This window comes from Pseudophryne corroboree, chromosome 3 (assembly GCF_028390025.1).
Source record: "Pseudophryne corroboree isolate aPseCor3 chromosome 3, aPseCor3.hap2, whole genome shotgun sequence".
NCBI classification, from domain to species: Eukaryota; Metazoa; Chordata; class Amphibia; order Anura; family Myobatrachidae; genus Pseudophryne; species Pseudophryne corroboree.
The window spans coordinates 156,153,872-156,442,229 of NC_086446.1; the positions used below are offsets into that span (position 1 = coordinate 156,153,872).

Below are 288,358 nucleotides of genomic sequence, written 5' to 3' on the forward strand. Positions count from 1 at the left end.
TATACTCTGCAGCCATATGTCCACTGCTGCCGTATAATAATAATAATAACAACAACAACAACAACAACAAGTCCCTAACAGGGTTGCTGTGTTGTCCTGCATCAGACCAGTGGTAGTGTCCTGTGCATCAGCCATCAGTCATTCCAGTGACCAGGCAGTCACAGTGGTATACTCTGCAGCCATATGTCCACTGCTGCCGTATAATAATAATAATAACAACAACAACAACAACAAGTCCCTAACAGGGTTGCTGTGTTGTCCTGCATCAGACCAGTGGTAGTGTCCTGTGCATCAGCCATCAGTCATTCCAGTGACCAGGCAGTCACAGTGGTATACTCTGCAGCCATATGTCCACTGCTGCCGTATAATAATAATAATAATAATAATAATAATAATAACAACAACAACGACAACAACAACAACAAGTCCCTTACAAGGTTGCTGTACTGTCCTGCATCAGACCAGTGGTAGTGTCCTGTGCATCAGCCTTCAGTCATTCGAGTGACCAGGCAGTCACAGTGGTATACTCTGCAGTCATATGTCCACTGCTGCCGTATAATAATACATTATAATAACAAGTCCCTAACGATGTTGCTGTGTTGTCCTGCATCAGACAAGTGGTAGTGTCCTGTGCATCAGCCATCAGTCATTCCTGTGCCGCATATTGTGTTATATAACTCCAGAAAATAATGGAGAACAAAAACTTGAAGGATAAAATAGGGAAAGATTAAGAAACACTTCCTCCTAGTGCTGAAGCTGCTGCCACTAGTCATGACATAGACAATGAAATGCCATCAACATCGTCTTGCAAGGCCGATGCCCAATGTGATAGTGGAGGGCATGTAAAATCCAAAAAGCCATAGTTCAATAAAAAGACCCCAAAAAAGAAATTTAAATGGTCTGAGGAGAAACGAAACCTTACCAATATGCCATTTGCAACATGGAGTGGCAAGGAACAGCTAAAACCCTGGCCTACAGTATGTACATGACTAGTGGTTCAGCTTCACATGACGATGTAAGCCCTCATCCTCCCGCTAGAAAAATTAAAAGAGTTAAGCTGGAAAGAGCACAGAAAAGAACTGTGTGTTCTAAGATGGTATCACAAATCCCCAAGGAGAGTCCAAGTGTGTCGGTGGTTGCGATGCTTGACCTTCCCAACACTGGACGGGAAGAGGTGGCTCCTTCCACCATTTGCACGCCCTCTGCAAGTGCTGGAAGGAGCACCCACAGTCCAGTTCCTGATATTGAAATTGAAGATGTCACTGTTGAAGTACACCAGGATGAGAATATGGGTGTTGCTGGTGCTGAGGAGGAAGTTGACGATGAGGATTCTGATGGTGATGTGGTTTAAGTCAGGCACCGGGGGAGACACCTGTTGTCCGTGGGATGAAGAAGCCCATTGTAATGCCTGGGCAAACTACCAAAAAAAAAAGACCTCTTCGGTGTGGAATTATTTCTCCACAAATCCGGACAACAGGTGTCAAGCCGTGTGTTGCCCCTGTCAGTCTGTAATAAGTAGGGATAAGGATGTGGAAATGGGAAAAAAGCTGAATCCAAATCTTGATCATATTGGGAGATCCAGTGTGGAGGACCAGCGGTTGCAGTGCAGGAGTTGCCACGGTCTTTTTGGACTCACAGACCTACATGCACTTATGCCTACCTGCTTCTGGTAATTGCACTTTATAGGACTTCCCACGTGGATATCATTGTGCTGCTACATGAATATACGTGCTGCTATATGATTATGTTTTATTGCTATATGTATTTTATGTGATATTATTAAATTGGTTGTAACTGTGCTAGAGGAGATACACTTTATTATAGCCTGAATTGGAGTTAACAGTGCTTCACTATATGCACTTTATCTTTCCTTCCTATTGTGGGTAAATACTACATTGGAGACCTCCAGTGAAAGGACCATATACAACAGTGGGTCCGTAGGAATACTTCTTCATTTGATGCGCTTGGTTGTATGTATAGACATCACTTCTTTTCTGCATTTTTCCTAACCTTTAGGGATTAGGATGTTAACCACCTAGGAACATCCTCCCTTATACGTCACCTGCAGTGCATTCATCAGAAGTCAGTGTCAAGTTCAGAAACTTTGGGTAAGAGCGTAAGCAGTCCACTGACACCTAAATCCCTTCTTCCTCTTGTACCCAAGCTCCTGCAAGTCACACCACCAACTCCCTAAATGTCAACTTCCTCCTCAGTCAGTAACATCAGTAGTCCTGTAGGCCATGTCACTGGCAAGACTGAGGAGTGCTCTCCTAACCAGGATTCTCCAGAGGATCCTTGAGTGGTACACCTTCTGTTGCTTTCGCTGCTGTTGTTGCTACTGGGAGTTGATTGTCATCCCAGCGGGGAAGTTGGAAGACCACTTGTACTACTTCCAGTAAGCAATTGACTGTCCAACAGTCCTTTGTGAGGAAGATGAAATATGACAGCAGTCATCCCTTTGCAAAGCGGATAACTGAGGCCTTGACAGCTATGTTGGTGTTAGACGTGAGTCCGGTATTTGCCATTAGTTCAGTGGGACTTAGAGAATTGTTTGAGGTACTGTGTCCCCGGTATCAAATCCCATCTAAGTTTCACTTCTCTAGGCAAGCGATACCGAGAATGTACAGAGACGTCAGAAAAAGTGTCCTTAGTATCCTACAAAATGCAGTTGTACCCACTGTCCACTTAACAACGGACATGTGGACAAGTGGAACAGGGCAGACTAAGGACTATATGACTGTGAAGCCCACTGGGTAGATGTATGGCCTCCTGCAGCAACAACAGCAGCGGCACCAGTAGCAGTATCTTGCAAACGCCACCTCGTTCAAAGTCAGGCTACACTATGTATCACCGCTTTCCGTAAGAGGCACACAGCTGACAACCTCTTACGGAAAATGAGGAAAATCATCACAGAATGGCTTACCCTAATTAGACTCTCCTGGGGATTTGTGATATCGGATAACGCCACCAATATTGTGCATGCATTACATCTGGGCAAATTCCAGCACGTCCCATGTTTTGCACATACAATTAATTTGGTGGTGCAGAATTTTTTGAAAAATGACTGGGGCATGCAGGAGATGCTGTCGGTGGCCCGAAAAATTGCGGGCCACTTTCGGCATTCAGCCCCTGCGTGCCGAAGACTGGAGCACCATCAAACACGGACCGAATGACCTGCCAACGATTACTGACATGTCTACTGTCACTGCATATGATTCTGTGACCATTGAAAGAATGGTGGCGGATTATATGAGTGACAGCATCCAAGTAGGCATGTCAGACAGTCCGTATGTATACTGGCAGGAAAGAGAGGCAATTTGGATACCCTTGCACAAACTAGCTTTATTTTACCTAGGTTGCCCCCCCCCCCCTCCAGTGTGTACTCCTAAAGAATTTTTAGTACAGCCGGTAACCTTGTCAGCTATCGGCATAGGAGGTTACTTCCACAAAATGTGGAGAAGATAATGTTCATCAAAATGAATTATAAATTCCTCCGGGAAGACCTTTACCACCAATTGCCTACAGAAAGTACACAGGGACCTGTGATGGTGGATTCCAGTTGGGACGAATGAATACTCTGTGAGGAGGAGGAGGTTGTACACAGTGAAAGGGGTGAGGAATCGGAGGATGAGGATGAGATCAACATCTTGCCTCTTGTAGAGCCAGTTTGTGCAAGGAGAGATTGATTGCTTCTTTTTTGGTGGGGTCCCAAACATAGTAACTAAGGTTGAAAAAAGACAATTGTCCATCGAGTTCAACCTATTTGTGGTCTCCTATGCAGTCTTATTATAGGACTAGTTATTTTTATGTTAGGACTAGTTATATTAACTATAATGCGTGCCTATGCACCATAACCAAACAAACCAGTCATTTCAGCCACAGTCGTGTGGCAGACCCTGTCGCTGAAATGATTGGTTTGCTAAAGTGTGCATGTCCTGTTTTACAACATAAGGGTGGGTGGGAGGGCCCAATGACAATTCCATCTTGCACCTCTTTCTCATACGTCCTAGAGGATGCTGGGGTCCATTTCATGACCATGGGGTATAGACGGTTCCACAGGAGCCATGGGCACTTTAAGACTTTTCAAGGGTGTGAACTGGATCCTCCCTCTATGCCCCTCCTCCAGACCTCAGGTTTAGAAATGTGCCCAGGCAGACTGGATGCACTCCAGAGGAGCTCTACTGAGTTTCTCTGAAAAGACTTATGTTAGGTTTTTTATTTTCAGGAAGAACTGCTGGCAACAGTCTCCCTGCTTCGTGGGAGTGGGGGCAGAAGTAGGAACCAACTTCCTAAAGACTTTCATGGCTCTGCTTCTGGCTGACAGGACACCATTAGCTCCTGAAGGCAACTGAACGCTAGCCGTGCCTAGATGCTCACTCCCACAGCACACCATCACCCCCCTCACAGAGCCAGAAGACAGGTGAGAGTGTTAGAAGACAGATCTTCAATCAAGAAAATGACGGCTAAAGGTACCGCGCGGCTGGCGGGAGTGCAGCGCGCCATTTTGCCCACACATACACAGGCACTGCAGGGTGCAGGGCGCGGGGGCGCCCTGGGCAGCATGAAACCTATGGAAGCTGGCATAAATAAGGGGCATAAGTTGCTGAGGCACAGTCCTAACCCCGCCAGTATAAAAAATTACCTCATAAAAGCTGAGGAGAAACATGCCATTGAAGAGTGGAGCTTCCTCCTCAGTCAGCCAGCACACTGCTCAGCGCCATTTTCTCTCTCTCCTCAGGCTGCAGATACAACGCTGGTCCTCCTCCACTACTGAACAAGTATCAGGGTGCAAAACAGGGGGGCCACAGTGAATTTGGTACTGTATAATTGTGTGATTAGCATTATAAAAGCGCTGCATGTCAGTGGGCATTTTGTGTTCACAGACTTTGTGTTACTGGTGCTGGGTTGTGAACTGGCAAATCCTATCTGTGTCCCTCTGACAGATTTTACTGTGGGTCTGTCCCCTATAAGTCCCGGAGTGTCTGTGGTGTGGTTGAGCATGTGACATGTCTGAGGCAGTGAGCTCTTCCTCTGTGGGAGACATGTTATAGACACAGAGGTGTAATATGACAACAAGAGCCTAACTGGGTGAAAGGTTACATGATAGTGTGAATCACTACTGAATCTCATACAGAAAACTAAATATAATCTGTTGAAGATGTGATTTTTAATAGTTCTGCCTTTCATCCACAGGGACCCCTCTGGGTCACATACAAATTTGCACAAGTAGTACAAACTGATACCGACATGGACTCTGATTCCTGTGTCGACACTAGTGATTCCAGGGGAATAAGTCCTAAGTTAGCAAAAAGCATTCAAAACATGTTTTAGCTATAAAGGAGGTGTTAGAAGTTACGAAGCCCACTCTTTTACCACAAGGAGAGGGTTTACTTTAGTAAAGAAGTAATTTAATTTTCCCTCCACCTTAGGAGTTGAACAGTCTCTGGGAGGGAGTCTGATTTAACCTGAAAATAAATTTCAGATTCCCAAAAGGAATTCAGGCAGCTTACCTTTTTCCAAAAGGTGGGAGTCATCCCGCATTTTAGACAGGGGCCTGTCATAAAAGAGAAAAGGTGTTTCTCCCTGCGCCTGGAATGGCTTCTCTTAAGGAGCCGACAGACCGCAAGTGAGTGAGGAGATCTATTGATGTGGCCAATGGGACACTACTCAGGCCTACCATTGTCTGTGCGTGGGGGAGTAGTGCTATTGAAAAGTGGTCAGAAAACTTGTCATTAGACATTGACACAATAGATGGAGACGAGATACTCCTAACGTTAGGTCATATCAAAGACGCTGCTGTGTACGTACTAGAAACCATGAAATATATTGGTCTCTTGGTAACAAGAACCGCTACCATGGCAGTATCGGCTCGGAGGGCATTGTGGATTCACCAGTGGAATGTTGATGCAGATTCCAAAAGAAATATGGATGCTCTTCCGTATAAAGGTGAGGCCTTGTTTGGTGATGGGCTGGATGCGTTAGTCTCAGCGGCTACCGCAGGTAAATCAACATTTTTGCCTTCTGCTCCTGCACCAGCAAAATAGACACATCACTCTCACATGCAGTCCTTTCGGCCCAACAAATATTAAAAGGCCAAAGGTTCCCCCTTCTTTGCAGGTAGGGGAAGGGGAAAAGGAAAGATGTCTGCAGCGTCTCTAGGATCCCAGGAGCAGAAATCAACCCCTGCTCCTGCCAAATCTGCAGCATGACGCTGGGGCTCCCTTGCGGGAGTCCGCTCGGGTGGGAGCATGTCTGAAACTTTTCAGCCAAATCTGGATTCAATCTGGCCTGGACCCATGGGTCTTACAAATAGTACCCCATGGTTACAAACTGGAGTTTCAAGACGTCCCCCATGCCGATTTTTCAAATCGACCTTGCCAGCTTCTCTTCCAGGAAGAGAGGCATTAACAACAGCAATTCAAAAATTATGTCAGTATCAGGTCATTGTCGTGGTACCCTTGTCACAGCAAGGAGAAGGTTTTTATTCAAGCCTCTTCGTAGTTCCGAAGCCGGACGGCTCGGTCAGACCGATTTTAAACCTGAAAAATCAGAATCTCTACCTGAAAATGTTCAAGTTCATGATGGAATCCCTGAGGATAGTGATTTCCAGTCTGGAGGAGGGGGACTTCATGGAGTCAGTAGACATAAAGGATGCTTACTTGCATGTTCCCATTTATCCTCCTCACTAAGCTTATCTGAACCAACAAACGTGTCGATCCATCAATGCATTCGGTTGTTGGGGAAAATGGTAGCGGCTTACGAGGCCATACCGTTTGGCCGATTTCATGCCAGAGTATTCCAGTGGGACCTGTTGGACAAGTGGTCTGGATCCCACCTACACATGCACCGGAAAATAATCCTGTTCCCCAAAGACAGGATTTCGCTCCTGTTGTGGCTTCACAGTTCTCACCTACTAGAGGGCCGCAGGTTTGGGATTCACGACTGGGTCCTAATAACCACGGATGCAAGTCTCCGAGGCTGGGGAGCTGTCACACAGGGGGAAAGCTTCCAAGGAAAATGGTCAAGTCAGGAAGCCTGCCTTCACATAAATGTTCTGGAATTGAGAGCCATTTACAACGGCTTTTTACAAGCGGTACATCTTCTTCAAGATCATCCCGTCCAGATCCCGTCGGACAATGTAACAGCAGTCGCATACATAAACAGGCAAGGCAGAACGAAAATCAGAGCGGCAATGGCAGAGGTGACAAGGATTCTCCTCTGGGCAGAAAGACATGTTAGAGCTCTGTCAGTAATTTTCATTCTGGGAGTAGACAACTGGGAAGCAGACTTCCTCAGCAGACACGGTCTCCATCCTGGAGAGTGGGGCCTCCACCAAGAAGTCTTCGCAGAGGTGACAAGTCTTTGGGGAGTTCCTCAAGTAGACATGATGGCATCTCATCTAAATAAGAAGCTTCAAAGATATTGTTCCAGGTCGAGAGACCCTCAAGCAATAGCAGTGGATGCACTGGTGACCCAGTGGGTGTTTCGGTCGGTATATGTTTTCCCTCCACTTCCACTGATTCCAAAAGTTCTCAAAATAATAAGAAGAACAAGAGTTTGAGCAATCGTCATTGTCCCAGACTGGCCATGGAGAGCTTGTTATCCAGATCTTCAGGAGTTGCTCATAGAAGATCCTCGGCCTCTTCCTCCTCGAGAGGACCTACTACAGCAGGGGCCGTGTGTGTATCAAGACTTACCGTGGCTATGTTTGACGGCATGGCTGTTGACAGTCGGATCCTAGCCCGAAAGGGTATTCCCAAGGAAGTCATCCCTACTCTTATTCAGGCCAGGAAAGGAGTAACGTCTAAACATTTGGAGAAAATATGTGTCTTGGTGTGAATCCAAGAAGGCTCCTACGGAAGAGTTTGAGTTGGGACGTTTTCTCCATTTTCTGCAGGCTGGTGTGGATGCGGGCCTTAGATTGATTTTCTTCCGAAGGTGGTTTCATCTTTCCACATAAACCAACCTATTGTGGTGCCAGTGGCTACTGACACGTTCACTGAGTCAAAGTCTCTAGATGTGGTAAGGGCTTTGAAGATTTATGTCGCTAGAACAGCTCGGATAAGGAAAACAGAGGCTCTGTTTGGCCTGTATGCTCCCAACAAGATTGGGTGTCCTGCTTCCAAGCTGACCATTGCGCGATGGATCAGAGGTACGATTCAGCACGCTCATTCTTTGGCTGGTTTGCCATTACCAACGTCGTGAAGGCCCATTCCACTAGGAAGGTGGGCTCATCCTGGGCGGCTGCCCGGGGGGTCTCGGCATTACAACTTTGCCGAGCAGCTACTTGGTCAGCGTCAAACACTTTTTCTAAATTTTATAAGTTTGACACTTTGGCCGATGAGGACCTCAAGTTTGGTCAATCGGTGCTGCAGGGTCATCCGCACTCTCCCGCCCATACTGGAGCTTTGGTACTTTGGTACATACTGGAGCTCCATGGTCATGAAATGGACCCCAGCATCTTCTAGGACGTATGAGAAAACAGTATTTTAATACCTACCAGTAAATCCTTTTCTCCTAGTCCGTGGAAGATACTGGGCGCCCGACCCAGTGCGTACTTTAACTGCAGTTTTGTTCAGTTAGTTACACAAGTTGTGTTACATTTGTTTTCAGCATGTTGCTGTAAATGGTTCATGCCTGTTGGCGTGCGTTATGTTGAATGCCATGTTGTGCAGCATGGTTGTGGTGTGAGCTGGTATGATTCTCACCGTTAGTATAAATGTAAATTCTTTCCTCGAAATGTCCGTCTCCCTGGGCATAATTCCTATAACTGAGGTCTGGAGGAGGGGCATAGATGGAGGGAGGAGCCAGTTCACACCCTTGAAAAGTCTTAAAGTGCCCATGGCTCCTGCGGAACCATCTATACCCCATGGTCATGAAATGGACCCCAGCATCCTCTACGGACTAGGAGAAAAGGATTTACCGGTAGGTATTAAAATCCTGTTTTTTCTTCTTATCATCATGTGCTGTTTGGGGACTATTTTTAAAGTGCCATCCTGTCTGACACTTCGGTATATGTCCAGTGGTACTGCCATTTAATTCCAGTGATCTTGCCGTATAATTCCAGTGATTTGGACGTATAATTACAGTGATTTTGCAATTTAAATCCCGTTATTTGGACGTATAATTCCAGTGATTTTGCCATTAAATTCCAGTGATTTGGACATATAAATCCAGTGATTTGCACGTATAATTCCAGTGATTTGGACGTATAATTCCAGTGATTTTGCCAATTAATTCCAGTGATTTGGACGTATAATTCCAGTGATTTGGACATATAATTCCAGTGTTTTGCAGTATAATTCCAGTGATTTTGCCATTTAATTCCAATGATTTGGACATATAATTCCAGTGATTTGGACGTATAATTCCAGTGATTTGGGCGTAAAATTCCAGTGGGAATTTTTTGTGTCGCTTGGCTTAGTCATACAGCTACCTCATTGCACCTCTTCGACATCTTTGCATAAGGTGCTGTTTGGGGCCTAGTTTTTGAAAAGTGCCATCCTGTCTGACACTGCCGTATGAGTCCAGGGGTACTGCTGTATTAGTCCTGGGATACTGTCGTATAAGTCCACCAATTGCAGAATTTTTTAAAAATGACTGGGGCATGCAGGAGATGCTGTCAGTGGACCGAACAATTGCGGCCCACTTTCGACATTCAGCCACTGCGTGACACTACTAGATGGGCCAGGTGGTTGTGTCACTTAGCTTAGTCATACAGCAACCTCTGTGCACCTCTTTTTCTTCTTTGCATCATGTGCTGTTTGGAGCCTTTTTTTTTTAATATCTGCCCTCCTGTCTGACACTGCAGTGCCACTCCTAGATGGGCCAATTATTTGTTTTGCTTGGCTTCGTAATACTGCTACCTCATTGCACTTCTTCCACATCTTTGCATGAGGTGCTGTTTGGGACCTAGTTTTTGAAGTGCCATCCTGTCTGACACTGCAGTGCCACTCCTAGATGGGCCAGGTGTTTGTGCCGCACACTTGTGTCGTTTAGGTTAGTCATATACAGCCACCTCGGTGCAACCTTTTGGCCTAAAAACAATATTGTGAGGTGTGAGGTGTTCAGAATAGACTGGAAATGAGTTGAAATGAATGTTATTGATGTTAATAATACCGTAGGATCAACATTACCCCAAAATTCTGTGATTTTAGCTGTTTTTATGTTTTTTTCAAAAATCATCCAGATCCAAAACCAAAACACGAAAGGGTGGTTTTGGCAAGACAAAGCCAAAACCAAAACATGAAAGTGGAATTAGAACCAAAAGCAAAACACAAAACACAAAAAGTGCCAGCCGCACATCTTTAGCAGAAATTAGCATTTCTGCATGTGTATTGGGGTTATGGATTAAAAAGTCAACAGTGTCTAGGTCGACCATAAAAGGTCGACATGCACAAAGCCGACATGTGGAAAAGGTCAACACAATGAAAAGGTTGACACGGAAATGTTCAACACATTAAAAGGTCAACATGAGTTTTTTTTAATGTTTTTTTGGTGTCAATTTTTTTTAGCACATAAACCCCTGCTACCACTGCGCTTGGCACAGGTTACCATTCCCAATCGTAGTCCACGTGGATGGTGAACTATGAAAAAGTTGGAAAATTGAAAAAACAAAAAAAACAAAACCATATGTTGTGTCGACCATTTGAACCTGTTCACCTTTTGACCATGTCGACCATATGCATGTCAACCTATTGACTGTCAACCCTTTGACTGTCTCCCTATAGATGTAGCCAAGCTCACGAATGCGCCTTATTTGCCGACACTGCCCAATTCAAAGTGAATGGGGCGGCAAAAGATATATATATATATATATATATATATATATATACATGTTACAAACACAATGCTATTGTTAGAACTTATATATGGTATACAGCCCCATCCTGCACATAGGCCCACATTCCGAGTTGTTCGCTCGTTATTTGTTTTCGCAACGGAGTGATTAGTCGCAAACTGCGCATGCGCAATGTTCACAGTGCGTCTGCGCCAAGTAAATTTGCAAAAAAGTTTGGAATTTTACTCACGGCTTAACGAAGAAATTTCTTCGTTCTGGTGATCGGAGTGAGATTGACAGGAAGTGGGTGTTTCTGGGCGGAAACTGGCCGTTTTATGGGTGTGTGCGAAAAAACGCTGCCGTTTCTGGGAAAAACGCGGGAGTGTCTGAATAAACGGGCGAGTGTCTGGGCGAATGCTGGGTGTGTTTGTGACGTCAAACCAGGAACGAAACTGACTGAACTGATCGCAGTGGCAGAGTAAGTCTCAAGCTACTCAGAAACTGCTAAGAAATTTCTTTTCGCAATTCTGCGAATCTTTAGTTCGCAATACTGCAAAGATAAGATTCAGTAGGCGGCGGCTTAACATGTGCAAAGCTGCTAAAAGCAGCTAGCGAGCGAACAACTCGGAATTAGGGCCATAATTAGCGAAATAGAGTAGAATAGGCAGACTTCTTTTCCAATATGAAATGAACTCTATGGTTTTATGCAGACAACTGGAAATAGGATTTATCAGACCATGTGATGTTTTTCTAGTCCTGTATCTTATGTCTGTGTTCCTCAGCCCATTACAAATCCAACTTCTCTTTTGATGTTAGTAATGGAACCTGGTATGATGTTTGGCTGTCATACCCCATTTATGACAAGGTATGATGACTGCTAATATGACTCTTTAGCTACAATGTTGTTTTCAGCTGGTAGTTGACCAAGTGTATCCTGTGTGATTATCAAGTCTGTCTGCATCAGATAATTCAGGGCATTTTACAGGCATGTTTTAACTAAAATTATCTTCATTACAGAGGAAACCTTAGTAGCAGTTTCTTACACTATATAGCAAAACACAACAGTTTACTGAATCTAGTTTCTTATATTTTATCTTTTGTTCTCTTATGAACCCAGGCATTGCAGTATGGGGTGATTCAGACCTGATCGTAGATGTGCTAAATTTAGCACATCTACGATCAGTTTCCCTGACATGAGGGGGGACGCCCATCACAGGGCTAGTACACCCCACTTGTCAGACCCTATCCCCCCCCCCTCTCCGCACAGGTGTGAAAGCTTTGCACAACGGCGATGCTTTCGTATCTAGCTGCTCTGGCAGGCGCGCCACGATCTGGGTCGAAGCGGCTGTGTGTAACGTCATGCAGCCACCGCAGCCCACCCCCTCAACAGTCTGGACACGCCTGCGTTGTCCATACTGTGCCCCACCAGCAGCGTTCTAATGCCGTTTGCACACCCCCTCCCGACCTGCGACCGCCTCTGTCTGTCAATCAGGTAGAGGCGATCGCACGAAGGCCGTCTTTTCACATGGGTTCAATGGGCAGTTGCTCAAGTGCCCCAGCAGTGTAAGGGCCCTAGGCTGATAGCTGAGGATCCCATTTTTCCAGATCGGCCCTAGGGAACCAGAGATATCGGACTTCAAAGTAGTGGTCCCCATCCAGCCTGTTAATTGCTCTTCCAAGCCAGATATCTTGGGTTCTGTCTGACTTTGAGTTTTTCTAAGGCTATAATCCAAAAGCTGGGACTCTCCCCTTTTGGTGGACACTGGCAGCTTGTCTCTACTATGCCCACAACAAGAGATATTAGCCTTCCAGCAGCTGGTCTCTGCTCCAACTCCACACACCTGGTATGCAGTTTTATATTTTCATTGGTGGATTGTTCTGGTTCCTGAACTCTGATCCCCAAGTCCCCAATACCTCCTGAAAGGTGGGACTCTCACAATTTTTTATCCCATTGAAAGCTAAGACATTTATTTTCAGGAACTGGAGATATCTGCAGTCAAGTAAGCTGCCCTCCCTCTGGAAAATTATGAATATTAAGCCCACTCCACTATCCACCCCTCCCCTGCGTATTAAATTTAGAGATGTGCACCGGACATTTTTTGGGTTTTGTGTTTTGGTTTTGGATTCGGTTTCACGGACGTGTTTTGGATTCGGACACGTTTTGGCAAAACCTCCATGAAAATTTTTTGACGGATTCGGGTGTGTTTTGGATTCGGGTGTTTTTTTACAAAAAATCCTCAAAAACAGCTTAAATCATAGAATTTGGGGGTCATTTTGATCCCATAGTATTATTAACCTCAATAACCATAATTTCCACTCATTTCCAGTCTATTCTGAACACCTCACACCTCACAATATTATTTTTAGTCCTAAAATTTGCACCAAGGTCATTGGATGACTAAGCTAAGCGACCCAAGTGGCCGACACAAACACCTGGCCCATCTAGGAGTGGCACTGCAGTGTCAGACAGGATGATCGAATTAAAAAATAGTCCCCAAACAGCACATGATGCAAAGAAAAAAAGAGGTGCACCAAGGTCGCTGGATGGCTAAGCTAAGCTACACAAGTGGCCGACACAAACACCTGGCCCATCCAGGAGTGGCACTGCAGTGTCAGGCAGGATGGCACTTCAAAAAAATAGTCCCCAAACAGCACATGATGCAAAGAAAAATGAAAGAAAAAAGAGGTGCAAGATGGAATTGTCCTTGGGCCCTCCCACCCACCTTTATGTTGTATAAACAGGACATGCACACTTTAACAAACCCATCATCAGCGACAGGGTCTGCCACACAACTGTGACTGAAATGACTGGTTGGTTTGGGCCCCCACCAAAAAAGAAGCAATCAATCTCTCCTTGCACAAACTGGCTCTACAGAGGCAAGATGTCCACCTCCTCCTCATCGTCCAATTCCTCACCCCTTTCACTGTGTACATCCCCCTCCTCACAGATTATTAATTCGTCCCCACTGGAATCCACCATCTCTGGTCCCTGTGTACTTTCTGGAGGCAATTGCTGCTGGTGAATGTCTCCACGGAGGAATTGATTATAATTCATTTTGATGAACATCATCTTCTCCACATTTTCTGGAAGTAACCTCGTACGCCGATTGCTGACAAGGTGAGCGGCTGCACTAAACACTCTTTCGGAGTACACACTGGAGGGGGGGCAATTTAGGTAAAATAAAGCCAGTTTCTGCAAGGGCCTCCAAATTGCCTCCTTTTCCTGCCAGTATACGTACGGACTGTCTGACGTGCCTACTTGGATGCGGTCACTCATATAATCCTCCACCATTCTTTCAATGGTGAGAGAATCATATGCAGTGACAGTAGACGACATGTCAGTAACCGTTGGCAGGTCCTTTAGTCCGGACCAGATGTCAGCACTCGCTCCAGACTGCCCTGCATCACCGCCAGCGGGTGGGCTCGGAATTCTTTGCCTTTTCCTCGCACCCCCAGTTGCGGGAGAATGTGAAGGAGCAGCTGTTGACGGGTCACGTTCCGCTTGACTTGGCAATTTTCTCACCAGCAGGTCTTTGAACCTCTGCAGACTTGTGTCTGCCGGAAAGAGAGATACAACGTAGGTTTTAAATCTAGGATCGAGCACGGTGGCCAAAATGTGCTCTGATTTCAACAGATTGACCACCCGTGAATCCTGGTTAAGCGAATTAAGGGCTCCATCCACAAGTCCCACATGCCTAGCGGAATCGCTCTGTTTTAGCTCCTCCTTCGATGTCTCCAGCTTCTTCTGCAAAAGCCTGATGAGGGGAATGACCTGACTCAGGCTGGCAGTGTCTGAACTGACTTCACGTGTGGCAAGTTCAAAGGGTTGCAGAACCTTGCACAACGTTGAAATCATTCTCCACTGCGCTTCAGTCAGGTGCATTCCCCCTCCTTTGCCTGTATATCGTGGGCAGATGTATAGGTTTGAATGGCCTTTTGCTGCTCCTCCATCCTCTGAAGCATATAGAGGGTTGAATTCCACCTCGTTACCACCTCTTGCTTCAGATGATGGCAGGGCAGGTTCAGGATTGTTTGGTGGTGCTCCAGTCTTCTGTATGCGGTGGCTGAATGCTGAATGTGGTCCGCAATTCTTCAGGCCACCGACAGCATCTCTTGCACGCCCCTGTCGTTTTTTAAATAATTCTGCACCACCAAATTCAATGTATGTGCAAAACATGGGACGTGCTGGAATTTTCCCAGATGTAATGCATGCACAATATTGCTGGCGTTGTCCGATGTCACAAATCCCCAGGAGAGTCCATTTGGGGTAAGCCATTCTGCGATGATGTTCCTCAGTTTCCATAAGAGGTTGTCAGCTGTGTGCCTCTTATGGAAAGCGGTGATACAAAGCGTAGCCTGCCTAGGAACGAGTTGGCGTTTGCGAGATGCTGCTACTGGTGCCGCCGCTGCTGTTCTTGCTGCGGGAGGCAATACATCTACCCAGTGGGCTGTCACAGTCATATAGTCCTGAGTCTGCCCTGCTCCATTTGTCCACATGTCCGTGGTTAAGTGGACATTGGGTACAACTGCATTTTTTAGGACACTGGTGACTCTTTTTCTGAGGTCTGTGTACATTTTCGGTATCGCCTGCCTAGAGAAATGGAACCTAGATGGTATTTGGTACCGGGGACACAATACCTCAATCAAGTCTCTAGTTGCCTCTGAATTAACGGTGGATACCGGAACCACGTTTCTCACCGCCCAGGCTGCAGGATGACTGCTGTGATATTTCATCTTCCTCGCAAAGGACTGTTGGACAGTCAGTTGCTTACTGGAAGTAGTACAAGTGGTCTTCCGACTTGCCCTCTGGGATGACGATCGACTCCCAGCAGCAACAACAGCAGCGCCAGCAGCAGTAGGCGTTACACTCAAGGATGCATCGGAGGAATCCCAGGCAGGAGAGGACTCGTCAGACTTGCCAGTGACATGGCCTGCAGGACTATTGGCTTTCCTGGGTAAGGAGGAAATTGACACTGAGGGAGTTGGTGGTGTGGTTTGCAGGAGCTTGGTTACAAGAGGAAGGGATTTAGTGGTCAGTGGACTGCTTCCGCTGTCACCCAAAGTTTTTGAACTTGTCACTGACTTATGATGAATACGCTGCAGATGACGTATAAGGGAGGATGTTCCGAGGTGGTTAACGTCCTTACCCCTACTTATTACAGCTTGACAAAGGCAACACACGGCTTGACACCTGTTGTCCGCATTTGTGTTGAAATAATTCCACACCGAAGAGCTGAATTTTTTTGTATTTTGACCAGGCATGTCAATGGCCATATTCGTCCCACGGACAACAGGTGTCTCCCCGGGTGCCTGACTTAAACAAACCACCTCACCATCAGAATCCTCCTTGTCAATTTCCTCCCCAGCGCCAGCAACATATCCTCATCCTGGTGTACTTCAACAGTGGCATCTTCAATTTGACTATCAGGAACTGGACTACGGGTGCTCCTTCCAGCACTTGCAGGGGGGCGTGCAAATGGTGGAAGGCGCAAGCTCTTCCCGTCAAGTGTTGGGAAGGTCAGGCATTGCAACCGACACAATTGGACTCTCCTTGGGTATTTGTGATTTAGAAGAACGCACAGTTCTTTGCTGTGCTTTTGCCAGCTTAAGTCTTTTCATTTTTCTAGCGAGAGGATGAGTGCTTCCATCCTCATGTGAAGCTGAACCACTAGCCATGAACATAGGCCAGGGCCTCAGACGTTCCTTGCCACTCCGTGTCGTAAATGGCATATTGGCAAGTTTACGCTTCTCCTCAGACGCTTTTAATATTGATTTTTGGGTCATTTTACTGAACTTTTGTTTTTTGGATTTTACATGCTCTCTACTATGACATTGGGCATCGGCCTTGGCAGACGACGTTGATGGCATTTCATCGTCTCGGCCATGACTAGTGGCAGCAGCTTCAGCACGAGGTGGAAGTGGATCTTGATCTTTCCCTATTTTAACCTCCAAATTTTTGTTCTCCATATTTTAATGTGTGGAATTATATGCCAGTATCAATAGCAATGGCCTACTACTATATATACTGCGCACAACTAAAATGCACCACAGGTATAGAATGTAGATGGATAGTATACTTAATGACGACACAGAGGTAGGTACAGCAGTGGCCTTCCGTATCGTACTGCTATATATAGTATACTGGTAGTCACTGTGTCAGCAAACTGCAAAACTAAAATGCACCACAGGTATAGAATGTAGATGGATAGTATACTTAATGACGACACAGAGGTAGGTACAGCAGTGGCCTTCCATACCGTTCTGCTATATATAGTATACTGGTGGTCACTGTGTCAGCAAACTGCAAAACTAAAATGCACCACAGGTATAGAATGCAGATGGATAGTATACTTAATGACGACACAGAGGTAGGTACAGCAGTGGCCTTCCGTACCGTACTGCTATATATAGTATACTGGTGGTCACTGTGTCAGCAAACTGCAAAACTAAAATGCACCACAGGTATAGAATGTAGATGGATAGTATACTTAATGACGACACAGAGGTAGGTACAGCAGTGGCCTTCCGTACCGTACTGCTATATATAGTATACTGGTGGTCACTGTGTCAGCAAACTGCAAAACTAAAATGCACCACAGGTATAGAATGTAGATGGATAGTATACTTAATGACGACACAGAGGTAGGTACAGCAGTGGCCTTCCGTACCGTACTGCTATATATAGTATACTGGTGGTCACTGTGTCAGCAAAACACTGCACTGTACTCCTCCTACATAATATTATACTGGTGGTGCAAGGTTTCTCGGCACCCTAGGCAAAACTTCTGCCTACTGCCCCTTACCCCTACCCGCCGTTCAGATGAATGGCATGATGCTGGTCTCCCCCACCCCCAGTCTGTTGCATGGCTGCTCTCTTCTCCCCATCTTTCCAGTCTGTGTGAGTGCCTGCTGCTCACACCCTCCCCCCCATCTCTGTTAGATGTCTGCTGTTCTATTCTCCCCACCATCTGTGTGCATGCCTGCTGCTCATCTCCCCCCACCCCCCACACTGCTGCTCTCCCCCACTTTCCTTATCAAATGCAGAAAATGCACTGTGCAGCCACCTTACCTGCGTGCAGAGTTGGGACTGAGTAGTCTGTGAAAAAGCCTGAAATGAAGAGCAGCACCGCATGTCACCCCCAGCCAGGACACCAGGAGCTGTCAAAGTTACTGCCTGTGCCGGGTGGAGGCAGAGCTGGAGGCTGCAATACGGGAGCTTGGCAGTCGCAGCTACTGTAAGATACGAGTGTCGGGGGATTGCGGCAGCTGTGAAAGGTAGGACCACACTACCTTTTTCAGGTAGCTGTAGCTGGCCGCCCCCTCAGGTCCTGGTGCCCCTAGGCAGCTGCCTAAAGCTGCCTAGTGGAAGCTCCGGCCCTGGGTGGTCCCGACTCCCCAGTCCCCACAATAAAGCAGCACACTGAGCACAGATATGGAGTGTTTTTCAGGCAGACAACGTATAATGGTGGTCACTGTCAGCAAAACTCTGCACTGTACTCCTCCTATATAATATTAATTATACTGGTGGTCCCCAGTCCCCACAATAAAGCAGCACACTGAGCACAGATATGGAGTGTTTTTCAGGCAGACAACGTATACTGGTGGTCACTGTCAGCAAAACTCTGCACTGTACTCCTGCTATATAATACAGCTGCTCCCCAGTCCCCACAATAAAGCAGTGTGAGCACAGATATATATGCAGCACACTGAGCACAGACATGGAGCGTTTTTTTCAGGCAGAGAACGGATAACTGGTGGTCACTGATCAGCAAAACTCTGCACTGTACTCCTCCTATATTATACAGCTGCTCCCCAGTCCTCCCCACAATGAATTAAGCAATAATGCACAATCAAATTCAACAATAACTGAGAGGACGCCAGCCACGTCCTCTCCCTAACATTTGCAATGCACGAGTGAAAATGGCGGCGACGCGCGGCTGCTTATATAGAATCCAAATCTCGCGAGAATCTGACAGCGGGATGATGACGTTCGGGCGCGCTCGGGTTAGCGGGAAGGTTCGAACCTGCCTCGGATCCGTGTAAAAAGGGTGAAGTTCGGGGGGGTTTGGTTTCCGAGAAACCGAACCCGCTCATCACTAGTTCTGGGAAGGGAGGTTGGTATATTAGTGTGTGTTGGGGGGTGGTATATTAATGTGTGCTGGGGGTATATTAGTTTGTGCTGGGTGGGTGGGTATATTAGTGTGTGCTGGGGAGGGGGGTAGTACATTAGTGTGTGCTGGGGGGGTATATTAGTGTGTGCTTTGGGGGTGGGTATATCAGTGTGTGCTGGGGAGGAGGGATGAGTGTATTAGTGTGTGTTGGGGAGGGGGGTGGTATATTAGTGTGTGCTTTGGGGGTGAGTATATCAGTGTGTGCTGGGGAGGAGGGATGTGTGCTGGGGAGAGGGGGTGAGTATATTAGTGTGTGCTGGGGAGAGGGGGTGAGTATATTAGTGTGTGCTGGGGGAGTAGTATATTAACAATGTATGTGTGTTGGGGGGGAGGGGTAAAATAAGAGGAAAAGGAATCTGCGCTCTCCACAAGTGACCCTACAATTACATTTTTCTCATTTTATTTTGTTTCAAGAAGCAGAAAATATATTCTTCAAGAAAATATATATTAAAAACCTAATACCGGTATGCAAACACACACAACACAAAGACACATAACAGATTAAAAAAAAACAAAAAAAATGTATGTATTATTATGGTTCAAGCTAATTATGTTATTTATCAGGTACTGAATATTTCATTACTTTCCCTTTTTTGTTGCCTTTAAAACATCAGTAGTTTGAAGGTCACAAACTAAGTATAAAAAGGGCTCAGGTACTTACCCAGAGCCGGCCCTAGGTATAGGCAAACTAGGCAATTGCCTAGGGCATCTGGTATGCCTAGGAGCACAAGCAGCTTCTGCTGATTAAAATGATATGCGGCATGCCTATATTCTGTGTGTAGCATTTTGTATGCAGATACAGCAATAGTCACACATAGTATATAGGCATGCCGCATATCATTTTAATCAGGAGAAGCTGATTTTGCATCCTGGCCACATAGCAATGCAAATAAGATGCATTTTCATCAAAAACAGGCACCTGATGTTAGCAGAGCTACCAGCTGACTAGCGCCAGACATCTCCTGCTGCATGGTGTAAGATTTATGTATCCAAGCAGAGGCAGAGGTCACAGTGTTAGCGGCCGTGTGAGTGCTGTGTGTGTGAGTGGGTTGGTTGTGCAATAGTGTTCAGCATATGTGTAAGGGTCATTATGCGTTTCATGTGTACAATGCATTAATGTGCAGCAAATGTGTATAGAAAGGGCACTACTGTGTGGTTTAATGTGAATAAAAAGCAATATGGTATGGTGTAATGTGAATAAGGAGCAATATGGTCTGGTGTAATGAGAATAAAGTGCAATATGGTGTGGTGTAATGTGAATAAGGAGCAATTCAGTATGATGTGAGGAGCAACGTATATAAGGTAAAGTGGTACTACTGTGTGATGTAATGTGAATAAGGGACACTATCGCATGATAAATTGTGAACAAAGTTGCAGTACTGTGTGGCATAATTTGAATTGGGGGTACTACTGTGTGGCCATGCTCCTTCCCAGCAAGAACACATACCTTTTTGGGCTGTGCGCCGAATGTGCACACTGTTCTTATTTTAATTACAAGGGGTAGGAAAACCAAAATAAGGACTGGTATAAGTGAGGGGTGATGGTGCTGGGAAAGGGGTGCAGGGTCAGATGCGGAACTAACTTTGGTGCTAGGGGGCACCAGCCAAAATCTTGCCTAGGGCATCATATTGGGTAGGGCCGGCTCTGCTTACCACAGTTGGTTTCCTTAATCCTTCCTATATAACAGGCTAATCATGAAAACATGCAGAAAGAGCTTTTTCACGTTTACAGGCACCAATGGCAATCAAAGTTCAGTGACAGTTCATAACAGCTGGGACGGGGAGTGGCATATTAATGTGTTGTTTTTTATATTAATGCAGTTTCCTACTGCCTGTCATTCACTGCCTCTCCCCAGCTGTCACCTCTCTCCTGTCACCCACTAACTGTCACCCTCTCCCATCATCTCTCTCCTGTTATACTCTCCCTGTCACCCACTGACTCTAACCCTGGGTGGGATGTACTAAGCTTAGAAAAGTGATAATTTCACTGTGATAAAGTACCAGCCAATCAGCTCCTAACTGCCATGTTACGGGCTGGGTTTGAAAAAGACAGGAGGTGATTGGCTGGTACTTTATCACAGTGAAATTATCACTTTACAAGGCTTAGTACATCCGGCACCCTCTCACTCTCTCCATGTCACCCACTAACTCTCACCCTCTGCCCATCAATTCTCTCTCCTGTTACACTCTCCGTGTCGCCAACTGATTCTCACCCTTTCCCCATCACTTCTCTCTCCTGTCACCCAGTGAGATCACCCTTTGTTTTCACCCACTGCTTGTCAACCTGTACCTCTTATTGTCACCTTCCTCCACTCATTGTCATCCACTGGCCAATGCCTCTCCCTAGCATCCCACTCTCCTTTCCCCATCCACTCTGTCTCTTGTCATCCTCTCCTCATCACCCTCTTTCTCCTGCATTCCTCACTCTGTCACCCAGTGACTCTTTTCACATTTTAAATTATGAAACATTGTAAAGAGACATGTCAAAAAGACATACTGATGTGTCCCTTTTCAGTTTAAAGGCTAATTGCGGCAAAAACAACTCATTATTCGCAATAAGCATGCCTGTGGATGTGCATGCATCCACGATCCATAGGATCGCATGGTGTGTGTGCTCCTGCAAACAGGACGCAGCTTGCGATGCGGCTGCTTGCAGGTAAGATGAGAGTGGCCACATCTGTATTTGTAGGAGGGCTGCGTTCTCCTCCCCTCAGACATGGTCTAGGAAGCCAGCAGCAGCAGAGCCGCAGGCAGCCCAGCAGTGGTGGCGGTGAGCGCTATTTGCAGCAGTTTGTGTAAGCAGCATTACTGGGAACATTATGTGTATCTGGCAGTACTGGGGGCTGTGATGTGGAGCAGGGTATACATGGGTCAGTGATGCAGTGTGAGATATAGAAAGGTCAGTAATTTAGTGTAGGGTATACAGGGGTCAGTGATGCAGTGTAGGGTATAGAGGGGACAGCGATGTAATGTAGGGAATAGAGGGGTCAGTTAAAATACTAATCCCAAGTACTTAGTACACCATTATTGAATTAAGGAGCAAAATGCAGGAATAAGTATGCATCTGGGTGAAAAAAACCCAAAACAAAACAAAAACTGAAAGGTTAGAGATTTATTTATTTATTTTTATTTTTATTATACTGTATTTTTTTTTTTTGGGGGGGGGGATTTTTGCCACGGGCTTTGCTTAGTCTAGAAGAGGCCCTGCACTGGTTATGTAACTGGGCTATTCATAGTTTGAGTCATTCACTTGTGTGTGCCTATATAACTCTGCAGTTAACTCTGCAAACACATACAGTACTGTAATTTCCAACAAAAATGAAATTACAATTAAATTAGGTGATCCATCTATAAAAAAAAGAGTAGTAACACCTCTCGTTTCAATTAAAAGGTCCAAAACAGTGATCATTCCAGCCAAGCCCCTGTCGTCTTACGTGGTGTCATCCAGTTTCACCATCCAAGCCAGGTACAGTATGGAAAAAGCAAACACTGAAACTCAACAAGAAGCAGAAGTGGATTAAAGCTATTGATGGAGAAATTAAATCTCTCAACAAGCTACAAAACCTGAAACTCACTAGATTACTAGCAGACAAGTATGTAATGTAATTGGACGTAAATTGATCTATAAGAGCAAGCCCACCTCTTAAGGCAGGGTTTGGAGAAAGATTAGTCCCATTGAATATTTGATAACTATCATAGCAACTGCTATGCCATCTTGGTCCAGCATGATATGACAACATGCTTCCTCCATAGTGATAGACAGATCAGGTCAGGATCCCGTCAGTCAAAATACAGTTTACACAATCCCAGCACTGCTCAGAATGCTGGGGCCGGCATTCCGAATGAGATCACAATCCCGGTGCCGAGATCCCGAACAAGTGGCTGCCAGGCCGCCAGAGGTAACCCACACAGGTGTGTGTGTTAGGTTTAGACAGTAAGGAGAAGATTAGGGTTAGACTGCGGGAAGGGGGAGTTAGGTTTAGGCTGCAGGGAGGAGGGGTTAGGTTTAGGCACCAACGGGGAGGGTTAGGCTGCAGGGGGGAAAGGGGGGGGGGGGTTAGGTTTAGGCTGCAGGGAGGAGGAGCTAGGTTTAGGCACCAATGGGGAGGGTTAGGGTTAGGCTGTGGGGGGAAGGGGGTAGGTTTAGGCTGCAGAAAGAGTGGGTTAGGGAGTCTAACCATCGGGATGTCTCACAAATATTATTTAACAAGTCTGCCCTTAAGCTTGAAGAACTCAGCATTGAGATACGTCTCTCAGGATAAACAGTTGTCAAGTGGAAATGTTGTAACAGTGGGTGTAATTCAGAGTTGATCGCACTCTGAAAGCTTTTGTGGAGTGAGCACCCAGTAAGTCCCAGTGAGATGCTAAAAGCATCATACTGGTGCGATCCAGGGCTGTCTTAACAGCACTGTAGGCCCCCTGGGCCTATCAATGCACTGGGGCCCCTACAGATCCTCCAGCGGTGGTAGGGGAATTTAATTAGTGATGAGCGGGTTCGGTTCCTCGGAATCCGAACCCCCCCGAACTTCACCCATTTTACACGGGTCCGAGGCAGACTCGGATCCTCCCGCCTTGCTCGGTTAAACCGAGCGCGCCCGAACGTCATCATCCCGCTGTCGGATTCTCGCGAGATTCGGATTCTATATAAGGAGCCGCGCGTCGCCGCCATTTTTCACTCGTGCATTGGAAATGATAGTGAGAGGACGTGGCTGACGTCCTCTCACTTTGTTTCAGGGGCTGCAGTACAAATATCTTTATTCTGGGGACCAGCAGTATTATAGGAGGAGTACAGTGCAGAGTTTTGCTGACCAGTGACCACCAGTATTATACGTTGTCTGCCTGAAAAACGCTCCATATCTGTGCACAGTGTGCTGCATATATCTGTGCTCACACTGCTTTATTGTGGGGACTGGGGAGCAGCAGTATTATATAGGAGGAGTACAGTGCAGAGTTTTGCTGACCAGTGACCACCAGTATACGCTGTCTGCCTGAAAAACGCTCCATATCTGTGCTCAGTGTGCTGCATATACTGTATCTGTGCTCACACTGCTTTATTGTGGGGACTGGGGACCAGCAGTATTATATAGGAGGAGTACAGTGCAGAGTTTTGCTGACCAGTGACCACCAGTATACGTTGTCTGCCTGAAAAATGCTCCATATCTGTGCTCAGTGTGCTGCATATATCTGTGCTCACACTGCTTTATTGTGGGGACTGGGGACCAGCAGTATTATATAGGAGGAGTACAGTGCAGAGTTTTGCTGACCAGTTACCACCAGTATACATTGTCTGCCTGAAAAACGCTCCATATCTGTGCTCAGTGTGCTGCATATATCTGTGCTCACACTGCTTTATTGTGGGGACTGGGGACCAGCAGTATTATATAGGAGGAGTACAGTGCAGAGTTTTGCTGACCAGTGACCAGCAGTATACGTTGTCTGCCTGAAAAATGCTCCATATCTGTGCTCAGTGTGCTGCATATATCTGTGCTCACACTGCTTTATTGTGGGGACTGGGGACCAGCAGTATTATATAGGAGGAGTACAGTGCAGAGTTTTGCTGACCAGTGACCACCAGTATTATACGTTCTCTGCCTGAAAAATGCTCCATATCTGTGCTCAGTGTGCTGCATATATCTGTGCTCACACTGCTTTATTGTGGGGACTGGGGACCACCAGTATTATATAGGAGGAGTACAGTGCAGAGTTTTGCTGACCAGTGACCACCAGTATTATACGTTCTCTGCCTGAAAAACGCTCCATATCTGTGCTGGATTGTAGTATATAGTAGGAGTATAGTGCATCATTTTGCTGACCACCAGTATATAATATATAGGAGTACGTTACAGAAGGCCACTGCTCTACCTACCTCTGTGTCGTCAAGTATACTATCCATCCATACCTGTGGTGCATTTCAGTTTTGCACAGTTTGCTGACCACCAGTATATAATATATAGCAGTACGGTACAGTAGGCCACTGCTCTACCTACCTCTGTGTCGTCAAGTATACTATCCATCCATACCTGTGGTGCATTTCAGTTTTGCACAGTTTGCTGACCACCAGTATATAATATATAGCAGTACGGTACAGTAGGCCACTGCTCTACCTACCTCTGTGTCGTCAAGTATACTATCTATCCATACCTGTGGTGCATTTCAGTTTTGCACAGGTTGCTGACCACCAGTATATAATATATAGCAGTACGGAACAGTAGGCCACTGCTCTACCTACCTCTGTGTCGTCAAGTATACTATCCATCCATACCTGTGGTGCATTTCAGTTTTGCACAGTTTGCTGACCACCAGTATATAATATATAGCAGTACGGTACAGTAGGCCACTGCTCTACCTACCTCTGTGTCGTCAAGTATACTATCCATCCATACCTGTGGTGCATTTCAGTTTTGCACAGTTTGCTGACCACCAGTATATAATATATAGCAGTACGGTAAAGTAGGCCACTGCTCTACCTACCTCTGTGTCGTCAAGTATACTATCCATCCATACCTGTGGTGCATTTCAGTTTTGCACAGTTTGCTGACCACCAGTATATAATATATAGCAGTACGGTACAGTAGGCCACTGCTCTACCTACCTCTGTGTCGTCAAGTATACTATCCATCCATACCTGTAGCGCATTTCAGTTTTGCACAGTTTGCTGACCACCAGTATTTAATATATTACAGTACGGTACAGTAGGCCACTGCTCTACCTACCTCTTTGTCGTCAAGTATACTATCCATCCATACCTGTACTGCATTTCAGTTTTGCACAGTTTGCTGACCACCAGTGTATAATATATAGCAGTACGGTACAGTAGGCCACTGCTCTACCTACCTCTGTGTCGTCAAGTATACTATCCATCCATACCTGTGGTGCATTTCAGTTGTGCGCAGTATATATAGTAGTAGGCCATTGCTATTGATACTGGCATATAATTCCACACATTAAAAAATGGAGAACAAAAATGTGGAGGGTAAAATAGGGAAAGATCAAGATCCACTTCCACCTCGTGCTGAAGCTGCTGCCACTAGTCATAGACGAGACAATGAAATGCCATCAACGTCGTCTGCCAAGGCCGATGCCCAATGTCATAGTAGAGACCATGTAAAATCCAAAAAACAAAAGTTCAGTAAAATGGCCCAAAAATCTAAATTAAAAGCGTCTGAGGAGAAGCGTAAACTTGCCAATATGCCATTTACGACACGGAGTGGCAAGTAACGGCTGAGACCCTGGCCTATGTTCATGGTTAGTGGTTCAGCTTCACATGAGGATGGAAGCACTCATCCTCTCGCTAGAAAAATGAAAAGACTTAAGCTGGCAAAAGCACAGCAAAGAACTGTGCGTTCTTCTAAATCACAAATCCCCAAGGAGAGTCCAATTGTGTCGGCTGCGATGCCTGACCTTCCCAACACTGGACGGGAAGAGGTGGCGCCTTCCACTATTTGCACGCCCCCTGCAAGTGCTGGAAGGAGCACCCGCAGTCCAGTTCCTGATCGTCAAATTGAAGATGTCACTGTTGAAGTACACCAGGATGAGTATATGGGTGTTGCTGGCTCTGAGGAGGAAATTGACAAGGAGGATTCTGATGCAAAGCATGCCCACATATGGTCAAGACATCTTCTGTTATTGATCGATATGGAGAAGAAAAACCAATCAACCAATTTATCAACTGCAATGCAGTTGGGGTTGTATACTGCATATCATGTAGTTGTGACATGAAATATGTGGGCATTACCACAAGAGCCCTGAAACAACGCATTTTGGAACACATAGGCTCTGTGAGAAATGCATCATCCGATATTCAAAAAATTAAAAAATTAACATCAGTGGCACGCTATTTTCTCAACTATGATCAGGGCAATCCCAAAGAACTTAAAGCCTTTGGTCTGGAAAGAATAAGCTTAGGAATACGCGGAGGAGATTTGATGCAAGAATTGCTAAAACATGAATCCAAATGGACCTTCAAACTAAACTGTCTTGCACCAAAAGGCATGAATGAACACATCAATTATGGAGTTTTTATTTGATGTTCTTCAATATACCTATACTAAGGTTCCACAAACCAACCCCCCCCCCCCCTTTTGAAGGTCCCCCCCTTCTTTCATCTGTCATCATCCAATTAACCTCCCTATCCAACATTTTCATCCATTCCCTCACACTCACACAATTAACCTAAACCCACATACATACCCTCAAGGCACTCCCTCTATTATGAATTTATAATGACCCACTTCTTTTCACAGACATGCCTCATACTCATATTCCCTCCCTCATCAAGATCTGCAATGTTAATCTGGCATACCAATTAACTGCTCCTTTAGTTCACATTCCACCTTTATTTTCCCAAGCATATAAGGCTCACACCCTTTTCCCTATTTCTTTTTCCTCAATAGGACCACCATTAACCAAAAACCCCCCTCTCCCTAATTTTTCCTAATTCCCTCCTTCACATCCCTTCCAACTAAATTCTATATTCAAATTAATTACCATACACCTATTACTGCACCAACACGGTACTAACTTCTATTCACTATATAGTTACCTAGCAACCACATAAATAAAAATATAATCACATGACTCCTCCTGCTTTACTATAGAGGCTGCACTCAGTTTTTCCTTTCTTTTTCGTTCAATAATTAAAGATGCAACCTTGCTGAACCTGATACCCCAGTATCATCATGACTATCAAGCTTGCAATTTTTTTATTTTTTTATTTTCTCCTCACCCTTAACCAGCTACTTATAGTCATATATTAAAAATGCATACTTTAATTATTTACTTTAATTCTTAATTCAGCATAAATGTCATCCTTTTATTCACTTCATGGTTACTTAGCAACCAGTTAAACATAAACACCACCATGTGATCATTTTTTAACCCAAATTTTGGTTGCACACAGCTTTTCCTGTTTTTTTCAAAACAGGAAGTGACGCAGCCAAGCTTTTCCTGTATGATGGTGCTCTGACGCCACTTCCGGTCACGGAGCTTTCACTCCGATTGCGGCCTCATCGTTCGGGTTACCAAGTATGTACCCCTCCACTCCTCTTTAGGCTCACTTAGTTATACCCAGCCCTATGTGATCCTCTACTCAGCCGCACATAAACTCAGATGTGATGGCTTTCCGCGCCACTTCCGGCCTTCATAACCGGAAGTGACGCGTCAATGTCCAGTGACGCGCCCCTGAGAAGTCCGGTGATCAAAGAACTTCCGGTCACGGAGCTAATGCTCCGATCTTGGCCCCAGCATCCAACTTTCATTTTTCAATTTTCTTTATTCATTTATCTAATCTCACTTAATATTTTATGCCCTATCTAACCACAGATAGGCCTCTGATATAACACGAATAGACATAACTTCCAGGTTTTGAAACCGGAAGTGATGCGCAGGATGTCTCATTAACATCACATAATTCACTCCCTCCTTCCTGTGATTGGCCCCTACATTGAGACCACCCCCATTTTTGCCTTAAATACGCAGTAGTCTTCCACTACTACCTCACACAGTGAACAAGCCACCTTCAGGTGAAACGGCCGTCTGTGTTAAGTGGTGCTGAACAGTGCACGGTTCAGCACACTCACCTCCTGGTATCGTATATTTGACAACATTTTGGTCATCTAATTATTTAATATTTACTAAATCTGCTATCTATTATTTACAGTATTAAGACATCATTCGCTCTTTGATGTTTTCTATCTTTCATTCTTATACTTCATTTAGTGAAATATAATTTATATTTATTACGTTTGTTTATGGGATATCTCTAACAGCTGGTTTCGGTTCTCCTTTGCTGTACCCTAGGGGCATCGCTGATAGCGGAAATAATTTTTTGCCCACTACTATTAGGATTAAGAATATGCAATATCTGAATTCGGATGCTGCACTATCATAAGAAACCTTAAGATATCTGTGTAATTTCACACTAATATTCAATAGGCCCAGGTAACCCGCCTCTCTCATCCACTGTCCGCTATATAAATTTTATATGACAGTGGACAGCAGAAGACGGGCCCTGAACCTATACGTTTCCTATATCTTGCTTTTTCAGTACTCTCTCATACTGACGCCAGTCATATAACTGTGCGCAATAATGGACAGCAGAAGTACTCTTTCTGGTATGTGCCAATAACCATACACCCTCTCATTCACAATCTATGTGATATTACTGCCATATCTCACTGGCTACACCCAATCTCGCCTGATCTTGGAAGCTAAGCAGTGAATAGCCTGATCAGTACCTAGATGGGAGACTTCTAGGGAATATTAGGTGCAGTAATAAATACCTCTGTATTCATGTGAAAAGCAGAGGTGTTGGAGCAACCTTTGACTGTTACCGATTTCATATCTATATTCATTTCTTCTTATTTCATCATTCTTTCTGATCATCTACTCATCTAGAGCTTTTCGCATACTGCACTTGTTGATCAGAAATTTAGAAATAGCAGATTAACCTTTACCAGAACACACCATTACAATAGGCATTGGTTGATGAACTAAAATCTTAGTCAAAATTTATGATATCAAATGCCTATGTACCACATGTCAAAGAATTTATTATTTTGTTATGCTGAAATTAAATTCGTAATATTTTCATCTCAGGTGTCACTGTCACCTTAAATAGTCATATTACTTTCTCTAACGTCCTAAGTGGATGCTGGGGACTCCGTCAGGACCATGGGGGATATCGGCTCCGCAGGAGACAGGGCACAAAAAGTAAGCTTTTAGGATCACATGGTGTGTACTGGCTCCTCCCCCCATGACCCTCCTCCAAGCCTCAGTTAGGTTTTTGTGCCCGTCCGAGCAGGGTGCAATCTAGGTGGCTCTCCTAAAGAGCTGCTTAGAAAAAGTTTTTTAGGTTTTTTATTTTCAGTGAGTCCTGCTGGCAACAGGCTCACTGCATCGAGGGACTTAGGGGAGAGAATTTCAACTCACCTGCGTGCAGGATGGATTGGATTCTTAGGCTACTGGACACCATTAGCTCCAGAGGGAGTCGGAACACAGGTCTCACCCTGGGGTTCGTCCCGGAGCCGCGCCGCCGACCCCCCTTACAGATGCTGAAGATTGAAGGTCCGGAAACAGGCGGCAGAAGGCTCTTCAGTCTTCATGAAGGTAGCGCACAGCACTGCAGCTGTGCGCCATTGTTGTCACACACTTCACACCAGACGGTCACGGAGGGTGCAGGGCGCTGCTGGGGGCGCCCTGGGCAGCAATATATAATACCTTTTATGGCAAAAGAATACATCACATATAGCCATTAAGGCTATATGTATGTATTTAACCCATGCCAAATGTCTAAAACTCCGGGAGAAAAGCCCGCCGGAATAGGGGGCGGGGCTTATTCTCCTCAGCACACAGCGCCATTTTCCTGCTCAGCTCCGCTGTGAGGAAGGCTCCCAGGACTCTCCCCTGCACTGCACTACAGAAACAGGGTAAAACAGAGAGGGGGGGCATATTTTGGCGATATTTTTATATATTTAAGCGGCTATAAGGAACAACACTTATATAGGGTTGTTCCCATATATATTATAGCGCTTGGGTGTGTGCTGGCAAACTCTCCCTCTGTCTCCCCAAAGGGCTAGTGGGGTCCTGTCTTCGATAAGAGCATTCCCTGTGTGTCTGCTGTGTGTCGGTACGTGTGTGTCGACATGTATGAGGACGATGTTGGCGTGGAGGCAGAGCAATTGCCGATAATGGTGATGTCACCCCCCAGGGAGTCGACACCGGAATGGATGGCTTTGTTTATGGAATTACGTGATAATGTCAGCATTACAAAAATCAGTTGACGACATGAGACGGCCGGCAAACCAGTTAGTACCTGCCCAGGCGTCTCAGACACCGTCAGGGGCTGTAAAGCGCCCTTTACCTCAGTCGGTCGACACAGACCCAGACACAGACACTGAATCTAGTGTCGACGGTGATGAAACAAACGTATTTTCAAGTAGGGCCACACGTTATATCATATGATCACGGCAATGAAGGAGGCTTTGCATATCTCTGATACTACAAGTACCACAAAAAGGGGTATTATGTGGGGGGTGAAAAAACTACCTGTAGTTTTTCCTGAATCAGAGGAATTAAATGATGTATGTGATGAAGCGTGGGTTAACCCAGATAGAAAAATGCTAATTTCAAAAAAGTTATTAGCATTATACCCTTTCCCGCCAGAGGTTAGGGCGCGCTGGGAAACACCCCCTAGGGTGGATAAGGCGCTCACACGCTTATCGAAACAAGTGGCGTTACCGTCTCCTGATACGGCCGCCCTCAAGGATCCAGCTGATAGGAGGCTGGAAACTACCCTGAAAAGTATATACACTCATACTGGTGTTATACTGCGACCAGCCATCGCCTCAGCCTGGATGTGCAGTGCTGGGGTCGTCTGGTTGGATTCCCTGACTGAAAATATTGATACCCTGGATAGGGACAGTATTTTATTGACTATAGAGCAATTAAAGGATGCTTTCCTTTATATGCGAGATGCGCAGAGAGATATTTGCACTCTGGCATCGAGAGTAAATGCGATGTCCATATCTGCCAGAAGGAGTTTATGGACGCGACAGTGGTCAGGTGATGCGGATTCCAAACGACATATGGAAGTATTGCCGTATAAAGGGGAGGAATTATTTGGCGTCGGTCTATCGGATCTGGTGGCTACGGCAACTGCCGGAAAATCCACTTTTTTACCTCAGACCCCCTCCCAACAGAAAAAGACACCGTCTTTTCAGCCGCAGTCCTTTCGTTCCTATAAGAACAAGCGGACAAAAGGACAGTCATATCTGCCTCGGGGCAGAGGAAGGGGTAAGAGAGGGCAGCAAGCAGCCCCTGCCCAGGAACAGAAGCCCTCCCAGGGTTCTGCAAAGCCCTCAGCATGACGCTGAGGCCTTACAAGCGGACTCAGGAACGGTGGGGGGTCGACTCAAGAATTTCAGCGCACAGTGGGCTTGCTCACAGGTGGACCCCTGGATTCTACAGGTAGTATCTCAGGGTTACAGGTTGGAATTCGAGAAGTCTCCCCCTCGCCGGTTCCTAAAGTCTGCTTTGCCAACGTCTCCCTCGGACAGGGCGACGGTATTGGAAGCCATTCACAAGCTGTTTGCTCAGCAGGTGATAGTCAAGGTACCCCTCCTACAACAGGGAAAGGGGTATTACTCCACGCTATTTGTGGTACCGAAGCCGGACGGCTCGGTAAGACCTATTCTAAATCTCAAATCTTTGAACCTGTACATACAAAAATTCAAGTTCAAGATGGAGTCACTCAGAGCAGTGATAGCGAATCTGGAAGAAGGGGACTTTATGGTGTCCCTGGACATAAAGGACGCTTACCTGCATGTCCCAATTTGCCCTTCACATCAAGGGTACCTCAGGTTCGTGGTGCAAAACTGTCATTATCAGTTTCAGACGCTGCCGTTTGGATTGTCCACGGCACCTCGGGTCTTTACCAAGGTAATGGCCGAAATGATGATCCTTCTACGAAGAAGAGGCGTATTAATTATCCCTTACTTGGACGATCTCCTGATAAGGGCAAGATCCAGAGAACAGCTGGAAGACGGAGTAGCACTAACCCAACTAGTGCTGCAACAACACGGGTGGATTCTGAATTTTCCAAAATCTCAGTTGACCCTGACGACACGTCTGCTGTTCCTGGGAATGATTCTGGACACGGTTCAGAAAAAGGTGTTTCTTCCGGAGGAGAAAGCCAGGGAGTTATCCGAACTTGTCAGGAACCTCCTAAAACCAGGGACAGTGTCTGTGCATCAATGCACAAGAGTCCTGGGAAAGATGGTGGCTTCTTACGAAGCGATTCCATTCGGCAGATTCCACGCACGAACTTTTCAGTGGGATCTGCTGGACAAATGGTCCGGATCGCATCTGCAGATGCATCAGCGGATAACCTTATCGCCACGGACAAGGGTGTCTCTTCTGTGGTGGTTGCAGAGTGCTCATCTGTTAGAGGGCCGCAGATTCGGCATACAGGACTGGGTCCTGGTGACCACGGATGCCAGTCTGAGAGGCTGGGTAGCGGTCACACAAGGAAGAAACTTCCAGGGAGTATGGTCAAGCCTGGAGATGTCTCTTCACATAAATATACTGGAGCTAAGAGCGATTTACAATGCTCTAAGTCTGGCAAAACCCCTGCTTCAGGGTCAGCCGGTGTTGATCCAGTCGGACAACATCACGGCAGTCGCCCACGTAAACAGACAGGGCGGCACAAGAAGCAGGACAGCAATGGCAGAAGCTGCAAGGATTCTTCGCTGGGCGGAAGATCATGTGATAGCACTGTCAGCAGTATTCATTCCGGGAGTGGACAACTGGGAAGCAGACTTCCTCAGCAGACACGATCTACACCCGGGAGAGTGGGGACTTCATCCAGAAGTCTTCCACATGATTGTGAACCGTTGGGAAAAACCAATGGTGGATATGATGGCGTCCCGCCTCAACAAAAAACTGGACAGGTATTGCGCCAGGTCAAGAGATCCTCAGGCAATAGCTGTGGACGCTCTGGTAACACCGTGGGTGTTCCAGTCAGTGTATGTGTTCCCTCCTCTGCCTCTCATACCAAAAGTACTGAGAATTATACGGCAAAAGGGAGTAAGAACGATACTAGTGGCTCCGGATTGGCCAAGAAGAACTTGGTACCCGGAACTTCAAGAGATGCTCACGGAGGATCCGTGGCCTCTACCTCTAAGACGGGACCTGCTTCAGCAGGGACCGTGTCTATTCCAAGACTTACCGCGGCTGCGTTTGACGGCATGGCGGTTGAATGCCGAATTCTAAAGGAAAAAGGCATTCCGGAAGAGGTCATTCCTACACTGGTAAAGGCCAGGAAGGAGGTGACTGCACAACATTATCACCGCATTTGGAGGAAATATGTTGCGTGGTGTGAGGCCAGGAAGGCCCCCACGGAGGAATTTCAACTGGGTCGATTCCTACATTTCCTGCAAACAGGATTGTCTATGGGCCTCAAATTGGGGTCCATTAAGGTTCAAATTTCGGCCCTGTCGATTTTCTTCCAGAAAGAATTGGCTTCAGTTCCTGAAGTCCAGACTTTTGTAAAAGGAGTACTACATATACGGTTGTGCCCCCAGTGGCACCGTGGGATCTTAATGTAGTCTTGGATTTTCTAAAATCCCATTGGTTTGAGCCGCTCAAATCGGTGGAGATGAAGTATCTTACATGGAAAGTAACCATGCTACTGGCCCTGGCTTCAGCCAGGAGAGTATCAGAATTGGCGGCTTTATCATATAAGAGCCCATATCTGATTTTCCATACGGACAGGGCAGAACTGCGGACGCATCCTCATTTTCTGCCTAAGGTGGTGTCAGCGTTTCACCTGAACCAGCCTATTGTGGTGCCTGCGGCTACTAACGAGTTGGAGGATTCCAAGTTGTTGGACGTGGTCCGGGCATTGAAAATATATATTTCAAGAACGTCTGGAGTCAGAAAGTCTGACTCACTGCTTATATTGTATGCACCCAACAAGATGGGTGCTCCTGCTTCTAAGCAGACGATTGCTCGTTGGATTTGTAGCACAATTCAACTTGCACATTCTGTGGCAGGCTTGCCACAACCTAAATCTGTCAAGGCCCATTCCACAAGGAAAGTGGGCTCATCCTGGGCGGCTGCCCGGGGAGTCTCGGCATTACAACTCTGCCGAGCTGCTACTTGGTCAGGGGCAAACACGTTTGCAAAATTCTACAAATTTGATACCCTGGCTGAGGAGGACCTTGAGTTCTCTCATTCGGTGCTGCAGAGTCATCCGCACTCTCCCGCCCGTTTGGGAGCTTTGGTATAATCCCCATGGTCCTGACGGAGTCCCCAGCATCCACTTAGGACGTTAGAGAAAATAAGAATTTACTTACCGATAATTCTATTTCTCGTAGTCCGTAGTGGATGCTGGGCGCCCATCCCAAGTGCGGATTGTCTGCAATACTTGTACATAGTTATTGTTACAAAAAAATCGGGTTGTTATTTGTTGTGAGCCGTCTGTTCAGAGGCTCCTACGTTTGTCATACTGTTAACTGGGTTCAGATCACAAGTTATACGGTGTGATTGGTGTGGCTGGTATGAGTCTTACCCGGGGTTCAATATCCTTCCTTATTGTGTACGCTCGTCCGGGCACAGTACCTAACTGAGGCTTGGAGGAGGGTCATGGGGGGAGGAGCCAGTACACACCATGTGATCCTAAAAGCTTACTTTTTGTGCCCTGTCTCCTGCGGAGCCGATATCCCCCATGGTCCTGACGGAGTCCCCAGCATCCACTACGGACTACGAGAAATAGAATTATCGGTAAGTAAATTCTTATTTTTTACTCCTAATTATTTTTCCAGTGAGAATAATTTCTCTGAACAAAGAATATAAGTGGAGAGAGGCTATAATAATTCTATGACCTTCTCCTAAAGTATTATGTATTATATATTATATATTACATATGTGTGTTTAATTGTATACCATAATTTTATCATACTTTAATTAAAAGTTAAGTTTTAGTTTTCAAGCGTGCCCCAACACAGGGTCTCTCTTTTCTTTTGTAACTTTGACAACTCCCAGGATACACAAGAGAAATTCCCCTACATTCACGATAACATTTTGAGCCCATTCTCCTAAACCTGAGAACCAATTGCGTGAGTTCAACCATGAAACCCAGCCGGTCAGTTCATTATTCACAGCAGTAAGAGTAAGGTTGTGTCTCCTTCGGAACTCCCACTTCAATTGCAAGATATCGTCCATCTTTTGATCTATGACCTCGGTTAAGTCATCAGTGCTGTTTGTGATATACGTACAGCACTTCACACCATACTGAGTTGCTAGGGTGACACAATACCCGCCTGTCACCGCTGTAATGTAATTGAGAACCATCCTGTGCTGGATCAGTACCGTTTTGTAAGCTTGCAATTCTCTCCCAGTATACCTAAAGGTGTCATCATACATCTCGGTGATATTGTCTATCAGGTTCGCTAGCGCATTAATATACCTAAAATGTATAACTCCTCTGGCGGTACGGGTGATATCTAGCGCGAGTAGGAATTGAATCCCGGTGGATTCGTGGATCAAATCAGAGGCTGCGTGCTCTGTCCTATCTATAAGGTGTCTCTTAACAATGTGTTTGTAGGGAGTGTGAGTGTAAGGAGCTTGAGCATTGCGGTGAACGTCTTTCATCTTATTATGGGTAATGGTCATTACTTCTGGCAACACTCTTCCAATGTAACACAATCCCTCTGAGTTTGGGGCAAGCCACTTATACGCCTTCCTCCCACATATGAAATATGCATCATCGGGGAGGACATATGGGACAGAATATGACATCACCATATTACAAACCTTCCAGGTGAAAAATCCTATCCCTAACTCTCTCATCTGTTCAGTACACGTATCAGGCTGTATGATATGCGCACAGTATCCTGGTGATAATTCTCCAACCCGCATGGTCCTACTTCCTAGAGTATACCTATACTGAAAATATCTCCCACCGTTGGCTATTTGGCGTATAAGCTCTGAGTCTATGGGCATTCTATCGGCTCTGTGTGAAAATGCCATGGTTTGGTTGTTCCATGTCACTTCCCAATTTCCCGGCTTTCGGGGATTGGAAATGTGAAAACATATTAAGGACCTATCCACATGATATAGGTGGAGCTTCAAACTAGGAGGCCTAGAAATATTAAATTTCTTGTCCACTGGTCTCCCACCCCTTAATTCAAGTACCTCATCTATTGTTAAAGAGTATGGCACTAGTCCTGACTTGCTCTGACCTTGAGGTACTTGTGAGCACACCCAGCATTCTGTTTGGTTTAAAACCTTACCCACTAATGAGTGATAGTCACTCAATGGATGACGGTCCATGTTGATATTAAGGCTGGACTGACATCTCTGGATGCACCCGTCCTCAACTATGTTTTCACAGTTCCTACAGATACAATTCTCTTCAGCTAACAATCCTTCACAATGTCTCCTAGTGTCATGACTACCAGATCGTTTTCTGATACTCGCCTTTGCTCGGTGATTGTGTTGCTCTTTCTACGAATCCATCCTTGTCATCAGAACCCATTCCAGATCCCTTCTTGACCTCTCTGGTACTCTCACCGAAATAGACTGCTCTGGTCAACAACAGGGTCAACAGGAAAACCCGGAATGCAGTCTCTTGGGGCAAGTGCATCTTGCAGGAGGAGAAAGAAAGAGTGGTAATGGGAGGTAAAGAAAATAATTAGAAGGGAAAGAAAATTGGTACGATAACCGCGTCTAGTCTTGTTGTTCTTCTTGCTCAGATGCCGTCTCAACAGTGCTGCCTCTCCGTCTTCCCAAAACGAACACTCCAGTGATACGATATTCTTTCCGAATCAGCGACCTTTCTGTAAGGAGCATATATCTTACATTACCATTTGTTTAACTGTTGTGTGACATACCATCCGTAGAACATGAAAAAACAAAAAGAGAGAGAATAATAGAAAAAGAGAAAAATTGTCAGATTTCCATCCACCATCAGGCTGTCACACCAACATGTCTATCGGTATCTCTGCACAGTCTCCCCCACCAGTATTTCCACTCTCCACCCTCTGTGCATGGCCAGGCACAATGATGCTGGTAAGATATACTGGGGTTGGGTAGACCTCTGAAAAGACCAAGTAGACATGTGACGTTTGAGCTGTGGTTCTGCTGGTGAACGTCAGAGATGAAGAGGAAACATTTAAAGATAAATCACAGAGATAACCTGGCCGCCCCTGTGTCTACAAGGAATGACCTACCAATTACATCAACTGTGACCTCAGGTTTACTACCTAGGCTAATAATCAACTTCACTGGCTGCAAATTACAGGTGCGGCCCAAAATTTTTCCTATATGATCCCTGATTCCAATTACGTGTGTCATAACTTTGCTCGTGTTCTTGTCTAGGGGATTGATATACCTTATGTGGGTCTCTAAATCTGCAACTCCATGCATAATGTCCTTCCTTCTTGCAGTTATAACATTTTACCACATACGACTTACCAACAGGGGTCTGGGGTTTAGGCTGATGTGGCTTCGTTGTTAGGACTTTTATACTTATTGTCATCAGCTTACCCCCCTGTGACTCCCTGTGTTTACTGATGTTCCGATCGTGCTAAACAGCGGACTCTCTTAATGCAGTCACCGAGATACCTCTCCAGTTATGTTGAGTGGTTTGTTCTCTGGTTCTCAGCGTTTCTTTTAAACCTTCCATTAATACGGACACAGCTACCTCTTTATGATGACTCTACAATGTGAGGTGCAATTGTATGTGCATAATGTACAATACCGTACTTACCTGTGGACACGACCTCACCTGACCCTCCGTCAGGGGGCTTTACTACTGCCCTTACCGATTGGGCCGTGCCCACCTGGGTGCCCTGTATGGTGGCTGCTTGAGAAGGTGCCGACATCATGCTGGGCTCACTTTCTTGCTTGTAATCCTGAGGGAAGTTTAAAATGGGGTGCAACTTGCACGGGTTAGAATTTATACATTTATCAGTTTTACTCCTATCGTCATTAATACATTTATTACATTTACTCTTATTGTCATTAATACATGTATTAAGTGCACTATCATCGTCATATACCAGCATGCAATTCTCTGTAGCCATATTCTCTCCTGTAGTGTACGGTGGTTGTGCAGTTGCCATCAGTTTCCTGCTAGGGTTAGAACCAGCTGTGTAAGCTAGTTCCCTCTGTATATCACTCTCTCGTTGCCATAAATGTAAACAGTTTGTGTGTCTGATCCTCTGTTTTGGGGATTTTATGAGACAGATCCTAAGCCTTAGATTATGCAATACCTCTGAGTCAAAACTACCTGTCCCAGGAAATGGTGCTTTATCCCCCACAGTCATTCGTGCCCACATTACTAACCAAGCAGACCCCCGGGGTCTGAAAATCTCTGCCTGAACCCTGGCTGAGAAACGTCCCTGTGTTGTGCACTTGGCTTCCATTGTGGATTTTTTTAACACAGAAAAACTTCCTAAAATGCACCAAACACAGTAGTCTACGGTGGAAATCCTTAAAGCTCTTCCACTGAACTTCTTCTGCTCCGAGTATCCCCGGTCCGCCTTCTAGCAGACTCGTGTAGCCGTTGCAGGCCCTACCTCTAGAGATTTTCCTGAGAGACCAGCGAAAATTCCCTAAACTTTTACTTTACACAAATCACGCTTGCATGTGCTCCCTACAACGCGTATGAGGACAATATTTACGCACGAATATGCGACCTCATATCACGTTGCGTCACGTGTTACACATACAACCGTGCGGTCCAATCGTACCACTTATAGACACTTGTTATCTATAAATGGTAGGATAATGGAGTCTCCCTACTGTGCTCCAAAACAGCCGGAGCGTAATACCATGAAAACTTTATCACACTCCGTCGCACGTGTACACCTGGACCGTGCTCGCACGTTTTCACCTAGACCGTGCTTCACCAAGCTTCACCGAGATCACCAAGACCACCAAGCGGGGTTCAATACACTCACACCTTTTTCAGCCCACACTATCATTCTATAGTTTTCTGATCAGAAAAATCATTTCCTGTTAACTGATAGCTCTCCCCAGAGGTAATACAGAAAAAAAGGTTTTTAAACTAAATATGGGATACTGATCAATTTGTGCTATTATCGCATGGCTACCGTATCGCCTAAACTAAACCAATGCTATCGTGTGATTTGTATTTAGTGGGCGTATCTGTACGCACGTTGCGTAATATACGCCACGTGTGTAGGCTTTTGCGTTGCATACGCAGTCCCGCACGCTGTCCGGTACACGTGTACAAAGGCCGGATACGTCCGCAGCAACACAAATAACACGCTTCTATAAATGTAAACGATATTCAACTATAATCGCTTACCCACACCACACAGTATTTCCTGTATAAACCTTTATAACTAGGCCAGGCTGCGTGTGTGTTTTACATGTACTCCCTTAAATATTACTCTATATTTTTAACTAAATAGCAACAAATTTTTCAGCACGGGTCAAAATAGATCTAATAATTAATGCTAATGGCAACAAGCGAGTAGATATGCAGAATACACAAAATACAGGTCTAAATGAATCTAGTAAACAATGCTTCCAATAGTATGATTCATATTGGATAGCTATCTTGCAGAACATATATTGATATAAACACACACACATAATTATAATATTATATCTATGTACCATTCACTGGTCTCCTGAGACTCATTTACTCATTAAGTGCTACTAATTTGCATATGAATGTGCTTTTGACTGTCTGTGAAGGTGGTTTTTCACTGCCAGGAAAAAGCAGCCACACAGGTTAATTTGCATTTCAATGGCTATCTTACAACAAGCAGAGTTTAACTGAATCCTAGAGGTAAAGAAAAAAAAAACTTTGTTTATCTGTGTGTCGTTCTTACATCAAATATTCATCTTACTATTAACTTTTATTAAGCCCCATCTGAATCTATTTGTAATTGACTATGGCATGGGTTAAATAAATGCATTGGTAACTCATAAATGGTGATTTATTTTTGACTAAGGACGGCTGATTATTTTGGGCAGTGAAAATCAGCCATGTAGAAAAAAAATGACCTTCCCAAAATGGCCGCTGCTCCTCCCCCTTCCACATCCATAAGGGTTACACAAAATGGTGGACAGGCCATGTGGTTAGTCCAAAATGGAGGACAAAACCATGCGGCTTCCTTTGTCACTAAGAAATCACACACACCATGCGAGCCCCTGAAGTTATTTTACCTTGTTTTGCAACAATATGGTCAGATATGCAGAGTACAGGTGTATGCTTGTATTGTGTGTTGCGTGCGCAGTTTGCACTAAACAGAAATTTAACAGCTTTTTTTTTAAAAAACAATAGCTTTTCGTTCTTACCTTTCGGATCCCACCAGCATCCCTTCAAACCAAGCGGAGCAGACGCTTATCTAATCAGCATCAATGTATCCCCGACCACAAAACGGCTAACAGGGGATACTACCTTCCCGCCCTTTGCTGATAGATAAAAGTCTGCCTTGTGCTGCTAGGCTGCGGATATGAGGAGAACCGGACGATTGCCCACACTCCGATCAGCAGAACGAAGAAAAATCTTCACCAAGTCGTGAGTAAAATACCAAACTTCTTTGCAAATGAACTTGGCGCAGCCGCGGTGCGAACATTGCGCATGCGCAGTTTGCGGAAAATCGCTGCGATGCGAAGAAAATTAACGAGCGAACAACTCGGTCAATCAGTTCTCCCGGTTTGGGAGCTTTGGTACATCCCCATGGTACTAAATGGACCCCAGTATCCTCTAGGACGTAAGAGAAAATAGGATTTTAATTTCCTCCCGGTAAATCCTTTTCTCGTAGTCAGTAGAGGATACTGGGCACCCGCCCAGTGCTTTGTTCTTCCTGCACTGTTACTTGGTTAAGTAATGTTGGTACACCATTGCTGTTCCTGTTTCAAGTTTGGTTAGCTTGGCTTTCCTTTTGTTGTATGTGCTGGTTCGGAATCTCAGCACTATCTATCCTGCTCTCAAAGTATGTCCATCTCCTCGGGCACAGTTTCCTAGACTGAGTCTGGTAGCATAGAGGGAGGAGCCAGCCCACACTATAAATTTTTTAAAGTGCTCATGGCTTCTAGTGGACCTGTCTATACCCCACGGTACTAAATGGACCCCAGTATCCTCTACGTATTACAAGAAAAGGATTTACTGGTAGGTAATTAAAATCCTATTTTTTCTTTGCATTATGTGCTCTTTGGGGCCTAGTTTTTAAACCTGCCATCCTGTCTGCCATTGCAGTGCCACTCCTAGATGGACCAGGTGTTTGTGCCGCACAGTTGTGTCGCTTTAGCTTAGTCACCCGGCGACATCGGTGCGCCTCTTTTTTTTCTTTGCATTATGTGCTCTTTGGGGCCTAATTTTTAAAACTGCCATCCTGTCTGCCACTGCAGTGCCACTCCTAGATGGACCAGGTGTTTGTGCCGCCCACTTGTGTCATTCAGCTTAGTCATCCAGCGACCTCGGTGCAACTTTTTTGCCTCAAAACAATATTGTGAGGTGTGAGCTGTTCAGAATAGACTGAAAATGAGTGTAAATGAATGTTATTGAGGTTAATAATACTGTAGGATTAAAATTACCCCCACTTTCTGTGATTTTAGCTATTTTTATGGGGGGGTTTTCAAAAATCATCCAAATCCAAAACCAAAACCCGAAAGGGTGGTTTTGGCAAAACCAATCCAGATCCAAAACACGAGCAGGGATCCACATCCAAAACCAAAACACGAAAAGTGCCCGCCGCACATCCCTAGTTTTTACTAGAGATGTGCAGCTGGTATTTTTGGTGTTTTGTGTTTTGGTTTTGGATTTGGGTCCGCGGTCGTGTTTTGGATTCGGACGCGTTTTGGCAAAACCACCCTTTCGGGGTTTTGGATTCGGATGTGTTTTGGATTCGGGTGATTTTTGAAAAAAAACACAAAAACAGCTAAAATCATAGAATTTGGGGGTCATTTTGATCCTATAGTATTATTAACCTCAATAACCATAATTTCCACTCATTTACAGTCTATTCTGAACACCTCACACCTCACAATATTATTTTTAGTCCTAAAATTTGCACCGAGGTCGCTGGATGACCAAACTAAGTAACCCAAGTGGCCGGCACAAACACCTGGCCCATCTAGGAGTGGCACTGCAGTGTCAGACAGGATGGCACTTAAAATAATAGTCCCCAAACAGCACATGATGCAAAGAAAAAAAGAGGTGCGCCAAGGTCGCTGGATGGCGGTCACTGGATGGCTAAGGTAAGCGACACAAACACCTGGCCCATCTAGAATTAGACTCCAGTATCATGTGAATTATAAGGCAATATCACTGGAATTATTCGTTTTAATCAATTGTATTATTGGTCCAAATCACTGGAAGAAAATGACAAAATCACTAGAATTAAAAGACAGTAGCACAGGAATTATTTGTTCTAATCAATGATTGGTCCAAATCACTGGAAGAAAATGACAAAATCACTGGAATTAAATGGCTGTAATGTTGGGAATTATATCAAATGGCAGTACCACTGGACATATACGGAAGTGTCAGACAGGATGGCACTTTTAAAAAAATAGTCCCCAAACAGCACATGCAAAGAAAAGAGAAAAAGAGGTGCACTGTGGTCGCAGGATGGCTAAGGTAAGCGACACAAACACCTCAATATCACAGGAATTATTTGTTCTAATCAATGGTATTATTTATTGGTCCAAATCACTGGAAGAAAATCACTAGAATTACAAGCCAATATCACGAGAATTATATCAAATGGCAGTGCCACTGGACATATACGGAAGTGTCAGACAAAAAATTAGTCCCCAAACAGCACATCATGCCAAGAAGTAGCTGTACCATATGTACCAAGAAGTAAGAGGGCAATGAGGTAGCTGGATGACTAAGCTAAGCGACACAAGTGTGCGGCACAAACACCTGGCCCATCTAGGAGTGGCACTGCAGTGTCTGATAGGATGGCACTTTTAAAAAACTAGGCCCCATACAGCACATGATGCAAATAATAAATAAAAAGAGGTGCAAGATGGAATTGTCCTTGTACAACTGTATGTTGTATAAACAGGACATGCACACTTTAACAAACCAATCATTTCAGCGACAGGGTCTGTCACACGACTGTGGCTGAAATGATTGGTTTGTTTGGGCCCCCACAATAAAGAAGAAGTTAATCACCCCACCAAAAAAGAAGCAATTCATATCTGGGACTGGTGGAAACAGGCAATCCTGAATACCTGGTACAGACTCCTCTGAGGAAGACACCTCCACAACCTCCAAAACATTTTGTTCTGACATGACACTGACCAGTGATACTGAGCACTGATGATACTACTGAGCAGTGATACTGAGAACTGACACTGAGCAGCACAAGACACTGAGCACTGACCAGTGATTCTGAGCACTGATGATACTACTGAGCAGTGATATTGAGCACTGATGATACTACTGAGCAGTGATACTGAGAACTGACACTGAGCAGCACAAGACACTGAGCACTGACCAGTGATACTGAGCACTGATGATACTACTGAGCAGTGATACTGAGAACTGACACTGAGCAGCACAAGACACTGAGCACTGACCAGTGATTCTGAGCACTGATGATACTACTGAGCAGTGATACTGAGCACTGATGATACTACTGAGCAGTGATACTGAGAACTGACACTAAGCAGCAGAAGACACTGAGCACTGACCAGTGATACTGAGCACTGATGATACTACTGAGCAGTGATACTAGAACTGATGATACTACTGAGCAGTGATACTGAGAACTGTCAAAGTCAAAAAATATTGTTATACATATCCCTTGTACTAACCCCTCATGCACATGCCCGCTGCTCGTGCACCCAGTCCCCCGTGCGTGCACATATCCGCAAGTTGCGTAAGAGACGCTCCGGCGACTCGTGCGCATGATATGTGTATTTACGGCGGAGTTTGTGAGCGTGTAGCGTGCTATTAGAATATAGCATATTTAACCAAAATAGTGAATTTTGTAGATGTAGTTCCCCTAGACCACGACAGCGAGTAATATTAGTTTAAACAGTTCCTGGACAGAGAGATTCCTCTTTGCATGATAGGAAGGATCAGACAAAGGTTGGAAGGTGATGTCTAGTATCCAGCTGTAGGGTATTTTAAGGGTAACATTCCGGTGTTAGTTAGGAAAGGATCGCTTGCTCCGGCGTATAGTTATGTACAAAAGTAGAATATGAACATTATCTGTATTTGCTGTAAATTACACATTCAGCGGGAATCCAGAGGATACCTCCCACCAGAGCAGTTGGGAAAGGACATCGCCTACCTATTCAAATCCACCTATGACCTTTGCTGTAATGTAGAGACATATTCCTGTGTCCAATGAACAATGAGATTACAGTGACCATTATATTGTGTATGCATGTTGTGTATAAAAAAGACCACTGTTGCCTGGCCGGTCAGAAGACTCTTACGCTTTCTACCTGATAGCGGAGGACTGGGTCCAGGACGCGCTTGCGAACGATTCCCCACATATGTATATTCTCTGTAGCCATTATTCTCTAGTATTCTGTTTAGATTTCCTTGTTAGTCTGTAGTGTATAACTTGTACCTGTTTACCCCTTTTCTCTGAATAATCCACTGCGGTGTTAGAGCCCAGTGGTTTACCACAAACCGGTGTTGTGTTTTCACTTTCCTGCAAAGGGCTTCCATAGCGTATTAATCGGTATAAGGTGTATAAGCATTGTTAAGGTTTTAAGGTATTACATCGTTACAGTACTTGACTGCCAAGGTTTAAAGTATAAGCATATCCTTACATTGTTTCTTTAATAAGGTTTACAGTATATCACTCTGTGTGCGTCCGCGCCGCGTGTACGTTGTGCCCACGGCACAGCATCTGATATGCTAAGAGGGTATCAATACGGTACTCAGTACGCAAATAGCGTACTTGGTACGTAGTGTGTGTAATAGAGAGTCTAGCGGTATAGCTTTATGTTTTAAGATAATATTTGACATTATCAATTGGGGGCATCGTCCGGTCCTCCTCATATCCGCAGCCTAGCAGGACAAGGCAGACTTTATCTATCAGCAAAGGGCGGGAAGGTATAAAGGTATCCCTTGTTAGCCTTCTCTTGGTCAGGTGGATACACTGGTGCTGATTAGATAAGCGTCTGCTCCGCATGGTTTGTAGGGATGCTGGTGGGATCCGAAATGTAAGAATGTAAAGCTATTGTTTTTTTAAATCTGTTAAATTTCTGTTTGGTGCCAACTGCGCACGCAACACACGCAACACACACACACCTGTATTTTATTCGTGTATTTTGCATATCTACTCGCTTGTGCCATGAGCATTGATTATTAGATCCATTTTGACCCGTGCTGAAAAATTTGTTGCTATTTAGTTAAAAATATAGAGTAATATTTAAGGGAGTACGTGTAAAACACACACACAGCCTGGCCTAGTTATAAAGGTTTATACAGGATATACTGTGTGGTGTTTGGTAAGCGATTATAGTTAAATATCGTTTACCTTTATAGAAGTGTGGTATTTGTATTACTGCGGACATATCCGGCCTTTGTACACGTGTCTCGGACAGCGTGCTGGACTGCGTATGCAACGCAAAGGCCTACACACGTGGCGTATTTTACGCAACGTGCGTACAGATACGCCCACTAAATACAAATCACACGATAGCATTGTTTCAGTTTAGGCGATACTGTAGCCACGCGATAATAGCACAAATTTGTACAGTTTCCAATATTTAGTTTAAAAGAACCTTCTCTTATTGTGTCACCTCTGGGACTAGGCTGTTTTACCTGAATGAAAGTAAATTTTCTGTACAGAAAAATCAAAGTGTATATGAGTGAACGAGCGTGAGTGTGCAAGTAAAGGTTTTGTGAACCCAGAATTCGGGATCCCATAGGAGACCACATCAGGTGAGTGGACACTTGGTGGCGTGGGAGTGGCTTTCTCAGGTTAACATTGTATAAGGTATAAAGGAGCAATTAGTATAATAGCAGACCAAGAGGTCAGCGAAGTCAGAAATCCGCTGACTAAGTCAAGCGAAGCTCTGAAAACCGTGGCCTGAGAAAGGTCAGCGGTGAGAGCGTAGCCCCAGGGGTTTGCGTAGTACCCATATAGGCCCGTTCAGATACGCTCCGGCTGAGGTTTCGCAGCCTGAAAAATGATTCCATTGGTCGTATAGCGGATAAGTAACAGTTACTTATACGCCGTGCGATTGTACCGCGCGTTAGTGTGTGCATTAGTTAGTTCAACTTGATACCCATTACGCCATATGCGTGAAATCGCGGGATCATAGACGCTAATTGTACACGCAACGTGATTTGTGTAACAGTTTTTTTTATTTTAAGGGAGTTTCGCTGGTCACTCAGGAAATCTCCAACGACTGATATTTACTGGGAAGGGTAAGTCACTCCCACACACTCTCAGTAAATAGAGGTTACGCAGGGCCCTAGGTTGGGTACGACCAGCATTGGGCACAGTGTGTAGGTGTATTGGCCAACGTGGGCGTGAGTGGGTGAGAGCTCTCGGAGAACTTTCACCGTCGCCTTAATCTCTGAGTAATTTGGTTTTTGTAGGGATTAGCTGAGAAGGCAATACCTGCAAAGGATGGGGGCCAGTTGCTCAAGTAAGGGACGATCAACCAGGGTTCAGGTTGATATTCCGCGGCCCAAAGGGTCGGCGAGGTACATAATGTGTGAGAAATATGGATCACACGCAGAGGTCTTATGCAATTAATGGGAACGTATGACTGTGGAAGATAGGGAACCGTTCTCTAAGGTAGGCAGTTTTAGTCCTGAGGTGTAGCAAAATTTAAGGAGAAGGATATGTCTGATAAAATCCGGAAAACAAAGGATTAGACATTATGATTGTTTACAGTTATGGCAACAGGAGGGTGATATACAACGAGGATTAGCTCAAGCAGCTGGTTCCAACCCTAGCAGGAAACTGATTGCAACTGCACCACCACCACCGTACATTACAGGGGAGAAAGTGGCTACAGAGAATGGCATACTGATATACGATAAGAGTGCACTTAATAAATGTATTAATGACGATAAGAGTAAAGTAGATAAATGTATGAATGCTAATGCTAACCCGTGCAAGTTGTATCCCATCTTAAACTTCCCTCAGGACTGCGACCAAGAAGATGAGCCCAGCACGATATCGGCACTCTCTCTAGCAGCCACCATACAAGATACTCAAGTGGGCACGGCCCAACCAGTAAGAGGAGTAGCAAAGGCCCCTAGTGGAGGGACAGGTGAGGTCGTGTCCACAGGTAAGTACGGTACTGTACATTATGCAGAAACAATTGCACCTCACATTGTAGAGTCAACACAAAATGATGTAATTGAACTAAATCCTGTCAGGGTGATCGCAGTCCCCAATGGAAAGACTGACGCTCTGGGAATCACTCCCGTCAGGAACATTGCTATGCATTGCCCCTGGTCCCGGACAGAATTGAGGACAATTATGTCTGAATTTCCCGATCCCAGGAAAGATCTAGCCGCATGTCAGAGGTTTATTAAAGAACTAGGTAACGCCACCGGAGAGGTATCTCGGTGGCTGCATTAACAGAGTCCGCTATTGAGCATGATCGGAACATCATTAGGCACAGGGATTCACAGGGGAATAAGCTGATGACAGTAAGTATAAAAGCCCTGACAACGAAGCCACATCAGCCTAAACCCCAGACCCCTGATGGTAAGTCGTATGTGGTAAAATGTTTTAACTGTCAGAGGGAAGTGACATGGAATAACCAAACCATGGCATTTTCACACAGAGCCGATAGGATGCCCGTAGACCCAGAACTTATACGCCAAATAGCCGATGGTGGGAGATATTTTCGGTATAGGTATACACTAGGAAGTAGGACCATGCGGGTGGGAGAAGTATCTCCAGGGTACTGTGCGCATATCATGCAGCCTGATACGTGTACTGAACAAATGAGAGAGTTAGGGATAGGATTTTTCACCTGGAAGGTTTGCAATATGGTAATGTCATATTCTGTCCCATATGTTCTCTCCGATGATGCATATTTCATATGCGGGAGGAAGGCGTATAAGTGGCTTGCCCCAAACTCAGAGGGATTGTGTTACATTGGAAGAGTGTTGCCAGAAGTGATGACCATTACCCATAATAAGATGAAAGATGTTCACCGCAATGCTCAAGCTCCTTACACTCACACTCACTACGAACACATCGTTAAGAGACACCTTGTAGATAGGACAGAGCACGCAGCCTCTGATTTGATCCACAAATCCACCGGGATTCAATTCCTACTCGCGTTAGATATCACCCATACCGCCAGAGGAATTATAAATTTTAGGTATATTCATGCGCTAGCGAACCTGATAGATAATATCACCGAGATGTATGATGACACCTTCAGGTATACTGGGAGGGAATTGCAAGCTTACAAAATGGAACTGATCCAGCACAGGATGGTTCTCAATTACATCACAGCGGTGACAGGCGGGTACTGTGTCACCCTAGCAACTCAGTATGGTGTGAAGTGCTGCACGTATATTACAAACAGCACTGATGACCCAAACGAGGTCATAGATCAAAAGATGGACGATATCTTGCAATTGAAGTGGGAGTTCCGAAGGAGACACAACTTTACCCTGACTGCTGTGAGTAATGAACTGACCGGCTGGGTTTCATGGTTGAATCCACGCAATTGGTTCTCAGGTTTAGGAGAATGGGCTCAAAATGTTATCTCCTTTGTATCCTGGGAGTTGTCATAATGATTGGTTTGATATTTAGATGTGTTCGGATTTTAATGCAGTGCAAGCGCAGTACCAAAGTGATGAGTTTAAGGAGCGAGGGCATTGTTACAACAACTGTTTTAATTTATGACCCATCAATTGAGACAATGTTGTGATAAGACGTGATTCCACGGTCCGTTTCTTTCACCCGTTTCTCCTTTGTTTTTCTCCCAAGAAAGAAACACATCCATTCGGAAGAAGACTACAGACTTGGATGGACATTTCTACAGACTTTGATGGACATTTCTAAAAGACTTTGATAGACACTTTAGAGACTTTAAAGACTTTTTATGGACACTTGAAAGACTTTGATTACCACCCACAGCAAGGATACAGCCATCCGGACAAGACTTCAACCAACACCTAAAGATGATTGCACACATTATTATGTGAATGTATTTGTGACACATGTCTTATCTTCATCTCTACAACCTTCAGGTAGTGACACACATAGTAGACAGGTGATATAGGTACATATATTAGCATTCACAGGTTTTTCCCCCTGCATGTATCATCAACTAAATGTGCACCCCATTTGTTGGAACAAGAAGCCGAAACGAGCTCGGTAGTGTTTGTTGGCCCACTTACAGACCCTTAATACGGGATAAGAAGGATTTAATGTATACTTCGCAATACCTCGAAGCTTATCTAGAACATGTACGGCACGATGATACATGCCCCTCAGACATGAAGTTCATACATACATGCTTTTACTTTCCCACTAGGACATACATTTCCTGCCTACTCCTCTCCTCTTACTACCCAATCATTTTTAGGTATTGTATTGTTTTCCTTTTAATCTAACCATCTGTAAAGATTGTAGTGTATATTTTTCTGTTTGGATAGTGGCAGTTATTATTGACTGCCAAAGGGTGGACTGTCAAAGTCGAAAAATATTGTTATACATATCCCTTGTACTAACCCCTCATGCACATGCCCGCTGCTCGTGCACCCAGTCCCCTGTGCGTGCACATATCCGCAAGTTGCATAAGAGACGCTCCGGCGACTCGTGCGCATGATATGTGTATTTACGGCGGAGTTTGTGAGCGTGTAGCGTGCTATTAGAATATAGCATATTTAACCCAAATAGTGAATTTTGTAGATGTAGTTCCCCTAGACCATGACAGCGAGTAATATTAGTTTAAACAGTTCCTGGACAGAGAGATTCCTCTTTGCATGATAGGAAGGGTCATACAAAGGTTGGAAGGTGATGTCTAGAATCCAGCTGTAGGGTATTTTAAGGGTAACATTACGGTGTTAGTTAGGAAAGGATCGCTTGCTCCGGCGTATAGTTGTGTACAAAAGTAGAATATGAACATTAACTGTATTTGCTGTAAATTACACATGCGGCGGGAATCCAGAGGATACCTCCAACTAGAGAAGTTGGGAAAGGACATCGCCTACCTATTCAAATCCACCTATGACCTTTGCTGTAATGTAGAGACATATTCCTGTGTCCAATGAACAATGAGATTACAGTGACCATTGTATTGTGTATGCATGTTGTGTATAAAAAGACCACTGTTGCCTGGCCGGTCAGAAGACTCTTACGCTTTCTACCTTATAGCAGAGGACTGGGTCCAGGACGCGCTTGCGAACGATTCCCCACATATGTATATTCTCTGTAGCCATTATTCTCTAGTATTCTGTTTAGATTTCCTTGTTAGTCTGTAGTGTATAACTTGTACCTGTTTACCTCTTTTCTCTGAATAATCCACTGCGGTGTTAGAGCCCAGTGGTTTACCACAAACCGGTGTTGTGTTTTCACTTTCCTGCAAAGGGCTTCCATAGCGTATTAATCGGTATAAGGTGTATAAGCATTGTTAAGGTTTTAAGGTATTACATCGTTACAGTACTTGACTGCCAAGGTTTAAAGTATAAGCATATCCTTACATTGTTTCTTTAATAAGGTTTACAGTATATCACTCTGTGTGCTTCCGCACTGCGTGTACGTTGTGCCCACGGCACAGCGTCTGATACGCTAAGAGCGTATCAATACGGTACTCAGTACGCAAATAGCGTACTTGGTACGTAGTGTGTGTAATAGCGAATCTAGCGGTATAGCTTTATGATTTAAGATAAATATTTTACATTATCAGAACTAACACTGAGCAGCACAAGACACTGAGCACTGAGCAGTGATACTGAGCATTGATGATACTACTGAGCAGTGATACTGAGAACTTACACTGAGCAGCACAATGCAGCACAAGACATTGAGCACTGACCAGTGATACTGAGCACTGATGATACTACTGAGCAGTGATACTGAGCACCGATGAGAAGATACTACTGAGAACTGACACAGAGCAGCACGATGTAGCACAAGACACTGTACTGGTATTAGTATTAGTGAGCAGCACAAAAGCACTCTGGAATTGTCACCCCCCAGATACCACTGTGACTGGAATGATTATGACCGATGCACAGTCACAGGACACTACTACCCAGCACCCTACAGCAGCAAGATGCAGTACAAGACACTGCACTAGTATTAGTAATGTATTACTGAGCAGCACGATGCAGCACAAGACAATGAGCAGTGATACTGAGCACTGATGATACTGCTGAGAACTGACAGTGAGCAGCACAATGCAGCACAAGACACTGTACAAGTATTAGTGAGCAGCACAAAAGCACTCTGGAATTGTAACCCCCCAGATACCACTGTGACTGGAATAATGTTGACGATGCACAGTCACAGGACACTACTACCACAGCACCCTACAGCAGCTAGATGCAGCACAAGACACTGTACTAGTATTACTGAGCAGCACAATGCAGCACAAGACAATGAGCACTGATACTGAGCACAGATACTGAGAACTGACACTGAGAGAACGTAGCCACGTCCTCTCTGTACTCTCTACAATGCCTGAGTGAAAATGGCGGTGACGAGCGGCTCTTTATATGGAATCCGAATCCCACGAGAATCCGACAGTGGGAGGATGACGTTTTGCCTCGTTCGGGTTTTCCGAGTCAGGCGGGAATAACCGAGCCGGGCTCGGAACCGTGTTTGACACATGGAGTTCGGTAGGGTTCGGTTCTCGGTTTTTACCCAGTTTTTTTCTATTACTTTTGTTCTAATTGTAAAGTGCAACGGAATATGCTGCGCTATATAAGAAACTGTTAATTAAAAAATAAATAAATAAATACATTTATTTTTCTTGTTTTAAGACTGCAACATTTCTGTGTAAATGCTGCAGCAATGTTTTTATATGTATCTGACGTCAGAATGTCAACACTTGCCTCAGGGGTAAGAAGGTGTTTCAAGATTATTTATAATCACATGAAAAATAAAACATAAAGTTTAAAAAAAAACTCAAAAATTCACTTTCTCTCAAAAACTGCCAAGACAACAGTTTTGTAACTACCTTCAAAACATTGCGGGAAAAGGACAATTGAAAAGTAAATACCTGACATGTGAGTGAACCATGGCCCTCATTCCGAGTTGTTCGCTCGGTATTTTTTATCGCATCGCAGTGAAAATCCGCTTAGTACGCATGCGCAATGTTCGCACTGCGACTGCGCCAAGTAACTTTACTATGAAGAAAGTATTTTTACTCACGGCTTTTTCATCGCTCCGGCGATCGTAATGTGATTGACAGGAAATGGGTGTTACTGGGCGGAAACACGGCGTTTCAGGGGCGTGTGGCTGAAAACGCTACCGTTTCCGGAAAAAACCCAGGAGTGGCCGGGGAAACGGTGGGAGTGCCTGGCCGAACGCTGGGTGTGTTTGTGACGTCAACCAGGAACGACAAGCACTGAACTGATCGCACAGGCAGAGTAAGTCTGGAGCTACTCTGAAACTGCTAAGTAGTTAGTAATCGCAATATTGCGAATACATCGGTCGCAATTTTAAGAAGCTAAGATTCACTCCCAGTAGGCGGCGGCTTAGCGTGTGTAACTCTGCTAAATTCGCCTTGCGACCGATCAACTCGGAATGAGGGCCCATGGCCCTCATTCCGAGTTGTTCGCTCGCTAGCTGCTTTTAGCAGCTTTGCACACGCTAAGCCGCCGCCTACTGGAAGTGAATCTTAGCTTTGCAGAATAGCGAACGAAAGATTCGCAGAATTGCGAATAGAATAGCGATCAGAAATTTCTTTGCAATTTCCGAGTAGCTCGATACTTACTCTGCAACTGCGATCAGCTCAGTCCTTTCCGTTCCTGGTTTGACGTCACAAACACACCCAACGTTCGCCCAGACACTCCCCCGTTTCTCCAGCCACTCCCGCGTTTTTTCCGAAAACGCCAGCGTTTTTTCACACACTCCCATAAAACGGCCAGTTTTCGCCCAGAAACACCCACTTCCTGTCAATCACACTCCGATCAGCAGAACGAAGAAAAATCTTCGCTAAGTCATGAGTAAAATACCAAACTTCTTTGCAAATTAACTTGGCGCAGCCACGGTGCGAACATTGCGCATGCGCAGTTTGCGGAAAATCGCTGCGATGCAAAGAAAATTAACGAGCGAACAACTCGGAATGAGGGCCCATGTTTTGTGACAGTGAGTGAAGGGGTTAATGGAGTGGGTGGTAAAGGATTGAAATGAGTATAGTTTTAAGCATGCACACAGTCTTCGCTGGCCACTCCCCATCTACAATAGCTACTTTGTCCTGCACAGGGTAATACATATTTATTTTGGGGTGGAAGCTGCCTCTGCTCGTGCTGCCTCATTCAGTGCTAGACTCCAAGCTACATTTCTCACCATTGCAAAAAGCAACTGACTAAAACAATAATCTTGGAGACAGAGGGTCTGATCCCTACTGTGCTGCAGACCCCCAGGATCAGCCATATGCAGTCTTTCTAGAGGCAGTGTCATCAGGTTATCCACAAGGGTGGAAGAAATAGTGTTTGATCTTAGTAGAATACTTCAACGGCAAATTAAATGAAAGTTACTGGGGCTTAATATACAAGTGAGCGGAATCTGATCCGCGGTACCAATAAAACGCTGTTTGCAAGGACAATTTTAACTGACCGTAACATTTTCTATACTGGAGGAGTTTTAATCCTTAAGCAGTAAAATATTTTTTTTTTCTCAAGAGAGGTTACAGTCCACAACAATTTATAACCTGAGTTACTTCATATTGTTCTGCATATGATTATGTAAGTTGACCAGATACTTTAAAAATATAATGACATTATTATTATTATTATTTATTTATTTATATGGCGCCACAAGGGCTCCACAAAGCCTAACAAAGTATACACACAACTGACCAAAACAAGAAAACAGTGATTTACAGTACAAGACAGTGCAGGGCAAGCACATAGTATAGAAACATTTCTGCATCAGCCTGCATGATACTAATACTCTTTCTCTGACGTCCTAAGTGGATGCTGGGACTCCGTAAGGACCATGGGGATTAGCGGCTCCGCAGGAGACTGGGCACAACTAAAGAAAGCTTTAGGACTACCTGGTGTGCACTGGCTCCTCCCACTAAGACCCTCCTCCAGACCTCAGTTAGATTCTTGTGCCCGGCTGAGCTGGATGCACACTAGGGGCTCTCCTGAGCTCCTAGAAAGAAAGTATATTTTAGGTTTTTTATTTTACAGTGAGATCTGCTGGCAACAGACTCACTGCAGCGAGGGACTAAGGGGAGAAGAAGCGAACCTACCTAACTGGTGGTAGCTTGGGCTTCTTAGGCTACTGGACACCATTAGCTCCAGAGGGATCGACCGCATGGAACCGGCCATTGATGTTCGGTCCCGGAGCCGCGCCGCCGGCCCCCTTACAGAGCCAGAAGCAAGAAGTGTTCTGGAAAATCGGCGGCAGAAGACTTCAGTCTTCACCAAGGTAGCGCACAGCACTGCAGCTGTGCGCCATTGCTCCTCATGCACACCTCACACTCCGGTCACTGATGGGTGCAGGGCGCTGAGGGGGGGGGGGGGGGGGGCGCCCTGAGCAGCAATATAAACACCTTGCCTGGCAAAATCATCACAATATATAGCCCCAGAGGCTATATATGTGATAAATACCCCTGCCAGAATCCATAAAAAAGCGGGAGAAAAGTCAGCGAAAAAGGGGCGGAGCTATCTCCCTCAGCACACTGGCGCCGTTTTCTCTTCACAGTGCAGCTGGAAGACAGCTCCCCAGGCTCTCCCCTGTAGTTTTCGGGCTCAAAGGGTTAAAAACAGAGGGGGGGGGGCACTAAATTTGGGCGCAATATTGTTTATACAAGCAGCTATTGGGGGGAAAATCACTCAGTTATAGTGTTAATCCCTGTATTATATAGCGCTCTGGTGTGTGCTGGCATACTCTCTCTTTGTCTCCCCAAAGGACTTTGTGGGGTCCTGTCCTCAGTCAGAGCATTCCCTGTGTGTGTGCTGTGTGTCGGTACGGCTGTGTCGACATGTGGGATGAGGAAGGTTACGTGGAGGTGGAGCAGAGGCCGATAAATGGGATGTCGCCCCCTGTGGAGCCGACACCAGAGTGGATGGATAGGTGGAAGGTATTAACCGACAATGTCAACTCCTTACATAGAAGGCTGGATGACGTAAAACAGCTGTGGGACAGCCGGCTTCTCAGCCCGCGCCTGCCCAGGCGTCTCAAAGGCCATCAGGGGCTCAAAAAAGCGCCCGTTACCTCAGATGGCAGACACAGATGTCGACACGGAGTCTGACTCCAGTGTCGACGAGGTTGAGACATATACACAATCCACTAGGAACATCCGTTACATGATCTCGGCAATGAAAAATGTGTTACGCATTTCTGACATGAACCCAAGTACCACATAAAAGGGGTTTTATTTTTGGGGAGAAAAAGCAGCCAGCGTTTTGTTCCCCCATCAGATGAATGAATGAAGTGTGTAAAGTAGCGTGGGTTCCCCCGATAAGAAACTGGTAATTTCTAAAAAGTTACTGATGGCGTACCCTTTCCCGCCAGAGGATAGGTCACGTTGGGAGATATCCCTTAGGGTGGATAAGGTGCTCACACGTTTGTCAAAAAAGGTGGCACTGCCGTCTTAGGATACGACCACCTTGAAGGAGCCTGCTGATAAAAAGCAGGAGGCTATCCTGAAGTCTGCATATACACACTCAGGTTATATACTGAGACCTGCAATTGCCTCAGCATAAATAGTGCTGCTGCAGCGTGGTCTGATACCCAGTCAGATAATATTAATACTCTAAGACAGGGATAATAGTTTGCTAACATAGAGCATATTAAAGACGTCGTCTTAGATATAAAGGATGCACAGAGGGATATTTGCCGGCTGGCATCCAGAATTAATGCAATGTCCATTCTGCCAGGAGGGTATTAGAAACCCGGCAGTGGACAGGTGATGCTGCCTATAAAAGGCACATGGAGATTCTGCCTTATAAGGGTGAGGAATTGTTTGGGGATGGTCTCTGGGACCTCGTATCCACAGCAACAGCTGGGAAGAAAATTTTTTACCTCAGGTTTCCTCACAGCCTAAGAAAGCACTATATTTTCAGGTACAGTCCTTTCGGCTTCAGAAAAGCAAGCGGGTCAAAGGCGCTTCCTTTCTGCACAGAGACAAGGGAAGAAGGAAAAAGCTGCACCAGCAGCCAGTTCCCAGGATCAAAAATCTTCCCCCGCTTCCTCTGAGTCCACCGCATGACATTGGGGCTCCACAGGTGGAGACAGGTGCGGTAGGGGCGCGTCTCGGGAACTTTAGGGACCAGTGGGCTTGCCCACAGGTGGATCCCTAGGTTCTGCAAATAGTATCACAGGGATACAGGTTGGAGTTCGAGGCGACTCCCCCTCGCCGTTACCTCACATCAGCCTTGCCTGCTGCCCTCGGAGAAAGGTAGTATTGGCGGCAATTCACAAGCTGTACTTCCAGCAGGTGAAATCAAGGTACCCCTCCTTCAACAAGGCCGGGGTTACTATTCCAAACTGTTGTGGTACCGAAACCAGACGGTTCGGTGAGACCCATTCTAAAATTGAAAGCCTTGAACACTTATATACGAAGGTTCAAGTTCAAAATGGAATCGCTCAGGGCGATTATTGCAAGCCTGGAGAATTTCATGGTATCACTGGACATCAAGGATGCTTACCTGCATGTCCCTATTTACCCTCTTCACCAGAAGTACCTCAAAATTGTGGTACAGGATTGTCATTACCAATTCCAGACGTTGCCGTTGGTCTGTCCCCGGCACCGAGGTATTTACCAAGGTAATGGCCGAAATAATTATCCCGTACTTGGATGATCTCCTTATAAAGGCGAGGTCCAGGGAGCAGTTGTTCGGCGGAGTAGCACTATCTCGGGAAGTGCTACAACAGCACGGCTGGATTCTGAATATTCCAAAGTCGCAGCTGGTTCCTACGACGCGTCTACTGTTCCTGGGTATGGTTCTGGACACAGAACAGGATAAAAAGGGTTTCTCCCGGAGGAGAAGTCCAAGGAGTTGTCGTCTCTAGACAGAGACCTCCTAATACGTATACAGGTGTCGGTGCATCAATGCACGCGAGCCCTGGGAAGGATGGTAGCTTCTTACGAAGAAATTCCATTCGCCAGGTCCCATGCAAGGATTTTCCAGTGGGATCTGTTGGACAAGTGGTCCGGGTCGCATCTTCAGATGCATCGGCGGATAACCCTGTCTCCAAGGGCCAGGGTGTCGCTGTTGTGGTGGCTGCAGAGTGCTCATCTTCTAGGGGGCCGCAGTTTCGGCATACAGGACTGGGTCCTGGTGACCACGGATGCCAGCCTTCGAGGCTGGGGGGCAGTCACACAGGGAAGAAACTTCCAAGGCTATGGAAAAGTAAGGAGACTTCCCTACACATAAATATTCTGGAACTAAGGGCCATTTACAATGCCCTACGTCAGGCTAGACCCTGATTCAACACCGGCCGGTGCTGATCCAGTCAGACAACATCACGGCGGTCGCTCATGTAAACCGACAGGGTGGCACAAGAAGCAGGATGGCGATGGCAGAAGCCACAAGGATGGGCGGAAAATCATGTGTTAGCACTGTCAGCAGTGTTCATTCCCGGAGTGGACAACTGAGAAGCAGACTTTCTCAGAAGACACGACCTCCACCCGGGAGAGTGGGGACTTCATCCAGACGTTTTCCAAATGATTGTACACCGTTGGGAAAGGCCACAGGTGGACATGATGGCGTCCCGCCTCAACAAAAAGCTACAAAGATATTGCGCCAGGTCAAGGGACCCTCAGGCGATAGCTGTGGACGCTCTGGTAACACCGTGGGTGTACCAGTCGGTGTATGTGTTCCCTTTTCTGCCTCTCTTACCCAGGGTAATGAGAATAATAAGAAGGAGAGGAGTAAGAACTATACTCATTGTTCCGGGTTGGCCAAGAAGAGCTTGGTAACCAGAACTCCAAGAAATGATCTCAGAGGACCCATGGCCTCTGCCGCTCAGACAGGACCTGCTGCAGCAGGGGGCCTGTCTGGTCCAAGACGTACCGCGGCTGCGTGTGACGGCATGGCGGTTGAACGCCGGATCCTGAAGGAAAAGGGCATTCCGGAGGAAGTTATCCCTACGCTATTTAAAGCTAGGAAAGAAGTGAACGCAAACCATTATCACCGCATATGGTGGAAATATGTTGCGTGCTGTGAGGCCAGGAAGGCCCCAAAGGAGAAATTTCAGCTAGGTCGATTTCTGCACTTCCTACAGTCAGAGGTGACTATGGGCCTAAAATTGGGTTCCATGAAGGTCCAGATTTCGGCTCTATCGATTTTCTTCCAAAATAGAACTGGCTTTACTGCCTGAAGTTCGGACTTTTGTTAAGGGAGTGCTGCATAGTCAGCCCCCGTTTGTGCCTCAAGTGGCACCGTGGGATCTCAACGTGGTGTTAGATTTCCTGAAGTCGCATTGGGTTGAGCCACTTAAATCCGTGGAGCTACAATACCTCACGTGGAAAATGGTCATGCTGTGGGCCGTGGCGTCGGCCAGGCGTGTATCAGAATTGGCGGCTTTGTCATACAAAAGCCCTTATCTGTATTTTATATGGATAAGGCGGAATTGAGGACTCGTTCCCAATTCCTTCCTAAGGTGGTATCAGTTTTTCATGTGAACCAACCTATTGTGGTGCCTGCGGCTACTTGGGACTTGGAGGATTCCAAGTTACTGGACGTAGTCAGGGCCCTGAAAAGTATATGTTTCCAGGAGGGCTGGAGTCAGGAAAACTGACTCGCTATTTATCCTGTATGCACCCAACAAGCTGGGTGCTCCTGCTTCTAAGCAGACTATTGCTCGCTGGATCTGTAGCACGATTCAACTTGCACATGCTGCGGCTGGACTGCCGCACCCTAAATCTGTAAAAGCCCATTCCACGAGGAAAGTGGGCTCTTCTTGGGCGGCTGCCCGAGGGGTCTCGGCTTTACAACTTGGCCGAGCTGTTACTTGGTCGGGTTCAAACATTTTTGCAACAGTCTATAAGTTTGATACCCTGGATCCACTTAGGACGTCAGAGAAAATAAGATTTTACTCACCGGTAAATCTATTTCTCGTAGTCCGTAGTGGATGCTGGGCGCCCATCCCAAGTGCGGATTGTCTGCAATACTTGTTTATAGTTATTGCCTAACTAAAGGGTTATTGTTGAGCCATCTGTTGAGAGGCTCAGTTATATTTCATACTGTTAACTGGGTATAGTATCACGAGTTATACGGTGTGATTGGTGTGGCTGGTATGAGTCTTACCCGGGATTCAAAATCCTTCCTATTTGTGTCAGCTCTTCCGGGCACAGTATCCTAACTGAGGTCTGGAGGAGGGTCTTAGTGGGAGGAGCCAGTGCACACCAGGTAGTCCTAAAGCTTTCTTTAGTTGTGCCCAGTCTCCTGCGGACCCGCTAATCCCCATGGTCCTTACGGAGTCCCAGCATCCACTACGGACTACGAGAAATAGATTTACCGGTGAGTAAAATCTTATTTTCTAGACTGAGCAGCATGATGCAGCACAAGACAATGAGCACTGATACTGAGCTCATTGTCTTGTGACAAGTGAATGCACAGCAACCCAGGTTGCGGCACAGTCTGAATGGGGCCATTTGAAATAACCCAGGGCAAGCGACCCAGTATTTCAACTCAAGTAGTGAGCAGTGTTAAATACGGCTACAACCCGGCTTGCGGTGCAGTGTGAACGGGTAAGCCTGGACAATGCGTTCACTGCATAAGAAGATGAAGCGCTTAAAGATCATCTCCCAGAGTTAAATAAGCATAATGGTGACTGTTGTAGGGAGTATGGAGTAGAAGATAGTCTGAGTAAGAGAAGGAAAAACACATGAGGGGAGAAGGCCCTGCTCGTGAGAGCTTACATTCTAAATAGTGATAAGCGGGTTCGGTTCCTCGGAAACTGAACCCCCCCCTGAACTTCACCCATTTTACACGGGTCCGAGGCAAACTCGGATTCTCCCGTATGGCTTGGTTAACCCGAGCGCGCCCGAACGTCATCATCCCGCTGTCAGATTCTCGCGAGATTCGGATTCTATATGAGCAGCCGCGCATCGCCGCCATTTTCACTCGTGCATTGGAAATGTTAGGGAGAGGACGTGGCTGGCGTCCTCTCCGTTTATTAATAATATTGTGCTTATTGCTTAATTGTGGGGACTGGGGAGCAGCTGTATTATATAGGAGGAGTACAGTGCAGAGTTTTGCTGACAGTGACCACCAGTATACGTTGTCTGCCTGAAAAACACTCCATATCTGTGCTCAGTGTGCTACATATATCTGTGCTCACACTGCTTAATTGTGGGGACTGGGGAGCAGCTGTATTATATAGGAGGAGTACAGTGCAGAGTTTTGCGGACAGTGACCACCTGCACCAGTATACGTTGTCTGCCTGAAAAACACTCCATATCTGTGCTCAGTGTGCTGCATATTTCTGTGCTCACACTGCTTTATTGTGGGCACTGGGGACCACCAGTATATTATATAGGAGGAGTACAGTGCAGAGTTTTGCTGACAGTGACCACCAGTATACGTTGTCTGCCTGAAAAAAACTCCATATCTGTGCTCAGTGTGCTGCATATATCTGTGCTCACACTGCTTAATTGTGGGGACTGGGAAGCAGCTGTATTATATAGGAGGAGTACAGTGCAGAGTTTTGCTGACAGTGACCACCAGTATACGTTGTCTGCCTAAAAAACACTCCATATCTGTGCTCAGTGTGCTGCATATATCTGTGCTCACACTGCTTAATTGTGGGGACTGGGAAGCAGCTGTATTATATAGGAGGAGTACAGTGCAGAGTTTTGCTGACAGTGACCACCAGTATATATAGCAGTACGGTAATGAAGGCCACTGCTCTACCTATCTCTGTGTCGTCATTAAGTATACTATCCATCTAGATTCTATACCTGTTGTGCATTTTAGTTTTGCAGTTTGCTGACAGTGACCACCAGTATATATAGCAGTACGGTACGGAAGGCCACTGCTCTACCTACCTCTGTGTCGTCAAGTATACTATCCATCCATACCTGTGGTGCATTTCAGTTGTGCGCAGTATATATAGTAGAAGGCCATTGCTATTGATACTGGCATATAATTCCACACATTAAAAAATGGAGAACAAAAATGTGGAGGTTAAAATAGGGAAAGATCAAGATCCACTTCCACCTCGTGCTGAAGCTGCTGCCACTAGTCATGGCCGAGAAGATGAAATGCCATCAACGTCGTCTGCCAAGGCCGATGCCCAATGTCATAGTAGAGAGCATGTAAAATAAAAAAAACAAAAGTTCAGTAAAATGACCCAAAAATCAAAACTGAAAGCGTCTGATGAGAAGCGTAAACTTGCCAATATGCCATTTACGGCACAGAGTGGCAAGGAACGGCTGAGGCCCTGGCATATGTTCATGGCTAGTGGTTCAGATTCACATGAGGATGGAAGCACTCATCCTCTCGCTAGAAAACTGCAGTGCCACTCCTAGATGGGCCAGGTGTTTGTGTCGGCCACTTGGGTCGCTTAGCTTAGTCACACAGCTACCTCATTGTGCCTCTTTTTTTCTTTGCGTCATGTGCTGTTTGGGGAGTATTTTTTTGAAGTGCCATCCTGCCTGACACTGCAGTGCCACTCCTAGATGGGCCAGGTGTTTGTGTCGGCCACTTGTGTCGCTTAGCTTAGTCACACAGCTATCTCATTGCGCCTCTTTTTTTCTTTGCATCATGTGCTGTTTGGGGACAATTTTTTTGAAGTGCCATCCTGCCTGACACTGCAGTGCCACTCCTAGATGGGCCAGGTGTTTATGTCGGCCACTTGTGTCGCTTAGCTTAGCCATCCAGCGACCTCGGTGCAAATTTTAGGACTAAAAATAATATTGTGAGGTGTGAGGTGTTCAGAATAGACTGAAAATGAGTGTAAATTATGGTTATTGAGGTTAATAATACTATGGGATCAAAATGACCCCCAAATTCTATGATTTAAGCTGTTTTTGAGGGTTTTTTGTAAAAAAAAACACCCGAATCCAAAACACACCCGAATCCGACAAAAAATTTTCAGGGAGGTTTTGCCAAAACGCGTCCGAATCCAAAACACGGCCGCGGAACCGAATCCAAAACCAAAACACAAAACCCGAAAAATTTCCGGTGCACATCACTAATTCTAAAGGGGAGGGGCAGACAGGAAGTGGTGACACAGATGGTGTATCCAGTAAAGGGCCCCATACACTAGAACGATAATGCCCGATTTAATCCGATTTCGGGCATTCTGCTCGATATATCGGGTGAAATCGGACATTTTGGAGATGTCTCTGATTCGATCTGATGCGCGTTCCTGTGAGCATCGGATTGGAACCTCCAGATTGAACGTGCTACACTTGTGATATGTCGTACCCCGCAGGCATGGCTGTGAAGATATATTGTATGCAAAAGGACAGGCATATGATGTATCTTGGGCGATCATGCCGCCCAGGAGGCTGCCGGGGTGATCGCCTGCGACATGTCAGACAGACATGTCGCAGTAGTGTATGGCCCTGACGCGTTGAGCAGAGGGTTAGGAAGAGAGACGGGGTTTGAGGAAGAGAGAAGCTATTTGAGGTTTTGTAAAGAGGTTGAGAGTCTGATTGGGAGAGTTAGAGAATTCCAGAGGTAGGGGGCATCACAGGAAAAATCTTTGAGGCAGAAATGGGAGGAAGTAATCATTTGGCAGGAGAAGCTGCAGGTATGTGATGAGTGAAGAGGGTGGGTGGGAGTGTAAAGGGAGATAAGGTCAGAGGTGTAAATGGGAGAGGAATAAGTGTCAGAAGCTTGAAGCTTCAAACTGGCAGCAGCCCCAATGTCCACAAGTCGCTGACTCCTTCCATACCCAGTACAGCCAGGGCCGGTTCTGGGGCTTTGTGCGCCCCGGGCGGCAATAGGGGGCGTGGCTTCGTACAGGGGGCGTGGTCATTTACGCCCCCTGTACAGACTGAAATGATGTGCGGTGCGCGATGACGTCATTGCGCACCGCACAGCAAAGGTCCTCTCCATGAAGGGAAACTAGACGCATACGCGTCTAGTCTCCCTTCACAGCGGCCAGCGGCAGCGGGGGGCACAGCAGCAGCGGATCTTACTCTTGTGCGGCGCCCTCCGGAAGGCGTCACCCCGGGCAAAAGTCCTGCTTGCCCATGGCAAGATCCGCTACTGAGTACAGCCTATTAGGGGGAGAAGGGGCTCAGAGGGGGATTGTTGCTTTTCAGAAGAAAACATCAGTAAGTGTGAAATGGAACATAAAATAAATGTAAATAGTGTTAGTAATCTTACAACCAGGGGAACTTCTGGCAGTGCAGACAGTGCTTTGCACTGGGGCCCCGCAGCACTGAAGGGGCCCACAGCTGCCGGCATTACAAAGAGTCACGTCACAATGACTCATTGTATAATGCCGTTACGGCCGCCAGTAGACACTAGTCACAACAAACTCAGTGCCTGGCTGACTCACTGCGGCAGCCCGGCTGGAGAGGGAGGAGGGGTCCCGGCCGGAGAGTGAGGAGGGGCCGTCCCCCCCCTTGTACAGACTTACAGGTCACTGGCTTCTGCTGTGAGGAGGGAACGCTCTCCAATCTCCTCCTCTCTCCAGCACTTCCTCCTCCAGACGTCCTTCTGCTTCTTGTTCCTCGCTCTGCTGCCAAACGAGTGCAGTGCCCCTCCGATGGGGAGGAAGGGCCGCTCTCTCAGCTCCTCCCCACTGGAGACCTAGCAGTGAGTGCACTATTGCTGAGAGGCAAGCTGTCCATCAGGAAAGCGATGAGGGGCAGCTAACTCAGCTCCTCCCCCTTCCTGTTTATATCCCGCCCCGCCTCTCGGCTTCTTATCTCTCTCACTGTATGGGCGCCGGGGATCTGACAGTATCACAGTCATAATGGGAGGGAAGGAGGAGCAGGAGCAGGTAATTCCCTATGTGCCATTCAACCATTTGCTTGCACTGCTGCAGCAACAGCCCCTGGTAGGAATTAGAGTTGTTTTAAATGTTTTTAATTGTCTTGCATTTGTATAAACACAAATATATGCTTAGCAATCTGTCTTTTAAAAAGGTTTTCTTCTGTACAGCATCACTATTTGTGGCAGATGTCTGTGGCAGATTTTTTTTGTTTTTTGGTGTAATATTGAGTTTGTAAAAGTGCTTGGCTTCATCTCTTGCCTCTGTATCCAAGTATTCATCTATTCATGTACAGTGCTCGAAGTGGGCCGGTATACAACGGTATGGTATACCGGTACTTCTTCGAGCACTGCAGGGCCGACCAAGGAGCTGAGCTCCCGATCCGTCCACTCGCTCTCCCTCCGTCGCCACTGCCGCTGCCGTACTGGAAGCCCTGGTCCCAGACTCCCAGCTGCAGCTGATCTGTGGGTCCTTTTTCAGCCGATGAAGACGGCCTCGAATTGTATACTGCGATAACTACCATCGGTTATTAATTGCAATATCCGTCTGTTTTCACCCACCGAAGCGGCATCACAGCTAATTGGATATCCCCCCTTGTCTGTTTCTATATTTTGCAGCTTGAGTAGTTACATCATTGCCACCTGTTAGGGGTCTCCCTTACTCCATTTCCACACACGTCATGGGCCGGATGTAATGCAGTGCGAGATGGCTGGAGCGCCAAGATTCCGACCAAACTCGTACATTTTTTTTATTTCTAAAGCAGCAAAAATTCTTTTTGTTTTCTTCCGTGGGCGTGTGTGTGTGTGGGGAAGGGGGTCCAAAGCATATTGTTGCACCTGGGCCCACCACACTCTAGTTCCGCCACTGCTTATACCATTAATTTATTTTTTGTTTATACAGTGCCACAAAGGTTCCACAGTGGCGCACAATGCCACACGAACATATACTGCACATGTAGTTCTCTTCAACTGTTGGTTTATAGTTACATTTTTCAGGGGAATACTAAGGAAATGAAAAGCTATGTACTTAATAGGCTAGGAGAGGAATAACTCCTTAATAGGCCGATGGATTAAAAAGCTCCAGTCTAAAGGGGAAAAAAAAAAAAAAAAAAAAATATATATATATATATATATATATATATATATACACACACACTGCTCAACAAATAAAAGGAACACTAAAATAACACATCCTAGATCTGAATGAATGAAATATTCTTATTAAATAATTTTGTTCTTTACATAGTTGAATGTGCTGACAACAAAATCACACAAAAAGTATCAATGGAAATCAAATTTATTGACCCATGGAGGTCTGGATTTGGAGTCACACTCAAAATTAAAGTGGAAAAACACACTACAGGCTGATCCAACTTTGATGTAATGTCCTTAAAACAAGTCAAAATGAGGCTCAGTGGTGTGTGTGGCCTCCACGTGCCTGTATGACCTCCCTACAATGCCTGTGCATGCTCCTGATGAGGTGGCAGATAGTCTCATGAGGGATCTCCTCCCAGACCTGGACTAAAGCATCCGCCAACTCCTGGACAGTCTGTGGTGCAACGAGGCGTTGGTGGTTGGAGCGAGACATGATGTCCCAGATGTGCTCAATTAGATTCAGGTCTGGGGAACGGGTGGGCCAGTACATAGCATCAATGCCTTCGTCTTGCAGGAACTGCTGACGCACTCCAGCCACATGAGGTCTAGCATTGTCTTGCATTAGGAGGAACCCAGGGCCAACCGCACCAGCATATGGTCTCACAAGGGGTCTGAGGATCTCATCTCGGTAACTAATGGCAGTCAGGCTACCTCTGGCGAGCACATGGAGGGCTGTGCGGCCCCCCAAATAAATGCCAACCCACACCATTACTGACCCACTGCCAAACCGGTCATGCTGGAGGATGTTGCAGGCAGCAGAACGTTCTCCTTGGCATCTCCAGACTCTGTCACGTCTGTCACATGTGCTCAGTGAGAACCTGCTTTCATATGTGAAGAGCACATGGCGCCAGTGGTGAATAGGCCAATCTTGGTGTTCTCTGGCAAATGCCAAATGTCCTGCACGGTGTTGGGCTGTAAGGGCCTGTGGACGTCGGGCCCTCATACCACCCTCATGGAGTCTGTTTCTGATCGTTTGAGTAGACACATGCACATTTGTGGCTTGCTGGAGGTCATTTTGCAGGGCTCTGGCAGTGCTCTTCCTGTTTCTCCTTGCACAAAGGCGGAGGTAGTGGTCCTGCTGCTGGGTTGTTGCCCTCCTACGGCCTCCTCCACATCTCCTGATGTACTGGCCTGTCTCCTGGTAGCGCCTCCATGCTCTGGACACTACGCTGACAGACACAGCAAACAATTCCATTTGCCCAACAGCATGTGAAATTGATTGTCAATCAGTGTTGCTTCCTAAGTGTTTGATTTCACAGAAGTGTGATTGACTTGGAGTTACATTGTGTTGTTTAAGTGTTCCCTTTACTTTTTTGAGCAGTATATATATATATATATATATATATATATATATATATATATATATAAAACCAAATAAATATATTCATTTATTTAATTAATTAACATACCAGTATATTGTGGGAGGAGACCGAATGGCCCACACAGTTAGGGCCATTGTGGGAATCAAACCCATGACCTCAGTGCTGTGAGGCAATAATGCTAACCATTACACGTGTGTACGTGTGTGTGTGTGTGTGTGTGTGTGTGTGTGTGTGTGTGTCCCAATGCCAATTGCCTTCTAACACTATAGAAAATGGAACCTGCTCCATATATTGGCATTTCATTCAAGTCTATGAATGATCATACTGTATGTGTTTACTTTTTACTCCTGCCATTGTGCGCACACACACACACACACACACACACACACACACACACACACACACACACGCACACACGCACACACGCACACACACACACTTTATTGGATGCAAGGAGGCACACATTTAACTGTTATTTGTAACTTCCTCTAAACCAATTCATGTCATTAACTTCTCCAATGTGGCTTTAGCCAGCAGCTGAAAGGGTTACTTAGCAGAGCCTCTGAAGAACTCAGTCACCACTATACAGAAGTTTGAGCGCCAGGCGTCTGAGGAATGTGCTTTTAATTGTCTGCATCCTAATCTCTCCCCCCTGTGCCCACAGTGTAAATGACACTAGGGAGGTGTGCACCGACATTGATTTAGATGCATGTTCAATTGGGAAAGGTCAATGAAGAATGGGGATGCCTGCTCTTGTGCACATACTGAGGCCCCTTACCCTATCTCTATTAAAAGGAATACTTAAGTATATGCTTATATTACGCTGGGAAAAAAGGTCTTGTTTTTCTTTACAGACAACTTATGTTTAGAAAGTTACTTAATAAATGGAATAAACTTTCCAAAGTTAGAACTGGTTTATTTAAAAGTTATTACCTTGTAAAGCTATGCAATTACTAGTTCCTTAAATTGTGTATGTATAATGAAGCATGTAATCTTGATAGCATCATTGCTGCGCTCCATGATATGAAAAGTATATACTAGAATAATGTTCATTTTGCAAAGTTATTGTTTTATTTGACCTATTATACCAGAACTAAGAGTTTATATTTAGATTTACATAATAAAAGATTTACTTAAAAAGAATAATCCATATCTCCAGTATATCATTTTAAAACTATACCCCCATCCTTCTGTGCCATTTTGCCTGATACTCATCCTTGGCCACAGTCAGTTTAAAAAGGTTAGGGGACAAAAAACAAAAACCCTCTCTCTTTCTACCATATCACTCTATTTTAGTACTCACCCCATGTGGGATCCAGAATTCTGACATATTACCTACTGTGGCAAAGAGCCAACTTTGCCATGATCTGTCCAGAACAGGTCTCTCTCCTTAGGACAAGGAGCGGATAGGGTTAAGGATCTTCTTAGAGGGTGTGGTGTGGATAAGGGTCTTGCTGTCTCCTACAGGAATGTTCAACACACATTTGCACTACCTGGGTGTGATTGCTCAAACTTGTGTAAGGGGTAAAAGGATTGTTGATTCCAGTGGGCAGGGCTTCTGACGCTGACTGGTAGCCGGATGATAGATAGGGCTGGTGGGGCATAGCTAGTGTCAGGAAGCCATCTCGTATTCAAATGTGCTGTTAGAACATTTGTGATGAGTAAACAAATTGAGTTGTCTTTATTATAGCATCTAACTCGTGACTTATTAACTCTTTATTTCTTAATCATTTATTTTTATAAATAAATGAAATGCAAAGTGAACAAACAGAAGAGAAATCTAAATCATATCAATATTCAGCGTGACCACCCTTTCCCTTGATCACAACATCAATTCTTCTAGATATACTTGCACACAGATTTTGAAGGAATGCAGCAGGGAGGTTGTTCCAAACATCTTGGAGAACTAACCACAGAACTTCTGTGGATGTAGGCTTGCTCATATCCTTCTATCTCTTCATGTAATCCCAGACAGATTCAATAATGTTGAGATTAGGGCTCTGTGGGGGCCACATCATCACTTCCAGGACTCCTTGTTCTTCTTTACACTGAAGATAGTTCTTAATGACATTAGCTGTATGTCTGGGGTCATTGTCCTGCTGTAGAATAAATTTGGAGCCAATTAGACTCCTTCCTGATGGTACTGCGTGAAGGATAAGTACCTGCCTGTATTTCTTTTTTTTTAACTGAATTTTTATTGCAAAGCTTCATACAAAATATGATACATAGAAATCCAAGAGCATTGAAACACATGCGACCTGAACATCAACAGAAGCATTGTGATTTTAATAATTAGCATAAAGAACAAAAAATTTTTAGCAACTATACATGATAAAAAAAAATCAACCTGAAAATGAGTCTGAGAAGCCAAGTAAAAGTACAGGATATGAAGAAAAAAAGAGAAGAAGAAAGAGAAAGAAGAAGAAGAGGGAGAAGAGAGAGGAAAAAGGGGACCACCGAGCCAAAACGCACAAAAATAAGAGACGGGCCTATAAAAGAAAAAAAAAGGAGATTACCAAAATGAACCTAAGTCTCCCCACATCAATCTCCTTAGGTCCTAGAAGGTGAAGTGGCAAAGTGGGTAAACCATGGAGACCATATCTTCTCAAATTTGTCACTAGAATCATGTAGGGCATGAGTGATTTTAGATAACACAATATGCATAGGGGGGGGGGGATGCTCCTAGCAGCATGTAGAATATGAAGAGGCAATTTATTTAAAGTAGGACACAGACCTTCAATTGGATACCCCAATAATGCTGACCATGGGGTGAGGGTAAGTTGTGAATGACATATTTCACTTAATAGGGACCCAATTTTCAACCAATAAGGTCGTATCTTAGGGCAATACCACCATATATGACAAAAATCTACTTTTAAGCTGCAATCTCGACAGCAAAGCGAGGAGGAGGTTGGGTAGATCTTGGAAAGCCTCGAGGGGACTAGGGACCATCTCGCATAAATTGTGTATGAATTTTCTTTAATAAGAGAGGACATGGAGGAATGAGCTACATTGTGTCTAATAATCTGCCATGCTTCCTCAACTGGTGGAGAGCCAAGGTCTCTTTCCCAGTGACTTTCATGGGGAAGGATAGGGTCTGGGCCTGCTGAGCAGAGCATGGAATATGAAATGAAATAATGCCCTTGCAGAGAGGGGAGCAATAGCAAAGCCTCTCGAAAAGTGTCAAGTTTCTAAAGACAGCGGCTTTAGGTAGAGAACCTAAGAAGGATCGTAGCTGGAAGTATTTGAAACGTCTAGGATGAGAGATGTGAAATTTATGAGGGATGGTATCAAGAGAGGACCAGGATTTACCCTCAAAAAGATCAATAACAAATCGAGGACAAGTAGGGATTGGATACCAGGAGTGTGAGTGAGCATGAAGGGAGCCCGGGGGGAAAGAAGGATTGTCTCACAGGGGAGTTAGAGCAGATGGAAAATTAGTAAGGCCAAATTGACGGGCACTTTGAAGCCAAACGGAGCGAGAGAGGGAAACGGCCTGGTTAGAAATGTGGAGGACTCTAGATGCACCAGAAGGTAATAAGATGGATGTAAGTGAGGAAAGATTAGTTTCAGCCAACTCTATTTGTACCCAGGGTAGATCAGTGGGGAAATCAATCAAAGTAAGGGCCTGGCTCAAATGGGTAGACAGATAATACTTCTGCAAGTCGGGTAAACCTCTTCCTCCTCTAATCGGACTTCTGATTAAAATTGAAATTTTGTTGTATGTTTATCCATCCAAATACATTTACAAATTTCTTTCTGCAAACTTTGCAGTTCTTCTACTGGAATACGAACCGGAATGGTTTGCATTAGGTAGAGGAGTCTTGGTAGAATGTTCATTCTGACTGCAGCAATTCTGCCAAACCACGAGATGATTTGCTTTCGCCAAACCCTCAGGTCAGAAACTATGGAAGCTAATAAACTAGGGAAGTTTTCTTTATACTGGGAATAATATGAATCTGTGATAAGAATGCCAATATTATATTTTGAAAATTGCACTTAAGTCTTAAGGTCCAATAAAATCTTAGATTGCTAAGATCATACTTGCTAAGAAAGCTAAGTTTGGACCAGGGCTTCATTTGTGGTGGAATGCACAGGAGAACACTAGGGGTAATTCAGAGTTGATCGTAGATGTGCTAAATTTAGCACATCTACGATCATTTACTCCGACATGTGGGGGGACGCCCAGCGCGGGGCTAGTCCGCCTCGCACAAGTACAAAAGCATAGCAGAGCGGCAATGCTTTTGTACTTGACAAGTGTCTCCCTTCCTGCGCAGCTCCTGCGCTCCAGAAAGGGAGCTGCTTGTCACACACCCCCGCACGGACCAGGCACGCCTGTGTTGCCCGGACCGCGCCCACAAAATGGCAACCGATCGCCGCCAGCGCGCCCCCTCCCACCCAGCGAACGCTTCTGCCTGTCAGGCAGAGGCAATCGCTGGGCTGAGATGCCAATCACATCTCAGCATGCAAATGCACAGTTCAGACCTGATCTCCCACTGTGCGAAAACGCACAGCAACGATCAGGTCTGAACTAGCCCCGCAGTTCTGACACTTCATAGGCCCATGAATAATAGTATGGGATATCCTGATCCCAGGCGCGATTTCGGAAAACAAACTTGAAACTACAGTAACTGCTGCTTTGAATTTAGTGACTACAGTATATGGATGTAATTGCACCAGGACCAAGAAACCTAATACATACAGTATGGGCCATGGTGTTGGATGTTTTATGATAAATAAGTCCACCTTGCAAAAAAAATGTTTTATTACTTTTCAGTTTTATGTACATTAAAGTAGGTTTCAGCATACCAGACATGAACTTTCATAGTTGAGAGACAAAGCCATCTTATTATAGAATAGTGGATGGCAGCCACAAAGTCAGTTTGGTCAGGAGCAGTGAATGCTCCCAGGACAACTCCCTTCTGCATGATTAAGGCTGTTTGAGAACCCCAACATGTGTCAGAAAGTGGCGCCTCTAACGCTCAGTAATTCATTGTTTAAAATGCTATCTAGTATTCATGTCAGAATGGTTTAAAAAAGCAGGAAACTAATAGTACCTTATGATTAAACATGGGGCTAGTGCAGGGGTCTTCAACCCTCCACCCACTCACGAAGCACAGGTTCATATGCACATTTTTTTTTAAATAGATTCGCCGGAACACGCTGGAGCTCACGTGACTCTGCACCACACCCCCTTCCCTCCCCCCACCCCCGCCACGTTGACAGCCTGCTGTTTCAGCACACCTCGTGCTGAAGTCTCTTCCCGGCTGCTGCTTATCCTGGCAGCACTATATTGCCTACAGCTCCAGTGAAGACTATAACTAACAAGTAATAATTCCTTAGCCCAGCATACATGAGGTGAAGCAGTGAATTTGCATTGAGAGTGCTGATCCCCCCACACTGCGGAGCTGCTGTAAGGATGGCCACCAGAAGGGTCCTCCCTGGCATCTCCTTTTAAGCTTCATACACGCAGGAAGGCTGGGTGTGCAGAGGTGTAGCTAGGTGCCATGGTGCCAGGAGCAAGGGTATGTTTTGGTGCCCCCCTCCCGTGTACTGAATTGGGGGCCTGGCTAACATGTGGTGACATATTACATTTGAAATGAAAAAATACTTTAAAATCCTAAATTGGTGACAGGGCCAGTTCTAGACTTTGTGGAGCTCTGGGCGAAAGTTTCCACTGGGTGCCGCCCATGTTTAAAGTATGGATAGTGCACACCAAAAGCATGAAACTAAAATATAGGGGCATGGCTTCATGGGGGAGGGGTGTGGCCACAGAATAGTACCAATTCACATTACACAACACAGTAGTGTCTGTTATGCACATTACACAACAAGGTAGTACCCCTTATACAGTACGCCACACAGTAGAGTTGCTTATACATGTTACGCCATACAGTATAGTTGCTTATACAAGTTATGCTACAGTAGAGCTGCTTATACACATTACACCACATTAGAGCTGCTTATACACATTACGCCACAGTAGAGCCACTTATACACATTATGCCACAGTAGAGCCCCTAAAACATATTATGCCACACACTAGAGCTGATTATACATGTTACGCCATAGTAGAGCTGCTTATACACATTATACCACAGTAGAGCTGCTTATGCACTTTACGCCACAGTAGAGCCGCTTATACATGTTACACCATGGTAGGTCCCCTTATACATGTTATGCCATGGTAGAGCCCCTTATACACGTTACACCACGGTAGACCCGCAATGAAAGTAGCTGTATTTAACTATTTACTTGTTTCATTAAAATAAATCAAAAACACTATGTATGCCCTGACTGATCTGACCTGACAAGCCCCCCCACCTCCACAAACCTGAACCCTCCCCCCAAACTCTCAATGAAAATAATGCACTAAAACTGCCCCACCAACTCGATATTCCCCCAATGCCTCAATGAAAATAATTCCCTAGGACTGCCATTCCAGACCTGATAATCCCACTATGCCTCAATGAAAATAATGTTCGAGAATTAATGGGCAGAGAGAGTTGCTGCAGCTTCCTGAAAGGTAGAGTGAGGTGCTGCAGCAGCAGCTGGGGCAGAGAGAGGTGCTGCAGCAGCTGGGCTTGACAGAGAGAGATGCTGCAGCAGCGGAGGCAGAGAGTGGTGCTGCAGGACAGAAGTAACCCTGCTGCATAGACATACCCTCCAACTGTACCTTTTTAATAGGTACAGTACCTTTTTTTCATGGTCTGTACCGATTTTTGGCTCTCCAAACTTTCATTGAAAGTATAGGAAAAGGGGCGTGGTCACGCCCCTTTACCCGCGGCCACGCCCCCTTTTCGGATTTGTACCGATTTTTCTGTGTAAAATGTTGGAGGGTATGCATAGATACAAGCACACAGTGAGCCATATAAAGAGGACAGGCAGAGCTCCAGCATGTGCCAGCTTTCAGTATCTCCTGCTGTCGTCTCTGACCTGCACTGCAGCCTGCCTAGTCTCAGAGTCCGAGTCAGTGTGTGCACTCTCTGCTCCTTCTCCTGCTTTGCATCTTCCTGTACAGCGTCCGGCGGTACAGCTAGAGGCGGCAGCACGCTGTCTAACTTTTCCAGCGCCTGTAGTGCCCTCCTGAGCTTGGGATAACTGCTGGGGAAGTAGCGGGGAACACGCTGAGCCATGGAGACCCGGAGGGCAGGCAGCAGAATGCATTTAATGGCCCCCAGATTTCACTGAATTTTTTTATGTCTTTAAGGCTAAAGACCCCTGGGCTAGTGGGTGACTGGAATTATAAGTTTAAATAACAGACTAATGTTTTCTAACTAAATTTTTTTATAAATACTTTACATTGTAAAGAATCATGCTACAGTCAGGGCCATCTCAACAGAGGTGTAGGCCCCTGGGCACAGCAATGCACTGGGCCCCCTACCCATCCTCCATCGGCAGCTTTGATGTCCCGTGGGCTGTAGGGGATGTTCTATCTACCGCTCAGCATGTAGGACCTGGAGCAGTAATTTCTGCTAATTACTCCTTTAGTGCACAGATGGGGCTTCACTGTAGAAGGGGGCATTGGGCTGAATGAAGGGGCCCTGGTACATGACTTCCAGGGTGGTAGGGGGTGTTTAATATGCAGGGGAGGGGTGGATAGTGGAGTGGGCTTAATAGTTACCATTTTCCAGTGGGAGGGCAGCTTGCTTGACTGCAGATATCTCAAGTTCCTGAAAATATATTTCTTCGATTTGAATGGCATAAAAAACTAGAGAGTCCCACCTTTCAGGAGGTACTGGGGACTTGGAGATCAGAGTTCAGGAGCCAGAGCAATTCACCAATGAAAATCTAAAACTGCATATAAGGCGTGTGGAGCTGGAGCAGGGAGCAGATGCTGGAAGGCTTATATCTCTGGTTCTTGGCATAGTAGAGACAAGCTGCCAGTGTTCACCAAAAGGTGAGATTCACAGCTTTAGGATTATACCCTCAGAAATACTTTAAGTCAGACAGAACCGGAGATATCTGGCTGGGAAGAGCAATTAACAGGCTCAGATGGGGACCACTGCTTTCAAGTCAGATATCTCCGGTTCCCCAGGGCCGATTTTCAAAAATCTGGTACCCCTGGAAAGAGGGGACCCTCAGCTATCAGCCTAGGGCCCTTATACTCCTGGGGCCCTTGGGCAAGAGCCCATTGAGCCCATACGAATAGACGGCCCTGACTACAGTATATGTGTGTTATTTATTATTGCTAAATGTTCCATCTCCAACACTTTCCAAGTGTGTTATTTTCGTATTTAGGGCTCTCTTTCTCTCTCTCTCTATCACACCACCCTCTCTCTCGCTCTCTCCGTCTCCTCCCCCCTTCCCTCTCTCTCCCTCTCTCCCCCCTCTTCACCCTCTGTCTCTCCCTCTCACTTCTTGTGGCATAGCATACTGTAAGAACATGAAGAACTATAGTTATTCATATCTGAAATTACGTTTTGTGTTTTTTTCTTCCCAAGTATCCTTCTAGTATGTGACTGTCAAACTATTTCAGATCTATGGGCCTGAGACAGAGGTGAACGCTACCTACACGCATTACCGATGGGGGTAATTCAGTCCTGATCGTTAGGCTGCATTTTCGTACAGCGGGCGATCAGGTCTAAACTGTGCCTGTGTATGCACCGCAAAGCGCAGGCGAGTTGCACAGCCACTCAGCGATGGGTTTGTGCGAAGGATCCATTCGCACAGGCGTTTGCAAGGAGATTGACAGGAAGAAGGCGTTTGTAGGTGGCAACTGACCGTTTTCTGGTAGTGTTTTGAAAAACGCAGGCGCGTCCATGCATTTGCAGGGAAGATTCCTGAAGTCAATTCCGGTCCCGGACAGGCTGAAGTGATCGCAGCGGCTGAGTAAGTCTGGGCAGTACAGATGGTGTAATGGTTAGCATTACTGCCTCACAGCACTGAGGTCATGGGTTCGATTCCCACCATGGCTCTACCTGTGCGGAGTTTATATATTCTTCCCGTACTTGCATGGGTTTCCTCTGGGTAATCCGGCTTCCTCCCACAATCCAAAAATATACTGGTAGGTTAATTGGATCCCAACAAAAAATGAACTCTATTATGAATGTGTGTGCGTATACAAGTGGTAAGGAATATAGATTGTAAGGTCCATTGGGGCAGGCACCGATGTGAATGGCCAAATATTCTCTGTAAAGTGCTACGGAATATGTGTGCGCTATATAAATAACTGGTGATAAATAAGAAGTCCTGGGCTGCGCAGAGACTGCACAAGATCTGTTTGTACAACTCTGCTACACGCAGTGGCGTAAGTTCGTCACAGTTGCCCGGAGGCAAGATAAATATTGGTGCCCCCCATATTTCCTATATTAATATAAATATATGTATGTATGTATGTAATTGTATATGTGTGTGTGTGTGTGTGTGTGTGTGTGTGTATGGAGTTTTCTGAAAAAAAAATAATATATATATATACTGTATTTATACATTTAATTGTCTTTTATTTTAAATCACACATTTCTTAGCAGTCATACCCAGGATTAGAACCCATGACGTGTTACACTAACAGCAGACACTTTACTGATGGAGCTATTTGCTCCTGTAGAGGAAGCATGAGAATTCTAACTATATGAAGTTACGTGTAATTGTCAGAGAAGGTAGCTTCAGTTCATATAGGGGGTAATTCCAAGGGGGTAATTCCAAGTTGATCGCAGCAGGAATTCTGTTAGCAATTGGGCAAAACCATGTGCACTGCAGGGGAGGCAGATATAACATGTGCAGAGAGAGTTAGATTTGGGTGTGGCGTGTTCAATCTGCAATCTAATTTGCAGTGTAAAAATAAAGCAGCCAGTATTTACCCTGCACAGAAATAAAATAACCCACCCAAATCTAACTCTCTCTGCACATGTTATATCTGCCTCCCCTGCAGTGCACATAGTTTTGCCCAACTGCTAAAAAAAATCCTGCTGCGATCAACTTGAAATTACCCCCATAGTTAGAATTCTCATATTTCCTATACAGGAGCAAACAGCTTCATCAGTAAGGTGCCACATCCAGTGTAATAGGTTGTGGTTTCTAATCCTGGGTATGACACTTGTAAAATGTGTATATTCAGTATAATAAAGTGGGTGTGATTTGTAAGGTGTAGGGACCAGTAAAGAAGTCGGCCACTGAAAAGACAGCGGCAGCTATCAATTAACTTAATTCAATGGTGTCACAGAATGGGAGGAGAGGTGCCCCCCATCAGAGCAGGAGCACGGCGGCAGATGACTCCGTTGCCTCCCAGAGTTCTGCCTCTGGCTACACGTGTTCACACACTTGCACAACTAAAATACACTCCCCCTGTAGACGGCGACTATCATATCGCAGCAGTGCAAAAATCGCTTGCTAGTGAACAGGTCTCAACTAGGCCCCATGGGGTATATTTATTATTTACTAAAGTCCCAATTTTGACCGAGTTGGTGTTTTTTCTTCAAAGTGTCATCTCGGGAATTTACTAAACACAAATCTCGGCAGTGATGAGGGCATTCGTATTTTTTTTGAAGGCAAAGAAAAAACATACGAATTAATACACCATCGGTCAAACATGCCTGTTATGTTATACAACTCATTAATTACTACAAATTCGAATTCACAATCACTGCTGGCAATAGCCAAACACTGCCTTGGAAAAAATACAAATTGTAAAAAAAAGCAGGTTTTCAAATAGACGTAAATAGACCTGCTTTTTTTACCGCGTTCTGATAGGCATGAATGTTTATCAGTGGGAAGGGGTGGGAAAGAGTTAAAAATCAGAAAAAAAGTGTGTGGGGTCCCTCCTCCTAAGCATAACGAGCCTCGGGGCTCTTTGAGGTGGTCATGGTTGTAAAAATACGGGGGGGAAATTGACAGGGGTTCCCCCATATTTTAACAACCAGCACGGGCTCTGCGCCTGGTCCTGATGCAAAAAATAAGGGGGACAAAAAACGTAGGGGTCCCCCATATTTTTTACACCAGCACCGGGCTCCACTAGTCAGAGATATAATGCCACAGCCGGGGGACACTTTTATATTGGTCCCTGCGGCCCTGGCATTAAATCACCAACTAGTCACCCCTGGCCCGGGTAGCCTGGAGGAGTGGGGACCCCTTAAATCAAGGGGTCCTCCCCTCCAGCCACCCAAGGACCAGGGGTGAAGCCAAGGCTGTCCCCCCTATCCAAGGGCTGCGAATGGGAGGCTAATAGCGTTTTGTGTTAAAAAAAAAAAGAATATTGTTTTTTTGTAGCAGAACTACAAGTCCCAGCAAGCCTCCCCCACAAGCTGGTACTTGGAGAGCCACAAGTACCAGCATGCGGGGGGGGGGGGGGGGGTGCTGGTACCTGTAGTTCTACTACAAAAAAAAAATACCCAAATAAAAACAGAACACACACACCTTGAAATTAAAAGTTTATTAAACATACATGCAAACTTACATACATACATACATACTTACCTATGTTGACACGAAGTAGTCGGTCCTCTTCTCCAGTAGAATCCAGGGGTACCTGTAAATAAAATTATACTTACAACAAATCTGGGGTAGATCGGTCCTCTTCTTAAAAGTTATAATCCAGGGACTTGGTAAAATAAAAAAACGAAAAACCCGGACCACGCACTGAAAGGGGTCCCATGTTTACACATGGAACCCCTTTCCCCGTCTGGCGGGACCCCCAGTGACTCCTGTCAAAGAGGGTCCCTTCAGCCAATCAGGGAGCCAACCACAAGAGTGACCCCACTTAACCTTGCGGTCTACCGCAAACTTTCCACCATTGGATACAATGAAGCGGCTCTGCACTACATTGTATCTACAGTGCGCAGCCTGACTGACAGTTCAGGCGCGCACAGCCAATCAGGAGAGTGCCATAGCATGGCGCTCCCTGATTGGCTGAAGGGACCCTCTTTGACAGGAATCACGGGGGTTCCGCCGGACGGGGAAAGGGGCATGTGACCCCTTTTGGACACAAAAGGCTATCAGCCTCCCATCCACCGCCCTTGGATGGGGGGGGGCAGCCTCGGGCTTCATCCCTGGTCCTTGGGTGGCTGGAGGGGGGTTGACCCCTTGATTTAAGGAGTCCCCACTCCTCCAGACTACCCCGGACAGGGGTGACTAGTTGGGGGGGTAATACCACGGCCGCAGGGACCAATATAAAAGTGTCCCCCGGCTGTGGCATTATCTCTCTGACTAGTGGAGCCCGGTGCTGGTGTAAAAAATATGGGGGACCCCTACGTCTTTTGTCCCTCATATTTTTGGCACCAGGACCAGGCGCAGAGCCCGGTGCTGGTTGTTAAAATATGGGGTAACCCCTGTCAATTTTTCCCCATATTTTTACAACCAGGACCGGCTCAAAGAGCCCGAGGCTGGTTATGCTTAGGAGGGGGGACCCCACGCAATTTTTTGGGGGGATTTTTAACACTTTCCACACTTCTTTTAAGGTACACAATGAAGCCCTACACGGATCACACTGATCCGGCCGGGATTCATTGTGTTAAGTCCGGCAGTGTTTTACTAATCACTCCCGTAAAACACTGCCAGACATTACGAATGACATCGACATCGGAAAACACGACAATGCAGAATACGACAGCATAGTAAATGAGGCGTAAAAAACCCAAAAAGTTGCACATTCACAGTCATTCGTGTTTAATCTCACTCCAAATCCCAACAATTACGAATCTTAGTAAATATACCCCCATGTTTGCACAGTTGAGCAATTTTTTGGGTACCGAGTTGTTCTGCAGTGACTGACAGTATGTGTTTGTGGGAGGTAATGGGGGAGGTGGCTAGTCAAATACAGGCGTATCTTTGTATTCAGTTGTAGTGGCTTACTTGCGACGGACATTCTGAGCATATTGTTGCTCAGATGATTGATGTTACGTTTCTAGTGTGTACATTCCATACACAGGTCATCTCGCTAATAACCAGTACAATGGGACTAAGATCTTATCGTTATTCCATTCATTTTGTATGTTACTTAATGTATTCAAGGATGTTACCAGGGTCCTGGTGACTTAATGTTAGTAAATGGCCTCAAAATAAAGTGTAGAAAATATTTCTGAACATCACTTTTTGCGCAAATTGTGACGATACTACCTAGGGGAGAAAACATAGTAACCTTATGATGGTCGGACCCCTACAGCATGGGTATCCCATCTATGGTTCCACCAGTCCAGACTGGCAGAGCCCAGTGCTGGTTACCTAGAAATCAGGGGGGTCCTTATTCCAATGTGTTCCTTGATTTTGGTGTAATCAGTACTGGAGTCAAAGCATCAATGCTGGTTAAAAAAAGGCCAGGAGGCCCCCATGCATTTTTTTTCTTTTTTATTCTCATTAGAATTAGTTGGTTGGGTCGGGTAAAGCAACATGTTTGAAATAGCCATTTAGTTGCCAAATTGGAGTCATGATCATGTAATGTATGGCCAGTTTCTTCGCTGTTATTTCCAAATTATTCACGTTTATATGAGGTACGAAGACTTTAGTTACAGGAGTCACAGTTGTGCTGACTCCAGTGACACTTGGACCTCTCTACCACTCACCTTCACAGGACACAGTTGGGAGTTTTAAAATCTACCACTTAAGACTCTACACACTGTAATAACAAACAGTATGGTTTTGTAAAGTGCCTGACCCAGGGATTGAACCATAACCATTACCCCTGTTCTCTTTTTCTTAATGTTTCACAAAGCTTACATGATTAATCACTTGCACATGCAGTTCTGTCCTGACCAATCAAGGGCGTGTTCAGCATATATAAACTCCTCTCATTTGCATGCTCTTGTGCTATGAGTCTCATTGCTGGTATCCAAGGTGAAAATCAAGAGACACAACCCTGCGCTTACAGGTTCAACACACTGATCTATATTATATTGCAGACAGTCCTTAGTCCTTATTCAGAACATTTGAAACATTTTATCACATTGCTCGCCCATGTTTTGTCCCTGCCCAATGTTTATCATCCCTGGAAATGTCATGGTCATCCTGTAATGGTCTTCCCTTTATCCAGCATGATGCTAGTATTTGTAGATGTGGATCTGCTCTCCAGGAGGGAAATGCAGTAGTTCCCTTGCTGCAATCTATCTGTACACCAGTGCTGGTCAGCATTCTAGAAGTGACGTGACACAGTATATTGGGGAGACAGGTAAGCTGCCCAGTAATCAATCCATTGCCAGCAGCTCCACAACATGCATGGATGATTTGCATTTCTTAGGCTGTCACCACCACCATGTAAGATATATTAAAGTGAAAGTCACACATCTAAAGTTTGTCAGCCTTATTTGGAACCAGACAAGGAACCTCTGGGAATGACATGCAGACATTTCTCTCAAGTGTGCAGGTACATCTGCATTCAGGTTTCTCCAATGACTGGCTTGCACAAGCATCATTTCATAGTGTGCCTTCTTGGTCTATTCGCTCAGCAACGGTGCTGCTTGAAGGTATGTCTCAATGTCCTCTGTGGCTGCCATCTTTTGTTGGTGGTGACTATCACAAATCAACTAATTGCCCTTGGTGCATCCCTCTGGAAAGGACACAGCCTACCTCATAGCAGAGTATTTTATTGTCTCTCATGGCCAGTCTCCGTGTCTCCGCTTGTGTTGGTACCATCTGCAGTAGAAGAGCTTGAATGCTTTCTGACTGTGCTTTGGCCAAGGTAGAAACACTCTCAGCTTTTAAAGACCAATTGCTGTGTAGAGGCCCCAGTCTCCAGCTCTATTAAGTGGAATATGCAAAACCTTTACAGCATCATTCACTTTGGAATAACAGTAGCATTACTGTCAGGCTTTTGTGTGGCACCAGAGGGGTTAGGTCAGCTCCCTGCTGTCTGTGAAGTGGAACCCACTGACACTCTGCAAACGTAAGGCTATAAAGCTCCTAAATTAACTCCTGTACACTAATTACTTCTTGCTTAGCTCTGTTTAGAGTTTAACCAAATACCTGAAATGGGAGCAATTTGGGAGAACGGAGAGACTGAAATAGGTGAGATAGAATACACAAGTCTCCATCCTTCCATTTGATTTAGATCCTGTTATTCTAGTCAGGGACATTCTGCTGTGTCTACTTAATAGCTTTGACACTTCTACTGTAGCAAGCAGCTACCCCCGCAAATGGTAAAAGCTCTTTCGCCACTGATTGCAGCTGCAAATGTTTACCCCGCACTCACCCTGCTCACCTATTGCGCATAAGCAGCCAAGAACACAATAATGGGTACTAAAGTCTGCAGCTTTAGTTTGCGTAAAGCAGGACATGTCGATATATTGGAATGTTGACATATCGTCCCTGGTGGCCCAGGGGTGACTTACCATCAGCTGATAGCTACAGCTGCTCCAGTGGCGTCTTCTGGGTCATGGCGGTCATGTGATCTTCACTTCCGGGTTAGACCGCTGAATCACCGGAGTTCTGGTAAGTGTTTATCTGCTATACCTAACCCTATCCCTACCCATAACCTTCCTTTTAGTGCCTAACCCTAACCTCCACCTACATCTTATCCTTCCTGCCTGCAGTCCAATACTAACCTTCCTGTCCGCAATTCAACCATGACCCTCATGCCCACAGTCTAGCCCTAACACTCCTGCCGGCAGTCTAACCCTAACTCACCTGCCCACATCTAACCCTCCTGTCCACAACCTAATCCTAATCCTCCTGCGCACAGTCTAACCATTCTGCCCGCAGCCTAACCCTAGCCCTCCTTCCTGTGACTTAACCCTAATGTTAACATCCTAACAACATTGACAATTGTTTTGGCCTCTTTATTTATTAATACTAATTGCCACCTTAATACACATTTAAGTGACTATGGGATCTATTTACCAAGTCCTGGATGGAGATAAAGTGGACAGAGACAAATGACTAGCCAGTCAGCTTCTAAATGCCATGTCTCAGACTAGGTTAGAAAAATTAGTTAGGAGCCGATTGGCTGGTACTTTATCTCCATTCACTTCATCTCCATCCAAGGCTTGGTAAATAGACCTCCAAATTTTAATAACCACCAGGCGATATTTTGCAAACTGAACAACTGCAGCCTTGAGCAATTTCCAAGTGCTGCCATTTTTCAGTATGAAATGACTCCAGTTCAGGAACACCAGAATAAATTTAAATGATTGGAAATGGTCATGTGGTCTGACAAATCACATTTTCAATTACACCATGCAGATGGTAGAGTAAGGATATGGAGACAACAGCACAAAACATGGATCCTTCTTGCATCATCAGGACTCTTCAGGATGGTGGAGGCAATGTTATGGTATGGGGTATTGGGGAAGTTATCTAAATATCATTGCCAATCAGGTATACCCAGTGATGTTGATCGTTTTTCCCGATGAAGATGGATACTTCCAGCATAATCACGCTTTATATTATAGGGTTCACATTGTATGTGAATGGCTTATGGAGCATGATGGAGATTTCTTTGCTGCAGTGGCCTCCTCAGTCACCAGATCTCAATCCCATTGAACATTTGTGGGATGAGGTTGAAGAGAGGTTCTGACAAATGGATTTGCTACTATCAAACCTTCAGGAACTGGATAATGCTAATATTACCCACAACACATTTCAACAGCTAGTAGAAACAATGCCTAGACAAATTTGTATCAATGGCAAAAGGGCCCAACAAACTACTAACCCGGGGGTCATAATAATTTGTCTACTCAGTGTATATAAGTACATATTTTTTTACAGAGGAATTATAAGAAATGTGTTTCTGCAGTCTGGGGTTGAATCCAGTGTTGGATTTACAGATGTTTAAAAAAAATCATGAGAATATTGTACTTGGCTCATAGTTGGGCAAATGAAAAAAATCTATCCTGCAAACCAGGCATGGACAATCTGTGGTTCTCCAGTTGTTGTGAAACTACACAACTCAGCACTTGTAGTTTTCCAACAGCTGCAGAGCCAGAGGATGGCTAGGTCTGCTGTAAACAAATCCTGGCTCTTCACTATCTGTAGTCCATTATTTATTTATTTATTATTTATTAACAGTTTCTTATATAGCGCAGCATATTCCGTTGCGCTTTACAATTAGAACAACAATTATAGAACAAAACTGGGCAAAGACAGACAGACAGACAGAGGTAGGAAGGCCCTGCTCGCAAGCTTACAATCTATAGGGAAATAGGCATTGATACACAAGGATAGATGCTACCTGTTACATAAGGGTTCCCCAGGTTGCTAGGTTCTTAATGGGTTGTATATGATATGATCACCCAGCAATGTTGGAAGACAAAATGTGAGTTTATGTGGACTGTACAGAGGGGATGTAACTTGATAGGGAAGCTGTTAAGGTTATGTGTGTGGGTCTGAAATTTGGTAGGCTTGTCTGAAGAGATGAGTTTTCAAGAACGTTTAAAGGTTTGGAGACTAGAGGAGAGTCTTATTGTGCGTGGGAGTGCATTCCACAGAGTGGGTGAAGCCCGGGTAAAGTCCTGTAATTTTGAGTGGGAACAGGTAATACATGTGGATGAGAGACGCAGATCTTGTGCAGAGCGGAGAGGTCTGGTAGGGAGATATTTTGAGATGAGTGAGGAGATGTATGATGGTGCAGTTTGGTTAATAGCCTTGTATGTAAGTAAAAGTATTTTATATTTGACACAGTAGAATACCGGTAACCAATGGAGGGACTGACAGAGCGGATCAGCAGATGAAGAACGTCTGGCGAGGAAGATTAGCCTCGCAGCTGCATTTAAAATGGATTGAAGTGGTGATAGCCTTTGTTTGGGAAGACCAGTAAGGAGACTATCACAATAATCAATGCCGGAGATGATGAGTGCATGGATTAGAGTTTTTGCAGTGTCTTGTGTAAGATAAGGGCGTATTTTGGATATGTTTTTAAAGTGCATGTAACATGATTTAGAGACAGATTGAATGTGTGGAACAAAGGACAGTTCAGAGTCAAGGGTGACACCTAGGCAACGAGCTTGTGGGGTGGGTTGGATAGTTGCATTGTCAACAGTTATAGAGATATCAGGTTGGTAACTACTCTTAGCTGGTGGGAAAATAATTAATTCGGTTTTGGAAATGTTGAGTTTTAGGTGGCGAGATGACATCCAAGATGAAATGGCAGACAGGCATCCAGTGACACGAGCCAATACTGGTGGTGACAAATCTGGGGAGGATAGGTAGATTTGAGTATCATCAGCGTACAAATGATACTGAAATCCAAAGGAGCTGATTAGTTTACCAAGAGAGGAGGTATAGTTTGAGAAAAGCAGAGGACCTAAGACTGAGCCTTGCGGTACTCCAACTGATAGAGGTAGAGAAGAGGAGGTAGAATCAGAGAAGTGAACACTGAAAGAGCGATTAGATAGGTAGGATGAGAACCAAGAAAGGGCTGTGTCCTGAAGACCTAGAGATTGTAGTGTTTGTATGAGAAGAGAGTGGTCAACAGTGTCAAAAGCAGCAAAGAGATCTAGAAGAATAAGTAGTGTGTAATGGCCTTTTGATCTAGCAGTGACTAGATCATTCACTACTTTGGTCAGTGCCGTCTCTGTGGAGTGTTGGGCACGAAAGCCTGACTGAAGTGGGTCCAATAAGTTGTGCGAGTTAAGAAAGTGTGTAAGGCGAGTGTAGGCAAGCCTCTCAAGTAGCTTGGAGGGACTGGGTAGCTGAGAAATGGGACGGTAGTTAGAGAGTGTGTTTGGGTCAGAGTTGTGTTTTTTTAGAATGGGAGTAATGACTGCATGTTTAAACAGAGAGGGAAAGATACCAGTAGAGAGAGAGAGATTACAGATTTTAGTTAAGGTTGGGATAAGCACAGGAGACAAAGTTTTACTGACCTGTGAGGGTATAGGATCAAGAGGAGAGGTAGTGGAGTAGGAGGATGAAAAGAGTGTTGATACTTCATCTTCACTTGTGGGATCAAATTAAGAGAAAGTGCCAGAGGGTTCAGGTAGGGAATTGAGCAGGTCACTGGCTGAGTTAGAACATACCATTTCATCTCAGATTTTATCAATCTTATCCTTGAAGTAGGAAGCAAGTTCTTGTGCACGGATAGTAGCTAGTGGGGGAGGTGAGGGAGGGTAAAGAAGTGATTTAAATGTATTAAAAAGTCGCTTGGTGTATATCAGGAATTACCTGCAAAAGACAGTGGATGACGAGATCAGAGGACGGGTGTATAAATTCTTGTGCCAGTTTCATCATTTAATCCCAAGTAAGAATAATTTCCAGTACTGATATTAAGGGAAAACCTTCGATTTGGCAATCCACAACAAATCACACAGTGAGAATAGATCAGAAAGGTATTTCTCAATGGTTACCCATTACCAGTGATGGGGACACCCAGGAGTGTCAGTAATGATCCAATCCCTAAACTGATCCAAAATATATGTTATAGAGGTTAGATGCATGGAAAGTGATAAAATGGAGAGAGAAAAAGTACCAACCTATGAACTCCTAACTGCCATGTTACAGGCTGGGTTTGAAAAAATGACAGTTTGGAGCTGGTTGGCTGGTACTTTTTCTCTCTCCTTTTTATCACTCTGCAAGCGATGACATAAATAGCCCTTATGTTTTGGTGCAGCTAAACTCCTTTCAGTGTAGTTACTATTTTTTCCTTTTTTGTATTGGGTGTTTACAATCATCGGCACGAAGATGAGCAACTACCAGTTGGCCAAACTGTCAGCAATACATCATACGTATTATAATTGTATTTATTTTTGCCTCTCAAAATGATGCATTTTTTATACTATTATTTGTTTAAGGCAGTGGTTCTCAAACTGTGTGCCGTAGCACCGTGGGGCGCCTCAGGATACCTGCAGGGGTGCCATGGGTTAGTAGTCCAGGACCAATTAAAGTTATTTACGGTCAATGTAATATGCAAAACCAGTGATGGTGGCCGTCAATCATAAAATATGTGGATAGACAGAAGTGAAGCCTGTCCCTCACCACACAATTGAACCTAAGGATGACATATACAGTAAACACAATTCACTTAATTTAATATTTCTTTCTGAATTGCTCAGTAAGAAACTTTTGGCATAGTGGCGCCATGAAAAAAATTCTGATATGCTAGGGCACCGTGATTCAAAAACGTTTGGGAACTACTGGTTTAAAGTGACATTGGGGCTGATAGTGTAGGGGTGTACACTCCCACATAACATTGGCCACACCCACACCGCACTGGTCACAGCTCCTCCCCTTCTCAGTATAGGCCCTTGAACATTTTCAGCCCCTGGCCCATGTGGCCCTTAATCCAACCCTGCTCACTCATCCGCTTAATTCTTCCTTACACTGACCCCCAGGCTCCAGAGGAGATGTAGCTTTGCTCCTCCTGTTTCCTCATCATGCCATCATTAAAGCTTTTTGCACTTAATCCACTCCTGCGTTGTAGTTGCCTTCTTGGTATAGCCTATGGGCACAGCCATCTTGCCGTAGCCCTGCTGAACTGCCGAGTCATCTCTCACTGGAAGCAGCAGGGGTTCAATAAGTAGACTTATTTGTCTATTTGTTAGGGGGAGCATTCAGTACCCATTCACTGCACCTGACTATGCCCCAGGCTAAAACATTTATGAATGTTCAGATTTAGAAAATGGGCTATTGATTATTGTAATGGTTTGTTGTACTTAGACTATAAGTATTTGGTGTTTTTAGGTTTTCAAATAGGGATGCAGTTAATTTGCCAGCGGTTGGGATTCCGGCGGCAGTGGTGCAAGTAGAAATTTTTTCTTAGTGGTACTGATAGTAAAAATGGGCGTGGCCGCATGTCATGAGGAGGCGTGGTCACACAAAACTAGGGGAGCGGCTACATGACAATAGAGCATGGCCACATTATGCCACACACTGTAATGCCCCTTACAAATTATGGCAATCACCGTAATGCCCATTACACATTATGCCACACATTTCAATGCTTATTACACATTATGCCACACTCCGTAATGCTCATTACACATTATGCCACACACCGTAATGCTCATTACACATTATGCCACACACCGTAATGCCTTACATATTATGCAACACACAGTTAAGCCACTAACACCATTTTATGTCCCACACACAAAAATGCCCCTTAAAAATTATGCCCCAGTGGTGGGCTGGTGGTACTGCGTACCACTACCATATTTCGTAATGGTATTCCGTACCACCCCGTATCACCCTACTTTCAGCACTGTCCGGCGGTCAGGATACTAATGCCGGATTCTTAACCTCTGACAATGCCGACAGCTGGAATCCCAGCTACTCGTGGGTGTCCAGGACACCCATAGAGTGGGAATAGAACCTGTGGCGAGTGCAGCGATCCAACCGAGCCTGCAGTGTGGCATGCGTAGCAAGCCAAAAAGCAGACTCTTTGCACTCGCCCCGCTGCAGGCATACTGATGGCCAGGATGCCGTTGTCAGTATACTGACGGACGGCATCCTGACCGTCGGTATATCATGCTGATCCCTTCAAATTATTAGTTTTACCTTTTTTTTTTATACCTTTCACATAAGCTTTCCACTGTAAAATCGTAGGACTTTTGTTTCTAGGACAGCGTGGGGCTGGGATATATGTTCTCCAGTCCCCTGCTTTCCAGAATGCATTGTTAAGATGTTTGGGTGTCCAGTGCTTTATGAAATGCACCCTGGTCAAAGGTAAAGGTTTATAATACTTGGTGGGTTTTTTTACAAGTCTAAGGGCAGTTTTATGTCAGCACTAGTAGTTCAGCCTGGCGTTGCCTTGTATTTTATTTTTGTTTCTATTAGTTTATGCCTCGCTTATATCAGCCGCCCTGAGAGATCACAGTTTATCTCTTGTAACTCGTATACTCTGTCTCCTTCTCTATGTCTGTCTAATAGATACATGAACAGAAACAAAAGTTATTCAGACACACTGCTCACTACAGTAGAACAAAAGGAGATACCACTGCAATTCACAAAACAATCCCCTTACTATATTAGCGATATCAGCAGTGGTGTTTCTAGGGCAAAGCGTGCAAATGCATGGAGTGCGGACCTCAATCTCTTATCAAGGGTCATGCCCTCAACCTGAAGTGGCTATGGATAACCCATCTGGGAATTCTGCATCCAGACGGCACTGTTAGAGATGCACTCTACCCTGCCTCTGTATTGGCGGCAGTGGCAGCTGGGCAAAAAGATCAAACATCTCCCAATGAAGGTGTGATCTCAGGCATTTGCCTTCAAAGCTAATGGAGGTGTCCCTTAGATACTCCATATAATGGGTGGTGCCAAGGAGCCCCTTATTCCACTGTGCCACCACCACTGCATATATTAATATTTCTCTATCGTCCTAGTGGATGCTGGGGTTCCTGAAAGGACCATGGGGAATAGCGGCTCCGCAGGAGACAGGGCACAAAAAGTAAAGCTTTTCCAGATCAGGTGGTGTGCACTGGCTCCTCCCCCTATGACCCTCCTCCAGACTCCAGTTAGATTTTTGTGCCCGGCCGAGAAGGGTGCAATCTAGGTGGCTCTCCTAAAGAGCTGCTTAGAAAAAGTTTAGCTAGGTTTTTTATTTTACAGTGATTCCTGCTGGCAACAGGATCACTGCAGCGAGGGACTGAGGGGAGAAGGAGTCAACTCACCTGCGTGCAGGATGGATTGGCTTCTTGGCTACTGGACATCAAGCTCCAGAGGGACGATCACAGGTACAGCCTGGATGGTCACCGGAGCCGCGCCGCCGGCCCCCTTGCAGATGCTGAAGTCAGAAGAGGTCCAGAATCGGCGGCTGAAGACTCCTGCAGTCTTCTAAAGGTAGCGCACAGCACTGCAGCTGTGCGCCATTTTCCTCTCAGCACACTTCACACGGCAGTCACTGAGGGTGCAGGGCGCTGGGAGGGGGGCGCCCTGGGAGGCAAATGTAACCTATATAAAGGCTAAAAATACCTCACATATAGCCCCCAGAGGCTATATGGAGATATTTAACCCCTGCCTGATTTCTCTAAATAGCGGGAGACGAGCCCGCCAGAAAAGGGGCGGGGCCTATCTCCTCAGCACACGGCGCCATTTCCTCTCACAGCTCCGCTGGTCAGGACGGCTCCCAAGTCTCTCCCCTGCACTGCACTACAGAAACAGGGTAAAACAGAGAGGGGGGGCAAAATTTATGGCGATATTTTGATATAACAAAGCAGCTATAAGGGAGCACTTATTATAAGGCTATCCCTGATATATATATATAGCGCTTTTGGTGTGTGCTGGCAAACTCTCCCTCTGTCTCCCCAAAGGGCTAGTGGGTCCTGTCTTCGTTAGGAGCATTCCCTGTGTGTCTGCTGTGTGTCGGTACGTGTGTGTCGACATGTATGAGGACGATATTGGCGTGGAGGCGGAGCAATTGCCAAATATGAGGATGTCACCCCCTAGGGAGTCGACACCAGAATGGATGCCTTTATTTATGGAACTACGGGATAGTGTCAACACGCTAAAGCAGTCGTTTGACGACATGAGACGGCCGGACAATCAATTAGTGCCTGTCCAGGCGACTCAAACACCGTCAGGGGCTGTGAAACGCCCTTTGCCTCAGTCGGTCGACACAGACCCAGACACAGGCGATGACTCCAGTGGTGACGGTGACGAATCAACCGTATTTTCCAGTAGGGCCACACGTTATATGATTTTGGCAATGAAGGAGGCGTTACATTTAGCTGATACTACAGGTACCACTAAACAGGGTATTATGTGGGGTGTGAAAAAACTACCTATAGTTTTTCCTGAATCAGAAGAATTAAATGACGTGTGTAATGAAGCGTGGGTTGCCCCTGATAAAAAGCTGATAATTTCAAAGAAATTATTGGCATTATACCCTTTCCCGCCAGAGGTTAGGGAGCGCTGGGAAACACCTCCTAGGGTGGACAAGGCGCTAACACGCTTATCTAAACAAGTGGCGTTACCCTCTCCTGAGACGGACGCACTTAAAGATCCATCAGATAGGAGGATGGAAAATATCCAAAAAAGTATATACACACATGCAGGTGTTATACTACGACCAGCTATAGCGACTGCCTGGATGTGCAGTGCTGGGGTAGTTTGGTCAGAGTCCCTGATTGAAAATATTGATACCCTGGACAGGGACAATATTTTACTGTCGTTAGAACAAATAAAGGATGCATTTCTTTATATGCGTGATGCACAGAGGGATATCTGCACACTGGCATCACGGGTAAGTGCTATGTCCATTTCGGCCAGAAGAACTTTATGGACGCGACAGTGGACAGGCGATGCGGACTCAAAACGGCATATGGAAGTTTTGCAGTATAAAGGGGAGGAGTTATTTGGAGTCGGTCTATCAGATTTGGTGGCCACGGCTACAGCCGGGAAATCCACCTTTCTACCTCAAGTCACTCCCCAACAGAAAAAGGCACCGACCTTTCAACCGCAGCCCTTTCGTTCCTTTAAAAATAAGAGAGCAAAGGGCTATTCATATCTGCCACGAGGCAGAGGTCGAGGGAAGAGACAGCAACAGGCAGCTCCTTCCCAGGAACAGAAGCCCTCCCCGGCTTCTACAAAAGCCTCAGCATGACGCTGGGGCTTCTCAAGTGGACTCGGGGACGGTGGGGGGTCGTCTCAAAAATTACAGCGCGCAGTGGGCTCACTCGCAAGTAGATCCCTGGATCCTGCAGATAATATCTCAGGGGTACAGGTTGGAATTAGAGACAGATCCACCTCGCCGTTTCCTGAAGTCTGCTTTACCAACGTCCCCCTCCGAAAGGGAGACGGTTTTGGAAGCCATTCACAAGCTGTACTCTCAGCAGGTGATAGTCAAGGTACCTCTTCTACAACAAGGGAAGGGGTATTATTCCACTCTTTTTGTGGTACCGAAGCCGGATGGCTCGGTAAGGCCTATTCTAAATCTGAAGTCCTTGAACCTGTACATAAAGAAGTTCAAGTTCAAGATGGAGTCACTCAGAGCAGTGATAGCGAACCTGGAAGAGGGGGACTTTATGGTATCCTTGGACATCAAGGATGCGTATCTCCACGTTCCAATTTACCCCTCACACCAGGGGTACCTCAGGTTCGTTGTACAAAACTGTCACTATCAGTTTCAGACGCTGCCGTTCGGATTGTCCACGGCACCTCGGGTCTTTACAAAGGTAATGGCCGAGATGATGATTCTTCTTCGAAGAAAAGGCGTATTAATTATCCCATACTTGGACGATCTCCTAATAAGGGCAAGGTCCAGAGAACAGCTAGAGATGGGATTAGCACTGTCTCAAGAAGTGCTAAAACAGCACGGGTGGATTCTGAATATTCCAAAATCCCAGTTAATGCCGACAACTCGTCTGCTGTTCCTAGGGATGATTCTGGACACGGTTCAGAAAAAGGTTTTTCTCCCGGAGGAAAAAGCCAAGGAGTTATCCGAGCTTGTCAGGAACCTCCTAAAACCAGGAAAGGTGTCTGTACATCAATGCACAAGAGTCCTGGGAAAAATGGTGGCTTCTTACGAAGCAATTCCATTCGGCAGATTCCACGCAAGAATTTTCCAAAGGGATCTGTTGGACAAATGGTCAGGGTCGCATCTTCAGATGCACCTACGGATAACCCTGTCTCCAAGGACAAGGGTGTCTCTTCTGTGGTGGTTGCAGAGTCCTCATCTATTGGAGGGCCGCAGATTCGGCATACAGGATTGGATCCTGGTGACCACGGACGCCAGCCTGAGAGGCTGGGGAGCAGTCACACAAGGAAGAAACTTCCAGGGAGTATGGACGAGCCTGGAAACGTCTCTTCACATAAACATATTGGAACTAAGAGCAATATACAATGCTCTAAGCCAGGCAGAACCTCTGCTTCAAGGAAAACCGGTGTTGATCCAGTCGGACAACATCACGGCAGTCGCCCATGTGAACAGACAGGGCGGCACAAGAAGCAGGAGTGCAATGGCAGAAGCTGCAAGGATTCTTCGCTGGGCAGAGAATCATGTGATAGCACTGTCAGCAGTGTTCATCCCGGGAGTGGACAACTGGGAAGCAGACTTCCTCAGCAGACACGATCTTCACCCGGGAGAGTGGGGACTTCATCCAGAAGTCTTCCACATGCTGGTAACCCGTTGGGAAAGACCGATGGTGGACATGATGGCGTCTCGCCTCAACAAAAAACTGGACAGGTATTGCGCCAGGTCAAGAGATCCGCAGGCAATAGCTGTGGACGCGCTGGTAACGCCTTGGGTGTACCAGTCGGTGTATGTGCTTCCTCCTCTGCCTCTCATACCAAAAGTATTGAGAATTATACGGCAAAGAGGCGTGAGAACGATACTAGTGGTTCCGGATTGGCCAAGAAGGACTTGGTACCCGGAACTTCAAGAGATGATCACGGAAGATCCGTGGCCTCTACCTCTAAGGAGGGACTTGCTTCAGCAGGGTCCCTGTCTGTTTCAAGACTTACCGCGGCTGCGTTTGACGGCATGGCGGTTGAACGCCGGATCCTAAAGGAAAAAGGCATGCCGGAAGAAGTCATTCCTACTTTGATTAAAGCGAGGAAGGAAGTAACCGTGCAACATTATCACCGAATTTGGCGAAAATATGTTGCGTGGTGCGAAGATCGGAGTGCTCCGACGGAGGAATTTCAACTGGGTCGATTCCTACATTTCCTGCAATCAGGATTGTCTATGGGTCTCAAATTGGGATCTATTAAGGTTCAAATTTCGGCCCTGTCGATTTTCTTTCAAAAAGAATTGGCTTCAGTCCCTGAAGTCCAGACCTTTGTTAAGGGAGTGCTGCATATACAGCCGCCTGTGGTGCCTCCAGTGGCACCGTGGGATCTCAATGTGGTTTTGGAATTTCTAAAATCTCATTGGTTTGAACCACTAAAAAAGGTGGATTTGAAATATCTCACATGGAAAGTGACCATGCTTCTAGCCCTGGCTTCGGCCAGGAGAGTGTCAGAACTGGCAGCTTTATCTTACAAAAGCCCATATCTGATTTTCCATTCGGACAGGGCAGAACTGCGGACTCGTCCGCATTTTCTCCCTAAGGTGGTGTCAGCATTTCATCTGAACCAGCCTATTGTAGTGCCTGCGGCTACAAGTGACTTGGAGGACTCCAAGTTACTGGACGTTGTCAGAGCATTAAAAATATATATTGCAAGGACAGCTGGAGTCAGAAAATCTGACTCGTTGTTTATATTGTATGCACCCAACAAGATGGGTGCTCCTGCGTCTAAGCAGACGATTGCTCGTTGGATCTGTAGCACAATCCAACTTGCACATTCTGTGGCAGGCCTGCCACAGCCTAAATCTGTAAAGGCCCACTCCACAAGGAAGGTGGGCTCATCTTGGGCGGCTGCCCGAGGGGTCTCGGCATTACAACTCTGCCGAGCAGCTACGTGGTCAGGGGAGAACACGTTTGTAAAATTTTACAAATTTGATACTCTGGCTAGGGAGGACCTGGAGTTCTCTCATTCGGTGCTGCAGAGTCATCCGCACTCTCCCGCCCGTTTGGGAGCTTTGGTATAATCCCCATGGTCCTTTCAGGAACCCCAGCATCCACTAGGACGATAGAGAAAATAAGATTTTACTTACCGATAAATCTATTTCTCGGAGTCCGTAGTGGATGCTGGGCGCCCATCCCAAGTGCGGATTATCTGCAATAATTGTACATAGTTATTGTTAACTAATTCGGGTTATTGTTGAAGGAAGCCATCTTTCAGAGGCTCCGCTGTTATCATACTGTTAACTGGGTTTAGATCACAAGTTGTACGGTGTGATTGGTGTGGCTGGTATGAGTCTTACCCGGGATTCAAAATCCTCCCTTATTGTGTACGCTCGTCCGGGCACAGTACCTAACTGGAGTCTGGAGGAGGGTCATAGGGGGAGGAGCCAGTGCACACCACCTGATCTGGAAAAGCTTTACTTTTTGTGCCCTGTCTCCTGCGGAGCCGCTATTCCCCATGGTCCTTTCAGGAACCCCAGCATCCACTACGGACTCTGAGAAATAGATTTATCGGTAAGTAAAATCTTATTATCCCACTGCCACTACAGTGCTTGAACCTGGTGACCCCAATGTCCAGCACAACCCTAAAGCTCCTGGCTGCACACGTCCAATGTTTTCTCTTCAGTCCGGAACAGTAAGTCGTTGCAGCTCATAAGTCAGAGCCTCTCCTTAGATGTACCTTGTTTTGGGTCAGCTTAAGTGGTTGCATACAATATCTCCACTGCAGAGGCTCTATGTGGCACCCAAGAAAGTTGTATGTTTGCCCCTTTAAAAATTACTTAGAGCGTCATGCTGGTACAGCAGGGGTTAAGTTCGGACCAGAGTCCGGTCATATGTTCTAGCTGGTGAGCGCTGATTCTACACGAGAGACTGGGAGCAGAGGAGCCATGTGTGCATAAGAAGGCAGAGTGGTGAGGAAGCCATTGTAGTGCTGGACATGCTGAGAGGAGCAGAGCGGGAACTGACAAGATGCTGCAAACCGGGTGGTCACGCTGAGTGGTGGAGAGCAGCGCTGCAGAGATGAAGCAGCAGGGTGCTACTGGAGTGCAGAGAACCAGAGAGTGGGCGTGAGCCGTTGCATCCGGGGACTGTACACTGCCAGGCCAATTGAAAGGTGCCAAAGCTGCGGCCATCTTGTTATGCTAGGAACCGCTGAGACAGGTCCAGCCAGTGGAAGTACCTACAGTAGAGGATCGGAGTGAATACACAGAGATTGTTGGTGTGGTGGGTTGCAAGCAGGCAAGTGGCCAGCCCAATTGTCCTTTGGTTACACACAATGCACATTTTTTGCATGGAGAGATGGGCTGTCACCAGGCCCTATAACAACAGCTTCCAAACTGGCCCCTTATTTGAATAGTTATCAGGACAGAGACACATTTTCTAAGAAGAGTTTGAGAGACATTTAGCCATTTTAAGGAGTAAAAGGATTGAGTTATTTATCCAAGGAATATTGAGTTATTTAAGAAAGAAAGATTGATCCAAAGAACCCTTACTGCAGAATAAGCTGCTTTTGTTAGAGACACTAAGATACCTTTGCTAGCTACATCCTTTTTGATAACTGACTCACAGTGACATTTCTATTAAAACCCAGGAATAATCTGCTTTACAAGTGCCGTTACCACTTCATTGAAAAACTGTGGCACTTTAGGATAAAAAGAGAGCTCCAACGTAATTTGCCAGTGAAGACTAAAACACCATTATTAGGGACAGTTTGGAATATAGAAACTCTCATTGAGAATCATATTTTTCATCACTCTCCGTTATCACTCTCATTATTGTTGAGTTGTTGGAATATGCATAGATCTGTGATTAGATTGATTGTCCTATTGAATTACTAAATGTTCCAGCTATGGTCAACTGTGATTTCTTAAACTTCTTTAATGCCATCTTATTCTTGTGTTTGTATAATTTTTGCCAAATAACTAATCACCGTCTTTCTTTGCGTTCAATAAAAAGACATCCTCTTGGAATTGCTGTATATACACAATCCTGTTGGAATTGCTGTATATACATTCCTGTTGTTTATAAATCTATCCTACCTTTCTGAGCAAAGTACTACGGACAAGGGGGGTAATTCAGAGTTGATTGCAGCAGCAAATTTGTTAGCAGTTGGGCAAAACCATGGGGGTCATTCCGAGTTGATCGTAGCTGTGCTAAATTTAGCACAGCTTCGATCAGGCACTCAGACATGAGGGAGGATGCCTAGCACAGGGTTAGTCCGCCCCACATGTGAGTGCTGCCCACCTCCCCCAGGCAGACGTGCAAAGGCATCGCACAGCGGCGATGCCTTTACACTTCAAGAGTAGCTCCTGGCCAGCGCAGCTTTAGCATGCTGGCCGGGAGCTACTCATCGCTCCCCGCCCCGCCCCCCGTTCAGTCCGGCCACGCCTGCGTTGGCCGGATCGGTCCCACGAATTGGTGACCAAACGCCGCCGTTACGCCCCCTCCCGCCCAGCAACCGCCTCTGCCTGTGAATCAGGCAGACGCGATCGCATCCCTGCTATAGCCTTCGGCCGTCTGGTATGCGCCGGCGCACTACGGCACCGGCGCTTACGCAGTAGGGACCTGTTCGCTCGGCTGCGACAAAAAGCAGCGAGCGAACAGATCAGAATGACCCCCTATGTGCACTGCAGGTGTGGCAGATATAACATTTGCAGAGAGAGTTAGATTTGGGTGGGTTATTTTGTTTCTGTGCAGGGTAAATACTGGCTGCTTTATTTTTATGTACAAAAAGAAAAGGTTGCACAAGTCGTATGTTCCTTAAACCAACCCTCTTAAATGTTTACCGTTTTGTTCATATGAATTATCTTCACTGAGGGGTGCTACCACAGGCAAGATAGGGTAATATATATGCAAAAAAAGAGATAACAAGATTGCCTTATAGTGGTGCACATTGCTAATATAAAATTTAACTTTTAATTTGTATTAATAAAAAACATTGCGAAATATAGGGTAAAATATAGAGGTGAAAAAATAGAAAAAGTGTTTTAAAATATGTGACTCCTCGCACACAGGGCGTCCGCAAACTGTAAGTTCTGTATGCCTTTATAATATGCAAATGTTCATATATTTTACTGTATTTATTAATAAACGTTATATAATTCCCAGCAGTGATTCATGTTTTATATTTATTAAATACTATATAGTTACCAGCAATTCATGTCTTGTTCTTTATTCCTTATTTTCAATATAACCAATAAAGGTCATGTATGACAAGATATACTAATATTCAATCTATATGTAAGAGAATCACTATGGGAGTCTCTAACAAATCAGTGTGCTCACAGAAATCCCTAAGAGATCAATCTCTTTTGTTGTGCCGCAAAAGACTGCGGCGCAACTGTACGGAGGACTCGGTCTTTAAATCTCAAGCTGAAAGTATGAAAGAATCTTTCTTATCCTGCGTATATGACAAGATAAAAGTAGAGAAAGGCTTAAAAGAAGCCACTGCTACGAGCAGAAAAGACTTGTTATGTACGAGGAAGAAAATAAGAGAAGAAAATAGGGACACTCAATGGGCCTTTGTCACTGATTATGCTCACCACAGGGAAATTGAGAAAACCTTCAACAGACATTGGTCCACATTGAAGTTGGATCCTGTCATAGGACCTCATTTACCTAAAAAACCAGTACATATATATATATAGGAGAGCACCCAATATCAAAATGCAATTGGTTAAAAGTATACATTCAGAAACTAAGAGACCAGGATATAATAGATCCAAAGGTTTCTATAGGTGTAGCAATTGCATAGGGTGCCGTAACATTGATGGAGGTACCACATCAAAATGCGAAACAATCAGGATCAATGATCAAGAACATAGGATCATGGAATTTATCACATGTAATACCGCCAACGTGGTGTATGCCATAGTTTGCGATTGTGATAAATTCTACATTGGACGGACCACTAGACCTCTGAAGGTTAGATTGGGTGAGCATTTAAGGAATATCCGGAAGGGCTTGGAGACCCACTCCCTGTCTGCGCACTTTAAATCTGCACATAATTGCTCTGTGAGCCATATAAAAAGTTTTTTTGGTATTAAACACATCAAACCAAATGAAAGAGATAAAAACATCATGGCCCGTTTGGCACAAGCAGAAATGAAATTAATATACACTTACAAAACCCTGGTACCATTAGGGTTAAACCAGGATTTTGAAATTAAATGGTTTTTATGATTTATTTTTATTGTTATTGGAGCTGTTGTGATTTTAAAGTATTATATAAAGAAAATATTGTGTAATAGAACTCATATATATTTTCAATGTCGGGACAATTGTGACATATGTTTTAGATACAACATCGATGTTTAGGGTATTAAAACCTAGTACTCATTGTAGATCAGATGATGTGGGGGATTGGAATAAGTCCAATTAAGTTTTTACATCAGTAATATCGATGGAGAAGAGAACAGGAAGTGGGGCATTTTTACTTGAATCAGTGGACGGAAGTAGACCGGCGGCCATCTTGGAAGTGGCACGCGGGCGGAGAAGGTCACCGGTGGACAGCGCGTCACATCCGAGGAATGTGTGCGCTGACGGACCGGGTATGGACGGATGGATCAAGTGACTTCACCTCCGCGGCAGGAAATGAAGAAGCCATGGTGATTACACGTGGGTGTGTTTCACGTCACTTCCGCATTGGGAAAATGGAGGATATCGATGCCCTGAACCATGGATTGATGTTTTTATTATGTGATTGTATGATGGATGATGTTTTGATTATACAGATTCTAGGGGAATATTTCCTTAAACCACACACCTGTGGTTCATATGTGATTAGGGTAGTATATAAGGAACATTTGACAGGGGTCTCTCATACCTTAACAAAGACCCTAGTACGGGCCGAAACGCGTTGGTGGAGAGACCTATACTGGAGAGATCTACCCATGGAGAACCAGGAGGAGATCAGATTAACGGGGCCCCGTTTTTTCTGCAAACCATCTATTTCTCTTTCGACCCTCCCGGCTATGAACACCACTGTTTTTATTCTTGCTTTGTTGTTTATTAAAAAGTCTTTTACCCCAACCTTCTCTCCGGTTTTCTTTGAGAGAAAAAGCGCAAGGTTGGAGACTATGAGTGGATAAGAAAGACCCACTCTACATGCTTGTGATAAATCCCATTATTGTGAGTGCCATACGTAGGGGGCAACCCCGACATTTTTCATCACTTGGTGACGGAGCTTCCTTCACAGGGAATTGTAGTTGTGCATGACTCTTTTTTCCTGCATCTGTGTAAGTGTATGTGAAGGGGGAGCTTTTCCCATCTAAATTGACACACCGTTGAGGATTTATGTAGAATGACACTTCAGCATTTATGAGATTACATATGTTTTCTTATTGCACAGTTGTGTAAGTTCATTGGAAGGGGGATTTCCCCGACATATGATATATTTTCCTTTTTGGTTCAACAACATAAAAAGGAAAAGTGGCTATTAAAATTGTTTGGAAGTAATACACGAGGATCTCGGTGTATATCTGCTTTTTCTTTTACATGTATGAGGAGATCCTGTGAGGAATCGGAAAAGAAAGAATTTCGAGACGCATCTTATTTAAGAAATTAAGGGAAGTGTCCATATGTGAGCGCCTGAGCGCGATATTTTGTTCATTCTTTGTATACTGTGCCGCAAAAGAGTCTGATTAGACATAATAACCCAATGTTATATATCTTTCTTAAGAAGTTAATTTCTTCACAGCAAGATGTTTACAGATGATTTTATTAATTTCTATGTATATACAGTGTGTGTGTGACTCCTTGGAATTCATTAATTCCAGTGAACAAAACAGTCTTGCTTGGCTGCGTTTCTAGAATAAGTAACGTCCATTAAAGACCAGATCCATATCCCACAAATGTCTGGACATATGGTAGAGGTCACTATTATTTCATTTTACCACACATTAAGGAGATATACTATAGTGCTAAGAGTCTAATAGATTTTGTTATATTATGTGTCTGTTCTTCATTTATAGTACACTCATTCAGTCTAGCTGTGACTCATATATTGCCGCATATATTTCAATGTTATGGCGTTAATTCCCTTCTACACAGGCAAGTATTGATAACAACAGTCACACAGCGTCTGTGTCCTTTATTAGCAGCACAAGTCAAACTGTCACGATCCGGGTATCTGGACGCCATTACCTGCCGTTTAGGTGTCTTCTGAGACTGGCCCAGCGTTCCAAATCCGGATCTCATCTGTGTCAACACTCTGCACATCCCTCCTGTCATTCTGAGACACTACCACAGCGGCGCCATGTTTGAATCCAACATGGCGTCTCCCGTCCTCCGCGGCCTCCGCCGCCGTTACTGTGTTATTGCTGCAGGTTCTCAGAATCATGTATCATGCCTGCCGCGGCCTCTGCTGCCCTCCAAGTGTCTCAGCATATAATTGTCATCTGGCGTCTCCTGTCCTCCGCGGCCGTCGCCGCCATTATCACTATGTTTGCACATATCATTCCAAACCAGGTTTTCCCTCCAGGTTCCAGCATGGGCGCAGCCATGTTGGATTTGATCACATGCTCCAATTCCTCCAATCCACCATCTCTGGAATCTGCATAATTGCCTAGCCAATGCCTGCATAGCAGCAGGTATAAGTATCCTGTGTCTAGGCCAGATAGATGTCAGTGCTTTGAATGTCATACCTTGTTCCAGTCTCTCTCTCCTGTGGTTTGTTTCTCCAGGTTCCAGCTCCTGTCTCCAGCATCCACAAAGAGACTCGCACCTGCTTTCCATCCTGCGGTGCAGCCTGACTCTGCAATCCTCTGTGACTGATTCAGCTTTCAGCTATTACTTCGTTTGCTTCCAGCTTCCAAGCTTTCAGCTATTAACCCATCTGTTTCCAGCAACCTGCTTCCAACAGAATTCAGCCTCCTTAAAGAGCCGGTGTTCTCCCAGCGGATTTCTACTTACCAGCAGTATCCACTACCACCGGTAACCACTCTTCATTTCATCTGTTTCCACGCACCCTAGCATCTTTCAGTTTTAACTCCGTGTCTCCACCATCTGGCTGGTTCCGTCCAGTGACTCCTACAGTGCATTCCAGTTACCAGCATCATCTCATACACCTACTGGCGTGTTCCTCGGTTGTCTCCACTACTACAGCCTGGCCTGGTAAGGTTATTCTACCCAAGGACTATAACATCCGTTCTGCAACCTACCAGTGCCCTGTTATACCTTTTATGGTTTAGTGATCCAGGAACTGTATTATCTGCCACTGCTAATTCTGACTGTGAACGCTGTTGTGATTATACGGAGTCTGTTTAATAAACTTTCATTTGACTTTTAACCTGCTTGTCATGATCACACCTTCGGGTTTCCTTCCACACTTACATGTCCAGGGGTCTGATTAAACCACCTAAGTTTGATTTCATTTCACCCCCTACAACTGAGGCTTCCTCCCGTCAGCCTAAACCCTCAGTTGTGACAGTAAGCACTGACCATATGAATCCAGCCGGAGACCAGGATCAAGCGGCTAGACCTATGCAAGAACTGGCAGCCAGACTCGAACATCAGGAGGCTGCACAAGGTCACATCATCCGCTGTCTCCAGGATCTCTCTACTCGGCTGGATGGGATTCAGACGACCCTCCGTGGACCTGGCACGTCTGGTGCGTCCACCACAGTGACTCCAGCTGTAACCCCACCCACCTTGCCCATTTCCATACCACGTCTTCATCTTCCAACGCCAGCAAAATTTGACGGATCTCCAAGGTTCAGCAGCGGATTTCTTAACCAATGCGAAATCCATTTTGAGCTTCAATCTGGCAACTTCCCCAGTGACCGTACCAAAGTTGCTTATATTATTTCTCTCCTCAGTGGCTCAGCCCTTGATTGGGCATCACCGTTATGGGAGAAGTCTGATCCCCTGCTGTCCTCCTATACTGACTTTGTAGCATCATTCAGGCGCATCTTCGACGAGCCAGGCCGGGTTTCCTCTGCTTCATCTGAGATTCTCCGTCTACGCCAGGGAACACGTACTGTGGGACAGTATCTTATACAGTTCAAAATCCTGGCATCTGAACTGGCCTGGAACGACGAGGCCCTGTATGCTGCATTCTGGCATGGCTTGTCAGAACGCATTAAAGATGAGTTAGCTACCAGAGACTTGCCTTCTAAGTTGGATGAGCTAATTTCACTATGCACGAAGGTTGATCTACGGTTCAGAGAGAGAGCAACCGAGCGAGGAAGATCATCCGTTCCTAAATCTTCTGCTTCTCCTCCTCGTCAACCATCTCCATCCAAGGATGAGCCTATGCAAATTGGTCGTTCCCGTCTATCTCCCGCTGAGCGCCGAAGACGCCTCTCCGAGTCTCTATGTCTCTACTGTGCAGCTCCGTCGCACACTATCAACGCCTGTCCCAAACGTTCGGGAAACTCCAGATCCTAGCTCGCCCAGGAGAGGGCCGGCTAGGAGTAATGATCTCCTCTCCATCTCCTCATGATTGTAACCTCCCAGTGTCGCTCCAAATTGCTCAACGTTACAGGAACGTCATTGCCCTCCTTGATTCCGGAGCAGCTGGGAATTTCATAACCGAAGCTTATGTTAAACGGTGGTCCCTACCCACCGAGAGACTGTCCTCGTCCATCTCTTTGACTGCCGTGGATGGCAGCAAGATTTTTGACGCAGTCATTTCCTTAAGGACTCTTCCAGTTCGTCTGAGAGTGGGAGTTCTTCATTCTGAGTATATTTCTTTTCTAGTGATTCCAAGAGCCACACATCCAGTGGTTTTAGGCCTTCCTTGGCTCCGTCTCCACAACCCATCGATTGACTGGACGACTACGCAAATACTGGCATGGGGTCCCTCCTGTGCTGAGACTTGTTTAGCCAAAGTTCTTCCTGTTTGTTCTTCCTTCCCCGGGTCATCTGATGTTCCGCCTCCTCCATATCAAGACTTCACGGACGTGTTCAGTAAAGCCTCTGCTGATATCCTTCCTCCTCATAGAGAATGGGACTGCCCAATCGACCTCATTCCAGGGAAGGTTCCACCGCGAGGCCGAACTTATCCGTTGTCTCTGCCTGAGACACACTCCATGGAAGAGTACATCAAAGAGAACCTGGCGAAGGGTTTCATCCGACCATCTTCTTCTCCAGCCGGCGCAGGCTTCTTCTTCGTTAAGAAGAAAGACGGTGGTCTGCGTCCGTGCATCAACTACAGAGGTCTGAACGACATTACCGTCAAGAACCGATACCCTTTACCCCTGATTACCGAGCTCTTTGATAGAGTTAGTGGTGCAACCATTTTCACAAAGCTGGACTTGAGGGGTGCCTACAATCTCATCCGAATCCGTGAGGGTGACGAGTGGAAGACCGCCTTTAACACCCGTGACGGACATTATGAGTACCTCGTCATGCCCTTCGGATTGAGCAACGCTCCAGCAGTCTTCCAGCACTTCGTGAATGAGATCTTCAGGGACATCTTGTACCGCCATGTCGTGGTTTATCTAGATGACATCCTCATCTTTGCTAATAATCTCGAAGATCATCGTTTCTGGGTAAAAGAGGTTCTTTCCCGTCTCCGTGTCAATCACCTCTATTGTAAATTGGAGAAGTGTGTGTTTGAAGTTAAAACCATTCCGTTTCTAGGTTACATTGTGTCCGGTTCCGGACTAGAGATGGATCCTGAGAAACTCCAAGCAATCCAGAATTGGCCTATACCCTTAACCCTCAAAGGGGTCCAGAGGTTCTTAGGGTTCGCCAATTATTATAGAAAATTTATACAAGACTTTTCCACCATTGTGGCGCCTATCACTGCATTAACCAAGAAAGGTGCTAATCCGTCCAAGTGGTCCGAGGAAGCTACGCAGGCCTTTCACCTTCTGAAGCAACGGTTCATCTCTGCACCAGTTCTGAAACAGCCAGACACCGACTCTCCTTTTATCTTAGAGGTAGATGCCTCCTCCGTTGGAGTAGGAGCAGTGTTATCCCAGAGGGCCAAAGATGGACATCTACATCCTTGCAGTTTCTTCTCCCGGAAGTTCTCCCCAGCTGAGCGCAACTATGCCATTGGCGATCAGGAGTTGCTGGCCATCAAGCTCGCTCTGGAGGAGTGGAGATACCTGTTGGAGGGAGCTTCCCACTCAATCACCATACTTACCGACTACAAAAATCTTTTATATCTCAAAAGGCGCACAATGTCTGAATCCTCGTCAGGACAGATGGGCACTTTTCTTCTCTAGGTTTGACTTTAAACTCCAGTTCTGTCCGGGTTCTCAGAATCATAAGGCCGATGCCCTTTCCCGCTCATGGGAGCAAGAAAATGAGTCCGAGTCTGCAGACAAGCATCCTATTATTAATCCGTTGGCATTCTCCACGGTAGGGATGGACTCTACGCCTCCATCAGGGAAACGTTTTGTTAAGCCAGTTCTAAGGAAGAAGCTCATGCATTGGGCCCATGCTTCCCGTTTTGCTGGACATACAGGCATTCAGAAAACCCTTGAATTTATTTCTAGGTCCTACTGGTGGCCAACTCTGAAGAAGGACGTTATGGAATTTATTGCCTCCTGCCCAAAGTGTGCCCAACACAAAGTCTCCCGCCAGTCGACTGCGGGGCAACTGGTTCCATTATCTGTTCCCCGTCGACCATGGACCCATTTGTCGATGGACTTTGTTTCCGATCTACCTATCTGCAACAAGTTTAATACCATCTGGGTGGTAGTTGACCGGTTCACCAAGATGGCACATTTCATCCCTCTCATCAGTCTTCCGTCAGCTTCCAAGTTGGCTCAAGTATTTATACAAGAGATCTTCCGACTTCACGGTCTTCCTGAAGAGATCATCTCGGATCGTGGAGTACAATTTGTAGCCAAATTTTGGCGAAGTTTGTGTCAAGCCCTCCAAGTCAAGTTAAAGTTTTCCACGGCTTACCATCCTCAGACCAATGGTCAAACCGAGAGGGTGAATCAGGACTTGGAGGCCTTCCTCCGTATATATGTGTCTTCCTCTCAAGATGACTGGGTTCAACTCCTTCCTTGGGCCGAGTTCAGCCACAACAATCAATACCATTCCTCATCTTCTTCTACACCATTCTTCATTAATTATGGATTCCACCCTAAAGTCCCAGAATTCCAACCGCTTCCCGCAACTTCTGTTCCAGCAGTGGATGTCACCTTGCGTCAGTTTTCAAATAACTGGAGGAACGTCCGCGCAGCCCTGCTTAAAGCCTCATCCAGGTATAAGAAGTTTGCCGATAGGAAGCGTAGAGCGGTTCCTGCTCTCAAGGTGGGTGATCGTGTGTGGTTGTCCACGAAGAATTTGAGGTTGAGAGTTTCCAGCATGAAATTTGCACCTCGCTACATCGGTCCCTTCAAGATTGAACAAGTCATCAATTCTGTTGCCTACAGATTACAGTTACCACCCTTCTTGAAAATACCCAGGACATTTCATGTTTCCTTGTTGAAACCGCTGATCCTAAATCGGTTTCATTCCGCATTTCCTCCAGCTCCCAAAGTTCAGACTCAACGGGGAGTCGAGTACGAGGTGGCCAAGATTTTGAATTCACGTTTCCGTTACGGTCAGCTACAGTATCTCATTGACTGGAAGGGCTATGATCCTGAAGAACGCTCTTGGACCAATGCCTCAGACGTCCATGCTCCTGCCTTGGTCCGAAATTTCCACTCAAAGTTTCCTTTAAAGCCTAAGAAGTGTCCTGGGGCCACTCCTAAAGGGGGGGGTGCTGTCACGATCCGGGTATCTGGACGCCATTACCTGCCGTTTAGGTGTCTTCTGAGACTGACCCAGCGTTCCAAATCCGGATCTCATCTGTGTCAACACTCTGCACATCCCTCCTGTCATTCTGAGACACTACCACAGCGGCGCCATGTTTGAATCCAACATGGCGTCTCCCGTCCTCTGCGGCCTCCGCCGCCGTTACTGTGTTATTGCTGCAGGTTCTCAGAATCATGTATCATGCCTGCCGCGGCCTCTGCTGCCCTCCAAGTGTCTCAGCATATAATTGTCATCTGGCGTCTCCTGTCCTCCGCGGCCGGCGCCGCCATTATCACTATGTTTGCACATATCATTCCAAACCAGGTTTTCCCTCCAGGTTCCAGCATGGGCGCAGCCATGTTGGATTTGATCACATGCTCCAATTCCTCCAATCCACCATCTCTGGAATCTGCATAATTGCCTAGCCAATGCCTGCATAGCAGCAGGTATAAGTATCCTGTGTCTAGGCCAGATAGATGTCAGTGCTTTGAATGTCATACCTTGTTCCAGTCTCTCTCTCCTGTGGTTTGTTTCTCCAGGTTCCAGCTCCTGTCTCCAGCATCCACAAAGAGACCCGCACCTGCTTTCCATCCTGCGGTGCAGCCTGACTCTGCAATCCTCTGTGACTGATTCAGCTTTCAGCTATTACTTCGTTTGCTTCCAGCTTCCAAGCTTTCAGCTATTAACCCATCTGTTTCCAGCAACCTGCTTCCAACAGAATTCAGCCTCCTTAAAGAGCCGGTGTTCTCCCAGCGGATTTCTACTTACCAGCAGTATCCACTACCACCGGTAACCACTCTTCATTTCATCTGTTTCCACGCACCCTAGCATCTTTCAGTTTTAACTCCGTGTCTCCACCATCTGGCTGGTTCCGTCCAGTGACTCCTACAGTGCATTCCAGTTACCAGCATCATCTCATACACCTACTGGCGTGTTCCTCGGTTGTCTCCACTACTACAGCCTGGCCTGGTAAGGTTATTCTACCCAAGGACTATAACACCTGTTCTGCAACCTACCAGTGCCCTGTTATACCTTTTATGGTTTAGTGATCCAGGAACTGTATTATCTGCCACTGCTAATTCTGACTGTGAACACTGTTGTGATTATACGGAGTCTGTTTAATAAACTTTCATTTGACTTTTAACCTGCTTGTCATGGTCACACCTTCGGGTTTCCTTCCACACTTACATGTCCAGGGGTCTGATTAAACCATCTAAGTTTGATTTCATTTCACCCCCTACAACTGAGGCTTCCTCCCGTCAGCCTAAACCCTCAGTTGTGACACAAACAGTCTGACTATAACTCATGTGTGGCTCCAAATGTTTCAATATTGTAGCTATTCCTTAGGATTTGGATCCAAAGTATGGTTTATTACTGTGTAATTCTTGTGGATTATTGGTGATTCCTTATTACAAAATATTCCACCTAAATCAATACATATCACACACTGGGGTAAATTTACTAAGGTCCCGATTTTGACCGAGATGCCGTTTTTTCTTCAAAGTGTCATCTCGGTAATTTACTAAACTCAAATCACGGCAGAGATGAGGGCATTCGTATTTTTTTGGAAGTAGTTGTAAAAAAATACGAATTTATACACCATCGGTCAAAATACACCAGCAAATTAGTAGAACTCGGTCATTTACTAAAAAGTGCAAATCTCCAAAGAGGAAAACACTGCCGTGAAAAATTACAAATCGCAAAAAAGTGCTAAAAAAAAGCAGACCTGCATTTTTGAGCCGTGATTGCATAGGCATGCAGGGATCCATGAGATCCGTGCATGTCTATCAGTGGGAAGGGGTGGGAAAGTGGTTATTTTCACACAAAAAAAATGCGTGGGGTACCCCCTCCTAAGCATAACCAGCCTCGGGCTCTTTGAGCCGATCCTGGTTGCAAAAATATGGGGGAAAAAATGACAGGGGTTCCCCCATATTTAAGCAACCAGCATCGGGCTCTGCGCCTGGTCCTGGTTCCAAAAATACGGGGGACAAAAAGAGTAGGGGTCCCCCGTATTTTTAAAACCAGCACCGGGCTCCACTAGCTGGACAGATAATGCCACAGCCGGGGGTCACTTTTATATAGTGCCCTGCAGCCGTGGCATCAAAAATCCAACTAGTCACCCCTGGCCGGGGTACCCTGGGGGAGTGGGGACCCCTTCAATCAAGGGGTCCCCCCCCCAGCCACCCAAGGGCCAGGGGTGAAGCCCGAGGCTGCCCCCCCCCCCCATCCAATGGGCTGCGGATGGGGGGGCTGATAGCCTTTGTTGTAAATGAAAAGATATTGTTTTTAGTAGCAGTACTACAAGTCCCAGCAAGCCTCCCCCACATGCTGGTACTTGGAGAACCACAAGTACCAGCATGCGGCGGAAAAACGGGCCCGCTGGTACCTGTAGTACTATTACTAAAAAAATACCCAAATAAACACAAGACACACACACCTTGAAAGTAAAGATTTATTACATACATGCACACAAACATACATACATACTTACCTTATGTTCACACGCAGGTCGGTCCTCTTGTCCAGTAGAATCCATGGGGTACCTGTAGAAAAAATTATACTCACAAAATCCAGTGTAGATCGGTCCTCTTCAAATCCATTTGTAATCCAGGTACTTGATTAAAATAAAAAAAAACGGACACACGAGCCACGAACTGAAAGGGGCCCCATGTTTTCACATGGGACTCATTTCCCCGAATGCCAGAAACCCACTCTGACTTCTGTCTAAGTGGGTTTCCTCAGCCAATCAGGGAGCGCCACGTTGTAGCACTCCTGATCGGCTGTGTGCTCCTGTACTGAGTGACAGGCGGCACACGGCAGTGTTACAATGTAGCGCCTATGCGCTCCATTGTAACCAATGGTGGGAACTTTCTGCCCTGCGGTTGACCTAAAGTGACGTCACCGCTGAGCAGAAAGTTCCCAGCATTGGTTACAATGGAGCGCATAGGCGCTACATTGTAACACTGCCGTGTGCCGCCTGTCATTCAGGACAGGAGCACACAGCCGATCAGGAGAGTGCTACAACGTGGCGCTCCCTGATTGGCTGAAGAAACCCACTTAGACAGAAGTCAGAGTGGGTTTCTGGCATTCGGGGAAAGGAGTCCCATGTGAAAACATGGGGCCCCTTTCAGTTCGTGGCTCGTGTGTCCGTTTTTTTATTTTAATCAAGTACCTGGATTACAAATGGATTTGAAGAGGACCGATCTACACTGGATTTTGTGAGTATAATTTTTTCTACAGGTACCCCATGGATTCTACTGGACAAGAGGACCGACCTGCGTGTGAACATAAGGTAAGTATGTATGTATGATTGTGTGCATGTATGTAATAAATCTTTACTTTCAAGGTGTGTGTGTCTTGTGTTTATTTGGGTATTTTTTTAGTAATAGTACTACAGGTACCAGCGGGCCCGTTTTTCCGCTGCATGCTGGTACTTGTGGTTCTCCAAGTACCAGCATGCGGGGGAGGCTTGCTGGGACTTGTAGTACTGCTACTAAAAACAATATCTTTTCATTTACAACAAAGGCTATCAGCCCCCCCATCCGCAGCCCATTGGATGGGGGGGGGGACAGCCTCGGGCTTCACCCCTGGCCCTTGGGTGGCTGGGGGGGGGGGGACCCCTTGATTGAAGGGGTCCCCACTCCCCCAGGGTACCCCGGCCAGGGGTGACTAGTTGGATTTTTTATGCCACGGCCGCAGGGCACTATATAAAAGTGACCCCCGGCTGTGGTATTATCTGTCCAGCTAGTGGAGCCCGGTGCTGGTTTTAAAAATACGGGGGACCCCTACTCTTTTTGTCCCCCGTATTTTTGGAACCAGGACCAGGCGCAGAGCCCGATGCTGGTTGCTTAAATATGGGGGAACCCCTGTCATTTTTTTCCCCATATTTCTGCAACCAGGATCGGCTCAAAGAGCCCGAGGCTGGTTATGCTTAGGAGGGGGGACCCCACGCAATTTTTTTTAAAATTTTACACTGTTTAATTTAAAAAAAAAAAAAAAAATGAACCCCAGCACGGATCACACAGATCCGGCCGAGATTCATTTTTAAAAAGTCGGCAGTGTTTTGCTAATCACTGCCGTAAAAATAGAAAAAAAAACACGAATGACATCGACATCGGAACAAAAGAAAAACCCGAATACGACAGCTTAGTAAATTAGTCGTAATCAATTCAAAAAGTTGCAGTTTTACACTTTCGATGTCATTTGTGATTGAACTTTGACCTTTTTCCGAAAATTACGAATGTTAGTAAATTTACCCCACTGAGTCTCATGGTAGAGTGTGCTGATAATGACAGCACGTTGAAACACTGCTCTCCGTATGGCTGTCTAAGCACACTTATGACGGGCGTAATATGACCTTGGAGGACTGGAAAGCCCGACTAGAGGGGACTTTCCTTATCTACCGGGTGCCCCACGACTTACGAGTGCCCCTCGCCCTGAATTCCCTGGAAGGCGAGGCTCGCTGGACGATCCTCTTACGACCTGAAGACGAACGTGAGGAACTGGAAGACATATGCGATATATTAGGGGATATCTACGGGGACACCTTTTCCGCAGGAACCCTCCGACAGCGCCTGTTTGGCCGGTTTCAGAGGGAGGACGAGTCCATACCCCAGTACGCTAACGCCCTCCAGGAAATGATGGGGGAAGTGCATCGAAAGGATCCTGATGGGTTTGGGGTGCTCACCAATACCAGCCAGATATTACGGGACCAGTTCGCCATGGGACTCAGGAATGTGCCCTTGAGGCAGGTCATGCTGGATAAGATATCCCAGGATGATACCTTGACCTTCCATCAGGTAGAAATTGACGCCGTAGCCATGGACCGAAATTCCAATTACAGACCTCACGCTGTGTTCCCCCAATGGGTGCAGCCGGTGGCCGCGCCAGTGACTAGCAAGGAAACCAATCCATTGGAAACCTGTGTTCAAGATTTAAAAGAGGCCTTCCTTCGGGTGACCAAAGAGATGAGGGAGGAAGTCGCCCAACTGTGGGATGAAGTGTACCGGCGGGATCGCCAGGTTACGGAGTCCAGATCCCAAGAGAGAGACGCCAGACGGCCCCGTGGACGGAGCACTGGACTAGATAGCAGTCCCGGAGACGGCCGGGGCCCTCGTTGTTACTGCTGCCATCGGTACGGGCATATCGCCCAAACCTGTACGGAAGCGATCCCAGAGGCACAGTTAAACTGACCTCCCTCGCGGTAACGGGACCACCCGTGAGGGAGAGCGATGAGGGGAAGTCAGCCATTAACAAACAGGCTGAATTGGTAGGAGAGTGTCCCATAGTAGTCGGCCGCCTTGGGGGAAAAGATCAGTCCTGCCTGTTGGATACCGGCTCTCAGGTATCCACCATGTCTGAGGCATGTTTTTGGAACACTACGCTCATCTCAAAGGTGAGGTGTCCGAGAGCTTTATTACCCTCACTGCGGCTAATAACCTGCCCATCCCTGTGGTGGGGGTGGTGTGGATGGAAATGAAAGTTTGTGGTCAGAACCTGGGCAGAAAGGGGCTGCTGGTAGTTAGCAGTCCCGGATTAAGCCATGGCCCTGTGATGAATGTGCTACGATATCTCGATCAGCTATTGTTCCAGGAAAATGGCCCACAATACTGGAAGAATTTGGGACTTCAGCATCCTGTCCAGCAGGCTTTCCAACAGGTGGGATGACAACAAGGAGCCAGGGGCCAAGGGGCTATCGATGAACACCTGGGCCTTTTAAAGATCGGTCACCACCAGCGCCTGGAATTGCCCCCTCGTCAAGAGATCCTTATTCCCTTGGAGGTACGGACTCATCAGAGCCTAAATGGCATGAAGGTAATGGTGGAGCCTACGGATGTGCTAGGAATAGGATCTGGGGTGATGGTGGCCCGTACCGTGTCGGTGGTGGCCGGGGGGAAGGTCTCTGTCCGTTTCTGTAACCTCACAGATCAGCGTTGGCGAATTCCAGCAGGAACAGTTATCGCTCAGGTGGTGGCGATCCATAAAGGTAGTGTTCAGGGGATGGAAAACTCTCCCTACAACCAGAGGCTTCGGAAGCATGGGCATTGTCTGTTCGAGTGGAGGAGCTAGAAGAGGCCAGCCCCGAGTGGAACAGTACGGTTATCTGAAAACAGATGGACGTGTCGCTGGAAGAGTGTGATGCCGGGGACGTGGCCAAGTTGGATCAGATGCTCTGGAATCGACAGAAGGTTTTCTCACGACATAAGGAGGATTTCGGATACAAAGAGGACCTGCAGCATGAGATTCGCACGGAGGATGCCCCACCTGTTCGAGAACGGTATCGGCCGATACCTCCCCGATTGTATCAGGAAGTCAAGACAATGCTGCGTCAGATGTTGGACAATCACGTGAATCAGGAGAGTAAGAGTCCATGGGCCACACCCATAGTCCTAGTCCAAAAGAAGGATGGGACCATCCGTTTTTGTGTGGACTATCGGAAGTTGAACAGTTGTACTGTCCGGGATGCTTACCCTCTCCCCAGGATCGAGGAGTCCCTAGCCACATTGGGCAATGCAAAATTCTTTTCGACCTTGGACTTGGCCAGTGGATACTGGCAAGTGCCTGTGGTACCACAGGATAGGGAGAAACCCGCATTTGTTAAGCCCATGGGGTTGTTCGAATTTTGTTGCATGCCGTTTGGTTTGAACAATGCACCCATCACGTTCCAACGGATGATGGAAAGATGTTTGGGAGATATAAATTTTGAGGCCTTACTGATCTATGTGGACGACATCATTGTGTTTGCAGCAACCTTGGAGGAACACTTTGCTCGACTTGACATGGTTCTCCAGCGGTTGGAGAATTATGGTCTGAAGCTTAAACCTCGGAAGTGCCATCTGTTGAAATCCAGTGTGGAGTATCTCGGGCATGTGGTATCTCGTGATGGAGTGTACCCAACCCCCAGCAAGATTGTGGCAGTTCACGAGTGGAAGGTGCCCACCACTGTCACGGAACTGCAAACTTTCCTGGGTTTGGTCGGGTATTACAGATGCTTCATCAAAGATTTTGCACGGATCGCAGAACCCCTACATGCGTTGCTTCGAGGGTTCGCGACTACGAGGAAAGCCACCCTGGAAACGTGGGGGAAAACGCAGGACCTGGCCTTCAACCGATTGAAGAAAAGTCTCACGGAGGCTCTGGTGCTAGGGTATGCAGATTTTGAGAAACCCTTCATTTCGGATGGAAGTCTACAGGGGTTGGGTGTAGTCTTAGCTCAAATTCAGGGTGGACAGGAGCAGGTGATTGCCTATGGCAGTCGTAGCTTGCGAGAGACCGAGAGGAACCCGGACAAATACAGTTCCTTCAAGCTGAAATTGCTGGCAGTGGTTTGGGCAGTAACTGAGAAATTTGCAGAATACTTGACTGCGGCCCACGTGGACATCTTTATGGACAACAACCTCTTGGCGTACCTGGAGACTGCCAAGCTGGGTGCCCTAGAGCAACGGTGGGTGGCCAGGTTGAATAAGTTGTCCCATAAGATTCACTATAGCTTGGGGAAGAGTAATGCCAATGCAGATGCCCTGTCCCACTTCCCGGTGGAAGTCCCAGAGCCTGGTGAGGAGGAAGATGATGGTGGAGAGGAAATGTCGGATCTAACTCGTGTACGGCAGCCTGTCGCTAGAGGGTTGTGTCAACAGAACGCCTGGACTGCACTACTCCGATATACGGAAATGGACTGGGCGCTGGAGCAACAGGGTAACGAATTTGAATCTCATCTGGCAGTGGATACAGGAAGGTCATCTGCCATCTCGACGAGAAAAGGATGGGCTGACGGGATACTGTAGGAAGGTGATGCATCGCTGGGACCAATTGCGGGTCTGGGCTGGTACTTTGCGGAGACAGTGCTATTTGGAGCATGAACTATGCACTGTTGACCAGGTGGTGGTGCCGGAAGTCCGGGTGCGGGCATTGGTGGAAGAGGCGCATGCACAGGGGGCCCATTTAGGGTCCCATAAGACATACCATTGGTTGAGACGCCAATACTTCGCCCCTCGACTGCAAGCGGTCGTGGATCAGGTGTGTCGGGAGTGCCGGAGGTGTACGGTAGTCAAGCCACAGGAACAGCATGTGCCCGTCCAAACTTTCCGGACCAGTCGGCCGTTGGAATTGCTGATGATTGACTACGTTTTGATTGGGGAGTCGGTTAGTGGACACCAGTATGCCCTGGTGATGACTGACCTTTTCACCAAGTTCACGGTAGTGGTCCCTACCCGAAATCAAACTGCTGAATCAGCAACACGGGCGATCATTGAACATTTCATTCGGCAGTACTGTTGTCCCGAGTGGATTCATTCTGATCAAGGGGCCTGTTTTCAGGGGCAGCTGATGGAACGCCTCTGCCATCTATATGGCGTCCAAAAGTCCCGTACGACGCCTTACCACCCGCAGGGAAATGGAGCCTGTGAAAGATTTAACCGGACTTTGCAGCAAATGCTCCGCGTGCTGGAGAGAGCTAAGAAGCAACGATGGCCCAAACATGTGCAAGAATTGGTCTGGGCTTATAATAACAGAGTTCATCACACCACCGGGTTCTCTCCTTTCTTTTTGCTGTTTGGCCGACCGGGACGGGAGGCGCATGACTTACAACTGGCCGGGACCGAAAAGGAAAGTCCCCTGACTCCTGCTGAATGGGTAGAGGAACATCGACTACGGCTGAAGACAGCCCACGAGCTGGCTGGAAGACTCATCGCAGATCAACAACATGCACCTGCAAGGTCCCATGAACCTGGGTCGTTGACCATGGGCCTGCGGGATTTGGTGCTTGAAGTCCGTCCTGGGGGAAAACTGTCGGAATGGTGGGAGGTTGCTCCATATATCGTTCACCGTCGCTTGTCTCCGGGTGGCCCAGTTTATCAAGTGGAGTCAACCGATGGGACTGGGCGTCTACGTACGTTACATCGGAGTAAACTGTGACCTTGTCCTTTCCTGGATCCGGTTATTGATGCTGGGTCCCCTGAAAAGGCTGACAGAGTTGGGGCTCCTGCCTGGGAAGTTCCTGTTCCTCCGCCAGATGAAGAGTGGTGGCTGCCTGCCGAGGAGAATTAGCCGGGTGAGTCGTCAAGGACTCAACCCCCGACTGGCGTGGTCACTCCTCCCTTACCAAGACGTTCTCAGCATTCTAATCGGGGTGTCCCCGGCCCCGCTGCGCGGACCCTGACTTTGTGTCAGGCCTGTGCCCACACTTCTTGCCCTCCAGGCCTGTGCGCACACTTCTTGCCCTCCAGGCCTGTGCCCGCACTTCAGGCCCTCCAGGCCTGTGCCCGCACTTCAGGCCCTCCAGGCCTGTGCCCGCACTTCAGGCCCTTCAGGCCTGTGCCCACACTTCAGGCCCTTCAGGCCTGTGCCCACACTTCAGGCCCTTCAGGCCTGTGCCCACACTTCAGGCCCTTCAGGCCTGTGCCCACACTTCAGGCCCTCCAGGCCTGTGCCCGCACTTCTGGACCTCCAGGCCTGTGGCCGCCCTCCAGGCCTGTGCCCGCACTCCAGGTCCTCCAGGCCTGCACCCGCACTCCAGGCCCTCCAGGCCTGCGCCCGCACTCCAGGCCTTCCAGGCCTGCGCCTACACTCCAGGCCCTCCAGGCCTGCGCCCTCACCCAGGCTTCCAGGCCTGCGCCCTCACCCAGGCTTCTAGGCCTGCACCCTCACCCAGGCTTCCAGGCCTGTACCCTCACCCAGGCTACCAGGCCTGCGCCCTCACCCAGGCTTCCGGCCTGCGTCACCCACTGCATCGTACAGGACTCGGGGTGGTATTGTACAGACCGGCCCGGACAGAATCGGTTGGAAGTGGGTCCGTGCGGCAGCTTCCGAGGGGTTCGTGGCTGGTCGGGCGTGAGGAGCCGGCTGGCCCCACGCAGTGTATAATACAAGGGATTAGAGAGTGTGGAGTAACGTTCCCGTCCCACGCGCCTCTATTTCCCGTTAATCTGGAGTGGACGGCCGTTCACTCTGGACCCCTGCTCGCGTCCTCAGTTAAGAGCGGAAGGAAGTAGCTAGCGACCAGTATTTGGTAAGTGGAATTGGTTATTCGGGGTTAACCTGTTGTGCCGGGGGATTATTCTACTGACTTGTTGGTTAGTGATTGTGTTTAGTTAGTCCGGTCTCTGCTAGTTTGGAATAGAACCAGTAGCCTCAATTGCTGAAGTTAGTTTGCTCAGGTAGGCGTAGTTGGCTGTAATTTGTTGTTTGCCGTTAGCGTAGCCTGCAGTTAGGGAGGCTGCTCTTCTTGTCCCAACAGAAGCAGAGAGGTGCGGCCATCAAGGTGACCAGTGAGTCGGGAGTGAGTAATACTCTGTGTCCGTTTGTGATCGTCCCCGTATACCGGTCAGGGGTTGCGCTCACGGACGTGAGGACCCCTTTCACCACACAACGTGCGAGAGTGCGAGTGTGTGAGAATTGGGTAGCTGAGGCCTCTTGGGCCAGTGATGACCTTTCGCACAGCCGGTGAAGGTCGCAGCTACCCCCGACGTGCCCTGCTCTTCAGACGGAGGTTGGCACGCGCGTCTTAACCGGTACGTTCCTTCCTTTTAGGTTGCTCGTCGCCCGCTGCGGAGAGGTGTTCGTGTCGGCGATCGATCCAGAAGGCGGAGTTCCCTGACGCTTCCAGGTACTGCATGTGACAGGAGCGGCCACAGGTAGGTAGCGTGACGACACCTGCACAGCAGCAGGCACTGTACCACGGTCTAGGCCCGTTACACAATCAACTCTGAATTAGGCCCATGGTACTGGGGGTAGAACGCTTTAGGGAAGAGGTCTGTCACAAAGCCACTGAACATTTGTAATACCTCTTCCAACCACTTAAACATCCCTGCCAACCCCGGGGTATTACATCCACAGTCCACATATTACTGTGTTTGGGGGCAAACCAAGAATAAATGTCACTCTCTTAAGAGTCATCTGGCACTGTCTGTCTGTAGTGTATATGGGTGTAATGCTGTGCAGTCTACAATTGGTCATAGGGTATATGCATCCCCTATGGCTCTGACACCTGTACGAGCATGGTGTCTGTGGGGAAACAGTCTTCCTGCTACAGACACCAGTAAGTCCTCCACTGTAGGTCAGAATAACTCTGCACAAGTGCAGTGCAAAATAGGTATACTTTATACATTTATAAAATAGGTAACATCAGAGCTGGTGAGCCAGCCCCCTTTTCAGATGCATGGCAGAAGTCCCTTTTGCATACATCTCATATGTTGGGAGGGGTGTAGTATGGTTTGCCTGCGGTCTGGGTCCCGGCGACCAGCATACCGGCGCCGGCATACCGACAGCTGGGAGAGCGCAAATGAGCCCCTTGCAGGCTTGCTGCACTCGCCACGCTGCAGGCACGGTGGCGCGCTATGCGTGCCACGCTATCTATTCTCTCTCCAGGGGGGTCGTGGACCCCCAAGAGGGAGAAAAGATGTCGGTATGCCAGCGGACGGTATTCTGGCGCCGGTATGGTGGTCGACGGGAGCCCGGCCGCCGGCAACCTGAAGACCACCCATTGGGAGGTATGGAACAGCAATATATTGGAAAATATCCAGGCTGACGGGTACATTTAGACTGTTCACACTGGGAGCCATATTGTCTAGAAACTTCCTTGGGTATCAGAGACACTTAGGAAATCCCTTCCCCTTTCCCAAGTGCTAAGAATCTGATTCCTGGCTGTTATCTTATCCTGGTATCTTTCTCCCAATGGCAGGTTGCATGTCACTGTAAAGAGAAGAAGCCAGAACCCTAATATCCTCATTTTGCTGACGGACCACCCTGTACCTACAGTATGAAGCCATAAGAGGCCTCTTGAAGAAATTACTTAAAGATCCGATCAGCATAGGCAATTAACAATTGCACTACTCCCCTGTGGCGATGGCTCAGCTACGATTATAATTCTTGTAGTAACTGTGATAAGCTAAGCTTTTCACAGTTTAGTAACTCGACTCATACTTACTTTGCGGTCAGCGGTTGAGGTTACTCGCAGTCAACCGCTGACCACAAAGTTCCCACGATTGGATACAATGAAGCGCCTATGCGCTACATTGTATCTCTGCCGTGCGCAGCCTGACTGACAGCTCAGGAGCACACAGCCAATCAGGAGAGTGCCATGACGTGGTGCTCCCTGATTGCCTGAAGGGACCCTCTTTGACAGGAGTCACGGGGGGGTCCCGGTAGTCGGGGAAAGGGGATCCATGTGTAAACATGGATCCCCTTTCAGTGCGGGGTTCGGGTAATGCGTTTTATGGTTTTGCCAAGTCCCTGGATTATAATTTATAAGAAGAGGATCTACACAGGATTTTTTGTAAGTATAATTTTATTTACAGGTACCCCGGGATTCTACGTGGAGAAGTGGACCGAGCCTCGTGTGAACATAGGTAAGTATGTGTGTATGTAGGTGTGCATGTATGTAATAAAGTTTTACTGTCACGGTGTGTGTGTTCTGTTTTTTTTGGGGTATTATTTTTGTAGTAGAACTACAGGTAACAGCGGGCCCGTTTTTCCACCGCATGCTGGTACTTGTGGTTATCCAAGTACCAGTTTGCGGGGAGGCTTGCTGGGACTTGTAGTACTGCTACAAAAAACAATATTCTTTTTTTTTACACTATGGCTATCAGCCCCCCATCCGCCGCCCTTGGATGGGGGAGGACAGCCTCGGACTTCACCCCTGGCCCTTGGGTGGCTGGAAGGGGGGGACCCCTTGATGTAAGGGGTTCCCACTCCTCCAGGGTACCCAGGCCAGGGATGACTAGTTAGTGATTTAATTCTAGGGCTGCAGGGACCAAGATAAAAGTGTCCCCCGGCATTATCTCTCTGACTAGTGGAGCCTGGTGCTGGTTCAAAAAATACGGGGGACCCCTACGCTTTTAGTCCCCTGTATTTTTTGCACCAGGACCAGGCGCAGAGCCCGGTGCTGGTTGTTCAAATATGGGGGAACCCCTGTCAATTTTTCCCCCATATTTTTACAACCAGGACCGGCTCAAAGAGCCCGAGGCTGGTTATGCTTAGGAGGGGGGACCCCACGCAAATTTTTTCAAGATTTTTAATACTTTCATTTTTTTTTAAAGGTGCACAATGAAGCCCTGCACGGATCTCACAGATATGGCAGAGATTCATTGTGTTAATTTCGGCAGTGTTTTACTATTCACTCCCGTAAAAAACACTTGCCGAAAATACGAATGACATTGACATCGGCAAAAACGAAAATGTAGAATAAGACAGCATAGTAAATGAGGAGTACAAAATTCAAAAAGTTGCAAATTCACACATTCGATGTCATTCGTGTTTGAACTTTAACCTAATTCAGAAAAATATGAATTTTAGTAAATATACCCCTTGGTCTGGAAACCAGTGCAGTAATTAGGCAATGAAATACAGGCAATGAACTAGTCTGGCAATTAGTATAGCTATCAAATGGTGATTACTCCCACAGTTGTCTGAGAACCAGCAACGATACTTCACACAGTCAGTTTGTTATGCAAAGTCCACAACCAAGCAAGGTTAAACAGGAGACAACTTGAAACACATATGCCAGATGCCATAGCACAATGCAAAATGCAAGTTAACCATACACAGGTGAAGGCAGTACAGATGGTGCAATGGTTAGCATTACTGCCTCACCGCACTGAGGTCATGGGTTCGATTCCCACCATGGCCCTAACTGTGCGGAGTTTGTATATTCTCCCCGTACTTGGGTGGGTTTTCTCTGGGTACTCTGGTTTCCTCCCACAATCCAAAAATATACTGGTAGGTTAATTGGCTCCCAACAAATATTAACCTTAGTGTGAATGTGTCTGTGTGTACATTTGATAGGAATATAGATTGTAAGCTCCACTGGGGCAGGGACTGATGTGAATGGCCAAATATTCTCTGTAAAGTGCTGCGGAATATGTGTGCGCTATAAAAATAACTGGTAATAAATAAATAATAAATAAGGTGATGAATAGCACCTGAAGAAAGACTCTTACTGCGAAAGGTGGAAGCTGACTGTAGTAGGAGTTGAAGCTGTAGTAAATAGCTGGGACCTGTACTTACACAAGAGTACTGGAACCGGGAGATCACTGAAGATGCCAGAAATAGAAGATAGCTGGAATAGGAGATTGAAGACTGGAAACGAACCAGGAGACGCTATGCAGCAAAGCGACGCATTGTCCAAGGTGATGATACTAAGCCGATGCTCTGGACTTATACCCCCTGGTCGGCAGTCATTGGATACTTGGATCATGTGAGCAAACACATCGCAGGATTAGGTGCTCTCCGGTCAGCTGACCGCAAGTGTCATGGCGGTGCTCATGCTGTACAGATGGCCGGTACACAGGAGGGCGCCTGCAGAATGGACTTCAGGGGTTCACCGCGATAATGGTTACTGCGCTCTGCAGATAGGATGTTCATACAGCCGCAAACTGGGGCCGTGACCTCCGGAGGCCTGCACAACAGGCTGATTCCTGACAAGGGCTAGGTAGCACAATATGCACTTGGGTCAGAAATTGGTTAGATAATAGGCAGCAGCATGTTGTGGTTAATGAATAATTTTCAAATTGGACTGAAGTGCTAAGTGGCCACAAGGGTCTGTACATGGACCACTATTGTTCAACATTTTCATTAACGACCTACCAGTAGGTCTAGAGAGCATGGTGTAAATTTTTGCAGACGATACCAAATTGTGTAAGGTTATAAATACGGAGGGGGATGCCGAGTCTTTTCAGAACGACTTAGTTAAATAATGCTGCATTCAGATCGCAAATGCCGGATCCTACCCGGTAAGAGAAACGTGTACTTACCGGGTGGGATCCGGTATTTGCGCTCCGTTGCTGGCTTTCCGACCCTGCAATATACCGGGTCGGTTGCCATAGCAGCGGAGGGCGCAGCAGCAGCAGGGGCGGGGGTGGAGGCGGCGCCGGGAGATGAGCTCATCTCCTGCGCCGCCTCTGCCTATGCTGTGAATGGGAGCCGTGTCGCATCGGAACGGCTACCATTCACACTGCACCTGACCCAGTAATCAACCCGGTAATAACCCTTCTTTTTTACCGGGTCAGGCGACCCGCTAATTCACCAAAGGACCTTTCCCATCGCACACGGACCCGTTTCGACGCGGCAATATGCCGTGTCGATACTGGGTTTTTAGTGCGATGTGAAAGGTGCCCAAGAAGCATGGGCAGCCAAATGGAGAATGAGCTTCAATACAGACAAGTGTAAGGTAATGCACTGTGGTAGCAAGAACAAAAATAACACCTACATATTAAAAGGGGTAATATTAGGGGATTCTGTACTAGAAAAAGACTTAGGTGTTCACATAGATAGCAAACTAAGCAGTAGTACCCAAAGTAGGAGTGCAGCAAAGAAGGCTAATAAGATATTAGCATGCATAATTTGGGGAATTGATGCAAGCAACAAGAGTATTATACTCCGATTATATAATTCACTAGTGAGGCCACATCTTGAATACTGTGTGCAATTTTGGGCACCATATTACAAAAAGGATATCCTGGAGCTAGAAAAGGTTCAGAGGTGGGCAACCAAACTAATCAAGGGCACGGAGATGCTGGAATACGAGGAAAGGCTTGCAAGGCTAGGTATGTTTACATTGGAAAAGAGGAGACTAAGGGGCCCTACACACTGGCCGACCCGCCGCCGAGCTGCCCGACGGCGGATACGGCCGACGAGCGACCCGGCGGCGGGGGGCAGTGACGGGGGGAGTGAAGTTTCTTCACTCCCTCCGTCACACGACTCCATTGAAGTGCAGGCAAATATGGACGAGATCGTCCATATTGGCCTGCATGCACAGCCGACGGGGGACCAGCGATGAACGAGCTCGGGGCCGTGCATCGTTCATCGCTGGAGCCTCCACACTGAAAGATATGAACGAGTTCTCGTTCATTTATGAACGAGATCGTTCATATCTTTCAAAAAATCGGCCAGTGTGTAGGGCCTATAAGAGGGGACTTGATCAACATCTACAAATATATAAGGGGTCAATACACAGTGCTTGGGAGGGACCTGTTTTCTATAAGATCAGCACAAAGAACACATGGTCACTCGCTTAGGTTAGAGGAGTTTCCGCACATTGAGGCAAAAAGTTTTTTTCACAGTAAGGACAATACGTGTTTGGAATTCCCTGCCTGAGAGAGTAGTAATGGCGGACTCAGTCAACACCTTTAAGAATGGGTTAGGTAAATTCCTATTGGATAAAGATATTCAGGGTTATTGGGGGTCAATCCGAGTTGATCGCTCGCTAGCAGGTTTTAGCAGCCGTGCAAACGCTAAGTTGCCGCCCTCTGGGAGTGTATTTTAGCTTAGCAGAAGTGCGAACGAAAGGATCGCAGAGCGGCTACACAAAAAAAATGTGCAGTTTCAGAGTAGCTCCAGACCTACTCCTAGCTTGCAATCACTTCAGACTGTTCAGTTACGGATTTGACGTTACAAACACGCCCTGCGTTCGGTCAGCCACGCCTGCGTTTTTCCTGGCATGCCTGCGTTTTTTCTAACACTCCCTGAAAACGGCTAGTTGACACCCAGAAACGCCCCTTTCATGTCAATCACTCTGCGGCTGGCATTGCGACTGAAAAGCGTCGCTAGACTTTGTGTAAAAATACGTCGGCCGTTGTGAAAGAACGTCACGCGTGCACACTGCGCCGCATACGCAGAAGTGTCATTTTTTCACTTAAATCGCTGCGCTGCGAACATTTTTCACTAGCGATCAACTCGGAATGACCCCCATGGTGCATAGTCATGCACTATAGTTATTATAACACAACGGCAGTCATCAGCATCAGCCAACATTAGTCCTAAAATAAAACTGCATAGGAGACCACAAATAGGTTGAGCTTGATGGACAAATTGTCTTTTTTCAACCTTAGATACTATGTTACTGTGTTACAGTTGTAGTCCATGTGGATGATGAAGTATGAAAAAGTTGAAAAAGTTAAGATAATTTTAAAGAAAAACATGTGGTCCATATGTGTGTCGACCATTGGCATGTCGACCATGTGAACCCGTTGACCTTTTACACCTGTCGACAATAAGCACCTTCAACCTTTCATAGGAAGACCTAATGACCATGTCAACCTAATGCAGCGGTGGCCACCAGTGGCTCTTGAGCCGCATGTGCCTCTTTCTTTAGAAGTACTACAGGCACTGAGAACTGAGGGAGCCAGATACTAAAGGACACCCACTGGCAAACAGAGGACACATAAGGGGCTGCTGCAATGGCATGAGTTGTGGGGGCTGTATTGACACATGAGGATGGGCTGAGTGACACAAGGGGAAGCTGGCTGGAGTGACACAGGATGGTCCTGGCAGGAGTGAAACATCAAGGAGCTTACTGAAGTGACACAGGAGGGTGCCAGCGGAAGTACCTCATGGTGAGCTGGCTGGAGTGACATAGGAGGGGGGTATGCAGAAGTGACTCATGGGGACCTTGCTGGAGTGACATAGGGAGCTGGCTGTAGTGACAGGAGGATGTTGGCTGGAGTGACACATGGGGGAGCTGAAGTGTATTATGTGAATCTGGCTTTTTCAATGTATTTTATGTTGGATCTGGCATTTTCAATGTATTTTATACCAGGGGTGTGGTCTAGCAGGCACAAGGCCACACCCCATTTTTGCATGCACGCCTTCACCTCGATGTCGGCTCTTTGATGTACCCAGCTAGATTTTTGGGCTCTTTGTCTGTGACTAGTTGGCCACCCCTGACCTAATGCATGTCGACCATATGGTGTCGACCTAGTGACTGTCTAACTAGACACTGTAGATCTATTGAGCCGAGCGCCGGCATACCGTACTACACCCCTATTGACTGCATACTATGTTTAATCTATTCAATTAAATAACTTTTTACTGTGCCGAAAAATCGGGATTCGGGTGCATAAACATAATGATTCTGTGTAAACTGCGGAATCAATGTGACCCGATTTTGTGTTGTTTTCTGCAGACTTTACCTCGCAGCTCCATGAGCTGCAAGGTTCAGTCCCACTGCAGGGACTCTTGCATGCTGTATTCCCACGATAATTGAATATCTTAGCTGCTAAGTGAATTCCCCCCTATGACTGGTACTGGATTGGTCCTATTCTTCTATAGACTGATCCATGAGTGGTATAATTTTATAAAACCAGGACAGAAGTAATGCTAAATGAAAAAGCTAAATTATTTTTTCCCCACTTTTTGGGCTTCAGATGATGGGGATACCACACACCCAGTAAAACGACCCAGCTAATAATATACACTGCATCACTCTTAATAAGTTAATAACAAATAAGTTAATAACATGCTGCGGTGAGGCTCCCTTGTGGGCGCCTAGGGCATTTTCAACAGAGGGGCCAGGAGGAAGGGTGAGGGTGTATAATAGATTGTGCATACCTCCCAACATGACCCATTCCAGCAGAGGCAAAATGCTTTCTACCTGGACTTCCCTTTTAATTAGAGAAGCGCAACGGACACTTCTCGGGTTTTGTGTTTTGGATTAGGTTCCGCGGTCGTGTTTTGGATTCGGACGCGTTTTGGCAAAACCTCCCTGAAAATTTTTGTCGGATTCGGATGCGTTTTGGATTCAGGTGTTTTTTTTAAAAAACCCTCAAAAACAGCTTAAATCATAGAATTTGGGGGTAATTTTGATCCTATATACATAGAAACATAGAATTTGACGGCAGATAAGAACCACTTGGCCCATCTAGTCTGCCCCTTTTTTTTATCGTATAGTGTTATTAATCTCAATAACCATAATTTCCACTAATTTCCAGTCTATTCTGAACGCCTCACAATATTATTTTTAGTCCTAAAATTTGCACTGAGGTCGCTGGATGACTAAACTAAGCGACCAGAGTGGGCGGCACAAACACCTGGCCCATCTAGGAGTGGCACTGCAGTGTCAGACAGGATGGCACTTCAAAAAATAGTCCCCAAACAGCACATGATGCAAAGATAAATAAAAAAGAGGTGCAAGATGGAATTGTCCTTGGGCCCTCCCACCCGCCTTTGTGTTGCATAAACAGGACATGCACACTTTAACAAACCAATCATTTCAGCGACAGGGTCTGCCATACGACTGTGGCTGAAATGACTGGTTGGTTTGGGCCCCCACCAAAAAAGACGCAATCAATCTCTCCTTGCACAAACTGGCTCTACAGAGGCAAGATGTCCAACTCATCCTCATCCCCCGATTCCTCACCCCTTTCACTGTGTACATCCTCCTCCTCACAGAGTATTAATTCGTCCCCACTGGAATCCACCATCACAGGTCCCTGTGTACTTTCTGGAGGCAATTGCTGGTAAATGTCTTCACGGAGAAATGTATTATAATTAATTTTGATGAACATCATCTTCTCCACATTTTCTGGAAATAACCTACGCCGATCGCTGACAAGGTGAGCGGCTGCACTAAACACTCTTTCAGAGTACACACTGGAGGGGGGGCAACTTAGGTAAAATAAAGCCAGTTTGTGTAAGGGCCTCCAAATTGCCTCTTTTTCCTGCCAGTATACGTACGGACCGTCTGACATGCCTACTTGGATGCTGTTACTCATATAATTCTCCACCATTCTTTCAATGTTGACAGAATCATATGCAGTGACAGTAGATGACATGTCAGTAATCGATGGCAGGTCCTTCAGTCCGGACCAGTTGTCAGCACTCGCTCCAGACTGCCCTGCATCACTGCCAGCGGGTGGTTTTGGAAATTTTATCCTTTTCCTGGCAGCTCCAGTGGCGGTAGAAAATGAAGGAGGAGCTGTTGGCATGTCACGTTCCGCTTGACTTGACAAGTGTCTCACCAGCAGGTCTTTGAACATCTGCAGACTTGTGTCTGCAGGAAAAAGAGATACAACATAGACTTTAAACCTAGGATCGAGCATGGTGGCTAAAATATAGTGCTCCGATTTCAACAGATTGACCACCCGTGAATCCTTGATAAGCGAATGAAGGGCTCCATCCACAAGTCCCACGTGCCTAGCAGAATCGCTCCGTTTTAGCTCCTCCTTCAATCTCTCCAGCTGCTTCTGCAAAAGCCTGATGAGGGGAATGACATGACTTAGGCTGACAGTGTCTGAACTGACTTCATGTGTTGCAAATTCAAAGGGTTGCAGAACCTTGCACAATGTTGAAATCATTCTCCACTGCGCATGAGACAGGTGTATTCCCCCTCCTTTGCCTATATCGTGGGCAGATGTATAGACTTGAATGGCCTTTTGCTACTCCTCCATCCAGGGCCGGCTCCAGGCCTACTAGCACCCTGAGCGAGAAAATGTAAAAGCGCCCCCCCCCCCCCCATGCGCGCGCCGAAGGCGCGCGCGCTCCCGGAAAAGTGGGTGTGGCCTCTTGAAAAGTGGGCGTGGACTCGTAACTTCATATCATCAAACTGTAAAAATATTTTCACACAATTAGCAGCCTTACACATAGCCACAGTAGTGTTCCTTACACACAATGTCTCCAGTATAGTGCCAGATACACATAATGTGCAGTGCCAGATAGACATGACATGCCTCCCAGCAGTGCCAGATAGACATGACATGCCTCCCAGCAGTGCCAGCTACACATGACATGCCCCGCAGCAGTGCCAGCTACACATGACATGCCCCGCAGCAGTGCCAGCTACACATGACATGCCCCCCAGCAGTGCCAGCTACACAGGATAGTGTTCACTTTTTAGGGCATGGTGCTGATCACAGGGAGGGCACATTTTTAAGTTAGGAGGGCAAAATGATGTACATACTGCTTGTTGTTCCCACACCTATATGTCAAAGCATGGACAGTGCGCGCCGTAGGCGCGCAGCAAAAATTAATGGGAGTTACTTCGTGGGGAAGGTACGTGGCCACATAATAGTGGCAATTTGCATTACACCACACAGTAGTGCAGCTAATACACACTGCACCAGGTAGAACCTCCTATACACTTTGCGCCAGGCACAGCACTGAGACACATTGCCTAGCCACAGACGCCTAGCGGGAACACTACATGACATGCCCCCCAGCAGTGCCAGCTACACGTGACATGCCCCCCAGCAGTGCCAGCTACATAAATGGCCACACAGTGCCAGATATGCACCCACAGTTCAGATACATAAATGCCCCCAAAGTGCCAGATACATAAGTGCCTCCACAGTGCAGATATGCCCCCCACAGTGCCAGATACATGATGCCCCCGCAGTGCCAGATACATAAGTGCCCACACAGTGCCAGATATAAAAATGCCCACACAGTGCCAGATATGTCCCCACTGTGCCATATATAAAAATGCCCGCACAGTGCCAGATATGCCACCACAGGGCCAGATACATAAATCCCCCCAGTGCCAGATACATAAATGCCCACATATTGCCAGATGCATAAGTGCCCACACAGTGCCAGATGCATTATTGCCCCCCACAGTGTCAGATACATTAATGCCCCCAGTGCCAGATATGCCCCCACAGTGCCATATACATAATGCCCCCACAGTGCAGATATGCCCCCACAGTGCCAGAAACATAATGCCCCCACAGTGCAGCTATGCCCCCACAGTGCCAGATATATAATGCCCCCACAGTGCAGATATGCCCCCACAGTGCCAGATACATAATGCCCCCACAGTGCAGATATGCCCCCACAGTGCAAGAAACATAATGCCCCCACAGTGCCAGATATATAATGCCCCCACAGTGCAGATATGCCCCCACAGTGCCAGATATATAATGCCCCCACAGTGCAGATATGCCCCCACAGTGCCAGATATATAATGCCCCCACAGTGCAGATATGCCCCCACAGTGCAAGAAACAATGCCCCCACAGTGCAGCTATGCCCCCACAGTGCCAGATATATAATGCCCCCACAGTGCAGATATGCCCCCACAGTGCCAGATATATAATGCCCCCACAGTGCAGATATGCCCCCACAGTGCCAGATATATAATGCCCCCACAGTGCAAGAATCAATGCCCCCACAGTGCAGCTATGCCCCCACAGTGCCAGATATATAATGCCCCCACAGTGCAGATATGCCCCCACAGTGCCAGATATATAATGCCCCCACAGTGCAGATATGCCCCCACAGTGCCAGATATATAATGCCCCCACAGTGCAGATATGCCCCCACATGAATAAACATAATGCCCCCACAGTGCCAGATATATAATGCCCCCACAGTGCAGATTTTAACTTACATGGCATTGTCACTGCGGACTGCGGTGCTGGGAGCCGGGAGGGGGAGTACTGCTGTGGGCCCAGGCAGGCAGGCAGGCGGGCGGGCGGCTGGACGGATGAACGATTCCGTCTGCGCTGCGCGGCGCCGGCGTCTAACGTCAGACGCCGGCGCCGCACAGCGCGCTGCGCGCACACACACACAGTTTGAAGGCTGGCTCCAGGCAGGAATATGGCGGCCGCAGCGTGCGGCGCCCTAAAAGAGTGGCGCCCCGCGCGGCCGCTCCAGTCGAACATGCCTGGAGCCGGCCCTGCCTCCATCCTCTGAAGCATATAGAGGGTTGAATTCCACCTCGTTACCACCTCTTGCTTCAGTTGATGGCAGGGCATGTTCATGACTGTTTGCTGGCGCTCCAGTCTTCGGCACGCGGTGGCTGAATGCCGAAAGTGGCCCGCAATTCTTCGGGCCATCGACAGCATCTCCTGCACGCCCCTGTCGTTTTTTTTTAAATTCTGCACCACCAAATTAATTGTATGTGCAAAACATGGGGCATGCTGGAATTTGCCCACATGTAATGCACGCACAATATTGGTGGCGTTGTCCGATATCACAAATCCCTAGGAGAGTTCAATTGGCTTAAGCCAATCTGCGATGATGTTCCTCAGTTTCCGTAAGAGGTTGTCAGCTGTGTGCCTCTTAGGGAAAGCTGTGATACAAAGTGTAGCCTGCCTAGGAACGAGTTGGCGTTTGCGAGATGCTGCTACTGGTTTCCTGCCGCTGTTGTTGCTGCGGGAGGCAATACATCTACCCACTGGGCTGTCATCGTCATATAGTCCTTAGTCTGCCCTGCTCCACTTGTCCACATGTCCGTGGTTAAGTGGATATTGGGTACAACTGCATTTTTTAGAACACTGAGGACACTTTTTCTGACGTCTGTGTACATTCTCGCTATCGCCTGCCTAGAGAAGTGGAACCTAGATGGCATTTGGTATCGGGGACACACTACCTCAAGAAATTCACTAAGTCCTCGTGAACTAATGGCAGGTACCGGACACACATCTAACACCAACACAGCTGCCAAGGCCTGAGTTATCCACTTTGCAACAGGATGACTGCTGTGATATTTAATCTTCCTCGCAAAAGACTGTTGGACAGTCAATTGCTTACTGGAAGTAGTACAAGTGCTCTTCCGACTTCCCCTCTGGGATGACGATCGACTCCCAGCAGCAACAACAACAGCAGCACCAGCAGCAGTAGGCATTACACTCAAGGATCCATCGGAGGAATCCCAGTTAGGAGAGGACTCGCCAGTCTTGCCAGTGACATGGCCTGCAGGACTATTTGCGTTCCTGTCTAAGGAGGAAATTGACATTGAGGGAGTTGGTGGGGTGGTTTGCAGGAGCTTGGGTACAAGAGGAAGAAGGGATTTAGTTGTCAGTGGACTGCTTCCGCTGTCACACAAAGTTTTTGAACTTGTCAATGACTTCTGATGAATGCGCTCCAGGTGACGTATAAGGGAGGATGTTCCTAGGTGGTTAATGTCCTTTCCCCTACTTATTACAGCTTGACAAAGGCAACACATGGCTTGACACCTGTTGTCCGCATTTCTGTTGAAATAATTCCACACCGAAGAGGTGATTTTTATTTTTATTTTGACCAGGCATGTCAATGGTCTTATTCATCCCACGGACAACAGGTGTCTCCCCGGGTGCCTGACTTAAAACAAACCACCTCTCCATCAGATTCCTCCTTGTCAATTTCCTCCCCAGCGCCAGCAACACCCATATCCTCATCCTGGTGTACTTCAACAGTGACATCTTCAATTTGAATATCAGGAACTGGACTGTGGGTGCTCCTTCCAGCACTTGCAGGGGGTGTGCAAATGGTGGGAGGAGCCACCTCTTTCCGTCAGGTGTTGGGAAGGTCAGGCATCGCAACCGACACAATTGGACTCTCCTTGGGGATTTGTGATTTAGAAGAGCGCACAGTTCTTTGCTGTGCTTTTGCCAGCTTAACTCTTTTCATTTTTCTAGCGGGAGGGTGAGTGCTTCCATCGTCATGTGAAGCTGAAGCACTAGTCATTAGGAACATAGGAGAGGGCCTCAGCCGTTCCTTGCCACTCCATGTTGTAAATGGCATATTGGCAAGTTTACACTTCTCCTCAGACGATTTTAATTTAGATTTTTGGGTCATTTTACTGAACTTTTGCTTTTTGGATTTTACATGCTCTCTACTATGACATTGGGCATCGGCTTTGGCAGACGACGTTGAGGACATTTCATCATCTCTGCCATGACTAGTGACAGCAGCTTCAGCACTAAGTGGAAGTGGATCTTGATCTTTCCCTATTTTACCCTCCACATTTTTGTTCTCCATTTTTTAATGTGTGGAATTATATGCCAGTAATATATCTGGAATTAGACGTCAGTAATGTCTGGAATTAGATACTACTAGATAGATACCAGATACCACTGTGACTGGAATGATGATGACCTATGCACAGTGACAGGACACTACCACAGCCGGATCCCACCACAGCATCCTACAGCAGCAAGATGCAGCACAAGACACTGGACTAGTATTAATTATGTACTGTAGTATTACTGAGCAGCACAAGACAATGAGCAGTGATACTGAGCACTGATGATGATACTACTGAGAACTGACACTGAGCAGCAAGATGCAGCTCAAGACATTGGACTAGTATTAGTAATGTACTGTAGTATTACTGAGCACCACAATGAAGAACAAAACAATGAGCAGTGATACTGAGCACTGATGATAATGCTGAGAACTGACACTGAGCTGCAAGATGCAGCACAAGACACTGGACTAGTATATTAGTAATGTACTGTAGCATTACTGAGTACCACAATGCAGCACAAGACAGTGAGCAGTTATACTGAGCACTGATGAGGATACTACTGAGAACTGACGCTGAGTAGCAAGATGCAGCACAAGACACTGGACTATTAGTAATGTACTGTAGTATACTGAGCACCACAATGCAGCACAAGACAATGAGCAGTGATACTGAGCACTGATGATGATACTACTGAGAACTGACACTGAGCAGCAAGATGCAGTACAAGACACTGGACTAGTATATTAGTAATGTACTGTAGTATTACTGAGCACCACAATTCAGCACAAAACAATGGCCCTCATTCCGAGTTGTTCGCTCGCTAGCAGATTTTAGCAGCATTGCACACACTAGGCCGTCGCCCTCTGGGAGTCTATCTTAGCTTAGCAGAATTGCGAACGAAAGATTAGCAGAATTGCGAATAGAAATTTCTTAGCAGTTTCCGAGTAGCTCGAGACTTACTCCTACACTGCGATCAGCTCAGCCCGTTTCGTTCCTGGTTTGACGTCCCAAACACGCCCTGCGTTCGGCCAGCCACTCCCCCATTTCTCCAGACACTCCCGCGTTTTATCCTGGCACGCCTGCGTTTTTCCGCACACTCCCAGAAAACGGTCAATTTCCGCCCAGAAACACCCACTTCATGTCAATCAAACTCCGATCACTTTAACGATGGAAATTCTTTGTTCGGACGTGAGTAAATCTACTAAGTTTTGTGCTAAAATACTTAGCGCATGCGCACTGCGTACCATGTGCATGCGCATTTTTGCCTTAATCTCTCCATTGCAAAAATCGGCAATGAGCGAACAACTCGGAATGACCCCCAATGAGCAGTGATACTGAGCATGGATGATGATAATACTGAGAACTGACACTGAGCAGCAAGATGCAGCACAAGACACTGGACTAGTATATTAGTAATGTACTGTTGCATTACTGAGCACCACAATGCAGCACAAGACAATGAGCAGTGATACTGAGCACTGATGAGGATACTATTGAGAACTGACACTGAGCAGCAAGATGCAGCACAAGAGAGACACACTACTAGTATTACTGAGCAGCAATAAGTAAGCACTGATACTGAGCACTGATATTGAGATTTGCCACTGAGAGAACGTAGCCACATCCTCTCCACTCTCTCTACAATGCACGAGTGGAAATGGGGGTGACGCATGGCTCTTTATATGGAATCCGAATCTCGCGAGAATCCGACAGCGGGATGATGACGTTTTTCATCGTTTGGGTTTTCCGCTCATCTCTACTTTTAATATATGATTGGTAGTGATGAGCGGGTTCGGTTTCCGAGAAAACGAACCCCCCCGAACTTCACCCTTTTTACACGGGTCCGAGCCATACTCGGATTCTCTCGTATGGCTCGGTTAACCCGAGCGCGCCCGAACGTCATCATCCCGCTGTCTGATTCTCGCGAGATTCGGATTCTATAAAAGCAGCCGCGCGTCGCCGCCATTTTCACACGTGCATTGGAGATGATAGGGAGAGGACGTGGCTGGCGTCCTCTCCGTTTATATACTAATACTAGTAGAAGACAGTTGATCTGATTGCTTGTTTATTACTATAATTGTGGGGAGGATTGGGGAGCAGCTGTTAGGAGGAGTACAGTGCAGAGTTTTGCTGATAGTGACCACCAGTTTTTTATCCATTCTCTGCCTGGAAAAAACGCTCCATACCATATCTGTGCTCAGTGTGCTGCATAATATATCTGTGCTGAGTGCTCACACTGCTTAATTGTGGGGACTGGGGAGCAGCTATAGCAGGAGTACAGTGCAGAGGTTTGCTGACAGTGACCACCAGTATACGTTTGTCTGCCTGAAAAACACTCCTGTGGTGACTTTTTTTTAGACTAGTTTAGCAGTTTGCTGACAGTGTCCACCAGGTCCAGTATACTGTATATAGCAGTACGGTAGGCCACTGCTGTACCTACCTCTGTGTCATCACTCGTTATCCATTAAGTTTACTATCCATCCATCTACATTGTATACCTGTGGTGGCTTTTTTTTTAGACTAGTTTAGCAGTTTGCTGACAGTGTCCACCAGGTCCATTATACTGTATATAGCAGTACGGTAGGCCACTGCTGTACCTACCTCTGTGTCGTCACTCGTCATCCATTAAGTATACTATCCATCCATCTACATTGTATACCTGTGGTGGCTTTTTTTTAGACTAGTTTAGCAGTTTGCTGACAGTATCCACCAGGTCCAGTATACTGTATACAGCAGTACGGTAGGCCACTGCTGTACCTACCTCTGTGTCGTCACTCGTCATCCATTAAGTATACTATCCATCCATCTACATTGTATACCTGTGGTGGCTTTTTTTAAGACTAGTTTAGCAGTTTGCTGACAGTGTCCACCAGGTCCATTATACTGTATATAGCAGTACGGTAGGCCACTGCTGTACCTACCTCTGTGTCGTCACTCGTTATCCATTAAGTATACTGTCCATCCATCTACATTGTATACCTGTGGTGGCTTTTTTTTAGACTAGTTTAGCAGTTTGCTGACAGTGTCCACCAGGTCCATTATACTGTATATAGCAGTACGGTAGGCCACTGCTGTACCTACCTCTGTGTCGTCACTCGTCATCCATTAAGTATACTATCCATCCATCTACATTGTATACCTGTGGTGGCTTTTTTTTAGACTAGTTTAGCAGTTTGCTGACAGTGTCCACCAGGTCCAGTAAACTGTATACAGCAGTACGGTAGGCCACTGCTGTACCTACCTCTGTGTCGTCACTCGTCATCCATTAAGTATACTATCCATCCATCTACATTGTATACCTGTGGTGGCTTTTTTTAAGACTAGTTTAGCAGTTTGCTGACAGTGTCCACCAGGTCCATTATACTATATATAGCAGTACGGTAGGCCACTGCTGTACCTACCTCTGTGTCATCACTCGTTATCCATTAAGTTTACTATCCATCCATCTACATTGTATACCTGTGGTGGCTTTTTTTTAGACTAGTTTAGCAGTTTGCTGACTGTGTCCACCAGGTCCAGTATACTGTATATAGCAGTACGGTAGGCCACTGCTGTACCTACCTCTGTGTCGTCACTCGTCATCCATTAAGTATACTATCCATCCATCTACATTGTATACCTGTGGTGGCTTTTTTTTTTAGACTATTTTAGCAGTTTGCTGACAGTGTCCACCAGGTCCATTATACTGTATATAGCAGTACGGTAGGCCACTGCTGTACCTACCTCTGTGTCGTCACTCGTCATCCATTAAGTATACTATCCACCCATCTACATTGTATACCTGTGGTGGCTTTTTTTTAGACTAGTTTAGCAGATTGCTGACAGTGTCCACCAGGTCCAGTATACTGTATATAGCAGTACGGTAGGCCACTGCTGTACCTACCTCTGTGTCGTCACTCGTCATCCATTAAGTATACTATCCATCCATCTACATTGTATACCTGTGGTGGCTTTTTTTTTAAACTTGTTTAGCAGTTTGCTGACAGTGTCCACCAGGTCCATTATACAGTATATAGCAGTACGGTAGGCCACTGCTGTACCTACCTCTGTGTCGTCACTCGTCATCCATTAAGTATACTATCCATCCATCTACATTGTATACCTGTGGTGGCTTTTTTTTAGACTAGTTTAGCAGTTTGCTGACAGTCATTATACTGTATATAGCAGTACGGTAGGCCACTGCTGTACCTACCTCTGTGTCGTCACTCGTCATCCATTAAGTATACTATCCATCCATCTACATTGTATACCTGTGGTGGCTTTTTTTTAGACTAGTTTAGCAGTTTACTGACAGTGTCCACCAGGTCCATTATACTGTATATAGCAGTACGGTAGGCCACTGCTGTACCTACCTCTGTGTCGTCACTCGTCATCCATTAAGTATACTATCCATCCATCTACATTGTATACCTGTGGTGGCTTTTTTTTAGACTAGTTTAGCAGTTTGCTGACAGTGTCCACCAGGTCCAGTATACTGTATATAGCAGTATGGTAGGCCACTGCTGTACCTACCTCTGTGTAGTCACTCGTCATCCATTAAGTATACTATCCATCCATCTACATTGTATACCCGTGGTGGCTTTTTTTTTAGACTAGTTTAGCAGTTTGCTGACAGTGTCCACCAGGTCCATTATACTGTATATAGCAGTACGGTAGGCCACTGCTGTACCTACCTCTGTGTCGTCACTCGTCATCCATTAAGTATACTATCCATCCATCTACATTGTATACCTGTGGTGGCTTTTTTTTAGACTAGTTTAGCAGTTTGCTGACAGTGTCCACCAGGTCCAGTATACTGTATATAGCAGTACGGTAGGCCACTGCTGTACCTACCTCTGTGTCGTCACTCGTCATCCATTAAGTATACTATCCATCCATCTACATTGTATACCTGTGGTGGCTTTTTTTTAGACTAGTTTAGCAGTTTGCTGACAGTGTCCACCAGGTCCATTATACTGTATATAGCAGTACGGTAGGCCACTGCTGTACCTACCTCTGTGTCGTCACTCGTCATCCATTAAGTATACTATCCATCCATCTACATTGTATACCTGTGGTGGCTTTTTTTTAGACTAGTTTAGCAGTTTGCTGACAGTGTCCACCAGGTCCAGTATACTATATATAGCAGTACGGTAGGCCACTGCTGTACCTACCACTGTGTCATCACTCATCATCCATTAAGTATACTATCCATCCATCTACATTGTATACCTGTGGTGGCTTTTTTTTTAGACTAGTTTAGCAGTTTGCTGACAGTGTACACCAGGTCCATTATACTGTATATAGCAGTACGGTAGGCCACTGCTGTACCTACCTCTGTGTCGTCACTCGTCATCCATTAAGTATACTATCCATCCATCTACATTGTATACCTGTGGTGGCTTTTTTTTAGACTAGTTTAGCAGTTTGCTGACAGTGTCCACAAGGTCCATTATACTTTATATAGTAGTACGGTAGGCCACTGCTGTACCTACCTCTGTGTCGTCACTCGTCATCCATTAAATATACTATCCATCCATCTACATTGTATACCTGTGGTGGCTTTTTTTTAGACTAGTTTAGCAGTTTGTTGACAGTGTCCACCAGGTCCAGTATACTGTATACAGCAGTACGGTAGGCCACTGCTGTACCTACCTCTGTGTCGTCACTCGTCATCCATTAAGTATACTATCCATCCATCTACATTGTATACCTGTGGTGGCTTTTTTTAAGACTAGTTTAGCAGTTTGCTGACAGTGTCCACCAGGTCCAGTATACTGTATATAGCAGTACGGTAGGCCACTGCTGTACCTACCTCTGTGTCGTCACTCGTCATCCATTAAGTATACTATCCATCCATCTACATTGTATACCTGTGGTGGCTTTTTTTAAGACTAGTTTAGCAGTTTGCTGACAGTGTCCACCAGGTCCATTATACTATATATAGCAGTACGGTAGGCCACTGCTGTACCTACCTCTGTGTCATCACTCGTTATCCATTAAGTTTACTATCCATCCATCTACATTGTATACCTGTGGTGGCTTTTTTTTAGACTAGTTTAGCAGTTTGCTGACAGTGTCCACCAGGTCCAGTATACTGTATATAGCAGTACGGTAGGCCACTGCTGTACCTACCTCTGTGTCGTCACTCGTCATCCATTAAGTATACTATCCATCCATCTACATTGTATACCTGTGGTGGCTTTTTTTTTTAGACTATTTTAGCAGTTTGCTGACAGTGTCCACCAGGTCCATTATACTGTATATAGCAGTATGGTAGGCCACTGCTGTACCTACCTCTGTGTCGTCACTCGTCATCCATTAAGTATACTATCCATCCATCTACATTGTATACCTGTGGTGGCTTTTTTTTAGACTAGTTTAGCAGTTTGCTGACAGTGTCCACCAGGTCCATTATACTGTATATAGCAGTACGGTAGGCCACTGCTGTACCTACCTCTGTGTCGTCACTCGTCATCCATTAAGTATACTATCCACCCATCTACATTGTATACCTGTGGTGGCTTTTTTTTAGACTAGTTTAGCAGATTGCTGACAGTGTCCACCAGGTCCAGTATACTGTATATAGCAGTACGGTAGACCACTGCTGTACCTACCTCTGTGTCGTCACTCGTCATCCATTAAGTATACTATCCATCCATCTACATTGTATACCTGTGGTGGCTTTTTTTTTAAACTAGTTTAGCAGTTTGCTGACAGTGTCCACCAGGTCCATTATACAGTATATAGCAGTACGGTAGGCCACTGCTGTACCTACCTCTGTGTCGTCACTCGTCATCCATTAAGTATACTATCCATCCATCTACATTGTATACCTGTGGTGGCTTTTTTTTAGACTAGTTTAGCAGTTTGCTGACAGTGTCCACCAGGTCCAGTATACTGTATATAGCAGTACGGTAGGCCACTGCTGTACCTACCTCTGTGTCGTCACTCGTCATCCATTAAGTATACTATCCATCCATCTACATTGTATACCTGTGGTGGCTTTTTTTTTAGACTAGTTTAGCAGTTTGCTGACAGTGTACACCAGGTCCATTATACTGTATATAGCAGTACGGTAGGCCACTGCTGTACCTACCTCTGTGTCGTCACTCGTCATCCATTAAGTATACTATCCATCCATCTACATTGTATACCTGTGGTGGCTTTTTTTTAGACTAGTTTAGCAGTTTACTGACAGTGTCCACCAGGTCCATTATACTGTATATAGCAGTACGGTAGGCCACTGCTGTACCTACCTCTGTGTCGTCACTCGTCATCCATTAAGTATACTATCCATCCATCTACATTGTATACCTGTGGTGGCTTTTTTTTTAGACTAGTTTAGCAGTTTGCTGACAGTGTCCACCAGGTCCAGTATACTGTATATAGCAGTACGGTAGGCCACTGCTGTACTTACCTCTCTGTCGTCACTCGTCATTCATTAAGTATACTATCCATCCATCTACATTGTATACCTGTGGTGGCTTTTTTTTTTAGACTAGTTTAGCAGTTTGCTGACAGTGTCCACCAGGTCCATTATACTGTATATAGCAGTACGGTAGCCCACTGCTGTACCTACCTCTGTGTCGTCACTCGTCATCCATTAAGTATACTATCCATCCATCTACATTGTATACCTGTGGTGGCTTTTTTTTAGACTATTTTGGACTATTTTAGACTATTGATACTGGCATATAATTCCACACATTAAAATATGGAGAACAAAAATGTGGAGGTTAAAAAAATAGGGAAAGATCAAGATCCACTTCCACTTAGTGCTGAAGCTGCTGCCACTAGTCATGGCCAAGACCATGAAATGCCATCAACGTCGTCTGCCAAGGCCGATGCCCAATGTCATAGTAGAGAGCAGGTAAAATCTAAAACACAAAAGTTCAGTAAAATGACCCAAAAATCAAAATTAAAAGCATCTGAGGATAAGCGTAAACTTGCCAATATGCCATTTACGACACGGAGTGGCAAGGAACGGCTGAGGCCCTGGCCTATGTTCATGGCTAGTGGTTCAGCTTCACATGAGGATGGAAGCACTCATCCTCTCGCTAGAAAAAAAAAATACTTAAGCTGGCAAAAGCACAGCAAAGAACTGTGCGTTCTACGAAATCACAAATCCCCAAGGAGAGTCCAATTGTGTCGGTTGCGATGCCTGACCTTCCCAACACTGGACGGGAAAAGCTTGCGCCTTCCACCATTTGCACGCCCCCTGCAAGTGCTGGAAGGAGCACCCACAGTCCAGTTCCTGATAGTCAAATTGAAGATGTCAGTGTTGAAGTACACCAGGATGAGGATATGGGTGTTGCTGGCGCTGGGGAGGAAATTGACAAGGAGGATTCTGATGGTGAGGTGATTTGTTTAAGTCAGGCACCCGGGGAGACACCTGTTGTCCGTGGGAGGAATAAGACCATTGACATGCCTGGTCAAAATAAAAATAAAAATCACCTCTTCGGTGTGGAATTATTTCAACAGAAATGCGGACAACAGGTGTCAAACCATGTGTTGCCTTTGTCAAGCTGTAATAAGTAGGGGTAAGGACGTTAACCACCTCGGAACATCCTCCCTTATACGTCACCTGCAGCGCATTCATAATAAGTCAGTGACAAGTTCAAAAACTTTGGGTGACAGCGGAAGCAGTCCACTGACCACTAAATCCCTTCCTCTTGTAACCAAGCTCCTGCAAACCACACCACCAACTCCCTCACTGTCAATTTCCTCCTTACCCAGGAAAGCCAATAGTCCTGCAGGCCATGTCACTGGCAAGTCTGACGAGTCCTCTCCTGCCTGGGATTCCTCCGATGCATCCTTGAGTGTAACGCCTACTGCTGCTGGCGCTGCTGTTGTTGCTGCTGGGAGTCGATCGTCATCCCAGAGGGGAAGTCGGAAGACCACATGTACTACTTCCAGTAAGCAATTGACTGTCCAACAGTCCTTTGCGAGGAAGATGAAATATCACAGCAGTCATCCTGCTGCAAAGCGGATAACTGAGGCCTTGGCAGCCTGGGCGGTGAGAAACGTGGTTCCGGTATCCATCGTTAATTCAGAGCCAACTATAGACTTGATTGAGGTACTGTGTCCCCGGTACCAAATACCATCTAGGTTCCATTTCTCTAGGCAGGCGATACCGAAAATGTACACAGACCTCAGAAAAAGACTCACCAGTGTCCTAAAAAATGCAGTTGTACCCAATATCCACTTAACCACAGACATGTGGACAAGTGGAGCAGGGCAGACTCAGGACTATATGACTGTGACAGCCCACTGGGTAGATGTATTGCCTCCCGCTGCAAGAACAACAGCGGCGGCACCAGTAGCAGCATCTCGCAAACGCCAACTCGTTCCTAGGCAGGCTACGCTTTGTATCACCGCTTTTCAGAATAGGCACACAGCTGAAAACCTCTTACGGCAACTGAGGAAGATCATCGCAGAATGGCTTACCCCAATTGGACTCTCTTGTGGATTTGTGACATCGGACAACGCCACCAATATTGTGCGTGCATTACATCTGGGCAAATTCCAGCACGTCCCATGTTTTGCACATACCTTGAATTTGGTGGTGCAGAATTATTTAAAAAACGACAGGGGCGTGCAAGAGATGCTGTCGGTGGCCCGAAGAATTGCGGGCCACTTTCGGCGTTCAGGCACCGCGTACAGAAGACTGGAGCACCACCAAAAATAACTGAACCTGCCCTGCCATCATCTGAAGCAAGAGGTGGTAACGAGGTGGAATTCAACCCTCTATATGCTTCAGAGGATGGAGGAGCAGCAAAAGGCCATTCAAGCCTATACATCTGGCCACGATATAGGCAAAGGAGGTGGAATGCACCTGACTCAAGCGCAGTGGAGAATGATTTCAACGTTGTGCAAGGTTCTGCAACCCTTTGAACTTGCCACACGTGAAGTCAGTTCAGACACTGCCAGCCTGAGTCAGGTCTTTCCCCTCATCAGGCTTTTGCAGAAGAAGCTGGAGACATTGAAGGAGGAGCTAAAACAGAGCGATTCCGCTAGGCATGTGGGACTTGTGGATGGAGCCCTTAATTCGCTTAACCAGGATTCACGGGTGGTCAATCTGTTGAAATCAGAGCACTACATTTTGGCCACCGTGCTCGATCCTAGATTTAAAACCTACGTTGTATCTCTCTTTCCGGCAGACACAAGTCTGCATGGGTTCAAAGACCTGCTGGTGAGAAAATTGTCAAGTCAAGCGGAACGTGACCCGTCAACAGCTCCTCCTTCACAACTGGGGGTGTGAGGAAAAAGCTAAGAATTCCGAGCCCACCCGCTGGCGGTGATGCAGGGCAGTCTGGAGCGAGTGCTGACATCTGGTCCGGACTGAAGGACCTGCCAACGATTACTGACATGTCGTCTACTGTCACTGCATATGATTCTCTCACCATTGAAAGAATGGTGGAGGATTATATGAGTAACCGCATCCAAGTAGGCACGTCAGACAGTCCGTACGTATACTGGCAGGAAAAAGAGGCAATTTGGAGGCCCTTGCACAAACTGGCTTTATTCTACCTAAGTTGCCCTCCCTCCAGTGTGTACTCCGAAAGAGTGTTTAGTGCAGCCGCTCACCTTGTCAGCAATCCGCGTACGAGGTTACTTCCAGAAAATGTGGAGAAGATGATGTTCATTAAAATGAATTATAATCAATTCCTCCGTGGAGACATTCACCAGCAGCAATTGCCTCCAGAAAGTACACAGGGACCTGAGATGGTGGATTCCAGTGGGGACGAATTAATAATCTGTGAAGAGGGGGATGTACACAGTGAAAGGGGTGATGAATCGGACGATGAGGAGGAGGTGGACATCTTGCCTCTGTAGAGCCAGTTTGTGCAAGGAGAGATTGATTGCTTCTTTTTTGGTGGGGGCCCAAACCAACCAGTCATTTCAGTCACAGTCGTGTGGCAGACCCTGTCACTGAAATGATGGGTTCGTTAAAGTGTGCATGTCCTGTTTATACAACATAAGGGTGGGAGGGAGGGCCCAAGGACAATTCCATCTTGCACCTCTTTTTTCTTTCATTTTTCTTTGCATCATGTGCTGTTTGGGGAGTATTTTTTGGAAGGGCCATCCTGCCTGACACTGCAGTGCCACTCCTAGATGGGCCAGGTGTTTGTGTCGGCCACTTGTGTCGCTTAGCTTAGTCACACAGCTACCTCATTGCGCCTCTTTTTTTCTTTGCATCATGTGCTGTTTGGGGAGTATTTTTTTGAAGGGCCATCCTGCCTGACACTGCAGTGTCACTCCTAGATGGGCCAGGTGTTTGTGTCGGCCACTTGTGTCGCTTAGCTTAGCCATCCAGCGACCTCGGTGCAAATTTTAGGACTAAAAATAATATTGTGAGGTTTGATGTGTTCAGAATATACTGAAAATGAGTGGAAATTATGGTTATTGAGGTTAATAGTACTATGGGATCAAAATGACCCCCAAATTCTATGATTTAAGCTGTTTTTTAGGGTTTTTTGAAAAAAAACACCCGAATCCAAAACACACCCGAATCCGACAAAAAATTTTCAGTGAGGTTTTGCCAAAACGCGTCCGAACCCAAAACACGGCCGCGGAACCGAACCCAAAACCAAAACACAAAACCCGATAAATTTCCGGTGCACATCACTAATGATTGGTGTCACCTGTGTTGAACTTTTTCATTGATAAGAAAGGTTTCAGATAAGTAAAGGTGATTTCAATCATATATTAAGAAGGAAGTCCAGGTAGAACTCATTTTGTCCCTCCTACAATGGATCATGTTGGATTGCCTATATTAAATTTAAACTAATGGTGTATATTAGATTAATAATACCTGAGTAATGTTTATAACTCCAACTAATTGAGAAACAACTATTTTATAAAGTTTTCTTGTAGTGGAACAATGACAACTTAAACTTAAAATACATATAGAAAAATAATATTGATAATTTATCTTGCAAAATGCAATAGCAGTAGCCTCTGTACACACTGGGACAGGACACTTTGTGTGTGTCTTCCACAAGACCCAAATGCTCTCAGATAACAGGTTACAAATGTCCCAGGCTGGGAGGAGAAGCTGGGATTCTTGGGTCACTTGCAGCTCTCTCCCCCCTCCTCTCTCTACCCTGGTGGGGAAGCTCTGTTGGAAGCTCATGAATCCTAACACTTCTGTGTCTCTGCATGCACTGCATACTGTCCTGCTCACATTCTGGCTGCCTAGTTTTGCTGCTGCACAAGAGGGAGAGCTAGTGACGTGTTAGGAAAAACACAAGGAAAAGGAAGCCAGTGTGGTTTGCAAAAGAAGTAGAAAATATTGTGAAAGCAAAAAAGATGGCTTTTAGGAAATATAAGCAGACACAAAATAATGGAGACAAAGAGATATATCTTGTTAGACAGAAGGAGACTTATGCTGCTTTCAGATCGCAAATGCCCGATCCTAACTGGTAAGAGAAACGTGTCCTTACCGGGTGGGATCCGGCATTTGCGTTCCTTTGCTGGCTTTCTGACCCGGCAATATACCGGGTTGGTTGCCATAGCAGCGGGAGGCGCAGCAGCAGCAGGGGCGGGGGTGGAGGCGGCGCTGGGAGATGAGCTCATCTCCTGCGCCGCCTCTCCCTATGCTGTGAATGGGAGCCGTGTCGCATCGGAACGGATCCCATTCACACTGCACCTGACCCGGTATTCAACCCGGTAATAACCCTTCTTTCTCTGACGTCCTAGTGGATGCTGGGAACTCCGTAAGGACCATGGGGAATAGCGGCTCCGCAGGAGACTGGGCACAAAAGTAAAGCTTTAGGACTACCTGGTGTGCACTGGCTCCTCCCCCTATGACCCTCCTCCAAGCCTCAGTTAGATTTTTGTGCCCGGCCGAGAAGGGTGCACACTAGGGGCTCTCCTGAGCTTCTTAGTGAAAGTTTAGTTTTAGTTTTTTTATTTTCAGTGAGACCTGCTGGCAACAGGCTCACTGCATCGAGGGACTAAGGGGAGAAGAAGCGAACCTGCCTGCTTGCAGACAGCTTGGGCTTCTTAGGCTACTGGACACCATTAGCTCCAGAGGGACCGAACACAGGCCCAGCCTCGGAGCTCGGTCCCAGAGCCGCGCCGCCGGCCCCCTTACAGAGCCAGAAGCAAGAAGAGGTCCGGAAAATCGGCGGCAGAAGACATCAGTCTTCACCAAGGTAGCGCACAGCACTGCAGCTGTGCGCCATTGCTCCTCATACACACCTCACACTGCAGTCACTGAGGGTGCAGGGCGCTGGGGGGGGGGCGCCCTGAGCAGCAATAAAAACACCTTGGCTGGCAAACATACATCACATATAACCCCCAGGGCTATATGGATGTATTTTAACCCCTGCCAGAATCCATAAAAATGCGGGAGAAAACTCAGCGAAAAAGGGGCGGAGCCTATCTCCTCAGCACACTGGCGCCATTTTCCCTCACAGCTCCGTTGGAGGGAAGCTCCCTGGCTCTCCCCTGCAGTTACTACACTACAGAAAGGGGTTAAAAAAGAGAGGGGGGCACTAATTAGGCGCAGTATTAATAAAACAACAGCTATAAGGGGAAAAACACTTCTATAAGGTTATCCCTGTATATATATAGCGCTCTGGTGTGTGCTGGCATACTCTCCCTCTGTCTCCCCAAAGGGCTAGTGGGGTCCTGTCCTCTATCAGAGCATTCCCTGTGTGTGTGCTGTGTGTCGGTACGATTGTGTCGACATGTATGAGGAGGAAAATGGTGTGGAGGCGGAGCAATTGCCTGTAATGGAGATGTCACCCCCTAGGGAGTCGACACCTGAGTGGCTGAGCTTATGGAAGGAATTACGTGACAGTGTCAGCTCTTTACAAAAGATTGATGACATGAGACAGCCGGCTACTCAGCCTGTGCCTGTCCAGGTGTCTCAAAAGCCATCAGGGGCTCTAAAACGCCCGTTACCTCAGATGGCAGATACAGACGCCGACACGGATACTGACTCCAGTGTCGACGATTAAGAGACGAATGTGACTTCCAGTAGGGCCACACGTTACATGATTGAGGCTATGGAAAATGTTTTACATATTTCTGATAATACCAGTACCACTAAAAAGGGTATTATGTTGGGTGAGAAAAAACTGCCTGTAGTTTTTCCTGCATCTGAGGGATTAAATGAAGTGTGTGATGATGCGTGGGTTTCCCCCGATAAAAACTGTTAATTCCTAAAAAGTTATTAGCATCATACCCCTTCCCGCCAGAGGATAGGGCACGTTGGGAAACACCCCCTAGGGTGGATAAAGCGCTCACACACTTGTCTAAACAGGTGGCACTACCGTCCCCGGATACGGCCGCCCTTAAGGAACCTGCTGACAGAAAGCAGGAAAATATCCTAAAATGTATATACACTCACACGGGTGTGATACTGCGACCAGCAATCGCCTCAGCCTGGATGTGCAGTGCTGGGGTGGCTTGGTCAGATTCCCTGACTGACAATATTGATACCCTAGATAGGGACAGTATATTACTGACTATAGAGCATTTGAAAGATGCATTTCTATATATGCGTGATGCACAGAGGGATATTTGCCGACTGGCATCAAGAGTAAGTGCGCTGTCCATGTCTGCCAGAAGAGGGTTATGGACAAGACAGTGGTCAGGTGATGCTGATTCTAAAAGGCATATGGAAGTATTGCCTTATAAAGGGGAGGAGTTATTTGGGGTAGGTCTATCAGACCTGGTGTCCACGGCAACTGTTGGGAAATCCACATTTTTACCCCAGGTAGCCTCTCAACATAAGAAGACGCCGTATTATCAGGCGCAGTCCTTTCGGCCCCATAAGGGCAAGCGGGCAAAAGGCTCCTCATTTCTGCCCCGGGGCAGAGGGAGAGGAAAAAGGCTGCAGCAAATCAGCCAGTTCCCAGGAACAGAAGCCCTCTCCCGTTTTCTGCCAAGTCCTCAGCATGACGCTGGGGCTTTACAAGCGGACTCAGGCACTCCCCCTCGCCGTTTCCTAAAGTCTGCTTTAATGACATCTCCCTCCGACAGGGAGGCGGTATTGGAAGCCATTCACAAGCTGTATTCCCAGCAGGTGATAATCAAGGTACCCCTCATGCAACAAGGAAAGGGGTATTATTCCACGCTGTTTGTGGTACCGAAGCCGGACGGCTCGGTGAGACCTATTTTAAATCTGAATTCCTTGAACACTTACATACACAGGTTCAAATTCAAGATGGAGTCACTCAGAGCGGTGATTGCGAACTTGGAAGAAGGGGATTATATGGTGTCTTTGGACATCAAGGATGCTTACCTCCATGTCCCAATTTACCCTTCTCACCAAGGGTACCTCAGGTTTTTGGTACAGAACTGTCACTATCAGTTTCAGACGCTGCCGTTTGGTTTGTCCACGGCACCCCGGGTCCTTACCAAGGTAATGGCCGAAATGATGATACTCCTTCGAAGGAAGGGAGTTTTAGTTTTCCCGTACTTGGACGATCTCCTAATAAGGGCAAGATCCAGGGAACAATTGGTAGTCGGGGTAGCACTATCTCAAGTAGTGTTGCGGCAGCACGATTGGATTCTCAATATTCCAAAATCGCAGCTGATCCCGACGACACGTCTTCTATTCCTAGGGATGATCCTGGACACAGTCCAGAAAAAGGTGTTTCTCCCGGAGGAGAAAGCCAGGGAGTTATCCGAACTAGTCAGAAACCTCCTAAAGCCAGGCCAAGTGTCAGTACATCAATGCACAAGGGTCCTGGGAAAAATGGTGGCTTCCTACGAAGCAATCCCATTCGGCAGATTCCACGCAAGAACTTCCCAGTGGGACCTGCTGGACAAATGGTCCAGATCGCATCTTCAGATGCATCAGCGGATAACCCTGTCACCAAAGACAAGGGTGTCTCTCCTGTGGTGGTTGCAGAGTGCTCATCTTCTAGAGGGCCGCAGATTCGGCATTCAGGACTGGGTCCTGGTGACCACGGATGCCAGCCTGCGAGGCTGGGGAGCAGTCACACAGGGAAGAAATTTCCAGGGCTTGTGGTCAAGCCTGGAGACATCACTTCACATAAATATCCTGGAGCTGAGGGCCATTTACAATGCCCTAAGCCAAGCAAAACCTCTGCTTCAAGGTCAGCCGGTGCTGATCCAGTCGGACAACATCACGACAATCGCCCACGTGAACAGACAGGGCGGCACAAGAAGCAGGAGGGCAATGGCAGAAGCTGCAAGGATTCTTCGCTGGGCGGAAAATCATGTGATAGCACTGTCAGCAGTGTTCATTCCGGGAGTGGACAACTGGGAAGCAGACTTCCTCAGCAGGCACGACCTCCACCCGGGAGAGTGGAGACTTCACCCAGAAGTCTTCCACATGATTGTAAACTGTTGGAAAGAACCAAAAGGTGGACATGATGGCGTCCCGCCTCAACAAAAAATTGGACAGGTATTGCGCCAGGTCAAGGGATCCTCAGGCAATAGCTGTGGACGCTCTGGTAACACCATGGGTGTACCAGTCAGTGTATGTGTTCCCTCCTCTGCCTCTCATACCCAAGGTACTGAGAATTATAAGACGGAGAGGAGTAAGAACTATACTCGTGGCTCCGGATTGGCCAAGAAGGACTTGGTACCCGGAACTTCAAGAGATGCTCACAGAGGACCCGTGGCCTCTACCTCTAAGAAGGGACCTGCTCCAGCAAGGACCCTGTCTGTTCCAGGACTTACCGCGCCTGCGTTTGATGGCATGGCGGTTGAACGCCGGATCCTGAAGGAAAAAGGCATTCAGGAAGAAGTCATTCCTACCCTGATCAAAGCCAGGAAGGATGTGACCGCAAAGCATTATCACCGCATTTGGCGGAAATATGTTGCGTGGTGCGAGGCCAGGAAGGCCCCAACGGAGGAATTTCAACTGGGTCGATTCCTGTATTTCCTGCAAACAGGAGTGTCTATGGGCCTAAAATTAGAATCCATTAAGGTTCAGATTTCGGCCCTGTCGATTTTCTTCCAGAAAGAACTGGCTTCAGTTCCTGAAGTTCAGACGTTTGTCAAGGGGGTGCTGCATATACAGCCTCCTTTTGTGCCTCCAGTGGCACCTTGGGATCTCAATGTAGTTTTGGGGTTCCTAAAATCACATTGGTTGAACCACTTAAATCTGTGGATTTGAAATATCTCACGTGGAAAGTGGTCATGTGTTGGCCCTGGCTTCGGCCAGGCGCGTGTCAGAATTGGCGGCTTTATCCTGTAAAAGCCCTTATCTGATTTTCCATTCAGACAGGGCGGAATTGAGGACTCGTCCTCAGTTTCTCCCTAAGGTGGTGTCAGCGTTTCACCTGAACCAGCCTATTGTGGTGCCTGCGGCTACTAGGGACTTGGAGGACTCCAAGTTGCTGGATGTAGTCAGGGCCCTGAAAATATATGTTTCCAGGACGGCTGGAGTCAGAAAATCTGACTCGCTGTTTATCCTGTATGCACCCAACAAGCTGGGTGCTCCTGCTTCTAAGCAGACTATTGCTCGTTGGATTTGTAGTACAATTCAGATTGCACATTCTGTGGCAGGCCTGCCACGGCCAAAATCTGTAAAAGCCCATTCCACAAGGAAGGTGGGCTCATCTTGGGCGGCTGCCCGAGGGGTCTCGGCTTTACAACTTTGCCGAGCAGCTACTTGGTCAGGGGCAAACACGTTTGCTAAATTCTACAAATTTGATACCCTGGCTGAGGAGGACCTGGAGTTCTCTCATTCGGTGCTGCAGAGTCATCCGCACTCTCCCGCCCGTTTGGGAGCTTTGGTATAATCCCCATGGTCCTTACGGAGTTCCCAGCATCCACTAGGACGTCAGAGAAAATAAGAATTTACTTACCGATAATTCTATTTCTCGTAGTCCGTAGTGGATGCTGGGCGCCCATCCCAAGTGCGGATTGTCTGCAATACTTGTACATAGGCCCTCATTCCGAGTTGTTCGCTCGTTCTTTTTCATCGCATCGCAGTGAAAATCCGCTTAGTACGCATGCGCAAAGTTCGCACTGCGACTGCGCCAAGTAACTTTACTATGAAGAAAGTATTTTTACTCACGGCTTTTTCTTCGCTCCGGCGATCGTAATGTGATTGACAGGAAATGGGTGTTACTGGGCGGAAACACGGCGTTTCAGGGGCGTGTGGCTGAAAACGCTACCGTTTCCGGAAAAAACGCAGGAGTGGCCGGGGAAACGGTGGGAGTGCCTGGGCGAACGCTGGGTGTGTTTGTGACGTCAACCAGGAACGACAAGCACTGAAATGATCGCACAGGCAGAGTAAGTCTGGAGCTACTCAGAAACTGCTAAGTAGTTAGTAATCGCAATATTGCGAATACATCGGTCGCAATTTTAAGAAGCTAAGATTCACTCCCAGTAGGCGGCGGCTTAGCGTGTGTAACTCTGCTAAATTCGCCTTGCGACCGATCAACTCGGAATGAGGGCCATAGTTATTGTTAACTAAATCGGGTTATTGTTGTTGTGAGCCATCTTTCCAGAGGCTCCTCTGTTATCATGCTGTTAACTGGGTTTCAGATCACAAGTTGTACGGTGTGATTGGTGTGGCTGGTATGAGTCTTACCCGGGATTCAAAATCCTTCCTTATTGTGTACGCTCGTCCGGGCACAGTATCCTAACTGAGGCTTGGAGGAGGGTCATAGGGGGAGGAGCCAGTGCACACCAGGTAGTCCTAAAGCTTTACTTTTGTGCCCAGTCTCCTGCGGAGCCGCTATTCCCCATGGTCCTTACGGAGTTCCCAGCATCCACTACGGACTACGAGAAATAGAATTATCGGTAAGTAAATTCTTATTTTTTTACCGGGTTGAATTACCGGGTCAGGCGACCCGCTAATTCAGCAAAGGAGCTTTCACATCGCACACTGATCTGTTTCGACACGGCAACATGCCGTGTCGATACCGGGTTATTTGTGCGATGTGAAAGGGGTATAAGAAGGTAATCAGATGTGCAAAGGCACAAGCTGAGGAGAAAATGGCCCAGTCAGTGGGTAAAGGAGGCAAAACTTTTTTTAGGTATTTAAGCGAAAGGAGAAAAATAAAAGGCAGAATGATAAAACTAAAGACAGACACTGGGAGTCTTGTTGAGGGAGACAATTTAATAGCAGATCATCTTAATAATTATTTTTGCTCAGTATTTACTACTGAAAGAGAGGGGAAGGGGCCACAGTTAAGTTGCAGGAATATTGAGGAAAATGACACAAGCACATTTACAGAGGAGAAGGTCCTAACAGAACTCTCAAGGCTGAAAGTGGACAAATCTATGGGGCCAGATGGGATACATCCAAGGATACTAAAAGAACTTAAAGAGGTGCTGGTAGCACCATTGACAGAATTATTCAACCAGTCATTAGCTACAGGAGTAATTCCAGAGGACTGGAAAAGAGCAAATGTAATCCCACTGCACAAAAGTGGAAGCAAGGAAGAGGCAAACCACTACAGACCAGTGAGTCTTACATCAGTAGTAGGGAAATTGATGGAAACACTCTTAAAAGAAAGAGTTGTAGATTATCTCAAATCCGGAAATTTACAGGATCCCAAACAGCATGGATTCACTGGGGGGAGATCATGTCAAACAAATCTTATTGACTTTTTTGACTGTGTGACTAAAGTACTATAACTTATATAAGGTAAATTCCTGCGCACTCTAACTGCTGCCTTTAGTGGGGTCCTATCTTGGTATGTCACCACACACACCCAATAATAATCACAATAATAAACAATGGGATAGGAACCCACTGGTGGCGCAAGACACTGTGCGGTTACCGTGACAAGTTGCCGCAATGATCAAATGTCCATAGGAAAACACTGGGAGAGTCCCGAAACTTCTTATAACTTGCTCTCATGTAAATCCAAGTCCGTGGGGTAATATGTAAAAAAGAACACAGATGGTGTACAAAAATCAATATGGGATCCCACAGTCAATGGATGATGGGGGGGTGATTTCCTCCAGGATTCCTTATGCTGTGGTGTCTTTACCAGTGTGCTTCTATCTGTAAAGGTTCACCCTGGTGCCCGAAGAAAACGTGAGTTCCTCACATGTGCGCTTACTTCAAAATACCTCAGAAAAGCCTATAAAGGTTTCTTTAAGGCCTCTGAACATGCAGTGTCTTTCACCCGATAGGAGTAGTCATAAATGATCTCGTGTAAACTTTACTGAATTAGATGCTCACATTCATGCTTACTTTGAAAGACGCCGTTCTTCCATATAAAGGTTTCTTTTTCAAACAGTCCTCATTCCATCTTCTTACACTTCCTGACTTCGTATTAGGCTCGGTATTAAGCATAAACACGAAGGGACGTGTAAAAATTCATATAAATTTATTGTAAAACAACTTAAAATGGTTAATATTGGTAATTCACCACGAATAAGAGACCAGATTTATGAATGGAATACAGCACAGTACAACAGTGACATACGATGTTAAACCCGGGGTGTCTCACCGCTAAACTGGCTGGAAAAGCTGGTATCGGTGGTGTCCCAAGATTCTCACATACTCCACCAACGCGTTTCAACTGATTCAGTCTTTGTCAGTGAGTCTTACATCAGTAGTAGGGAAATTGATGGAAACACTCTTAAAAGAAAGAGTTGTAGATTATCTCAAATCCGGAAATTTACAGGATCCCAAACAGCATGGATTCACTGGGGGGAGATCATGTCAAACAAATCTTATTGACTTTTTTGACTGTGTGACTAAAGTGATGGATAAAGGTGGAGCCATGGATATAGCTGTTCTAGACTTTTGTAAGGCTTTTGACACTGTTCCACATCGCAGACTGCTAAATAAACTTGAAAGTTTGGGATTGGATATTAGGATTATTGAATGGATAAGATCTTGGTTGAAGGATAGAAAACAGAGAGTTGTGGTAAATGGAGTGCATTCACAGGAGGGAAATGTTACCAGTGGAGTACCCCAGGGATCTGTACTTGGACCAGTGCTTTTTAATATCTTTATTGGTGACATTGCAAATGTCATTAAAGGGAAAGTATGCCTTTTTGCAGATGACACAAAGGTATGCAACAGGGTAGACACACCAGGTGGGGTAAAACAAATGTTTGAGGATCTAGGTAGACTAGAGAAATGGTCAAGAGTGTGGCAATTACAGTATAATGCCAAAAAATGCAAAATCATGCACTTGGGTCTCAAAAATCCAAAGGCTAAATATAGTATTAAATGGCACTATACTGGAAACTACTGAGGAGGAAAGGGATCTAGGAGCCACTATTTCAGAGGACTTAAAGGCAGGTAAGCAATGTAACAAAGCAATGAGGAAGGCTAGTTAGATGCTTGGCTGCATTGGGAGAGGAATCAGCAGCAGAAAGAAAGAAGTAATAATGCCACTGTATAGTTCATTGGTACGGCCTCATCTAGAATACTGTGTTCAATTCTGGAGGCCATATCTTCAAAAGGATATTAATACATTAGAAACTGTACAAAGAAGGGCAACTAAAATGGTGCATGGCCTACATCACAAAACATACCCAGAAAGACTAAGAAATCTCAATATGTATAGTTTGGAGCAGAGAAGGGAAAGGGGGGACATGATAAAACCCTTGATATATTTGAAAGTTTCTAACAAAGTCCAGGAGGGAAACATTCTCCAAATGAAGAGAAGCAATAGGACACGAGGACATGCACTGAGACTGGAGGGGGGGAGGTTCAGGGGAAATTTGCGGAAAAATTACTTTACAGAAAGGGTAGTGGACAAGTGGAATAGCCTCCCATCGGAGGTGGTAGAGGCTAAGACAGCAGAGCAATTTAAACATGCATGGGATAGACATAAGGATATCCTTACAAAGAAATAAGGATCAATTAAGGTTAGAAATAAAAATAATGTAAAAAAAAAAAAAAGGCAGACTAGATGGGCCAAGTGGTTCTTAACTGCCGACAAATTCTATGTTTCTACTGTGCTTCAGCTGGGGGGGGGGGGGGGGGGGGGGGCTGACAGAGGGGAGCCTGGGGTACAGTATCCCCTGTGCCCCCACCTTAATCTGGCTATTAGCCCTCTATCACTAGCGCATGAGTATAGTGTCTATTCACAGGAGAGAGGAACTTTGGGCATGGGCAGCATCTTCCAGAGTGTTGACTATGCCCCCAATGTGGCGAAAATGGAGGTGTTGCTCACAGAAATGACATCTCATGTGAGGCCACACACAGGACTTTATTACAAAAAAGATTGAGAGGCATGCTGCCAGCTGGAGCAAGTGTGCATACGTGTGCACATAAAGCAGCAGCGGAAGTGGAGGCATACAAATGGATTCCTCTTCACAATCTGGACAGCCTTCTAATACCAATAGCTGACTGTGAGGAAACGACCAGTGTTTCAGGTCGAGAAAAGCATCAGGATAATATCCCCCGCTGCTGGATGAGACAGAACATTACCAACACAGCCCCTGACTCATTGAGTACGGGGCTAAGAGCTCTGGCACTTCCGGCCAGTGCGAGCCGTGGCTCAGTTCCTCCAAAGCCTGGGATCCCGCTGAAGGCTGAGTGAGGCAGTACACTTACACTGCCAAGTAGGACCTTGATACTGCAGCCGTAAACAATCCAAATTACATTATCTGTCACGCCACTATGGCCAGAGCAGCTGTCAGTCACCTTCAACCAGTGCTGTAACTAGCCATTTTAGCGCTGTGTGCAAGAAACGACAGTGGCGCCCCCCCCCCCCCCATGTAAGACAGGGGCAGTGCGCGCCGCAGGTGCGCAAAAAGTTTATAGGGGCGTGGCTTCACGGGGAAGGGGCGTGGCCACAAAATAACAGCAATTCATACTACGGTGCACAGTAGTCTACATTATTCAAATTACGCTGCACAGTAGCGCCACTACACCAGGTAGAGCCCCTTTTATACATTACAGCAGACAGCGTCCCCCTTTTTACACATTACGGCAGCCAGTCCCCCTCTTTACACATTGCGGCAGCCAGGCCCCCTCTTTACACATTGCGGCAGCCAGGCACCCTTTTTACACATTGCGGAAGCCAGACCCCTTTTTACACATTGCGGCAGCCAGGACCCCATTTTACACATTGCGGCAGCCAGGACCCCATTTTACACATTGCGGCAGACAGGACCCCCCCTTTTTACACATTACGGCAGCCAGTCCCCCTCTTTACACATTGCGGCAGCCAGGCACCCTTTTTACACATTGCGGCAGCCAGACCCCCTTTTTATACATTGTGGCAGCCAGTCCCCCTTTTAACACATTGCGGCAGCCAGGACCCCATTTTACACATTGCAGCAGCCAGGACCCCATTTTACACATTGCGGCAGCCAGGACCCCATTTTACACATTGCGGCAGCCAGTCCCCCTTTTTACACATTGCGGCAGCCAGGACCCCATTTTACACATTGCGGCAGCCAGGACCCCATTTTACACATTGCGGCAGCCAGTCCCCCTTTTTACACATTGCGGCAGCCAGGACCCCATTTTACACATTGCGGCAGCCAGGACCCCATTTTACACATTGCGGCAGCCAGTCCCCCATTTTACACATTGCGGCAGCCAGGACCCCATTTTACACATTGCGGCAGCCAGTCCCCTTTTTTACACATTGCGGCAGCCAGGACCCCATTTTACACATTGCGGCAGCCAGGACCCCATTTTACACATTGCGGCAGCCAGTCCCCCTTTTTACACATTGCGGCAGCCAGGACCCCATTTTACACATTGCGGCAGCCAGACCCCCTTTTTATACATTGCGGCAGCCAGGACCCCATTTTACACATTGCGGCAGCCAGGACCCCATTTTACACATTGCGGCAGCCAGTCCCCCTTTTTACACATTGCGGCAGCCAGGACCCCATTTTACACATTGCGGCAGCCAGGACCCCATTTTACACATTGCGGCAGCCAGTCCCCCTTTTTACACATTGCGGCAGCCAGGACCCCATTTTACACATTGCGGCAGCCAGGACCCCATTTTACACATTGCGGCAGCCAGTCCCCCTTTTTACACATTGCGGCAGCCAGGACCCCATTTTACACATTGCGGCAGCCAGGCCCCCTGAGAGAGAGAGAGAGAAAGAGAGAGAGAAAGAGAGAGACATACTTACCTTCTCCCCGCTGACAGGCTCCTCGTGCAGCTTCCTCTCGGTGCAGGCTGTGTGAGGTGAGAAGGAGGAGGAGGGAGGGGGAGCAGGGAGCCGCAGCAGCGCTATTTGATTGGTAGTAAGCGCCGCTGCAGCATCCCCCTCTCCTTCTGTATTGGTTGCCTGGTGCTGCTGTGGATGCTGGGATGAAGGAACCGCATCCCAGCATCCATAGCAGCGCCGGGCAGCCAATACAGAAGGAGAGGGGGATGCTGCAGCGGCGCTTACTACCAATCAAATAGCGCTGCTGCGGCTCACTGCTCCCCCTCCCTCCTCCTCCTTGAACCCGGCGCTGGTCTCTCTCCCCCAGCGCGGCGCACGGCGCACACATAGGCGGCATGTAATGAGTCAATTTGACTCATTACATGCCGCTGGCCGTTGCGCCCCCAGGGCAACTGCGCTGTGTACCAAGCCCCCTTGGCACACACGTAGTTACGGCCCTGCCTTCAACACCCCGGAGTGTGACTAGGAGATCATTGCTGAGACAACACCGACAGGTTAACATACCCGTTTGTTGCAGATGGTGTCCTATCGGAATGGTGCACGAGAGCCAAGTACTGTGTCTGCTACCACTCTTATTTCTTCCTTTAAAAAGAAAATTGTCATTGTGTGGCCACACATATTATTTACGGACATTGCTGCTACCAATTTTATGTTCCTACTGTCAGGAATCTGCATTTTGCATCACGTCACTTACCAGTGCTCTGATGTACTGGCTTCCAGAGGTCACATCCCCAGCCGGGCAGCATGTTCCATGATTGCCTGCAATGTGCAGAGACTCTTTCCAGTGTGTACCCCACTTGCCATACAGCGTGTACCCTGATGTATTCCCACCATCTCCAGAGTATGGGCGCTGCCATGACACCTGCAGTCAGCTGACTTGGTGCTAGCCACTCCTGAGCATTGTAGCGCTCACATGACTTGATTCTCCAATCCCTGCTGACCAGGGGGTATATACTCAGAGTTCCTGCTCAGTATCATGGCCTTGAACAACGTGTCACATCCTGTGAGCCAGCGTCTCCTGTCTTCATTGTTTCCCCCTGTGTATTAGCTCTGTGGAACTACAGACATCAGCCATCCAGTTTGGTGTAATTCCATCTGCATTCAGCTCCAGTCACCAGCAGTCTCCAGTGACTTCCTAGCTTCAGTGTCTCTGTGGAACTACAGGCTCCATCCATCCAGCTCTGCTACAACTCCTTCCACAGTCATCTTCCACTTCTACATGCAGGAAGAGACTATCTCCAGGTGCTGCCTCATCATTCTCACCTGTGTGTTGTTAATCCCATACTTGCCTACCTGACCCTCTCCATGAGGGAGAAAATGCTCTGTTCCTGGACTTTCCTGGTAATGTATGATTGCCATCACCTGTGGTGAAACACCTTTCTTATCAATTAACTAGCTCACCACAGGTGATGGCAATCATACATTACCAGGAAAGTCCAGGAACAGAGCATTTTCTCCCTCATGGAGAGGGTCAGGTAGGTAAGTATGGTTAATCCGCATTCAGCACTGCTATTGCATCCAGCACTTAAACCATACCTCCCAACTTCTTGGTTTTCTAAAGAGCACCCCCCCCCCCTGAAAAAGAGGTGTGTCCTAAGAAAAGGGGCGTGGTTTTGCGGAGGACCCCCGATTGCGAGCCACGCCCCTGTTTTTTTCACAGAGGGGGCATGCCCAGCGCTCTGTGAGCCGTTGGCATGCCCCCTCTCCCTTTGACTCAAGTGTATAGATGCTGTGCGCATGCGCACAGCGTCTATTCACCGCAGCTCTGCTAAGCAGGGCAGCGAGACACAACTGCCCCCCCCCCCACCGCGGGACACTGCGCCCGCGCAGAGCCGCCCTAACCAATATGATGCCCTAGGCAAGATTTTGGCTGGTGCCCCCTAGCACCGCCACTAGTTCTGCAGGAAATGCCTGGCATGAGTCAGCTGGCAGCTCTGCTAATGTCAGGCGCCTTTTGTTTATGAAAATTTATCTTATTTGCATTACTATGTGGCTAGGACGTACAAGCAGCTTCTGCTGATTAAAATGATATGCAGCATGGCTATATTCTGTGTGCGACTGCGGCTGTATCTGCATATGAAATGCTACATTACAGTGATTTCCAGGAATACACTGAAACATAGCATTTCGTATGCAGAAACAGCTGCAGTCACACACAGAATATAGGCATGCCACATATCATTTTAATCAGCAGAAGCTGCTGGTGCCCCTAAGCATACCAAATGCCCTAGGCATTTGCCTAGTTTGCCTATGATTAAGGCCGGCTCTGGGCCCGTGGGTGGGACAGCGGGACAGTCCCCAAAAAACGGGACTGTCCCGCGAAAATCGGGACAGTTGGGAGGTATGCTTAAACAACCAGCTTGTATATTACCAACTGTCTCCTGCTATAGCCTTGCTTGGCTCTGTGGACTTTGTGCATATATTCTGACTGTGTGAATCAATTGCTGTCTGTTTCCAGTATTTACTACAGTCAGTTGAATTACCTACCTACTGCATATTGATCCTGTTACCATAGGCTTCCAAGCCAGCCATCGATGTTCACCATCGGCTTCCAGGCCGATCATCGCAGTTTGCTAATTACACTGGTTCACAGACTAGTTCATTACCTGTGACTGTTATTATACCATTTGTATTACTTACCTCCAGAGTACTGATTTCAGTTGCCATCGGCTCCAAGGCCGACCATCGTTATTTGCAAGTTGCTAATGGTTTCCAGACTGAATACCAAAAGTTACTTATTTCCTGTGTTGTTCCATCACATTCTCCCATCAGTTTCCTGGCCGATCCTCTGTGTCATTACTTATCCTCAGGATATAGACTTCTGCTTGCCATCGGCTCCCAGGCCGAACATCGTTTATTTGCCATCGGCTCCCAGGGCAACCATCATTGATTGCCATCGGCTCCCAGGCCAGTCATTACTGTTCTCTAATTACCGCTGGTTTCCATATCCGCTCATTCTTCGTGACTGTATTTAGAACCAATGTCCGCTTCCATGCTGTGAAACTTCTGTATTGTTATTCCTGTTCCAGTAATCATTATATTGCTTAGTGTATTTAATAAACATCATTGCGCACATGCGCAGGAACTTACTACGGCCTCCTCATTTCCTCCATCATACCACCATTGACCCACCAGTGCCCCCTCCAGGAACAGACATTTACACAGCTCCCAGTGCGAAATTTAAAAATGCGCCCCCCCATGACATAAAAAAATGTGCCCCCCCCCCCCACACACACACCTAGATTTAAAAAAAATTGCGCGCGCGCCCGGCAAGGGGGCGTGGCCTCATTTAAATGGACATGGCCTCGTCTGAAAAGACTACCTCACAATCCAGTTTTTGACCCTGCGCCAACAGATCACGACCACCACAGGAAAAAAAATTCTACCACATTAAGCCCCACACAGTAATGCCCCCTGCACCATATTATGCCACACACCGCAATGCCCTTGATACATTAAATCCCCACACTACGGCAGGCAAGAGTCCCCATTTCACACATTACGGCAGGTGTCCCCATTTTACACATTGAGAGAGAGATAGAGAATACTTACAGAGGCGATTACCGTTCTTCGGCCCGCCTCACCAGTCGCTCCTCGCGCCAGCCTTTCCCTCTTCCTAACTTGGATCCCCCTCTGTACTCTGCTCGGAGTGGGGGGGGGAGTTTCGCGGAGTGACGGGGCTTCGTCGTGACGTAACGACGCAACTGCGTCATTCCGTGAAACTCCGCCCCCCGAGCGGGTTACTCGGGGAGAAATAGGAGGGGGGAAGCAGGGAGCCACAGTTAGTGAGCGGCGGGCGCCCAGTGCGGTTGCACTGCTCGCCTGCCCCAAGAAACGGCCCTGCACAGACCTGACACCTACCCAGTGGTGCAAGTTAGAAATATTTTCTTAGAGGTACTGAGGTGGTCATTCCGAGTTGTTTGCTCTTTGACGTTTTTCTCAACGGAGCGATTAGGTGGAAAATGCACATGGTACGCAGCACACATGCATTCAGTAATTTAAAACAAAACTTTGGAGATCTGCACAAGCTCGAGTGATCGTAGTGTGATTGACAGGAAGTGGGTGTTTCTGGGAGGTAACTGGCCGTTTTCAGGGAGTGTGCAAAAAAAAAACGCAGGCGTGCCAGGTAAAAACGGGAGAGTGGCTGGCCAAACGCAGGGCGTGTGTGTGATGTCAAACAAGGAACTAAACGGACTGAGGTGATCACAATCTAGGAGTAGGTCTGGAGCTACTCAGAAACTGCAAGGAATTATTTATTAGCAATTCTGCTAATCTTTCGTTCACAATTCTGCTAAGATACACTCCCAGAGGGCGGCGGCCTCGCGTTTGCAATGCTGCTAAAAGCAGCTAGCGAACGAACAACTCGGAATGACCACCTGAGTGTGCTGTAAAATGGTTGTGGTCACGTGTCATAAGGGGTGTGCCACAAGACACTAGGGGAGTGGCTACATTACATTAGGGGTGTGGCCACACAGCACAGTCCCTTATCTTTGCACTCTGGAGGCAAGGCTAGAAATATATGTAATAACTTGAGGTATTTAATATATACACTTTTGATAGTAATTCATATATTAAATGCTGTATAGAAAATTGATTTACTGAGGATGCTTTTAACTGTGGATCCCTCACAGAGGGAAATTTAGCTTTGAATCCCTCACAGAGGGGAGTTGGAGTTAGTCACTAGGCTGGGACTGTGTGTAATGTATGGTCCCGCCGCGCGGTCGGTGGCTATATGGAGCCGCAAGGAGGGGTGAAAGACAGCTGCAGGCAGTGTCCTGTGGCCAGCACGGACTGAGTGGTGGCACGAGCATGGAGGCTGGACTGCTCATGGATGGACATTGAGGGGGACCGCGGTGCCTGCTGGGGGAGAGAGGGAAGAATAAGCTACGCAGTGATCACAAGTGATTACCGGAGCCCCGAGTAGCAGAGGAGGCAGGTGATCTGACTGGAGCCAGGGCCGGCAAGAGAAATCTTGGGGCCCGGTACACCAATTTCTCCGGGGGCCCCCACCTTGCCTTGACTCCCCCCCCCCCCCCCCCCCCTTATAAAGCACAAAGTCGCTGTAAAAAAATTATTTATATATATATATATATATATATATATATATATATATATATATATATATATATATATATATACATACACACACATATACTGTATGTGTGTGTGTGTGTATATATATATATATATATATATATATATATATATATACACAAAATATACAGTATGTATATTTATGTATGTATGTGTGTATATATATATATATATATATATATATATATATATATATATGTATATATATATATAGAAAAACACAGATTCCCAAGTGCGCTAGTGATGTAATGTAATTACACAATTCTTCCAGCGTTTATTTCATCAGAAAATGTGAACTGGAGGATGTTTAGATCTGGGGACCTGTAACAGACACCCCTCACCAAGAAAGTCACCCAAACAAGAGGCCAACAGGCCAATTAATAAAAGGTTATTTTAATAACATATGATTTTTATGCACAATATAAAATTATATCAATAAAACACAGCCACAACCAACATGTTTGTAAGATGGATTCTAGGGAGTATCTAGAATCCATCTTACATTTCTGATTTAATAAACGCTGGAAGAATTGTGTAATTACATTACATCACTAGCGCACTTGGGAATCTGTGTTTTTCTTTGTATGTTCCTGAGGTCTCCCAACAAAGACCTCTCCCAGTGTGTCGCTCTTGAGTTGGCGCGAGATAAGGATACTTCTGTGTTTTTATATATATATATATTTATTAGTCCTTGTATGGGCGGCATACAAGGACCATATACACAGATGCAGATCTGAGGGGAGGGCACCGGAGCAAGGTGAACGGAAGTCCGGAGTGCCAGGGACATTTTTTGTATATATATATATATATATATATATATATATATATATATATATATATATATATATATATATACATACATACATACATACATACATACATACATACATACATACATACATACATACATACATACATACATACATACAAGTACCTTGACATAGTATACAGTATGACAGGCTGTGAGGGTGCCATCCAGGCACGTAGGGAGCAGGGTTGGACAGAGGTAGTGCTGCGGGCAGCTGCTATAAGGAGCCCTGACTCACACAGTCAGTGTAGCCTGTGTTTGCTGCTCTGCTGCCCTGCTCTTCAGCGGCAGCGGCAGCAGATCGTCAGACAGGGACGGGGCGGCAGAGAGGCATGCCGCAAGCATAATGAAGGCAACAAAACGGAGACCAACCAGACCAAGCAAGTGATGGGGCCCCCCTGAAGCTCGGGGCCCGGGAGGGTTGTCCCCTTTGACCCCCCCTGTCGCCGGGCCTGACTGGAGCTGCGGCTGTGCATCTCCAGGTCTGGTAATGTCTTATGGAGAGAGGAAGCAGGGCTGCAGCTGAGGACCTTCCCCGAAGCCTTGGTGTCATCAGCGGGAGGTGTTACTGATCCGCCCCACTAGGCAGAAACTAGGAGGTGGCTTTGGTAGTATGGTCAGCTATCACAGACAAACAGGAACGGCTGCCGCTGACATTGTCTGCAGATTCTACAGTGTCAGCGGGGCGGTCTCTTCAGCTGGAGCCGGAGACCAACTTATCTGTACTGGCAGCAGCAGGCAGCTCCTGGGAGGTCAGAATCCTCTCGGGTGCAGCAGAAGAGGTATGACTCTGATTTCCATGAGCACCACACAGTAGGAGCCCTCAGGGTAATAAGCAGCTAACATACAGGAAGGCACATAGTACCTGCAGTCTAAAAAGAGACATTTGTGCCAAGCTTGCGGTGCCTTTTTTAAGTAAAGCAAGTGTAGTTGCACTGACCTGTCAGCCAGGATAAGGGTGCAATTTCCAGCCAGTAGTCAGTTACAACAACCTCCAGCAGCAACTGTAGCCCAGTAAAGACTGTATGCACAGTAGAACCACTGAACAGGTCTTGGCCATCCCTGGATGTTAGTGAGTAGGAGTGCATTGAAGCACGTCACTTCAGTTAATTATAGAAGTGAATAGTGCAGTGGTTCTCAAACATTTTTGAATCACGGCGCCCTAGAGTATCAGAATTTTTTTCACGGCACCCCTAGGCCAAATTTTCTGATTGAGAAATTTAGAAAGAAATATTAAATGAAGTAAATTGTGTTTATATGTCATCCTTAGGATCACTTATGTGGTGAGGGACAGGATATGCTTGTGTTTGTCCACATTTTCTATGATTGACAGCCACCAGCACTGGTTTTGCCTATCACATTAATCTTAAATAATTTGAATTGGTCCTGGACCACCAATCCAAGGAACCCCTGCAAGTGTCCCCAGGCACCCCAGGGTGCCTAGGCACACAGTTTGGGAACCACTGGAATAGTGAGTGGAATTATGCCATCTCATCCACTGCTTAACAGACATTGGAGCGCAGTTAACTTTCCATGCCTCTGCAGCAGAGAATATTTGTTATTGGCAAAAGGCTTGTTATGAGCCGTGAACTAGTTTAAATCCAGCCCACACTACGGCCCTCATTCCGAGTTGTTCGCTCGCTAGCTGCTTTTATCAGCATTGCCAATGCTAGGCCGCCGCCCTCTGGGAGTGTATCTTAGCTTAGCAGAATAGCGAACGAAAGATTAGCAGAACTGCTACTAAATAATTCCCTGCAGTTTCTGAGTAGCTCCAGACCTACTCCTAGATTGCGATCACCTCAGTCCGTTCAGTTCCTGGTTTGATGCCACAAACACGCCCTGCGTTCGGCCAGCCACTCCCCTGTTTCTCCAGCGACTCCTGCGTTTTTACCTGGCACGCCTGCGTTTTTTAGCACACTCCCTGAAAACGGCCAGTTTCTGCCCAGAAACACCCACTTCCTGTCAATCATACTACGATCACTCAAGCGATGAAAAAACGTTGCACGAGCTTGTGTAAATCTACAAAGTTTTGTGTGAAAGTACTTAGCGCATGCGCACTGCGTACCATGTGCATGCTCATTTTTGCCGCAGCGAGCGAACAACTCGGAATGACCACCTACAGCCGAAGGGTACTACCTAGCCAAGTGTATTTGTGTTATAGTAAAGACCCACAGTCAGCTGTCAGAGATTGGATGAGCTTGCCTATACACTATTATATCAGGACAGTGAAAGACTTTCCCGGAGTCAGGATTGATGAGGACTCCATAGGAAATTAGCCATGCAGCTCTGAATATACCAAGTTAAAGCAGCGCTTGGTTACGCCATTTTAATCCAAGGAGTTCAGTGACCATGACGGGAAATTAACCAAAAAATCACAGGGAGATAATGTACTAACAAACCCGGGTTTGCACCATTCAAGAGCTTTAATATTGCAGCGGGCACATCTTACGTTCAGGATATAGTGTCAGTTAAGGAGAAAAGCTTAGAAGCCACAACTTCACTTTTCATTAGTGGAAATAAGGCACTATCTTGACTTCTATGTGCACCACCGTACCTCTCAGCTGACCTAAATTACTGTACTTAATCATCACAGAGTATACTCTGTGAACGCTTGTCTTTAATTAATTGTTTTACCAGACAGTAAGCTTTTATTAGTATTACAAGGAGCTAGTTAACCAGGATACTGTAGCTAGTGTAGATTGTTACTTATACTATGTCGGGAATAGTATTGTCAGTAATATCTAATTGCTAAGTTGGACATTGATCTGCATTACTGAAACAGTTGACACCCTTTTTTTTGTGGAAGAAACTTCAAGATTCCACGTTGCTGGATAATAAAATTGTTTATTGTTTTATGGTTACAATTTCTTGTAAAATACATACCTCAAGATATCCTCACAACACTTACCAGTAGATCCAACTGCACTTTCCCTGGTGGGTGTGACATATATAGTAATAACCCCAGTTTAATAGAAATATATTGTAATGCCCCCAATTTACTAAAAATACATAGTAATGCCCCCATTATAACAGGAATATATACTGTTTTAGTGCCCCAGTATAATATAAATATATAGTAGTGTCTCGCATTACAATATAAATATATAGTAATACCTCCATAATAATAGACATCTATAGTAGTGTCCCACATTATAATATAAATATATAGTAATACCCCATAATAAGAGACATATATTCTGTACACTTCTCAAATAAATAAACGGAACACTAAAATAACACATCCTAGATCTGAATGAATGAAATATTCTTATTAAATACTTTGTTCTTTACATAGTTGAATGTGCGGACAACAAAATCACACAAAAATTATCAATGGAAATCAAATTTATTAACTCATGGAGGTCTGGATTTGGAGTCACACTCAAAATTAAAGTGGAAAAACACACTACAGGCTGATCCAACTTTGATGTAATGTCCTTAAAACAAGTCAAAATGAGGCTCAGTAGTGTGTGTGGCCTCCACATGCCTGTATGACCTCCCTACAACGCCTGGGCATGCTCCTGATGAGGTGGCGGATGGTCTCCTGAGGGATCTCCTCCCAGACCTGGACTAAAGCATTGGTGGATGGAGCGAGACATGATGTCCCAGATGTCCCAGATGTGCTCAATTGGATTCAGGTCTGGGGAACGGGCGGGCCAGTCCATAGCATCAATGCCTTCGTCTTGCAGGAACTGCTGACACACTCCAGCCACATGAGGTCTAGCATTGTCTTGCATTAGGAGGAACCCAGGGCCAACCGCACCAGCATATGGTCTCGCAAGGGGTCTGAGGATCTCATCTCGGTACCTAATGGCAGTCGGGCTACCTCTGGCGAGCACATGGAGGGCTGTGCGGCCCCCCAAAGAAATGCCACCCCACATCATTACTGACCCACTGCCAAACCGGTCATGCTGGAGGATGTTGCAGGCAGCAGAACGTTCTCCTTGGCATCTTCAGACTCTGTCACGTCTGTCACATGTGCTCAGTGAGAACCTGCTTTCATCTGTAAAGAGCACATGGCGCCAGTGGCGAATTTGCCAATCTTGGTGTTCTCTGGCAAATGCCAAACGTCCTGCACGGTGTTGGGCTGTAAGCACAACCCCCACCTGTGGACGTCGGGCCCTCATACCACTCTTATGGAGTCTGTTTCTGATCGTTTGAGTAGACATGTGCACATTTGTGGCTTGCTGGAGGTCATTTTGCAGGGCACGCTTTGCTCGCCACAGGTTCTATTCCCACTCCATGGGTGTCATGGACACCCAGGAGTGGGAATAGCTGTGGCGGTGCTGGGAGCATTCTGGCGGTCGAGATTTCAACGTCTATATTTTGATCGTCAGGATTCTGTCCGCCGGGATTCCAACTACGTCCCCTCTATAGTACCACTTTCAGATCGCAATGCCGGGTCGCATCTGGGAATTGGAAAAGGGTCCTCCCCGGGTGGGACCCAGCATTGGACCCTAGACATCACCATCCCAACCTAGGCAGTGAATGGGTACGACTCGTTCACACTGCGCCTGACCCGGTAATTACCTGGGAATAACCCTTCTTATAACCCGGGTTGAATTACCAGGTCAGGCGACCTGGGATTTCTGGCGTGACCATTTCACACCGCACAGCAACCCGTGTCAACCTGGCAATATGCCAGGTCGAAACCAGGTCATTTGTGTGGTGTGAAGGGGTATAAGTAATTTTATTTATCGATACAAGTATGTGTTGCAAATAAATTAGATATTAAGTTAACACTGCAGATAACATCTATCATTGTTTCATTTATTGTCTGTCAAAGACGTAAGCAAGGGAATAATCCCTCTGTTTTATGAGTAAATAACAAACATTTTTATCTGTCACTCCCTGCTGTGCTCTAAATTCTCTTTTTCTGATTCTAATACTGTAGGAAAGAGTAATGTTACAGTTCCCACAATTAAACTCTGAAAACGGAATGAATGTACGAGACTCCAAAGATGAATGGTTACGTTACATGAAACATGCATAAACTATGTGTAACGGGCATGTTCACCATAATGAATAGGTGCCATAGACTTGTTTCTTGCTGTCTCATAATCTCAAACTGTGGCTCCCATTTTGTATCAGACACACTATTAGAGTCATGAAAAGCTGCTGTAATCTTACTTGGGTCTGTGACAGGCCCTACCTCGTACCAAGCACAGAGCTTCACGTGTAGCCTACAAAATACTAACTGTTCCTTCAACCCATTCAACATTTGTTTTAATTTCTAAACCGAGCCAAAGTGTAAACAGTTAAAGGCATTTTAGCACTGTACTGGGCTGAGGAGTATCTGGCCATTGCTCCTCTGACAGCTCATTCATCTAGAGCAAAATAACAGTATATGTGAATAATTAATGGACATGAGCTGCTCAATACAGTGGGCATACAAATATAATAATAGCGAAGCTGGGAAAACTGTGGGTATCAGGGATTAAATCCGGCTGTGGCTGGCTGTGAGGCTGCACAACACGTTTTTTTATTTTCACCAGGGAGGTGAATATAATACACTGGGCCACTATACATCATGGGAAATATCTTCCAAATGGCTGCCTGTGTATTTTAGCTGAATACAGCTCTGATTTATGAAGCCAATATAAATGATTTTCTTGGCCTAGTAGGAAAAACCTCCTTCTCAAATTCCCATATTTTCATTTCATTTTGAAGAAGAAAAAAAAGGCTTGAACATGAAGAAGAAAAGCAAAAAGATGTTTTGTACTTCAAATGAACAAGATCCACTGTTTAAATAGTTTGTCCAAAGTTTTTTCAAGTGGCAACAATGGACTCCTGCTCTCTGGTAGGTAAACAGGTCATGCCGACATGGTCCTGACGCCAGACATGAAAATTCTGGTTATGGTAGAACGTAACCTAAAGTTGACCTAAAACAAGAAAAACAGTCTAGGAGACAAGGAGACGGGCTTCAAAATGAAAAGGTTACTTGCCACTGAAAGGGTCTTATATCCAACAAATAAGTCTACTGTTCTAATATCCATAACAGATTCTTGGTACTTTAACATTGATCCATTCAGAGACTGCTGTACTGTACTTTGACTGTGTAATGTCCAATGTTTTTCCACATAAAGGCTCATGGCTCTTTAAGAATGCATACTGACCATTCAGAAAAACTTTGGAGATGTGTTACTGTTACATGAAACACACTGTATACCAGAAACACTACAGCTCTTCCAATTCTACATGTATAGGTTGCCAACGTGACGTCATATAGCAGTGGACTCCTCCTGCGTTGTTCCATAGCTGCAGCTGTGCCTGTGCAAATGATTCCGCAGCCTGGAGTTTGATTGGCAGGCATGGATTTTCAGTCATAATCAGTTAGGTACATTGAGGAACCTGTTCCTTTTAGGAACAGGTAGGTAAAGGGGAACACAGGAAGGCATTTAGCATGGGATAATTAAGTGAAGGGCTTCACCTTCCAGTGACGCACAAGCAGTTGGCTCTCTGTGTGATTGTAGTGATGGCTGCTGCCTAGCAACTGTGAACAAGATGTGTAAAAAGACATTATGGGGTCCACCGAAGGGTGTTTTTCAGGACCTAAGATATCATTTCGGGAGAGATGTATCAAACCTTGGAGAGAGATAAAGAACAGAAAGATACAGTACCAGCCAATCAGCAAAAATGAAAGTTAGGAGCTGATTGATTGGCACTTTAACTCTCTCCAAGATTTGATACATATATCGCTCTCCTGTTTTATCCCCAATCACATGTGCACTGAAATTTCAGAATAGATTTGAAAATACAGTTTGGGCTTTCAGCTCTCTGTTTTATGGGCTGACTTTCAAGTACAGACAGATGAATGTTTTTTGTACCAAAATAAATGTAAAAGAATCAACATGAAATTTTCACAAACATTTTTATTTTTTATTTTGCTGCAACATTTACAGGACTAATGAATCACAAATATAAACAGAATTCAGTGGCCAAAACTCTTTAGAGAGGGAAATAAAGATGATTTTAGGGCTTACTCCAAATCTATGGGGCATATTTAATTTAACAAGAGATTTTTGCAGTAAAAATTACCAAGGACCTCATTACAGATTTTTCATTACCAATGGAATATACACTCCAGAATTTGGTATGAATTTGAAAAACATGGTTTGTGGGATTTTTGGAATGACCCAAGAACTGTGACTGGTTTTACAATCTGTCATCAATTTTGTTGTGGCTGGGGCTTTCAAGTCAATAAAATAAAAAAATATTAAGATATAAATGTGTACCCACCAAGAGAGTAGAAGCTGTGGCGTCCCTGTGTACAGGTACATCAGGGAATCATCTTGCTCAGCTGACATTTTCCCCTATCCATTTGCCCTGCGTTATCTGACCTTGTTGTTATGTTTACAGGTGTCAGTCTTTTTATTTAGCAAGGAAGGGTCAACAGGCTCTGCACAGCACACAGTTAGACAGGGTGGCCTTGCTACAGCTTGAGCGCTAGACAGTGGTCAGAGGGCATATAAAGATCTTTTAAGTCTCAAATGGGAAACCAAATGTAAAATACAACATGATTATTATTATTAATACTATTATTATTTATTTATATAGCACTAACATATTTCATTGCACTTTATAATTATAAATGAAAAAACGTGACTGAGGAACAGCAAACAAAGAGGCAAGAGGGCCCTGCTAGTAAGCTTACAATCTATAAGGAAATGGGCATTGATACACAAGGATAGGTGCTATCTATTGCATATTGGTCGAGTCAGATTTCAGGGAAAGGGCACAGATATCATAGGTCCAGGAAGTGCAGCTACTATGGGGCCCAGAGCTGAGAGGGGCCCACCTTCACTCTCAAACTTATATGTGTTCTATAAGTTTTTCAACATTGGTTGGTACTTAGGGGCCTCTACAGACTTTTGCCTTGGAGCCTACAATATATCTAGTTATACCCCTGGACCTGCTCATTGTAAATTTAATGTGTATAAAATGAACTGGAGGGCATTATAATGTTACATAATATGAAATGGGGCACTGTAATGTGACACAGCAGGAAGTGGAGGCACTGTAATGTGGTATAATATGAACTGGGTACACTGTATGTCATAGTGTGAATTGGGGTACTGTGTTGCATAATGTGTACTGGCAGCCTAAAATGTGACATAATGTGAACTAGGGCATGACTATAGTTCATAAAATAAACTACGGCACAATGATGCATAACATTAGCTAAGACACTATTATGGTTCAGAAAATGAACTAGAGATCTATTATGGGGCAAAACATTAACACCTGCAGCGGAGAGGTGTCTCTCTAGAAGCATTGGGACAGGTCCCCCTTCAAAATGTTACTATGGGCCAGGGCCCGCTGTAGCCTGGAGCGCTGGGTCCTGGGGGGGCGCAGCACCGGCACAATAGAGTAATAATGCTTCTTTTTTTTACCTAATTTTTGCCATCGCCACTCATCTGCCCTAAGCTGTCATCGGGGCCGCCACTGGTTTCAAGGGGGCGGGCCCCATCTGTCACTAACACCCAGGGTAAGATATGCAGCCAGCTAACAGCAAATCCGATGCTGTTAACTGCCATAGGGCCAGATGTACTAAGCCTTGAAAAGTGATAAATATCACAGTGATAAAGTACCAGCCAATCGGCTCCTAACTGTCATTTTTCAAACACAGCCAGTGACATGGTAGTTAGGAGCTGATTGGCTGGCAGTTTATCACTGTGAAATGTATCACTTTTCAGGCTTAGTACATCTCCCCCATAGTGTGGTACTTACTCTCAGCTTGGTTTCGTGAGATTACCACATCTACGAGATCAGGCTAAGCACACAGACTGCACTTGCAGCTAACAGCATCGCTTATGCTGCCGGATGCCTGCTGTGAAGACCTAAAGAAGTAAGAAGAAATACAATTTGTATCAGCAAACAATTAAAATCTGTGGTAAATTTTGACCCATAATTACAGATATTTAGCTGAATATGACCGAAAAAATTGTTGTTGGTGGTGGGGGGAACGGACACTTCTGTATTAGCTTAGGGTGGCTGGAACCCTTAATCGGGCCCTGTATGGGTCCCACAATGTTCTGGCCACACCCCGGTTGCAGAGGTTCTTGGTCGGCTGTATAATCCAGTCACACAGCAATGTTGGCCTGTTGTCAGTGGGATGTGTGAGTGAATGAAGAGAAAATATATATAAAGTTATGTGTTGATGTATAGAGGGCATGTAATTGGGTAGGATAGCTTATGGAGGTTATGTGGGTGACTCTAGGATTTGATAAGCTGTCTGAAGAGTTTTCAGGGAATGTTTGAAGGTTTGGAGAAAAGTCTAATTGTGTCTGGGAGGGCATTCCACAGACTGGGTGCTGCCCAAATACAGTCTTGCAATTGTGAATGGGAGCAGGTAATGAGTGTGGATAGGAGAAGTAGATTAGCTAATCGGAGGGGTCAAGGTGGGTGATATTTTGAGATAAGGCAAGAGATGAATGCTGGTGTAGTTAGGATAATAGCCTTATGTACAGTATTTGTAGAAGTATTTTGTATTGAATTTAGCATTATCCCGTTGGCGGACAATGGATGCATGTCTGGATTGTTGGGGGGGTGGGGTGCGGCGGCTGCATGACGACACATGCAGTCGCTGTGACCTGGAACGTGGCAGGTAGTGGCCTGCCAGCGCACAGGAGCTGCGCTGGCAGGGAGCTACTCATCGGGCACAAAAGCATTGCCGCCGTGCAATGCTTTTGTACCTGTGCGGGGGGGAAGGGGGAGGGTATGACATGCGGGGTGGACTAGCCTTGTACTGGGCATCTCCCCGCATGTCAGAGTAACTGGTCGTAGATGTGCTAAATTTAGCACATCTACGATCAGATCTGAATTACCCCGTAGTCCTTCCAAAAAAATGTTTTGTTGGGGCCCAAACAAACCAAGCACTTCAGCCGCAAAAACGGCAGTCCCTGTCGTTATAGTGCTTGCTCTGTTAAACTGTGCTTTCACTTTTTAGTATTCAACATAAGGGTGAATGGGAGAGCCCAAGGACAATTCCGTCTTGCACTATTTTTTACTTTTTACTTTCTGCCACTGCTGTGTGGCAATGTTTCTTAGATGTACTATAAACTGCCATGTGTTTGTGCTGCTTCTCTGTCGCTTAGCAACCAGCCAACTCGATGCAGCTTTTGGCATAAAGCGGATAAAAACATTATTGTGAGCTGTGAGGTGGTCAAAATTGACTGGAAATGACTTAATTTTAATGTTATGTTTAATGTTAATAATACTCTAGGACAGTGGTTCTCAACCTCGGTCCTCAAGTACCCCCAACAGTTCATGTTTTCCAGATCACCTAGCAGTTGAACAGGTGTATTAATTACTCACTGACACATTTTAAAAGACCCACAGCTGGAGCAAATTATTTCCCTTGCAACCCTATGAGGATACCTGGAAAACATGAACTGTTGGGGGTAGTTGAGGACCGAGGTTGGGAACCAGTGCTCTAGGAACACAAAAAATGCCCATATTATGTGATTTTAGCTTTTTTTGGCAATTAAAAAAAAAAAAAGAACAAAAACAAATCACGGCCGAATTAGAAACAAAACCAGCAAAAATAGTCCGGCTCACATCTCTGCAGTAATCAATGCGGAAGATACCAAGTGCATGAATTTGAATTTTGCAGTGTTTGTGTAAGATACAGGTATATTCTGAAAATGTTTCTTAGATGTATGTAACAAGATTTGGATGGAGAAGTTGGGGAGCAGGGCAGCTCAGAGACAAGGACGAGATTAGGCAGTGAGATTGTGGGGTAGGGTTTTTTGTCATGTTGTCATCAGAAATGTCAGGTAGCTAACTATGATTGGCCAGTGGAAATGTTATTAACTTTTTTTTTTTTTTAAAGACTTGGTTTGAATTGTTGAGATGATATCCAAGCTGAAATTACAGAGAGACATCAAAATATGGGGCAACACAAATGGTGAGATATCTGGAGAGGATAGGTAAATTTGGAATCATCCGCGTACAGATGATACTGATGATAGAGCCGATAAGTTTCTCAAGAGACGTGGTAAAGATTGAGAAAAGCAGAGGACCTAGGACTGAGCCTTGTGGTAGCCAACTGATAGAGGAAGCGAACAGTAGGTGGATCCAGAGAAATAAACACTAAAAGAGCGCTTTGATAAGTAGGATGAGAGCCAGGATAGAACAGTGTTCTACAGACCGACGAAATTAAGTGTTTGTTAGACTGGTCAACAGTGACTAATGCAGGCAGGAGATCCAGGACAGTTAGGAGAGAGTAATGGCCTTTAGATTTGTCAGTGATCTAGCAGTGATCAAGTCATTAACTAGATAGGCAGAGTGAACACCATAAAAAATTGTCTTGAAAATATTCCCTTTGGACATTTCCAATGATTCAAAATAAATTGCTCTAGACCAGTGGTCTCAAACCTGGGGTGTGAGTTACTTTCGGAAAATAAAACCTCTGAAGGAGCTACCCCCAGTGCGCATGCATTCCTGCAAAAGTGGGTGTGGCCTTACAACTGCAAGTATTGACCCCCCTGCGTAGTGCCAGATATACAAGTCATGCCCCTCAGCAGTGCCAGATACACAAATAATGCCCTTCAGAGGTGACAGATATTCAAATAATGCCTCCCAGCAGTGCCAGATACACAAATAATGCCCCTAGCAGTGCCAGATACACAAATAATGCCACCAGCAGTGCCAGATACACAAATAATGCCCCCACCACTGCCAAAAATCCCCCCGCAGTGCCATTTAAAATGCCCCCCGCAGCACCAGATAAAACGCCCCCTGCAGTGTCCGATACAGTGCCCCACACAGTGCTAACCCTTGCTGGCTTCTTCTACTGCCGCCGGTGCTGCTCCTCCTGTATGAAGGATGGAAGGGGAGGAAAGCGCAGAGCGCACCTCTCCTGTGAAGTCCGGAGAGCGGCTGCGGTGAAGGTGACAGAGTCTCCGGTGGTGGCGGGCATTTAAAATATAGTGCTGGTAAGTGAGCCAATCAGGTGCCGCCACTGCCGGTCCACGAGCTCTGATTGGCTGACGGCCGGCACCATATTAAAAATGAAGGGAGGAAGAGAGCCAGTGACTACCCAAGCCCGTGCGCTCTGTGAGCTACCGAAAATACTACAGCGAGCTACCGGAATCTCACGAGCTACGAGTTGGAGATCACTGCTCTAGACAAATAGATTTGGAGTCGCAAACTATAGAACTAAATGAAAGGTTTAAGAAAAAGGGTTACATAAAAGAAAATTTGGAAAAAGCAATAGAAAAAGTTTCAAATATTGAAAGGAAAGATCTGTTAGAAATTAAAATTAAAAATAAGAACTTGAATAAGAAAAATACCTTTAAATGGGCCTTCATAACACAGTATAGCCAATATCTTAAGAAAGTGGAAAATGTCATCAGGAGAAACTGGAAACTATTGCAGGAAGATAGAACCCTAAAAAGCCACTTACCATCATTTATTTATCATTATTTATTTATTCATTTATTTATAGGAAAGCACCCACTATAAAGAACAAACTAGTAAGGAGTGCTTTAGTGGAAGAAAAAAAAGTAAGCACTCGTAATTTGGGTTTCCATCGATGTGGAAATTGTTTACCGTGCCGCACCACATATAAAAATAAAAATTCAAGGAAAATAGTTGAATTTGAAAGTAATAATAAAAATTATAAAATTAAACAATTTTTAACCTGTGACTCAAAAAAGGTGGTTTATTGTTTACAATGTGTGTGCGGTTTAATGTACGTCGGTAAAACAGCTAGGCCGTTAAAAATACGTATTTTCGAACATATTTATAATATTAAAAAAGGATTGTAAACCCATTCTGTATGACAGCATTTTAAATAATTTCATAATTGTGATAGTAAATGGCTATAAAACAAGTGACTCCTAATTGGAGATTTAGGAATCTTGACAATAGATTATCTAGGCTAGAAATGAGGTGTGTATATAACTTATATATTATTTATTTATTACCAGTTATTTATATAGCTCACACATATTCCGTAGCACTTTACATAGAATATTTGGCCATTCACATCAGTCCCTGCCCCAGTGGAGCTTACACTCTATATTTCGTACCACATGTACACGCACACACCTTCACACTAGGGTTAATTTTGTTGGGAGCCAATTAACCTACCAGTATATTTTTGGATTGTGGGAGGAAACCGGAACACCGGAGGAAACCCACGCACGTACAGGGAGAATATAAAAACTCCACACAGGGCCATGGAGGGAATTGAACCCATGACCTCAATGCTGTGAGGCATTAATGCTAACCAATACACCATCCGTACTTGGAAACTTTGATCCCAAAGGAGTTGAACGCTGACTTTGAATTAAAGTGTTTCTGGAAGAATAATGTTTTTATTCTTTTATTAGAATATATCTGTGCTGTTATGAGAAAGTCCGGCTACGTCCAGCGTGGAGCGCGCGTTGCGTTCCAAAGGTACATCATGGTAACCTATGTAAAGATACCCATATACCCGCGTTCCATATACCTGGAAGTGAGTCATGGTGGAAGTGACGTATCGCTGTGGCAGTGGAGCGCATCGTGCATTCCACGTATCAGGAAATGGATGGGGCGGACTGGATATTTTCTTTGTGCACTCTTTGGATGATAGTTAATTAACAGCGGCTGTAAACTATTAAATGTGGTATAAATAAGGACTCTGGGAAAGGACACCAATATCCGAGGCCTGATGAAGGGAAACCGATACGCGTTGCCATCGGAGGGAAGGACCCCAAGTGGAATGTATTTGATTGCCCATGCCTGAGCGGTGAGGACCACCTACTTTGGAGTAAAACCGGGACTCTAATTTATGCGTTGGTCTGATTTTCACATTGGGGTGCCTATCCCTTATTATATTTTTTAATTTGTGAAGTGTGTGTTTTATTAAATCCTTTTCAAACTATATCACACTATGCAACATACTGTATTTGTCTCTTTCCATATAAATCTGAGAGTCTTTGAAGTGGAACTACCTAACAAAGGGGATTTGTTTGCTTGCTGTTTGCCTTGGAAAAAAGTCCATGCTTTATATCCTCATCTTGGGGATATTAATAAGGTAACCATATCTCCACAGGGGGTGTAGTCATTGATTGGCTGTGGATATCTATCTTTTAATTTTACTAAAGTGCATTTACCTCGACTAACCTTGAGGTAATCTTTAAGGTAATTGAATTATTAAGAAGGGTACTAAGGAGGTGATTGGTCCCCACTCCTATCTACTGTTTGAGCACAGGTGCTGGGATTGCATTTACCAAACAAACTACACTATGTTGTGTTATTTTTCTTTTTACTGAGGAACATTAAGAACAGAAGGGAGTGCCATTTGCTAGGACAACCTTTGGACACAGGGAAAGGCAAGAGCCTACTGAAGAAAGTGTGGCACAGGGGGAACAATGATTATTATATTTTCTGTATACAACTGTTTAGTCCCATACAGAAATAAAAATATATCACAGGTCCGCTTTAATAATAAAGGGGTTAAATACATTTTTAGATTTCGGAAGACAAAGGCTGATATTGATGCATGTGTGTCTTTCATCTCCATACCTGCTTGTCACTGTCTCTACCCTTCTGTACTGAGCGCAAGCCTCCAGCATGTCTGTGGGGTTTACTTTCCCTGAACGGTTTATAAGTTCAGAGTTCTGGCTCAGCACGATAATTTTGTGGGTTTCTCAGCTGAAGCATGTAATGTCTTTAAAATGAAACCTGCCGCCACTGGTCACTCTCATTAAAGCTGAATAGGCCATTCTCTAGTTAGGAATAATCACTGGAACATGAGGCTGGGAGAGGAGCACCTAACTGGGCATACAAAGTAATGATCTTGTACCACATGATGTTCTGTACTGTGCTTTACAGTTCGGAGGGACTAAACTATTTTGTTGCCTGAGCTTGGGAAATACGTTTTACAATGTCTTTCTAAACAACTAATGTGAAATATTAGCCAGGCGTGTGAAAACGACAGACAGAGGAGGCCTGTTCTGTTCCTACTTTCAAAAACAGACCCTGCCTACATGAAACCTAGCGATTGTTATTTTTATCTCTGAAAAAGATCTTTCAGATTTTAACATAGTTTGCGCATATTAAGTACAGTACACACAAAAGGTGAATTCGTTTTGCCAAATAAATTAAAATTAAACTAATCATCAAAAGTTACAAAAACGATATCGATAGAACACACTATTGCTGTTCATTAACAAATGCATTGGTTTTATTTTATTAGATTACAACATTTACGCGAATAATGAATAGAAAATAAAAGGAAAAATCAAATGACTACACTCATCAGAAGAAAAATAATATGATTTGGAAGATTATAGGGAGACAGTAACTACATCTGCCTGTAAAAACAAGGTACACAGGCAAATGAAAACCACTTTGATATGGTTATTATCCTGCACTGTTTGGAATAGAGATGGTTACTGATTAATATTGTAACCCCTGCACCCAGCGCTCATTTGCACCCAGGGAACTGAGTGACAGAGTAGGTGCACCTGAGGGGCACCATCCAGCACTAACTGGGAAGAAACTACACATTCCAACATGCTCCAGGAATTAGTGCAAAGGAAGTGAGGTCTGAGGCTGTCCAACATGGGGGTAAATTTACTAAGATGTGAGTTCTAGTTAAGATGGGATGTTGCCCATAGCAACCAATCAGATTCCAGGTATTATCTTCTAGAAGGTTCTAGTCAAATGAGAAGTAGAATCTGATTGGTTGCTGTAGGCAACATCCCATCTTAAATAGAACTCCCATCTTAGTAAATTTACCCCATGGAGAGAGGTGGAAGGTGAAGTGCAGTCACAGAGGACATAGGCATGGCCACAGGTAGGATTGCTGTTTTACCAAAAGGATCCAATAAAAGAATGAGAGCAACTTAGATCTGTCAACAAAGCCTGCAAAGATTGGAGACATCACTGAGAGTGAGTACAATTGAAAAAGTACTGCAGAGAGAGTCGAAAGATATTGTCGACCTTAGAACAGCAGTGAGGGACAGAAAGAGCTTCCAATCTATTAGGGAAAGCTACACAAAGCTGACAAGGAACTGTCAGTACAAAAAGGGCATTTGTTATTTCCTGATATTTAGCTGTCAGGGAACCAGTGGAAGCTGTCAGAGGACGTTCTGGTCTGGAACAGAGGTACAGCAAGAGTCTGGGTGGAGTCCAATGGAACCCAGCACCAGGTATAGTTCAGGTGTCCAGAAAGAATCCACAATTGTTAGAGCTGCAGAGTATCATTTTCCATTCCACTGTTCTAGGTGCTTGTTGCTGTTGCAAATTCTTTTACATTATAGAATAAAGACACTTAAGTAACTGAAGAACAAGCTAGGCCTCTGATACATGTTAAAACAGCTCATCAGGTCTACAGAACTACTCAATGTCCATGGACAGTTACTGACCCAGAGGGGGCTATTGCCCCAGCCTACATTCATGAAGCAGTAGCAGTAATTCAGCCTACATTCATGAAGCAGTAATAAGAATGGAGAACTGAGCCTGTGCAGAAGTTGCCAATGGCAACCAATCAGCTGCTCCGTACAATTGTATCGTATGCAAATTATAAATGTTACTTCAATGCTAATTGGTTACCATGGGCAACTTCTCCAATGCCTCATTTCTCCACACTTTTCACTGCTTCATGAATAGACCCCATAGTCTCCTCCATCCGCACGCTACGAAGTTCTGCCTTGCTGTCAAGAGAATTAGGCAGAGGATACGGCACAGCAGCTCCTGTGTAAATCATTACAAACTTCGTCCGGCTTTTTGCCATCCGGCAGGATCTTTCACACACAACAGCTTTGAGACGTTTTTAATGCTGTGCACATGCGCAACAGCAGGACCGGCTTGAAAAAAAACCTTTGTGTGTGAAAGCTCCCATTCACTGCTTACAAGGACGGCATGCCCCCGGCACGGCAGTCGGGCCTTTCAGTGGATATTTCCAGGTGCAAGCTGGCAGCCGCATCGGGGCCGTGCCGTGTGAACTGACACATTACTCTTCATGTGTCTCTGCGGGACGGCCATGGCAAAAAGCCGGACGGTATTTTGCCGGGAGGCGCTACCCGGCCAGTGTGAAAAAGCCTTTAGAATAGCTGGTACATGGATACAAATAGCTCACATGCTATGTGATTGTGTATCTCTATGATACTGAAAGTTTGGTGGTTGAATCCCCTGCAATGTGTATTTTAATCAAGCAGAAGTGAGTAACTGAAAGTTACTATTAACTAGTACATATAGTTACAGACAGCTCAACAGGTAAGTGTCTGACTATGATACAGGTAGTCTAATGTTTAAATTAGAGATGTGCGGCGGGCACTTTTCATGTTTTGGTTTTGTATCTGTATTGGTTTTGCCAAAACCACCCTTTTGGGTTTTGGTTTTGGTTTTGGATCTGGATGATTTTTGGGGGGAAAACACAAAAACAGCTAAAATCACAGAATTTGGGGGTAATTTTGATCCTACAGTATTATTTACCTCAATAACATTCATTTCCACTCATTTCCAGTCTATTCTGAACACCTCACAATATTGTGTTTAGGCCAAAAGGTTGCACCGAGGTAGCTGGATGACTTTGCTAAGCAACACAAGTGTGCGGCACAAACACCTGGCCCATCTAGGAGTGGGACTGCACTGGCAGACAGGATGGCACTTTTAAAAACTAGGCCCCAAACAGCTCATCACGCAAAGAAGAAAAAGAGGTGCACTGAGGTAGCTGGATGACTTTGCTAAGTGACACAAGTGTGCGGCACAAACACCTAGCCCATCTAGGAGTGGCACTGCAGTGTCAGACAGGATGGCACTTTTAAAAACTAGGCCTCAAACAGCTCATCAAGCAAATAATAAAAAGAGGTGCAATGAGGTAGCTGGATAACTAAGCTAAGCAACACAAGTGTGCGGCACAAACACTTGTTCCATCTAGGAGTGGCACTGCAGTGTCAGACAGGATGGCACTTTTAAAAACTAGACCCCAAACAGCTCATAATGTAAACAATAAAAAGAGATGCAATGAGGTAGCTGAATGACTCAGCTAAGCGACACAAGTGTGCGGCACAAATACCTGGCCCATCTAGGAGTGGCACTGCAATGTCAGACAGGATGGCATTTTTAAAAACTAGGCCTGAAACGGCACATGATGCAAAAAATATAAAGAGGTGCAATGAGGTAGTTGGATGACTCAGCTAAGTGACACAAGTGTGCAGCACAAACACCTGGCCCATCTAGGAGTGGCACTGCAGTGGCAGACAGGATGGCACTTTTAAAAATTAGGCCCCAAACAGCTCATCATGCAAAGAAGAAAAAGAGGTGCAATGAGGTAGCTGGATGACTAAGCTAAGCAACACAAGTGTGCGGCACAAACACCTGGCCCATCTAGGAGTGGCACTGCAGTGTCAGACAGGATGGCACTTTTAAAAATTAGGCCCAAACAGCTCATCATGCAAAGAAGAAAAAGAGATGCAATGATGTAGCTGGTTAACTAAGCTAAGCAACACAAGTGTGCGGCAAAAACACCTGGCCCATCTAGGAGTGGCACTGCAGTGTCAAACACGATGGCACTTTTAAAAACTGGGCCCCAAACAGCACATCATGCAAAGAAGAAAAAGAGGTACAATGAGGTAGCTTGATGACATTGCTAAGCGACACAAGTGTGCGGCACAAACACCTGGCCGATCTAGGAGTGGCAGACACGATGGCATTTTTAGAATCTAGGCCCCAAACAGCACATCATGCAAAGAAGAAAAAGAAGTGCAATGAGGTAGCTGGATGACTAAGCTAAGCGACACAAGTATGCGGCACAAACACCTGGCCCATCTAGGAGTGGCACTGCAGTGGCAGACATGGTGTCACTTTTAAAAACTAGGCCCCAAACAGCACATCATGCAAAGGAGAAAAAGAGGTGCATCGAGGTAGCTGGATGATTAAGCTAAGCGACACAAGTGTGCGGCACAAACACCGTGCCCATTTAGGAGTGGAATTGCAGTTTTAGACAGGATGGTACTTTTAAAAACTAGGCCCGAAACGGCACACCATGCAAAAAATAAAAAGAGGTGCAATGAGGTAGCTGGATGACTAATCTGAGGGACACAAGTGTGCGGCACAAACACCTGGCCCATGTAGGAGTGGGACTGTAGTGTCAGACAGGATAGCACTTCTAAAAACTAGGCCCCAAATAGCACCATCATGCAAAGAAGAAAAAGAGGTGCAATGAGGTAGCTGGATAACTTTGCTAAGTGACACAAGTGTGTGGCACAAACACCTGGCCCATCTAGGAGTGGGACTGCAGTGGCAGACAGGGTGGCACTTTTAAAAACTAGGCCCCAAACAGCACATCATGCAAAGAAAAAAAGAGATGCAATGAGGTAGCTGAATGACTAAGCTAAGCGACACAAGTGTGTGACACAAATACCTGGCCCATCTAGGAGTGGCACTGCAATGTCAGACAGGATGGCATTTTTAAAAAATAGGCCTGAAACGTCACATCATGCAAAAAATATAAAGAGGTGCAATGAGGTAGTTGGATGACTAAGCTAAGCGACACAAGTGTGCAGCACAAACACCTGGCCAATCTAGGAGTGGCACTGCAGTGTCAGACAGGATGGCACTTTTAAAAACTAGGCCCCAAACAGCACATCATGCAAAGAAAAAAAGAGGTGCAATGAGGTAGCTGGATGACTAATCTAAGTGACACAAGTGTGCGGCACAAACACCTGGCCCATCTAGCAGTGGCACTGCAGTGGCAGACATGATGGCACTTTTAGAAACTAGGCCCCAAACAGCTCATCATGCAAAGAAGAAAAAGAGGTGCACCGAGGTAGCTGTATGATTTAGCTAAGCGACACAAGTGGGTGGTACAAATACCTGGCCCATCTAGGAGTGGCACTGCAATGTCAGACAGGATGGCACTTGATAATGTCGATATTATTTTAAACCATAAAGCTATATCTTTAAACACACTTTTACCATGGAGCCGCTACGGGCGCTAAACTTAATATTCACTCTATATACCTTTTACGCTATTTGCGTAATGAGTCCCGTACCGTGTACGGACTCTGCGTACAAACGCCGCGCTAGGGGTACAAAGTACACGCAGCGCGTACACACTCAATTGATACACTTTAAAACCTTATACAGTTAGGCAATGTAATACACTTTAACCCCTAGCAGTGAAAAGAACACACAACACCGGTTTGTAGTTAATCACTGGGTTCCGACACCACAGAGTAATATATCTGAAAGGGGGTTAACTATACAAATTATGCACTACAATTCAACAGAGTAAATGGCTACAGTCAATGTACATACGTGAGCATATTCGCATGCGCTTCCTGGTCCAGTCCTCCGCTAATCAGGTAGATAGCGTTAAGAGTCTTCTGACCGGCCAGGCAGCAACAGGCTTTTTATACAATACGTCCAAAAGCAATACAATGGATACTGTAATCCCTTTGTCCATTGGACACAGGGATGCATCTTTACAGTACAGGAGAGGTCATAGGTTGATTTGAAAAGGTGGGCGATGTCTTTCTCAACTGCTCCTGTGGGTAATTCAGAATTTTTATATGTGTGCATAGGCGCCTTTGTAACAAAGATGAGAGAGTAGTATAAAATCACAGTTTTATTGACACAATATTGACATAAAAATGTAAACAGGATCACAAATAAATATTGCACTAGTCCCAAAAAGGTTTCTCACACTCTATATAGATTTGCGGTGGGCAGATAGCTTTCTCAGCAAAAAAGCAATCAGTTCCCAGTGTGGTTCAGATGGCACCACCGCAAAAAGCTTTTGTCTTTAGAAGGCTGAGTAGGGAATCCAACCAGTGCATTCACAATAGGGTATCCATATCGTCCAAACGACGCGTTTCGGAGCATAAATCTCCTTTTTCAAGCTTATTTGTGATCCTGTTTACGTTTTTATGTCAATATTGTGTCAATAAAACTGTGATTTTATACTACTCTCTCATCTTTGTTACAAAGGCGCCTATGCACACATATAAAAATTCTGTTTCTATTGTACCATAGGAATATGGTGTTCCCTTTTTTTGTGTGACGGCTGCCCATTGTAACATTAATTGCGCACTTTGGATTTACCTTTCTATTTTTGATATACCTGTGGGTAATTCAGAAAATGCAGATATGCGCAACCCGGGGTAGTATGGGATAATTGTTCGAGTATAAGTTTTGTGTGAAAAATGTTCAATATTCAAATCATTCCCTTTAAATCACCTTATAACCTTAGTCTGTCCCCTCCTATCATGCAAAGGCGAATCCCTTAGTCCTGGAATCATTTAAACTGTTGATACTTGCTGATGTGGTGCAGGGGGACTATGTGTACAATGTGCACTATTTGGATTAAATATGTAATGTTTTGAAAGCCCTCCATGCGTTCACAAACTCCGCCGTAAATACTCATACCACTCGCAGGACCGCGGGAGCGACCATACGCAAATTGCGGATATGTGCATACACGGCGGAACAAGTGCACGCGCAGTGGGCATGTGTGTGTATTTTATACGTGCTGTGTGTTCTGGAATATTTTTTGACTTTGACAGTCCACCCTTTGGCAGTCAACAATAACTGCCACTATCTAAACACTAAACAGAAAAATATACAATATCTACAGATGATTGGATGGTAGGAGGAGAGTTGTAGGCGGGAAATGTATGACCTAGTGGGATAGTAAAAAGCATGTATGTATGAATCCATGTCTGAGGGGCATGTATCATCGTGCCGTATATGTTCTAGATAAGCTTCGAGGTATTGCGAAGTATACATTAAATCCTTCTTATCCCATATTAAGGGTCTGTAAGTGGGCCAAAAAACACTACCGAGCTCTTTTCGGCTTCTTGTTCCAACAAATGGGGTGCACATTTAGTTGATGATAGATGGAGGGGGAACATATGTGAGTGCTAGTATATGTGGATATCACCTGTCGACTATGTGTGTCACTAATTGAAGGTTGTAGAGATGAAGATAAGACACATATCTAAAATACATTCACATAACATTTTCGTAATCATTCTTGGGTATAGTCGATGTCTTTTCCGGATCGGTGTATCTGGGCAGAGGGGGAGACAAAGGAAAAACGGCTGAAAGAAACAGGCCATGGAATTCATTTGCAATCATGTCTTATCATAACACTGTCTCTATGGATGGGTCATAAATTAAATCTGCTGCTGTGACAATGCCCCCGCTCCTTAAACTCATCAGATTTGTGCCGTGCTTGCACCGCGTTATAATTCGAACACACCTGAAAATCAAACCAATAATTATGACGACTCCCAGGATACAAAGGAGAAACTTTCCCACACTCATAATAACATTTTGAGCCCACTCTCCTAATCCGGAGAACCAATTTTGTGGGTTCAACCATGAGACCCAGCCGGTCAGCTCATTACCCACAGCGGTCAGGGTAAGATTGTGCCTCCTCCGGAACTCCCACTTCAACTGCAATATATCATCCATCTTTTGATCGATAATCTCTGTGGGGTCGTCAGTGCTGTTTGTAATATATGTGCAGCACTTCACACCATATTGAGTTGCCAAAGTGACACAGTACCCACCCATCACGGCTGTGATATAATTGAGGACCATCCTGTGCTGGATCAGGTCTGTCTTGTAAGCTTGCAATTCCCTACCCGTATACCTGAAGGTATCGTCATACATCTCAGTGATATCATCTATCAAGTTCGCTAGCGCATGGATATACCTATAATTTATAATTCCTCTGGCAGTACGGGTGATTTCTAATGCGAGAAGGAATTGTATCCCGGTGGATTCGTGGATCAAATCGGAGGCTACGTGCTCTGTCCTATCTATGAGTTGTCTCTTGACGATGTGTTCATAGTGAGTATGAGTATAAGGAGCCTGAGCACTGCGGTGAACGTCTTTCATCTTATCATGGGTTATGGTCATGACCTCTGGCAACACTCTTCCAACATAACACAATCCCTCTGAGTTTGGGGCAAGCCACTTATACGCCTTCCTCCCACATATGAAATAGGCATCATCGCGGAGAACATATGGGACAGAATATGACATTACCATATTACAAACTTTCCAAGTGAAAAACCCAATCCCTAGTTCTCCCATCTGCTCAGTACAGGTATCAGGCTGGATGATATGAGCACAGTACCCTGGTGATACTTCTCCAACCCACATGGTCTTGCTTCCTCGAGTATACCTATACCGAAAATACCTTTCACTGTTGGCTATTTGGCGTACAAGTTCAGAGTCTATGGGTATTTTATCAGCTCTGTGCGAAAAGGCCACGGTTTGATTATTCCATGTCACCACCCAATTTCCTGGTGTTCGGAAATTGGAAATGTTGAAACATAATAAGGATCTATCTACATGATACTGGTGGAGCTTCAAACTAGGGGGCCTAGAAATATTAAATTTCTTGTCCACCGGTCTCCCACCCCGTAATTCGAGTACCTCATCTATTGCTAAAGGGTACGGTACTAGTCCTGACTTGCTCTGACCTTGAGGTACTTGTGAGCACACCCAGCATTCTGTCTGGTTTAAGACCTTACCCACTAGTGAGTGGTAATCACTCAATGGATGACGGTCTACGTTGATATTAAGGCTGGACTGACATCTCTGGATGCACCCATCCTCGACTATGTTCTCACAATTCCTACAAATGCAATTTTCCTCAGCCAATAACCCTTCACAGTGCCTCCGAGCTCCCTGACTACCAGATCGTTTTCTGATACTCGCCTTTGCTCGAGTGATATGTTGCTCTTGGAATTCTACAAATCCATCCTCGCCATCAGAACCCATTCCAGATCCTTTCTCGACCTCTCTGGGACCCTCACTGAAACAGACTGTTCTGGTCAACAACAGGATTAACAGGAAAACCCGGAACGCAGTCCCTTGCGGTAAGTCCATCTTGTTAAGGGGAGAGAAAGGAAACAAGAAGGGGGGGGGGAAGGAAGAGAAGGAGAGTAGTGGGGGATGGAGAAAATAATAAAAAAGAAAAACTGGTGCGACTCTGGTCTTGTTGTTCTCCGCGCTCAGGTGCCGTCTCAACAGTCCTGCCTCTCAGCCTTCCCGGAACAGACACTCCAGTGATACGATGTTCTCTATACTCTGCTCTTTGTCACGGGTTCTCTCTAGGTCAGCGACCTTCTTACAATGGGAAGAGTGGACCCAAGTCTCTCTTTCAGCATCCTTTAATGCTGTCTTGCTGGTTAGTAAGACTTGGTACGGTCCTTCCCACCTGTCAATGAGGCAACCTGAGCGTAGAAAATTTCGAATCATTACATAATCCCCAGGTTCAATGTCATGACAATTACTGTTCGGTAGGTCAGGAATCACCAGCTTTAGATTTCTATTTTGATTCCTCAGCTGCTGACTCATCTTAACCAAATATTTTACAGTCCTGTCGTTATTGCATTTCAAATCATCCTGGGGGTCTATCATTACATGGGGTTGTCGGACAAAAAGAATCTCAAAGGGTAATAGGTTAAGTGGGGACCTGGGAGTGGCTCTGATGCTGTACAATACTAGTGGCAAAGCTTCTGGCCACAACAATCCAGTTTCAGCCATCACTTTGCTCAGCTTGTTCTTAATAGTGCTGTTTACTCTCTCCACCTTCGCACTCGCCTGTGGGCGGTACGGAGTATGCAGCTTGCTATTAATTCCCATCAGTTTGCACATAACCTGAAAGACTTCACCTGTAAAATGGGTACCCCTATCACTTTCAATTATCCTGGGGATACCATATCTACACACAAATTCCTGCACAATTTTCTTTGCAGTGAACGTAGCAGTATTTGTGGCAGCAGGGAACGCTTCTACCCAATTGGAAAACACATCAATACAGACTAACACATATATTAAATTCCTACAGGGTGGTAACTGTATGAAATCAATATGTATTACCTTAAAAGGGCCGTCTGTCAGCGGGATATGGGATGGTTCTGTTGGTATTGACTTTCCAATATTTTCCTCAAGCAAGTAAGACATGTCATTGCTCTCTTACCCGCATGAGAAGAGAATCCTGGCGCACACCAGTAGGCTCTCACCAGCTTACACATACCCTCTTTACCCAGATGAGTCAGACCGTGTGGCGTCTCAGCTAAGCTTGGAAGATATGCTCTGGGGGCCACTGTCTTACCCTGTCCACCTGTCCAGAGTCCTGAGGACTCCTGGCCATACCCATTTGACCTCCAGACCGCCTTTTCCTGTGTAGAACACAAATTTTGCATTTCAATTAATTTTTGTGTGTTGATTGTGTTGAATATCATCAGTGATGTGATATCTGTTTGTATGGGGGTGCTGGCTGCTGATTTAGCAGCTTCGTCTGCCCGGCTGTTACCAAGTGAGATTGGATCTTGGTTGTAAGTGTGTGCTTTGCACTTGATAACAGCCACTCTGTCTGGTTCTTGCATCGCTGTTAGAAGCCTTTTTATGTGGGCTGCATGCGTTACAGGTGTGCCAGCTGCCGTCATGAAATTTCTGAGGTGCCATAGGGCCCCGAAATCATGCACTACTCCAAAGGCATACCTAGAATCTGTGTATATATTGGCTGACTTACCCTTGGACAATTCACACGCTCTGGTTAGGGCGACCAGCTCAGCAACTTGTGCTGAGTGCGGTGGGCCCAGGGGCTCAGCTTCTATGATACCTCTGTCATCTACGACTGCGTATCCAGTACACAGGTCTCCCGAGTCCGTCTGTCTGTGGCAACTACCGTCAGTGTAAAACGTAAAATCTACGCCTTCCAGTGGGTTGTTACTAATGTCGGGTCTTGCAGTGAAAGTCTGGTTCAAGTATTCCATACAATCATGCGTGTCAGTGTCTGCACTAAATCCTCCTTCACCGTCATTATCATCCTCCACCCTTTGTGCCTGTCCAGGCACACCAGGCAGAAAAGTTGTAGGATTTAGTGCGCTGCATCTCTTTATGGTGATGTTTACAGGGGCCATTAGTGCTAATTCCCACTTTGTAAACCGTGCTGATGAGACATGTCTGGTTTGGGCGGAGTTCAGTAAGGCTGACACTGCATGAGGTGTATGGATTGTCAGGTTGTGTCCTACCACTACGTTTTCGCTTTTACTTACTAGCAAGGCTATCGCTGCAACACTTTGCAAGCATGTGGGGAGAGACCGCGCTACGGTGTCCAACTGTGCACTGTAGTAAGCTACTGGCCTGCTGGCATCACCATGTCTCTGGGTTAGGACACCTGCCGCACACCCAGCACTTTCCGTACCATATAATTCAAAGGGTTTCCCATAATCTGGCATGCCTAATGCAGGTAGACAAACAATTTGGCAGTTGCTCAATCATACCTGGAGATAATTATATATCAGGTGCTGGAAGGGTGAGGGGTCACAGACAAACAACAGACAGAGAGGAGGGGGGTGAAAATCCCCACCCCTAAATTCCCTTCCGCACACTGAAAATTACCTGTAACCATCCCTGAACCTATCTGGTAATAAAATTCCGAGAATTAGTCACAAATGTTTGCAAACACATGTTTAGCTGCTGGCCACATCACGGCTTCTCCGATACAGCAGTCCTAACCTACATAATAGCAGTGCCCACATAGAGCCATGTCATTTGTCACAGTAGGCCTACTGTGACAAATGACATGGCTCTATGTGGGCACTGCTATTATGTAGGTTAGGACTGCTGTATCGAAGAAGCCGTGACGTGGCGAGCAGCTTAACATGTGTTTGCAAACATTTGTGACTAATTCTCTAAATTTTATTACCAGATAGGTTCAGGGATGGTTACAGGTAATTTTCAGTGTGCGGAAGGGAATTTAGGGGTGGGGATTTGCACCCCCCTCCTCTCTGTCTGTTGTATGCCTAATGCAGGTACCTGTGATAGGCACTGTTTGAGTCTCTCAAATGCCAGTTCGGACTCATCTGTGTGCGGGATCCGATCTGGTTTGTTCGAAGAGACCATTTCTTGCAAAGGTAAAGCCAGTATGGAGAACCCTGGGATCCAGTTTCGGCAGTACCCACACATTCCAAGAAAAGTGCAGATCTGCTGCTGGGTTTGTGGCAGACTCATGTCGCGAATCGCCTGTATTCTATCAGCGGTGAGGTGTCTGAGTCCTTGTGTCAAGCAATGTCCCAAATATTTTACCCTGGTCTGGCACAACTGCAACTTATCCTTTGAAACCTTGTGTCCCGTATTAGAAAGGTGAAACAGAAGCTGTTTCGTGTCTTTCAAGGACGATTCGAGTGAATCAGAATACAGCAGTAAGCTATCTACATACTGTATTAATACTGATCCGCTCTCAGGTTGAAAGGATTGTAAACAATCATGCAAAGCCTGGGAGAAAATACTTGGGCTGTCAATGAAACCTTGGGGTAAGCGAGTCCAGGTGTACTGTACTCCCGTGTATGTGAATGCAAACAGGTATTGGCTGTCAGGGTGCAGAGGGACAGAAAAGAAAGCAGAACAGAGGTCAATGACAGTGAAAAATTTAGCAGTAGGGGGAATTTGCATGAGGATGACAGCTGGATTTGGCACTACAGGGATTTGGTTCTCAACTATCTTGTTTATCCCCCTTAGATCCTGCACTGGCCTGTATCCCCTCCCCCCACTCTTTTTCACAGGGAAGATGGGACTATTGGCAGTGCTGGACGTCCTAACTAGGATGCCCTGTTGTAGCAAGCGCTCTATGACTGGGTACACTCCTAATTCCATCTCTGGCTTCAGAGGATACTGAGGGATTTTTGGAGCTATCCTACCATCTTTTATTTGCACTACTACGGAAGCTACATTCGCCATCAATCCAGTGTCTTGTCCATCTTTGGTCTAGAGGGATCCCGCTATTCGTGAGATCATTTCCTCTACCTTTGATGGACACCTGTCTATACCAGCAGAGTGTGACATTAGTCTTTGTGGGGTGTCTAACATATCCTGCACTTCCTGAACGTGATTCTCGGGTATATCCAAGAAGGCACCCTCAGGAGTACAATATATGACACACCTCATTTTACACAATAAATCTCTCCCAAGTAGATTAGTCGGAGCCGATGCAGCTAGCAAAAAGGAATGTTTGGTCTGCAAAGGCCCTATTGTAATCTCTGCAGGTCTACTCAAAGGGTAGTGTTGCACTACTCCTGTTACTCCCATTGCCGAAATTGTTTTACCCGTGGTTTTCATACCTACCGTAGAATTTAACACTGACCTGGCCGCCCCTGTATCTACAAGAAAAGGTAATGATCTACCAGCTACATCAACTGTGACCTCAGGTTCACTAACAAGGCTAGCAATCAACTTCACTGGCTGCAGACTACAGGTGTGGCCCAACCCCTATTGTATATTGTGACCCTCCCGCAGCGCACTGGCAGCTACAATATGTGGGGGGGGGGGGTAACTGAGAATTTTCGGAGGTCTACCAGTCCCTCCTAGGTGGGTACCTCCTTGTTTCCCCTGCATGTGGCTCATAACTTCTCCTATGCGATCCCTGATCCCTATTATGTGTATTATAGTGTGGTTCATATCCTGGTCTACGGGGTCGTTATACCTTATGTGTGTTTGTATACCTACAATTCCGTGCAAAATGTCCTTCCTTCTGACAGTTATAGCATACTACTACACGTGACTTACCATCAGGGGTCTGGGGTTTTGGCTGATGTGGTTTGATTGTAAGAGCATTTATACGGACTGTCATCAGCTTATCCCCCTGAGACTCCCTGTGCTTGATGATGTTCCGATCATGCTCGATAGCGGACTCTCTTAATGCAGCCACCGAGATACCTCTCCAGTTAGGTAGAGTGGTTTGTAACCTTGTTCTTAATGTCTCTTTTAACCCGTCCATTAATACTGACACAGCTACCTCCCTGTGATGTACATTGTCCTTAATGTCCTCGATCCCAGTGTATCTAGCCATTTCCTGCAGTGCTCGGTGGAAATATTCAGATGCCATTTCACCTTCTTTTTGTCTTATGGAAAAGATTTTATTCCATTTGACAACAGTAGGGAAATATACTCCTAATTGCAGATTGATTTGTCGTACACTCTCTTGCGTGTACTCATCACTGAGAGGTACTTCTGCGTCTAATTTACAATCAGTAATGAATTTCGCGGGGTCAATATTGGAAGGTAAACATACTCGTAGCACTGTTCACCAATCTTTGTTTGTGGGTTCGGTGGCGTTACCTAATTCTTTAATAAACCTCTGGCATGCGACTAGATCCTTTCTGGGATCGGGAAATTCAGACATAATTGTCCTCAATTCTGTCTGGGACCAAGGACAATGCATAGCAATGTTCCTGATGGGAGTGACTCCCTGAGCATCAGTCTTCCCATTGGGGACTGCGATCACCCTGACAGGATTTAGTTCAATTACGTCATTCTGAGTTGACTCCACAATCTGAGGTGCTATTGTCTCTGCATAATGTATGGTACCGTACTTACCTGTGGACACGACCTCACTTATCCCTCCGCTAGGGGGCCTTACTACTGATCTTACTGATTGGGCCGTGCCCACCTGAGTATTCTGTATGGTGGCTGCTAGAGAGTGCCGATATCGTGCTGGGCTCATCTTCTTGCTCGCAGTCCTGAGGAAAGTTTAAAATAGGATACAACTTGCAATGGTTAGCGTTAGTACATTTATCAACTATACTCTTATCAGATACCAATATGCCATTGTCTGTAGCCACTTTATCCCCTACAATATACGGTGGTGGTGGTGGTGGTGGTGCGGTTGCCATCATTTTCCTGCTAGGTTTGGAACCTGCTGCGTGAGCTAATTCTCTTTGCATATCGCCCTCTTGCTGCCATAAATTTAAACAGTTTGTGTGTCTTAACCTTTGCTTTCGGGATTTTATCAGACATATCCTAATCCTTAAATTCTGCAATACATCTGGTTCAAAACTGGCTACCTTAGGTAATGGTTCCCTATCTTCCGCAGTCATACGTTCCCATTCATTGCACAAAACTTCTGTGTGTGGTCCATACTTCTCACACATTATGAACCTCGCTGACCCCCTGGGTCGCGGTATGTCATCCTGAACCCTGGTTGAACGTTCCTTACTTGAGCAACTGGCCCCCATATTTTGCAGGTATTGTCCTTTCGGCTAATCCCACAAAAATAACCAAAATACTCAATATAAGGCAACGGTGAAAGTTCTCTGAGCGCTCTTCACCTGCTCACCGCCCACGTTGGCCAGTACTACCATACACTGTCGATAGCGAAGGCAATGTACTCAACCTAGGGCCCTGTGTAACCTCTATTTACTGGAAGTATCTGGGAATAACTTACCCTTTCCAGTAAATATAAGTTGTTGGAGATTTCCTGAGAGAGACCAGCGAAAACTCCCTAAACCTTTATTATACACAAATCACGCTTGCGTATGCCATATTTAGCGCTAATGATACCGCGATTTTACACAAAGCTCGTAAAAAGGGTATCACGTTGCACTAAATATTGCACCCATGAACGCGCGGTCCAATCGCACAGCGTATAGGTACTTGTTACTTATCCGCCGTACGACCACTGGAATCGATTTTTCAGTCTGCGAAACCTCAGCCGGAGCGTATCAACAAAAACTATATGGGTAAACCTTCGCTAACCCCCTGGGCTGCGGTACTCTAAACCTCGCTGACCTCCTGGGCCGCGGTACTCTGCTATCTTGCTCCTTTGTACTTCAATCTATATTAACGTGAGCCAGCTATCTCACGCCACCAAGTCTCCACTCACTTGGTGTACCACTCGACGGGATCCCGAATTCCCTGGGTCCACAAAACCTTTATTATGTTTGCTCACTCACTTTCGTTCACTCAAATACACTTTGGTTTTTCTGTACAGAAAATTATCTTTCATTCAGATAAACAGCCTTCGTACCAGAGGTAATACAGTAAAAAAGGTTTTGTTTAAACTAAATCTTGGAAACCGAGCAATTTGTGCTATTGTCCCGCCCCTAAACTAAACAATGCTATTGTGTAATTTGTACTTAGCGGTAGTACCCTTATGCACGTTGCGTAAACACGCGACCGTGTGTATGTCTTAACGTTGCGTACGCAGTCCCGTACTTTGTCCGAGACACGTGTACAAAAAATGTACGTCCACAATAGTACAAATCCCACACTTCTATAAATGTAAGCAATATTACCTATAATCGTTTACTTAACACAACACAGTTTCTTTCTGTATAAACCTGTTTAACTAGGCCAGACTGTATTTGTGTTTTACGTTTACTTCCTTAATATTTATTCTATATTTTTAACTAAATAGCAACAAATTTCTCTGCACAGGTCTAAATGAATCTAGTAATCAGTACTTATGGCAACAATGTGAGCAGGTATACAAAGAACAGGTGTACGCTTGTGTTGTGTGCGCATTTGGCGCCAAACAGAAATTCACAGACTTTTAAAATAGCTTTGCGTATTTACTTTATGGGTCCCGCCAGCATCCCTACAAACCATGCAGAGCATACGCCGTCTAATCAGCAATAAAACAGGGTTTGCCAGTGTATCCTACGGCCAGGAAAAGGTTCACGTAGGATACCTGCCCGCCCTTTGCTGATAGATAAAGTCTGCTTTAACCTGCTAGGCTGCAGGTATGTGGAAAAACCGGACGATGCCCCCAATTGATAATGTCGATATTATCTTAAACCATAAAGCTATATCTTTAAACACACTTTTACCATGGAGCCGCTACGGCCGCTAAGCTTAATATTCACTCTATATACCTTTTTACGCTTTTTGCGTAATGAGTCCCGTACCGTGCAGGCCAATGAACTGATAGATACCCTCAAAAATAGAGAATATCCACAAAATATCTTAGATAGGGCATTAAACGAAGTTTTAAATATAGACAGACAAGACCTACTTCTTCCATCTTCTAGCAAGACCTACTTCTTCCATCTTCTAGCAAGGATATTCAACAGAATAAAAAAATAGAGAGATGGCGTTTATTTGCAATTATAATAGTTGTGCCAATGACATTAAAACCATCATAGGTAGAAACTATAGGTTATTGAAACAAGACAATATTTTGGGAAGCCTTTTACCCAATAAACCACAGATTATATATAGAAAGAATATGGCCCTCAAGACAATTTTGGCACCGAGTCATTTTAAACATGCATCAACGGAAGGAAAGAAGGATGGCTCAAATTGGCTAACCACGAAACCTGCAGGCTTCCACAGATGTGGAAAAAATAGATGCACAATGTGCCAGCACATGGAACGCAAAACCGTTTGCATCCCTATTCCAGGTTCAAAAGAGGAATATCTCCTCAAATCGTTCATGAATTGTGACTCCAAGCTTGTGATATATGTGTTGACATGTGGTTGTGGCCTGAATTATGTGGGCAGAACAACAAGAGCAATACACACACAATTCATGGAACATCGACGAAACATAATACGGAAATTGGGGGCACATAGTGTATCACGACATTACCTAGACAAACACGGAAGCAATCCAGCTTGTCTGTCCATTAACTGTCTTGAACATATCGCCCCAACAGATAGGGGGGAGATAGGTTCAATCAGTTATGTCGTAGGGAGGTCTTCTGGATGCTTAAGTTTAATTCTTTGCATCCAGATGGACTGAATGAAGCTATAGAATTGAACTCTGTCATTTAGGTGGCTAAGGGCTGATCACATGTGGGTTATAACACCTGTTAAGGTGCTAGGAGAGTAGGAATATGGCCCATATTTTAGGGGGAATATTTACATATATACACAGCAGACCGGTTATTACACATGGTTACCTTCAAATATTCTTTTGCTGAGGATAGGAAAGGGTGAGGCCCAAAAATGGGTATTCATTATTATGGTCTTGAAATATGTATGGTGGTTATGATGCCACATTTACAATAAATAATATATAGGGAATTCTCATTGTGCTTTTCTCTTTTAAAAGTATTAAACATCATTTCTATAACTGATCAGTGGGACTGGGAGAGATGACACATAAAGGATTTATTGTACTGTATATGGAGATTTGGAGTTTATAGCTCTTTTACATAGACATGAAATGCATATTGAAATGTGAGCGAGTTAAGAATCACTTACTGCCTATGTGTATTTTTTTCTGTTACAGGTTGAGTATCCCATATCCAAATATTCCGAAATACGGAATATTCCGAAATACGGACTTTTTTGAGTGAGAGTGAGATAGTGAAATCTTTGTTTTTTGATGGCTCAATGTACACAAACTTTGTTTAATACACAAAGTTATTAAAAATATTGTATTAAATGTCCTTCAGGCTGTGTGTATAAGGTGTATATGAAACATAAATGAATTGTGTGAATGTACACACACTTTGTTTAATGCACATAGTTATAAAAAATATTGGCTAAAATGACCTTCAGGCTGTGTGTATATGGTGTATATGAAACATAAATGCATTCTGTGCTTTGATTTAGGTCCCATCACCATGATATCTCATTATGGTATGCAATTATTCCAAAATACGGAAAAATCCCATATCTAAAATACCTCTGGTCCCAAGCATTTTGGATAAGGGAGACTCAACCTGTATTAATATATCTAAATAGTATATTTTTTTCTGTTACTAATATATCTAACTGGTACTTAAATATATCTAAACAGTATAAGGATATATCTAATTTGATTATTAAATATTACTACACCAATCGGATATGTGTTTATAAACCCTTGTATACGGGTTTCCATAGTTACCATCAAACAGTTATGGTGGGCGAAGGTCCAAAGTGTGAGTAATATCCCTATTTGGTCATTTGCTAAGTGTTTCCGGCTTCTGACGTTTGCCGAGGAATTAATGATACACGGACGGCGCAGTCATGTGGCACACGGACAGCGCGGTCATGTGACCGCGGTAACCACGTCCTTTGTGACGTAAATGCGCACCCAGTCACATGTCAACACTCAGACCAATGGGATGGACGCACACTTTAAAGACCTACAAAGAACATCAGCGTACCCCAGGAGAAGGGGATTTAAAGACACCCGGTCATGTGATTAGAACCACATGACCGGGAGTCGTCTATTCGACCAATGGGACTGCCAGAATAGCCGATCATGTGATTTGATACATCACATGATCAATAGGTTGTAGTTATATTGTCAAACGTTTCTTCTTAATAAATAAGGATAAAATACTCGTTTTTAGTGGACACTGATTGTATGAACAGATATGATTATTATGATCCTATTGTAAGGTTTTTATACTATTTTTAGGGATGGTTTGCTTCGAGTGATTTTTTGACTAAACAGGTGTTGCTTATTGAATCATTAAGAAGGGTATAAATAGAATACCCAGTGCTCATAAGATTTATGCTCCTGAGGAAGCTGGATTGTATCTGTGCCAGTGAAACGCATTGAGCTTTTCCCACATCTATCTGGACTCCACTTTCCAAACAGACCTACAGGACCCCTGTCATCCCCTGGCAAAAATTGGACTCTTTCTCCCATCACTGGATAAATCACACTTAACCGGTTTGACCCACACCTGCAGCTTTAAATGGACTTGTCCTAATGCTGATGTCCATCATTCTGTGGATCCGGTAATTATCTGCAAAACACAGTGCATACATCTTGGGAGATTGCCCTAGCCCTAAGGATTTGACTTTGGTCACATAGGAAAGTGGTACATTGTACAATCGAGTCTATCCAGATAAGACAAATGAATTTTACCAATTAGTGGTATTAGGGATATATTCGTTTTTTTAATTGTTTTATATATGAAATGATAATAAATTGTTCATAATTTTACACACGAAGCAAACCATCTTTGTATTAATTTGTTAGCCAGCGCTGGTATACACATTTTTATACTACAGAGTAATATATCTGAAAGGGGGTTAACAATACAAATTATGCACTACAATACAACAGAGTAAATGGCTACAGTCAATGTACATACGTGAGAATATTCGCATGCGCTTCCTGGTCCAGTCCTCCGCTAATCAGGTAGATAGCGTTAAGAGTCTTCTGACCGGCCAGGCAGCAACAGGCTTTTTATACAATACGTCCAAAAGCAATACAATGGATACTGTAATCCCTTTGTCCATTGGACACAGGGATGCATCTTTACAGTACAGGAGAGGTCATAGGTTGATTTGAAAAGGTGGGCGATGTCTTTCTCAACTGCTCCTGTGGGTGGTCTCCTCTGGATTCCCGCTGCATACATAATATACAGTAAATACAGTTTATATCTATATTCTGCTTCTACACATAACTATACGCAGGAACATGCGATCTTCCTCTAACCAACACCGGAATGTTACCCTTAAAATACCCTACAGCTGGATACTAGACATCACCTTATAACCTTAGTCTGTCCCTTCCTATCATGCAAAGGTGAATCCCTTAGTCCTGGAATCATTTAAACTGTTAATACTTGCTGATGTGGTGCAGGGGGGCTATGTGTACAATGTGCACTATTTGGATAAAATATGTAATGTTTTGAAAGCCCTCCATGCGTTCACAAACTCCGCCGTAAATACCCATACCACGTGCAGGACCGCGGGAGCAACCATACGCAAATTGCGGATATGTGCACGCACGGCGGAACAAGTGCACGCGCAGTGGGCATGTGTGTGTATTTTATACGTGCTGTGTGTTCTGGAATATTTTTCGACTTTGACACACTTTTAAAAACTAGGCCCCAAACAGCTCATCATGCAAAGAAGAAAAAGACGTGCAATGAGGTAGCTGGATGACTAAGCTAAGCGACACAAGTATGCGGCACAAACACATGGCCCATCTAGGAGCGGCACTGCAGTGGCAGACAGGGTGTCACTTTTAAAAACTAGGCCCCAAACATCACATCATGCAAAGGAGAAAAAGAGGTGCAATGAGTTAGCTGGATGACAAACCTTAGCGACACAATCACCTGGCTCATCTAGGAGTGGCACGCAGTGGCTGAATGTCGAAGTGGCCCGCAATTTTTTGGCCCACTGACAGCATCTCCTGCACGCCCCAAATTAATTGTATGTGCAAAACATGGCACATGCTGAAATTTGCCCAGATGTAATGCATGCACAATATTGGTGGACTTATACAGCAGTACCCTGGACTTATACAGCAGTACCCCTGGACTTATACGGCTTCACCACTGGACTGGACTTATACGGCAGTACCCCTGGACTTATACAGCTGTACCGCTGGACTGGACATATATGGCAGTACCCCTGGACTTACATGGCTGCACCACTGGACCGGACGTATAAGGCAGTACCCCTGGACTTATAGGGCTGCACCACTGGACTAGACTTATATGGCAGTACCGCTGGACTTATACGGTTGCACCACTGGACTGGACTTATACGGCAGTACCCCTGGACTTATATAGCAGAACCCCAGGTCTTATACACCAGTACCACTGGACTGGATTTATATGGCAGTACCCCTGGACTTAATATGGCAGTACCCCTGGACTTATACGCCAATACCCCTAGACTTATACGGCAGTACCCCTGGACTGGACTTATACGGCAGCAGCACTGGACACCACCACTGGACTTATGGCAACACAGGACAGCACCACAGGACTGGACTTATACAGCAGCATCACTGGACTGATGCAGCACAAGAGAGCACCACTGCACTGGACTTGACTGGACTTATACAGCAGCACTGGACTTATGACAGCACAGGACACCACCACTGTGCCTAGACTGATGCAGCACAAGACACCACCACTGGACTGATGCAGTACAAGACAGCACTGGAATGACACAAAAGAGCCGGTCGCCACCCCACGCGCAACACCACTTTCCCGCAGAGACACTGAGGAGACACGTCCTCTCGCTACACTCTCCAGGACTGGAGTGAAAATGGCGGTGACGAGTGGTTGCTTATATGGAATCCAAAACCCGCGAGAATCTGAAAGCGAGATGATGACGTTTTGCCTCGTTCTGGTTTCCGAATCTGGCAGGAAAACCCAAGCCAGACTCAGATTCGGGCTCAGGACATGATGTTCGGTAGGGTTCGGTTCTCAGGGAACCGAAACCGCTCATCCCTATTTTAAATCACTCGCAGGTGTTCTGTGTATTGTGTATTTTCATACAGGCGGATTTGGTCACTGAATGTAATTACATACATGCCTTGACTCCCAAAAATTAGGTGGTGCTCCCTGCCCCTTGGAAATGAGGGTAAAATTACATTTCCATCCAGCCCCTTGCACCCTCCGCCAGATGCTCACACCTCGCAGCCGACCATTTACAGAACACAAGTGGGCGGTCAGAGGGAGCCCAATGATCCTTGCTGAATCGCCCCATCGTCAGGAGTATAAAAAGAGAACTGAAAATATGAAAATCCAACAAAAACACATTATAAATGATTGGTTTGTCTGTAGTCAGGTACAGTAAACAGCAGAACTGGCAGGGATAACATCAGAGAAGGCAGGGATAATAACAGCACATAGACACAGAGGCAGGCAAATAGTAACTCTCATGATACAGATAACTGACATACACTAAAACCTTATGCAGCATTAGAATAGCAAAGTGGGAGCCCAATGGTGCCATTCAGGACACCACCAACAGAAAACTAGGAGAACAGGATAGGTTAGTGTAACAAATAGGGACGGAGCCCTTTAAATAGAATCATTGCCACTCTTAGGGGTAGTCGTATCAAATCTTAGATAGAGATAAAGTGGAGGAGATGCCCATGCTGGGGAAAATTTGTTATGTGTATCTTTCTAGTTTAGAACAACCCCTGCTTTCAGCACCTGAGGGATATTTCTAATTTGGTTGAGCAACTTCCATTTTAACTTCAGTTTAGAGAGGCAAAGATACAGTAGGACTTGCATTTCCTGTAGTACAATTTGGAGGACCTAGGGATGACTCCTGGTAAGCTAGCTCTCAATTTAGATATATTTTTGTATGTGCTAGATAACAGTTATGTGCTAGATAATGCAGTCTTACAGTAGACAATTATATGGCCCAAAGTGGGAACTGTTATCATGCAGTGTAGGGACCTCCAGTATTGGAAAAGGCTTGACGCTGGCCTGGAGGCTTACCATATATTTGTAAATGTATGTAACTAAGATATCTACTACAGTATCATGTAGTTTTTGAAATCTTATTGATAATGAGGGTCATTCCGACCCATTCGCACACTGCAATTTTTCGCAGCCGTGCGAACGGGTCAGAACTGCGCATGCACACGGGCGGCAATGCGCAGGCGCGATGGTCGACGGCGACAGGCATCGCCATGGAACGATAGACCTTACGAAGAAGCCGTTCGAGGTGAACGCAAGAAGATTGACTGGCAGAAGGCGGACCTGGGCGGCAACTCACCGTTTTCGAGGAGTGTCCAGAAAAATGCAGGCGTGCCAGCTGTTGAAGAGGAGGGTTCCTGACATCAGCTCCAAGCCCGATCATCGCAGCAGGTGAGTAAGTCCTGAGGTGTGCAGAAACTGCACAAACCCCCTCCCCTGTAGATGGCGACTACCTGATCGCAGCAGTGCTAAAAGTAGCCTGCTAGCTATCAGGTCGGAATGAGGGCCAATGTCCATTGGTGTGCTAGGAAAAAAAATGTTTTGTGCATCTTTCTAGCTTATACCAACCCCTCCTTTTAAGCAACTGAGGGATATTACTAATTTGACTGAGCAGCTTCCAACTTTGTTTTCATTTCGAGTTGCCCATAATAACCACCAAGCTTCTGCCAACAGTAAAATGCAGAAACAGATAGAAATGCCGTCTTCCTGGGTCCAGGAATATGCTGGCGTCACTTCCACCCATGGTGCTCAGCTTCTCAGACAGATCAGCCAGGCCCAGCTCTACCATTAGGCAGCTTTAGGCTGCTACCTGGGGATTCCGACTCCTGGAGGGCACCACTGAATTCATGTAGTGCCCCTATCAGGCTATATCACGTTGTGTCTCTGCCTTTTCTTCAAGTCATGTCAAGGCACATAGGAGGCGGATGTAACTATGGTTCCCCCACGGCCGCTCCTCATACCACTGATGAACCTCCTCCAGGCCCCTGGATTTTGGCTCTCCAGCAGCAAGCAGCACCTGACTACATGTCTGCACCCAGAAGCGTCACTGTAATGCTGCTGCCACCTGTAAGAGGAATCCTGCCAATTATGAGGGAAGACAAAGAAACAACTTTTAGGTAAGTAACCCATAGGGGTTTCTGTGGGACCACAGACAATACAGATATCAAAGCCTGATGGGTGGTTTGCACTTGTAAACAGCATAAAAGAGAAAGCACAGGCACTGGGGCACAATACAGTACATATGGAGGAGGGGGGCAGTAATGAACTTACAGATGGGGAATGGAACTCAAGAAGGAGCATACAAATATATGTATGTGTGTATATATGTATGTATACACATACAATTGAATATTCCCACCAGACCCCATAGGCAGTTGCTGTATGTGTATATATCAATATCGGACAATATATATTTTCTATAAGGTAAGTTTGTTTTAAAGTCCATTTTGAGTGCTTTTTTTCCCGAAAAGCTATCTATCTATCTATCTATCTATCTATCTATCTATCTATCTATCATAGTTGCTTACCCTTCCGCATTCTGCAGGAGACTCCCTGAAATAGTAGCAATCTCCTTAACTCCCGGAATAGACCAGAAATCTCCCTGATTACACCTTATGCCCATTATGCGGCTGTTACATTCTTGGGGGAAAAAAAGAAATCAGAGATACATATATTCAAATATGATCATCAGCGCCATTTCTCTGCATTGGTTATAAGGCACAATGATCCCTATGGCTACATGCATTTTAAATAATGTTACTCGTGGCCACTTACAGTATATGGAACCTCTTGTAAAACACAATACATGAACAAATCCTGAAAATATCAGTGTATTTTCTTCAACAAGTAGATCTTACTAACTCTGGGGCTCATGTACATTTGGATGTAAGTCATTTTTATGACACGCCTCCCAGATGTAGCAGGACACGTCTGCACTGATAGGTGTTACTTTCACAATCTCCCTGACATGCTTTTTCAAAAGTAGGCGAGTATGCTATCTATCTATCTATCTATCTATCTATCTATCTATCTATCTATCTATCTATCTATCTATCTATCTATCTATCTATCTATGTTATTCAGAGATGAACGAAGATCACTCCATATGTAGCCAGATATGCATTCATCTACTCACATGCTGGGGGTCGCCCAGCATGTGTGAGACTGCCTCCCGATTAATCCACAATTAGATTGCGGACCCATTGGGATTAAGGTTGACCCCTGGCAGTCCGCAGCCATTTTTTTCGAAGCGGCTGTGTATGACGTAATGCTGCCCCCCAGAAAACTGTCCCGGCCCGCCTACTAATGCCGCAAGGATGATCCCTGAAGGCCACCGCTGTAAATCACACTGCGGTCGCAATGTGTAAGGTGTGTTAGCAATTTGCACTTGTCACTGCTTTATCACTTCTTTATCCCTTCTCCAGGCTTAATACATCTGCCCCATTATTGTCACATAAATGCTCATGAACACAGACCTTTTTGCAATCACAATCTCATTAACACAGCGGAGGGAAATATATTAACTCTAGCTTAACCAGTACAATATTACTAAAAGTAACCCAATATTAACTGTCACTTTTACCAAAATGGACAAATATATAACATTATTGCACAGGTTTTCAAACTCGGTCCTCAGGACCCCACACAGTGCATGTTTTGCAGGTCCCCTCACAGAATCAAGTGAAATAATTATCTCCACCTGTGGACCTTTTACAATGTAGAACAAGAAAATAGGGGTGGTCCAGAGCAATTTCAATCAGGGTAGGACTGTAACAATGGATCAATTCATCAATTAGAAAAGTCAGAATATTAGCAAATTCTCCTATCTTTTGGTGATTCTTTGGAAATAGCCCAGTATATTCACACTCCTCCTATTGATCCTAGTCCCATCTGTCTCAATCTCTACCATTTGTTTACCAATCCCGAAGATACATATAAGGAAACAAAAAGTGGGTAATAGTGTAACACCGTTTATTCAACAACAGTTTAAAAACTAACACGCACTTTTAGTACCATAGATTTAGGTGTATAATGCACACCAATTCAAGCATATACAGAAAACTTTCTTAGGTACCTCCCGGGACTGGAAATCCACCATAAGAGACCTGGGCCAGTATTTACTAAAAAATCTGAGTTTGTCCGATTTGTGTTTTTTTTTCTAAGTCCCAATCCGGGAATTCACTAAGCACCAATCTCGGCAGTGTTTGGACTATTCGTAATGGTTTGAATGACAACGTTCAGAAATACGAATGAATAGACCATCGGTCAAACGCGGCTGTTATTTCATAGAATACGGGCATTCACTATTCATTCGTATTTGGGTGTTAGTTTCTGAGTGCTCAAGTGCGGGTCTGTTTTTTTTCGATTCGTTAAAAAAAGCAGCAAAAAAATAGACCTGCTTTTTCCAGTCGAGTTTGGATAACCATGCACGGATCAGTGAGATGGTTATTCTTTTCAGAATTTTTAAGACTTTAGTCAACTTTTTAAGGTACACAATGAAGCCCTGCACAGATCTCACAGATCCGGCCGAGATACCTTGTGTTTTGTCAGGCAGTGTTTTACTCATCACTCCCGTAAAACAATGCCTGATATTACGAATCACATCGACATCGGAAAAAACGATTGTGCAAAACTCGGCAGCTTAGTGAATGATCGTATCAGGATTCAAAAAGTTGCAGTAAAATGCACCCGATACCATTCGAGTTCAAACACCCTTTCAAAACGGGCAAAACACGAAACTTGGTAAATATACCCCCTGGTTCTAGTTTGCTGTCCTAGCTGCGTGTCTTCACCAATGCGTTTCGGCTCTCAAAGGGGTATATTTACTTAAATTCGTAATTTGTACCGATTTGGAGTGAGATTCATCACGAATGACATCGAATGTGTGAATTTGCAACATTTTGAATTTGTTACGCCTAATTTACTAAGCTGTCGTATTTGTATTTTTCGTGTTTTCCGATGTTGATGTCATTCGTGGTTTTGTAAGGTAGAATGCGGCCGATTTAGCGGATTTGCTTTCGTGTTATGTGGGTTTTTTTTACGACTGCGTCACATTTCGGTTATGGCAGTGTTTATCCGTTCCCGGACACGTTTTTTTTCTAAGTTTCGTTTTTGTCACTCGTCCGTGATTAGTCTGATTCGTGATGGAGGAGTGTCTGTGCTCATTACTATAAAAATGCCCCAAACCGTCCGCACCTCGTGGGTTTAGCTAGTGGAGAGGTGAGAGGAAGGTGTGTTAGGAGTTGGTGAGTCGTTTGGAGTTTGTGGAGGATTTGAGGAGGTTATTCTCGATTGTTGAGTGCTGTACTGTGTGTGTAAGTAGTCTTGTCATACTTGTTGTGTAGTTATTTAAAAGTCTGTCTAGTTTTTTGTCATTTTTTTTTTAAAGTCTATTGTCATTGTTTGTGAGTGAGTGTGTGTGTGTGTGTGTGTGTGTGTGTGTGTGTGTGTGTGTGTGTGTGTGTGTGTGGTGTGTAGTGGTAGTGGAGGAGTGTGTTTACTGTTTTTTTTTCTCAGTGTTATTTGATATTTGTCCTGATTATGTCCCAGTCAGAGGTGAGTGAGAGGGAGGAGGTGAGTGAGAGGGAGGAGGTGAGTGAGAGGGAGGAGGTGAGTGAGGTGGAGGAGGTGAATGAGGTGGAGGAGGTGAGTGAGAGGGAGGAGGTAAGTGAGGTGGAGGAGGTTAGTGAGGAGGAGGGGGAGGTTGCTGCCTCTGCCTCCAGTAATAGTGACAGTGATGGTGCTGTGGCTCCGCAGCCATGCACCACTACAAAGACGGGCCGCAATGTTAAATTCAGCTACGCTGAGAATATGGCTTTGGTGCGGGAGCTGATGATGCATAATCGACAGTTGTTTGGCCATGATGCTGCAAAGGTGTCGTCACGCAGGAAGACTGTTCTGTGGGGGAAGGTCGTTGCGGCTGTGAATAGTGAGGGTGTGGTGAGGCGGACCGAGGATACGTGTCGTAAGCGATTCTACGACATCAAGCGCCATGTCAAGGCTAAGATGTCGAAGGAGGCTAAATCAGCCCGCCAAACCGGGGGTGGACACCCCTTCCGTGCGTCTTATCGGGATTGGGAGGAGCCTGTGCGTACTTTTATTCCGCCAGAAGTGGTTGGTGAAACTCATGTCCGGGATTCGGATCGCCCAAGGCAGGATGGTGAGTTATTTGTAGTGATGTGCAGCGGACATTTTTCGGGTTTTGGATTCGGTTCCGCGGCCGTGTTTTGGATTCGGACGCGTTTTGGCAAAATCTCCCTGAAATTTTTTTGTCGGATTCGGGTGTGTTTTGGATTCGGGTGTTTTTTTACAAAAAACCCTCAAAAACAGCTTAAATTATAGAATTTATTAACCTCAATAACCATAATTTCCACTCATTTTCAGTCTATTCTAAACACCTCACACCTCACAATATTATTTTTAGTCCTAAAATTTGCACCGAGGTCGCTGGATGGCTAAGCTAAGCGACACAAGTGGCCGACACAAACACCTGGCCCATCTAGGAGTGGCACTGCAGTGTCAGGCAGGATGGCACTTCAAAAAAATAGTCCCCAAACAGCACATATTGCAAAGAAAAAAAGAGGCGCACCAAGGTCGCTGTGTGACTAAGCTAAGTGACACAAGTGGTCGACACAAACACCTGGCCCATCTAGGAGTGGCACTGCAGTGTCAGGCAGGATGGCACTTCAAAAAAATTGTCCCCGAACAGCACATGATGCAAAGAAAAATAAAAGAAAAAAGAGGTGCAAGATGGAATTGTCCTTGGGCCCTCCCACCCTTATGTTGTATAAATAGGACATGCACACTTTAACGAACCCATCATTTCAGCGACAGGGTCTGCCACACGACTGTGACTGAAATGACTGGTTGGTTTGGGCCCCCACCAAAAAAAGAAGCAATCAATCTCTCCTTGCACAAACTGGCTCTACAGAGGCAAGATGTCCACCTCATCATCATCCTCTGATTCCTCACCCCTTTCACTGTGTTCAGCCCCCTCCTCACAGATTATTAATTCGTCCCCACTGGAATCCACCATCTCAGGTCCCTGTGTACTTTCTGGAGGCAATTGCTGCTGGTGAATGTCTCCACGGAGGAATTGATTATAATTCATTTTTATGAACATCATCTTCTCCACATTTTCTGGAAGTAACCTCGTACGCCGATTGCTGACAAGGTGAGCGGCTGCACTAAACACTCTTTCGGAGTACACACTGGAGGGAGGGCAACTTAGGTAGAATAAAGCTAGTTTGTGCAAGGGTCTCCAAATTGCCTCTTTTTCCTGCCAGTATACGTACGGACTGTCTGACGTGCCTACTTGGATGCGGTCACTCATATAATCCTCCACCATTCTTTCAATGGTGAGAGAATCATATGCAGTGACAGTAGACGACATGTCAGTAATCGTTGGCAGGTCCTTCAGCCCGGACCAGATGTCAGCACTTGCTCCAGACTGCCCTGCATCACCGCCAGCGGGTGGGCTCGGAATTCTTAGCCTTTTCCTCGCACCCCCAGTTGCGGGAAAATGTGAAGGAGGAGATGTTGAAGGGTCACGTTCCGCTTGACTTGACAGTTTTCTCACCAGCAGGTCTTTGAACCTCTGCAGACTTGTGTCTGCCGGAAAGAGAGATACAACGTATGTTTTAAATCTAGGATCGAGCACGGTGGCCAAAATGTAGTGCTCTGATTTCAACAGATTGACCGATTCGTCAAAGCGAATTAAGGGCTCCATCCACAAGTCCCACATGCCTAGCGGAATCGCTCTGTTTTAGCTCCTCCTTCAATGTCTCCAGCTTCTTCTGCAAAAGCCTGATGAGGGGAATGACCTCACTCAGGCTGGCAGTGTCTGAACTGACTTCACGTGTGGCAACTTCAAAGGGTTGCAGAACCTTGCACAACGTTGACATCATTCTCCACTGCGCTTGATTCAGGTGCATTTCCCCTCCTTTGCCTATATCGTGGGCAGATGTATAGGCTTGAATGGCCTTTTGCTGCTCCTCCATCCTCTGAAGCATATAGAGGGTTGAATTCCTCCTCGTTACCACCTCTTGCTTCAGATGATGGCAGGGCAGGTTCAGGAATGTTTGCTGGCACTCCAGTCTTCGGCACGCGGTGGCTGAATGCCGAAAGTGGCCCACAATTCTTCGGGCCATCGACAGCATCTCTTGCAAAACATGGGATGTGCCAAAATTTGCCCAGATGTAATGCACGCACAGTATTGGTGGCGTTGTCCGATGTCACAAATCCCCAGGAGAGTCCAATTGGGGTAAGCCATTCTGCGATGATGTTCCTCAGTTTCCGTAAGAGGTTGTCAGCTGTGTGCCTCTTCTGGAAAGCGGCGATACAAAGCGTAGCCTGCCTAGGAACGAGTTGGCGTTTGCGAGATGCTGCTACTGGTGCCGCCGCTGCTGTTCTTGCTGCGGGAGGCAATACATCTAACCAGTGGGCTGTCACAGTCATATAGTCCTGAGTCTGCCCTGCTCCACTTGTCCACATGTCCATGGTTAAGTGGACATTGGGTACAACTGCATTTTTTCGGACACCGGTGACTCTTTTTCTGAGGTCTGTGTATATTTTCGGTATCACCTGCCTAGAGAAATGGAACCTAGATGGTATTTGGTACCGGGGACACAGTACCTCAATCAAGTCTCTAGTTGCCTCTGAATTAACGGTGGATACCGGAACCACGTTTCTCACCGCCCAGGCTGCCAAGGCCTGAGTTATCCGCTTTGCAGCAGGATGACTGCTGTGATATTTCATCTTCCTCGCAAAGGACTGTTAGACAGTTAATTGCTTACTGGAAGTAGTACAAGTGGTCTTCCGACTTCCCCTCTGGGATGACGATCGACTCCCAGCAGCAACAAAAAGCAGCGCCAGCAGCAGTAGGCGTTTACACGCAAGGATGCATCGGAGGAATCCCAGGCAGGAGAGGACTCGTCAGACTTGCCAGTGACATGGCCTGCAGGACTATTGGCTTTCCTGTGTAAGGAGGAAATTGACACTGAGGGAGTTGGTGGTGTGGTTTGCAGGAGCTTGGTTACAAGAGGAAGGGATTTAGTTGTCAGTGGACTGCTTCCGCTGTCACCCAAAGTTTTTGAACTTGTCACTGACTTCTGATGAATGCGGTCCAGGTGACGTATAAGGGAGGATGTTCCTAGGTGGTTAACGTCCTTATCCCTCCTTATTACACTTGACAAAGGCAACACATGGCTTGACACCTGTTGTCCGCATTTGTGTTGAAATAATTCCACACCGAAGAGCTGATTTTTTTTTGTATTTTGACCAGGCATGTCAATGGCCATATTCGTCCCACGGACAACAGGTGTCTCCCCGGGTGCCTGACTTAAACAAACCACCTCAGCATCAGAATCCGCCATGTCAATTTCCTCCCCAGCACCAGCAACACCCATATCCTCATCCTGGTGTACTTCAACAGTGACATCTTCAACTTGACTATCAGGAACTGGACTGCGGGTGCTCCTTCCAGCAATTGCAGGGGGCGTGCAAATGGTGGAAGGCGCAAGCTCTTCACGTCCAGTGTTGGGAAGGTCAGGCATCGCAACCGACACAATTGGACTCTCCTTGGGGATTTGTGATTTAGAAGAACGCAGTAACGCACAATTCTTTGCTGTGCTTTTGCCAGCTTAAGTCTTTTCATTTTTCTAGCGAGAGGATGAGTGCTTCCATCCTCATGTGAATCTGAACCACTAGCCATGAACATAGGCCAGGGCCTCAGCCGTTCCTTGCCACTCCGTGTCGTAAATGGCATATTGGCAAGTTTACGCTTCTCATCAGACGCTTTCAATTTTGATTTTTGGGTCATTTTACTGAACTATTGTTTTTTGGATTTTACATGCTCTCTACTATGACATTGGGCATCGGCCTTGGCAGACGACGTTGATGGCATTTCATCGTCTCGGCCATGACTAGTGGCAGCAGCTTCAGCACGAGGTGGAAGTGGATCTTGATCTTTCCCTATTTTAACCTCCACATTTTTGTTCTCCATTTTTTAATGTGTGGAATTATATGCCAGTATCAATAGCAATGGCCTACTACTATATATACTGCGCACAACTGAAATGCACCACAGGTATGGATGGATAGTATACTTGACGACACAGAGGTAGGTACAGCACTGGCCTACTGTACCGTAATGCTATATATTATATACTGGTGGTCAGCAAACTGTGCAAAACTGAAATGCACCACAGGTATGGATGGATAGTATACTTGACGACACAGAGGTAGGTACAGCAGTGGCCTACTGTACCGTAATGCTATATATTATATACTGGTGGTCAGCAAACTGTGCAAAACTGAAATGCACCACAGGTATGTATGGATGGATAGTATACTTGACGACACAGAGGTAGGTACAGCAGTGGCCTACTGTACCGTAATGCTATATATTATATACTGGTGGTCAGCAAACTGTGCAAAACTGAAATGCACCACAGGTATGGATGGATAGTATACTTGACGACACAGAGGTAGGTACAGCAGAGGCCTACTGTACCGTAATGCTATATATTATATACTGGTGGTCAGCAAACTGTGCAAAACTGAAATGCACCACAGGTATGGATGGATAGTATACTTGACGACACAGAGGTAGGTACAGCAGTGGCCTACTGTACCGTAATGCTATATATTATATACTGGTGGTCAGCAAACTGTGCAAAACTGAAATGCACCACAGGTATGGATGGATAGTATACTTGATGACACAGAGGTAGGTACAGCAGTGGCCTTTTGTACCGTACTCCTATATATTATATACTGGTGGTCAGCAAAATTATGCACTGTACTCCTACTATATACTACAATGCAGCACAGATATGGAGTGTTTTTCAGGCAGACAACGTATACTGGTGAGCACTGCCAGCAAAACTCTGCACTGTACTCCTCCTATATAATACTGCTGCTCCCCAGTCCCCACAATTAAGCAGTGTGAGCACAGATATACGCAGCACACTGAGCACAGATAACGGATAAGGAGCGTTTTTTTCAGGCAGAGAACGGACTAAACTGGTGGTCACTGATTAGCAAAACTCTGCACTGTACTCCTCCTATATTAATAATACAGCTGCTCCCCAATCCCCACAATTAAGATATAAGCAAGCACAAATATTTGCATCAACAATGAATAAACGGAGAAGACGCCAGCCACGTCCTCTCCCTAACATTTCCAATGCACGAGTGAAAATGGCGGCGACGCGCGGCTGCTTATATAGAATCCGAATCTCGCGAGAATCCGACAGCGGGATGATGACGTTCGGGCACGCTCGGGTTAACCGAGCCATACGGGAGAATCCGAGTATGCCTCGGACCCGTGTAAAATGGGTGAAGTTCGGGGGGGTTCGGTTTCCGAGGAACCGAACCCGCTCATCACTAGTTATTTGTCTTGTTTTCAAAAATTTAAACATCTGTGCTTTGTCCTTAGTTGTTTGAAATGTCTTAGAGCTAATTGTGATTGTAAGTTGGTTCATTCTTCTAATGTGTTGGTGATGTAGTGCAGGGCTGGACAACCTGTGGCTCTCCACCTGTTGTAAAACTACAAGTCCCATCATGCCTTGCCACAGTTTTGCTATTAGAGAATGCTAAAACTGTGGCAGGGCATGCTGGGATGTGTAGTTTCACTACATCTGGCGAGCCACAGTTTGGCCAGGCCTGATGTAGTGTTAATCTCAATTCTGTTTGTTTTTTTACTTTGTATTGTCATTTTTTCTGGTTGTCTTGGCCTTTTTCTGGTGTCTTATTTCAAGTGAAAATGTTTGTTGGTGTATTGTCTGATTATGTTTTTTTTTAAATTTGGTTTTTAATCAATTTCAATGGACTTATGTCTATTGTGTGTTGTTCTGGGGTGTCATTTGTGTTGTTGTTGTGATTTTTCATGCATATTTTTTTTAGTGATGTGCACCGGACATTTTTCGGGTTTTGTGTTTTGGTTTTGGATTCGGACGCGTTTTGGCAAAACCTCCCTGAAAATTTTTTGTCGGATTCGGGTGTGTTTTGGATTCGTTTTTTTTTTTACAAAAAACCCTCAAAAACATCTTAAATCATAGAATTTGGGGGTAATTTTGATCCCATAGTATTATTAACCTCAATAACCATAATTTACACTCATTTTCAGTCTATTCTGAACACCTCACAATATTATTTTTAGTCCTAAAATTTGCACCGAGGTCGCTGGATGGCTAAGCTAAGCGACACAAGTGGCCGACACAAACACCTGGCCCATCTAGGAGTGGCATTGCAGTGTCAGACAGGATGGCACTTCAAAAAAATTGTCCCCAAACAGCCCATGATGCAAAGAAAAAAAGAGGCGCAATGAGGTAGCTGTGTGACTAAGCTAAGCGACCCAAGTGGCCGACACAAACACCTGGCCCATCTAGGAGTGGCACTGCAGTGTCAGACATGATGGCAGATTAAAAAAATTGTCCCCAAACAGCACATGATGCAAAGAAAAAAAGAGGCGCAATGAGGTAGCTGTGTGACTAAGCTAAGCGACCCAAGTGGCCGACACAAACACTTGGCCCATCTAGGAGTTGCATTGCAGTGTCAGACAGGATGGCAGATTAAAAAAATTGTCCCCAAACAGCACATGATGCAAAGAAAAAAAGAGGCACAATGAGGTAGCTGTGTGACTAAGCTAAGCGACCCAAGTTTCCGACACAAACACCTAGCCCATCTAGGAGTTGCATTGCAGTGACAGACAGGATGGCACTTCAAAAAATAGTCCCCAAACAGCACATGATGCAAAGAAAAAAAGAGGCGCAATGAGGTAGCTGTGTGACTAAGCTAAGCGACCCAAGTGGCCAACACAAACACCTGGCCCATCTAGGAGTGGCATTGCAGTGTCAGACAGGATGGCACTTCAAAAAAATTGTCCCCAAACAGCACATGATGCAAAGAAAAAAAGAGGCGCAATGAGGTAGCTGTGTGACTAAGCTAAGCGACACAAGTGGCCGACACAAACACCTGGCCCATCTAGGAGTGGCACTGCAGTGTCAGGCAGGATGGCACTTCAAAAAAATAGTCCCCAAACAGCACATATTGCAAAGAAAAAAAGAGGCGCACCAAGGTCGCTGTGTGACTAAGCTAAGTGACACAAGTGGTCGACACAAACACCTGGCCCATCTAGGAGTGGCACTGCAGTGTCAGGCAGGATGGCACTTCAAAAAAATTGTCCCCGAACAGCACATGATGCAAAGAAAAATAAAAGAAAAAAGAGGTGCAAGATGGAATTGTCCTTGGGCCCTCCCACCCTTATGTTGTATAAATAGGACATGCACACTTTAACGAACCCATCATTTCAGCGACAGGGTCTGCCACACGACTGTGACTGAAATGACTGGTTGGTTTGGGCCCCCACCAAAAAAAGAAGCAATCAATCTCTCCTTGCACAAACTGGCTCTACAGAGGCAAGATGTCCACCTCATCATCATCCTCTGATTCCTCACCCCTTTCACTGTGTTCAGCCCCCTCCTCACAGATTATTAATTCGTCCCCACTGGAATCCACCATCTCAGGTCCCTGTGTACTTTCTGGAGGCAATTGCTGCTGGTGAATGTCTCCACGGAGGAATTGATTATAATTCATTTTTATGAACATCATCTTCTCCACATTTTCTGGAAGTAACCTCGTACGCCGATTGCTGACAAGGTGAGCGGCTGCACTAAACACTCTTTCGGAGTACACACTGGAGGGAGGGCAACTTAGGTAGAATAAAGCTAGTTTGTGCAAGGGTCTCCAAATTGCCTCTTTTTCCTGCCAGTATACGTACGGACTGTCTGACGTGCCTACTTGGATGCGGTCACTCATATAATCCTCCACCATTCTTTCAATGGTGAGAGAATCATATGCAGTGACAGTAGACGACATGTCAGTAATCGTTGGCAGGTCCTTCAGCCCGGACCAGATGTCAGCACTTGCTCCAGACTGCCCTGCATCACCGCCAGCGGGTGGGCTCGGAATTCTTAGCCTTTTCCTCGCACCCCCAGTTGCGGGAAAATGTGAAGGAGGAGATGTTGAAGGGTCACGTTCCGCTTGACTTGACAGTTTTCTCACCAGCAGGTCTTTGAACCTCTGCAGACTTGTGTCTGCCGGAAAGAGAGATACAACGTATGTTTTAAATCTAGGATCGAGCACGGTGGCCAAAATGTAGTGCTCTGATTTCAACAGATTGACCGATTCGTCAAAGCGAATTAAGGGCTCCATCCACAAGTCCCACATGCCTAGCGGAATCGCTCTGTTTTAGCTCCTCCTTCAATGTCTCCAGCTTCTTCTGCAAAAGCCTGATGAGGGGAATGACCTCACTCAGGCTGGCAGTGTCTGAACTGACTTCACGTGTGGCAACTTCAAAGGGTTGCAGAACCTTGCACAACGTTGACATCATTCTCCACTGCGCTTGATTCAGGTGCATTTCCCCTCCTTTGCCTATATCGTGGGCAGATGTATAGGCTTGAATGGCCTTTTGCTGCTCCTCCATCCTCTGAAGCATATAGAGGGTTGAATTCCTCCTCGTTACCACCTCTTGCTTCAGATGATGGCAGGGCAGGTTCAGGAATGTTTGCTGGCACTCCAGTCTTCGGCACGCGGTGGCTGAATGCCGAAAGTGGCCCACAATTCTTCGGGCCATCGACAGCATCTCTTGCAAAACATGGGATGTGCCAAAATTTGCCCAGATGTAATGCACGCACAGTATTGGTGGCGTTGTCCGATGTCACAAATCCCCAGGAGAGTCCAATTGGGGTAAGCCATTCTGCGATGATGTTCCTCAGTTTCCGTAAGAGGTTGTCAGCTGTGTGCCTCTTCTGGAAAGCGGCGATACAAAGCGTAGCCTGCCTAGGAACGAGTTGGCGTTTGCGAGATGCTGCTACTGGTGCCGCCGCTGCTGTTCTTGCTGCGGGAGGCAATACATCTAACCAGTGGGCTGTCACAGTCATATAGTCCTGAGTCTGCCCTGCTCCACTTGTCCACATGTCCATGGTTAAGTGGACATTGGGTACAACTGCATTTTTTCGGACACCGGTGACTCTTTTTCTGAGGTCTGTGTATATTTTCGGTATCACCTGCCTAGAGAAATGGAACCTAGATGGTATTTGGTACCGGGGACACAGTACCTCAATCAAGTCTCTAGTTGCCTCTGAATTAACGGTGGATACCGGAACCACGTTTCTCACCGCCCAGGCTGCCAAGGCCTGAGTTATCCGCTTTGCAGCAGGATGACTGCTGTGATATTTCATCTTCCTCGCAAAGGACTGTTAGACAGTTAATTGCTTACTGGAAGTAGTACAAGTGGTCTTCCGACTTCCCCTCTGGGATGACGATCGACTCCCAGCAGCAACAAAAAGCAGCGCCAGCAGCAGTAGGCGTTTACACGCAAGGATGCATCGGAGGAATCCCAGGCAGGAGAGGACTCGTCAGACTTGCCAGTGACATGGCCTGCAGGACTATTGGCTTTCCTGTGTAAGGAGGAAATTGACACTGAGGGAGTTGGTGGTGTGGTTTGCAGGAGCTTGGTTACAAGAGGAAGGGATTTAGTTGTCAGTGGACTGCTTCCGCTGTCACCCAAAGTTTTTGAACTTGTCACTGACTTCTGATGAATGCGGTCCAGGTGACGTATAAGGGAGGATGTTCCTAGGTGGTTAACGTCCTTATCCCTCCTTATTACACTTGACAAAGGCAACACACGGCTTGACACCTGTTGTCCGCATGTGTGTTGAAATAATTCCACACCGAAGAGCTGATTTTTTTTTGTATTTTGACCAGGCATGTCAATGGCCATATTCGTCCCACGGACAACAGGTGTCTCCCCGGGTGCCTGACTTAAACAAACCACCTCAGCATCAGAATCCGCCATGTCAATTTCCTCCCCAGCACCAGCAACACCCATATCCTCATCCTGGTGTACTTCAACAGTGACATCTTCAACTTGACTATCAGGAACTGGACTGCGGGTGCTCCTTCCAGCAATTGCAGGGGGCGTGCAAATGGTGGAAGGCGCAAGCTCTTCACGTCCAGTGTTGGGAAGGTCAGGCATCGCAACCGACACAATTGGACTCTCCTTGGGGATTTGTGATTTAGAAGAACGCAGTAACGCACAATTCTTTGCTGTGCTTTTGCCAGCTTAAGTCTTTTCATTTTTCTAGCGAGAGGATGAGTGCTTCCATCCTCATGTGAATCTGAACCACTAGCCATGAACATAGGCCAGGGCCTCAGCCGTTCCTTGCCACTCCGTGTCGTAAATGGCATATTGGCAAGTTTACGCTTCTCATCAGACGCTTTCAATTTTGATTTTTGGGTCATTTTACTGAACTATTGTTTTTTGGATTTTACATGCTCTCTACTATGACATTGGGCATCGGCCTTGGCAGACGACGTTGATGGCATTTCATCGTCTCGGCCATGACTAGTGGCAGCAGCTTCAGCACGAGGTGGAAGTGGATCTTGATCTTTCCCTATTTTAACCTCCACATTTTTGTTCTCCATTTTTTAATGTGTGGAATTATATGCCAGTATCAATAGCAATGGCCTACTACTATATATACTGCGCACAACTGAAATGCACCACAGGTATGGATGGATAGTATACTTGACGACACAGAGGTAGGTACAGCACTGGCCTACTGTACCGTAATGCTATATATTATATACTGGTGGTCAGCAAACTGTGCAAAACTGAAATGCACCACAGGTATGGATGGATAGTATACTTGACGACACAGAGGTAGGTACAGCAGTGGCCTACTGTACCGTAATGCTATATATTATATACTGGTGGTCAGCAAACTGTGCAAAACTGAAATGCACCACAGGTATGTATGGATGGATAGTATACTTGACGACACAGAGGTAGGTACAGCAGTGGCCTACTGTACCGTAATGCTATATATTATATACTGGTGGTCAGCAAACTGTGCAAAACTGAAATGCACCACAGGTATGGATGGATAGTATACTTGACGACACAGAGGTAGGTACAGCAGAGGCCTACTGTACCGTAATGCTATATATTATATACTGGTGGTCAGCAAACTGTGCAAAACTGAAATGCACCACAGGTATGGATGGATAGTATACTTGACGACACAGAGGTAGGTACAGCAGTGGCCTACTGTACCGTAATGCTATATATTATATACTGGTGGTCAGCAAACTGTGCAAAACTGAAATGCACCACAGGTATGGATGGATAGTATACTTGACGACACAGAGGTAGGTACAGCAGAGGCCTACTGTACCGTAATGCTATATATTATATACTGGTGGTCAGCAAACTGTGCAAAACTGAAATGCACCACAGGTATGGATGGATAGTATACTTGACGACACAGAGGTAGGTACAGCAGTGGCCTACTGTACCGTAATGCTATATATTATATACTGGTGGTCAGCAAACTGTGCAAAACTGAAATGCACCACAGGTATGGATGGATAGTATACTTGATGACACAGAGGTAGGTACAGCAGTGGCCTTTTGTACCGTACTCCTATATATTATATACTGGTGGTCAGCAAAATTATGCACTGTACTCCTACTATATACTACAATGCAGCACAGATATGGAGTGTTTTTCAGGCAGACAACGTATACTGGTGAGCACTGCCAGCAAAACTCTGCACTGTACTCCTCCTATATAATACTGCTGCTCCCCAGTCCCCACAATTAAGCAGTGTGAGCACAGATATACGCAGCACACTGAGCACAGATAACGGATAAGGAGCGTTTTTTTCAGGCAGAGAACGGACTAAACTGGTGGTCACTGATTAGCAAAACTCTGCACTGTACTCCTCCTATATTAATAATACAGCTGCTCCCCAATCCCCACAATTAAGATATAAGCAAGCACAAATATTTGCATCAACAATGAGTAAACGGAGAAGACGCCAGCCACGTCCTCTCCCTAACATTTCCAATGCACGAGTGAAAATGGCGGCGACGCGCGGCTGCTTATATAGAATCCGAATCTCGCGAGAATCCGACAGCGGGATGATGACGTTCGGGCACGCTCGGGTTAACCGAGCCATACGGGAGAATCCGAGTATGCCTCGGACCCGTGTAAAATGGGTGAAGTTCGGGGGGGTTCGGTTTCCGAGGAACCGAACCCGCTCATCACTAGTTATTTGTCTTGTTTTCAAAAATTTAAACATCTGTGCTTTGTCCTTAGTTGTTTGAAATGTCTTAGAGCTAATTGTGATTGTAAGTTGGTTCATTCTTCTAATGTGTTGGTGATGTAGTGCAGGGCTGGACAACCTGTGGCTCTCCACCTGTTGTAAAACTACAAGTCCCATCATGCCTTGCCACAGTTTTGCTATTAGAGAATGCTAAAACTGTGGCAGGGCATGCTGGGATGTGTAGTTTCACTACATCTGGCGAGCCACAGTTTGGCCAGGCCTGATGTAGTGTTAATCTCAATTCTGTTTGTTTTTTTACTTTGTATTGTCATTTTTTCTGGTTGTCTTGGCCTTTTTCTGGTGTCTTATTTCAAGTGAAAATGTTTGTTGGTGTATTGTCTGATTATGTTTTTTTTTAAATTTGGTTTTTAATCAATTTCAATGGACTTATGTCTATTGTGTGTTGTTCTGGGGTGTCATTTGTGTTGTTGTTGTGATTTTTCATGCATATTTTTTTTAGTGATGTGCACCGGACATTTTTCGGGTTTTGTGTTTTGGTTTTGGATTCGGACGCGTTTTGGCAAAACCTCCCTGAAAATTTTTTGTCGGATTCGGGTGTGTTTTGGATTCGTTTTTTTTTTTACAAAAAACCCTCAAAAACATCTTAAATCATAGAATTTGGGGGTAATTTTGATCCCATAGTATTATTAACCTCAATAACCATAATTTACACTCATTTTCAGTCTATTCTGAACACCTCACAATATTATTTTTAGTCCTAAAATTTGCACCGAGGTCGCTGGATGGCTAAGCTAAGCGACACAAGTGGCCGACACAAACACCTGGCCCATCTAGGAGTGGCATTGCAGTGTCAGACAGGATGGCACTTCAAAAAAATTGTCCCCAAACAGCCCATGATGCAAAGAAAAAAAGAGGCGCAATGAGGTAGCTGTGTGACTAAGCTAAGCGACCCAAGTGGCCGACACAAACACCTGGCCCATCTAGGAGTGGCACTGCAGTGTCAGACATGATGGCAGATTAAAAAAATTGTCCCCAAACAGCACATGATGCAAAGAAAAAAAGAGGCGCAATGAGGTAGCTGTGTGACTAAGCTAAGCGACCCAAGTGGCCGACACAAACACTTGGCCCATCTAGGAGTTGCATTGCAGTGTCAGACAGGATGGCAGATTAAAAAAATTGTCCCCAAACAGCACATGATGCAAAGAAAAAAAGAGGCACAATGAGGTAGCTGTGTGACTAAGCTAAGCGACCCAAGTTTCCGACACAAACACCTAGCCCATCTAGGAGTTGCATTGCAGTGACAGACAGGATGGCACTTCAAAAAATAGTCCCCAAACAGCACATGATGCAAAGAAAAAAAGAGGCGCAATGAGGTAGCTGTGTGACTAAGCTAAGCGACCCAAGTGGCCAACACAAACACCTGGCCCATCTAGGAGTGGCATTGCAGTGTCAGACAGGATGGCACTTCAAAAAAATTGTCCCCAAACAGCACATGATGCAAAGAAAAAAAGAGGAGCAATGAGGTAGCTGTGTGACTAAGCTAAGCGACACAAGTGGCCGACACAAACACCTGGCCCATCTAGGAGTGGCATTGCAGTGTCAGACAGGAGGGCACTTCAAAAAAATAGTCCCCAAACAGAACATGATGCAAAGAAAAAAAGAGGCGCACCAATGTCGCACCACAGGTATAGAATGTAGATGGATAGTATACTTGACGACACAGAGGTAGGTACAGCAGTGGCCTTCCGTACCGTACTGCTATATATACTGGTAGTCACTGTGTCAGCAAACTGCAAAACTAAAATGCACCACAGATATAGAATGTAGATGGATAATATACTTGACGACACAGAGGTAGGTACAGCAGTGGCCTTCCGTACCGTACTGCTATATATACTGGTGGTCACAGTGTCAGCAAACTGCAAAACTAAAATGCACCACAGGTATAGAATGTAGATGGATATGTCAAAGTCGAAAAATATCATGATTCACATGCCTTGTACTAACCCCAATGCACATGCCCGCTGCTCGTGCACCCACTCCCCCATGCGTACGCATCCCCACAGGTTGCGTAAGGGACGCTCCAACGTCTCATGCGCATGGAGATGTGTATTTACGGCGGAGTTTGAAAGCGTCTAGCGTGCGACTCGATCGTAGCATATTTAACCCAAATAGCGTTTATTATAGTTAATATTCCCCTAGACAATGTCAGCAAGTATGTTTAGTTTAAACGGTTCCTGGACAGAGAGATTCCTCTTTGCATGATAGGAAGGGTCAGATAAAGGTTGAACGGTGGTGTTTAGTATCCAGCTGTAGAGTATTTTAATGGTAACATTTCGGTGTTGGTTAGGAAAAGATAGTTATGTACAAAAGTAGTTTATGGACATTTACTGTATTTGCTGTTTATTACACATGCGGCGGGAATCCTGAGGATACCTCCCACCTGAGCAGTTGGGGAAAGACACAGCCCACCTGTTCAAATCCACCTATGACCTTTCTTACAATGTGGAGACACATTCCTGTGTCCAATGAACAATGAGATTGTAGGGACCATTGTATTGTGAATGTATGTTGTGTATATAAAGACCACCAGTGCCTGGCCAGTCACTCACTCTCTCTGAAAGGCTTTCTCATTGAATGCTGAGGGCTGGATCCAGGACGCGCTTGCGAATCATCCCCACGTATGTATATTTCTCTGTAGCCATTTTGTTATCCATTGTGTTTGCCATTTATGTTCTCATTTGTTCGCTCTTGTTTGCAATTGTTTGCCATTGTTCATCTTATTCTCCGTTAGTGTGTTAGATTTTGATGTTAGTTTGTAGTGTATAATCTGTACTGTTTTCCCCTTTTTACCCTAAATCATCCACGAAGGTGTTAGAGCCGGAGTGGTTTTCAAATCCAAACCAGGTCTTGTGTTTTCACTTTTCTACAAAGGGCTTTTCTTAGCGTCTCAATCGCTCAAACAGCTTACACATTATCAAGGTTAATAAGCATTACATCTTTGTAGTATTCGATTACTAAGGTTTAGAGTATAAGCATATCCTTACTGTGTGTTGTGAATAAGGTTTACTGTGCATCATTCTGTGAGCGTCTGCGCCGCTCGTGTCTCACTCTCACGGCGCAGCGTCCGCTACGCCAATAGCGTAGCATTACGGTACTCGGGACACCTATAGCGTGCTCGATACGAAGCGTGAGTCCGTGAGCGTACGTGTCGCTCGTGCGTCGTGCCCACGGCCTAGCGTCTGCTACGCTAAGTGCGTACCCTTACGGTACTCAGTGCGCCAATAGCGTACTTAGTCCGTAATAGTATATAGCTTATGTTTAAAGGTAATATTAGACATTATCAGATAGTATACTTGACGACACAGAGGTAGGTACAGCAGTGGCCTTCCGTACCATACTGCTATATATACTGGTGGTCACTGTGTCAGCAAACTGCAAAACTAAAATGCACCACAGGTATAGAATCTAGATGGATAGTATACTTGATGACACAGAGGTAGGTACAGCAGTGGCCTTCTGTACCGTACTGCTATATATACTGGTGGTCACTGTGTCAGCAAACTGCAAAACTAAAATGCACCACAGGTATAGAATGTAGATGGATAGTATACTTGACGACACAGAGGTAGGTACAGCAGTGGCCTTCCGTACCGTACTGCTATATATACTGGTGGTCACTGTGTCAGCAAACTGCAAAACTAAAATGCACCACAGGTATAGAATCTAGATGGATAGTATACTTCACGACACAGAGGTAGGTACAGCAGTGGCCTTCCGTACCGTACTGCTATATATACTGGTGGTCACTGTGTCAGCAAACTGCAAAACTAAAATGCACCACAGGTATATAATCTATATAGATAGTATACTTGACGACACAGAGGTAGGTACAGCAGTGGCCTTCCGTACTGTACTGCTATATATACTGGTGGTCACTGTGTCAGCAAACTGCACAACTGAAATGCACCACAGGTATAGAATCTAGATGGATAGTATACTTGACAACACAGAGGTAGGTACAGCAGTGGCCTTCCGTACCGTACTGCTATATATACTGGTGGTTACTGTGTCAGCAAACTGCAAAACTAAAATGCACCACAGGTATAGAATGTAGATGGATAGTATGCTTGACGACACAGAGGTAGGTACAGCAGTGGCCTACTGTACCGTAATGCTATATATTATATACTGGTGGTCACTGGTCAGCAAAACTCTGCACTGTATTCCTCCTATATAATATTATACTGGTGGTCCCCAGTCCCCACAATAAAGCAGCACACTGAGCACAGATATGGAGTGTTTTTCAGGCAGACAACGTATACTGGTGGTCACTGTCAGCAAAACTCTGCACTGTACTCCTGCTATATAATACAGCTGCTCCCCAGTCCCCACAATTAAGCAGTGTGAGCACAGATATATGCAGCACACTGAGCACAGATAAGGAGCGTTTTTTTCAGGCAGAGAACGGATAAAACTGGTGGTCACTGATCAGCAAAACTCTGCACTGTACTCCTCCTATATTAATATAAAGCTTCTCCCCAGTCCCCACAATGATATAAGCAAGCACAACTATTTGCATCAACTCAACAATGAATAAACAGAGAGGACGCCAGCCAAGTCCTCTCCCTAACATTTCCAATGCACAAGTGAAAATGGCGGCGACGCGCAGCTGCTTATATAGAATCTGAATCTCTCGAGAATCCGACAGCGGGAGGATGATGTTCGGGCGCGCTCGGTTTAACCGAGCAAGGCAGGAGGATCCGAGTCTGCCTCGGACCCGTGTAAAATGGGTGAAGTTCGGGGGGGTTCGGTTTCTGAGGAACCGAACCCGCTCATCACTAATTTTGATTAGATGTTTTTAATTTTGTGCAGATATTTGTGGGTAGTGTTTTCTTGTTCGCATCATAAATTGGTAACTTAGCGTGCAATATTGTGGTGGTGTCAAGCTACGACAATTTGGTTTTAAGTAGTATAATATTGTGCATTATGCGCCTTTGTGTATGTATTGTTTTTGGAAATTGTTTACTATTTAAAGTATACACTCCCAATGAAGTCAGGCAGAAAAGCATAAGCATCGTTTAGTTTACTTCTCATCAGGTTCCACATATGTTTACATCACAATAAGGAATTTGCATAAACATCTCCAAAAAAATAGTAAGTTCATAAGGACATTCTTCATATTTCTACAGTCCGAAAGAGAAGCAGCACAGCCAGGCCACATCCCACACTGCCAAGAGATGAAGATGGTGGGAATGCAGGTAAGATTTTAATGTAAACACATATTCTGCAAACACATAGAAAAACAAAATGTTAATGCTTATCTTATCACATAGGTTCTTCTTCTGCCAACCCCCCTCCACTAAGGCGACCATCACAGGGCTCGGTTACTGCGGCTAGGAGGCCAACCAAGAGACGCCGTCTTGAGAATGAGTCACCAGCACCATCATCCCAACCCCAACGGCGCATCTCCGCAGTGTCGGCCCTGCTACCACAAGCGATTTTGGCCAGCCCACAAAGTGAGGATCCACAATCCCCTCAGTTGTCTGGTGAGTCAACATAACAATTACCTGTAAAGAAGTAAAAAAACAGTGGTGTAGATGTATTAACCTGGAGAAGGCATAAGGAAGTGAAAAACCAGTGAGATGTGCAAGGTGATAAAGGTAGCAGCACAAAAACATCATAACTGTTAATTTACATATTGTAGCTGTTTGCCTTGTGCTTTTATCACCTTGCACATATCACTGGTTTTTCACTTCCTTATGCCTTCTCCAGGTTTATACATCTGCCCCACTGTTTGTGCACAGCAAAAATTAGTAAAAAAAGGAACAGTTATCCTTGTAATAATCACCAACATCAAGCACATGGTGGTAAGGTTTATTTAGATGCTTAATTGTCAGATGTGATGTTGGCCATAGCAACAAATATTTATATTTTGAATATTAGCGAATAACACCTACATAAATGTAATGTCTCATCCAATTGTTTTGCATGGCCAACATCACCAGTTCTAAACTTAGGGCACCTTAATACTTTTTCACCCATTGTTAATGTTTACATTTTACTCCACTATTTTTGTTAACGTTTTGGCGAGAGCACTGACTGCCTTGAACAATGTATGAGTGTATTGGTCAACACATTTATTGTATTGTGTGTGTTGTTCCAAAGAAAGCTCAATATGTAAATGTAGTAATTTGTATTTGTTCGAGTTCTTCGTGTTTTCGCACATTAATTATGGCTCAGAGTCCAACAATTCCATCAAACTTTTTACAACTGAGTAGTGAACGTTAGAAGCAACATATTTATACAAAAAGGTGAACAACATAGTTAAGTTTAGGCCACAATCTATTTATCAATTCCAAAATGAATATTAAGAAGTAATGCACGTTGACCTAAAGCTATAGTAAGACCAATGCTAAAAAGTTACTAAATACTGGCTGTCTTCAACCCCATACAGAACCAGCCATCATGACCGAGGATGCCCAGCAGGAAAGTGACCAGCAGGATACATACACTCTACACCTGCAACCCATAGATGCTACCCAGACAACAACGCCGCAGGACATACCCCAACCACCCCAAACGGGTGGTATTCATGTGACCGGCGGTCTGCTGACTGACAGTCACATGACCTCCTCCACCATCCCGCTAGCTCAGTATTCCGATGGTCGGCATGCCGACCAACAGGGACTATTTCCACTCATGGGTGTCCAAGACACCCATAGAGTGGGAATAGAACCTGTGGTGATCGCAGGTCGCCACCGAGCCAGCAAGGGGCTTGCTGCACTCGCCCCTCCCCGCCGGGATCCCGGCATCGGTATGCTGCTGGGATCCCGGCGTCGGTAAGCTGACCGGCGGTCAGGAGACCGCCGGTCAGCCATACTACACCCCCCCAAACATCCCACAGCCCCCAATTGAGCACAACACCAGCCCATACACAAATGGGCCCTGAGTTTTGGAGCGGTTGGGCCACACAACAGGCACAAAGCTATGCGTGCCTTAACACCCACAGCCAATACCTGGCAAGTCTGCCCCATCATCTGCCTAGACTGGCTCGAAACTCAGGCAGACTTATAGTTCAAGTGGGAAGAATAGCCAATTCAATGGAACAGATGAGGGCAGACAACTGCCAAATGCAAGCAAATCTCCAACGCATCATGGATGAACAACAGCGGCATCCAGCTCATCCAACACAATCAAATTATCAACGACAACCTGTCCAGAATAATCGCAAGCCACACTGCAGCTAATACGCAACTCACTGCCAGCCTCAATATACTCAGTCAAAGCCTTAATGTGTTGGCATCACACCAAGTCAGCTCTAGCTCGGGGACAACTACACCAAACCAGACCCCAGTTCAATCCCCAGTTAGACGCTCCAGTAGAACCAGGAGCAACGAGCCAGCCCAATCCTCGGCACCCAGAACACACAAAAAAAAATAATTAATCTGCCCTGCAGCTAATAGTTTGTGAAATTTAATATTATGTTGATTTGTTGGGGCAAAAATGCCTGTGTTTTTTGGTAATAAATTGCTAACACGGAATATGTGTCTTGTTTAATTAGCTACAGAAACCACCTGCACATTAGTGTCTAGGCCCAGATGTCTATTGGTATAAATATATTGCCTGCCCCTAGGTGGCCTCAGCTCAACGTGTGTGTAATCTATGGCACCCAGCACATTGGGCATGGCCGCAAGCTCAGAGAAAGATACCATGACTGCAGGCCACTGCGACTCCTGGGTAGGGAAGCAGAGAGAGGCATCTATGTGGCCATCCAAGACATCCAAAACCTGAGTGGACATTACTAAATTTAAGGTGAGTGTCATGACCTGTAAGCAATACAATACTGTGTTCTATTACATTACAGAAGCACCACTTAGACATAAACGTGTATGTATATTTTAACTCACCTGAATTAAATATTTATAAAAGGTGGCCTGTGAGATACTAATGACATCGCCAGTCACAGGCTGGAAGCTGCCAGTAGCCATAAAGTGCAACACAGCCAGGAGTTTGTGCAGGCCTGAGCCAGAGCGAGAGCGTGCTGTCTCAGGGTCTAGGTTCAGTTTGACAAGGTCATACAGACGGAAAATGTAATTTACATTTAGTCGGAACATCTGTATAACATGGTCATCAGCCAATTTGTTAAAGTTTAAACGCCCATTAAAAAAACAAGCCATGCCCAGCCTACGGGGAACCTGTACAACCTGCTGACCATGGTCATTTTCCTGGACTTGGTTTATTGTAGCCTCATGGAACAGTGTGAGGTATCCCCCAGCAAACAAGAAAGCAGTACTACACACGGTAGCAGCCATTTCAGAGTGAGAGAGGAGGAAATGTGTTTGGGCCCCTTTTAAAGGACCCAAAAGTCAGGTGTGAGTAATGTAGAATTGGCAACACATGTAAACACGCTTCTCAAAAGCAGGTCTACTTTTTTTTAGGCTTTTTGTACAAATATAATTTTTTCACGACCGCACATGCATTTTCACGGTAGAGTTTTCAAATACAAATGCTTAGTAAATGACCGAGTTCTATACCTAAACTGCCGCGTTTGACCGATGGTGTATTCATTTGTATTTTTACTACACAGCCGTAATAAAAATACGAATGCCCTCATCACTGCCGAGATTTTAGTTTAGTAAATTACTGAGATGACACTTAGAAGAAAAAACGCAAAATCGGTCAAAATCGGCACCTTAGTAAATATACCCCATAGCCTTTATCAAGGAGTACATTGATTTATCAAGTTGTGCTTTGAGAGCCAAAAACACATAGGTAAGGACTAGAGATGAGCGGGTTCGGTTTCTCTGAATCCGAACCCGCCAGAACTTCATGTTTTTTTTCACGGGTCCGAGCGACTCGGATCTTCCCGCCTTGCTCGGTTAACCCGAGCGCGCCCGAACGTCATCATGACGCTGTCGGATTCTCGCGAGGCTCGGATTCTATCGCGAGACTCGGATTCTATATAAGGAGCCGCGCGTCGCCGCCATTTTCACACGTGCATTGAGATTGATAGGGAGAGGACGTGGCTGGCGTCCTCTCCGTTTAGAATTAGAATAGATTAGAGAGACACTTGATTTACTAATTTTGGGGAGCATTAGGAGTACTCAGTAGTGTACAGTGCAGAGTTTTGCTGATAGTGACCAGTGACCACCACTTTTATTTATAATCCGTTCTCTGCCTGAAAAAAGCGATACACAGCACACAGTGACTCAGTCACATACCATATCTGTGTGCACTGCTCAGGCTCAGGCCAGTGTGCTGCATCATCTATTATCTATATATAATATTATATATATCAGTCTGACTGCTCAGCTCACACAGCTTATAATTGTGGGGGAGACTGGGGAGCACTACTGCAGTGCCAGTTATAGGTTATAGCAGGAGCCAGGAGTACATAATATAATCCGTTCTCTGCCTGAAAAAAGCGATACACAGCACACAGTGACTCAGTCACATACCATATCTGTGTGCACTGCTCAGGCTCAGGCCAGTGTGCTGCATCATCTATTATCTATAAATAATATTATATATATCTGTCTGACTGCTCAGCTCACACAGCTTATAATTGTGGGGGAGACTGGGGAGCACTACTGCAGTGCCAGTTATAGGTTATAGCAGGAGCCAGGAGTACATAATATATTATATAGTGAGTGACCACCAGACACACAGTGCAGTTTATTTAATATATCCGTTCTCTGCCTGAAAAAAGCGATACACACAGTTACTCAGTCAGTCACATACCATATCTGTGTGCACTGCTCAGGCTCAGGCCAGTGTGCTGCATCATCTATATATATTATATATCTGTCTGACTGCTCAGCTCACACAGCTTATAATTGTGGGGGAGACTGGGGAGCACTACTGCAGTGCCAGTTATAGGTTATAGCAGGAGCCAGGAGTACATAATATTATATTAAAATTAAACAGTGCACACTTTTGCTGCAGGAGTGCCACTGCCAGTGTGACTAGTGACCAGTGACCTGACCACCAGTATATAATATTAGTAGTATACTATCTCTTTATCAACCAGTCTATATTAGCAGCAGACACAGTACAGTGCGGTAGTTCACGGCTGTGGCTACCTCTGTGTCGGCACTCGGCAGCCCGTCCATAATTGTATATACCACCTAACCGTGGTTTTTTTTTCTTTCTTTATACATACATACTAGTTACGAGTATACTATCTCTTTATCAACCAGTCTATATATTAGCAGCAGACACAGTACAGTGCGGTAGTTCACGGCTGTGGCTACCTCTGTGTCGGCACTCGGCAGCCCGTCCATAATTGTATATACCACCTAACCGTGGTTTTTTTTTCTTTCTTTATACATACATACTAGTTACGAGTATACTATCTCTTTATCAACCAGTTTATATATTAGCAGCAGACACAGTACAGTGCGGTAGTTCACGGCTGTGGCTACCTCTGTGTCGGCACTCGGCAGCCCGTCCATAATTGTATATACCACCTAACCGTGGTTTTTTTTTCATTCTTTATACATACATACTAGTTACGAGTATACTATCTCTTTATCAACCAGTCTATATTAGCAGCAGACACAGTACAGTGCGGTAGTTCACGGCTGTGGCTACCTCTGTGTCGGCACTCGGCAGCCCGTCCATAATTGTATATACCACCTAACCGTGGTTTTTTTTTCTTTCTTTATACATACATACTAGTTACGAGTATACTATCTCTTTATCAACCAGTCTATATATTAGCAGCAGACACAGTACAGTGCGGTAGTTCACGGCTGTGGCTACCTCTGTGTCGGCACTCGGCAGCCCGTCCATAATTGTATATACCACCTAACCGTGGTTTTTTTTTCTTTCTTTATACATACATACTAGTTACGAGTATACTATCTCTTTATCAACCAGTCTATATATTAGCAGCAGACACAGTACAGTGCGGTAGTTCACGGCTGTGGCTACCTCTGTGTCGGCACTCGGCAGCCCGTCCATAATTGTATATACCACCTAACCGTGGTTTTTTTTTCTTTCTTTATACATACATACTAGTTACGAGTATACTATCTCTTTATCAACCAGTCTATATATTAGCAGCAGACACAGTACAGTGCGGTAGTTCACGGCTGTGGCTACCTCTGTGTCGGCACTCAGCAGCCCGTCCATAATTGTATATACCACCTAACCGTGGTTTTTTTTTCTTTCTTTATACATACATACTAGTTACGAGTATACTATCTCTTTATCAACCAGTCTATATATTAGCAGCAGACACAGTACAGTGCGGTAGTTCACGGCTGTGGCTACCTCTGTGTCGGCACTCGGCAGCCCGTCCATAATTGTATATACCACCTAACCGTGGTTTTTTTTTCTTTCTTTATACATACATACTAGTTACGAGTATACTATCTCTTTATCAACCAGTCTATATATTAGCAGCAGACACAGTACAGTGCGGTAGTTCACGGCTGTGGCTACCTCTGTGTCGGATCTCGGCAGCCCGTCCATAATTGTATATACCACCTAACCGTGGTTTTTTTTTCTTTCTTTATACATACATACTAGTTACGAGTATACTATCTCTTTATCAACCAGTCTATATATTAGCAGCAGACACAGTACAGTGCGGTAGTTCACGGCTGTGGCTACCTCTGTGTCGGCACTCGGCAGCCCGTCCATAATTGTATACTAGTATCCAATCCATCCATCTCCATTGTTTACCTGAGGTGCCTTTTAGTTGTGCCTATTAAAATATGGAGAACAAAAATGTTGAGGTTCCAAAATTAGGGAAAGATCAAGATCCACTTCCACCTCGTGCTGAAGCTGCTGCCACTAGTCATGGCCGAGACGATGAAATGCCAGCAACGTCGTCTGCCAAGGCCGATGCCCAATGGCATAGTACAGAGCATGTCAAAACCAAAACACCAAATATCAGTAAAAAAAGGACTCCAAAACCTAAAATAAAATTGTCGGAGGAGAAGCGTAAACTTGCCAATATGCCATTTACCACACGGAGTGGCAAGGAACGGCTGAGGCCCTGGCCTATGTTCATGGCTAGTGGTTCAGCTTCACATGAGGATGGAAGCACTCAGCCTCTCGCTAGAAAACTGAAAAGACCCAAGCTGGCAAAAGCACCGCAAAGAACTGTGCGTTCTTTGAAATCCCAAATCCACAAGGAGAGTCCAATTGTGTCGGTTGCGATGCCTGACCTTCCCAACACTGGACGTGAAGAGCATGCGCCTTCCACCATTTGCACGCCCCCTGCAAGTGCTGGAAGGAGCACCCGCAGTCCAGTTCCTGATAGTCAGATTGAAGATGTCAGTGTTGAAGTACACCAGGATGAGGAGGATATGGGTGTTGCTGGCGCTGGGGAGGAAATTGACCAGGAGGATTCTGATGGTGAGGTGGTTTGTTTAAGTCAGGCACCCGGGGAGACACCTGTTGTCCGTGGGAGGAATATGGCCGTTGACATGCCAGGTGAAAATACCAAAAAAATCAGCTCTTCGGTGTGGAGGTATTTCACCAGAAATGCGGACAACAGGTGTCAAGCCGTGTGTTCCCTTTGTCAAGCTGTAATAAGTAGGGGTAAGGACGTTAACCACCTCGGAACATCCTCCCTTATACGTCACCTGCAGCGCATTCATAATAAGTCAGTGACAAGTTCAAAAACTTTGGGTGACAGCGGAAGCAGTCCACTGACCAGTAAATCCCTTCCTCTTGTAACCAAGCTCACGCAAACCACCCCAGGAATGCCAATAGTCCTGCAGGCCATGTCACTGGCAATTCTGACGAGTCCTCTCCTGCCTGGGATTCCTCCGATGCATCCTTGCGTGTAACGCCTACTGCTGCTGGCGCTGCTGTTGTTGCCGCTGGGAGTCGATGGTCATCCCAGAGGGGAAGTCGTAAGCCCACTTGTACTACTTCCAGTAAGCAATTGACTGTTCAACAGTCCTTTGCGAGGAAGATGAAATATCACAGCAGTCATCCTACTGCAAAGCGGATAACTGAGTCCTTGACAACTATGTTGGTGTTAGACGTGCGTCCGGTATCCGCCGTTAGTTCACAGGGAACTAGACAATTTATTGAGGCAGTGTGCCCCCGTTACCAAATACCATCTAGGTTCCACTTCTCTAGGCAGGCGATACCGAGAATGTACACGGACGTCAGAAAAAGACTCACCAGTGTCCTAAAAAATGCAGTTGTACCCAATGTCCACTTAACCACGGACATGTGGACAAGTGGAGCAGGGCAGGGTCAGGACTATATGACTGTGACAGCCCACTGGGTAGATGTATGGACTCCCGCCGCAAGAACAGCAGCGGCGGCACCAGTAGCAGCATCTCGCAAACGCCAACTCTTTCCTAGGCAGGCTACGCTTTGTATCACCGCTTTCCAGAATACGCACACAGCTGAAAACCTCTTACGGCAACTGAGGAAGATCATCGCGGAATGGCTTACCCCAATTGGACTCTCCTGTGGATTTGTGGCATCGGACAACGCCAGCAATATTGTGTGTGCATTAAATATGGGCAAATTCCAGCACGTCCCATGTTTTGCACATACCTTGAATTTGGTGGTGCAGAATTTTTTAAAAAACGACAGGGGCGTGCAAGAGATGCTGTCGGTGGCCAGAAAAATTGCGGGACACTTTCGGCGTACAGGCACCACGTACAGAAGACTGGAGCACCACCAAAAACTACTGAACCTGCCCTGCCATCATCTGAAGCAAGAAGTGGTAACGAGGTGGAATTCAACCCTCTATATGCTTCAGAGGTTGGAGGAGCAGCAAAAGGCCATTCAAGCCTATACAATTGAGCACGATATAGTAGGTGGAATGCACCTGTCTCAAGTGCAGTGGAGAATGATTTCAACGTTGTGCAAGGTTCTGATGCCCTTTGAACTTGCCACACGTGAAGTCAGTTCAGACACTGCCAGCCTGAGTCAGGTCATTCCCCTCATCAGGCTTTTGCAGAAGAAGCTGGAGGCATTGAAGAAGGAGCTAAAAGGGAGCGATTCCGCTAGGCATGTGGGACTTGTGGATGCAGCCCTTAATTCGCTTAACAAGGATTCACGGGTGGTCAATCTGTTGAAATCAGAGCACTACATTTTGGCCACCGTGCTCGATCCTAGATTTAAAGCCTACCTTGGATCTCTCTTTCCGGCAGACACAGGTCTGCTGGGGTTGAAAGACCTGCTGGTGACAAAATTGTCAAGTCAAGCGGAACGCGACCTGTCAACATCTCCTCCTTCACATTCTCCCGCAACTGGGGGTGCGAGGAAAAGGCTCAGAATTCCGAGCCCACCCGCTGGCGGTGATGCAGGGCAGTCTGGAGCGACTGCTGATGCTGACATCTGGTCCGGACTGAAGGACCTGACAACGATTACGGACATGTCGTCTACTGTCACTGCATATGATTCTCTCAACATTGATAGAATGGTGGAGGATTATATGAGTGACCGCATCCAAGTAGGCACGTCACACAGTCCGTACTTATACTGGCAGGAAAAAGAGGCAATTTGGAGGCCCTTGCACAAACTGGCTTTATTCTACCTAAGTTGCCCTCCCACAAGTGTGTACTCCGAAAGAGTGTTTAGTGCCGCCGCTCACCTTGTCAGCAATCGGCGTACGAGGTTACATCCAGAAAATGTGGAGAAGATGATGTTCATTAAAATGAATTATAATCAATTCCTCCGCGGAGACATTGACCAGCAGCAATTGCCTCCACAAAGTACACAGGGAGCTGAGATGGTGGATTCCAGTGGGGACGAATTGATAATCTGTGAGGAGGGGGATGTACACGGTGATATATCGGAGGGTGAAGATGAGGTGGACATCTTGCCTCTGTAGAGCCAGTTTGTGCAAGGAGAGATTAATTGCTTCTTTTTTGGGGGGGGGTCCAAACCAACCCGTCATATCAGTCACAGTCGTGTGGCAGACCCTGTCACTGAAATGATGGGTTGGTTAAAGTGTGCATGTCCTGTTTTGTTTATACAACATAAGGGTGGGTGGGAGGGCCCAAGGACAATTCCATCTTGCACCTCTTTTTTCTTTTCTTTTTCTTTGCATCATGTGCTGATTGGGGAGGGTTTTTTGGAAGGGACATCCTGCGTGACACTGCAGTGCCACTCCTAGATGGGCCCGGTGTTTGTGTCGGCCACTAGGGTCGCTAATCTTACTCACACAGTCAGCTACCTCATTGCGCCTCTTTTTTTCTTTGCGTCGTGTGCTGTTTGGGGAGGGTTTTTTGGAAGGGACATCCTGCGTGACACTGCAGTGCCACTCCTAGATGGGCCCGGTGTTTGTGTCGGCCACTAGGGTCGCTAATCTTACTCACACAGTCAGCTACCTCATTGCGCCTCTTTTTTTCTTTGCGTCATGTGCTGTTTGGGGAGGGTTTTTTGGAAGGGACATCCTGCGTGACACTGCAGTGCCACTCCTAGATGGGCCCGGTGTTTGTGTCGGCCACTAGGGTCGCTAATCTTACTCACACAGTCAGCTACCTCATTGCGCCTCTTTTTTTCTTTGCGTCATGTGCTGTTTGGGGAGGGTTTTTTGGAAGGGACATCCTGCGTGACACTGCAGTGCCACTCCTAGATGGGCCCGGTGTTTGTGTCGGCCACTAGGGTCGCTAATCTTACTCACACAGCTACCTCATTGCGCCTCTTTTTTTCTTTGCGTCATGTGCTGTTTGGGGAGGGTTTTTTGGAAGGGCCATCCTGCGTGACACTGCAGTGCCACTCCTAGATGGGCCCGGTGTTTGTGTCGGCCACTAGGGTCGCTAATCTTACTCACACAGCTACCTCATTGCGCCTCTTTTTTTCTTTGCGTCATGTGCTGTTTGGGGAGGGTTTTTTGGAAGGGCCATCCTGCGTGACACTGCAGTGCCACTCCTAGATGGGCCCGGTGTTTGTGTCGGCCACTAGGGTCGCTAATCTTACTCACACAGCTACCTCATTGCGCCTCTTTTTTTCTTTGCGTCATGTGCTGTTTGGGGAGGGTTTTTTGGAAGGGACATCCTGCGTGACACTGCAGTGCCACTCCTAGATGGGCCCGGTGTTTGTGTCGGCCACTAGGGTCGCTTATCTTACTCACACAGCGACCTCGGTGCAAATTTTAGGACTAAAAATAATATTGTGCGGTGTGAGGTATTCAGAATAGACTGAAAATGAGTGTAAATTATGGTTTTTGAGGTTAATAATACTTTGGGATCAAAATGACCCCCAAATTCTATGATTTAAGCTGTTTTTTAGTGTTTTTGGAAAAAAACACCCGAATCCAAAACACACCCGAATCCGACAAAAAAAATTCGGTGAGGTTTTGCCAAAACGCGTTCGAACCCAAAACACGGCCGCGGAACCGAACCCAAAACCAAAACACAAAACCCGAAAAATTTCAGGCGCTCATCTCTAGTAAGGACACGCAACTTGGACAGCAGACCAGAACCAGTTTGAAGACATCTTCAACTGAATTAATCATGAAGACCTACTGGGAACAATGTGCATAATCTAGCAATCTAAATTGCCGCCTTTTTCTAACAATAATGTTTTCAAATTTCCTCCTCTAGGTGGTGACCTAAGTTTTAGTACCTGTCAACATAACTGAGAAATACTACGGCTAGTATTGAGAAAATATCTTCCAATTGTTTCCTCTGTCATCAGCAATAAAAGTTCTAATATTCGATTTATTGTTTATGGACCTTGATGTCTGACCCATATATCCGATATTCATATGGTTATTTAAAAAAAAAAATACGCTCTTTGCTGTCACTATACTGTTTTACACTGAGGTACTTGTCAAATGAATGCTTATGTGGTTGATAGGAAGGGGCAGAGGGTGGCAGGGGGAACCAGTGAGTGCGAGAGAAAGGCAGTATGTGACTGGAGTTGTAGAAGGTGCAAGAGCGAGGCAAGCAGGGACGTGCGGTGAGGTAAATGTCTCAGGAGGCACTGTCTAGTACAAGAACCAGATTTACACACAATACAGTATATGAGCCAAAGGGTTCATGTGGGCATTATACACAGATGCAGCAGTTATAAACTCCTGGAAATTTTGTGAGTTTTGATCAGAGCTGTCCAGAAAATATATTCAGGTGAGGCATTGCTTCACCTACCTGCCATAGACTTTTTGCTCCAGAGTTTTGACTATAAAAATATTTAGAATAATAGAAAGAGGATATTTCTAACATATTCTTTTTTTTTATATATATACTTTATACAGTCAAAACACTGACGCAAACGTTACTATGACAGGAAAGGCTCTGCCTCACCCCACCGCACATCACGGGGAGGCAGTTGGTGGCAGGGAGAGGCAGTGGTGAACTGGATGAAGCAGTGGGTGACAGGGAGAGGCAATAGTGGACTAGGAGAAACAGTGGATGACAGTGAGAGGTCATCAGCAACAGGGAGAGGCAATGGCGGACTGGGAAAACCAGTGGGTGACAGGGATAGTCTGCGGGTGACAGCGAGAGGCTGTGGTCAAGCTCTGACACAATTAGTCATCTTGAAGGGTCATGAAAAATGTTAGCAACAAAATAAGTGTTGACGGTTATCATTGATTAGAAAATCTCTTTTATATTTTATTCATTCCAAGTGAATGAGCCCTGTATAGTCATCAATAATTTGTTTAATACTCGCAGTTGGATCGCTTCATTATTTACAGTAATGGGCCTCTATAATAAGCTTTTTGTTGAATAAATTGAGGGGTAAGAGGAGTAGGTGATATGAGAAGAAAAATCTTAACTAGGCTAATAAACAGATTGGTATAGATTCAGAGGCGAAATACTTGAAATTCCATATGCCTAATCTTCGTTCAGAATGATAATACCCAGAATAATTGCAGCTCGAATCTACTACCAGAGTTTCCTTACAGCAAGGTGTTTAAAACTGCAGTTTCAGGAGCGGTTATGGCATAACCACCTGCTCTGGTAGAGCCGACACTGCCGCTGCTCTGGTGGACACCACTACAATTGGAATATAGTAACTGTTATTATTCATCTGGAATACATCCCGTGAGAACGGGTGTGGTATGCTTGACCGGCGGTCTCAGCATACCGATGCCGGGATCCCGGCAGTGGAATCCCGGCAGGGGATGTCGAGTGCAGCATGCGGTCGCCACAAGTTCTATTCCCACTCTATGGGTGTCATGGACACCCATGAGTGGAAAAAGTTCCTGTTGGTCGGCATGCCGTCCGTCGGGATTGTGACAGAGTGGGATATTGGGGGAGGTTATGTGACCGTCGGTCTCACATAAATACATCTCGTGAGAACATGTGACTGTTGTCAGGGAACATGCCCTAAAATCTTTGAGTTCCACCTTAGCTTTGCCATTTTGCATTCAATTTCATTTGTAAAAAATGGTAAATTTGCATTTTGTGGAATGGTATAATAACTATTAATTCATCCTGCTGGGAGTCCTGCCCATAACCTATACTCTTCTAATATAAACATTACCTGTTGCAGTCATGTTAGACTGTGGAGGTCATTTATAAAGTGCAAAATCATCTTGCACAATGCAAAACTATGCAGTTTGATTCGATTTACACAAGTGCACCCTGATTTCTGCCAAAGCGCATATTTACAGAGGATGTTGTAGTGGCTGGGGAAAGAGACGGAAAAGTGACAGTGTTACTTAGATAATACGGAGTATGCACCTGTGCGCCTAATTTCTAGATAGGGCGCAAGCAATGAAATAAAAAGCTAAAGAAAGAAACATAAAAGGTAAAATGAGGGAAGGTCCTAAAGTGGAAGTGGATTGGAGTTTCATTTACACTTTTACACAGGTCCTGTAAGTTCCTGTATATTGCAGACTCCTGAGACTGGAGAGTAGATGCGCAACTTGAACTGACCTTAGTTCTGATTACTTTTATTTTCAATGCTGTTACACAAGAAATGTTCAATTGTAAAGCTAGGAAAATACAAATATACAGTGAAAATCCCAATCTAACTGCTTCCTGTTGCCCTCTGGTAATGATCAGGGTCTTAGGTTATATATGTTGTGTATGTGTTGAGTATGGTGGCACTCAGAGAATAATAAATAACCATAGTAGGCCATACTTACCTACTGTTCAGGAGACTCCAGATTTTTCAGGTAGTCCCGCGCAACCCTGTATGAGTGGGTGGAGCTCCCGCATCCCGCCCATTTCCTAGTGAAGTAAGCAGGATGGGAAGATAATACCTGGAGTCGATAGTTCATATGGAGAAGCAGTCAGCTGCATCTCCTCTATGGGCTTCTCCTGAAGAGAAGAAATTCAAAGTATTCAAGTATGCAGTAGCTATCTCAGCCTATGTAACAATGGGCAACACTGGTCCTACTGCTTTGATTTTAACACTATCAAACTGTATGTAATTTATTATTATTATTATTATTATTATCCTTTATTTATATGGCGCCACAAGGGTTCCGCAGTGCCCAATTACAGAGTACATAAACAAATAATCAAACAGGAAAACAACAACTTACAGTTGATGACAGTATAGGACAAGTACAGGGTAAATAAACATAGCTACATCAGCAGATGACACTGGAATAAGTATCAGGTGGCAGAAGACTGCTGGAGTTGATGCAGCTGAAGATTATTAAAGTAAGAAAAGGATAAGCACATGAGGGAAGAGGGCCCTGCTCGTGAGAGTTTACAATCTAAAGGGGAGGGGTAGACAGACAGGGGTGACACAGATGGGGTACATAGAGAGCGTAGAACAGAGGGTTAGGATGAGATTTGGCTGGGTTTGGTGAAGAAGTGGGTCTTGAGAGCCCGTTTGAAGTTTTGTAGAGAGGTGGAGAGTCTGAGGGGGAGAGGTAGAGCATTCCAGAGAAGTGGTGCAGCACGTGAAAAATCTTAAAGGTAGGAGTGGGAAGAAATAATCCGTAGGCAGGAGAGTCGGCGTGCATTAGCAGAGCGAAGAGGACGGGTGGGAGTGTAAAGGGAGATAAGGTCAGAGATGTAGATGGGAGAGGAGTGGGTGAGGGCTTTGTAAGCAAGTGTGAGAAGCTTGAAATGGATTCTGAAAGGGAAGGGGAGCCAGTGAAGGTCTAGTAAGAGAGGAGAGGTGGAAGTAGTGCGTTTGGTGAGGAAAATGAGCCGGGCAGCAGCATTGAGGATAGATTGGAGTGGAGAGAGGTATTTGTCAGGAATGCCAGTCAGGAGGAAATTACAGTAGTCCAGTCTGGAGATGACCAGTGAGTGGCTAAGAGTCTTAGTAGCATCCTGGGTCAGAAAGGGTCTGATCCTGGAAATATTTTTTAGATGAAAACGGCAGGTTTGTGAGAGGTGCTGAATGTGTGGTTTGAAGGAGAGGGAGGAGTCAAGGATTACTCCAAGACAGCACACTTGGGGGGTAGAGGATATAGTAGTGCTATCAATAGATAATGAGATTGTAGGAGGTGAGGTTATGCGGGAGGGAGGGAAGATGATCAGCTCGGTCTTAGACATGTTAAGTTTAAGAAAGCGCTGGGACATCCAGGAAGAGGTAGCAGAGAGACAGTTGGAGATCCGAGTGAGGAGAGCAGGAGAGAGGTCTGGAGAGGAAAGATAGATTTGAGTGTCATCAGCATAGAGATGATATTGGAAACCAAAAGAACTAATGAGCTTACCTAGTGAGGACGTATAGAGAGAGAAGAGGACCAAGGACAGAACCTTGGGGTACCCCTACAGTTAGTGGAAGTAAGGGGGAGGTGGAGTCATGAGAGGAGACAGAGAATGAATGGTCAGAGAGAAAGGTAGGGCGACAACCAAGAGAGGGCAGTGTCATGCAGACCAATGGAGTGAAGGATTTGCAGTAGGAGAGGATGGTCCACAGTGTCAAAAGCAGCAGATAGATCAAGTAGAATAAGTAGAGAGTAGTGTCCCTTAGATTTTGCAGCATGGAGGTCATTGCATACTTTTGTAAGGGCAGTTTCAGTGGAGTGCAGAGGACGGAAGCCAGACTGGAATGGGTCAAGCAGTGAGTGTGAGGAAAGAAAGGAAGTAAGGCGGTTGTAGACAATACGCTCAAGAAGTTTGGAGGCAAAAGGGAGGAGGGAGATGGGTCGGTAGTTGGAGGGAGTGTTTGGATCAAAGGTAGGTTTTTTAAGAATAGGAGAGATGAATGCATGCTTGAAGGCAGAGGGGACAGTGCCTGATGAGAGGGAGAGATTGAGAAGGTGAGAAAGATGGGAACAAGCAGAAGGAGAGAGGTAGCAGAGGAGGCGGGAGGGGATAGGGTCAAGTGGGGAGGTGGTGAGGGGACAGGAACGAATGAGGGCCATGACTTCCTCTCCAGATGCATGGGAGAAAGATGACAGAGTTGGTGCGAGGGATGGTGAGGGTTGGTAAGGGATGGGAGAAGGCTGGTTACTGATGGTCTGGTGTGATGTGATGTCCTGACGTATGGAGTAAATTTTGAATGTGAAGTAAGTGGCAAAGTCAAGAGCAGAGAGTGAGGAAGGGAGACGAGGTGGAGGTGGGCAGAGGAGTGAGTTGAGAGTGGCAAAGAGGCGCCGGGGGTTGGAAGACTGGGAGGAGATGAGGTTCTTGAAGTATGACTGTTTAGCAAGAGAAAGGGCAGCACTGAAGGATGAGAGCATAAGTTTGAAATGGAGGAAGTCTCCCTTAGAGCGTGATTTCCTCCAGTGTTGCTCAGCAGTACGTGAGCCTACCTCTTCTTCTATGCATATGAAATGTGCCCATATACTGTCGCATACTGTACCTAGTAAATTAATTATGTGCCTTCTGACCACTATGTCTTCATAACCCTACACGTAATGTAACATGACATTGCGGAACCACATCTGCCTTCCTTGGACAATACCTTGTTCAAGGTCCATAATCTGCAGAATAGTATTAACACATTTTTAATAACTTTCTATTTATATTTAGTAGAGATGAGCACCTGAAATTTTTCGGGTTTTGTGTTTTGGTTTTGGGTTCGGTTCCGCGGCCGTGTTTTGGGTTCGACCGCGTTTTGGCAAAACCTCACCGAATTTTTTTTGTCGGATTCGGGTGTGTTTTGGATTCGGGTGTTTTTTTCAAAAAACCCTAAAAAACAGCTTAAATCATAGAATTTGGGGGTCATTTTGATCCCATATTATTATTAACCTCAAAAACCATAATTTCCACTCATTTTCAGTCTATTCTGAATACCTCACACCTCACAATATTATTTTTAGTCCTAAAATTTGCACCAAGGTCGCTGGATGACTAAGCTAAGCGACACTAGTGGCCGACACAAACACCTGGCCCATCTAGGAGTGGCACTGCAGTGTCACGCAGGATGTCCCTTCCAAAAAACCCTCCCCAATCAGCACATGACGCAAAGAAAAAAAGAGGCGCAATGAGGTAGCTGACTGTGTGAGTAAGATAAGCGACCCTAGTGGCCGACACAAACACCGGGCCCATTTAGGAGTGGCACTGCAGTGTCACGCAGGATGTCCCTTCCAAAAAACCCTCCCCAATCAGCACATGACGCAAAGAAAAAAAGAGGCGCAATGAGGTAGCTGACTGTGTGAGTAAGATTAGCGACCCTAGTGGCCGACACAAACACCGGGCCCATTTAGGAGTGGCACTGCAGTGTCACGCAGGAAGTCCCTTCCAAAAAACCCTCCCCAATCAGCACATGACGCAAAGAAAAAAAGAGGCGCAATGAGGTAGCTGACTGTGTGAGTAAGATTAGCGACCCTAGTGGCCGACACAAACACCGGGCCCATTTAGGAGTGGCACTGCAGTGTCACGCAGGATGTCCCTTCCAAAAAACCCTCCCCAATCAGCACATGACGCAAAGAAAAAAAGAGGCGCAATGAGGTAGCTGACTGTGTGAGTAAGATTAGCGACCCTAGTGGCCGACACAAACACCGGGCCCATTTAGGAGTGGCACTGCAGTGTCACGCAGGATGTCCCTTCCAAAAAACCCTCCCCAATCAGCACATGACGCAAAGAAAAAAAGAGGCGCAATGAGGTAGCTGACTGTGTGAGTAAGATTAGCGACCCTAGTGGCCGACACAAACACCGGGCCCATTTAGGAGTGGCACTGCAGTGTCACGCAGGATGTCCCTTCCAAAAAACCCTCCCCAATCAGCACATGACGCAAAGAAAAAAAGAGGCGCAATGAGGTAGCTGACTGTGTGAGTAAGATTAGCGACCCTAGTGGCCGACACAAACACCGGGCCCATTTAGGAGTGGCACTGCAGTGTCACGCAGGATGTCCCTTCCAAAAAACCCTCCCCAATCAGCACATGACGCAAAGAAAAAAAGAGGTGCAATGAGGTAGCTGACTGTGTGAGTAAGATTAGCGACCCTAGTGGCCGACACAAACACCGGGCCCATTTAGGAGTGGCACTGCAGTGTCACGCAGGATGTCCCTTCCAAAAAACCCTCCCCAAACAGCACATGACGCAAAGAAAAATAAAAGAAAAAAGAGGTGCAAGATGGAATTGTCCTTGGGCCCTCCCACCCACCCTTATGTTGTATAAACAAAACAGGACATGCACACTTTAACCAACCCATCATTTCAGTGACAGGGTCTGCCACACGACTGTGACTGATATGACGGGTTGGTTTGGACCCCCCCCAAAAAAGAAGCAATTAATCTCTCCTTGCACAAACTGGCTCTACAGAGGCAAGATGTCCACCTCATCATCACCCTCCGATATATCACCGTGTACATCCCCCTCCTCACAGATTATCAATTCGTCCCCACTGGAATCCACCATCTCAGCTCCCTGTGTACTTTGTGGAGGCAATTGCTGCTGGTCAATGTCTCCGCGGAGGAATTAATTATAATTCATTTTAATGAACATCATCTTCTCCACATTTTCTGGATGTAACCTCGTACGCCGATTGCTGACAAGGTGAGCGGCGGCACTAAACACTCTTTCGGAGTACACACTTGTGGGAGGGCAACTTAGGTAGAATAAAGCCAGTTTGTGCAATGGCCTCCAAATTGCCTCTTTTTCCTGCCAGTATAAGTATGGACTGTGTGACGTGCCTACTTGGATGCGGTCACTCATATAATCCTCCACCATTCTTTCAATGGTGAGAGAATCATATGCAGTGACAGTAGACGACATGTCCGTAATCGTTGTCAGGTCCTTCAGTCCGGACCAGATGTCAGCATCAGCAGTCGCTCCAGACTGCCCTGCATCACCGCCAGCGGGTGGGCTCGGAATTCTGAGCCTTTTCCTCGCACCCCCAGTTGCGGGAGAATGTGAAGGAGGAGATGTTGACAGGTCGCGTTCCGCTTGACTTGACAATTTTCTCACCAGCAGGTCTTTCAACCCCAGCAGACTTGTGTCTGCCGGAAAGAGAGATCCAAGGTAGGCTTTAAATCTAGGATCGAGCACGGTGGCCAAAATGTAGTGCTCTGATTTCAACAGATTGACCACCCGTGAATCCTTGTTAAGCGAATTAAGGGCTCCATCCACAAGTCCCACATGCCTAGCGGAATCGCTTAGTGTTAGCTCCTCCTTCAATGTCTCCAGCTTCTTCTGCAAAAGCCTGATGAGGGGAATGACCTGACTCAGGCTGGCAGTGTCTGAACTGACTTCACGTGTGGCAAGTTCAAAGGGCATCAGAACCTTGCACAACGTTGAAATCATTCTCCACTGCGCTTGAGACAGGTGCATTCCACCTCCTATATCGTGCTCAATTGTATAGGCTTGAATGGCCTTTTGCTGCTCCTCCAACCTCTGAAGCATATAGAGGGTTGAATTCCACCTCGTTACCACTTCTTGCTTCAGATGATGGCAGGGCAGGTTCAGTAGTTTTTGGTGGTGCTCCAGTCTTCTGTACGTGGTGCCTGTACGCCGAAAGTGTCCCGCAATTTTTCTGGCCACCGACAGCATCTCTTGCACGCCCCTGTCGTTTTTTAAAAAATTCTGCACCACCAAATTCAAGGTACGTGCAAAACATGGGACGTGCTGGAATTTGCCCATATTTAATGCACACACAATATTGCTGGCGTTGTCCGATGCCACAAATCCACAGGAGAGTCCAATTGGGGTAAGCCATTCCGCGATGATCTTCCTCAGTTGCCGTAAGAGGTTTTCAGCTGTGTGCGTATTCTGGAAACCGGTGATACAAAGCGTAGCCTGCCTAGGAAAGAGTTGGCGTTTGCGAGATGCTGCTACTGGTGCCGCCGCTGCTGTTCTTGCGGCGGGAGTCCATACATCTACCCAGTGGGCTGTCACAGTCATATAGTCCTGACCCTGCCCTGCTCCACTTGTCCACATGTCCGTGGTTAAGTGGACATTGGGTACAACTGCATTTTTTAGGACACTGGTGAGTCTTTTTCTGACGTCCGTGTACATTCTCGGTATCGCCTGCCTAGAGAAGTGGAACCTAGATGGTATTTGGTAACGGGGGCACACTGCCTCAATAAATTGTCTAGTTCCCTGTGAACTAACGGCGGATACCGGACGCACGTCTAACACCAACATAGTTGTCAAGGCCTCAGTTATCCGCTTTGCAGCAGGATGCTTGCTGTGATATTTCATCTTCCTCGCAAAGGACTGTTGAACAGTCAATTGCTTACTGGAAGTAGTACAAGTGGGCTTACGACTTCCCCTCTGGGATGACCATCGACTCCCAGCAGCAACAACAGCAGCGCCAGCAGCAGTAGGCGTTACACGCAAGGATGCATCGGAGGAATCCCAGGCAGGAGAGGACTCGTCAGAATTGCCAGTGACATTGCCTGCAGGACTATTGGCATTCCTGGGGAAGGAGGAAATTGACACTGAGGGAGTTGGTGGGGTGGTTTGCGTGAGCTTGGTTACAAGAGGAAGGGATTTACTGGTCAGTGGACTGCTTCCGCTGTCACCCAAAGTTTTTGAACTTGTCACTGACTTATTATGAATGCGCTGCAGGTGACGTATAAGGGAGGATGTTCCGAGGTGGTTAACGTCCTTACCCCTACTTATTACAGCTTGACAAAGGGAACACACGGCTTGACACCTGTTGTCCGCATTTCTGTTGAAATAGTTCCACACCGAAGAGCTGATTTTTTTGGTATTTTCACCAGGCATGTCAACGGCCATATTCCTCCCACGGACAACAGGTGTCTCCCCGGGTGCCTGACTTAAACAAACCACCTCACCATCAGAATCCTCCTGGTCAATTTCCTCCCCAGCGCCAGCAACACCCATATCCTCCTCATCCTGGTGTACTTCAACACTGACATCTTCAATCTGACTATCAGGAACTGGACTGCGGGTGCTCCTTCCAGCACTTGCAGGGGGCGTGCAAATGGTGGAAGGCGCATGCTCTTCACGTCCAGTGTTGGGAAGGTCAGGCATCGCAACCGACACAATTGGACTCTCCTTGTGGATTTGGGATTTCGAAGAACGCACAGTTCTTTGCGGTGCTACTGCTTTTGCCAGCTTGAGTCTTTTCATTTTTCTAGCGAGAGGCTGAGTGCCTCCATCCTCATGTGAAGCTGAACCACTAGCCATGAACATAGGCCAGGGCCTCAGCCGTTCCTTGCCACTCCGTGTGGTAAATGGCATATTGGCAAGTTTACGCTTCTCCTCCGACAATTTTATTTTAGGTTTTGGAGTCCTTTTTTTACTGATATTTGGTGTTTTGGATTTGACATGCTCTGTACTATGACATTGGGCATCGGCCTTGGCAGACGACGTTGCTGGCATTTCATCATCTCGGCCATGACTAGTGGCAGCAGCTTCAGCACGAGGTGGAAGTGGATCTTGATCTTTCCCTAATTTTGGAACCTCAACATTTTTGTTCTCCATATTTTAATAGGCACAACTAAAAGGCACCTCAGGTAAACAATGGAGATGGATGGATACTAGTATACAATTATGGACGGACTGCCGAGTGCCGACACAGAGGTAACTACAGCCGTGAACTACCGTACTGTGTCTGCTGCTAATATAGACTGGTTGATAAAGAGATGTCGTAGTATGTATGTATGAAGAAGAAAGAAAAAAAAAACCACGGTTAGGTGGTATACAATTATGGACGGACTGCCGAGTGCCGACACAGAGGTAGCCACAGCCGTGAACTACCGTACTGTACTGTGTCTGCTGCTAATATAGACTGGTTGATAAAGAGATGTAGTAGTATGTATGTATAAAGAAGAAAGAAAAAAAAACCACGGGTAGGTGGTATACAATTATGGACGGACTGCCGAGTGCCGACACAGAGGTAGCCACAGCCGTGAACTACCGTACTGTACTGTGTCTGCTGCTAATATAGACTGGTTGATAAAGAGATGTCGTAGTATGTATGTATGAAGAAGAAAGAAAAAAAAACCACGGTTAGGTGGTATACAATTATGGACGGACTGCCGAGTGCCGACACAGAGGTAGCCACAGCCGTGAACTACCGTACTGTACTGTGTCTGCTGCTAATATAGACTGGTTGATAAAGAGATGTCGTAGTATGTATGTATAAAGAAGAAAGAAAAAAAAACCACGGTTAGGTGGTATACAATTATGGACGGACTGCCGAGTGCCGACACAGAGGTAGCCACAGCCGTGAACTACCGTACTGTACTGTGTCTGCTGCTAATATAGACTGGTTGATAAAGAGATGTCGTAGTATGTATGTATGAAGAAGAAAGAAAAAAAAACCACGGTTAGGTGGTATACAATTATGGACGGACTGCCGAGTGCCGACACAGAGGTAGCCACAGCCGTGAACTACCGTACTGTACTGTGTCTGCTGCTAATATAGACTGGTTGATAAAGAGATGTCGTAGTATGTATGTATAAAGAAGAAAGAAAAAAAAACCACGGTTAGGTGGTATACAATTATGGACGGACTGCCGAGTGCCGACACAGAGGTAGCCACAGCCGTGAACTACCGTACTGTACTGTGTCTGCTGCTAATATAGACTGGTTGATAAAGAGATGTAGTAGTATGTATGTATGTATAAAGAAGAAAGAAAAAAAAACCACGGGTAGGTGGTATACAATTATGGATGGACTGCCGAGTGCCGACACAGAGGTAGCTACAGCCGTGAACTACCGTACTGTGTCTGCTGCGACTGGATGATAAATAATGATATAAAAAATATATATATATCACTACTGCAGCCGGACAGGTATATATATTATATAATGACGGACCTGCTGGACACTGTCTGTCAGCAGAATTAGTTTTTTATAGAATAAAAAAAAAAACACCACACAAGTGAAGTCACACGACGAGTGTTTAACTTTTTCAGGCAATCACAATATAGTATACTACTAACTATACTGGTGGTCAGTGTGGTCAGGTCACTGGTCAGTCACACTGGCAGTGGCACTCCTGCAGCAAAAGTGTGCACTGTTTAATTTTAATATAATATGTACTCCTGGCTCCTGCTATAACCTATAACTGGCACTGCAGTGCTCCCCAGTCTCCCCCACAATTATAAGCTGTGTGAGCTGAGCACAGTCAGATATATAATATATACATAGATGATGCAGCACACTGGGCTGAGCAGTGCACACAGATATGGTATGTGACTGTCTTGTACTCCTGGCTCCTGCTATAACCTATAACTGGCACTGCAGTGCTCCCCAGTCTCCCCCACAATTATAAGCTGTGTGAGCTGAGCACAGTCAGATATATAATATATACATAGATGATGCAGGCATGCAGCACACTGGGCTGAGCAGTGCACACAGATATGGTATGTGACTGAGTCACTGTGTGTATCGTTTTTTTCAGGCAGAGAACGGATATATTAAATAAAACAACTGCACTGCTGGTGGTCACTGTGGTCAGTCACTAAACTCTGCACTCTCTTCTACAGTATCAGCCTCAGGTCAATCTCTCTCTCTCTCTCCTAATCTAAATGGAGAGGACGCCAGCCACGTCCTCTCCCTATCAATCTCAATGCACGTGTGAAAATGGCGGCGACGCGCGGCTCCTTATATAGAATCCGAGTCTCGCGAGAATCCGACAGCGTCATGATGACGTTCGGGCGCGCTCGGGTTAACCGAGCAAGGCGGGAAGATCCGAGTCGCTCGGACCCGTGAAAAAAAACATGAAGTTCGTGCGGGTTCGGATTCAGAGAAACCGAACCCGCTCATCTCTAATATTTAGTGGGAGCTCACAACAGCTGTACATATGGCCATACATGTCTGAGTATACAAGCGCATGCATGTGTTCCATATCCGTAATCTCAATCTTTCTCCTACACAACGTTACAAGATTTCCATGGGGAAGAATTACTTGCTGAAGAAGAAAGAAAGCCTTTTTCTTTGTGCCGTATAAACCTCTGCTAATGGAGTGTGGCAGTCATTATTTATGGCAAGGAGCAAGGCATATGATGATTTGTGCAGGATGCGGAAGGGAAATATTAGGTTAGTGGTTTGCACATTCCTGCACTATAGTTACCGATTAGTCTCTGTACAGAGCAGGATCTATTCACACAGACCTGGGAAGCAGAAGGTCATGTTTGGGGGAAGCACTAGGACGTGGGGGAGAGAACTAACCACCTCTCAGGTCTGCACAGAATGCTTTGCCTGACCTGAACATATTTTCACTGTAGTCAAGTTTTACTGGGAAGTTACAGAAACATCCATACGGTTATGCATTTCATAGAAACATCATCGCTCTAATAAGACCTCATATTAATCCATATACTGTATGCCACTACGGATCCATGTTTTGTATTGTTTTTTATTAATTAGAATACTACGATTTTATTTCTGACCAGTGCTTTTTTTATATGCAAAAGGTACCGTTACGCACCTTATTTGCTGATGGTCTTGTGGCCAGTTGTTCGTGGTCTATAAATTAGCTGGAATGGAAGAGTCTGGTGATACACGTTCCACACAGGAGTTTAATATGCTGTATACCAGCGAAGATGACAGAAGAAATTGCTGTTTCCAGGTAAAATAAAGATCCTGGTTATTGATACCGTTGAGTACATCATAAAAAAGCCCAGTGCTTTGCGATCATCTAACTTCTTTTAGTACTTACAGGAAATCTGGAGCCGGATGTAATGCAGTGCAAGACAGCCGGAGCTCCAAGATTCCGTCTGGACTCGTAAGTTTTTTAAAGCAGCATTCATTTACAAGGCAAAACCAACTTGGTTTTACCTTGTAAATCATCGCCTCTTTACATTTTTTTACAGGTTCGACCAGAATCTCGGGGCTCCAGTCATCTCGCACTGCATTACATTCGGACGGGTCTGTAATATGGCTGATACGGATCAACAGCAGGAAGTGAGGTCATGGTATAATGCAATTTTATGTTTGTAGTATTTGGAAATATGGGTAATTCAGACCTGATTGCTAGGCTGCGTTTTTTCGCATCCTGCGATCAGGTCCAAACTGTGCATGTGTATGCACCGCAATGTGCAGGCGCATCGGAAGACTGCACCGGGCATCGGTGCATAGCGATGGGATGGTGCGAAAAAAGTCGTCGCATGGGCGATCGCAAGGTGATTGAAAGGACGAGGCCGTTTGTGGATGGAAACTGACTGTTTTGTAGGAGTGTACGGTAAAACGCAGGAGGGACCAGACATTTGGAGGGAGGGTTTCTGACGTCAGCTCCGGCCCCGTTGACAAGGAAAGCATCGCAGCAGCAGAGTAAGTCCTGGGCTGAGCAGACACTGCACAAACGGATGTTTGTGCAATTCTGCTACAAATGCGATCGTACACCTGCACACAGCTAATACCCTCCCCCTGTAGGCGGCGACTGTCCGATTGCAGGGCTGCAAAAAACGCACCCTAGCGATCAGGTCTGAGTTACCCCCTATATTCACCCTGTAGTAAATTACCTTTGATGATATAGTTTAATCAGGGATCCCCATTCATGAGGATACATGCTGGACTATAAAGTTCCAAATTACAAATCTTATCCTGTTATCTCAATTTTTGGCAACTGCATCACTAAGGGCTGAAACACACTACACGGCTTTTGCCGGCCGGGAAAAAGCCGGACGGCTTTTTCCCGTGCCGGCATTGTAGTTAACAGTGTGAGGGCTAGGGTGCCTTCACACTGCACGGCCCCGGCCCGGCTGCCGGGTTGCAGCCGGGTCTCACCACTGGAAGGTCCGGCGGCCGGGCGGCCGCCGGGCCGTCTTTGGAGCCAGTAAACCGTGTGTGTGAAGGGGAGCTTTCACACACAACGGTTTTTACTGTAGCCGTGTATGATGCTGCGCATGCGCACAGCATTACACACGGCTAAAAGCCGTCCTGTGTGACAGACACTGCCGGTTTCTCCCGGATGGCAAAAAGCCGGACAAAGTTTGTCCGGCTTTTTGCCATCCGGGAAAAACCGGAGTGTGTGTTACAGCCCTAAAGCTATAACAATCCATAAATGTAAGGCCACAGATGAAAACAGTTGCATATTAGGACTTGGCTTGGCCTTGTGACTGTAACTGTTGTTATATCCCCTCATACACTGCAAAGTGGTCTGTGTGTAAGTCACAACAAGACTCTGGAGAGCTGCAGAAGTGTGTCTTTACTCACTATAATCATGCTGAATAATGGCTGTAGAGGCACTTCCTTTATAACAAACACTTCCTGGATGACAAAGTGCATGGCAAGGATGCATCTTCTGCCATTCACATACAGCATACATCTACAAGTACCTCTCAAGGGATCTATGCATGGGCCACCAGCTTCTGACAGCCACACTTGCTGTTATACGTGCCACTATCCATGGCTGGATTCCAACATGGCTATCAGTGTTGAGTACTCACGGCTACAGATGTATGCGAAACCTCCAACTTGTGGCTCTGACATCTTGTGCCTCCAAATCAATTGCTGCCTCAAGGTTATACAGAGGCAAAATGTTCCCTTGGACATGGATAAGTGGCTGGACGGAGGGGACTGTTAAGGGCGCAGGTTGGAAAGGGTGGAACAGCTCTAAAATATACAAATGGCACTGGATTTTATGTCCATCAATAATTGTCTGCCAGTGATACCAATGAGAAGGGCTGCCAACAGGGAGGGACTGCCAGGACTGTAGCCCCAGGTCCGGATGAAAGCAGAACCACAGGCAGCCATAGAGGGACAGCGCCGGTAGCATTTTGGATTTGGCACCAATCGGAACTTGAGAACTGGCAGCCAGTCAGGAGTGGCAGCAGCTCTGATTGGCTTGCGGCTGGCTCCAAATTTGAAATGCCGTCGGCACAATCTCTCCATGGCTACCTGCTCTAAACTCCTTTGTTGTGCTGCTGTTGTGGTCCTGGCACTCTGCATTCATGCCTAAGTGCGTCCAGGCCTAGCAACAGAAATATTGGGGCCTGGTATACTCATATTTCTTAGGCACCCTATCCCTCCGAGGTAAGTACAGACTGGTCGGCCATTAACTTATTCCCCTGTATCCCCCCAGCCTCACCATCTCTCCAGCCTCACTCACCTGTATTGCTCCAACCTCATCCTCACCTGTGGCTCTCCAGCACCATCTTTCTCTCAGCCTTCCCATGTGTATCTCAGACACCCCATCTCCTTATGTCTCTCAGCCTCCACCTGTCTTTCAGCCTCCCCATTCCCCTGTGACTCTCAGCTTCTCCATTACTTTGTCTCTCAGCCTCTACATTACCCTGTTTCTCTCAGCCTCCCCATTCCCATGTGTATCTCAGTGTCCCCATTCCCGTGTCTCTCAGCCTCCCCATTCTCCTTTGTCTCTCAGCCTCTTCATTCCCCTGTGTCTCTCAGCCTCCCCATTCCCATGTGTCTCTCAGCCTCCCCATTCCCCTGTCTCTCTCAACCTCCCCCTCCCCTTATGGCTCAGCCTTCTCCTGTGTCTCTCAGCAACCCCCCCCGTACCTCTGTGTCTTTTAGTCTCCTCCTCCCTCTGTGTCTTTCAGTCTCCTGCTTCCCTGTGGCTCAGCCTTCCTGTGTCTCTCCCTCTGGCTCTCAGTGAACCCTATCCTCTGAATAGCTGGCAAATCTCAAGATGTGACACTCAAATGTACATATACAGCACGGATGATGTAATGGTTAGCATTACTGCCTCACAGCACTGAGGTTCAATTTCCACCGCGGCCCTAATTGCATGGAGCTTGCATGTTCTCGCCATGTTTGAGGGGATTTCCGACAGGTGCTCCGGTTTCCTCCCACAATCCAAAAATATACTGGTAAGTTAATTGGTTCCTGACAAAGCTAACACTAGTGCATATGTGTGTGCATGTATATGTGGTAGGTAATATAGAATGTAAGTTCCACTGGGGCAGGAACGGATGTGAATGGCCAAATATTCTCTGTAATATACAGTACTGTCAGAATCTCGACATTAGGGTTAGGCTGCTAATAGGGTGGGGAGTTTATGGTTAGGCTGCAGGGAAAGGGGGGAATATAGGGTTAGAGGTTGGGATTAGGGATAGTGGAGAAATACCCCGATGCAAGAGGATCAGAGGTCTGAAATACCGCTGTGACACTGCTGGAGCCACTGCAGCCGTCGGGAGCAGTTAAGTCACCGATGGGCCACCAGGGATGGTATGTTGACATTTTAACATGTTGACATGATGAATATCAACATAGTTAATGTCGACATTGTGACCATTTCGTACCCAACCCCTGCAGCAGAACATATGTGCAATATACAAGTAATTGTTAATACTAACATGCACAACTACAAAGCAAGACAGACTTGTGCAACTCTGAATAAGCTCCTTCAACAAAATTAACACAAAAAGTATAAATAAATCCTTGTAAAGGGCATCTCTAAAATTAGAACAGGGATCCTTGCAAATGCTGTTCAATTAAATGCTCCCTGTAAATAGTCTATTCAGATGATCAATTAAGACTGCAGACCTGTCATCCCTAACCTAAGTTCATTACCCACCTGTTAATGTGCTACTTAATACCTCAGTTCACAATACCTATGAAGCAAAACTAGCACCTACTAGCACCCCGAGCGAGAAATTTTGAAGCGCCCCCTACCCCCCCAATGTGCATGCATGCTCCTGGGAAAGCTTTGGCGCGCATGCTCCTGGGAAAGTGGGTGTGGCCTCACAACTTTATATTATTAAACTATAAATATATAGATTTTCACCCCCCCCCCTCTGTACATAACGACTCCAGTAGAGTGGGGTGTGGGGTCCCCTGAGCTTATCTGTCTGAGCCACTCCAGGGCATCACACACTAACACTTATATTCCCTATTTTTATCACTACCTCTATGTGTGTTTTTTATCTATGTATAATTTTTTCACATACTCTATGTCTATTTTTATAACACTTTCTACACTCCATAACTACCTTTGCTTATCCTATACTTTATTATTACACCTCACTATTTTTTACTAGTGTGATTCCCTGGTTTTTTTTTTGGCTGGGCTGGTTTAGGGGTGCCCTGCACCCCGGATGTGAACCCCAAAGTGTAAGGACTTGCTCGATAGCGGTGACCTCGATGCGGTGGGAAAGCCCATATTATTGGCCAATTATATGCTAACAACCTCTTATAATACATATTCTAAATTACAGTAATGATTGCATAGCGCATCTGCACTCATTCCTTCCAGTGTAGTACCATAAATCTGAGACGATAGCACCTCTCATTACAACTACTAGGGTGTAGTCTAGACCCATTCCCCTTGTGTAGACCTCAGTAGAGTGCCAGATACACATATGCCCCCAGTAGTGCCAGATATACATATGCCCCCAGCAGTGCAGTGCCAGATTCACATATGTTCCCAGTAGTGCAGTGCTAGATACACATATGCCCCCCAGTAGTGCAGTGCAAGTTATACATGATATGCCTCCACAGTGCCAGATACACCTGATATGCCCCCACAGTGCCAGATACACCTGATATGCCCCCACAGTGCCAGATACACCTGATATGCCCCCACAGTGCCAGATACACATGATATGCCCCTACAGTGCCAGATACACATGATATGCCCCCACAGTGCCAGGTACACCTGATATGCCCCCACAGTGCCAGATACACCTGATATGCCCCCACAGTGCCAGATACACCTGATATGCCCCCACAGTGCCAGATACACATGATATGCCCCCACAGTGCCAGATACACCTGATATGCCCCCACAGTGCCAGATACACATGATATGCCCCTACAGTGCCAGATACACATGATATATCCCCACAGTGCCAGATACACATAATATGCCCCCAGTAGTGTCAGATACACAGATGCCCCCATTAGTGCTGCTTACCACCGCCCCGGCATCTGCTGCTCCGTGCTCCCGTTCCCTGGTTCCGCTGCTGTGTGTGTGTAAGAGGGGAGAAAAGCACAGTGCGTGCCTCTCAGTTCCCCTCAGTCCAGTCTCCAGGCGGTATGTGAAATCAGGCTCCGGTTTTTGATCCAATCAAAGCTCGTGGTCCAGCAGCTAATCAGGAGCCACCGTTGCCGGTCCGCGAGCTCTGATTGGCTGGCAAACCAGTTGATTTTAAATTGCGGCCGGCTGTCGGCCACCCTTAGGAGTCGGCGCCTAGCGCAGTTGCTCCTACGGAATGTGCCTGGAGCAGGCCCTGGAAAGGCATCTAGCTTATTGATCATTATCTTATTTTTGGGAGATGGTAAAAGCATATCTGAAAATTAGGAATAATTGTTGGCATACTAAAGCTGCAATTACAGCACGTAACCATGTAACTTCTTCCAAATACCACAAGAATAAATAAAAGGACCAATATGATTAATGTGAAATCAAATATTATATATTGATCTATAATAATGCATAACCCTATGTTCTGCACAGCCCACCCAACCCACAACATGAGTAATACCAGAATATAGTGCAGGACAACACTTTTCAACTCCACTGGTCACTATACGCTGTTTCTGTAATATTAGGACTAACATTATATTACTAGCACCCACCAACCCCACATTACATTAATAGTCCTCACATTTAAATAAAATAGACCTCATATTAAATTAATAGTCCACCCCAGCCTCTAGGGTGCATTAATACCTGCAAATAACATTAATAAACTCCACCACCCTCCATGTTATATCAATACAGAGCGATAGTGGAAGAAATCACGCTCTAAGGCAGACTTCCTCCATTTCAAACTTATGTTCATATCCTCATCCCTTTCCCTCGCTAAACAATCATATTTTAAAATTCTCATCTACTGTCAGTCTTCCAACCGCCGGCGCCTCTTTGCCACTGTTAACTCCCTCCTCTGTCTACCCCCACCTTCTCTCCCTCCTCACTGTCTGCTCTTGTCTTTACCACTTATTTTACATCCAAGATTGACTCCATATGTTGACATCAGATTTCACCAGACCGTCAGTAACCAGCCACCCCCCATCCCTTACCACCCCGCCCTCTCACCAACCCTGACATCTTTCTCCCCTGTAAGGAAGTCATGGCCCTCATCTGTTCCCCACCCTCCACCAACACCCCACTTGACCCCATCCTCTCCAGCCTCCTCCGCTACCGCTCTCCTTCAACCTGTTCCTTTCTTTCCCACCTTCTTAATCTCTCCCTCTCATCAGGCACTGTCCCTTCTGCCTTCAAGCATGCTCCTGTTTCCCTTATTCTCAAAAAACCTACCCTTGATCCAAACAACTTCCCCAACTACCGACCCATCTATCTCCCTTTTGCCTACAAACTCCTTTAGCATATTGTCTACAACCGCCTGACTGCCTTTCTTTCCACTGTTTAAGTTTTCTCCACTCCACTGAAACTTCCCTCAAAAAAGTCTGCAATAACCTCCATGCAACCAAATCTAAGGGCCACTACTCTCTGCTTATTCTTCTTTACCTCTTTGCCACTTATGACACTGTGGACCACCTTCTGCAAATTCTTCAATCCTATGGTCTACGTGGTACTGCCCTTTCCTGGCTGTCTTCTTACCTCCCTGATCATTCCTTCTCTGTCTCCTCTCATGACGCCACCTCCCCCCCACTTTGACTAACTGTAGGTGTATCCAAAGATTCTGTCCTTGGTCCTCTCCTTTTCTCTCTCTATACGTCCTTTTTAAGTGAACTCATTAGCTCTTTTAACTTCCAATATAATCTTTATGCTGATGACACTCAAATCTACCTTTCCTCCCCTGATCTCTCCCCTGCTCTCCTCACTCGTATCTCCAACTGTCTCTCTGCTGTCTCTTTCTGGATGTCCCAGCGCTTTTTTAAACTCAACATGTCTAAGACTAAGATGATCATCTTCCCACCCTCCTGCACAACCTCACCTCCCACAATGTCATTATCTATTGATGGCATGACTTTCTCCTCTAGCCCAAAAATGCGCTGTCTTGGAATATTCCTTGAATCCTCCCTCTCCTTCAAACCACATGTATAGTACCTCTCACAAAGCCTAGAGATGTGCACTTTTTGTGTTTTGGTTCTAATTCCCCGCTCATGTTTAGGTTTTGGCTTGGTTTTGCCAAAACCACCCTTTTGTGTTTTGGTTTTGGATCTGGATGATTTTTGAGAAAAAAAACTCAAAACACCTAAAATTACAGAAGTTGGGGGTAATTTTGCTCCTACGGTATTATTACCCTCAACATCATTCATTTCCACTCATTTCCAGTCTATTCTGTACACCTCACACCTCACAATATTGTTTTTAGGCCTAAAAGTTGCACCGAGGTAGCTGTATGACTAAGCTAAGCGACACAAGTGTGCGGCACAAACACCTGGCCCATCTAGGAGTGGCACTGCAGTGGCACACAGGATGTGAGATTTAAAAAATAGGCCCGCAACAGCACATCATGCAAAGAAGAAAAAGAGGTGCGATGAGGTAGCTGGATGACTAGGCTAAGCGACACAAGAGTGCGGCACAAACAATTGGCCCATCTAGGAGGGGCACTGCAGTTGTACACAAAATGGCACTTAAAAAAACTAGGCCCCAAACAGCACATCATGCAAAGATGAAAAAGAGGTGGAATGAGGTAGCTGTATGACTAAGCCAAGCGACGCAAACAATTGGCCCATCTAGGAGTGGCACTGCAGTGTCAAACAGGAGGGCAGATATAGAAAAGGCCCGAAACAGCACATCATGCAAAGATGTAAAAGAGGTGGAATGAGGTAGCTGTATGACTAAGCTAAGCGACACAAACAATTGGCCCATCTAGGAGTTTCTCTGCAGTGTCAGACAGGAGGAAGGATATAAAAAAAAAGGCCCCAAACAGCACATCATGCAATGATGAAAAAAAAGGTGCAATGAGGTCGCTGTATGACTAAGCTAAGCGACAAAAGTATGCGGCACAAACACCTGGCCCATCTAGGAGTGGCACTGCAGTGGCAGACAGGATGGCACTATTCAAAAACTAGGCCCCAAACAGCACATCATGCAAAGAAGAAAAAGAGGTGCAATTAGGTAGCTGTATGACTAAGCTAAGCGACACAAGTGTGCGACACAAACAACATGGGGCATGCTGGAATTTGCCCAACTGTAATACACGCACAATATTGGTGGCACAGGAAAGCGTACCCCTAAACCACACACACACACACACACACACACACACACACACGGCAAAGCCTGTAAAATTAATTTGGATAATAATAACCCTTTTGTTTGGAGCTATTATAATACTATGCAGCACAGCAGAGCATACCCCTACACCACACAAGGCAAACCCTGTAAAAATGTATATAACCCTTTTATTTGGAGTAAATATTATACAACACAGGACACCACCACTGGACTTATGGCACCAGAAGACACCACCACTGGACTGATGCAGCACAAGACAGCACCACTGGACCGGACTTATACGACAGTACCCCTGGACTTATGCGGCAGTACCCCTGGACTTGTATGGCAGTGTCAGACAGGATGGCACTTTAAAAACTAGGCCCCAAACAGCACCTGATGCAAAGAAGAAATGGACGTGCAAGATGGAATTGTCCTTGGGCCCTCCCACCCACCCTTATATTGTATAAACAGGACATGCACACTTTAACAAACCCATCATTTCAGCGACAGGGTCTGCCACACGACTGTGGCTGAAAATACTGGTTTGTGTGGGCCCCCACCAAAAAAGAAGCAATCAATCTCTCCTTGTACAAACTGGCTCTACAGAGGCAAGATGTCCACCTCATCCTCATCCTCCGATTCCTCACCCCTTTCACTGTGTACATCCTCCTCCTCACAGATTATTAATTTGTCCCCACTGGAATCCACCATCACAGGTCCCTCTGTGCTTTCTGGATCCTCTTTACTTTCTGGATGCAATTGCTGGTAATGGTCTTCCCAGAAGAATTTATAATTCATTTTGATGAACATCATCTTTTCCACATTTTGTGGGAATAACCTCCTACGAGTACACACTGCAGGGGGAGGGGGGGGGGCAACTTAGGTAAAATAAAGCCAGTTTGTGCAAGGGCCTCCAAATTGCCTCTTTTTCCTGCCAGTATACAAACGGACTGTCTGACGTGCCTACTTGGATGCGGTCACTCATATAATCCTCCACCATTCTTTCAATGGTGACAGAATCATATGCAGTGACAGAAGACATGTCAGTAATCGATGGCAGGTCCTTCAGTCCGGACCAGATGTCAGCTTTCGCTCCTGACTGCCCTGCATAACCACCAGCGGGTGGGCTTGGAAATCTTATCCTTTTCCTCGCAGCCCCAGTTGCGGGAGAAAGTGAAGGAGAAGCTGTTGACGGGTCACGTTCCACTTGAGTTGACAATTTTCTCACCAGCAGGTCTTTGAACCTTGTGTCTGCCGGAAAGAGAGATATAACATAGGCTTTAAACCTAGGATCGAGCATAGTGGCCAAAATGTAGTGCTCTGATTTCAACAGATTGACCACCCTTGAATCCTGGCAAAGCGAATGAAGGGCTGCATCCACAAGTACCACATACTTTGCGGAATTTCTCCAGCTGCTTCTGCAAAAGCCTGATGAGGGGTTTGACCTGACCCAAGTTGGCAGTGTCTGAACTGACTTCACGTGTGGCAAGTTCGAAGGGTTGGAGAACCTTGCACAAGATGGAAATCATTCTTCACTGCGCTTGAGTCAGGCGCATTCCCCCTCCTTTGCCTATATCATATGTATAGGCTTGAATGGCCTTTTGCTGCTCCTCCATCCTCTGAAGCATATAGAGTGTTGAATTCAACCTCACTACCACCTGTTGCTTCAGGTGATGGCAGGACAGGTTCAGGCGTGTTTGATAGCGCTCCAGTCTTCAGCATGCGGTGGCTGAATGCCGAAAGTGGTCTGCAATTTTTCGGGCCACCGACAGCATCTCCTGCACGCCCGTAATTTTTAAAAATATTCTGCACCACCAAATTATTATATATGCACAAAACATGGGAAGTGCTGGAATTTACCCAGATGTAATGCACGCACAATATTGGTGGCGTTGTCCAGTATCACAAATCCCCAGGAGAGTCTAATTGGGGTAAGCCAATGTGCAATGATGTCCCTCAGTTTCCGTAACAGGTTGTCAGCGGTGTGCCTCTTACGGAAAGCGGTAGCCTGCCTAGGAACGAGTTGGCGATTAAAAGATGCAGCTACAGGTGCCGCTGCTGCTGTAGTTGCAGCGGGAGGCAATACATCTACCCAGTGGGCTATCACAGTCATATAGTCCTTAGCCTGCCCTGTTCCACTTGTCCACATGTCTGTGGTTAAGTGGACAGTGGGTACAACTGTATTTTGTAGGACACTGAGGACACTTTTTCTGACGTTTCTGTACATTCTCGGTATCACCTGCCTAGTGAAGTGGAACCTAGATGGGATTTGATACCGGGGACACAGTACTTCAAACAATTCTCTAAGTCCCACTGAACTAATGGCGGATACTGGACGTGCATCTAACACCAACATAGCTGTCAAGGCCTCAGTTATCTGTCATATTTTATCTTCCTCACAAAGGACTGTTGGACAGTCAATTGCTTAGTTGAAGTAGTACAAGTGGTCTTCCAACTTCCTCTCTGGGATGATGATCGACTCCCAGCAGCAACAACAACAGTGGCAGCAACAGCAGGCGTAACACTCAAGGATCCTCCGGAGGAATCCCAGTTAGGAGAGGACTCCTCAGTCTTGCCAGTGGCATGGCTTGCAGGACTACTGACATTCCTGACTGAGGAGGAAGCTGACGTTGAGGGAGTTGGTGGTGTGGCTTGCAAGAGCTTGGGTACAAGAGGAAGAAGGGATTTAGGTGTCAGTGGACTGCTTGCGCTCTTACCCAAAATTTCACAATTTAACACGGATTTATGATGAATGCGCTGCAGGTGATGTGTAAGGGAGGATGTTCCCAGGTGGTTAATAACCTTACCCCTACTTATTACAGATTGACAGAGGCAACACACGGTTTGACACCTGTTGTCTGGATTTGTGAAGAAATAATTCCACACCGAAGAGGTAGCTTTTTTGGTATTTTGCCCAGGCATCACAATGGGCTTCTTCATCCCATGGACAACAGGTGTCTCCCCTGGTGCCTCATTTAAGCAAACCACATCACCATCAGAATCCTCATTGTCAACTTCCTCCTCAGCACCAGCAACACCCATATCCTCATCCTAGTGTACATCAACAGTGACATCTTCAATATGAATATCAGAAACTCGACTGTGGGTGCTCCTTCCCGCACTTGCAGGGGGCATGCAAATAGTGGAAGGAGCCACCTCTTCCCGTCCAGTGTTGGGAAGGTCAGGCATCGCAACCGCCGACACACTTGGACTCTCCTTGGGGATTTGTGATACCATCTTAGAACACACAGTTCTTTGCTGTGCTTTTTCCATCTTAACTCTTATCATTTTTCTAGCGGGAGGAGGAGGGCTTCCATCGTTATGTGAAGCTGAACCACTAGTCATGAACATAGGCCAGAGCCTTAGCCGTTCCTTGCCACTGCTTGTCGTAAATGGCATATTGGCAAGTTTACGTTTCTCCTCAGATGATTTAAATTTATTTATTTGGGTCTTTTTACTGAACTTTGGCTTTTTGGATTTTACATGCCCTCTACTATCACACTGGACATTGGCCTTGGCAGACGACGTTAATGGCATTTCATCATCTATGTCCAGTGCCAGATTAAGGTCCACATGGGCCTGGAGCTGACATTTATGAAAGGCCTATTGTGTGCCCCGGAGGGAGATGTGACCAGCATTGCGGTGGTGTAACTAGTGATGTGATATGCAGAGCCGGCCCTAGGCATACGCAAACTAGGCAATTGCCTAGGGCATTTGGTATGCCTAGGGGCACAATCAGCTTCTGCTGATTAAAATTATATGCAGCATGCCTATATTCTGTGTGTAAAAGCTGCTGTATCTGCATACGAAATGCTACATTACAGTGTATTCCTGGAAATCACTGTAACGTACCATTCCATATGCAGATACAGCCATAGTCGCACACAGAATATAGGCATGCCACATATTATTTTAATCAGCAGAGGCTGCTTGTGCATCCTAGCCACAAAGTAATGCATTTTAATCAAAAAAAGGTGCCTGAAGTTAGCAGAGCAGCCAGCTGACTCATGCCAGGCATCTCCTGCTGCATGGTGTATTGAGGCAAGATGGATGTGGACACATCTGTATCCAAGCAGAGGCAGCGGTCACAGTGTTAGCAGCCATGTGAGTGCTGTGTGTGGCTGGGTTGGTTGTGCAGTAGTCATGTGTATAAATGCATTAATAATGTGCAGCAAATGTGTAAGTGGCACTATGTGTGTCATTATGTGTATAAGGGCATTAATAATGTGCGGCTTATGTGTATGGTGCATTGCTGTGTGGTATTATGTGTATAAATGCATTACTAATGTGTGGCATTATGTGTATAAGGGTATTAATAATGTGCGGCTTATGTGTATGGTGCATTGCTGTGTGGTATGTGTATAAATGCATTACTAATGTGTGGCATTATGAGTATAAGGTGCTCTACTGTGTGGCGTAACGTATAGAAAGGACATTACTGTGTGGTCTAATGTGAATAAAGAGCAATATGGTGTGGTGTAATGTGAATAAGGATCAATTCAGTGTGATGTAATGTGAATAAGGGGCACTACTGTATGGCGTAACGTACATATAATGTAAAGTGGTGTACAGTGTGGTGTAATGTGAATTAGGGACACTATCGCATAATAAAATGTGAACACCAAAATGAGGATTTCTATGGGTGAGGGGTGATGCTGCTGGGAAAGGGGTGCAGGGTCAGAGGCGGAACTAGCGGTGGTGCTATGGGACACCAGCCAAAATCTTGCCTAGGGCATCATATTGGTTAGGGCCTGCTCTGGTGATATGTTGTGGTATGTCTGTGGTCTAAATAGGGGGTGTGGCCTGTGCCATGAGTGTAGCCATCTCCATGGAGGGCATAGCTAGAGCCTACCTTCAACCACTTAATAGTTAACTATAGCAAGAAAAAATGTGTGACCACCATGTAATACAGAGCATTAGTGACCACCATATACAGGGAGCATCACAGTGACCCCCATGTAATAGAGAGAGCTGGAAAGGTGGAGATGTCTAAAGAGGAGCAATGATGAGGCAAAACAGAACAGATGTGGAAAGATTAGAATAGATGGGGGCAATACTGGGCATACAGGGAACAGAGGGCTCCTGGGACACACCAGCACAGACACCACTTGCTTACACACTTACTGGCAGACACCACTTACCAACACATCCAACCCTTAGTAATACAGATTCCACTTACTGACACCAACACACTGCTAGACAGACAGACACACACACACACACACACACACACACACACACACACACACACACACACACACCACTTATTGACACACACACCACTGACAGCTTACTGGCAAACTCTTACTGATGCACACGTTTAATGACACAAACACCACTTACTGACAGATACCCCTTACAGACACAGACATCACTTATTGGCACATACTGTACATACTTAATGACAGACACTCGTTACTGACACAGATACAACTTACTGATACAAATACACAGGCACAAATACCACTTACTGACACAAACAGCCCTTACTGACACATATACCACTTACTGACACACACATACTGACTCAGACACCACCTACTGACAAACACAACACACACTTACTGACAGATGCTACTTACTGACACAGACAACACATAAACTTACTGACACAGACACCACTTAAATATGGGAGAGGAAACCCCCGGGCCTGGTGTGTGCTGTAACTTGCCGGGTTTTGCACTCCAGCTCTGCTCTGACATCCATGTAAGCAGGGGCAGATTGGGATGGAAAGCCAGTTGGGGAAATTTCTGAAGCAGACCTAAATAAGGGGGTAGAACCTATGAGGGGGCGGGGTCCTGATGGCATATCTAATTGGATCTAATGGTATATAAAGAGCATGTGGAAGAGTGTAATGACTTATACAGGCATATGAAGGAGTCTGAAGGCATATTGGGGGCATCTGGATGGTCTTATGGCATATAAAATGTAGAGATGAGCGCCTGAAATTTTTCGGGTTTTGTGTTTTGGTTTTGGGTTCGGTTCCGCGGCCGTGTTTTGGGTTCGACCGCGTTTTGGCAAAACCTCACCGAATTTTTTTTGTCGGATTCGGGTGTGTTTTGGATTCGGGTGTTTTTTTCAAAAAACCCTAAAAAACAGCTTAAATCATAGAATTTGGGGGTCATTTTGATCCCATATTATTATTAACCTCAAAAACCATAATTTCCACTCATTTTCAGTCTATTCTGAATACCTCACACCTCACAATATTATTTTTAGTCCTAAAATTTGCACCGAGGTCGCTGGATGACTAAGCTAAGCGACCCTAGTGGCCGACACAAACACCTGGCCCATCTAGGAGTGGCACTGCAGTGTCACGCAGGATGTCCCTTCCAAAAAACCCTCCCCAATCAGCACATGACGCAAAGAAAAAAAGAGGCGCAATGAGGTAGCTGTGTGAGTAAGATTAGCGACCCTAGTGGCCGACACAAACACCGGGCCCATTTAGGAGTGGCACTGCAGTGTCACGCAGGATGTCCCTTCCAAAAAACCCTCCCCAATCAGCACATATAGACATATAGCTAATATAGACTGGTTGATAAAGAGATGTCGTAGTATGTATGTATAAAGAAGAAAGAAAAAAAAACCACGGTTAGGTGGTATACAATTATGGACGGACTGCCGAGTGCCGACACAGAGGTAGCCACAGCCGTGAACTACCGTACTGTACTGTGTCTGCTGCTAATATAGACTGGTTGATAAAGAGATGTCGTAGTATGTACGTATAAAGAAGAAAGAAAAAAAAACCACGGGTAGGTGGTATACAATTATGGACGGACTGCCGAGTGCCGACACAGAGGTAGCCACAGCCGTGAACTACCGTACTGTACTGTGTCTGCTGCTAATATAGACTGGTTGATAAAGAGATGTCGTAGTATGTACGTATAAAGAAGAAAGAAAAAAAAACCACGGTTAGGTGGTATACAATTATGGACGGACTGCCGAGTGCCGACACAGAGGTAGCCACAGCCGTGAACTACCGTACTGTACTGTGTCTGCTGCTAATATAGACTGGTTGATAAAGAGATGTCGTAGTATGTACGTATAAAGAAGAAAGAAAAAAAAACCACGGTTAGGTGGTATACAATTATGGACGGACTGCCGAGTGCCGACACAGAGGTAGCCACAGCCGTGAACTACCGTACTGTACTGTGTCTGCTGCTCTTATAGACTGGTTGATAAAGAGATGTCGTAGTATGTATGTATAAAGAAGAAAGAAAAAAAAAACCACGGTTAGGTGGTATACAATTATGGACGGACTGCCGAGTGCCGACACAGAGGTAGCCACAGCCGTGAACTACCGTACTGTACTGTGTCTGCTGCTAATATAGACTGGTTGATAAAGAGATGTCGTAGTATGTATGTATAAAGAAGAAAGAAAAAAAAAACCACGGTTAGGTGGTATACAATTATGGACGGACTGCCGAGTGCCGACACAGAGGTAGCCACAGCCGTGAACTACCGTACTGTACTGTGTCTGCTGCTAATATAGACTGGTTGATAAAGAGATGTCGTAGTATGTATGTATAAAGAAGAAAGAAAAAAAAACCACGGTTAGGTGGTATACAATTATGGACGGACTGCCGAGTGCCGACACAGAGGTAGCCACAGCCGTGAACTACCGTACTGTACTGTGTCTGCTGCTAATATAGACTGGTTGATAAAGAGATGTCGTAGTATGTATGTATAAAGAAGAAAGAAAAAAAAACCACGGTTAGGTGGTATACAATTATGGACGGACTGCCGAGTGCCGACACAGAGGTAGCCACAGCCGTGAACTACCGTACTGTACTGTGTCTGCTGCTAATATAGACTGGTTGATAAAGAGATGTCGTAGTATGTATGTATAAAGAAGAAAGAAAAAAAAACCACGGTTAGGTGGTATACAATTATGGACGGACTGCCGAGTGCCGACACAGAGGTAGCTACAGCCGTGAACTACCGTACTGTGTCTGCTGCGACTGGATGATAAATAATGATATAAAAAATATATATATATCACTACTGCAGCCGGACAGGTATATATATTATATAATGACGGACCTGCTGGACACTGTCTGTCAGCAGAATGAGTTTTTTATAGAATAAAAAAAAAAACACCACACAAGTGAAGTCACACGACGAGTGTTTAACTTTTTCAGGCAATCACAATATAGTATACTACTAACTATACTGGTGGTCAGTGTGGTCAGGTCACTGGTCAGTCACACTGGCAGTGGCACTCCTGCAGCAAAAGTGTGCACTGTTTAATTAATTTTAATATAATATGTACTCCTGGCTCCTGCTATAACCTATAACTGGCACTGCAGTGCTCCCCAGTCTCCCCCACAATTATAAGCAGTGTGAGCTGAGCACAGTCAGATATATAATATATACATAGATGATGCAGCACACTGGGCTGAGCAGTGCACACAGATATGGTATGTGACTGTCTTGTACTCCTGGCTCCTGCTATAACCTATAACTGGCACTGCAGTGCTCCCCAGTCTCCCCCACAATTATAAGCTGTGTGAGCTGAGCACAGTCAGATATATAATATATACATAGATGATGCAGCACACTGGGCTGAGCAGTGCACACAGATATGGTATGTGACTGAGTCACTGTGTGTATCGTTTTTTTCAGGCAGAAAACGGATATATTAAATAAAACTGCACTGTCTGGTGGTCACTGTGGTCAGTCACTAGTAAACTCTGCACTCTCTTCTACAGTACTCCTAAGCTCCAGTAAATCAGGTCAATCTCTCTCTCTCTCTCTCCTAATCTAAATCACTGTACTCCCTAACAGCTGCTCCCCGTCCCCAATCCTCCCCACAATTATAACTAAGTCACTCAGTCTTTACTCTTTTCTACTATAACGGAGAGGACGCCAGCCACGTCCTCTCCCTATCAATCTCAATGCACGTGTGAAAATGGCGGCGACGCGCGGCTCCTTATATAGAATCCGAGTCTCGCAAGAATCCGACAGCGTCATGATGACGTTCGGGCGCGCTCGGGTTAACCAAGCAAGGCGGGAAGATCCGAGTCGCTCGGACCCGTGAAAAAAAACATGAAGTTCGTGCGGGTTCGGATTCAGAGAAACCGAACCCGCTCATCTCTAATAAAATGTGCTTGGGGGGTGCAAGTTGAGACTTTGCCTTGTGACCCACATATCCCCCCACTTCCATCTACTCCAAAACAGCAACTCTCAAAACCAATACCGGATCACACCTTATTATTAGCATTAGCTACTTAACTTCAAACTGTGCTCTCAATCTTCTTTACAGTGCTTTTACAGTGCTGGTGACTGCCCCCTTCCAGCTCCTCTACACTGACATTCCTCCCACTCCGGACCCTCCTCTCCTACATCATTCTGCTCCTTCCCTCACACTACGGTCCCTCTTCTCCTCCATCACTCTGCTCCATCCATTACACTCCGGCACCTCCTCTCCTCCATCACTCTGCTCCATCCATCACACTCCGACCCCTCCTCTCCTCCATCACTCTGCTTAATCCCTCATACTCTGACCCCTTCTGTCCTCCATTACACTGCTCCATCCCTCACACTCCGGTACCTCCTCTCCTCCATCACTCTGCTCCTTCCCTCACACTCCAGCACCTCCTCTCCTCCATCACTCTGCTCCATCCCTTACACTCCAGCACCTCCTCTCCTCCATCACTCTGCTCCATCCATCACACCCCAGCCCCTCCTCTCCTCCATCACTCTGCTCATTCCCTCATATTCTGGCCCCTCCTGTCCTCCATTACTCTGCTCCATCCCTCACACTCCGGCACCTCCTCTCCTCCATCACTCTGCTCCTTCCCTCACACTCCGGTCCCTCCTCTCCTCCATCACTCTGCTCCATCCATCACACTCCGTCACCACCTCTCCTCCTTCACTCTGCTCCATTCCTCACACTCCAGCACCTCCTCTCCTCCATCACTCTGCTCCATCCATCACACTCCGCCACTCCTCTCCTCCATCACTCTGCTCCTTCCCTCATACTCTGGCCCCTCCTGTCCTCCATTACTTTGCTCCATCCCTCACACTCCGGCACCTCCTCTCCTCCATCACTCTGCTCCTTCCCTCACACTCCGGCACCTCCTCTCCTCCATCACTCTGCTCCATCCCTCACACTCCAGCACCTCCTCTCCTCCATCACTCTGCTCCTTCCCTCACACTCCGGTCACTCCTCTCCTCCATCACTCTGCTCCATCCATCACACTCCAGCACCTCCTCTCCTCCATCACTCTGCTCCATCCCTCACACTCCAGCCCCTCCTCTCCTCCATCACTCTGCTCCATCCCTCACACTCCAGCCCTTCCTCTCCTCCATCACTCTGCTCCATCCCTCACACTCCAGCCCTTCCTCTCCGCCATCACTCTGCTCCTTCCCTCACACTCCAGCCCTTCCTCTCCTCGATCACTCTGCTCCATTCCTCACACTCCAGCCCCTCCTCCTTCACTCTGCTCCATCCATCACACTCCAGCCCCTCCTCTCCTCCATCACTCTGCTCCTTCCCTCATACTCTGGCCCCTCCTGTCCTCCATTACTCTGCTCCATCCCTCACATTCTGGATCGACCTTTCCTTCATCACCCTCCTTACTTTGATGCTCAGTAAATGTCAGAGAGAACAGGTCTACAGTGTTGCAGCCGCTCCTTCTCACGTTTCCATGCATGCCCTCTCTACCCCTGCAGGCTGCGCAGCCAGTGTGAAAAATAAGAGAAATAAAAAAAATGTCGCTCCTTGAAAACTATTTTTTTTAAAAGTCTGCCGGAATGCTAATACTGGTTATTAAATAAGCTCTCTCTGGAAACACAAATTAGGTTAATAAATTAACATTGGCCTCTCTCTGGTAATTCACTTTTTCTACGCCCAGGCATCTACAGGTGACCAATTTATGACTCTTTGAGCTACAAGTGTGTTGGTGGGGGTGGGGGAGTAGCTATCAATCCATAGCCAGTGCTCCCCGCCGTCATACACAGCACACACTCCTTGCCCACATGTATATACTGCTGCACCTGTGTATAATGCCCACATGTATATACCGCTGCACCTGTGTATAATGGCCACATGTATATACCGCTGCACCTGTGTATAATGCCCACATGCACCCTTGGACTCATTTATTGTGTGTAAATCTTGCTCTGGTACTAGCCAGTGCTTCCTCAGCCATTTTCCTCACCGCACATCCCTGGTGGTAGGGCACATAGATTATAAGCTTCACTGGGGCAGGGACTGATGTGAATGGGCAAACACTCTCTGCAAAGCACTGTGGAATATGTGTGAGCTATATAAATAACTGGTAATAATGTTAAAAATCATTTTTATTGGCCTGCATTGAGCAGGAAAACACAACAAAGTGCATTATACACAGAAACAGCAGTATATACATGTGGGCATTATACACAGGCGCAGCAGTATATATATGTGGGTGTTATACACAGGCGCAGCAGTATATACATGTGGGCATTATACACAGGCGCAGCAGCATATGTATGTGGGCAAAATACACAGGTACAGCATTATATACATGTGGGTGTTATACACAGGCACAGCAGTATATACATGTGGGCGTTATACACCGGTACAGTAGTATATACATGTGGGCGTTATACACAGGTACAGTAGTATATACATGTGACCATTATACACAGGTGCAGCGGTATATACATGTGGGCATTATACACATGTGCAGCAGTATATTCATGTGGGCACTATGCACAGGCACAGCAGCATATATACGTGGGCATTATACACAGGTGCAGCGGTATATACATGTCGGCATTATACACAGGTGCAGCAATATATACATGTGGGCATTATGCACAGGTGCAGCAGTATATGCATGTGGGCATTATGCACAGGTGCAGCAGTGTATACACGTGGGCATTATACACAGGTGCAGCAGTGTATACACATGGTCATTATACACAGGTGCAGCGGTATATACATGTGGGCATTATACACAGGTGAGCAGTATATACATGTGGTCATTATGCACAGGTGCAGCAGTGTATATACGTGGGCATTATATACAGGTGAGCAATATATACATGTTGGCATTATACACAAGCACAGCGGTATATACATGTCGGCATTATACACAGGTGCAGCAATATATACATGTGGGCATTATACACGGGTGCAGCAGTATATACATGTGGGCATTATACACAGGTGCAGCAGCATATACATGTGGGCGTTATACACAGGCGCAGCGGTATATACATGTGGGCATTATACACAGTTGCAGCGGTATATACATGTGGGCATTATACACGGGTGCAGCAGTATATACATGTGGGCATTATACACAGGTGCAGCAGCATATATATGTGGGCATTATACACAGGTGCAGTAGTATATACATGTCAGCGTTATACACAGGTGCAGCAGTATATACATGTGGGCGTTATACACAGGTGTAGCGGTATATACATGTCAGCATTATACACAGGCGCAGCAGTATATATATGTGGGCATTATACACAGGCGCAGCGGTATATACATGGGGGCATTATACACAGGTGCAGCACTATATACATGTGGGCGTTATACATAGGCGCAGCAGTATATACGTCGGCGTTATACACAGGTGCAGCAGTATATACATGTGGGCGTTATATACAGGTGCAGCAGTATATACATGTGGGCATTATACACAGATGCAGCGGTTTATACTGATGGTAATATGTTCTTTTATTAATTTATGCGACATGCCCCCTTACATATTTAGTTATGATGTCACCTACCCCCATTACCGTATATATATTATTTACATTGTACCTATATCCTCCCTTTTATATTTAAGTTGTGCCTCCTGACCCCCTTTATATTGAACTTTGGCCCTGTTCCTCCTTATATGTGTATGTAACTTTTGCCCACTAACCTCCCCCTTTATATGCAGTATTTCTATGACTTGAGCTGCCTGTCCCCACCCCTTTTATAATATCATTAAATTATGCTCCCATTCCTCTTACTTAATAAATGTATGGATTGACATTGTGACCACTGCAGCACCTACCTTGCTCTTCTACTTTTACTGTTGTACAGTTTGTGACTTTGAACTGCTCCACACCAGACTGTGTAACACCGGATGCAGGGGCGGAGCTTCGGTCGGGATGGGGGCGGGGCCTATGACGGATCCGGGGGTGGGGCCTCGGGCACATTCAGACAGTGGCAGCTACTGTAGTTTTGAATAAGCCCACGGGTGGTTGGGACTTCAGCCGTCCGGTTCGGGGTGGATGTGTGACTGGGCGGCAAGGAGGTGAGTGTGCTGCTGCTGATGATGACAGGATTTTTTTCCCTGTCATCACTGGCTGCACTGGAAGGGAGCTCTGTGGGCCTATTTTCAATGGGTGGCCTGGAGGTGCAGCTCCATCCGCCCCATTGTTAATCCGGCCCTGTCTATGTCATGACTAGTGGCAGCAGCTTCAGCACTAGGAGGAAGTGGTTCTTGATCTTTCCCTATTTTGTCCTCCAAATTTTTGTTCTCCATTATTTTTCTGGAGTTATATAACACAATATGCTGCACAGGAGAGCATACCCCTACACCTCACAGGGCAAACCCTGTAAAAATTATTTGGATTAAATATTAATAACACCTTTATTTGGAGTAAATAATATACAGCACAGGACAGCACCACTAAATTTATATGGTAGCACCACTGGTTGGATTTATACGGAATTATATGGATTTATATGGAATTATACGGCAGGATCACTGGAATTATACAGCAGGATCACTGGAATTATACGGCAGGATTACTGGAATTATATGACAATACCACTGGAATTATACGGCAGGATTACTGGAATCATACGGCAGGATTACTGTAATTATATGCCAGTACCAGTGTAATTATATGGCAGGATTACTGGAATTTATGCCAGTACCACTGGAATTATATGGCAGGATTACTGGAATTATATGGCAGGATTACTGGAATTATATGGCAGGATTACTGGAATTATACGGCAGGATTACTGGAATTATACACCAGTACCACTGTAATTATATGCCAGTACCACTGTAATTATACGGCAGGATTACTGGAATTATACGACAGTTCCACTGTAATTATACGGCAGAATTACTGGAATTATACGCCAGTACCACTGGAATTATATGGCAGGATTACTGGAAATATAGGGCAGGATTACTGGAATTATATGACAGTACCACTGGAATTATACGGCAGGATTACTGGCATTATACGGCAGGATTACTGCCATTATACGTCAGTACCACTGGAATTATACAGCAGGATTACTGGAATTATATGGCAGTACCACTGGAATTATATGGCAGGATTACTGGAATTATCTGGCAGTACCACTGGAATTATACGGCAGGATTACTGGAATTATAAAGCAGGATTACTGGAATTATACGCCAGTACCACTGTAATTATACGGCAGAATTACTGGAATTATACGGCAGGATTACTGGAATTATACGCCAGTACCACTGGAATTATACGGCAGGATTACTGGAATTATACGGCAGGAATACTGGAATTATATGGCAGGATCACTGGACATATACGGCAGTATCACTGGACATTTACAGCAGCACAGGGAAACCACCACTTGACTGATGCAGGACAATACACCACAACTGAACTGATGCAGCACAACACAGCACCCTATACGGTAGCACTGGACATTTGGCAGCAGAGGACACCATTGTGACTGGTCACTAGACTGACTGATGCACAGGACACAGCCACTGGTTTGATGCAGGACAACACAGCAACACTATAAGGGACATATTAAACAGCAGCACTGGACATATGGCAGCAGAGACATGGTTTATGGCATATGGCACTGTGACTGGGCTGATGCAGCACAGCATACCACCACTGAATTGATGCAGCACAACACAGCACCACTGGACAGTATTTGACATATGGCAGCAGAGGACACAACACTGTGACTGGACAGATGCAGCACAAGACACGGACACTGAGGACACTGAGAAAATGGAGACACATCCTCTCTCTACACTCTCCAATGCCAGAGTGAAAATGGCCGTGACATGCGGCTCCTTATATGGAATCCGATAGCGGGATGATGTTTTGCCTCGTTCTGGTTTCCGAGTCAGAAAAGGTAATCCCAAGCGGGTAATCCAGGCGGGTAATTCCGAGCCTGACTTGGGTCCGGGCTCGGAGTGTGAAGTCCGGTAGGGTTCGGTTCTCTGAGAACCGAACCTGCTCATCTCTATCAAAAACCTGCCATTTTCATCTCAAAAATAATTCCAGGATTATACCCTTTCTCACCCAGGATGCCACTGAGACCATTATCTACTCACTGGTCATTTCAAGACTGGACTACTACAATCTCCTCCTAATTGGCATCTCTAACAATTACCTTTCTCCACTCCAATCTATCCTCAACGCTGCAGCCCGGCTCATCTTCCTCACCAAACACACTACATCCACCTCCCCTCTCCTTCAAGCCCTTCCCTGGCTTCCCTTCCCTTTCAGAATCCAATTCAAACTTCTCACACCCACTTACAAAGCTCTCACCCACTCCTCTCTCATTTACATCTCTGAACTTATCTTCCTTTACACTCCCACCCGTCCTCTTCACTCTGCTAATACACACCAACTCTCCTGCCGGTTGATTACTTCCTCTCAATCATACCTTCAAGATTTCTCACGTGCTGCTCCCTTTCTATGGAATTCCCTACCTCTCTCCCTCATTCTCTCCGCCTCTCTACAAAACTTCAGACAGGCTCTTAAGACCCACTTCTTCACCAAACCCAGCCAAATCTCATCCCAACCCTCTGTTCCATGCTCACTGTCTACCCCAAGTGTGTCACCCCTGTATGTCTGCCGCTCCCCTTTTGAATGTAAATTCTCTTGAGCAGGGCCCTCAACACTCATGTGTTTATCCTTCTCTTACTTAAACCATCCACGACTGCACCTAATCCCGCAATTTTCTGCTACCCTGTACTTGTCCTATATTTACTTCAACTGTAAGTCATTATTGTCCTCTTTTGATTTTTCATTTATGTACTCTGTAATTGGGCGCTGCGGATCCCTTGTGGCACCATATAAATAAAGGATAATAATAATAATAATAATAATAATAATAATACTCCCTCCTATAATTACATTAATATTCCCACCACATTACATTAACACCACCCCAATATGACATTAATAATCCTTTATCACCACACTTACCTGTAGATATTTAAATGATGTAGGAGGTAGACTCCTCTGACTTCCTAAGTGCTCATAGGCTAAAATACAGGAAGCTGAGGCAGTGATGACAGTAGAGTGCTTACACAGATGGGGGATTGCTTACACAAATGCCCTGATTACACAAGCCATTTAATATGGTGTCTGGTCCCTGAGGACGGAATAGTCACCAGGAATAGCCCCATTACCTGGGTCTGCGTAGTGCGTACCCTATATAACCTGAAATGAGCCCAGAAGACCACTTGCCAAGACAGTCAACAAATAACCGAAAAACAAAGCAGAAAACAATAAAAAAAGTATTAAATAAAATAATAATAATAATAATAATAATAATAATAATAATAAAAATGAATACAAGCAACGGCATGCCCCTGCCCCCTTATTCACATTAGTTGTCACTTAAGGGTTCAGTCCAGATCCCACATCACTTGCAGTAGGAGGAGATTGAGCTCATGACTGAACAGAACAGGTAGTCGTTGTTTGGACTCTACACCCATTTAGGCCAAGACAGGCAAATAAGTAGATCCTTATATTTAAAATTAGTCAAACAATGGAAAAAAACACTACATATTAAATTTTCCAGACAAAATCTTGTTTAATACTAATAAAGGAAAAAAAAAAGTAATTTACATTTATTAAATATGACTTGATTTTCTTATATTCCTCCAAAGTGAAAGGTCCAATATGCTTAGGCATTCGTTCTGGAGTGTTTGTGTATGAGAATGGCTCAGTGACTCTGTATAATAAGACATAATATTGAATGGACAAGTTTATGCTGCATGCAATCAACTCACATAGGGGCCTATTTATAATTAAACATTTGCATCATATTCCCCCGAAAACACCAATTTTCTGGGCATATCCACAAATATTTAGTGTTACCCCAATGTATGCTGGAGGGAGTGCAGCAGATATCTCCGATATCTGCTGCAGTTCTTCCATCTCCAACAACAGACGCAGCCCCCATAAGTTTCTATCAGGGGTGGAAACGGGGATGTGACAGCGTGACCATGTCATCGTGGTCCCGCCCCACTGCACAATGCCAAAATTATTGACACCATTAGGCCCCCTGCCTGCAAGAATCATGTCATCGGACTGTGCAACTACAGGGGGGAGGTTTTTGGCTGTGGGGGCTTCGGGCGGGGGGCATCTGACCAGGAGACTTGCCCACTCTTCCGGGATTTTCGGGAGCCTCCCAGTCATTCTGGGAGGGTAGGTGGCGGCTCCAGAGGTGTGGGCTGCAGTGCAGTCCAAAATTCAAATAGGGTAAGCCCACAAACTGCCACCACAAAAACTGCCAGACATTTCCAGCCGGTACTCAGTGGTAGTTGGTGTGACTTCCCTATCTGAATATTGGGGGAGATGTACTAAGCAATGAAAAGAGTGGAGAAGTGAGCCAGTGGAGAATTTGCCCATGACAACTAATCGGCTGCTCTGTATACTTTTATAGTATGTAAATTATAGATGTTACGTCAATGCTGATTGGTTGCCATGGGCAACATCTCCACTGGCTCACTTTTCCACTCTTTTGACTGCTTAGTACATCCCCCTCATTGGACTGCGCTGGTGCCGCCACTAGTAGGAAAGTATGGTAAGACCTAATAAGTAGACATGTGCGGCGGGCACTTTTCGTGTTTTGTGTTTTGGTTTTGGATCTGGATCCCTGCTCGTGTGTTAGATCTGGATTGGTTTTGCCAAAGCCACCCTTTCGGGATTTGATTTTGGATCTGGATGTTTTTTAGAAAAACATAAAAACAGCTAAAAATCACAGAATTTGGGGGTAGTTTTGATCCTACGTTATTATTAACCTCAATAACTTTAATTTCCACTCATTTCCAGTCTATTCTGAACACCTCACAGTTATTGTTTTTAGGCCATAAGCTTGCACCGAGGTGGCTGCATGACTAAGCTAAGCAACACAAGTGGACGGCACTAACACCTGGCCCATCTAGGAGTGGCACTGCAGTGGCAGACAGGATGGCAGTTTTAAAAACTAGGTGACACACAGCACATACTTGACAATGTACTTCACTTTAATTTCATTTAATTTTCACTTGACAATGACAGGATGAATGCGCTGCAGGTGAAGTATAAGGGAGAATGTTCCTAGGTGGTTAACGTCCTTGCCCCTACTTATTAAGGATTGACAAAGGCAACACACGGCTTGACACCTGTGCCCGAATTTGTGGAGAAATAATTCCACACTGAAGAGGTGGCTTTTTTGGTATTTTGCCCAGGCATGACAATGGGCTTTCTCATCCCACGGACAACAACTGTCTCCACTGGTGCCTTATTCAAACAAACCACATCACCATCAGAATCCTCATCGTCAACTTCCTCCTCAGCACTAGCTACACCAATATCCTTCTCATCCTGGTGTACGTCTACAGTGACATCCTCAATCTCAATTTTTCTTACGTCCTAGTGTGTGCTGGGGTCCACATTAGTACCATGGGGTATAGACGTGTCCACTGGGAGCCACTGGCATTATAAGAGTTTAATAGTGTGGGCTGGCTCCTCCCTCTATGCCCCTCCTACCAGACTCAGTTTAGAAAATGTGCCCGTAGGAGCCGGTCATAGCTAGGGTAGCTCCATAGGAGTTTTTCTAGCTTTATTATTTTTCTTAGAGGTAGGCACAGGGAGGCTGCTGGCAACAGCCTCCCTGCTTCGTGGGACTTGGGGGGGGGGGGGGGGGAGAGTAGTGTCCAACCCTGAGAGGTTAATGGCCACTATCTCTGCTGACAGGACACTGAGCTCCTGAGGGTGATGATCGTTAGCCGCCCGAGGCGACTGCTCACTCCCGCAGCATGCCACCACCCCCTAACAGAGCCAGAAGATTCCGATGGTGAGTGAGTCACCGGCGACCTGACAAGCGGGGAGCTGGTGTGAGTGGCGGCAACAGGGTAGGAGCGCAGTACTAACTGCGCTCCGGAGAGCTCAGCGGTACACAGCGCGGCACTATGAGGGGCGCCCTGAGCCAGCGCAGACACCCTACACTGGTCACTCAAGGCTGTCTGGGACCTCGGTAACGCTGCCAGCCATACCTCAGGCTAGTAGAAAAAATTAAAAGTGCGGGAAGACGCACCATGTTCAAGGGACGGAGCTTCTCCTCAGAGCAGACCCAGCGGCTTCCAGCGCCATTTTCTCCCTGCAGATACAGCTACAGAGATGCTGACTGGGAGTGCTGTCCCACCACACGACTCCAACTATCCTGTGCAGTACCAGGGGGTTGTAGAAGGGGGGGGGGCTGTAAATTACTGTGTAGTCTATTAAGGGTACACAGTCAGCACCAGGTATTTTGTTTACAATTACCTAATTAAGCGCTGTTTGTGTGTGCTGTCTCCTAGCTCTGTGTTTCTCTGAATGAACTTGGGGGGAAAACTGTGTCTGACTTTCCCTGTGTATGTGTGGGTGTATGTTCTCTCACATAGCCATGTCCAGGGACTCTGTGTCTTATGCTGCAGAGGAAGTTTCTTCTCCAGAGGAATCCATCCCCTGTACCCAGGAATGTAATGGCTTGTCTCAGGCTTCTATCTCTGAGCCAGAATGGCTGATTCAGTTAAGGGAATGATCTCTCAGATTGCTACTAGGGTGGCTCATACGGAGTCTGAAACTCAGGTTTTAAAGAATTCTATGGAAGTTTGGTCAGGGTCTGTTCCTTTTCCTTCTAAAGCCCCTAGCATATACCCACAGAAATGTGCGCTTGCCCAGATTATGCAAGCTGACACGGATACCGACTCTGATACCGTAGAAGGTGATGGGGATGTGCTGAGGGTGGTGGCATCCCTTGCAAAGGGGATGCAGCTCATTATTGAGACCATTAGAGAAGTATTAAACATTACTGATACACCACCTGAGCAGGTTGAGGAGGCTTACTTCACAGACAATAAGAAAGCCTCCCTAACCTTCCCTGCGTCTAAAGAATTAAACACTCTATTTGAAAAATCCTGGGAAACCCCGGAGAATAAATTCCAGATTCCCAAGAGGATTCTCGTAGCTTTTCCCTTCCTTGAGGAGGATAGAAAAAAATGGGAAAACCCGCCCATAGCTGACGCATCTGTTTCCAGGCCGTCAAAAAAGGTAGTGTTACCTTTTCCTGGATCTACCGCGTTAAAAGAACCGGCTGATCGTAAAAATTAACACTACTCTCAAATCCATATACACTGCTTCAGGGGTGGCATTAAGGCCTACTATTGCCTGTGCATGGATTTCTAAAGCTATAGTAAAGTGGTCAGGCACATTACTAGAAGACTTAGATACAATGGATAGAAGTGACATTGAACAGTTTTTACGTAACATACAGGATTCTGCGGGTTTCATGGTGGACCTGGGTACGCTGAATGCAAGAATATCTTCCATGTCGGTCTCAGCTTGCAGGGGACTCTGGCTATGCCAATGGTCTGCAGACACGGAATCCAGGAGAAGTGTGGAGAACCTACCCTTCACAGGTCAGGCTCTATTTGGGGAAGCGTTGGATGCGTGGATTTCCATGGCTACCGCAGGTAAGTCACCTTTTCTTCCCTCTGCTGCTCCTTCTACAAAGAAACCCTTTTCTTCCTTGGCATCGCAGTGCTTTTGGACCGCTAAGACGAAAAAGTCCAAACCTCCTACCACTTTCTACAGAGGTGGTCAGACAAAATCCAAGAAGCCTGCTCCTGCAGGTTCCCAGGACTAGAAGCCTGCTTCTGGTTCCTCAAAATCCTCAGCATGAAGGTGGACCGCACAGCCTGAAGAATGGATTGGTGGGTGTGAGACTTAGACATTTCAGCCACGTCTGAGTGTCGTCTGGCCTGGATCCCTGGGTACAGTATATTGTGTCCCAGGGGTACATACTGGAGTTTCAAGAACTCCCGCCTCACCGATTCTTCAAATCAGGCTTGCCAGCTTTACTGACAGACAGAGCTATCCTACAGGAAGCCATCCAAAAATTGGAAAAGTCAGAGGTCATTGTTCCAGTTCCACCTCATATGCAACACATGAATTACTATTCTAACCTTTTTATGGTTCCAAAACCGTATGGTTCGGTCAGACCAATTTTGAACTTGAAATAGTTAAACCCTTATTTGAGGAAGTTCAAATTCAAAATGGAGTCTCTGAGAGCGGTGATCTCAGGTCTGGAGAAGGGAGAGTTTCTGGTATCTCTGGATATCAAGGATGCGTACCTCCACATCCTGATTTGGCCGCCGCATCAGGCTTATCTCAGATTTGCACTATTAGATAGTCACTATCAGTTTCAGGCACTGCCATTCGGGCTCTCCACAGCACTGAGGGTGTTTACCAAGGTGATTAATTTATTATTATTACCAGTTATTTACATAGCGCACACATATTCTGCAGTGCTGTACAGAGTATATTTGCCCATTCACATCAGTCCCTGCTCCAGTGGAGCTTACAATCTATATTCCCTACCACATGTACACACAGACACATTCACACTAGAGCTAATATTTGTTGGGAGCCAATTAACCTACCAGTATATTTTTGGATTGTGGGAGGAAACCAGAGTACCCAGAGGAAACCCACCCAAGTACGGGGAGAATATACAAACTCCGCACAGTTAGGGCCATGGTGGGAATCGAACCCATGACCTCAGTGCTGTGAGGCAGTAATGCTAACCATTACACCAGATGATGGTTCTCCTCCACAGACAGGGAGTGAAGATTATTCAATTTCTGGACGATCTGCTGATAAAGGCATCATCCAGCGAGAGGTTGTTGCAGTCCATTGCTGTCATGACTCGTCTGCTCAGGGAACTTGGTTGGATCCTGAACCTTCCAAAGTCACATTTGGAACTGACGAGGAGATTGTCTTTCCTGGGTATGCTCCTCGACACGGAAGTGCAGAGGGTGTTTCTACCGGTGGAGAAAGCGTTGGTGATACAATCGATGGTCCAGGATGTCTTGAAGCCTGCCCGGGTATCAGTTCATCAGTGCATTCGCCTTCTGGGAAAGATGGTGGCCTCCTACGAGGCTTCACAGTACGGCAGATTTCATGCTCGATCCTTCCAACTGGACCTCCTAGAGAAGTGGTTGGGTTCTCATCTACATATGCACCAGATGATACGTCTGTCGCCGAAAGCAAGGATTTCACTCCTCTGGTGGCTGCAAATACCTCACCTTTTGGAGGGCCGTAGGTTCGGAATTCAGGACTGGATCCTTCTAACCACGGATGCAAGTCTCAGGGGATGGGGTGCAGTCACTCAAGAGGAAACATTCCAAGGAAGGTGGTCAAGTCTGGAATCCAGTCTTCCAATAAATATTCTGGAGCTAAGAGCCATGCACAACGGTCTTCTCCAAGTGGCACATCTTCTGCGAGATCGGGCCATCCAAGTGCAGTCGGACAATGTAACGACGGTGGCCTACATAAACTGACAGGGCAGAACGAAGAGCTGTGTTGCAATGTCGGAGGTAACAAAAATCATCCTCTGAGCAGAAAAGCACGCGTTGGAGCTGTCAGCAATTTTCATTCCGGTAGTGGACAACTGGGAAGCGGACTTCCCCAGCAGACACGATTTCCATCCACGAGAGTGGGGCCTCCATCCGGAGATTATACGCCGAGGTGACAAATCTTTGGGGTGTACCTCAAATAGACATGATGGCCTCCCGTCTCAACAAGAAGCTTCGGAGGTATTGTTCCAGGTCAAGAGACCTGTAAGCAGTTGCTGTGGACACCCTGGCCCTGGTGACTCCATGGGTGTTCCAGTCGGTGTATGTGTTCCATCCACTTCCACTCATACCAAGGATCCTAAGGCTCATAAGGAGAACAAGAGTTCAGGCAATCCTCATCGCTCCGGATTGGCCAAAAAGGGCTTGGTACGCGTACCTTCTGGATATACTGCTGCAAGACCCTAGGCCTCTCCCTCTTCGGGAGGACCTGCTGCAACAGGGGCCGTTCGCCTATCAATACTTACCGTGGCTACGTTTGACGGCATGGAAGTTGAATGCCAGATACTAGCTCGAAAGGGCATTCCGAACAAGGTTATTCCTACCCTGATACAGGCTAGGAAAGGAGTAACGTCTAAACATTACCATCGCATTTGGAAACGGCATGTATCTTGGTGTGAATCCAAGAAGTTTCCTACGGTGGAGTTTCAACTGGGATGATTTCTCCTCTTCCTAAAAGCAGGTGCGGATATGGGCCTGAGGTTGGGATCCGTAAAGGTCCAGATTTCGGCTTTATCCATTTTCTTCCAGAAACAACTGGATCCCTCCCTGAGGTTCAGACTTTCTTGAAAGGGGTTTTGCACATCCAGCCTCCCTTTGTGCTGCCTACGGCGCCCTGGGATCTTAACGTGGTGTTGCAGTTCCTCCAATTGGATTGGTTTAAGCCTCTACAGGAGGTTGAGGTCAAGTTTCTCACATGGAAAGCTGTCACTTTGTTGGCCTTTAGCTTCTGCTAGACGTGTGTCGGAGTTGGGGGCTTTGTCTTGTAAAAGTCCCTACTTGATCTTCCATGAAGATAGAGCTGAGCTCTGGACACGTCAGCACTTCCTTCCAAAGATTGTGTCGGCTTTTCAGATCAATCTGCCTATTGTGGTGCCAGTTGCTACTGACTCCTCAATTCCATCAAAGTCCTTGGATGTTGTAAGGGCTCTGAAAATTTATGTGAAGAGAACTGCTCGTCACAGAAAGTCAGACTCTCTGCTTGTCCTGTATGATCCCAAGAAAATTGGGTGTCCTGCTTCTAAGCAAACGATCTCCCGCTGGATCAGGTTCACTATCCAGCATACATATTAGATGGCAGGATTGCCGTGTCCAAAATCTGTTAAGGCTCACTCTACTCGTAAAGTGGGTTCTTTCTGGGTGGCTGCCCGGGGTGTCTCGGTTTAACAGCTTTGCCAAGCGGCAACTTGGTCTGGGTCGAACACGTTTGCTAAGTTCTACAAGTTCGATACTTTGGCCGCTGAGGACCTAAAATTTGGTCGATCAGTTCTGCAGGAGCCTCCATGCTGCCCTCCCGATCTGGGAGCTTTTGGCTTGTATTTTAAAGTGTTGCTTGGATTTGTAAGTGTATGTGAGTTGGTAACAACAAAAGCAGGATCTGTAAGCCGAGTGAAAAGGAGGTGCAGTGAGCTGGAACAACTGCAACTGCTAAGTGGAGTATCAGTGCCGCATGAGAGAGTACTACAGCTGCATAAAAGTGAAGGACCAAGAACCGCACAAAGATAGATAAGTATAAGCCATCTTAATTATTGTATAAGTGAGATTGTTTGTCTTCTACTTTTTCATTTTGCTTCTTTTTCTTTGAGAGTAACAGGGAGTTAGACCTTACAAACAATATGGGAGGGGCTGTGATTGGGGACCTCACTCAGTGCATGTCGTGCAAGATGTATGCACACCTGGAGCTAGCGGCCCAGTGTGATTACATCTGCACGAGGTGTGTGCGAACGGTTGCCCTGGAAGCCCAGGTAACTGATCTAGAGCAAACCGTTACGCGACTGAGGGAGATTCACAATCTCGAGCAAAGTTTAGACAGAACGGTGGAGGAGTTGCGGGAGGGGTCACTCGTAGAAGAGGATGATGATCAGGTAGCCAGCTGGGTCACAGTTAGAAGGAAGAAATAAAGGGGGAGGCTCGACATCTCCGAACTATCAAACCCGAACAAATTTGCCCGACTGGACGAGGAATCGGAGGATGATAGTGAAGAAATGACGGTGCCGGAGGAGACTGCTCCCTCTAGCATCCAGAGGAGCGGTCCCTCTGGCGCAGTTGGGATAAAAGATAGTGAGATACCTAGTCAGATAGTGGTGGTAGGGGATTCTATCATTAGGAAGGCAGATAGGGTAATCTGCTACCGGGACTTTGATCGCCATACAGTCTGTTGTCTCCCGGGTGCTCAGGTACGGCACATCGCGGACCGGGTAGATAGATTGTTGGGAGGGGCTGGGAAAGACCCAGCGGTCTTGGTGCACGTTGGCACCAATGACAAAGTTAGCGGAAGGTGGGATGTCCTTAAGAAAGACTATAGGGACTTAAGAAAGAGAAACTTAAGGCAAGGACATCTAAGGTAATATTCTCCGAAATATTACCCGTGCCACGCGCTAGTCCAGGGAGGCAGAGGGAGATTAGGGAGGTAAATGTGTGGCTTAGGGATTGGTGCAGGAAAGAGAGGTTTGTGTTCCTGGAACACTGGGCGGACTTCTCAGTCAGGTGCCATCTCTTTTGTCGTGACGGATTGCACCTGACTGGGGAGGGGGCAGCGGTGCTGGGGGGAAGGATGGTTAGAAGGTTGGAGGAGATTTTAAACTAGGAGCCTGGGGGGAGGGTTTAGCTAGAAACTACGGGTCATGCAGTGAGAATAGTGGGGATGGCGGTAGTAAACACAATGGGGGAGAAGTTGGGGGGAGGGTAAGAGCAGGCGGTAAGGTTGCTAACATGAGTATTATTATTATTATTATTATTATCCTTTATTTATATGGCGCCACAAGGGTTCCGCAGCGCCCGATTACAGAGTACAAATGCACATAAAAAATAGGAAAACAGTGACTTACAGTTGAATACAATATAGGACAAGTACAGGGCAACTAAGCATAACTACACCAGTATACATAGAGATAAGTTCCAGGTGGTCAAAAAACTGCGGGATTTGGGCAGGTGAGGATTATTAAAGTAAGAAAAGTATAAGCACATGAGGGAAGAGGGCCCTACTCGTGAGAGCTTACATTCTAAGGGGAGGGGTAGACAGACAGGGATGACACAGATGGGGTACATAGAGAGCGTGGAACAGAGGGTTATGTTGAGATTTGGCTGGGTTTGGTAAAGAAATGGGTCTTAAGAGCCCGTTTGAAGTTTTGTAGAGAGGTGGAGAGTCTGAGGGGGAGAGGTAAAGAATTCCAGAGAAATGGAGCAGCACGTGAAAAATCTTGGAGATAGGAGTGGGAGGAAGTAATCAGAAGACAGGAGAGACGGCGTGCATTAGCAGAGCGAAGAGGACGGGTGGGAGAGTAAAGGGAGATAAGGTCAGAGATGTAGATGGGAGAGGAGTGGGTGAGTGCTTTGTAAGTGAGTGTGAGAAGTTTGAATTGGATTCTGAAAGGGAAGGGAAGCCAGTGGAGGGCCTGTAGGAGGGGGGAGGTAGACGTAGTGCGTTTGGTGAGGAAGATGAGCCGGGCAGCAGCATTGAGGATAGATTGGAGTGGAGAGAGGTGATTGTCAGGGAGACCAGTTAAGAGGAGATTACAGTAGTCCAGTCTGGAAATAATCAGTGAGTGAATAATGATCTTAGTGGCATCCTGTGTGAGAAAAGGTCTGATTCTAGAAATGTTTTTGAGATGAAAATGACAGGTTTGTGAGAGGTGCTGAATGTGTGGTTTGAAGGAGAGGGAGGAGTCAAGGATTACGCCAAGACAGCGTACTTGGGGGCTAGGGGAGATAGTTGTGCCATCAATGGATAATGAGATTGTGGGAGGTGAGGCTGTGCGGGAGGGTGGGAAGATGATCAGCTCAGTCTTAGACATGTTGAGTTTAAGAAAGCGCTGAGACATCCAGGAAGAGATAGCAGAAAGACAGTTTGAGGTACGAGTGAGGAGAGCCATGGAGAGATCAGGGGAGGAGAGGTAGATTTGAGTGTCATCAGCATAGAGGTGATATTGGAAGTTGAAAGAACTAATGAGTTCACCTAAAGAGGACGTATAGAGAGAGAAAAGGAGAGGACCAAGAACAGAGCCTTGGGGGACACCAACAGTTAGTGGAAGTGGGGGGGAGGTAGCATCATGAGAGGAGACAGAGAAGGAACGATCAGAGAGGTAGGAGGACAGCCAGGAGAGGGCAGTATCACGCAGACCAAGAGAGTGAAGGATTTGCAGAAGGAGAGGATGGTCCACAGTGTCAAAAGCAGCAGAGAGGTCAAGAAGAATAAGCAGAGAGTAGTGGCCCTTAGATTTGGCTGCATGGAGGTCATTGCAGACTTTTGTGAGGGCAGTTTCAGTGGAGTGGAGAGAACGGAAACCAGACTGGAATGGGTCAAGCAGTGAGTGAGAGGAAAGAAAGGCAGTGAGGCGGTTATAGACAATACGCTCAAGAAGTTTGGAGGCAAAGGGGAGGAGAGAGATGGGTCGATAGTTGGAGAGAGTGTTAGGATCAAGGGTAGGTTTTTTAAGAATAGGGGAGACAAGAGCATGCTTGAAGGCAGAGGGGACAGTGCCTGATGAAAGGGAGAGATTGAGAAGGTGGGCAAGATGGGAACAGGCAGAAGGGGAGAGGTAACGGAGGAGGTGGGAGGGGATAGGGTCGAGCGGGGAGGTTGTGGGGGGGGAGGAACGGATGAGGGCCATGACTTCCTCGCCAGATACATGGGAGAAAGATGTCAGAGTTGGTAAGAGGGAAGGGGAGGGGTGGCAAGGGATGGGTGGTGGCTGGTTGCTGGTCTGGTGGGAAGTGATATCCTGACGTATGGAGTCAATCTTGGATGTGAAATAAGTGGCAAAGTCAAGAGCAGACAATGAGGAAGGGAGAGGAGGTGGTGGTGGGCAGAGGAGGGAGTTAACAGTGGCAAAGAGGCGCCGGGGGTTGGAAGACTGTGTAGAAATGAGGATTTTGAAGTATGATTGTTTAGCAAGGGAAAGGGCAGTACTGAAGGATGAGAGCATGAATTTGAAATGGAGGAAGTCCGCTTTAGAGCGTGATTTCCTCCACTGTCGCTCGGCAGTACGTGAGCATTTTTGTAGGTATCTGGTGCATTTGGTGTGCCAGGGTTGAGGTTTTGATCTGCGAGGGTGAATAGTGGTTGGCGGAGCAACAGAGTCAAGGGCAGAAGTAAGAGATGCATTGTATAGGGATGTGGCTTGTTCAGGGCATGTGAGAGAGAGGAGGAGAGAGAAGGGAGTCAAACAGGGAGGACAGGGATGAGGTGTCAATAGCCTCAATGTTACGCTTCGTGATGGTAGCCTTAGGAGGGAGAGATGGGGAAGCAGAGATAGATAAGTTGAAAGAGAGCAAATGGTGGTCAGAGAGGGGAAAAGGGGAATTGGAGAAATCAGAAATATCACAGCGGTGAGTGAAAACCAGATCCAGTGAGCTCCCGTTCACATGGGAGGGTGAGGTGGTCCACTGGGAGAGACCAAGTGAAGAGGTGAGGTTAAGGAGTTTAGAGGCAGGTGATTTTGTGGGGTTATCGATAGGGATGTTGAAATCACCTAGAATAATGGAGGGAATGTCAGAAGAGAGGAAGTGAGGTAGCCAAGAAGCAAAGTTGTCAAGGAATTTGGAGGAAATGCCAGGTGGACGGTAAATTACAGCAACTCGAAGATTAGTAGGTTGGTAGAGGCGTAATGCATGGACCTCAAATGTAGAGAATGTAAGAGAAGGTTCTGGAGGTATAAGTTGGTATGTGTAGCTTGAGGGTAAAAGGATCCCAACACCACCCCCATGGCGACCCCCGGGTCGGGGTGTGTGTGAGAATGTGAGGCCCCCAGCAGAGAGAGCAGCAGGAGAAGTGGTGTCATGAGGAGTAATCCAGGTTTCTGTAATGGCCAGGAGGTGCAGGGAGTTGGAAATGAAAAGGTCATGAGTGGGGGTCAGTTTGTTGCAAATAGATCTGGCATTCCAGAGTGCACAAGATAGGGGGTATGAGTTTGTGGGAGAGATGTGAATGAGATTATCAGGATTGCTGTAGCGTTGAGGTAGGAGTAATTTGGAAGGAGAAGATAAAGAGGGTGTGATGATGGTGCTGGGGCCTTGGCTAGGAAGGGAGACTGCATGCGTGAAACAGGGAGGGAGTGCAGTTTGATACTGGTGGAGGAGAGGTGAGGAGACAGGCAGAGGAGGGAGAGAGCAGGGTTGAGTGGTGGGGTATAAGTGGTGTGAAGGGGCAGAAGTGAATTACAATGGGGAAACAGAAGAGGGGTAGGGAGGCAGACAGAGGAGAGGAGGGAGGATGAGATGTAGGAGACTGTGAGAGAGGGATAGAGGTGGTAACAGGGGACAGAATAAAGGAATAGAAGGACAATGAGTAAGGGGGGTTGCCAGCCTGGCCATAGTGTGGATGGTGTGTAAACTGGTAGTAAAATGAGAATAGGAGGAGGAGTGGTGGCTGTATGAGAGAGCAGTGAAGTTTGCAGAAAGAAATACGATTTGCAAGTAATTAAAATGATGTTAATATCTACAGATTACCAGTAAATCAAATATTTGTTGATGTTAGATGGAAAATTACACAGTGTTGGCAAACCACAAGTCAGTGTTACTTCATCAAATATGCTTCTCAATTAAACATTTGTTTTCCAGGTATTTGCAGGGTCAGAGTAAAAGTTGTATTGCAGGTTTTTTGCAGAAAGTGAATGTTTAGTGTCCGGGTAAGTGAGGTTTGGAGAATAATAGGTGTGTACATACATTTGTAGCTGCAGTCCAAGGTTTGGTGGATTGTGATGATTTATTTGCTTTTGTTTGGAGTTTCCATGCAGTTTCCGTCCAGTTAAAGTCCAGTATAAGTGCCAGACGAATCCCTTAGAGATTTTCTCCCTTTGAGATCTTTCTCCACACAATGATTCAGCTACGCTAAATCAGCTAAACTACACACCAATATAAAGCCCAAACGTGTATGTAAGCACATTGATTGATTGGACCCTCCCCTAGCCCATCACCCATTTGGGGCAATAAAACTTAAACAAACAAATAATGTGTAGGGATGAAACCATTACACATTCCCCAAATAACTACAAATAAAACTTGAATAAATCTGCTAATATTTAATACACTAGTGACTAGACATACCTAAAAGAGATTTTACCAAAGCACTAACCAATGACGATTACAGGTCATCATTGCTACATAAGGTGAAGATGTCCCTAACACAAGGGAAAATACTTATCTTAGTTGTATGTATGTAAACGATAGAAGCATTACTGGTAAAAAGGGCGAACTAGAAATACTTGCAGCAAGCAAACAGTATGATATTATAGGCATTACTGAAACTTGGTGGGACGAATCTCATGATTGGACACTGTTTAGGTGAGACAGACTAAATAAAAAGGGTGGAGGGGTGTGTCTTTACGTAAAGCCTTTTTCAAAACCTTATATACGGGAAGATATTCAGGAGGGGACTGTAGACACTATCGAGACATTATGGGTAGAAATTGCATACGGGGAAAAAGGAATAAAAAAGTTAGTATTGGGTGTATGCTATAGGCCGCTTGGTATCAACGTATCTGATGAGGAATTGTTACTAAAGCAAATTGAAAGAGCAGCAGGAGTAGGAGACATAGTAGTGATGGGAGATTTTAACTATCCAGAGATAAACTGGAAAAACGATTCATGTGATACTGCTAGGGGCAATATGTTTTTAAACACACTTAATGATAACTACTTAGTTCAACTAATTGAGGAACCAACTAGGTACAATGCAATCTTAGACCTGGTATTAACAAACAATGGGGATTTGGTATCAGGTATTATAGTAGGGGAACCCATAGGAAACCGTGGCCGCAATATGGTCACATTCAATATCAGTTTTCATAAACAGCCCTATACTTGCTCAACTAGGACTCTAAACTTTAGCAAAGCAAATTTTGAAAAGATGAGGGTATTTTTCAGGGATATTGAATGGAAAGGTTTGTTTTTAGGAAAAAATACTACAGAGAAATGGGAGGTACTAAAATTCCTGCTAGCTAAAAATACACTCAAATTTATTCCTACGACCAGCAAAAAAAGGAATAAAAATCATAAACCGATGTGGCTTAACAAAAAGATAAAGGAACTTATGGGCAAGAAAAGGCGAGCATTTAAAAAATACAAATCTGACGGGGAAGCAGAGTAATTTCAGCACTATAAGGAATGTAACAAAATATGCAAAAAGGAAATAAGAGCGGCTAAAGTAGAAACTGAAAAACTAGTATCTAAGGAAAGCAAAGCGAATCCCAAAAAATTCTTTAAATACATTAATAGCAAGAGATTAAAGAAGGAGAGTATAGGCCCTTTAAAAGACAAGTTGGGAGTTTTAAGCAAAAATGATAATGACATAGCGGACACACTAAATTATTTTTTTTCAACAGTATTTACTAGAGAGGACCCAATTCAGGGACTAACACATAATCTCAATAATGAGAATATCCCACTGATAGGTACTTATTTAAGCGAGGAAGTAGTCTGTCACCGATTAAAACATTTAAAGATGAATAAGTCACCAGGTCCCGATGGTATTCACCCAAGGGTTCTATTGGAGCTTCACTCTGAACTTGCAAAACCGCTATTTTTGATCTTTAAGGATTCAGTAATATCAGGTATGGTTCCCAAAGACTGGCGTATAGCGGAAGTAGTGCCTATATTCAAAAAGGGAAGTAAAGCTGAACCAGGTAATTATAGACCAGTTAGTCTTACATCTATAGTGGGGAAAGTATTGAAAGGTATTCGAAAGGTGGCCATCCACTACTCAAACTTGTCTGAACTGCAGATCACATCAGATTTCTCTTGAACTCTCCCGGGAGCGTCCCGGAAATCGGATCGGACCCTGGCTTTAATTTTCACTACATTCACTTCAGATATATCTGATGCGATCTATCATGTGCCGACAGATCGCATCAGATATATCTGATGCACACATGCTACATGTGATTGATCTGATACTGCTGCTGCTGCCTCGTTCTGTGGTGGGCGGGAGTGGCCAGGGAGATGCCAGTCAAGTGACGCTTCAGATGAATCTGATCAGATACATCTGAAGTAAAAAAAAACACTCCGATGTGAACCTGATTTCTTCAGATTCAGATAAATAGTTGGGGCAGCCTCAGAGATCTGTAGTTCAGACATATCTGATACGGGAGTGCGCATCGGATCTGAAGAGCCATCCGATGTGACACTTTTCTTCAGATTTGATGGTTAGATGCATCGAAATCTGAAGAAAACTGCCCAAATCGGACTAGTGGATGGGGGCCTTAAGAGATAGTGTTCAGAAGTTCCTTGAAGTCAATAAGGTCATTAAAAGGAATCAACATGGGTTTATGAAAGACAGATCCTGTCAAACCAACTTACTTGGCTTTTATGAAACAGTAAGCGCAAACCTAGATCAGGGTAAAGAGGTGGATGCAATCTTTTTAGATTTTGCCAAAGCATTCGACACTGTACCACACATGAGACTTATCTACAAGCTACAAGAATCAGGGCTAGGAAGCACAATATGCACTTGGGTCAAAAACTGGTTAGATAATAAGGAGCAGCGCATTGTGGTTAATGGATCTTTTTCAACTTGGACTGAAGTGCTAAGTGGTGTGCCGCAAGGCTCAGTATTAGGACCGCTAGTGTTCAATATTTTCATTAACGACCTAACAGAAGGTCTAGAGAGCATGGTGTCAATTTTTGCAGATGATACCAAATTGTGTAAAGTTATAAATGCCGAGGGGGATGCTGAGTCGCTTCAGAACGACTTAGTTAAATTAGAAGCTTGGGCAGCGAAATGGAGAATGCGCTTCAATACAGACAAGTGTAAGGTAATACACTGTGGTAACAAGAACAAAAATAACACCTACCTACTAAATGGGGTAAAATTAGGGGATTCTGTACTGGAAAAGAACTTGTGTCCTCATAGATAGCAAACTAAGCAGTAGTACCCAAAGTAGGACTGCAGCAAAGAAGGCTAATAAGATATTAGCATGCATAAAACGGGGAATTGATGCTAGGGACGAGAGTATTATACTCCCGTTATATAAATCACTTGTGAGGCCACACCTTGAATACTGTGTACAGTTCTGGGCACCTTACTACAAAAAGGATATCCTGGAGCTAGAAAAGGTTCAAAGGCGGGCGACCAAACTAATTAAGGGTATGGAGACGCTGGAATACGAGGAAAGGCTTGCAAGACTAGGCATGTTTACACTGGAAAAGAGGAGATTAAGAGGGGACATGATCAACATTTACAAATATATAAGGGGACAATATACAGATCTTGTGCAAGACCTGTTTTTGGTTAGATCAACACAGAGTACTCGTGGACACTCGCTCAGGTTAGAGGAGAGGAGATTCCGCACAATACGGCGTAAAGGCTTTTTTACGGTAAGGACGATACGTGTTTGGAATTCCCTGCCTGAGGGAGTTGTAATGGCCGACTCAGTCAACACATCTAAGAATGGGTTAGATAAATTCCTAATGGATAAGGATATCCAGGGTTATGGGGCATAGTCACGCACCATGGTTATTATAAAAAAGAGGGGTAAAACGTAACGGCAGTCATCAACTTCAGTCAAAATTTTATACAAAATAATCGTGCATAGGAGACCACAAATAGGATGAACTCGATGGACAATAGTCTTTTTTCAACCTTAGATACTATGTTACTATGTATCCCCATGGTACTAATGTGGACCCCAGCATCCTCTAGGACGTAAGAGAAAATAGGATTTTAATTACCTACCGGTAAATCCTTTTCTCGTAGTCCGTAGAGGGTGCTGGGCGCCTGCACAGCGCTTTGTTATCCTGCAGTGGTTGCTTGGTTCAGTACTGCGTTGTTCTTTGTTAAGTACTGCGTTTTTACTTGGTTCGGTAATGTTATTCAGCTGTTGCTGAGTTTTCAAGCTAGTTAGCTTGGTTTGCCTTGTTTGTGTGAGCTGGTGTGAATCTCACCACTATCTGTGTATAATCCTTCTCTCGAAGTTGTCCGTCTCCTCGGACACAGTTTCTAGACTGAGCATGGTAGGAGGGGCATAGAGGGAGGAGCCAGCCCACACTATTAAACTCTTAAAGTGCCAGTGGTTCCTAGTGTACCCATCTATACCCCATGGTACTAATGTGAACCCCAGCATCCTCTACGGACTACGAGAAAAGGATTTACTGGTAGGTAATTAAAATCCTATTATCAGCAACTGAACTGGCGGTGCTCTTCCCAGCACTTGCAGGGGGTGTGCAAATGGTGGTAGGAGCCTCCTCTTTCCATACAGTCTTAGGAAGGTCGGGCCTAGACATCGCAACCGCGGACACACTTGTACTCTCCTTGGGGATTTGTGATATCTCTGAATGCACAGTTGTTTTTTCCTGTGCAAGCTTAGTTATTTTAATTTTTCAAGAGGGAGGAGGGCTTCCATCCTCATGAGTAGTTGAACCACCAGTCCTGAACATAGGTCAAGGCCTCAGCCTTTCCTTGCCACTTCGTGTCATGAATGGCATATTGCCAATTTTACGTTTCTCATCAGATAAAACATTTTTTTTACTGATTATTAATTTTTGCTTCTTGGATTTTACATGCCCTCTATGACATTGGGCATCGGCCTTAGCAGACGACGTTGATGGAATTGCATTGTCAATGTCATGACTGGTGGCAGGAACTGGAAGTGGTTCCTGATCTTCCACTATTATTTCTTCCAAATTGTTGTTCTCCATTTCACAGGACAGTACCCCTTTATTACTACAGCACACAGAACAGTGCCCCTTTATTTTCACTGCACCCCTGTATACTTACAGCATACAAGGCCAGTGTAATCTTATTTGAACAGCAGCACCCATATATTTTACAGCATACAGCAGTGTGCTTTTAAATTTTATCAACTGCACCTCTGAATTTTTACAACATACAGAGCCAGCAGCACCCCTATATTTTCCAGCATACAGTAGTGTGCTTTTAATTTTTAACTGCACCCCTGAATTTT

The 288,358-nt window shown here is 45.8% G+C and overlaps 1 pseudogene; it reads left to right on the forward strand.

The window, feature by feature from the left end:
* Positions 1-29,107: 29,107 nt before the first annotated feature.
* LOC134895936 (5S ribosomal RNA) lies at positions 29,108-29,226 on the forward strand (annotated as a pseudogene).
* Positions 29,227-288,358: the final 259,132 nt, after the last annotated feature.